Genomic DNA, 288,358 nt, shown 5'->3' with positions numbered 1-288,358 from the left:
AGATGACAAAAACCAAGACTCTTTGCTTCTGGCTGAGCAATTATTAGAGCTCCTACAAGGTGATGAACGTCTTAAAAAGATCCACTCAGAACAGCATTACATTTGTGCTACTATTCTGGATCCACGATACAAAAAGGCGCTGGCAGGCCAAGCATTCTTTCCTTTTGATGATGAACATGTTCCAAAGTACAAACGTTGGCTAGCCTTGTCAGCCAAGAGGTTTGAAACAGAACGGCTGAAAATTGAAGGAAATGGCAGTACATCAGCAGGCCATCCCCAGTCAAAACAATCCACTTCTGCACCTGTGGCTGTGGCACAAGTGACCTCTCAGCCGTTAAAGACACCGGCAACCGGATCATCTGCACGAGACACAACAGAAACATTGGAGGCTGAAGAGGATTGGCTAGCTCTGCGTGGGTTTGGTTCTCAAAAGGTCAGAGGCACAGCAAGAGCTAAGCAAAGTGGAGGAACCTTGGAAGAGGACCTTGAGTCGATGGTGAAGGACTATCTGAATGACTCAACAGAGGTCTATGTTAATTCTGACCCATTGGCGTATTGGCATGGGAAAAAAGAATTGTGGCCACAGCTCACCAACCTGGCTTTAAACTACTTGTCTTGCCCACTCGCAAGCGTGTCTTCTGAACGGGTTTTCAGTGCTGCTGGTGGCATTGTAACTCCCAAACGGAGCCGCCTCTCGCCCAAAAATGTGGAGAGGTTAACAATGATCAAGATGAATCAGCACCTCATACCACCAGATTTCAGAGTACGAGAAAGCGTGCCGGATGAAGAGGAGGTGGCCAGCAACATAGATGAGGGAATTTCTACTCTGTCAGGTGACACTGAGCTCACCCTGCCTGAATTCGCAGAGTATGATGACGAAGCCTTATTCTTATTCCTGGACCGTGATACCGAGCCCTGAAAATGAGACAACGAATCAATAACTTTCTTTTTCGTCCCTATTCACTTTTATTCCTGTCTGTCTGTCTTTCTTTGTTGTGCACAGTTAATATATTTCAAACTTTAATCAGATAATCACAAAATCAAGCCCATCAGCAGAACTGTCTTCACTGGTTTGCTAATTGATTTGAAGTTGCCGCAGTCTGCATTCCTCAGGTTCACAATTTCAGAAGAACATGCTCCTCTATCCTCCTCCTCCAGACTCCTATTTCCATCAAACCAGAGGGCTGGTTTACGCCCAATGAAGAAAGACTCAGCACTTGTGGGGGTGTTGTTGTACCTCTTTGCAGGTGAGTTGACGGCTCTGGGGCCATTGCTGGGAAGCTCTAATACCGGATAAAAGTGTTTTGGACCAAATCCCAGGCGGAAAATTATTTGTGTTTTTGATGACTTGCTTGCCTTTGAGGTGCTCTTAGGGGGGCTTCCTGGTGTTTGCGGGTTAGTTTCGTGGTCTGGGAGCACTGCTGGGACACTCTAATCTTGATTGCATTTGCTTTTCAGGAAATCCGTCGTGGCAACCCCGACTTATGGCCTAGCTACGCAGCGCGTTTGGACCGAAGGCCGAGAAATATTGCAAGTATGAGATTTTGCTTTTGGCCTGTTTGGGGGTGTTATGCTTCTTGGCGGGTGGGTTGGCGGGTCTTGGGGCATTCCTGGGAAGGTCTAATACCGGGTAGAAGTGGTTGGGACAAAATCCAGGCCGATTTTTTTTTGGCTATTTCTGACATTTTGCTCAATGTAGCGTTTTCGGGGGCCTGTTTGGGGGGCTTCCTGGTGTTTGTGGGTGGGTTTCGGGGTCTGGGCGCACTGCTGGCTATATATACTTTACTTTGCAAGAGGTTTGAAGCAAATCCATGGTGGCAGAGGGGAGTTAGGGCCTAGCTGCAGAGTGCGCGCGGAGTGATTTGGGAAATTTGTGAAAAATTGACCAAGTCCCCATTTTTGTACTTTTGCTCTTTGGCTGTTTGGGGGTCTTCTACTCGTTTTCTCCTGGGTTGACGGCTCTGGGGCCATTTCTGGGAAGCTTTAATACCGGATAAAAGTGTTTTGGACCAAATCCCAGGCGGAATTTTTTTTGTGTTTTTGATGACTTGCTTGCCTTTGAGGTGCTCTTAGGGGGGGTTCCGTCTGTTTGTGGGTGAGTTTCGTGGTCTGGGAGCACTGCTGGGACACTCTAATCTTGATTGCATTTGCTTTTCAGGAAATCCGTCGTGGCAACCCCGACTTATGGCCTAGCTACGCAGCGCGTTTGGACCGATGGCCGAGAAATATTGCAAGTATGAGATTTTGCTTTTGGCCTGTTTGGGGGTGTTATGCTTCTTGGCAGGTGGGTTGGCGGGTCTTGGGGCATTCCTGGGAAGGTCTAATACCGGGTAGAAGTGGTTGGGACAAAATCCAGGCCGATTTTTTTTGGGGCTATTTCTGACATTTTGCTCAATGTAGCGTTTTCGGGGGCCTGTTTGGGGGGCTTCCTGGTGTTTGTGGGTGTGTTTCGGGGTCTGGGCGCACTGCTGGCTATATATACTTTACTTTGCAAGAGGTTTGAAGCAAATCCATGGTGGCAGAGGGGAGTTAGGGCCTAGCTGCAGAGCGCGCGCGGAGTGTTTTGGGAAATTTGTGAAAAATTGACTAAGTCCCCATTTTTGTACTTTTGCTCTTTGGCTGTTTGGGGGTCTTCTACTCGTTTTCTCCTGGGTTGACGACTCTGGGGCCATTGCTGGGAAGCTCTAATACCGGATAAAAGTGTTTTGGACCAAATCCCAGGCGGAATTTTTTTTTTGTTTTTGATGACTTGCTTGCCTTTGAGGTGCTCTTAGGGGGGCTTCCTGGTGTTTGCGGGTGAGTTTTGTGGTCTGGGAGCACTGCTGGGACACTCTAATCTTGATTGCATTTGCTTTTCAGGAAATCCGTCGTGGCAACCCCGACTTATGGCCTAGCTACGCAGCGCGTTTGGACCGAAGGCCGAGAAATATTGCAAGTATGAGATTTTGCTTTTGGCTTGTTTGGGGGTTTTATGCTTCTTGGCTGGTGGGTTGGCGGGTCTTGGGGCATTCCTGGGAAGGTCTAATACCGGGTAGAAGTGGTTGGGACAAAATCCAGGCCGATTTTTTTTGTGGCTATTTCTGACATTTTGCTCCATGTAGCGTTTTCGGGGACCTGTTTGGGGTGCTTCCTGGTGTTTGTGGGTGGGTTTCGGGGTCTGGGCACACTGCTGGCTATATATACTTTACTTTGCAAGAGGTTTGAAGCAAATCCATGGTGGCAGAGGGGAGTTAGGGCCTAGCTGCAGAGCGCGCGCGGAGTGATTTGGGAAATTTGTGAAAAATTGACTAAGTCCCCATTTTTGTACTTTTGCTCTTTGGCTGTTTGGGGGTCTTCTACTCGTTTTCTCCTGGGTTGACGGCTCTGGGGCCATTTCTGGGAAGCTTTAATACCGGATAAAAGTGTTTTGGACCAAATCCCAGGCGGAAATTTTTTTGTGTTTTTGATGACTTGCTTGCCTTTGAGGTGCTCTTAGGGGGGGTTCCGTCTGTTTGTGGGTGAGTTTCGTGGTCTGGGAGCACTGCTGGGACACTCTAATCTTGATTGCATTTGCTTTTCCGGAAATTCGTCGTGGCAACCCCGACTTATGGCCTAGTTACGCAGCGCGTTTGGACCGAAGGCCGAGAAATATTGCAAGTATGAGATTTTGCTTTTGGCCTGTTTGGGGGTGTTATGCTTCTTGGCGGGTGGGTTGGCGGGTCTTGGGGCATTCCTGGGAAGGTCTAATACCGGGTAGAAGTGGTTGGGACAAAATCCAGTCCGATTTTTTTTTTGGCTATTTCTGACATTTTGCTCAATGTAGCGTTTTCGGGGGCCTGTTTGGGGGGCTTCCTGGTGTTTGTGGGTGGGTTTCGGGGTCTGGGCGCACTGCTGGCTATATATACTTTACTTTGCAAGAGGTTTGAAGCAAATCCATGGTGGCAGAGGGGAGTTAGGGCCTAGCTGCAGAGCGCGCGCGGAGTGATTTGGGAAATTTGTGAAAAATTGACTAAGTCCCCATTTTTGTACTTTTGCTCTTTGGCTGTTTGGGGGTCTTCTACTCGTTTTCTCCTGGGTTGACGGCTCTGGGGCCATTGCTGGGAAGCTCTAATACTGGATAAAAGTGTTTTGACCAAATCCCAGGCGGAAATTTTTTTGTGTTTTTGATGACTTGCTTGCCTTTGAGGTGCTCTTAGGGGGGCTTCCTGGTGTTTGCGGGTGAGTTTCGTGGTCTGGGAGCACTGCTGGGACACTCTAATCTTGATTGCATTTGCTTTTCAGGAAATCCGTCGTGGCAACCCCGACTTATGGCCTAGCTACGCAGCGCGTTTGGACCGAAGGCCGAGAAATATTGCAAGTATGAGATTTTGCTTTTGGCCTGTTTGGGGGTGTTATGCTTCTTGGCGGGTGGGTTGGCGGGTCTTGGGGCATTCCTGGGAAGGTCTAATACCGGGTAGAAGTGGTTGGGACAAAATCCAGGCCGATTTCTTTTGGGCTATTTCTGACATTTTGCTCAATGTAGCGTTTTCGGGGGCCTGTTTGGGGGGCTTCCTGGTGTTTGTGGGTGGGTTTCGGGGTCTGGGCGCACTGCTGGCTATATATACTTTACTTTGCAAGAGGTTTGAAGCAAATCCATGGTGGCAGAGGGGAGTTAGGGCCTAGCTGCAGAGCGCGCGCGGAGTGATTTGGGAAATTTGTGAAAAATTGACCAAGTCCCCATTTTTGTACTTTTGCTCTTTGGCTGTTTGGGGGTCTTCTACTCGTTTTCTCCTGGGTTGACGGCTCTGGGGCCATTTCTGGGAAGCTTTAATACCGGATAAAAGTGTTTTGGACCAAATCCCAGGCGGAATTTTTTTTGTGTTTTTGATGACTTGCTTGCCTTTGAGGTGCTCTTAGGGGGGGTTCCGTCTGTTTGTGGGTGAGTTTCGTGGTCTGGGAGCACTGCTGGGACACTCTAATCTTGATTGCATTTGCTTTTCAGGAAATCCGTCGTGGCAACCCCGACTTATGGCCTAGCTACGCAGCGCGTTTGGACCGAAGGCCGAGAAATATTGCAAGTATGAGATTTTGCTTTTGGCCTGTTTGGGGGTGTTATGCTTCTTGGCAGGTGGGTTGGCGGGTCTTGGGGCATTCCTGGGAAGGTCTAATACCGGGTAGAAGTGGTTGGGACAAAATCCAGGCCTATTTTTTTGGGGGCTATTTCTGACATTTTGCTCAATGTAGCGTTTTCGGGGGCCTGTTTGGGGGGCTTCCTGGTGTTTGTGGGTGTGTTTCGGGGTCTGGGCGCACTGCTGGCTATATATACTTTACTTTGCAAGAGGTTTGAAGCAAATCCATGGTGGCAGAGGGGAGTTAGGGCCTAGCTGCAGAGCGCGTGCGGAGTGATTTGGGAAATTTGTGAAAAATTGACTAAGTCCCCATTTTTGTACTTTTGCTCTTTGGCTGTTTGGGGGTCTTCTACTCGTTTTCTCCTGGGTTGACGACTCTGGGGCCATTGCTGGGAAGCTCTAATACCGGATAAAAGTGTTTTGGACCAAATCCCAGGCGGAAATTTTTTTTTGTTTTTGATGACTTGCTTGCCTTTGAGGTGCTCTTAGGGGGGCTTCCTGGTGTTTGCGGGTGAGTTTTGTGGTCTGGGAGCACTGCTGGGACACTCTAATCTTGATTGCATTTGCTTTTCAGGAAATCCGTCGTGGCAACCCCGACTTATGGCCTAGCTACGCAGCGCGTTTGGACCGAAGGCCGAGAAATATTGCAAGTATGAGATTTTGCTTTTGGCTTGTTTGGGGGTGTTATGCTTCTTGGCGGGTGGGTTGGCGGGTCTTGGGGCATTCCTGGGAAGGTCTAATACCGGGTAGAAGTGGTTGGGACAAAATCCAGGCCGATTTTTTTTGTGGCTATTTCTGACATTTTGCTCAATGTAGCGTTTTCGGGGACCTGTTTGGGGTGCTTCCTGGTGTTTGGGGGTGGGTTTCGGGGTCTGGGCACACTGCTGGCTATATATACTTTACTTTGCAAGAGGTTTGAAGCAAATCCATGGTGGCAGAGGGGAGTTAGGGCCTAGCTGCAGAGCGCGCGCGGAGTGATTTGGGAAATTTGTGAAAAATTGACTAAGTCCCCATTTTTGTACTTTTGCTCTTTGGCTGTTTGGGGGTCTTCTACTCGTTTTCTCCTGGGTTGAGGGCTCTGGGGCCATTTCTGGGAAGCTTTAATACCGGATAAAAGTGTTTTGGACCAAATCCCAGGCGGAATTTTTTTTGTGTTTTTGATGACTTGCTTGCCTTTGAGGTGCTCTTAGGGGGGGTTCCGTCTGTTTGTGGGTGAGTTTCGTGGTCTGGGAGCACTGCTGGGACACTCTAATCTTGATTGCATTTGCTTTTCAGGAAATCCGTCGTGGCAACCCCGACTTATGGCCTAGCTACGCAGCGCATTTGGACCGAAGGCCGAGAAATATTGCAAGTATGAGATTTTGCTTTTGGCCTGTTTGGGGGTGTTATGCTTCTTGGCGGGTGGGTTGGCGGGTCTTGGGGCATTCCTGGGAAGGTCTAATACCGGGTAGAAGTGGTTGGGACAAAATCCAGTCCGATTTTTTTTTTGGCTATTTCTGACATTTTGCTCAATGTAGCGTTTTCAGGGGCCTGTTTGGGGGGCTTCCTGGTGTTTGTGGGTGGGTTTCGGGGTCTGGGCGCACTGCTGGCTATATATACTTTACTTTGCAAGAGGTTTGAAGCAAATCCATGGTGGCAGAGGGGAGTTAGGGCCTAGCTGCAGAGCGCGCGCGGAGTGATTTGGGAAATTTGTGAAAAATTGACTAAGTCCCCATTTTTGTACTTTTGCTCTTTGGCTGTTTGGGGGTCTTCTACTCGTTTTCTCCTGGGTTGACGGCTCTGGGGCCATTGCTGGGAAGCTCTAATACCGGATAAAAGTGTTTTGACCAAATCCCAGGCGGAAATTTTTTTGTGTTTTTGATGACTTGCTTGCCTTTGAGGTGCCCTTAGGGGGGCTTCCTGGTGTTTGCGGGTGAGTTTCGTGGTCTGGGAGCACTGCTGGGACACTCTAATCTTGATTGCATTTGCTTTTCAGGAAATCCGTCGTGGCAACCCCGACTTATGGCCTAGCTACGCAGCGCGTTTGGACCGAAGGCCGAGAAATATTGCAAGTATGAGATTTTGCTTTTGGCCTGTTTGGGGGTGTTATGCTTCTTGGCTGGTGGGTTGGCGGGTCTTGGGGCATTCCTGGGAAGGTCTAATACCGCGTAGAAGTGGTTGGGACAAAATCCAGGCCGATTTTTTTTTTGGCTATTTCTGACATTTTGCTCAATGTAGCGTTTTCGGGGGCCTGTTTGGGGGGCTTCCTGGTGTTTGTGGGTGGCTTTCGGGGTCTGGGCGCACTGCTGGCTATATATAATTTACTTTGCAAGAGGTTTGAAGCAAATCCATGGTGGCAGAGGGGAGTTAGGGCCTAGCTGCAGAGCGCGCGCGGAGTGATTTGGGAAATTTATGAAAAATTGACCAAGTCCCCATTTTTGTACTTTTGCTCTTTGGCTGTTTGGGGGTCTTCTACTCGTTTTCTCCTGGGTTGACGGCTCTGGGGCCATTTCTGGGAAGCTTTAATACCGGATAAAAGTGTTTTGGACCAAATCCCAGGCGGAAATTTTTGTGTGTTTTTGATGACTTGCTTGCCTTTGAGGTGCTCTTAGGGGGGGTTCCGTCTGTTTGTGGGTGAGTTTCGTGGTCTGGGAGCACTGCTGGGACACTCTAATCTTGATTGCATTTGCTTTTCAGGAAATCCGTCGTGGCAACCCCGACTTATGGCCTAGCTACGCAGCGCGTTTGGACCGAAGGCCGAGAAATATTGCAAGTATGAGATTTTGCTTTTGGCCTGTTTGGGGGTGTTATGCTTCTTGGCGGGTGGGTTGGCGGGTCTTGGGGATTTCCTGGGAAGGTCTAATACCGGGTGGAAGTGGTTGGGACAAAATCCAGGCCGATTTTTTTTTTGGCTATTTCTGACATTTTGCTCAATGTAGCGTTTTCAGGGGCCTGTTTGGGAGGCTTCCCGGTGTTTGTGGGTGAGTTTCGTGGTCTGGGAGCACTCCTGGGACACTCTAATCTTGATTGCATTTGCTTTTCAGGAAATCCGTCGTGGCAACCCCGACTTATGGTCTAGCTACGCAGCGCGTTTGGACCGAAGGCCGAGAAATATTGCAAGTATGAGATTTTGCTTTTGGCCTGTTTGGGGGTGTTATGCTTCTTGGCGGGTGGGTTGGCGGGTCTTGGGGCATTCCTGGGAAGGTCTAATACCGGGTAGAAGTGGTTGGGACAAAATCCAGGCCGATTTTTTTTTGGGGTATTTCTGACATTTTGCTCAATGTAGCGTTTTCGGGGGCCTGTTTGGGGGGCTTCCTGGTGTTTGTGGGTGGGTTTCGGGGTCTGGGCGCACTGCTGGCTATATATACTTTACTTTGCAAGAGGTTTGAAGCAAATCCATGGTGGCAGAGGGGAGTTAGGGCCTAGCTGCAGAGCGCGCGCGGAGTGATTTGGGAAATTTGTGAAAAATTGACTAAGTCCCCATTTTTGTACTTTTGCTCTTTGGCTGTTTGGGGGTCTTCTACTCGTTTTCTCCTGGGTTGACGGCTCTGGGGCCATTGCTGGGAAGCTCTAATACCGGATAAAAGTGTTTTGACCAAATCCCAGGCGGAAATTTTTTTGTGTTTTTGATGACTTGCTTGCCTTTGAGGTGCTCTTAGGGGGTCTTCCTGGTGTTTGCGGGTGAGTTTCGTGGTCTGGGAGCACTGCTGGGACACTCTAATCTTGATTGCATTTGCTTTTCAGGAAATCCGTCGTGGCAACCCCGACTTATGACCTAGCTACGCAGCGCGTTTGGACCGAAGGCCGAGAAATATTGCAAGTATGAGATTTTGCTTTTGGCCTGTTTGGGGGTGTTATGCTTCTTGGCGGGTGGGTTGGCGGGTCTTGGGGATTTCCTGGGAAGGTCTAATACCGGGTGGAAGTGGTTGGGACAAAATCCAGGCCGATTTTTTTTGTGGCTATTTCTGACATTTTGCTCAATGTAGCGTTTTCAGGGGCCTGTTTGGGGGGCTTCCCGGTGTTTGTGGGTGAGTTTCGTGGTCTGGGAGCACTCCTGGGACACTCTAATCTTGATTGCATTTGCTTTTCAGGAAATCCGTCGTGGCAACCCCGACTTATGGTCTAGCTACGCAGCGCGTTTGGACCGAAGGCCGAGAAATATTGCAAGTATGAGATTTTGCTTTTGGCCTGTTTGGGGGTGTTATGCTTCTTGGCGGGTGGGTTGGCGGGTCTTGGGGCATTCCTGGGAAGGTCTAATACCGGGTAGAAGTGGTTGGGACAAAATCCAGGCCGATTTTTTTTGTGGCTATTTCTGACATTTTGCTCAATGTAGCGTTTTCGGGGGCCTGTTTGGGGGGCTTCCTGGTGTTTGTGGGTGGGTTTCGGGGTCTGGGCGCACTGCTGGCTATATATACTTTACTTTGCAAGAGGTTTGAAGCAAATCCATGGTGGCAGAGGGGAGTTAGGGCCTAGCTGCAGAGCGCGCGCGGAGTGATTTGGGAAATTTGTGAAAAATTGACTAAGTCCCCATTTTTGTACTTTTGCTCTTTGGCTGTTTGGGGGTCTTCTACTCGTTTTCTCCTGGGTTGACGGCTCTGGGGCCATTGCTGGGAAGCTCTAATACCGGATAAAAGTGTTTTGACCAAATCCCAGGCGGAAATTTTTTTGTGTTTTTGATGACTTGCTTGCCTTTGAGGTGCTCTTAGGGGGGCTTCCTGGTGTTTGCGGGTGAGTTTCGTGGTCTGGGAGCACTGCTGGGACACTCTAATCTTGATTGCATTTGCTTTTCAGGAAATCCGTCGTGGCAACCCCGACTTATGGCCTAGCTACGCAGCGCGTTTGGACCGAAGGCCGAGAAATATTGCAAGTATGAGATTTTGCTTTTGGCCTGTTTGGGGGTGTTATGCTTCTTGGCTGGTGGCTTGGCGGGTCTTGGGGCATTCCTGGGAAGGTCTAATACCGGGTAGAAGTGGTTGGGACAAAATCCTCGCGGAAAAGCCTTTTGGCACTTTTTGTAACTTAGGGTTCGTTAGGGTTAGCCCTAGCAGCAGGATTGCATGTGTTTCGGGGTGTTCTCTCTTAGAGCACTCGTGAGAATGTGTAATTTTGGTTGCAAGTCATTTGAAGAAAATCCATGGTGGGAAAGGGGGGATTTGGCATAGTTAAAGAAAGCCTTTGCCACTATTCTTAACTTAGGGTTCGTTAGGGTTAGCAGTATTTCTATTGCATGTGTTTGAGTGGGGGGGATTTCGAGTCTTGGAGCGATGCTGGCTATGGCTAATTTTTACTTGGTTGCTTGCAAGTGGTTTGAATGCAATCCACGGTGGGTAAGGGGTAATTAGGAAGGGGGTACTTCGGCCTACTTTTACTTTCTTTTTTTTTTTTTTTTTTTTTAAATTTTATTGTTTTATTGCAAGGAAATACAGCAAGGCGGTATAAAAAGCAACATAGACAGAAAAAGAACATGTAAATAAAAGGGCAAATTATTTCCAAGAAAAAAAGCAAGTTATATGGCAAAATTTTGGCAGAAAACAAAATTAGAATAGCGACTGTAGAATACATAGATTTAAATTAAATCCAATCAGCAATTGGTGCCCATATTTTTTCTCCCATGGTTCTTTTTTTAACCCCCTTGAGCTTGTAGATAGCCGAATCCATATTAAACATAAATAATAATTTTTCCTTCCACATAAAAAACGTAGGGGGATCCTGGCTAATCCATTCTTTGGTGATACAAGATCTAATTGCAGCCATACACAGAAAAAGAAAATAAGAGATTGGTCTAGGCCAAGTTACAGTATGATCTATACCAAGCAGTACTAATTCATTAGTTATCTTTATGTTACATTTCAGAATAGTAAATAAAAAAATTTCAATTTCTTGAAACAATAATGATAACTTAGGACAAAAGAAAAACATATGTAATTCATCAGCTGCATACAGTCCGCATCGGCTACAGTTCGTGCCTGCCATCGTACTCCATTTAACTACTTTTTTGGGAGTATAATAAAGGTTGTGGATACACATAAAGTGTTGGGATTTCATCATCCCGGTTATGAGACATTCTGCAGCCATTCTAATTGACAATAAGACATCAACATTTGCTATACCTAGACTATTGGCCCATTTAGACCGCCATAGAAAAGCAGCTAAAAAAATGATTCTTAGTAAGGAATGTGGCGGTTGGAATGTACCGTATTTTCTGTTTTAGTACTTTTCTGCTGTTTTACAATATATTGGTCCCCTCATTTTGGGTGAAAGAATTGAACTTGCAGAATGCCAGACCTCATCAATTTATCAACTGCTTTTGGGTGAGAAAGTTAAGGGTAGCTTCTTGAGAATAGTAGAACCCAGTTACTATAAAAAAACTAAATATAAGACTTTGAAATCTGCTTTTGGAATCTGGCAGAAAATTCGAAAACATATTAAACTAGCGAAATTAAATTTCTATACTCCTCTTATATCAACTGAGCTATTCCCAGAAGTTTTCTTTGATTTAATTATGCACAGGTGGCAGCAGAAAGGAATAAAGCACTTGGGGGACTTATTTTGTAATGGGCAAATGATCTCGTTTCAGGAATTATTAACCAATTTTTCAGTGGGTAGAAATGATTTCTTTAAATACCTACAACTTCGCAGTTTTCTACAGGGCCACCCTCTTATGTCACCGATAAAAAATTCTTTATTAGAGCTTTTACAAAGAAAACCTCGAATAGGCCCTATATATTTAAGTTTAATGCAGGAATTTGGTGATGATCTAGGCCTACTTTTACTTTCAAAGTAAGTTTTGTCACCAGTTTTCTGCTAGGCCTCGTTTTTTGAGATTTGATTGGGGGTCTTCTACATTTTTCCGACTGGCTTTAGTAAGGGTCTGGGTGGGAGCACTGCTAGGAAGATCTAATTTTGTTCTAAAACACAGTTTACAGTACACCTAGCTTGAGGGGAAAGATCCGCTACATTAATTTGCCCATGCTTATTTATCCTTCAAAAGGTGACTCAGACAGAGTACGCACTTTCAAAAATATTGTACTGTCTACTAGGAAAATCAAATTGTGACTTTTTGCACTCCACAGCCTACATACCTTATATTTATTTATCAGTGGTGTTGTAATATTATATCACTTCCTGTTTTTCGTTGAATAATTACAGGCCGGGTTTCAGTCTCTGCAATGGGGAAAAAAGGATGGAGTCAGGCTTCACAGTAGCGAGCCACAATTCAGCATCAGGCAGGCAGTGGACAGGGTGCCTTCTGGTCACCAACATTGATGGACGAAGCGTCAGCTGCAATGGAGGAGTGCCGCTAATAAGAGGATTTTTTTTCTGCAGGCAACTTACTTACCACTTCCAACAGGACCACTACAACCACATAGATACAGTATCCCTTGCCTTTTTCTCTGACTGTGACTGCATTTCTTGGATCTCTCTCTGCTTCTAAATTGATCCCTTAACACATCACTTACTCCACTCCACTATCACATCTGCACCACACATAGTCATTTGTAAGTGCTCCTACGTAATTCGCAAGTCGCAGCACGCCCCAGGCCGTAGAGGACTGGGATGGCCCCAATGATGAAGCATGTCACCAAGGGGCAACCCTGGTGAGTGAGGGGACACCTAGAAAAAAAGCAATTTCTCCTTTTCTATCTACTATACCTTCCAGACCAACCCCACTGAGTGTTGTTGTGAATGGATTTATAGTGACCAGCAAGGCTCTCGGGTATCTGGCTACAGAGACCTTATGTTGAATATCGTTATCAATAATTCCACACAGGCCCTGTACTGTCGCATTCTTTCTTCCACAGTTGTCGAAAGTACTACTTACTTTTCACTGACATGCATGCAGTAGTGCATGCACTTTCAAAGATTGATGGATAGGTTTGTACCCAAAGAATTGTTTATGTTCAGTTGTTTGTCTATGCTGTGCTTTTTTTTACAGGGTGTCTTCTGGTGACCAACATCGATGGACGAAGCGTCGGCTGCAATGGAGGAGTGCCGCTAATAAGAGGATTTTTTTCTGCAGATAACTTACTTACCACTTCCAACAGGACCACTACAACCACATAGATACAGTATCCCTTGCCTTTTTCTCTGACTGTGACTGCATTTCTTGGATCTCTCTCTGCTTCTAAATTGATCCCTTAACACATCACTTACTCCACTCCACTATCACATCTGCACCACACATAGTCATTTGTAAGTGCTCCTACGTAATTCGCAAGTCGCAGCACGCCCCAGGCCGTAGAGGACTGGGATGGCCCCAATGATGAAGCATGTCACCAAGGGGCAACCCTGGTGAGTGAGGGGACACCTAGAAAAAAAGCAATTTCTCCTTTTCTATCTACTATACCTTCCAGACCAACCCCACTGAGTGTTGTTGTGAATGGATTTATAGTGACCAGCAAGGCTCTCGGGTATCTGGCTACAGAGACCTTATGTTGAATATCGTTATCAATAATTCCACACAGGCCCTGTACTGTCGCATTCTTTCTTCCACAGTTGTCGAAAGTACTACTTACTTTTCACTGACATGCATGCAGTAGTGCATGCACTTTCAAAGATTGATGGATAGGTTTGTACCCAAAGAATTGTTTATGTTCAGTTGTTTGTCTATGCTGTGCTTTTTTTTACAGGGTGTCTTCTGGTGACCAACATCGATGGACGAAGCGTCGGCTGCAATGGAGGAGTGCCGCTAATAAGAGGATTTTTTTTCTGCAGGCAACTTACTTACCACTTCCAACAGGACCACTACAACCACATAGATACAGTATCCCTTGCCTTTTTCTCTGACTGTGACTGCATTTCTTGGATCTCTCTCTGCTTCTAAATTGATCCCTTAACACATCACTTACTCCACTCCACTATCACATCTGCACCACACATAGTCATTTGTAAGTGCTCCTACGTCATTCGCAAGTCGCAGCACGCCCCAGGCCGTAGAGGACTGGGATGGCCCCAATGATGAAGCATGTCACCAAGGGGCAACCCTGGTGAGTGAGGGGACACCTAGAAAAAAAGCAATTTCTCCTTTTCTATCTACTATACCTTCCAGACCAACCCAACTGAGTGTTGTTGTGAATGGATTTATAGTGACCAGCAAGGCTCTCGGGTATCTGGCTACAGAGACCTTATGTTGAATATCGTTATCAATAATTCCACACAGGCCCTGTACTGTCGCATTCTTTCTTCCACAGTTGTCGAAAGTACTACTTACTTTTCACTGACATGCATGCAGTAGTGCATGCACTTACAAAGATTGATGGATAGGTTTGTACCCAAAGAATTGTTTATGTTCAGTTGTTTGTCTATGCTGTGCTTTTTTTTACAGGGTGTCTTCTGGTGACCAACATCGATGGACGAAGCGTCGGCTGCAATGGAGGAGTGCCGCTAATAAGAGGATTTTTTTTCTGCAGGCAACTTACTTACCACTTCCAACAGGACCACTACAACCACATAGATACAGTATCCCTTGACTTTTTCTCTGACTGTGACTGCATTTCTTGGATCTCTCTCTGCTTCTAAATTGATCCCTTAACACATCACTTACTCCACTCCACTATCACATCTGCACCACACATAGTCATTTGTAAGTGCTCCTACGTCATTCGCAAGTCGCAGCACGCCCCAGGCCGTAGAGGACTGGGATGGCCCCAATGATGAAGCATGTCACCAAGGGGCAACCCTGGTGAGTGAGGGGACACCTAGAAAAAAAGCAATTTCTCCTTTTCTATCTACTATACCTTCCAGACCAACCCCACTGAGTGTTGTTGTGAATGGATTTATAGTGACCAGCAAGGCTCTCGGGTATCTGGCTACAGAGACTTTATGTTGAATATCGTTATCAATAATTCCACACAGGCCCTGTACTGTCGCATTCTTTCTTCCACAGTTGTCGAAAGTACTACTTACTTTTCACTGACATGCATGCAGTAGTGCATGCACTTTAAAAGATTGATGGATAGGTTTGTACCCAAAGATTTGTTTATGTTCACAATTGTTTGTCTATGCTGTGCTATTTTTTCTTGTCTCCCAAAACCTTTTCCAAAAACCCCCGTACCCATCCATTTTTCAAACCCTAACCCTCTTCCCCCGGGCTGTGTGGTTTTGATTGATGTGTGACTAAATTACAGCAATAAATCCACACACTTGCTGGGGAGGATAAGGTGATAGCAACAGGCTGGTGAAGAAATCCGAGGATATATTCTTACTCTGCTTGACAAAGAACCATTGCTAATGTGAAAGAACTTCAACAGAATTAGTAGTTATACTTTACCATTTGTTAGGCTTCAATGTGGCACTGTTCTACTGTACTTCTGTCACCTGCTATATTCTCAGTTGTACCGTTGAATTGGTCAGGAGGACAAACCAGATTTCATTTTCTTTTTTTTCATAGGCATGCAACTGCCACTGTGTCACACCACTAGTACCACCGCTATGAGGAAATTTTATCGGACCAAGATTGCCAACCTTATTCGCTGTTTCCCGTGGAGCCAGCCCTGGGTCTAGCCCTACTTTCAAACACAAATTACAGGTAAGATAAGCGTTTGGTGGTTTGGGGGTATAATGGAGTATTAGTAGGAGAGACGAGAGACTGAAGGTAGTACTACTAAAGTCCTAGGACTCTTGGATTCACTTCACTTAGTCTGTGAGAGGCACTTAGTGTTGAAAACATTTGGGCATTTACACTTAAAGGAAGAAAATGGAACTAAACTTTCAGGAAAACAAAGTCACTGTCAAACCCCCACCCACCAGGCAAGCAGTAAGAAACGGGTATGCTCAGATAAAGTTTGAAAAAGTATATTTATATCCCTAACAAAATAATCTCCCGCAAGACCCTCCCTAACCCCAACGATTGTCCTTCAAAAGTCCCCAAAAACCCAACTCCCAATTCCCACCCCCCAAAAGTCTCTAAAAAAGGGGCAAGGGACACTATGGGTGGATGCTGTCAACTTTTTGGGCCAGGGCATCATGCTCCTGGCGGAGCAAGGCGTGCTCTACGCGGAGCCCCTCCAACTGGTTGGAAAAGTGGTGGAGCTCCTGCTGGAGGCGGGACACCATCAGGGTGAGAGGAAGCTGTAGCTGTTGTCCTTGCTACTCGGCGGTGGCGTTTGGCTTTGGCAGCCCGGCTCAGTCTGGGTGGACCACTGTGCTCGGTGGCACTGGCAGCCCGTGGGGGAACGGAGGCCGATGCAGACGACGTAGTTGTTGTGGTCGACTGCACACTTTCTTCGTCCTCCAGGGCCACCAGCCGCCGATATTCGGCCACAGTGGCATCGATCCTCCGTTGCCGGGCCGCTCTAGCCAGCTCCTTCCTCCTTGTTCGTTTGGAAGGAGAACCTATATGAAGAAAGAAAGACATAGTCTGTAACCAATGCTCTTTAAGATTAACTCAATCATTCAGCAGAAATTTGTGTTGCACTACAACTAGCAACTTGTAAACGCATTACATAACTATTGAGGCCAGTATCTATCTAACCTCACACTTCTTCATCCTTGCTCTAACATTAGTGGGAGTTTAAGGAACAAATTCTACGAGCACTATGGACTTCCATTGGAGTCGACTATGAAAGTACACCAGTCTTATTCTTCTTCTTGTCTCTTGTTTTGTAAAATTGGTACGTTATCTTCTGCAAGCCGGCATAATGCCAGCGCAGTAAACTTGCACCTGAGAAAAAGAGACGCACGCCATGAGGAGTGACCTAGACTTGCGTTGTGTTACTGTACCCGTCCAGTAAATGCAGGTGGTGAAGCTCTTACTTTTCTATCACGGGTGGCACTGAGAATACTCTGTTACAACTCAAGGGCTACTGCTTAATTAATTTAACTTTCACCCTACAGTGGAAATGAGTACTAGAAATGGAAAATTGAAGAAGATAAATAATCTGATTATCTATCACTTCACATGGGATGTTTTTGCTTATATATGGGATGACTTTAGGTGCTTTGCTTTTTATTGAGTGACCAGTGATACATCCACACATGAATGACTGAGTACTACTAAACTTATTAAGAGAGGTAGGGAGTGGCCACCGTAATAACCGGATCTATGCAGAGCTTGCAATACAAACTACTGCTACTATTGATGGTAGTATTTGGACAAAATTAAAAGTTCTTTTCCTTGCATTTCCTACACTGGAACGGACGTGCGGGTGCAGTGTTACATGCTCTTCAAAGTTACACTTAGTTCATCCACTGACCGTCTACTCTCTCTAGATCATGGGTACTCACAAACTTTCTCTCAGGGGCTACATTTACAGTGTAGTTTGGGGCTGAGGGCCGCACTGGTGGGGGCGGAGTCAGAGGGGGTGGAGCTAAAGCAAAACGATAACTTGTGACCATGAGGTTGCACACAGGTCCCTGCAGCAGATGCCCTCATCCACTGAGCCACCAGACCCAGCATTTACATACATCTCTCTCCCTCCTGCTCTCCCTCCTGCCCTCCCTCTACATCTCTCTCTCCCTCCTGCCCTCCCTCTCCCTCCCCCTCTGTCATCTCACTGTGTGTGTGTCTATCTGTGTCAGCCTTCAGCCCGGGTTGAGACCGCTTCCTCAACGCGCACACACAGACAACAACACCAAAGTACTTAACAGGTCTTTAAAAGACCATTAACATATCATTGAGGCTTTGTTTGTTGTAGCGCCCCTGCTTCTCCACCCTGACAATCACTGCTTGCCCGGCCCCACAGAGCAGAGGCTTTGTTCTATTTCACCTCTTTGTGGCCTTGCATCTCCACTCTGCTCTGTGGGGGCCGGGGGAGCAGTGATTGTCAGAGTGGAGATGCAGGGGCGCTAACATGTGAAATACAAAAAAGCCTCTGCTCTGTGGGGGCCGGGGGAGCAGTGATTGTCTGCAAGGTCTGCGCACCGCCAAGGAAGGCTTGCCGGGCCACCACCGGCCCGCGGGCCGTACTATGAGTACCCCTGCTCTAGATACACATATGCTATCTAAGAGTCAGATAGTAGCATGATCCAGGTATATGGACACATACAGTTTCTGTGTCACCCACCCAGGCTGTTGTCCTTCCACCCATCATTGCTTCATCATTCACCCAGCCATGCATCTCATATTCTTGCCTTCCCAGCTAGTCTTCAATCTCAATAAGTAAGGAATATATAAGAGCTTACCTCTGGCCGCCACCACCACCGTCTCAACTCTCACAGCCGCCGCCTCCTCCCCTGAAGAATCGCCCTCCGCCTCCGTGTCGAGCACCACCACCTCCACACTGGCCCCGCCACCAGATGTTCCACCTACAAAGTACATTTAAGAATGTTAGAATAAAGCACTCACATGCTTTGGTCTAGGAATGAAGACATGTGAAAACAATGTAATTTGTGACTGTCTACGTTAAAGTTAAAAAAAATGTCCCTTTTTCCAGGGAAGGTTGTCTTGCTGCACTTTTTGGCACAACTGATGAAGGCTGTTTTTTTAACACGCACCATTTTTCTCCACACAGACAGAAGATGGACTTCTAACAACAAGATCAAGTTGAAACCAGGTGAGAGCTCGGCTCGACCACAAGAAATGTCTTCAATTAATCGTCAGCACTAACCACTTTTCCATTATCAGTTAAACGTTTAGTTTTATTATGACTTCATTTTAATAAATGTGTTTACTTTTAATAAAGCTTTTAAACTTAAATACAATCTGTGTTTTTTGGTCCAGACTACAGTGACTGAGCGAAAGGTTTTGCAATTTTTGCAAGCATGAGTCCAGATAGAACACTTCAAAAGACATTATGGACAATCCCAGAGGACTGCACTAAGTTGATAGAGCTATTGCTGACTAGAATCATGGGAGTTTCGCCAACCGTGCAATCTTAGTTAGCTACACAGACAGACTAATAAGAATAATCTAGTAATACCACAGGGAGTCATAGTAGAGGCAGGATAAGAATTTAGATACAGTCTACAAGAAGAGCAAAGACAATTTTGAAAAAAGTCAAATGAGGAACGCTAGGAAAAATAGGTACTAGTCTAAAATGAAAACTTACTGGGGCCAGCAGAGGAGCCCTCGCGTGCCGGATCCTGGCCCTGTTGAACAGCATCCGCCGCCTGCTGCTCCTATGTCCTCCTCTCGCCCCTGGGGGGAGCTGACGTACAACATGAAAGAAAGAACAGAAAACATGGATGATTGTTGCTTGTCAATGTCAACCAAATCAAACATTTCAAAAGAACAATAACAAAATATTTCCGCGAAATTATATTGATTAGGGTTAGTTTTCATTTATTTGCGGACCTGTGACTTCGAAAGTCACGTAACTCACTAAACAAAGTACTGAAACGTTCACCTAGGACTGGCAGGCAGCAGTCCGCAGGCAAGACGCAAAGTGACAGACAAACTCCATTGTGATTTCAGTCAGATCAGTGACAACACTAACAGTTGCCTGCTACATTACCAGTCATTTAAATAGTCAAACTATCAATCCACCGCCACTATTTTTAGGTCGAGCCTTTACCATTCCGCAGGAATGGGAAATGGGGAGAATTCAAGTCGGCTATTTTCTCGTCAAACCAAAGGCCTTTCAGCCGCGGTTTTCTTGCAGTGCCCGTGAACCACGTGATAACATGCACGCGCATTCAGGGCCAGCCAGCCCAGCACATCAAAGGGCTTCTCCTCCCCTAATTATTCATGGCCGGCCGCAGGCCGGCCGTACTTTCAGTTTCCCCAGAACGGTTAATTAGGGGAGGAGAAGCCCTTTGATGTGCTTCACACCAATGCGCCTCAGTCATTCCTCTTCTTTGTATTTGCTTCCAGACTCCGATCTGCTCATGTGCACAAGACGCTTTACACATTACACTCATCTGCCTGAAGTGGGAGTTTTAAACAAGCAAAGCTGGTCCTTCTGTACTTGCAGTTTCACTTCTAATGTGTGTTGTTATTTATCATGATTTTTAGCTTAGGTGTATCACGCTTGTTCATGAGTTTGATCTCTTCATACTGTCAAATGTTTTCTAAGTTGTTTTGGATTGTCTTACCACTGGAGGTCTCCCTGTGCTACATTTAGCCTCTGACACATGCAACGCCACTCAACCACGCAACGCCACTCAACCACGCAACACCACTCAACCACGCAACGCCACTCAACCACGCAACGCCACTCAACCACGCAACGCCACGCAACTACGCAACGCCACGCAACTACGCAACGCCACGCAACTACGCGACGCCACGCAACTACGCGACGCCACGCAACTACGCGACGCCACGCAACTACGCAACGCCACTCAACTACGCAACGCCACTCAACTACGCAACGCCACTCAACTACGCAACGCCACTCAACCACGCAACGCCACTCAACCACGCAACGCCACTCAACCACGCAACGCCACTCAACCACGCAACGCCACTCAACCACGCAACGCCACTCAACCACGCAACGCCACTCACACATGCAACGCCACGCAACCACGCAACGCCACTCAACCACGCAACACCACTCAACCACGCAACGCCACTCAACCACGCAACGCCACTCAACCACGCAACGCCACGCAACTACGCAACGCCACGCAACTACGCAACGCCACGCAACTACGCGACGCCACGCAACTACGCGACGCCACGCAACTACGCGACGCCACGCAACTACGCGACGCCACGCAACTACGCGACGCCACGCAACTACGCAACGCCACTCAACTACGCAACGCCACTCAACTACGCAACGCCACTCAACTACGCAACGCCGCTCAACTACGCAATGCCACGCAACTACGCAACACCACGCAACAACGCAACGCCACTCACACATGCAACGCCACGCAACCACGCAACGCCACTCAACCACGCAACACCACTCAACCACGCAACGCCACTCAACCATGCAACGCCACTCAACCACGCAACGCCACGCAACTACGCAACGCCACGCAATTACGCAACGCCACGCAACTACGCAACGCCACTCAACTACGCAACGCCACTCAACTACGCAACGCCGCTCAACTACGCAACACCGCGCAACTACGCAACGCCACGCAACTACGCAACGCCACGCAACAACGCAACGCCACTCACACATGCAACGCCACGCAACTACGCAACGCCACTCAACTACACAACGCCACTCAACTACGCAACGCCACTCAACTACGCAACGCCACTCAACTACGCAACGCCACTCAACTACGCAACGCCACTCAACTACGCAACGCCACTCAACTACGCAACGCCACTCAACTACGCAACGCCACTCAACTACGCAACGCCACTCAACTACGCAACGCTGCGCAACTATGCAACGCCGCAACGCCACGCAACTACGCCACGCAACTACGCAACGCCACGCAACTACGCAACGCCACTCACACATGCAACGCCACGCAACTACGCAACGCCACTCACACATGCAACGCCACGCAACTACGCGACGCCACGCAACTACGCAACGCCACTCAACTACGCAACGCCACTCAACTACGCAACGCCACTCAACTACGCAACGCCGCTCAACTACGCAACGCCACGCAACTACGCAACACCACGCAACAACGCAACGCCACTCACACATGCAACGCCACGCAACCACGCAACGCCACTCAACCACGCAACACCACTCAACCACGCAACGCCACTCAACCACGCAACGCCACTCAACCACGCAACGCCACGCAACTACGCAACGCCACGCAATTACGCAACGCCACGCAACTACGCAACGCCACTCAACTACGCAACGCCACTCAACTACGCAACGCCGCTCAACTACGCAACACCGCGCAACTACGCAACGCCACGCAACTACGCAACGCCACGCAACAACGCAACGCCACTCACACATGCAACGCCACGCAACTACGCAACGCCACTCAACTACACAACACCACTCAACTACGCAACGCCACTCAACTACGCAACGCCACTCAACTACGCAACGCCACTCAACTACGCAACGCCACTCAACTACGCAACGCCACTCAACTACGCAACGCCACTCAACTACGCAACGCTGCGCAACTACGCAACGCCGCAACGCCACGCAACTACGCCACGCAACTACGCAACGCCACGCAACTACGCAACGCCACTCACACATGCAACGCCACGCAACTACGCAACGCCACTCACACATGCAACGCCACGCAACTACGCAACGCCACTCACACATGCAACGCCACGCAACTACGCAACGCCACTCACACATGCAACGCCACGCAACTACGCAACGCCACTCAACTACGCAACGCCACTCAACTACGCAACGCCACGCAACTACGCGACGCCACGCAACTACGCAACGCCACGCAACAACGCAACGCCACGCAACAACGCAACGCCACTCAACTACGCAACGCCACTCAACTACGCAACGCCACTCAACTACGCACACATGCAACGCCACTCACACATGCAACGCCACTCACACACGCAACGCCACTCACACACGCAACGCCACTCACACACGCAACGCCACTCACACACGCAACGCCACTCACACACGCAACGCCACTCACACACGCAACGCCACTCACACACGCAACGCCACTCACACACGCAACGCCACTCACACACACAACGCCACTCACACACACAACGCCACTCACACACGAAAAACCACTCACGTTGCCAATAGGTCTCGCAGTACGACAGTTGGAGCCATTACAATTGCAAATAACAATGCCTTTCACTTTGGTTATCATTTTAAATACATAAAGGGCTTTGTCATTTACAAAACCAATAGCTCCAACTTTCCTACTGCGAGACCTATTGGCAACGCCAGTGCTTGTTCTTATTGTCAGGGGTACAAAGGAAGGGGCAGATTTAAGCCCCTTGCGGCTCTTTTGCGCCGTTCTTGCGTGACTTTTGTGACGCAGCAGCTAAACAAAAAAGGGCGCCATGGTGCGGCGTATAATATTATAACAACGTGACGCATTTGGGAGATGCATCCCGTTATAAAGCCCTGCGCCATCAGGGGGCGTTCCGGCGCAAGGGAGGGCATTCCTGCGCTGGAACACATCCTAAAAGTGGCTGAGGGAAATCTACAAAATTTCAATCAGTCACCTTTAGGACAATGATGCGTCACACAAACCCTGCACCTGCTTGAAGCAGACGTACGGCTTGACCCAGCATTGGGGAGATAGGGTACCCCAGAGCATTGCTGGAGCTGCGCCATCGTTGCGACGCAACTCCAGCAGTAAAGCTTCGGTGACGTTTTGGGCCCATGGTGCGCCGCATTGTAAATACGGCGCACCATGTTTGGTGGTGGTAGCGGGCCGCACAATTAATGGCGCATCCCTGCTACTTTGCAGGGATGCGACGGTAATTGCAATTCTGCCCCTTAGGGGCATACTTACTTACGCGTTCTGGCGCATCTCCAGAGATGCGCCAGATCAAATGCGTCACGCAAAACTACCCTTGCGACACGGCAGATGCGCCTCATTTACAATGCGGCGCGCCCTGGCGCAAGGGTAGGCACTTGCGTGACGCATCTCGTCACGTAAGAGCGGCACATCGCTGGAGTCACGTCGCCAACGCAATGCAACTCCAGTAATGCTCCGGGCCACCCAATACTTAACATGCTGTGTCAGTCTTTTCGCCTGCTTCGAGCAGACATAAGGAATTGAATTGACGTAGCAGCATCGCAGAAGTGCCTGCGTTAAATCTTGTAGATTTCACGCAGGCAATTTTGCGAGGCGCACAGCCGCCGGACCGCCCACCCTGCGTACTAGGAACGCACCCATTGTGGTGCAGGCCCATGGCTTTATAACGTGACGCATCTCCCTAGATGCGTCATGCTGTAAATGACTCACAGGGATGCGGCACGTTTACGCCGCTGTTGCGTCACGCAAGACAACGTAAACGTGGCGCAAGGGGCTTGTAAATGTAATCTGCCCCCTAGTGTCTAGCATTACGCAGTTCTGTATAGTACACTCATACATAATAGTTACTCAGGCCAATGAGACCACGAAATAGAAAACAAATAAGCATAGTAGCAACGCCACTGAGAAGGAGAGCAGTGCACCTGAAATGCACAGAAGATTTTGAAATATAATTTAACTACAATGTAATAGTCATCAGCGGCATTATTGGCTTGCTCCATGTAAAAAACAAATATTTGCAATACAACAACACAGAGCAGGAGAAAACATCATAGTAGTGAGTGATTAAATGGCTACTACTACTCACCAAGCCCGGGGATCTCCAAGCCGAGCTGGTCCAGCAGGTCGCGCTCGCGGTCCAGGAGGTCCGTCCAGCGATGGGTGACCTGGCTGTAGGTGCGCTGGACCCCGTAGAGGTGGGATATGGCCCAGCACACCTTCTCCCACCGCTTCCGGCGCTCCCGCATGTTGTAGCCGCCGGCCGCGATCCTGCCGCCTCCCCCGATGGTCCTGGGCAGGCGGCGCTGGACGAAGTAGACCAGCGCGCCCACTTCCTCCGGGCTGAATATCTCCCGTCGCGTCACCTGCTCCCCCCTCAATCTCCCGCATGCTGTCCTGGCACTGGGTCCAGCACTACTCCCCGCCGCCGCTGCGGCCCTCAAGTGCCTGGGCAGCTTCACGGCGCCTGGCTTGACCATGGTCTGGGCAGGTAAGGTAGGAAGAAGTACAAAATTAAGAAAGAATAGGATAGGGAAGAAGAAAAGAAAAGAGTTTAAAAAAGTAGTTTAAAAGTAAAGAAAAATAGCAGAAAAGACAAAAATATACAGCTAGGAAAAGAGAGGGATAGATAAGAAGCAAAATCGTAAAAAAAAACTGAAAACAAGCAAAGGATGGCAAAGATACCAAGAGGATTAAACACCATGCCCAGACACAGGAAATGAATGAAAAACAAGATGGCCGGCGCCCGTTCACGAGCGCGAAAGTAAGTTCGCGCGAGATTTTCCTCGCGATCTCGTGCGAACCTCTAGATTTCCCGCGCGATCTCGTGCGAACCTCTACTCGCAATGCGCTTACTGCGCGAGATTATACATAGCGGGCGGAAACGGAAATACGTCACGCAAACAAAATGGCCGTGCCCGTACTCGACCTTGGGGTAAATTCGCGTGTTGCGCTGCAAGCGGCTCGCGAATACTGCAAAAAAACTCACGAAACAACAAACCGCAAAAAAATAAAATGCTCATTCGCACGAATTGGCGGCTTCCGCGGTCGGTTTCGCACGACGCCGCGCCCCGCGAATAGCGCGAAAAAACCGAAAAACGATTTCAGCAAAAGCAAAAGCAATGAGCAGGTGCAAAAGGTCAACCTCATGATTTGTAACGATTCTCTGTAGTGCTTCCTGAGGAGGCCCTCCAGAATTCGGTTGCCTGCTTGCAACTATTGTGTGACCCTGCTCTGACCTTAACTGTATGCCACAAAGGTCCTGATTTACAGCTAAAGGAGCAGACAAGCAGGTGCCAGGCTGGAACTTGAAATTCTTTCAGTGACACATTAATTAGCCCCTAATTCATTATTGTCAGTTGGGGCAGGGCAGGTGTTGTTAATAAACTAACCCCAAATTAATTCATGTCAGTTCAAGCAGGGCAGGTGGGCTTGCTTTCCCCCCCCATCTTCTACAGTGATGATGAACCAGAGGGTGGCATTGATGTAACAGAGGGTGGCATGGGTCAAAGAGAGGGTGCCAGTGGTGAAACAGAGGGTGCTGGGAGGCTGTGATGATGAACCAGACGTAGAAACAACATAGTCGCGACCGTTGCGAGCCGACAAGTAAGTTCGCAATTGCGAACTAGTACCAAATCCTCGCGAACTGGTAGAAACACTTGCGAACACAAAAAAAAAATCCGCAAAATTCGCGAACGCGAGATTCGCAAAATTCGCCCATGCTTAGCTAAAGGTCAATAGGAACTTCCTGTGCCCTGTGCGGAGTATACTCATTAGGTACAGCCGTGGGAGTGTACGTGTGGAAAACACGAGAATTAGCGTCCACCTCCGGAAATGTCACCCACGAATAAAACAGTTCGTAAGGGTAAGCAGCATCTGCACTCACCACCATTATCACAGCCAAGCCTTCCAAAGGCACATTGTACATCTGCAAATGATCCCGCACCGCGATGCGACTATGCTGCGGAATGTCCACGGCAGCCATGACAGCACAGGAAATATGAAAAACAAAGTAAACTTTGTAGCACAACTGGGTAGTAATTCAAGGAAACCGTTTTAGTAAGAATCAAGCTTGAAAAAGACCTATGTTAAAAATAGGTAGGTTTGTCTGACACCACCGTTTTCCGGGAACGGCAGTGAAGGGGTTAAGGATTGAATGATATACTACTCGAGTGTCATGATATAAGGCCAACAACGTACGTTATATGCTATATGACAGTAGCAGGTGTAAGGGGTTACGAGGCAGCCATCAGTGAATCACTTCATATGCCAACTATATGTGCAGAAGTCACAGGGCTCAATATCCCTTCGGGACATGTTGTAATTGCAACATACATTGATCTCATATGTGACTACAAAATGAGCACTCTATCATCATGCCTCGATAAAAGCCACGTCACCTGGTCAACAATGTCTGCATGTAAGATCATGTAAAGTAATGGGCAGTGTGGCGTATCCCTGTCCACAGACACACTCACACATGTTGCAAGGTAAGACTAGTGCAAGTATGCATTTTCAGCTGAGCACAATAAATAACTGATACACAGTAAATCATGACGTACACCTATATTTATCAAACTAAGAGATTTAATGCAAAAATTCAAGTAACTATTTCTAAACCTATCTATTCCATGCTAAAGACTTAGGGGTATATTCACAAGAACGTGTGCTAAACAACACCAAAAAACGCTAGCACAACTTTACACATCTCAGCATATTGTGGGAAAATGTGGAATTCAGAACACAGTGGTACCATGCGATAGCAGCATGAGAACGCGCTAAATGATCGCGTAAAAACCAATGCGACAAACAAAAAATGCGAAACACGAACGCCCAAAAAGTTGCGACGCCACAAAGCGCGATACCAAAATCAGAGAAAACCAGCGACAGGCCTGCAATCCCCATGCGTTATGCAGGAAAATGCACTGTAAAAGGAAGAAGAAAAAAATCCATTCAAACTGCGTAGCACCATGGATGCACCTGGACCGAGTGCAGAGGACATGCCAAACCCCACAGGCCCATCGGAGGACTATCCAGGAACCCTGTGTTCGGGGAAGGGCAAGGAGAAGAGGAAGAGGAAGACCAGGTTCAGTCTGCAGGAAGACCGGATCATCGTCCCGGAGGTGATAGAACACCATAAACAACTGTTCGGCACCTCCACTGCGGCGCCGGCAACACAAACAGAAATATGACAGGCCATAGTCACCAACATCAATGCGGTTGGAGTGTCGAGGAGGTCAATGGAGGAGACCGAGCGGCTCTGGCATTAAGTGCACAGCCAAACCAAGGAGAAGCTTGCCACCAAAAAGAAGGCAGCAACGGCGACTGGATGTGGGAGTCCTGCGCCACAGGAGGAGTTGGATGAGCTGGAGCAAATGGTGGCCACAGTCATCAGTGTGGAGACGGTGGCAGGATTTGGGGGCCTGGACACAGCTTGAAATCACCTGACACAACAGCAACAGGGTGAGAAACCACCAGGGATAGGGGGAAGGTGGGAGATGGGCACAATGCCACACATGCACAAGTATGTGTAGCACACTGCATACCCACAATGACTGTGGGACATGTACCTAATACCCTTGGCACGCTGCAGCACACAAAGGAACACCAAGTAGGCCCTCATCCACCATGTGAACATATGGGCCCCCTCAAAATCACCAATGACGCAACACAACCATGCACAAGTGAGGAATATAGAAAAAATAGTGGCTGTGTGAGCCACACACACAGACTATGCAAATGACACTGAATGACCCATAGCATGGCAGCAGCCAATATAAATGACATGGTGCACAATTCGACATGGCGGTGGCCCAGTGCTGATCACATCTGTAAAGGAGCAGGTCCACTCTGACATATCTACGTGCACCCACAACCCATGCCGTCCAAAATACGCAGCAGACGAACAATGCACAAGGCCAAAAAATCTGTCCAAGAGCACATATGACACAAGTCGCAAACATGTCAGCCCCCAAAAAGCACACAATTCAAAGGCACACCGCCTCAAAGGGATATGGGTAAATGAAATCAGATCTGCAGCGGCAACTCACCGACAATGCAGCACACACACATAGCAATCGCAGACCCTTATAAATGATGCCAATGTGGTTTAAAGTGCAACACCTACACCACAGGACAGAGGACACAACAGGCTCCTCCTGTGCACAGTAACTGGCCACTCACATCTGGCATTGATTGACACTGTATGATGATAATGTATGGGTACTACCACATATCCATTACGTAATCTAAAATTCCACTGTCTGCCATCAAATAGCCAGCTCCACCAAAACAGTTACAATGTGCATTGTCATGCAGTCTGTATGCAAAGATCTGTTACACGTCAACATACAGGGGTAATTCTGTTAACCTGCATCTCCACTTAACATTGCAAAGGGACAATCAACACTTACTGCAGAGCAGACCACAAACAGCATATTGATGATGAAGAGGACAACCTGCACATATGTCAAGAAACCCTCCAACAGCTAATTGACAGCCTCCGCAGCCCACCCCCAGGAGCAGGGCAGGCCAGCTGCTTCGAGGTGACTCCACCACCTGCACAGACCACATAGCAGGAAACACACACAACCAAGGCTGTCTTGCAGGACCCACACAAACAATACATGTAATTTCAACACCATGTGTTGGGTCCCCAGATGGAGTAGTTGCCAGATCAGCTGTGGGTGGGTTTCGAGCTCGTTGCAGCCAAACTCGTACGTGAGTGTCTGAGTCCCATCAGAGACCACGTACAGTCTCTATCGGATACCCCCTGTCTGCACCATGCTCACAGACAATCCTTAGCTGAGCTCGCTGGGGCCATTACTCTGGTACAGGAACTGTCCAGTCAGGCAGGCGCCTGCGATGACAGCACATAGTTGGCACAGATGCGGAGGACATTGGAGACCATGGAACATATGAAGGCTGGAAGTATGTCTGCCATGGCTGAACACCAGCGAGATGAAGCTGGGATCTACCATGCCCTGCCACTGAGTCAGTCCCAGATGACGGCAGCAGGAGCTTTGACACACAAATCTCCAACCCCTGGTGTGTCAGTGGCACCCAGTGATGCAGCCCCATCACCTTTTCAGCTAGATGTGTCAGTGGCACCCAGTGATGCACCCCCATCACCTTTTCAGCCAGAGGTGTCAGTGGCACCCAGTGCTGCAGCCATTACACCACCACACACACCTGACATATCGGACACTGAACCTGTATCAGATGAGTAAGATGCGAATGGTAATTACTGTGTGAGGAAGGAGGTAGTAGCATCCATCCCCGCCAGTTGGCATGTCCCTGCCTGGTTCAGCACCTCCCACTGTCCCCTGGAAAGCTCTGCGACATCCACCCGGACCCAGACATGAACTGCCACATCTTCACTGCTTGACAAATACACAGAAATCCTGCTGCAGACTGCACCCACACTCTTACCAATCACTTTCAAATCCCCAAAGGACTCTTGTTGGCCCACCACTGGGCTTACATGTTATGTGGGCTTGGATGACAATGTGCAGCTCATGCTCCGTCATACACCAGAATGTGAATAAAACATTCTAAATCACACAGATTTGTAATGACTATGTTCACTCATGTATGTAAGCATGGCTGGATGTAGGGACAATGATTGCACAAGAAGGTTCACCCTGGTGAATGACAGAAATGCACATGTCTATCCAATGAGACACATGGCCAATTGGATGACTGTGAAGGCGAGTACTAACGGTGTCCCCCTTGCACATTACCAGCAACCTCACATCCCCCCAATGTAGGCACACGTCCATGTATTAAATAGGGCTGTGTGTAGGAATGACCAATTCGGTAGCAGTCCAGGAATAGTGTCCTACATCATGTGACAACATAACTTCACCTCGCATACCTACTCACACACATCTGTGTGAACACATTCTGTTACGATTCATGACATTGCTACACATGGTCAGAGGTTGTACACCATACTCACATTGCTGAAGATACGTAAGTGCACAGGTGTGGCAGCAACAATCCCAAAATGTTGTCTGGCTCACAGAGGTTTAGCTGTCAGAAGGGACCCACCCCCATCGTACATGCGTCGGTCAGACCCTCCCTGTGTAGGGACGATGCTCATTGTGGAACACGAGTGGTCTATTTAATCAGCACTCATCACAGTTAAGTTGCATGGACTTTATTGGCATGTGCATGTCAGTATGGACAAGGCAACAGCCACTTGCACGCAGCATGCAAACCTTTCGATGTGCAGGAAATGGGGAGGCAGAAAATGGAAGCCAATCATCACGGATGGCAATGGTCTCGGCCCACCATGCCTTGCTGGACAAGTCATGTGCTGTTTGGCGTCTGCCGATTGCCCCGTGTGAGGGGGCACGACCAACAGCCCATGAGGTCTGCGTAGTGCTCTGCCACCGGACTGCGCCGACTGTCTGCTCTGCTGACGGTGTTCAGTTGAAGGGGTCCAACAAGTTCACATGTCATGCTACATTGCCATGCATGTACACTCCCCCCAGCAGTGTGTCCGAATTGGTAATGTTGCCAGACGACATTGTGCTGCTCTGACCATGGAATTGCATCCCCTTGCGCATGTTTGACTGTGTGTACACACCAGAAGTTCCACGCGCATGCATTCAGAGTCCAGACAAAGGCAGACATGTCCTCTGTTGTGCTGGGATTTGTGAGCATTCCCCACGATGCCACAAGGTGGTGGTACCTGTGCTGTGGGTGACATTCTGATGTGGCTGCTGGAACGTAGGGCCCATTTCACAGAATTAACTTAAGACAAAATCCTAAACTTACTACCATTTTGGTATTCACAGAAGGCACTTACTCATTTTGGTATTCACAGAAGGTACTTACTCATTTCGGTATTCACAGAAGTTAGAAGTCCTAACTTTTGGACTCCCAAATGCCTTCTGTGAATGCCGAAAGTCTTAAAGTTAGGATTTTTCTCAGTTTAGGAGTAGTAAAGTTAGGACTCCTAACTTCAGGACACCGAATTGCCTTCTGTGAATGCCGAAAGTCTTAAAGTTAGGTTTTTTCCCAGTTTAGGAGTAGTAAAATAAGCACTCCTAACTTTAGGACCCCTAAACTGAGAATAACCTAACTTTATGTATGTGCTTCTACCTATGATGCAAGAGTCAACCTGTGCAATGGGATCAATGTTATACATGTATGACTACTCTGTGCAAGGGCAATTGGCCAAATGTAGCACAATGGAGGCATCAGGTTGTATTCCTGATGTGTATGATGAGTAAGTGTGCAACTATTTCCTGCACACACATGCAAGGAGGGGTATGGAAGGGCTATTTGATGGAAAGCATGAGATCCTTTTACATCCAAGGGCCATATCCTATAGGACAGTGACAGTGCCAACATTTGTGGCCACCATGACCATTATTCATGTTGATTGTGTTATGGTAGACCATCATGCATGCCTTGGTGTATTCTCCAACATTTAGGTGACAGTACGTCTACGTATATGACTCTATATTTTCAGTATGCAACAAACCGGTGTAGCTTGTGCATTGCAGTGTGTACAGATGTAATATGCAACACTGTAGCACTGGCAACGTATGCTATATAGAGTTAAACTCTGTTCATGATAGGACATTTCTGGATGAGTAATGTCCGTCTGTTTTCCCTAATGGCATATGTAAACTGTAGTTTTGGGTGTGTGTTTCTATGTACATCCTATGTGGAACACTGCAAAGTACTCATATAACAAATGGCCTCTACTGATAACCACAAGTATGAGGCCTAGCACAGGGCTTTCATCAAGAGACACACACACACAGTTGTTGCCACCATCTACATTACCACACAAATACCATGGTGGCTAAATCTGGTGATTCATCTGCTACAGGTAGTTTGCATGCACAATGTTTCATTTGTCCCAGATGATTTTCTAGGGTGCTTCATAGACTCTGCTAGATCACTTGCCGGTGTGAAAGATATTAGTAGATCAAATGTAGTATGTCAGCAATTTAGTGTGAATATAGCATACAAATGCTTACTAGGTGTTAGTGCTCTGAATATTTATTCATAGAGAGAGGTACATTTTGTCACTATACTAAATTTTAAGTTGAATCATGTAAATAATTTTTCTGTGAGGAAATGGTTAATAATATTGCCCCTCCGCCTTGTCGCTGCCACTGATGTTGCAGGTTGCAAAGACTCCTCCTCTGCTTCCACTACATCATCTCCCATTTCCTGTTCCACATTATCCTCTGGCCATGGCACATTGGTCCTGATGCATATGTTATGCTGCATACAGCATACCAAAATGATCTTACAGACAATGGTTGGGGAGTATGACCGTGGCAAGGGCTGAGCTAACTTGCATCCAAAGTAAAGTGGTGGAATGTGCATTTCTTTGTATAAACAGCGCATTCATTGTTTTTCAATGTGCACCTATTCACATAATGGTGTGTAATCGCAGTGTGTACAGATGCAAAGATGCAACACTATAGCACTGAAAACGTATGATATATAGAGTTAGTTTGTGTTCATGGTGGGAAATTCCAGGATGTGACAATGTCAGTCTGTTTTCCTTAATGGCATTTGTGAACTGTAATTTTGGGAGTATGTTCCTAAGCACATCCTTTTTGGAACACTGCAAAGTACTCATATAACAAGTGGCATCCGCTGTTAACCACAACCATGAGGCCTAGTACATGGCTATCATCAAGAGAGACACAGACACAGTTGGTGTCACCATCTACCTTACCACACCAATATCATGGTGGCTACCAATGGTGAACCATCTGCTAAAGGTAGTTGGCGTGCACCATGTTTCATTTATCCCAGATGATTTTCTAGGGTGTTCCATAGACTCTGCTAGATCACTAGTCAATGTGACAGATATCAGTAGAACAAATGTAGTATGTCAGCAATGTAGTGTGAATATAGAATACATACAAGGTGTTAATGTTCTGAATATTAATTCATAGAGAGAGGTACATTGTGTCACTTTACCAAATTTTAAGTTGAATCATGTAAACGATTATTCTGTGAGGAAATGGTTAATAATATTGATCATCTGCCTTGTTGCTGTCACTGATGTTACAGGTTGAAAAGACTCCTCATCTGCTTCCTCTACATCATCTGACATTTCCTGTTCCACATTATCCTCTGGCTATGGCACATTGGTCCTGATGTATACGATATGCAGGATACAGCATACCAAAATGATCTTACAGACAATGGTTTGGGAGTAGATAATCTTCCCCCAGATAAATCAAGGCATTGAATCATGACTTGAGGCCTGCAAAAGTCAGCTCAACCACAGAACTGGTGCAGCAAAGGGCTTGGTTGTATGTCATCTGTGCTTTGTTTTGTGGGAACTTCACCTTTGTCATGACTGACGGCATCAGTGCATAACCTTCGTCAGCTGCAAAGATAGAAGGTGTGAAATTAGTCGCCACTCATGATGAGGTTGAGTCCAAAAATTAACTCTGTTGTGGCCTTTTTCCAGATTTCTACATTGTTAGAAATGGGATTTCTGGTTGGCTAAGTTGTGCACCAAAGCCAGGCAGAAACCACCACTCTAGTCAGGATAAGGGAGATACACTCCGAAAATAACTCCTGCTCACCCACTTGGTAGCTTGGCACGAGCAGTCAGGCTAGAGGCAGTGTGTAAAGCATTTGCACAGAACCAACAGTAATACAATGTGAGCACTACAAAAGGACTCCACACCAGTTTAGAAAGATATCCAATATTTTTATATACTTAAACAAGACCAAATACAATAAAAATCCACAATACAGAACTTTAAAAATAGTTTCTTCACCAGATGTCTTCAAATGGCAAAAATACATTGAAAACACAGTTGGTATGAGTCGGTAGCTCTCCTTGATGCTGAAAACAACAGAGTCTCACAGTTCTAGCTGACTGCATCGGTACTGGCCAGCAACAGTGGGACAGACTTGTTAACAGTACCTTTCTTGGTGCGGCCCTCAGGGAGGTGCAAGTCGGTCTTGGCATCCATCGTGGTTGCAGTGCAAAGTGGAAGCGGTGCATGGTGCTGTGTCCCACGATGCGGTGTGAGCAGCGGCTCGGTGACGGTCACCAGACGGGGTCGGTGAACCCAAGGTGGGCATAGCAGGGTGAGAGAGTGCTCGATGCAGTGCTGGCAGGCTGCGGTGCAGGTGACAGAGCCAGTCGTGGCGTCTGGCGTCTGTCGCGGTTACGGTGCAAAGTGGAAGAGGTGCATGGTGCGCTGTCCCTTGATGCTGTGCGAGCAGCGGTTTGATGACGATCGTCCAGACGGCATCGGTGAGACCAAGGGAGTGACGGTGCTCGATGCGGTGCATTGAAGTTGCAATGCTGCGGTTGGCGGGAATCGGTGCTGGCCGAGTTGGAGAGCTGTGCGTGACGAGGCTATCACAGGTGTCGAGCCAGCGGCGACCGTGTCGTGGGACCAGGCCAGCGAAGTGAAGTGAGGCAGTGCTGGTTGCAGTGCCTCTCGATGCAGTGCAGGCAGCGGCTCGATCACGGTCGTGCAGGCGGCATCGGTGAGACCAAGGCGTGCAGTGCAGGGCAAGTCGATGCAGCCTGCAGTGCCTTCAGGACACAAGGCCAGCGGCAGAGTCAGATGAAGGAGTCAGTCGCGATTTCCTCTTCTCTGGGGCAACTGAAACAGCGGTTCCAGGAGCGGTACCCAGAGGTGGGTGAAGTCTCTGCTGTCCCGGAGACTTCTTAACAGGAGGCCAGGTCAGTTTGAGGCCCTTGGAGATTCTCAGCACAAGTAGAGAAAGTTCAGTCCAGTCCTTCGACTGCCCAAGGCAGAAGCAGCATCTGCAGGCCAACCCAACAAAGCAACAACACAGCAAAGGGGCAGTACTCCTACTGGCAGCTCTTACAGCTCTTCTTCTTGGCAGGTTCCTTGATTCCAGCGAGTTCTAAAGTCTTTGGGTAAGGGCCTCAATATTTATACCAGCAATTCCTTTGTTCTCTGGAGGCTGAGGGGCCTGGACCTAGTTAAAAGCAGTCTGGGTGCGTTCTGCCAGGTTGCGCCTTCTTCCTTTGCCAGTGTGGGCCAGGGTCCTCAGACGCACCACAGGAGGTGGAGCCAGCATTGTGGAAGGAGAGCCCAGCCCTATTCAGACCCAGGTGCTACTTCTCCCACCCATCAATGTGTAGATGTGCCTATTAAGCCGTGCTGACTCACCCTGTCTCCCCAAGCCCCAGTCACTCACAAACCAGACAGCTAATACACGAGCTAGCAGAGGCAGGCTGGATGGTTAGGTCAGAAAATACCCACTTTCTAAAAGTGGTATTTTTAGACCCAGAATGTTAAAAACAACTTCACTAAAAGATGTGTTTTATCATTCTGAGTTCAGGCTTCCAAAACCCAAATTCCTACCATGGTCCCTGGGTCAGTTAGGATCATAGGCTGCAACGATCAAACTGCCCATTCTGGCCTATTGAGAACAGGTAGCTTTGCAATAGCGAAAATGAAGTAGGCTGTAATTCATTATCACGACATGCCACACACACATGGGCATGTCCTATCTCTCACATACAATGCACCCTGGATCACCTGGATCACCATACAATGGATCACCCACAGCGCTAGCGAATTAGCACCCTTGAAAAACCACCAGATCAAACAAGGCAGCAAAAAGGCCCCCTGGTTCAACGACGACCTTAAGAAATCGAAGAAGTCATGCCATACTCTCGAGAAAACCTGGAGAAAAAACCCTACCACTGACAACCTGACCACCTTCAAGGACGCCACCCGCAAACACCACCAATTGATCCGATCCTCCAAGAAATCAGCATTCAAGGATCAACTCGACAACAACGCCCACAACAGCAAGGAACTATTCAACATCGTCAAAGAATTTACCAACCCCACTGCCGGCACCAACGACATCACTCCCTCACAAGACCTCTGCGACTCTTTATCCTCTTTCTTCCACAACAAAATCGCCGACATACATAACAGCTTTGAAAACCAGTCAGAAGACCAGTCAACTCCACCCACCCCCGAACCAAAACCGCCCTCTAACATCCTTTGCAACTGGAACCCAATCACTACTGAAGACACCATCCGCCTGATGAACTCCATCCACTCAGGATCGCCAACCGACCCATGCCCCCACCACATCTTCAACAAAGCAGACTCCATCATTGCACCCCATCTCCGCGATGTCATCAACTGTTCCTTCAATTCCGCTACTTTCCCAGAAAGCTGGAAACATGCCGAGCTCAGCGCCCTCCTGAAGAAACCCACAGCGGACCCCTCTGAACTTAAGAACTACTGCCCCATCTCACTCCTCCCATTCCCTGCCAAAGTCATTGAGAAAGCTGTCAATAGCCAGCTCGCCACCTTCCTCGAAGCCAACAATTCCCTCGACCCCTCACAGTCGGCTTCCGAGCCAAACACAGCACCGAAACCGCCCTCATCGCTGCTACAGACGACATCCGAACGCTACTGGACAACGTAGAAACTGTTGCCCTCATCCTACTTGACCTCTCGGCCGCCTTCGACACAGTCTGTCATAGCACCCTCATCCAACGCCTCAACAACGCCGGCATACAAGGAAAAGCTCTGGACTGGATCATCTCGTTCCTCGCCGGAAGAACCCAGAGAGTCCGCCTCCCCCCATTCAAATCAGAGGCCACCGAAGTCATCTGCGGCGTACCACAAGGATCATCACTCAGGCCCACCCTCTTCAATGTTTACATGAGTCCCCTCGCATCCATTGCACGATAACACAACCTCAACATCATCTCCTATGCAGACGACACCCAACTGATCCTCTCCCTCACCAAAGACCCAAACACCGCCAAAACCAATCTACACGAAGGAATGAAAGAAGTAGCCGAATGGATGAAGAACAGCAGTCTAAAACTAAACTTGGACAAAACGGAAGTCCTCATCTTAGGATCATCCCCCTCTGCTTGGGACGACTCATGGTGGCCACCGGCCCTGGGTACAGCACCTATACCTACAGAGCACGCACGTAACCTGGGCTTCATCCTAGACTCCTCCCTCTCGATGACCAGACAAGTCAACGCCGTCTCATCTTCATGCTTCAACATCCTTTGCATTCTCAAAAAAATCTTCCGTTGGATCCCCACCGAAACAAGAAAGACGGTCACCCACGCTCTGGTCACTAGCCGACTGGATTATGGAAATACCCTCTATGCCGGAACCACAGCCAAACTACAGAAAAAACTCCAACGCATCCAAAACGCCTCAGCCAGACTCATATTGGACATCCCCCGTCAAGCTCACATTTCCGGTCACCTGAAAGACCTCCACTGGCTTCCTGTCAACAAGAGAATAACATTCCCCCTCCTCACCCACGCACACAAGGCCCTCTACGACCTAGGACCCGAATGCCTCAACACACGACTGTCCTTCTACACACCCTCCCGCCAACTACGATCATCCAATCTAGCCCTCGCCGCAATTCTGCGCATCCATAGGTCCACCATGGGAGGAAGATCCTTCTACTACTTAGCGGCCAAAACCTGGAATTCTCTCCCCTCTCACCTCCGCCTTACACAGAACCACCTCTCCTTCAGAAAGCAGCTAAAAACCTGGCTATTTGATAAGTAATGCACACTCCCTCCCTCAAGCGCCTTGAGACCCTATGGGTGAGTAGTGCGCTATACAAATTCCTGAACTTGAACTTGAACTTGGGGGTACCTTGGACCTACCTTAGGGGGGACTCACATGTAGAAAAGGGAAGGTTTAGGGACTTGCAAGTGGGTGCACTTGCCAAGTCGACATGGCCACCCCAGGCTGCGCACAGGCTCTGCAATGGCAGGCCAGAGTTACACTTTACGGGCTGTTTGCGTGGGTGGCATAATCCAGTGCTGCAGCCCACCACCAGTATTTGATTTATAGGCCATTGCACTCGCAGTGCACTTTACTAGGGACTGACACATGAATCAAATAAGCCAATCATGGAAATACCAATCCATAACACATTTTAACTAGGAGCACTTGCACTTTACCAACGGACAGTAGTGAGGAAAGTGCGCAGAATCATTACACCAGCAAAAACAGAGTAAAAAACAGGAGGTCAGAAAGCAAAAAGTTAGGGGAAACACATCAATAGATGCCAGGTCTAACATTCATATACCTTGCAAACATTCATTGTGAGAAGTTTGCCTGGTACACTGTCTACTAGTTATAGTGGGCACCTTGCACCAGTCCAAACAACCCTTATTGATGATAGGTTAAAGACAACCTTTATTGAAAGCTATCCTAGTGGTAGTTATGGCGAACAGCCTTCAGGCCAAGTCTTGAAGGAATGTAAAGCAGCTTGTTCTACTAGTCTATAACCTCTTCGATGACCAAATAAAAAGAGATCCACACCAGGTATATATATATAAAATATATGTATTTACACATACCCCTAGTCTCTTTATGAGGCTAGAAGTCGAAGTACACAAGTTACAAGTCAAATATTAACAATAAATAGCACAGTTTACAATAGGCCCAAGGGGGGACCAAACCATATATTAAAATAGTGGTATAAGAACCACAACTTGACTACACACAAGACCTACAGCCTGTAGAAACGCTGGGACCCCAAAAAACCACCCAAGGTAGTGACACAGGGGACCCACGTGGGGAGGCGTGCAGCATTGGAACACAGCCGCAAGCGTTGTTAGCTTCTATGAGGAAAGTCGCGGTTGGAAATTTAAAGTTTAAGGACACCTAGGAGTTGACTAGGAACAAACCCTTTTAATGCTCACCCCCTTGGTAGCTTGTAGATGGTACTAGGGCAAACACCTACGGGAGGACCAGAGTACTCGTGTTACCTAACCCAGGGAAGTCGAGTGCATAGTTGTCAAATTGTGTTGGGTCAGGTCGTCATTTTCAATAGCGAGTTCCTGCAAAGTTCTGCTACCAGGAAGAGAAGAAGTGTCTGAAGAGATCCAAGCCTGGATCAAAGATGAGAAGAACATGAAAGCAGAGGGGACAGAGTATAGATCAGAAGCCAGTGACCAGGGGCACAATAGTCAAATGCCAACCGATGTTGGGTGCTTCATGTGAGATGAGGGGAAGCTTGACTCTTCAGCCACGAGGACCAGGAGGCATCGACGATAACCAGGAGCTGGATTCGAGCTGTCCCACAATCGATGTTGAGTGCTGCAGTGTCTGTGCCTGGATTGGACACAACAAGCCTTGGCAAAAGCAACCCATGCAGGAAGAGAACAATGGCTTCGGTGTAGACCAGCACGGTCCAGGGCATTCACCAAGTGATGGAGAGTCAGGGCATTTTAGGAGCAACCAGCGAAGCTCAAAGAAAGTTACAGTTGCCTTCTCAGTGAGCCACAAGTCCACGGACAAGGGATCACAAAGGTACCTCAAGAGGAATCACAAAATGGCAGCCCACGGCTCACTCGGAGTGTGTAGGCCAGCAATCTTTGGTGGATTCCCTGCTCGGTGTCTGGGCTGCAAGTAGCCCAATGCACAGCCTCAGAGGATGTCGAGAAGTGGATGCACTTGCAAATGTGCACGTTGTCTAGGGATTACAGTTCCACTGTACCCACGACAGCTACGGGTCTCAGCTTTGCTTGGTACTCGGGTCAGACTCGGGGAAAACTGGAAAACCACCTCCTGTGTTGCAAAGTCTTCTGCATCTGGCGGGAGCTTCAGAGATGCAGACAGGTCAGATGCGTCATTGGTGCCTGCCAAGCACGGGAGTAACTCCTTTACTCCAAGGGAGATTCTTCAGTCCTCTGGTGTTGAACAGATCGTCGAAGGTCCAGGATTCAATGTCAGAGATTCATCCAGTGATATCTAAAGTTCTGGTTACAGAGCTTCCTTGTTTATACCCAAGGAAGGGGTTGGACTAACTCAGGGGACCCACCTATGGGAGGGTTTGGAAAGAGGGCTGGCTACACCCATTTCCGTTGTCCAGTTTTAGGCCAGAGCAGGGGCTGGTAGCCCCTTGGACCAGTTTGAACTAGACTATGCACAGGGACACCAAATGTGCCCCCAGTGCAGACTTCAAAGCATTCTTGGAGTGCTCCCACCCAGCCCCAGTACACTAAAACTGTCTGGGAGTTGGTGTCACCTCCCTGTGACAGGAAATCTATTGTCCAGGCCTCCCCTGCAGAGTTTTGGTCAGCAGCAGGAGGCCAGACTTGTGTCTGTGGCTTCAGCATCCATTTTGTGATGCCAGGGCTCTGTTAAGCTGGTACCGGGTATACAGGTGCTGTCTTGTCTCTCCCTCTATAAGGGTGGGATCATACTCCGACACCAGTTACTGGTGTTGGGGTATGAATCCAAGGTGTTTGACACCATACACTACATGTTTCCGTGCAGCCATCCCAAAGTTAGCATTTACAGCGAGGTTATATTGCACTTAAGAGTATATGGTCAGGTTGCATCACAGACAACTCTGGAGGATAGATTCCGAAGGCTGCAAAGGGGCTCAGCTCATGAATGGGCACTCTCTCACATAAAACCAAGCACCCTGCCTTCATGATTGATAAGGCCTGCCATAGGGGTGACCGCTATGTTTATATGTGCAGTGATAGGGTGAGATATACTGAACCTATATCTCAGTAAGAGGTGCATGCACAACCTCACTCAGGCTGAAGTAGCAGTCCTCTGGTGTCATTTCAGAAGGCTTTTCCGGGGGGGGCATAATACATACTTCAGCCCCTGGTAAGCCTCTGGGGTACCTATGCCCTGGGCACATAGTATACCATATACTAGGGACTCACAAGGGTACCCTAGAATCCAATCTGGAGTGTACCTAAAGTACTGGGAATCAATTTCGAGAAGAAGCAGCTAGGCTGGGGTCCTGAATAGCAGGGCCCCAGCCAGACTAAAGTCGAAAAAACAGTAAAACATCAGCAGAAAGTGGAGGTAACGATAAGAAGAAGATTATACTCTCCTACACAATCCCCCCCCCCCCAATACAGGGACATTAAACTAACCTTGACCAGTCGAGTCTTCATGTTCTAAGTGGAAATATCTGAAGAGTCCTTCTGCATTGGCATGGTTACTCCCAGGTCTCGTCAGAAGCGGTCGCTCCACCTCAAGCTGCCTCCCCGACCTAAGTGCGGTATTGTAACCTGCCCTGAGCTGCTCTGAGCTGCACCCGATTGCTTTTATTAACTCCCACAGCGCCCGATCTCAACTATTGACTTGCATAGCGGCCGATCTTAATTATTATTCCCTGCCTTGATTTATTCTGAGCTGCACCGGATCTCAATCACTTACTCCCATAGCGCCCGACTTCAATCTTTAATTATTCATCCCCATAGCGCTCCAACACCTCAGTAGTTGCGCAGTTTGTTTTGCAGCGTAGCGCTTGTCCCACTTGCACCAATTAGCATAATTACACAGCGCTAGCCTCCATAACGTGCTGTAACGCTGAGCTTTGTCTGCATTGCCTTGCCTTTCAATAATTTGATTGTCTGTGCCCGAATTTGTTTGTTAGTTTGAGCGTGTCATTAATACTTTGTGCCCCTATCTCTGCATTGGATTTGGCCGACTGCCATCTTGTTTAGTCTCTTGTTGTTGTTGTTTAGCCTTCCCTCCCCGGATATCCACCCCGCCTCCCGCCTCCCAGCTGCTCCGCCCTCGCCCCTCCCCCTCCACTATCCATATATGACTGATGTCTCTACGTGCAGCGTTCACGCGCAGAGGTCGCGCCCCAGTCGCGCCGAAGGTGCGCCAAAGGTAAGCCCGTCTACGCCCGTCCGCGCCTGGACCGCGCCCAGCGCCTGTCCCCCTGGTCCTCGCCGCACCCAACCCTCTAGAATCACATATGATGCCGCTACTCTCTACGCCTTCAACCCCGGACGTTCACCACTATGCTACGAAGCTACCCCAGGACGTACCCACGGCCCATTCGCCTGCCTCTCCTGCAAGTTCTACTGCCACAGGACCCTCTCCAAATCCACGTCCCCAAAACACAGCCCCGACTCTAACCGCCTGAAATGCATCCTGCTCAACACCCGCTCGGTCCACAGACACGCCACTGAACTCTGGGACCTACTCGACACTGCATCACCGGACATCGCCTTCCTTTCAGAAACATGGATGAACACATCATCAGCACCCGACATCACCATAGCCATACCGGACTCTTACAAGATCATCGGAAAAGACCGCACCAATCAAACAGGAGGAGGCATTGCCATCATCCACAGGAACACCATCAAAATCACAACCAACTCCAACGACAATCTTGCAACCACCGAACATCTCCACTTTCAGATCCACACCGACCCCAGGACCACACTGAGAGGCACCCTCATCTACAGGCCTCCAGGCACCCGCACTCAATTCAGCGATGACATCGCGGACTTCGTCTGCCCACACGCCCTCGCCTCCGAGAACTACATTCTTCTAGGAGACCTCAACTACCACCTTGAAAACAAACACAACAGCAACACCAACTCCCTTCTGGACAACCTGGCCAATCTCGGACTCAAACAACTTGTTGACACCCCCACCCACACAGCCAGACACACGCTCGACCCTATCTTCACCTCAAGCAAGCACATCTCCTTCGACCGCACTACAGCTCTCCACTGGACGGATCACAGCTGTGTTCACTTCAGCTACAAAACCACCCTGACCCACAACCGTCCACAACCTATTCCTCTGAGAAACTGGAACAAAATCACCTCCGACCAACTCCTCACATCACTCAACCTAAACCCCCCCACCCTCACAATGGACCCAAACCAAGCGGCTACCAACCTCAAGCAATGGATTACCCACAGTGCTGACGAATTAGCACCCCTGAAAAAGCACCAGATGAAATCAGCCAGCAAAAAAGCTCCCTGGTTCAATGACGAACTTAAAAAATCCAAGAAGCTATGCCGCACCCTGGAGAAGATATGGAGAAAAAACCCAACCTCCGACAACATGGCCTCCCTCAAGACAGCCACCCGCAAACACCACCAACTGATTTGATCCGCCAAGAAATTAGCATTCAAGGATCGTCTCGACAACAACACCCATAACAGCAAGGAACTCTTCAACACCGTCAAAGAATTCACCAACCCCACCGCAGCATCTAACGACATCACTCCCTCCCAAGACCTCTGCGACGCGTTATCCTCCTTCTTCCACAACAAAATTGCTGACATCCACAACAGCTTCGAGAATACTCCCAGAGATCAACCCTCCCCACCCCCCTCAGATCCTACTCCGCCAACCAACAACCTCAGCGCCTGGAACCCAATCACCACTGAAGACACCATTCGCCTCATGAACATAATCCACTCTGGCTCGCCTACCGACCCCTGCCCCCACCACATCTTCAACAAAGCTGACTCCATCATCGCACCCCATCTCCGTGATGTCATCAACTGCTCGTTCAACTCTGCCACCTTTCCAGAAAGCTGGAAACACGCCGAACTCAGCGCCCTTCTGAAGAAACCCACAGCAGACCCCTCTGAACTCAAAAACTACCGACCCATTTCCCTCCTCCCATTCCCGGCCAAAGTCATCGAGAAAGCCGTCAACAGCCAGCTCGCCGCCTTCCTTGAATCCAACAACTCCCTTGATCCATCTCAATCCGGGTTTCGAGCCAAACACAGCACCGAAACCGCCCTCATTGCAGCGACCAACGACATTCGAACACTCCTGGACAACGGAGAAAGAGTGGCCCTCATCCTACTCGACCTATCCGCCGCTTTCGACACAGTCTGCCACAGCACCCTTATACATCGCCTCAACAACATCGGCATACAAGGAAAAGCCTTGGACTGGATCATCTCATTCCTCGCTGGGAGAACTCAAAGAGTCCGACTTCCCCCATTCTATTCAGAGGCCACCGAAGTCATCGGCGGCGTACCTCAAGGATCCTCACTCAGTCCCACCCTCTTCAACATCTACATGAGTCCTCTCGCCTCTATCGCGCGTCAACACAACCTCAACATCATCTCTTACACCGACGACACCCAGTTAATCCTCTCCCTCACCAAAGACCCCAACAACGCCAAAACCAATCTTCACGAAGGCATGAAAAAAGTAGCCGAATGGATGAAACATAGCCGCCTAAAACTCAACTCAGACAAAACAGAGGTGCTCATCCTAGGATCCTCCCCCTCAGCTTGGGACGACTCTTGGTGGCCTTCCGCTCTGGGCACAGCACCCACACCCACAGACCATGCACGTAACCTCGGCTTCATCCTAGACTCCTCTCTCTCGATGTCCAGACAAGTTAACACAGTCTCGTCCTCCTGCTTCAACGTACTTCGCATTCTCAAAAAGATCTTCCGATGGATCCCCCTCGAAACAAGAAAGACTGTCACCCACGCACTGGTCACGAGTCGACTGGATTATGGTAACACACTATACGCCGGAATCACAGCAAAATTACAGAAAAAACTCCCGCGCATCCAAAACGCGTCAGCGAGACTCATATTAGACATCCCTCGCCAAGATCACATCACCGGACATCTAAAAGACCTCCACTGGCTTCCCGTCAACAAAAGAATTACTTTCCGCCTTCTCACCCACGCACACAAAGCCCTCTACAATCTAAGACCCGAATGCCTCAACACTCGACTGTCCTTCTACAAACCCACCCACCAACTAAGATCGTCCAATCAAGCCCTTGCCGCAGTCCCGCGCATCTGAAAAACCACCATGGGTGGCAGTTCCTTCTCCTTCCTGGCCGCCAAGACCTGGAACTCACTCCCCACCCACCTCCGCCTTACTCAGAACCACATCTCCTTCAGAAAAGAACTTAAAACCTGGCTATTCGACAAATAATGAACCCCTTCCCCTAGCGCCTTGAGACCCTCTGGGTGAGTAGTGCGCTATACAAATGCCCGAACTTGAACTTGAATTTATGTTCCACTGTAAATTCCATCCGCTGTACGCAAATGGACCACCTCAAAAGTTTGGGGTTTTCACCCTTCGTCTGTTTTAGCCATAAGACGGGCTTATGGTCTGTCTAAACAATGGAGTGAGTGCCAAATAATTATGGCCTTGACATCTTCAGAGCCCAAACCACAGCAAAGGCCTCCCCTTGGCTGACCAACGTTTCTCTCTGGGGGTCAGCCTTCTGCAAATAAAAGCTACTGGCTGATGCTGACCTTCATCATTCAACTGTGACCGTACAAGCCCTACCCACAACTCAGATGCATCTGTTTGCACAATGAACTTTTTGGAGTAATCAGGACTCTGCAGAATGGGAGTAGTGCACATGGCCTGCTTCAGGTCATCAAATGCCTTTTGACAGCTAACTTTCCACAGAACCTTTTTGGGCATTTTCTTAGAGGTTACGTCATTCAGGGGTGTCACTATTGATCCATACCCCTTGATAAATCTTCTGTAATACCCAGTCAGGCCTAAGACGGCTCTCACCTGAGTCTGGGTAGTTAGAGCAACCCAGTCCATGATAGTCTGTATTTTGCTATGTAATGGTTGAACCTGGCTTCCACCCACAAGGTGGCCCTGGTATACAACCTGACTCTGCCCTATCTGGCACTTGGTGGCCTTGATAGTGAGGCCTGACTTTTGCAGGGCCTCTAAAACATTCCTCAGGTGGGCCTGGTAATCCCAGGTGGAGCTAAAGACAGCAATGTAATCTAGAAATGCTGCACTATAGGCTTCCAGACCTGTAAGGACTTTATTCACCAACCTTTGGAACGTGGCAGGTGCATTCTTCAAACCAAAGGCCCATCACCAGAAATTGGTAATGCCCATTAGAGGTAGAAAATGCATTTTTTGGCTTTGCATCATCAGCTAGTCTGATCTGCCAGTAGCAAGCTGTCAGGTCAAATGTGTTTAGATATTTGGCTGAGGCCAAAGTGTCTATTAGCTCATCTGCCCTGGGGAATTGGATGGGTATCAGTCCTAGTTGCTGCATTGAGACCCCTATAGTCCGCACAAAACCTCATGTCTTTCTTGCCATCTTTGGTGTGAGGTTTAGGTACAAGCACTATTGGACTAGCCCAAGGGCTAACTGAGGGTTCAATAACTCTCAAATCCAACATCTTCTGGACTTCTGTCCTGATACAGTCCCTGACATGATCAGGTCACCTGTAAATCTTATTTTTAACAGGCAGACTTGTCATGGGGATGAGCCTTGCCTTTACATTGAGTTAAGTAGATATGAGTTTATTATAAGTTTAAACATCATTTTCCCTTTCTGCTGCCTTTGCACACGGCACACATCCTTATGATTGTTTAGAGTCTAGCAGAGTGTTTTGCGTCACACGAGAATAATATGTTTTTCTATACTAGCAGTCTTGCTTGTTAGGCTTTGTCTAAACAGTGAGTGCCGAGGCCTTCAAGGTTATTTCAACACAGTTGTTCAACGCACGTTTTAGACATAACATATATGCAGCTGTGGCCACCTCTGATTTTGAGGCGTTTAATAATGCACTGCGTAGGCATGATCATACACACTTGGAGAACATTCGCATACAGAGAGCTGGTGCAGAAACTGATGCGATCCATTTCTGCTAGTACCAGAGGTATGGGGCCGTCCTTGTAATCCCAAGATACTTTCTGTAGATATAAAATACCCTACTAGCAAGGGAGGATGAGATATAGGTGTATTTTAACCTGTTTTCCTTTCAGCATTATAACATGCTTTCTCCCTTTGTATTTTATGGAATAGTAACTATGCTGATTATCTTGTTGCTTATAATATGTCTGCTTGTATTAGCTAAGATACTGCGCCTGAGAACACGACATTAGAAATTAATATTTGAAACTTGCATGCATCTCCATTGACTCCCCGTTTTGGACTGGTATGACAGTATAACGAAAGAGTGTTCATGTGTTCCACATTGCCTGAGGTATTCTAAGTTCCATGTTCTGGGTTGTCTAATCATTGGGGTTATGGAAGAACCAATGAGACACTGATTGCTAGTCTGGTAGGGGATTTTGGCTGCTAAGGTGACTTTTGGTACACCCTAATTCACTGAGGTTCCAAGTCTCTATGCACAGTTCTGTGTACGAGCAGAATCCCTCCTACATGGCGCACAATGCTGGTGGTCTTATTACATGACACTCGAGTAGTACTTCAATCCGTTCTTAACCCCTTCACTATTGTTTCTGGATAATAATAGTGTCAGACAAATCTACCTATAGTTACATAGGTCTTTTCGAGCTTGAATCTTTCAAAACGGTTTCCTTTTGAATTACTACCCAGGCGTGCTACTTCATTTTACATTGTACCTTTTATTCTCTATGTCACTATGGCTAACATTGTAATACCGCAACATAGTCGCATTGCGGTTCGCAATCATTTGTAAGCATATAATGTTGGTTAGGAGGGCATGGCACTGATATTGGTAGTGAGTGCTGAGGTTGCTTACCCATTTGAGATTTTCTACTCTTGGGTGATGTTACCTGGAGTGGCTGCGGCTACGCAGGTTTTTCACACTTACACTGACTCAGCCGTGCCCAGGGATATGTCCCTTATAGGACACAGGAGATTCCGATTTCTGCATGGCAGCACCGTGTTTGGTTTGTTGGCACCCTTCCCCACAGTGTAACGGCGATTAGATTGGGTCCTTTGTTCATTACAGGCACTCCTTGGCCAGTTTTGGCTGGATTCACCCCGCATCCTCGTGCGGGGCAAGTTCCCGTTGCTGAATTACGGACCCTATATGACTCTTCTATTAGTGTTATTTGGGCCCTAGTTCAATATATTACCCGCAATTTTCAGGGAGGACCCCTGGTGTTGCGGCCCTTCCAGCTGGACCGAGCAAGCGTCCCCAGGATAAGGATGATATGCCTTTTTGGCTTGCCGAGAAGTTTGACCAGCTGGAAGCAGTATTTTCCTAATTCGACTCCTGTAGAAAAACACAGGATTCTTACAATTAGTTTACCCAAGGACTTGGTACCAGAAGCCGGTGGCTGAGTCGTGGGGGAGATTTTTTGCGGCAGTGTACATGAGGTGCTTCGGCACTCAGTCAATGGCTGTCCTTCCGACGGTCATTAAGCATGTTCAGGACGAACATGGACCTGAGGCTGCGGTTGAATTGGGAATAAGACTAGTTGGCACATCTGACATAGTTGCCGATCTCGTCCTTTCTAATGTTAAGGGAGATGCGGTGAACTTTCAAGTGGCTAATGCCTTACGCAATGTCCCCGATGCCGACAAACCCTGAAAGTTACCGAGAATTATTACGGCGGCGTATAAAACCATTGGCCGCAATAGATTAGGTGTCAAGCCCTTTACTGCTAAAGATAAATAGCAAACCCAGGGTGCGAAGTCTGAGACAGACGTTCAACTCACAGTTCCAAAGAAAAATTGGAACAGACATAAAAAACAGGAGAAACAACAACAGAAACAGGAGTCCAGTCCCCCATCACCCGTGCCTGCGCCCACTGAGCGCGTTTATGATTTGCTCGACCGCACTACGCTTAAGTCGCCTGATAGATTTCAGGTTCCTGATCAACGCTCTCCTCGTTCTATACAGGACACATCAGCCTCATCGCCCGGTGGTGGAAGCAGCAGAAGAGGTAGGGATGGCCAGCAGAATTGCGACCAGCCCTGCTCAAAAGACGGAAAAGGCAAGCAGAACAATTCTTCACAGAAAAGACCCCAGTTTCAGAAAAAGAAAGCTGCAGCTTTAACAGGGAGATATGTCACAGATAGTGAGAATGCAGCTTCGGAATCAGACATGGGCGCTGACGTTGGACAGCCCTGGGCTATTACCATAGTGTGAGAGGCCCTGTGTCCACTACTGAAGGTGACAGCGACTGACCAATATGTTGTTGTAGAGACAGCTGATACCAGAGTGGCTCCCCCTGATAGGCTTTATGAAACTGTCCTTTTAATTGAAGGTGACCTACAACGTACCATAAAAGGGATATTTTGGGAAAATCTCACAACTACCTATTACATTTTGTTAGCGGAAGCTGACTACCCCCACCTCTGTTCTCGCAGCTCCAAGAGGGGAGGAGTAATCCTCCATAGTTTTGCGCACACTGTCTCAAAGGAGCATACGCTGAATTTTGCAGAAGAGTGGGCTAATTTTCCCCGCACCACGAGATTCCCTTACAGTCTATGCCACAGCCTCAACCTCAATATCCCATCTGGCGTGAAGCTAAGGCTTCCGTTGCGGAAAGGAGTGATTGAAACTTGTGTGTCACCGATGAATAAACCTCTTTTACTGTGACCAAGTCTGACGGTTTGTATCGTTTGGTATTGGATTACTGGCATTTGAACTTGCATTGTTGTACCTGTGCAGTACAGAATACTCATGGCTCTGCTTTGGTGGATGGTCGTGTGCGAAAACGGTTTAATACCACACTTGACATATCCAAAGTTTTTTTTGCCCACAATTTGGATGGTCTAAGTTCCCGAAGGACCAGTTTTACCAGTGGCGGCAAACAACGGCAATTTAAACGCCTGGCCATGGGCTATAAGAATAGTCTGGGTGTGTTTGCTGCCCGTATCGTTTCTCTCTTAGAGAGAGTTGACCCGGATGCGTGTTTGTATGTGGATGACATCTTTCTCACAGACGACGAAATTTGGGCGCCTCTGTGTAGTGTTGACCACATAATTTCTAATTTGTAACTTTGTGGACTTTGGTTTCAAATTCGACTTGGCAAAGTCTCACATTGCAGAGTACACAGTGTTGTTCCTGGCTATGAGCTCAACAATGAGGGGGGAGGATTGGCTGCTCAGTTCTTGGAGAAATGCACACAACTGTGCGTTCCCACAGCACTGAAAAAATTACAGTCCTTGCTGGGTTTTTTGAATTTCGGGGGTACTTACATTCCCGAATATGCCCAGCGTATTAAGCCTTTGTATGCTTTGATACAACCTACTTTTACCAAATCGTGCTGGCTGCCTGAACATTCAGCCGTTTTGCAATCTTTGCAGGCTGATCATCTAGAATATAAATTCTTACTGACTCGTGATGACCACACCAACCTGGTGATAAGAATCATCCCTGGAGTGGTGGGTTTCACTTACCTTACTTTTAACGAAGGTGACACAGTACCTATCGCTTACAAGTCACACTTGTACACTTTGGCTGAAAAGCGGTTTTCCACTGTGGAAAAAGTTTTGACAGCAGTGCAAGTGGCGATTCTTAACGAACGTGCACTGTCTCAGGGAAAAGGCATGTTGGTTGTTACCCCGTATCCTGCACTAGAGGCAGTGATGAAAGCCAGTGTACCAAATTCTAAAGCTTTGCACCCCTGGTGGATACAATGGGCTGCATCATTGAGGTCTCCGAATGTCACGTTTATTTCTGATGCCTCCTTACAGTCACATGAGTTTTTGCAGTATGAATTTGTTCATCCTGCGCCATTGACTATGCGACCTTTGGAGGATTTCCATTGTATCATTTACACTGATGGTTCAGCGCAGGTTGCGCATAAGTCTAAACATGCAAGTGTCTCAGCTTGCCCCAATGTGGTAGGTGCCATGGTGAATGATGAATTCAAGTTCAAAGTCGTGCATAAGCAGACTTTAGGGTACTGTACCGCACAATTGGCAGAGCTCCGAACTCTGATGCTTGCATTGGAGTACGCTGACCTTCGTGTGACGACTCTTATTGTGAGTGATTCTTACTACTGTGTCCAGTCTTACAATGAACACCTGTTCTTTTGGATGCAGAATGATTTTCGTGATTCCAGAGGTAGCACGATAAAACATTAAATGATCTGGGTTCGAGTGGATGAGCTTAAAGAGCAGTTGCCACTCGCGTATGTAATTCATGCTCTCGGTCATCAGCACGTGGGAGTTCACGCTGTTGGCGGTAGTTTGGCCGATTAGGCCGCAAAATCAGCAGTATCGACATATTTGGTTGCAGCAGTTACACGTTCCAAAAGTAAGATTGATGATAACATTGTGGCGGCTGTAGCCATGACTGAGAAGGGAAGTAAATATCCTAAGGGGTTCCCTTCAAAGTATTCATATCACTTAAGTCCTGATAAAGTTCCTTATGTGAAAATGCCGGACGTTGGTGAAAGATTGATTCCCAACGCGGACCGCAGGTCCACAGTGATTACAGCTGCCCACAAAGGTGTTACGTATGCACATGCGGGTGTTTCCGCTACTATATCTCAGTTGCAACAACGTTTCTGGTGGCGGGGACTGTACAGACAGACACGCGATTATGTCCTTCAATGTGACATTTGCCAGCAGATTAAGCCTTCAAGTGCTGCGCGTCCGACCCAGACACAGTGGTACATTTCTAATAGACCACTTGGTTGTGTTTCTTTAGATCACTCTGGTCCTTTTTCCTCTGATACTGCGTATAAGTACAACTTAGTTGTAGTTGATTCATGCACAAGCTTTGTGTGGTGTGGCCATACGGCAGCGCTGATTCGCGAACTGTCATAAGAGACATGCGTATCTTTTGTAGGTATTTTGGCCTGTGGCACCTTCCATTCAGATCAGGGTCCTGCTCAGGGTCCTGCTTTCGCCTCTAAGGTGTATAAGGATGACATGACTTAGTTGGGGGTCGAAGTCAAGTTTTCGTCTTCATACAGACCCGAGGGTAATAGTGTTGTGGAACGAATGAACCGAGATTTAAAGCAATCTTTGACAGCTAGGGTTATAGGCACTGTCAGGAACTGGCTGGCCCACCTCAATAGCATGCAGCGTGCCCTTAATAATCTCCCTAGAAGGTCTCTGGGTTGGCGGACCCCATCCAAAATGCTCTTTGGTATCAAGATGTTTGTCCCGGACCTTGACGGTCTAGACCAGGCAGCGGTTGCTGCCTCCTTTGACGTAGATGAACATTGTAATGTTTTACAGGATCTACAAAAGACGAGAGACAGTCTTGCAAAGGAACACTTGCCCTCCACATCTGCTGCTGCGTTGCAGATTCCGGTAGTTGGCTGGCTACCCCAAGTTGGAGAACTGGTTTGAGAGAAGATCGAAGACCAGAAAGAATTTGGTCCCTCATATCGAGCTCCAGTTCCAGTGCTTGGAGTAAAGGGCACAAGAACAGTCATTTTACCACTACTTCCAGGTCGTAAAGAAAAAAAGTACATCTCCATTGACAATGTCAAACTACACAAAGTCACCGTTTCTACGTAGGACTCCAGCAGTCTCATGTCCATCGATTTTGAGAAATTCTGTTTTGGCCTTGGCTCCTAACCCCAGGCTTGATGTTGCCCTCGAGATGCTTGCCGTTTCAGGTCCTTTATTGAGTTCACCACCTGATGCTCACCTTGATGAGACTGAATATACTTACTCCACTGACGTATCGATGCCCGATTTGCAAACTTGTTTAGCCACTGAATCCAGATTTTCATTTGACACTGACTCTCACACATCAAAGCCCCTTTCAAAGATTTCTGTTTTTGCAACATGGTTTAAAAAACATTTTTTGATTCCTCCTTGGACCTACATTTGGTTGGTGCTTTTGTTGATTTACCTGTTCATGTCTATTGGATTTGTGGTGTATTTTTTCTGCCTTGTCAACGGACACTATGTTGAAGATAGAACATGCATTCGACATATCATTGGAACATTGGCTCCCCATTCCTCGTCACACAGATTGAGGAGGGACCTAGCTTTTGTTAACATCCCTGCTTGGCCTGTCTTAGAAGGGATTGTGTGGGATGCTATTAGATTTTAAATCCATGGGCCCACAGAGGTTATAAATGTCCCAAATGTTCTAAGGGTTTCTCTGGGAGATGTGATGAAACAAAGTATAAGTTCTGATGACTGGTATGTTCAGGCTGTCTTTGATGCTGAAGATTTGTATTTAGATTCTGCAAATTATGGTGATTTGTTTTGTTATCAACATTTTGGCAATCACTACCTGCATAAAGCTAATACCAGGAGAAATACTTTTAATTATACACAATGGGAACATTGTTCCGCTCCAGTACAAGGCAGTTCCGCTTCTCTTTTAAAGAGATTCACTTATTTTACTGATTTTAATCAGTCAAATCCCAATGCATTTTATTTTAAAATGACGAAAAGTCCACTTCCAAGGTTAGACTTACCCTCACAAAATTATTGTTTTCCAAGTCCTTTTTAGACCAATTTGCTGTTGGGGGCTATGCCCTGTGGAAAGATACTATTGATCTTAAATCTGTTTGGGGGTTCTAAAGATTGGCAAGTGCAAGGCAGCGAGGCTTTGCATCGAGCATGCCTCATCACGAACCATATGTTGTTTTTGTACTCTACAATTTTACAAACAGCTTGCTTTGGATTGGCTACTACTAAAAAATGAAATGCTCCTTCTTTTCCTGAATTAGAAGAATACTCCGGTTGGAATAATAATACCAAGTTTTCCATCAGATAATTACAGACTCTGTTACTGAATTCTTCCTTTAATATATCCAGTTTGGATCATAAGGGTTGGTTGCTGTGGCCCAAAATTGCTGATGCTTGCCAGCATCATTATCTGCCTTGTCACTACATGTTCAATTTCACTGAAAAGCAAAGTTTTATGTCTATGAAAGATGCGACTTTTTCTATGTTACACATTGAAAAGTTAGGACCGTTACCATTTTCAGTGGATGAGACAAATTCGGCAACGTGGCTTATCCACGGATTGATAACTTTACCTTTTCCACTTTTCAAGTTCAAGGCCTGTATGAAATATTATGCAATAGGAAGATATGAACCTCTGGGCACCACTTATCTTCATGAAGCTTGGTCACTACCATTTACCTATGGGTGCCTTAGGGAGGGAAAAGAGGTTTACTTACATGGTGAGGACTGCACAACATCGGATCGCTCATTAATGTGTGGGAATATCCAATTACATGGCTCTTGTAACCAAAACTAGCCAAATTTAGCATGTATTTTAAAAGGTACACCAGCACCTGCTGTCATACCCACTTTCCCATTACTGGCAAACGGGAGTTATTTATTTTTAAATAATGAAGATTGTTGTGGGATAGTAGCCGGAATTCCTTACGTGGTTACAGTCAGTGAGCGTGTAGTTTGTTGTAAAAATGTAATGTTCCCGTCTCCGCATGGGAAGCTTGATGTTTCCATCTGGCCGACGATTCCGACCTTGAAAGCAGAGTTCAACAAGATAAGTCGTATAAGAGCTCTATTGTCTCAGAAAGAAGTCGCCCTCACATCTGCTTGTGAAACATTTGTCCTTCCCGTGGCAAACACCCGCACTGAGGTGCATGCTTTTTTAAATACGGATTTGCCCTTGCATTTTGGTGAGTTAATTCACACTATCTTTAATGTATGCTCCACCACGGGGCTGGCTCACTTTTTTGAAGTTGTTAGCAGTGGCTTTGTGACGTCTTTTCAAACTATATTTGGTGTGTTCCCGGCATTTTTTCATTCGATTTTTTCCAGCCTGTTTGGTGGATTTCCCTTAATGCTTGCTCTTGTTGCTGGTGTACTTCTGTTTTGTTTATTTCAAAATGGATGCACGTCCTGTTTTGCGAAAAGATCTGTCACAACTGTTGCTGCTCTGCAACCGAATGCTTGAATATTATGGTGCGCTGCCTCTTGCTACATTTAGTGCAGCTTATGGATTATCGTTTCGATTTTCCTTCTTGACATGCGTCCAGCCCGTCTTTCATTGACTGAGTTGCGATTTTGATAGGGTCCTGGATTTGTGGTTCTGCAATACGGTGTCTCCCAATGCGGATTATGATCAGCTTATGAGCCCCTTAGTTGCTCATGAATTGCTTTGTTCTGGCGGAGGGATTATGGCCTTTGCAGTGATGCATGGAGTCCTGGGACATTGGAATGTTTTCGCAGTGGCGCAAGATTTCTTGGCACCAGCTTCATTGAAGAAACACAGAATTGCCCTCTGATGGTGCTAGAGGCTCCGGTAATTGATTAACATGTGTGTTCTTTCCCATTGCTGAATTGGATGGCTGAACTGTTTTCAGATGAGGACAGTGACTTCCTATTGGAGGCTGTTGCTACATATTTTGCATATACATTGTTGGAGTAAGATGTGTTATAGCTTCTCTCTCTCTCACATGACCGAGGTCACATGTTGGACATCTGATATATTTTTTTTTAATTGTTTTTCTCGATTTCATTTTTTTCCCACCCAGCCCTATTGGCTTCCATATTTCGATGGCGAAAATTGCTTATTTATGGAGTTAGTTCCTGTTTTTCCACATTGGCAATTTGAACTTGGTTCTGACTGTCGTTCTTGAACTCTGCATTCCAAAATTGCCCCTTTTTCTTATCCGTGCTCGGATCAAGGGAGGGTGTCATGGGGATGAGCCTTGCCTTTACACTGTGTTAAGTTGACATGAGCTTATTAGAAGTCTAAAAGCCATTTTCCCTTTCTGCTGCCTTTGCAAATGGCACACATTACTATAAATGTTTAGAGTCTTGCAGAGTGTTTTGCTTCACACAAGAATGATATGTTTTTCTATACTAGCAGCCTTGCTTGGTAAGCTTTGTCTGAACAGTGAGTGCCGAGGCCTTCAAGGTTATTTCAACACAGTGGTTGTTGTTCGAACTGATCAGTGCACGTTCTAGATATAACATATATGCAGCTGTGACCACCTCTGATTTTGGCACGTTTAATAATTCACTGCGTAGGCATGATCACACACACTTGGAGAACATTCGCATGCAGATATATTGTTTGTGGAGTAACTTAGTTTTTGATTTAGTCTACGGGGCTTTATTTTATCTTAATTGAATCCCTTACTCCATCCCATGCAGGCCGAACGATATCTCTTAAGTATATCTTGGAAACGATTATCTACAAAGTTCAGCTTATGAAGATCAGGTCTAGTACATGAACTTTAGGTAATTACATAAAATATGATTATTGTGGCGAGTGATATCGCTGTATGTGCTGAATTGACATCACAAGGTATGTTCCAGTAGCAATACCTCGTTTTCCTTTGAGACTGGTCATAGATTCCACAGCCCTGTGGTGTATCAATTTTCTTTTGAGACTGACTATGATGGTCATAGATTGCACAGCTCTGGAATCTGGATCTTCGATTGATTTTCATAAGGTCAAGGCTAGTCAAGGTCAAGGCTAGTTTCAGCAAGATGCTATACCCTGCATAAGAGCACGGAATAGCACTCCTTGACAAATCATAACAGCCCCCCTGGTAGACCGTAACCAATCAGGTACCAGATTTTTGTAGTTGGGGAATATAACTTGTGTGGTTCGTAGTCGCCAATTCTGTTGTGATTGTGATCTACAGATAAGATTATGTAACAGTATGATGTTTTTAGTCCTTTGATAAAATTGCTTACAGTGACTCTTCTCGCTGGGACCTGTCCCGGGTCTCGGCTAACTAAAACGGGAACTACATCTCCCGATTACCGCTATGCGTCGTGACGTCACGACGCCACGTAAACGCACGTGGCCGACGCCCAACGCGGAAGCAGGAACCAATATAGCGACCGTCGGTACACCGTGTCGGCACCTCCCCACGAAACAGCTTCAGAGGGACCACCGGTGTACCGACGGAGAGGTAAGAGGCTCATGCGGATTAAGGGGCAAAGCTGCGCTTTTGTAGGCAATCAAGCATACTCACTTGAGACCATTTTAACTAAAGGGGGATACTGACGATTCCTTTTCGTCACTCAAGTGTAACTAGAGACATCCATCTAGGTGTCACATTTAAATCAGTGACACAGAGAGTGAAACCAGCGATTCTTTACCATCTAAAGCTGTGTTTCGCAAACGTAAAAACACGATCTAATTTGTGAGAGAGTGCAGCGCCGGATGTGTGGCGTGCGAGAGACCGGTGACATGTGGAGTGTGAAGAATTTTCACCCTATTTAAAGCAAAAACCTTTCCATTTTTACTGCAGAGCGGTGCACCCACTACCTGAGCTGGTGCCAGGTGAGGTGGGGTTGTTCCTTCCCAGCAAATGGGTGAGTGAGAAACAAGATAATATGACAAATTGTTATTGTCCACAATTGGCTGGTCTTTTATAACCAGCATGTTGTCTATTAAGATGATAACATTACAATTAATGCACGTTAGGATAACCACTGACTGTGCTTTTCTTTGGTCTTTTTTTATGTATCCATACATTTCCCATGCTGAACATCTGGATTTAAAGTTGGGAAGACGAATGTATATTGCACTTATCAGTTGATATCTTTTACATTTTTTAACACATAGCAGTAGCACTAATGGTCCTGAGGAAGCAGCAGGAGACCGAGAGGCTCCAGTGACTGCAGAAACATGTCGACCTAACATTCTTGTTGGTAGTCATTTGTTATACTACTACTTGCACTGTTTTTATTGATTTGTGAGTGAAAGGGTGCATATTAAAAGTTTGTTTCCCCTATCACTATCCAATTTTAGAGCTTTTCTCTTTGTTTTTCTTTTTTCACTTCAACAATTTCACTTTTTAGCACTGCTATTCAGTTCCTCACTAGGCACACCCTGTTCACATCTGAGTTAGTGTGTTTGGTACACCCTAGACCTGGTTATCAAAATCTGCCGGTCTGTTGTGGTCTACCAGTTCTCTAAACGAGTAAGAGATCCCAGGTGATAAAGGGTGGTCTCGATGGTGGACTGATGGGAACTCGCTCACATTAACGGCTCTTCCCTATTTTTCAACACTTTAGTTGTTTTTTCTGTTGGATACATAATTCAGTTGGCCCTTCTGACTCACTGCTAATTTTTGTTGGTTTCATTATTATTTAGGGGGTCTCGCAGTCAGAGTCGTTAAAAATTCCCCTGGGACCTCCTTTTGTGTTCTAAGCTATGGAGAGCAGCCTTCAGGCTAAGTCTAGAAGGAATGTAAAGAAGCTCATTTTAACGGTCTATAATCTCTTGAATGACCAAATGAAAAGAGATCCACACCAGGTATATATATTAAATATATGTATTTATTCTAAAACACACCCCCCTAGTCACTTTATGAGGCTAGTAGTCGAAGTACACAAGTTACAAGTCAAATATCAACCGTAAATAGCACAGTTTTTGATGGCCCCAAGGGGGGGGACCAAACCATATACTAAAATAGTGGTATAAGAACCACAACTTGACTAGACACAAGGCCTAGAGCCTGTAGAATCGCTGGGACCCCATAGAACCACCCAAGGTAGTGACATAGGGGACCCACGTGGGACACGAGCAGCTTATATGGGGAAAGTCGTGGTTTGGAAATTTAACGTGTAAAGACACTTAGGTCTTGACTAGGAACAAACGCTTTTGGACGTAGATGGTTCTAGGGCCAACACCGACGGAAGCACCGGAGTACTCGTGTTACCTAACCCAGGGAAGCCAGGTGCATAGGTGCCAAATAGTGTTGGGTCGCTTTGTTGTTTTCAATGGCGAGTTGCTGCAAAGTGCTGCAGCCGGGAAGTGCAGAAGGGTCCAAAGAGATCCAAGCCTGGATCGAAGATGAGAAGAACCTGAAAGCAGAGATTACAGTGTCTGGGTCACTAGCCAGTGACCAGGGGCACGATAGTCAAATGCCCTCCCATGTCGGGTGCTTCAGGTGAGATGAGAAGAAGCTTGACTCTACTGCCACAAAGACCAGGAGGCGTCGACAATGACTAGGAGTTCGATTTGAGCTGTCCCACGAAGGATGTCAAGTGCTGTAGTGGCCTGGATTGGACACATTATGCTTTGGCAACAGCAACCCATGCAGGAAGAGATCAATGGCTTCGGTGAGGCGCTGCAAAGGCCAGGGGGTTCACCAAGCAATGGAGAGTCAGGGCATGTCTGGAGCAACAAGGAAAGCCCAAAGAAAGTTACAGTTGCCTTCTCAGGGACCGACAAGTTGACAGACAAGGGATCGCAAAGGTACCTCAACAGGAATCACAAAATGGCAGCCCACGGGTCACTTGGAGTGGGTAGGCCACCAATGTTTGGTGGATTCTTTGCTTGGGGTCTGAGCTACAAGTAACCCAATGCACAGCCTCAAAGGACTTCGAGAAGCTGATGCACTTGCAAATGTGCACATTGTAAAGGGGTTCCGGTTCCACGGCACCCACAATGGCTATGGGTCTCACCTTTGCTGGGTACTCGGGTCAGCCTTGGGGAAGTCTGGAAAACCACCTCCTGTGTTGCAAAGTCTTCGCCGAAGACGGGAGCTACAGAGAAGCAGACCGGTCAGATGCGTATTTTTGTTGCTTGCCAAGCAGGGGAGTAACTCATTTACTCCAAGCAAGATTCTTCAGTCATTTGACATTGAACAGATTGTTGAAGGTCCAGGATTCAGTGTCAGAGTTTTGTCCAGGGATACCTAAAGTTCTGGTTACAGAGGTTCCTTATTTATACCCAGGGAAGGGGTTGGACTAACTCAGGGGACCCACCTATGGGAGAGTTTGGAAAGAGGTGTGGCTACACCCATTTCCTTTATCCAGTTTTTCATCATAGCAGGGGCTGGTAGCCGCTGGGACCGGTTTGAACTGAACTATGCCTAGGGACACCAAATGTACCCCCAGAGCAGACTTCAAAGCACTCTTGGAGTGCTCCCACCCAGACCTAATACACTAAAGCCTGTCTGGGAGGTGGTGACACCACCCTGTGACAGGAAGCCTATTGTCCAGGCCTCCCCTCCCAAAGTTTTGGTCAGCAGCAGAAGGTCAGACTGGTGCCTGTGGCTGCAGCATCCATTTGTGGTGCCAGGGCCCTGTAAAGCTGGTACCGGGTATAAAAGGCTGTCATGTCTCGCCCTCTAGAAGGGTGGGATCATACTCCCACACCAGTTACTGGTGTGGGGGTATGATTCCCAGGTGTTTGACACCAAACAAGATATGTTTCCTTGCAGCCATCCCAAAGTTAGCATTTACTGTGAGGTTATAATGCACTTAAGCGTATATGGTCAGGCTGCATCAGAGACAACCCCGGAGTATAGATTCTGAAGGCTGCAGAGGGGCTCAGTTCACCCATGGGCACCTCCTCACATAAAACCAAGCACAATGTTTTTACAATTGATAAGGCCTGCCATAGGGGTGGCCTATAGCTTTATATGTGCAGCAATAGTGTGAGATATAGTGAACCTATTTCTCAGTAAGAGGTGCATGCACCACCTCACTCAGGCTGCAGTAGCAGTCCTGTGGTGTCATTTTGGAAGGCTTCTTAGGGGTGGCATAATACATGCTTTAGCCCTTGGTAGGACTCAGTGGTAAATAGTATACCATACACTAGGGACTCGCAAGGGTACACCTTGCCCAGCGTTTCTCTGGCAGCACTTTGTTCGAGGCGGCGGAATTGACCTCGTTGATCTTCTCATCAAGCCAGAGCTTTGAAACCTGCACCTAGCGGTACCCGCTGCGCGGGTCCCGCGTCGCCTGGGTAGCCGGCCTGAAATTACCTGCAAAGCGGATTAAGAAGTTTGTTGTTAAACCTGCAGGGCTGCGAGCAGGCGGAGGCGCAGGACTACATGTCCCAGGAGCGCCTGTTCGCCCGCCCACACTGAAGCCACCTGGGCAGCTCTCCCTGCAGGCTCCTCCCTCACTGGTCCGTTTTTTAAGCTGACAGCATCAGGAAATCATTGGGACACCTTGCCCAGCGTTTCTCTGGCAGCACTTTGTTTGAGGCGGCGGAATTGACCTAGTTAATCTTCTCATCAAGCCAGAGCTTTGAAACCTGCACCTAGCGGTACCCGCTGCGTGGCTCCCGCGTCGCCTGGGTAGCCGGCCTGAAATTACCTGCAAAGCGGATTAAGAAGTTTGTTGTTAAACCTGCAGGGCTGCGAGCAGGCGGAGGCGCAGGACTACATGTCCCAGGAGCGCCTGTCCGCCCGCCCACACTGAAGCCACCTGGGCAGCTCTCCCTGCAGGCTCCTCCCTCTCCTTACCCCCTCGGCCATTTAAAACTAGCAGCAGAGCTCCGCAGCGTGGGAGCGCGCGGGCGAAGCCCGGGAGAAGCCCGGGAGAAGCCCGGGACAAGGGCGGGACCGTCTGTGGCCGTCCGGGGCCGAAGGCGGCCGGGCTGGGCCCATTCCCTGATATCTTCCATTACGGACTGCCTAAGGTACTGTGTCATATGTGGATAATCTCGTGTCTCACTGACATTGTCAGCAATATTTGATCTGTGTTGGTTTTCCCATTAGCTTTCCGTACCCCCCATCCTTCTCCTAGTTACCAGACGGGGGTCATTTTGAAGCCGGCTCTGGTCAGCTCTTACTGAATCGCCCAGGAGCACGGAGTAGTAGGAGGGGTTAAAAAGCTACAGTTTAGGATCAGACTTTGACCATACAGCTTTTTCTGTTGAATGATCTTTTTTTGTAGGGGACCCACTTGAGTCCAACTTGGAGTGCCATTAGGCCTCCTCACTGAGACCATCCCATATTTGAATCCTAGCACTGTTTTGCAATTACCTTAGGACTGCGAATTTATTGCATTAATAATTTGTCTATGTTTGGCATAGTTTTATTTTTGTTAGATTTGCGACTTGCTTTTATCACCCGACTTTTATATACATGTGTAGTAGTTTCTGATCTTTGATATCATCTCATACTTACCGGTAAAAATGTCTAAAAAATTGGCTCCTGTTACCCCAGCACCACTCAAAACCTTAGATTCCTTCTTAGTCCAAGTGGTCAAAAAAATAAATAATGAAAGAAGGGAATCTCTAGGCTTGAGCCAATCACCAATTTTGCCCCCATTGAGTCCTGACCCTAGTGTACAAATGCCTGATACATCACTACAAGACCTTACAATTCATATATCTGATACCAATTTATTAGGTATTGGCGTAGAAGATGGAACTCCCGACCAGCTAGTTGATCAGTCACTAAATGTAGTATCCGATGTCGAGCCACAGCAAAACACCGCTGCGGAAATCTCTTCACAGTCATCGCCTGTCCTGCGGCCTGTGAGAAATTGCAGAAAAGCTCAATCTAAACGGGGGGGGAAACAGCAAGGAAGGAATAAGATTGTCTCACCCCCTAGACATAAAGGGAAAAAAGCGGAGCATGAAGATGCTGATGAGTTCAAACAAATCATTGACGATGACCTATTTAATAGGATCTCGGACATGATAGACATTAAAATTAAGACCATCATCAAGCCACTCATTGGGAAGATAGATAAACTAACTGCAGAAGTTAAAAAGATGGGCGGGTTGCAAATTAAGCTGATTGATGACTTGGAGAACTTAGCTACTCAAGTTATTAAACCAGTAGTTATTGTGGAGGAGGATTTGGGAGCTGAAACAGGTCCTACGGAAGCTTTACAACAGCCCGAAGTGGTAGACCAATTAGCACCACCTGTGCCCACACAGGACTTAATAAGAGAGCCACCTACTTTGCAGCCACCTACTTTGCAGCCCACGATGGCAGCCCCACTGCATTTAGGGGATGATTCTTCTCAATTTATGATGGAAGCTTCGCCATTAGTTTTGGTATTGGCGAATGTCCCTGTCTTATCTCAGGACCAAAAAGAATCCGCTCAAGGATTAAAAGATAAAGCTTTATATTGGCTCACCAATAATATGCGTATGGCAGAGCAGGGAGTTGACCAGCTAGCGGGGGAAATAGTCAGGACAAGGAGGGTACCATGGATCGGGAATAAACCTAAGAAATTTAAAGGGGACTGTGTCATACTAAACTTTGCTAGTGCAGAAGTACTACCTAATATCCTTGCTAATATCTTCCCACCCCAACGTAGAACCGGATCTATAGTTCCCCTTACCCTGAAATTCTTTTATAATGAGACCCAGATGGCGAGCTCCTCTAACTATCCCAGGCCTAGAAGGAATGCCAGAGTTGCTTACTGGGGTGGGGAAACTAGACCCAGATTTAATAATGATCGTTTCCACCCCATGACTAGTTGCGGGATAGGTCAATATAACTTCCCGAATGGGCAAATGGCCAGAACACCAGGGCTATTTTGGCCTAACACAAATAGGTGGGGCCAAAACACTCCGGGTTATGAAAATAGAGGCCAGGGAAATGGGTTCATACATAGGCAGGGGAATGAACACTTCTCGATGCGACCCAGTACCCCTCAACCCATGTGGAACTCAGTAGCAAATGGATGGGGTCAGATGTCCACTCCCTTTGATTGGGGACTAGGAATGGGGAATAGATACGGAGTTTTGTCCGGTTTAAATGATTGCGACTGACACATAATGGCTACGAATCAGGGGAATGATGATATAATCCAACAACTAGACCAGACTAGTTTAAGCATCAACGGCCTAGATGCTAATGAGCCTAATGAGTCCATCCCTCCAACAGCGTACGAAGACCGAATCACATTCGGGCATGATCAGACCATATCTTCGCCACATTTGCCTGACCATAGCACTATCCAGGGCCAGGGCAGTGCTAACCCACATAGCCTACGGAATGTGGCATTTACCGAAGTAACCCAAATATCGCGACAGCCTGAAGGGGCACCAGTGCAGCACCTAGAAACCATGACATCTAAAGATACCTGTAGATTACTAAGCTGGAATATAGCAGGGTTAAATGGTAAGCGTCAGGATAAAGCCTGGTTAAGCTTCGTTCTAGGCCACCACATTATTGCCCTCCAGGAAGCCTGGGATACTTCTGATAAACTGTGGTGGGATGGGTTCGTTAGCTTCACTAAAGCAGCTGTACACAGTCGCATGGGGAGGGCTAAAGGAGGTCTTTTACTCCTGTTTTCTATTGGCTTAAAAGGAAGTTGCAAGCAGATTAGCACCGATTCCCCTAATATTTTGATGGTCGAAAGAGTGGTTAATACCAGTAGGACCATTTATATAAATTTCTATAACACAGGGAATAGTGATTATAGAGGCCGTAATATTAACGATTTAAATAACATTTTAAACTCGGTCAGTCAGAATAATACGTTCGATACAGACTATGTTTTACTAGGAGATTTTAATATTCACCCATGTAACCAAAATTGCAGGAACCATAGGAGAAGTAGTGTGGAAGGGGATGACGAACCTGAGGGACCTCATTTTGAACATACCTCTGAGGGAGAGGAGTTGGAGGATTTTCTCGCCAACTTTGACTTATTTGAACCAGATGGTGGCACTAGACTGCCAACCTTTATTGGCATCCCTCAAGGCACAATTATTGACTATATATTCGTATCCCTAGGAATGCTCAACCGGGTCATCGTCTATCACACTACACAATTACATTTCAGTGACCACAACCCAGTAGAACTGGAGGTGGCGTGGGGAGGCAATATGGGACCATCCCCATTGAAAGTAATTACCCACCCCCTGAGGACTACCGACCAAGGCAGACGTATGAAATGGGCAAAGGTGGTACCGGAAAAATTCTACGTCAAAAATTTCCCAAAGATTAAGGGGCAGGTTGAGGTATGTAAAAATCTACGCGCACAGGGCCAAAAAATTGTAGAGGCGTTTGAGGTAATATGTGGGCAGGTGTCACAGGATCTTTTAGCAAAAACAAATAAAGGATCTCAGGGGAGAAAGCGCTGGTTCGATTCAGAATGTTCAAAAGCACATAGACTATTACTGGCAGCCCTAAAAAACACTCCCAGGGTAAAAGATGAGATCACCAGACTCAGGAAAGCTTATAAACTAGCAATAAAAAAACGGAAGGATACTATAAAACAAGAAGCATGGGAGGGCCTCCTTTCGGCGGCAGTCCTGAAGGATAGCAAAAAATGTTGGGACATTATTAAACAGCCTCTCTTTTCAGATGATAATAATGATTCCATGGACTGCGTCATTCCTGACGAAAAGTGGTTATCTCACTTTAAAAATGTCTATGGGGACACTGTTGATGCAACTGTTGATGACGCCCTGTCGCCAAACCCAGCAATCCGCCCCATCACATTTAACCGAGACGAGGTGGAAAAAGCCATTTTGTGCACCACAAAGCACAAGGCACCTGGTCCTGACGGTGTGCCTGCCGACTTTTTTATGTACTCCCCAAAACTGTGGGCTGAAGTTTTGGCAAATGTGTTCAATGCTGTTAATGGTAATTCTGCACCTGCATCTTGGAACACCTCTACCATAGTTCCTATCTTTAAAAAAGGTCAGCGAGGCGACCCAGGCTGCTATAGGCCTATATCCCTCCTGGACTCTTCAGTAAAAATCCTAGGCAGAGTTCTTCTAGCCAGGCTGAGGGAAAACGTCGAGGGCTGTGGTGGATTATCCGAAATCCAGTACGGATTTAGGGAAAGAAAGGGGACTATCGAGCAGTGTGTGAACCTACATTTGCTTATCGCTAAATACACTGTAGCCAAGGAGGGGTCCGTGTATCTTGCATTCATGGACCTCTCCTCGGCATTTGATCTAGTGAATAGGACTAAGCTGTGGTCTATCCTGCGGGAGATGGGTATCGATGAGGCTTTGGTCACCTTTATGGCCTCCCTGCACCAAGAACTCTTCTCGAGTGTACGAGTGACGAATGAGGGTAGGCGCACCGCCCTTTTTAGATCATTAAGGGGTGTGCGGCAGGGGTGCATCCTAGCCCCCTTGCTCTTTACCATCTACATTAATGGCCTGGGGGCACATCTAGGGGGGCAGGAAGCCGACGTCCCGCGCGTAGGAGCAACAAAGATCCCGGCGCTCCTATACGCGGACGACGCCGTGCTGATAGCCCGCACGGGAGTTGGCCTCCAGCGCCTATTGAACGCTTTTGGCTCGTTTATGGAGAATTTAGATCTTAAAATAAATGTAGCCAAATCACACACAATGGTGGTGGGCCGAGAGTGTCGCAGGAAGAGAAATATAACATTCACATGCAGGGGGGACACGGTCTCTAGGGTACACACATTCCCATACTTAGGAATATTGTTTGACCAGAAAGGGTCCTGGGGCCCACAGGTTAGAGCTAAGAGGTTGGCCGTTATTCGATCATCGTCAGCACTCTTGAATTTTGCTGGTAGGCTGGGGGCCAGGCCCATGGAAGCAATATTAAAAATCTATAATAGCAAATCTGTGGCCATTGCTCTATATGGCTCCGCATTGTGGGGATATGCTAATGTGGAACCAATCCAGAGAGCGGAGAATGGATTTATTAGATCCCTACTCTCTGTACCCCAATCAACCCCAACGTATTCTATTCACAAAGAAGTTGGGTTACAGTTTCTTTCTGGCAAGCTGAGCATGGCCCCTCTGATTTTATGGTTAAAAATGTGGATGAATGAAGAACTCCCACTAAATCATAAAATCATGCTCGACGTTCTGGACCTTGATAAATCAAATAAGATCCCTTGGCTGGCCTATTTAGCCAGGGCTTTTTCAGACATAGGCCGTCCGGAGCTTTTTTCCTCTCCGGAGAATATTAGAAACCAAGATCTTAATTCTGTTAAAAAGTCTTTTATGGGACGGAAGGAAGCGCGCCGTGAAGAACGTGAACTAGTAAAACCGGCAGTTAGGGACCATTCCCTGTTGGTCAGCTCGCCATCACTTGCACCATATCTTGGCTTCTTTACAATTCCCTTCCACAGGTTTCTTTTAACCAAATTTAGATTTAATTTGCTGCATTTTTACCTGGGTTCCTTTAATAATTGGCAGAAGCCAGAATTAGCTCCGCCCTGTAGCTGTGACCAGTTCTCAGCTCAGGATACAATGCATTTTGTTATGTTTTGTGGGTTATATCTAGAGCCAAGGAAAAAATTTCTGTTACCAATTCTTAAAGAAGCCGGCTTCACACAGGTGAGACCGGCCTTGCTCTTCCTACAATTATTACCTAACCCCCACATAACTTTTTGCGTTGCTAAATTTCTGGTAGCCGCCTCAAGGGCGAAAGCTGTCTGCCAAGATTAGTTATCTATGTTAAACAAGGGCGTATGCCGTCTGCCGAGATTAGTTATTTATGTCAAACAACCTTTTAATTGTTTGTTACATTTTTAAAATTTGTTGTTTATATTGGTTATTATGTGTATTATGGAAATCCATGCATGAAGTGTATTTTATTCCTTGTCTCTTTGTATGGTTTTTAAATAAGCCGAATAAAGATATTTTGACTGACTGACTCGCAAGGGTACCACAGAATCCAATGTGGAGTGTACCTTACGTACTGGGAATCAAATTAGAGAGGAAGCAGCTAGGCTGGGGTCATGAACAGCAGGGCCCCAGCCAGACTAAAGTAAAAAAACTGTGAAACATAAGAAAAAAGTGAGGGTAACTATAAGAAGCAAATTATACACTCCTACAGTCATGCACATTAAATGACAATGTGTGGCTTGTAAACAGGTTAGTACTAGTAATGGCTGACACAGAGCAACACAGACAAGTGTGGTGTCCTCTGTGATTACTTTATTATGCACATTCAGCTGAGTGATAATGCCTTTCAGGTGATGATTATTCACCAATGGGGACAGGTTCTTTGACACTGAGTATGGAAACGTCTAACAAGTATTTATTGTGTCAATGTATGGGTAACAGGCCAATTCCTAACCCAATATCTTTCTAACTAACTGTCATGGGGATGTAGTTTTTGTATAAGGGGGCATCTTGCTGCACAGTCTAGGACCTTGGATGACGGCTGTAGTGAGTTTTGCAACACAATTTTTTACATGTTGTGCCTATTGGATGTGAGGTGTGTATATGAATTGTGATGTTATGCTGCATTTTTTAAGGTAACCATTGCTGTGTTTATGTATGGCCATGTTTGTCAGTCTCACAGATGTGTGATATATCTTCTTTCCTCTTGCCCATGAGATTGTCTTGTACTACACAGACTTCACACAGGATTATCCTGTTTCAGCAATGATTATTTGTGCCTCATTACAAATATTTCATGAGCCTTCTCTGGGTGTCTCAGCTCATTAATTTTCAGATCTTGGCTCATCCTCTGCAGATGCAGTACTGACTGTCACACCTTGAACGACTGTTGATTGGGTTGGATGCAACTATGTTTGTCCTTTGGAACTTGTAATTGGATGCCAATGGAAACATCATCTGCAGAAGCTGGAAACAACATTATGTCCCCTAACTCTCAGAGCATTTAAACATTCGTGCAGTTTCTAGAACCTTTTAAATTCTGCAACTTTTTTAGACGAAAATTGATTTTATTATGCAGATATTAATTACACATTTTTTAATTTGGCTTTTAATGCAATTTGGCTTTCTTTATGCTTCATCTGTAAAGTGAAAATATGTTTTTACTTTTAGTTTTCATGAGTAATGTAATGTTTGTTTTTAGTATATTTTTAGGTTTAATATAAATATTTTCAGTCACCTTACAGACAAGAAGTGGGTGTTGTGAGGTTGATAGCCCTGTGCACAAACACTTTCATTGTACATGTTCCCTTTTAAAGTTGAAATGTTTTTAAAATGATGACTTTTAGCACCTATTGCTTGCCAGCCCATGTGAGGTATTGCACTCAGAAAAGGTTTGATTACAAATACATTTCTAGGAATATTAAAATATATTCCGTACATGGCCTGAGTACACTGCACAAACTTGACTTGTTCGTTGTTGTCTTTTTGGCTCAGCTCTGGTGGGTATTATCAACAAGTACAGCAAGACCAGAGCTTAGGCACAGAATGAAATGGTCCGGTTTTATTATATAAACTGCACCAAGCATTTGTTAATTAGAGAAGAATTTTGATGGAATGTCAGGGTCATATTGTGCCTGAATTATAGCTCAGCTGAATGCTATCATTATCTTGAGAGGAACATTGTCCTGTCCTACACTAAGGCCTGCTACCAGATGATCCACATACATAGGTGTATGAGTAGTTAGACCACTCTAAGGTATCTGGCAGAAACACATCCACCCTATGCTCTCTAGGATAGGCAGTGTTAGGTAGGAGTACAATTATATGTATCCATATAATGAATGTAATAATTATAAGGGTCGAATTATTCTTCTTCTTTACCATTCTTGTAATGTTGGTTCAATCAATAAATCAATCAGGGAATTGTAAGCACACTACTCAACCGTTAGGGTCTCATGTTGCTGAGGGTGGGAGGGTCCGCAGATCTGTGTAGGCGAAGAGACAGGTCTTGAGGGTCTTCCTGAAGGTGTTCATCAAGGGGTCGCGTCTGATGGCTGCCGGTAGTTCGTTCCAGGTCTTGGCTGGGTACTATGCTTTGATTGCCTCTACTAGTCATTACAGCACATGTATTATTATTATTATTATTATTTCATTTCTAAGGCGCACAGTTACCCGGAGGTTTCCCGGCGCCAACAGGACCCACGCAAGACGAATGAGCTACCCTATTGGTTGAATAACCATGTTTTTAGATTTTTGCGGATTTTATGATAAGAGGTTTCAAGCCGAAGTCGTAAGGGGGGAGTATTCCACAGTGTCAGTGCTAAGCAGGCAAGAGATCGGCCACCCATGTGTGCTTGTTTAATCCTGGGTACTTGAAACTTTGCCTGAGTAGAAGATCAAAGAAGGCGCGTGGGGCGATAGGGGTGTACCAAAGTACTAAGGTACGGTAGTACTGCGCCTAATTTAATCCTATGCATATAGCATAGGGTTTAAATTTTGTGCGGTTCTCCATCCTAAGCCAATGAAATTCGAAAGGAAAACCTGAAGCAGGGGTTTTACTAGGTATCTGGCAAAGAAGTCTGGCTGCAGAACTCTGGACTACTTGCAGCTTTCAACCCACCTCCTTGTTGGCTCCATGTACAGGACATTGCTATAGTCCAGTCTGGGCACGATTAGGGCCTGGATAACTGTCCTTTGCGTAGACTTAGGCAGCATCCAAAGTATTTCTTTGAGCCATCTGAGGATGGTGAAACAGGTTGAGATGACCTTAACCGCTTGCTGCTTCAAAGAGAGTTGGTCATCTATGATTATGCCGAGATTGCGGACTGACTGAGATGGTTGGGGAGATCGCTCATTTGAGGCAAGGCAACCAATGTTGGGGACCCCAAAGATCTTTATTTCTTCCAAGGATTACAAGTTTGGTTTTCCCTCCATTTAATTTCAACCTGTTAGTGTGCATCCAGCTAGCTATCTTGTGCAGCCCAACCTGGAGAGATGACACATTCGATGTCTCTTGGTAGACAGGGAGAATATAAAATGGGTATCATCAGCATAAGAAAATATGGTCAGCGACTGTTGCCAGGGGGCAGACATAGATGTTGAAGAGTAAAGGGCTTGAGATGGATCCTAGTGGCACACCATATGGGGAAGTGTGGGCCTTGGAACTAGCAGATGGGGAGAAAACCTGAAAGGTCCTATCAGCCAGAAAACTCGGCCGCCACTTAAGTGCTGGTCCGACAATACCCCTAGAGTTTAAAGTGTGTAAAAGGGCAGTATGGGGCACAGTGTTGAACGTAGCACTCAAGGCAAGCAGTACAGGTGCCATCGTTTCTCCCATGTTCAGACGTTGGTGAAGAGTTTCTGTGATGCCTAAGAGCGTGGATTCTGTATAGAAGCCCGCACAAATTCCTGATTGTGATGGGAGAAGGATTTTTTGGGAGTCCACAAACTGCGTTAGCTGATGGTTGATATGTTTTTCCAAAATTTTAGAAAAGGCAGGGAGTAATGAAATCAGGCAGAAATTAGAAGGTGCAGCTGGATCAAAGTTCGCCTTTTTTAGCAAGGGTAGGACCATGGTATGTTTCCAAGCCACTGGTACTGTTGCTTCACACAACAACGCATTGAGCAGTTCCATAATAGCATTGAGTAAAGGTAATTCCAGTTTTTGAAGAATGGAAATGGGGAGAGGGTCCTTGGGGGAGCCAGATTTAAGACTAGTAAGGATGTGATTGAGAGATGGAATATCTAGGCGCAGCCGGTTTTCCAATGTCTTAGTGCATTAGTGGCCAGTGTTGTAGAAGGACAGGAGCAGCCTGATGTAGAGGCATTGATGTTCAATTGCAACTCCACATTAGTTGATATGGAATTAAATTCAGTGTAGATGTTTTCTATTTTATCAATGAAGAACTCAGCCAGCTCTTCACATTGCACTGCATTCAGCTCAGGTGATGAGGGGTGGCAAGATGAGCCTGATAATTTTTTCACTATTGTGAAAAGAAATTTCTCCATAAGAAATCAACTTCAATAAATCCTTTGAATTGCTTATTTGAGTATTTATTATGCCTTCCTTGGGACATACCTGTGTTAACAACAAAAGAGTAGATCTGTTTTTACAATTTCCTTATGGAAATTAGGGTTGTCATGTTCACAGGTTGCGAGCAAAATCAGGTACCCTGTAAGGTTTAGGGGTACTGATGGCACACTGTGAGCTAGCCAGGAACTATCTGAACATATTTTGATGTTGTGAGTGGACACAGTCCTCCATAGCTTTGATGTTGATGCAAGGGTGCCTGCTCCGGTGCACAGCAGCCAATTATGCTTCAGCACATGGAAAAGCACACAGATGCGTTGGATTGTTTATAATATAATGCATCCTTTTGCTATTAAAATGACTCAGCTTGGCGCAGCAAAATGGCTTCGGCACCACGCCTCATCATGTATTTTTAAATGAGTGCCTTGCTATGGGGTAGGGGATTGTATTGACAAATGGTTTTCTGCCTATGAGGCAGCCTTAATGATGCCTATGTTCCCACAAGAAGATTAGGGATAAGTCTCCCTAGACACATGCTAACATGTGGAAAAGATACCCTGCTGATACTAGAGGTAGATGACCAGATAAAGTATATCCCCAAGAAAGCTGTTTTATCACCAACATTGGGCTCACCTCAAAAAAGTACCACATGAGGTTTAGGGACAGCGACAAGCTATCTAACTTGTCTTGGGTGGATTTAATTGATTAATCAGTAATGAGCTGAATGGTTGGGTGAAGGGCAGCAAAATGATAGATTATGAAGGCCTACATGATCTGCTTTTGAGCGGCACTTGATTAATACTTGCTTTACAGAGCTGCACTAGTACTTGGTTGGTTGCAGGGTTACATCACCCCGGGAGCTAGCAAAAGAGGCACACTTCTGGGTGTCCAAGAACTCCCATGAGGGGATCCATCAGGGTATACAGGGTCCCCACCAAAAGAAAGAGGGGGGAGACAGAGATAAAACATCAGAGTTCTCAAAAGACACCCAAAAGTTTCCAGGGAAAAGATTTCCAGACCAATCCTGACCAAAAGAAAGGAAGGCTTTATGGGAAAAAGCTCGCAGGTCACGTCACTCCTGAGTGCTTTGTGTACTACAGGGAGACCTTAACTACCAAAAGAGGCAGTAGTACCCCACTGGTGGGAACAACACAGGAATGGCTAATGTAGTGCTCGGGAAAGAAGTTGTTCTAGTTAGTATGGGGGTGGTAGTGCAGAGGTCACCTTAGTTTTCCTGGGAGACAGAAATGTGGTAACCAAGATTCATGTGGCAGTAATACTAAGAAGTACGGGCAGTGGGTACCTATCAATGGGCAGATGGTGGAGGCTTTGAGAAACAGAAGCCAGTATGACTACTGTCAGGTGGCATCTGGTGTCCTCAGAGCAGGCACTTCCCAATCTACTACATTATGTGATTACGGATGAAAAACACCAGAATCCCTACCCAGTGACAGTGGCTCTCATTCAATGGTCTCAGGTTCCTTGGCAGTAGTTGTGAGGCCAGCCATGCTGGTCGATGGTCTATTAGGTAATGATCTGGTAGGGGTTGGCGTTCTGGTGACAGTTGGAGATATTAGGGTTACCTGAGTGGATGTGCTGACGACATGTGTTATGGCCACCTGAGAGGAAAACCCCAAGGTCCAGAAGGTTAGAACAATGGTCCAGGCACCTGCCAAAAATAGGAGGGGCAAGAGGATTAGGGAACCTGCCCCAGACATTCCCATGGTTCAGGTGGAAGCAGAACATGAGGAACATGAGGAAGATGCTCTGAAACCTACAGGGGAAAACAGGGGAAAACATTGCTGCCTTGGGAGATCTACCTGAACTAGCTGGTTGGCAAGCAGAAGGAGGCCCCTCATAGATGGAATTCTGCCTACAGCAGAAAAACGTCCCCACTCTCAAAGGCATTTGGCAACAGGAGAAAGCCCAGGCAAATTGAGACATGTCTGGTGATCAACTCATCTACTGGGAGAATGATCTCCTGTACAATGAACCTATGGTTCCTGAGCCTGGGGCAACTCATGTGTTAGTGGTCCTCCCATGCTACAGGGCCCTCTTACTGGGACTGTCTTATGACATACCCCTGGCCGGACCTCTGGCACAGAACAAGATCTTTCAAAGGCTGGTCTCTCACTTTTATTTCCCCAGATGAAAACAAACTCAGATACATTCTGTAGGTCCTGCCGTACCTGTCAGGTCAGTAGAAAGACAGGGGAAAAGCAAAAGGCTCTCCTGGTTCCCTTTCCTATTGTTGGGACCCCCTTTGAAAGGGTAGACATTGATATTGTGCGGCCTCTGGACCCCAACTTAGCCTTGGCCAGTCGGTTCAATCTGGTGTTGGTGGACCATGCCACTCGATACCCAGACATCATCCCTCTAAGAAAAGTGACTGTGCCTGCTGTGGCCAGGCCACTGATGTGTGATGAGTGTGGAGTAAGTTCTCCACACCCTATCATCTCCAAACCAATGGGCTTGATGAGAGATTTAACAAGACCTTAGAAGGCATGATGAAAGCCCCTGAGGTGAAAGTGAGGCATTCTCTTGCCATGCCTGTTGTTTGCAAATGGGGAGGTGTCTCAGAAGGGAGTTGAGTTCAGCCCCTTCAAGTTTCTATATATCCACCCTGTCAGAGGACCTCTCATCCTTGTAAAGGTGGAATGGGAGCAAGCTCCAATGAAACCCTCTCAGGATAAAGTCAGCTACATATTGGCAGTAGAATCCAGGATGAAGCGGTTCTGGAAGACTGCTACTGAGATCTTAGCCATCAGCCAGGAAGTCATTAAACTCTGTTATGACCATAATGTCACTCAGATCCGGTTTCAACCTGGTCAGAAGGTGTGGGTGGTATACCTCATGGAACCTCAGTCCTTGCAGGAGAGGTGGATTGGACCATATGAAGCAAAGGTGCTCACGGTCATTACCTAGTGGGCCTCTAGACCCCCAGTAACTCTTGAAGGTCCTGCATGTTAACCGTCTCAAGCCAGATTATGAGAGGTCTTAGGTCACTATGCTGTTGGTGACAGATGAAAGTGAGGAGGAACAGAATGAACCTCTCCCAGATCACCTCTCCTCTAAAGAGCATGATGGATCAGACTATGAACCCGCAACAAGCGAGAGACCGGCACATGATGTTCTCTCTCACCCTAAGCTAACCCATTGGTGTACCCAAGGCATTGACAGAGGGCACAGTATGCCTATGAAGAATAGCATCTACAGGCTATATGACAAAGTGAAGGCCAGCATCAAGGAAGAAGTGTCCAAGATGCTGGAGGTGATTAAATACTCTAGCAGCCCTTGGTCCAGCTCAGTGGTCCTGGTACCCAAGGTGCTCCACCAGGATCCACCCCAGAACTCCATTTTGGTTTGTATTATAGAGGGTAAAAATGTATCACTAAGACTGACGCACACTCCATTCCCATAGTAGATGAGTTCATTGATCAATTGGGAGTTACCAAGTTCTTAAATACCTTCGATTGTATATCAGGGTACTGGCAGATTGCTTTGACCAAAGGGGCCAAGGAGAGGTGTGCCTTCTCCATACCAGAGGGCCACTTCTAGTTCAGGGTGATGCTCTTTGGGTTAAAGCATGCCCCTGCCATCTCACTTTGCAGAGATTGGTCAACTGGGCCTTATGTCCATTGGAGGACTTCAGTGCCTCCTACTTGGATGACAAAACTTAAGTTCTGGCTGTGAGGACCACCTGAGCCACTGATGAGCAGTACTTCAGGCCCTGCAGAAGGCATGCCTCAATACAAAAGGTCAGTAAATGACTGTTAGGGCGGGGAGTCTGTAGTCTACCTGGGTTACCAGGTCGGTGACAGCAAGGTGAAGATTCACTAACTCAAAATTCAGACCATCCTAGGTTGGAAACACCCCAAAACCCAGAAAGAGGTGAGGGCCTTCTTGGGCCTCACCAGCTACTACCGGAGATTTGTCAAGGGCTATGGCACCATTTTTGCACCTTTGACTGAGTTGATTTTTAAAAAGCAACCCAGGAAGCTGATCCTGACTGGTGTGCCAAAAAGTGTATGACACCCTGAAGGAAGCAATGTGCACAGTACTCAAGACACCCGGCTTCTCTAGGGAACTTGTTGTCTAAGCAGATACCTTAGAGCACAGCATAGGAGCAGTTCTCTCACAGCTAAATAAAGGGAGCCTAAACCAACCTGGAGCCTTCAGCAGCAGGAATTTACTACCCAGGGAACAGAAGTGGAGTCCATACTAATATAATAAAGAGAGAGCCCAAACCTTTGAGGCGGGTAATCTTAGGAACCACAGCACCAATCACAACACCCAATACAGCGTTGGAAAGGGCAGTTGCAGCAGAAGGACATAGGCTATGCAGACACCCACCATATACATTTAAAAGGTAAAAGAACCGTGCCAGCAAAGTAGTCCCTTGTGGGCGTGTCTGCGTTGTGCTGTGGGCGTGTGCTGGGGGCGTGACAAATGCTGGGGGCGTGTGGTACATTCCGCCCTTCATGCCATGTCTCATATTGTGTGCTAATCCCACCCTGCTCCCTTTAAATACCCCTGCACCCCATCATCATAACCCACCCTTACTCCTTAAAATACCCCAACACCCTTAAACACTAACCCATCTTAACCATATAAATATACCCTGTACCCCAAAACCCAAACCTATCCCTAAACTCTAAAAATACCCCTGTACCCCAAAACCCAAACCTAGCCCTGAACCCTATAAATACCCCTGTACATCAAAACCTAAACCTACCCCTAAACCCTAAAAATACCCCTGTGCCCCAAAACCCAGACCTAGCCCTGAACCCTAAAAATACCACTGTACCCCAAAACCCAAACCTACCCCTGAACCCTAAAATACCCATGTACCTCAAAACCCAAACCTAGCCCTGAACCCTTAAAATTCCCCTGTACCCCAAAACCCAAACATACCCCTGAACCCTAAAAATACCCCTGTACCCCAAAACCCAAACCTAGCCCTGAACCCTAAAAATAACCCTGTACCCCAAAACCCATACCTACCCCTGAACTCTAAAATACCCCTGTACCCCAAAACTAAAACCTATCCCTGAACCCTAAAAATACCCCTATACCCCGAAACCCAAACCTAGCCCTGAACCTTTAAAATACCCCTGCACCCCAACACCCAAACCTACCCCTGAACCCTAAAAATACCCCTATACCCCAAAACCCAAACCTTTCCCTAAACCCTAAAACTACCCCTGTAACCCATAACCCAAAACTATATCTGAACCCTTAAAATACCCAAACACCCCAAAACATATACCGCAGTACCCCAAAACATATACCCCAATACCCATATTTACCTTATCCAAACATTTAAAAAAACATGCTTTTACCATTCATGCATTTACAACGTTTTTCGTTGTAAATGTTTGCATGGTAAAAGCATATAAAATGTAATGCCATGCGTTATAATGTCATTGCGGAGTCATGGTACTTTCGCAATGAAAGTATGCGGAGTGATGGTATGGGGAAAGAAAGTTGCCGAATAATGGGTGTTTACCCTCCCCCGGTAAGTACATTGGTGGCACGGCGGCCCACATCTCCAGCAACATACTCATATTTTTTCACCACCCATTTGAAAAATGCACAGGTCTCTCTTATTGATGGCCAGCACCAACATCCACTTTTAGACACACCTCCCGCCACAAGTTCTAGAATTGCGAACTTCAGAGCTGGAGAGCTACGTTCGAATCTGTGCATCAGCTCAACATCCTGTGATTCCAGGCAAATCGCTTTGTCTCCCCGTGCCTACCACAAATAAATGTGTTCTTCTGTAATGTAAATTGTGCTCATGCCATGTTGGTGAGTTTGCGCTAAATAATATTGCAAGGAAAAATAAAGTAGGGAAACTCGAGTTCACACACTACTGAACGCACACTCTTAAGTGCATCAGCAGTGCACTGTGAATTGGAGCGTTTCACAGGCCTGTCACAGATAAGAAATGCTATCAACACAAAATCCTACAAAACAATATACTACTGGCCGGCAACAATTCATACCCGGACAACGTCGGGAAGGGCTGCTAGTACTTTAGAATAAAACATTTGAACTGGTATGAGCACTTAAAAAGTTGAGCCCATACCTGTTTGGGACTCACTTTGGCATTTAGATAGACCACAGACTTCTCAGAAGGCTCATGCTAGAGAGCGGTGAGAATCCCAAACTGTTGAGTTGGCCAATCTCCCTACAGGGAGTGGACTATATGATGGTATAAGGGCCTGGGACTGACCACTCCACTACTGATAGCTTTTCCAGTTCTTTGGGATTATTGATGGGAAGTCCCATGAGAGTTTGCACTTCTCCCTACTTTCAGCTGGGGGAACACATTTGACCGGGCATGCATGTGGTCCTGCAAACTTTTTGAATTTACCCCTTTTGTTTTGCTGAATTTGTTTTTTGTTGGCTTTAGTACACAGTGCACCTTACTACTGATAACCAGTCCGAAAGTGCTTGGGTTCTCTACTTCAAAATGAAAAAATTAGCTTACACTCATTTGGCAAATTCAGTATACTTTTACGACCCTAGTAAAGTGGTACTACAATTACCCAGGCCCTGTAAATGAAAATGCTACTAGTGAGCCTGCAGCACTTGCTTTGCCATCTACTTCAGTAGGCTTTTTTACAATGTGTCTTACGCCTAACAGACTGTATGTGAAGTTTTATACTGCCTTATTGACTTGGCAATATAAACCTTTTTCCAGGCCTAAACCTACATTTTGAAAGAAATATGTCACTATTAGAACAGGCTCTGAAGTGCCCCTAGGACAGGGCCAAAATAGACCCAATGGCAAGATGCAATCCATTTAAAAATTTGGACAAGCAGTCTAAAGTTTTACATGTCCTGGTAGTGTCCTAAATGATTTTTTCACGACTGTGAGACCTATCCTTATTACATTTAATAACTGATATATTTTGTTTGGAACAGGTAGGAATGTCATGTTTGGTATCTGAGGAATTGTACTTTAAACCCCTCTTTAATCGTAAAGTTGAATTTTAAGCCATAATTCTGAAAATGCCACCTTTAGAAAGTTGGCATTTTCTTGTCCTAACCATGTGGTGCCTGCAGCCTGTTTCCTGTGCTACATAACTATTGGCAGTATACTTTTGTGTATTCCTCCCAGACAGAATCACAATCGAGGGTCTGGGAGTTGGCAGGATAGGCCATGCTGACTTGATTTGGGATGGGTGGAACTGTCGCTCACTACACTTGCACTTTAATGGCATCGGGTCATCCTACACAAAAAGTGCTTGACACTAGTCTATTGTGTCCCCAGAAAAAGTGGGACCTGGGCAGGGAGGCAGGAAATTCCAGACACCTCTGTAGATAGAAACCTCCATAAGCTTCTCCCGCTTAAAAGAGGCACCATGTAAAATAATAGGACCCTCAGACTCTCTCTTCAGTACACTCACTTACCTGTGAATCCTAAAAAAGGACTGCTTTGCTAACATTCTGCTTGGGTCTACCTACTGTTTGGGAATGAAATATGGACCTGCACCCTTCATCCCAGGCTGAAGTGACTCCAAGGGTCAGCTGATTGGCATTCTGTTTCCAAGCTACCAGTAGAAAAGCTCCAGAGGCTTTTCTACCACTGTCCAGCTGACCTGCTGCACCTGAACCTGCCTGTACCAGCAACTGGACCTGCCTCAGCCCCAGCCTCTGCTAGAGTGAATTCCTGAGTGGTGCCTCTCAAGTCCCCAACCTTTGGTGTGGTATCAGTTGACCTCCACCTCCAGGAAAATGAAAAATCCTGAAGTTTTTTGGTCTTCGCGACCACAAACTGGCCCATTCGACCCAAGATCTTGTTGCCCGCTCCGACCACCAATGCGAAACTCGGGTGAACTTGACTCTTCACACTACTTTGACAGCCAGCAATGACTGGCATTGCAAGACCTACACTAAGTGCAACTGCATGTGGTGACTGCCAATGCAAATCTACAGCAACAACTGTCCGCAGCGCCCATCAGGATCATCGTGCTACAGCGACAAGCATCCGTGATGCTCTCCCTCCACCTCACAGCCTCCTCCACTGCAAATTGAACACTTTGTGCTGAACTTTAGAAGGTGATCATTTCAGCTGGACTAACCTGGTTCCTGTATCTGGCCTGTGCTCCATCATGGTTTGACTGAGTTTGTGACTTTCACCCGGTCTTGCTCGACCAGGTAATCGCAAATGGCGCTTTGTGCTTTTAGGTGCTATACTTACCTTAAAGTTTTGAAATTGCATATCTTTTGCTCTTCTGATTGGATTTTTTAGCATTTTGATGTCAAATGCGTTATTATATTTTACTCTATTTTTCTAAATTTTTGTGATATTTTTCTTGTCTTGTGCTTTCACTTTATTACTGTTTGTGTTTTGCACGAAAACTTTGCACCTTGCCTCTAAGTTAAGCCTGACTGCTTGTGCGCAAAGCTACCAGAGGGTTAAGCACAGGTTAATTTTGTGACTTATTGTGGTTCACTCTGACAGGGAATGCGGCTGATGCTCTAGAAAGGGTCATACCCCCCATCACCCAGCAATCCATTTGCAACAAAATATTTAGCTTGATATACTCATTTAACTTTTAATTGCTGAGGAATTCACTACATGGTTATTCTACAGAATCGATAACTATATCTTCGCGTGGTCAGTGGACCTTTGCAACGACTTCCCCATTCTGCATCGACCACAGAGGAACCAAAAACAGAATAAATGCAAAGGATGCCAGGAGTGTCTGTCACGCATTGCGCGCGCGCGTTCTCTCGGGAGATCTCACCCAGGTTCTGTTAAAGCTGGTTTAAACCTAGCAGCACTTTGCATTGAACAACCCACTTTTTGAGAGGAGACGAGCTTTCCCCATCGAATCAACTCCGCCAGGTAGGTAAAGCATCTGCATGAGATCAAAGCAAATGAAAGTGGGGAAAAAAAGCTTAATCTGTTCAATGAAAGGAAAATAAATGTTTGAATTGAGTTTATTCTCTTATGTTTTCCAATCGTAAGCATCATCTTTCGAGCTTCTCATGAGGAGACCACATGCACGGATTGGTGGACTTTACAATAGTTGTATTTAGCACCACTTTGTGTGTGTTCTATTTTGCTTCATTTCGTTTATAGGAAGGTGCTGGTTTCCAACAGTAACACCATTTTTGAATGCCGCTAAACATCGTTTACCAAATGAAATGAACAAAAATAATACACGCTATCCGATCTTTCTGAATAGGTCTTTTGTTGATATTGGAAACTCGAGGGCACTTTATGAAGTCTGGTGCAACCTGTACATTGTCTTGCACATTTTCTGCCCACACCCTGTTGAGCCATGCTGTCAGCCCTCAAGCCGTTGTGATATTAAAATGTATGTTTTAGTCACTGGGAATCTGACGAACTACTGCTGCCTGTCGACAGTAACCTCACCTCCTGGGATTCGAGGAATGTTCGATTGATTGCAGTAATTCATGTGACTTCTTTCACCTTTGTCACAATGAATTTAAAAGAAATGTGTTGAATGAAAGATATTGTATTGATTAGTGCACTATTGAAAGTCTGTAGCACTCCGACCGTGTGCCGCCCTGCTCTTCATTGCAACATTCTGTGAAGTCCCTGGCATATATCTACACCTTACAAAGGTGACTCTTGTCACACATTGCGCGCGCGAGGTATCTCGGGAGATCGGGCCCAGCCGCCCAGGTTCTGTTAAAACTGGTTTAAATCTAGCATTGCATTGAACCGCCTACATTTTGAGAGGAAATAGGCTTTTCACATCAAATCAACTCCGCCAGGTAGGTAAAGTATCTACATAAGTTCAAAGCAAATGAAAGTGGGGAAAAAAGCTTAACCTGCACAATGAAAGGAAAAGAAATGTTTGAATTGAGTTTATTCTCTTATGTTTTGCATTATTCTATTGTGGCCCCCGGCGGAGTATTAGGTTTCCCTAGTGTGTAGGGGTCTAACCAAACTCCTTTTAACATGGATGACATATTTGTACGGGTCCACCCAAACTGCTTCTAACAAGGGTGACGTACCAATATCCAGGCCATGACGTGACTAACGGTTAATGGCAGTCGACTGAGCCTTATGGGGTACAGGCCCCTTTTTACCTGCACCCTAAGATAATGAGATTGCCTTCAGTCTGTCATAGGTAAATCAGTCGAAAGTTTCTTGACTGGGGTTGGTGAGGAGTGCATTTGTTCATGAGTGGTGGGGTAGTGCAATATCATGGTTTCTCCGTGTATGTATGAAGCCTCAAGTTTATGGGGTAAAGTGGTTCATAAAAATAGATGTTCCCGCTTTCAAACATACCTCTACCGTGATTTCCTTTCTCTGCCACCTCCCTGCATTAGAGTAATCTGATGTCCATCTGGAACGCACTACTATATTACTAGGTTTCTGTACATGGATTTTTAGAAGGTATATTTCCGAATTTTTCTATTTTATTATAAATTAAAGTGTACCAGCTGTCAGTCAGTAATGTATTAATGATGTTACTAAATGAATCACTCCTATGTTGTACTCTAGGGATGTTGAACATTTATTTAGCGTTTCAGTTCTAAATCATGTAAGAAATTGGGTTGTTGGTTGAGAGGGGCAGAAGCCCCACTCAGGCAACAACCACAGTCCTGGTCAGGGTGAACCATGAAAAAACTCACTAAATTAACCTGTGCATAACCCTCTAATTGCTTGGTACAACAACAGTCAAGCTTAACTTAGAACTTAGAAGCAAATGAGTAAAGTATTTATGCAGCATGCAAACAGTAATAAAATGAAAATGCAATACAATAAGATTCACAAATCCATTAAACAAATCGAATGAATTTTAATAAATGAAACAACACCAAAATGTATTAAATCCACCCAGTAGAACTAGAGTTATTTTGTGTGTGTGTGTGAAATCTAACGCCTAAAAGATTAAAGCACCATCTGTGGCCATCTGGTCGCATGAGACTGGGTCAAAGTCAAAGTTTGAGACTGACAGTGATGGAGCATGGGTCATATACAAGGGGTGGCTTGGGCCCAGTCTCGGCTTACCTTTGGACACAGAAAAATTATTTTAAAAGTTTCCGGAGAAGGTCAAGTCTTCAGCGCGGCAAGGCAGACGTCTGTGTCCAATTAGGAGGCATGGTCACATGGGAGGAGCTGGACGAGGTTGCAGTTAAAATTGTTACGTTCGTACTTACATGAATTTCTGGAAGTCGGATTCCTCCAGTGGGACAAAGCTGGAGGCTGCAGCTGAAGAGTGTTCCATGAGGCCAGATACCTTCGTCAAGAGGTTCCACTGATAAGGATTTACTGCTGGGAAGAAGAACATAGCGGTAGCTACTGCGAAGTCAGGAAGAATGGTGTTGCACCTTGGGTGGATTGGTTGGCAGGTAGTTCCCAGTCTTCTGTCGGTTCTCCAGGTAGTGTTTCGGGATAGAACTTCCACGTTCCAGCTTATATGGTTAGGCAGGTGCAGGACCATTACCACCACTTCCAAGAGTACAAGAACAGAACTTGGAGGGTTAGGACTCACATCATCCGAGGCCAGCAGCAGGGTTCAAGGACTCATGAGTTTGTTATGTTCATGTAGCTCATAGAGCAGGTCAGCCACCTAGCCCTTGAAGTCACTCTGGTCGTCCTGGGTTCAAAGAAAAGGTATAGTTCTCCTTCGACATCACAGCAGCAAGGCAGTTTTATCAGCAGCATAGCAGCAGGGCAGTCCTTATGGAAGGAGGACAGCAGGGAGGTCCTTCTTCTAAATCTTCTATTGTTCCAGCCATCATTGCAGGATGGTCCATCCTGCCCACACTTAGGGCTTGATAACAAGCTTGGCAGCTGGGATACTCCATCACAAACATGACGGATATCCCATCAGCCAAATTACAAGTTCAATAGGATATAATGGGATTGTATTTCGGTGGATGGGATATCCGTACCGTTTGTGATGGAGTAACCCTGTCTGCCAAACACGTAATCATTTTAATGTCCATAGAGAATGTACTTCTAATACCGACGCACTGACGCTCTTGGCAGACCTTGCTCTGATGGGCTTATCTAAGCTCAACGAAGGTCCAACACACACAGCTGAACACACACTGGATATTATCCTTTCCAACTCTTCCAGTATTCTGTTTGAACCTCCCTAGCCACTGACATATTCAGACCATACGTTAATTGAATTTTTCATTCAAGACCCGAGAGAGATGAAAGGCCCCAACCCTATCACTCACTACACTTGTAGACAATGACAGAAAGTCAGCCCGGAGCACTTCCAAACCTCCTTCTTGGCTCCTTAGGACACTGCACCAGAAAACATAGAAGATGCTCTTGCTAAATAGAATCCTGCTGTCTCCTGCCCCATTGACCAACTCGCACCACTGAAATAATTTCCTAATCTCTCTAAGCGTCCCTAAACTGCTTAGTTTTCCCCCCAGCTTCGAGCTCAAAAACATCTATGCAGAAAACATGAAAGACCCTGTCATAGTACCCATGACAAGAGGGATAAAGACAGATTCATGGTCATTCTGTCTGCTGATCATAAAAACATAAAGGCCTCACGTAAAGCTCACATCGTATCCCAGTTAGCTCAGGTGGGTAACGCTCCCAAAATCCTTTATCGAATCCTCCAGTCTTTCACTAATCCTAAGGCTTGTGACAATCTAGAGGCTCAGTCTCAAATGCTTTGTAATGACAGTGCACAATATTTCTTGCAGAAAATAGAGCTTATCTACGATGGAATTGTTTTGCCAGGGAGCCAGCCTTCGGTTCCCATGGCATCTGATCAGCCAGAACAGGCAACTCCCCAGTTGCTAGAGAGTTTCCCCCTGTGACCATGGCAGATGTAGAAACATTGTTCTGCACCGTAAAATCAGGCTCCCCTCTAGATTCTATTCTGGCTAAAGTCGTAGCCTCTTTGTCCTATCGAATGTCTCCTTTCATTGAGTGTCTTCTTAATCTCTCTCTGAGAGATGGTCATGTTCCTTTAGAATGGAAAGCAGCACAGGGTATCCAAGGATCCTCTGACAGATCTTTCCAATCACCGTCCTATCTCACTACTCCCCTTCCTGAGCAAATTACTGGAGAAGCATATTAATAAACATCTATGCTACCATGTCGAACGTACGGGCAGCGTAGACCCTTCCCCGTCAGGCTTTAGGCCCCCATACAGCACAGAATCAGTCCTGCTAGTGGTCACAGATAACATCAGGATGACTTTAGACAAGGGTCAATCTATGATTCTGGTGCTGTTAGACCTTTCTGCTGTGTTTGACACGATTTCACATCAGGTATTGCTCAGGAGATTGAAAGAGATTGGACTCAGAGACTCTGCTTTCCAGTGTGTGACGAGTTTTTTTATCTTCTCGCTCCCAAACCGTCAATCTTGGCGAGCATCCTTCAGCGTCTATGGAATTGACCAAAAGAGTGCCTCAGGCCTCATGTTTAAGCCCCACGTTGTTTGACATCTACGTTGCCCCCTTGGCCAACCTTCCTAGGACCTGTGGGTTTATCCCCATCTCTTACGCAGACAATACGCAGCTGCTATTTTCTTTTGACAAATTTACTCCATCTATACAGTTGGCCTTCTCCTCTGGCACGAGGGCAACCTCAAATTGGATGAGAAGTAATTTCCTCTAATTTAATTTTGGAAAGACCGAGATCTTGCTCTTTGGAGATGCCGCTCTTCTATGGACCCCCTAATGGTGGCTGGCGGACCTTGGTGTTTCCCCCGTCCCAAGTCCCTTGTCAAGAATCTAGGCATTCGTTTGGACCAGGCTCTCACTTTGAAGGAGCACGCTGCTCATAAAGCTGGCTTCTGTTTTCATATGTTGGGCCTACTATGCAGATGCTTTCCTTTGCTTCCTGACTCAACTCGGAAGCCCCTGAGTCAGGCGCTCATACTAAGCCGTATGGACTACTGCAGTGGCCTTTTGGTCTCTGCTAATAAGTCTTCGCTCTGCAGATTGCAGGTGGTCAAGAACACAGCGGCACGATTGGTCCATAATGCCCCTCCCAGGACTGCTTCCCGCCCTCTTTTTCGTCAGCTTCATTCGCTCCCAATACGTGAGAAAGCTATATTTAATCTCGGCCAGCTTATCTGTCTGAGAAATTCACACCCTGCCTGCCCTCTAGGTCCCTTCATTCTGAATATAAATCTCTTCTTGTGGTCCCCCGAGTAAGAAAAGCCAGGCTGGGTGGAAAGGTCATCTCCTACCTGGGCCCTCCTTATTAGAATAAGCTCCCCATGCATTTGCAATGCCCCGACTACCTACAATTCAGGAAGCATCTTAAGACTATTCTTTTCAATTTCTGATCATGATCAAGTAGCTCAGCTTTTCCGTTGCCTGCCCGAAGCTCAGCGATACCCCTTCAGGGGTCGATTCAGGCGCTATATAAATAAATATATAAATAAATCAATCAGGCCCTTAGTCCCCTTTCCGCCACGGCTTGGGAGGAATACACAATCTCCAACAGCAGAGTCATTCACTGTCGTGTGACCCCGGACACTTGCAAAACGTTCAAATAGTTAAGAGAATAGAATGGAAACGTCCTAAAAGTGCCAATTTCAGAATTTTGACTTAAAACCTGACTTTACTATCAAAGAGGATTTTATTTTCCAATTAATTTGTATCTAAACAGCATATCTTGTTCTGCTCCCAATCCACAGTTACCACTTATTAAATGTAATGAGGCAACTAAATATTAACCAACAGGAGATATAGGTCTTAGGATAGTGAAAAACAACTTTAGGAGCTTTTCACTACCAGGACATATAAAACTTAAACCCAGATGTCCTCTGTTTTAAATACTATGCATCCTGCTCTGTGAGTTTTTAGGGCCTACGTTAGGGGTCAATTGATGTATTATATAGGAAGATTTTGACCTAACAAAAAGTTTATTTTGCTAGGTCTAAATGTCAGTTTTAAAATTGTAGTTTAATTTGCTTTGTCGAGATGGCAGTTTTAAAATTGTACTTTATTTTGCTACATCAAAATGGCAGTTTTAAAATTGTACTGCCGGTTGCAATGGTAGGCTCGAGACATATTTTAAAGTGTTACGTTAGTGGGTGGCAAGACACATGCTGCAGGCCCACTAATAGAATTTAATTTAAAGGCTCTTGGTACATGTAGTAGACTATACTAGGGACGTACGAGTAAATTACATTTACCAATTAGGTTTAGGCCAATTTTAACATATTTTAGGGAGAGAACATTAACACTTTAAGGCTGCTTGGCAATGGTAAAGTGCACAGAGTCCTAAGCCTAACAAAATCAAATGCAGCCAACAGGAGGGGTGAAGGCAAAGATTTTGAGTGAATACCATGCCAAGGAGTTCATGTTTGCCATGCCCTCAAAGGCTTTTAACTTTCGTTGGATGAGACGCCCACCAAAAATCTTCATAATTTTAAACAGGCAACCTTCATGTATATTTCCAGTCCACAGACAGTTCTTTGCCAGTGAGTTCTTAGTAGGACTGGGCATAATTTGGTTTAAACCGACATAATCTTGTGCAATTTCCAGAAATTCATGTCACCATTGTTAACATATTAAAAAGGAGGGTTTACATCTGGAAAAAGGTTTATTTTTTATTTTTAAACTGCAGTACAGGCATGAGCTTGCAATTCTGCAATCATTTCCTATAAGTGAACAGCTGTGTTAAATATGGTAAGTGGTAAATATTACAGTTATTCTGAAAGTGGCATTTTGTTCAGCCCTTCACACCTTCGAAGCAATGGTGCTTCTGGCATGTTTGGTAAAATACGCTTTCGAGTATTTCTCGTTTACAGATGTTTTTCATACTTTGGTTTTTCTCAGTCTCTGGTTTGAAGTCCACAACATCGTAATGCCCACAAACCTGTACTAACCACCCTAAAACAAGGGCCTTAAATAGCAACAGTGAGAAAAAACAAACTGGGGAGTGTAGCCCCCATGCAGAGGAACAGAATCATCCCAGACAGACCCACCACCAAGCACACCACATGCCCCAGGAACACAGCTAAACTAAACAAGCCAGACCAAAGAAACACCATCACAGGAGCAACAAGAAAGACCCCAACCAAGGCAGAAGCCAGGGACACAATCACCTAAGGATGCTTGGCCTGATCAGGAAGAGTCCTATAGGGACATGGGCATACCAAGACCCACAGGGAGAGAGGACGCAGGAACTCTAAGCCAGGAACCACATTTAGGTCAGAGGCTGAGAGTGAGCAATTAAGCTAACAGCAAAAAGTGTCACAGGCCTTAAAAGAAAAATAGACCCTCACTGAGGATGAAAAAAAAGTTTCACCAATGAAACCTCTAATAGCCCAGGGCCAGAAGCACTGAAATAGACATCATAGAAGAAGGGATGAATACCAGAGAAACACTAAGCCACCAGAATAGGCAGAAGAAAGGGCTGAAAGGTAATTTGCCTCCATGAAGGAAACAAGAGCCCACAAGCCCTAATGCATTGGGGAGCAATGAACAATAGGCCCAATACACAAAGCATGAATCCACACTACAGAAAACCCAGTAGATACAGGACTATATGACTACCAAATCAGGAAGCCACCCGTAGTCCAGCAAACTCTCACACTCTGCCCCTGTGGGCTTTGAACCAGACAGAGATTGAACAGAGGCAAGAAGCAAAAAAGCAGCAGACAACCCTAGCTCCACCAATAAAGGCACAAACAAAGGGGAAGATATGGACCCATCTGTCTCAAAAGTCGAGGCAGAGCAGGAGGGGAAACCAAGTTAAGATCCACAGACAGGGCAGGAAACAGAAAGTACAAACATTATTTCCCCCGCATAAAGGAGGGAGGGACCATGGAGAATGTAAATAAAAATAGGCCAGAAATCACGAAGGACCTAAGGCCCACAGCACCAATCTGGCAGACTGGTGGTAAGATGTCTTCAACCCTGCAGAAAGCCATCAGAATCTCCTTCCTGAATGAAATGCCTTTGCTTTGGAGGAAAGGTCAAGGGCAGGTAATTATGACTGAAGGTCTCAACCCCCAAAGATACAGTTAGACTGGAAAGCAGACTGGGAGACAAGGAAGGGCAATAGAGCCCAGCACACACCTAAGCACCACATAATGAGGAGTCTCTGAGAGTGGAGGATGGAGAAGAAGAGTGGGTGAGGATTTCATATTTTTGCTAGGTTACATGGAGTCAGGTATAGTTGGACATAATGTGTAGAGGGTAATTTATACCACAATGGGGAGTCCATAGGTTAACCAAGGGAGAGGAGGTCTGTTGGACCTGGCCCTTTCTGAAGGGTCATCCCCAAATGTTTTGCCTTCCTTCTATTTTTGCTGAATTCGTTTTTGTTGGCCTTAGGACTCTGCACACTTTCCCACTGATTACCCTGTGCTAAAGTGCTTGTCCTCTCCCCTTAAAACATGGTAACCTTGGCCAATACTCAATTGGCATATTTAATTTACTTAAACATGCCTAGTAACATGCAATACCTGTGCCCAGGGCCCGTAAATTAAATGCTGCTAGTGGGGTTGCAGCACTGACTGTTCGACCCACTTAAGTAGCCCTTTAAAAATGTCCCAGGCCTGCCATTGCAGAGCCCGTGTCTGCCATTCTGACCTGGCAGAATAAACATTTTGACAGTCCCAAACCTTCCATTTTATTACGTATAAGTCACCCCTAAGATAGCCCTGGACAGCCCCAAAGGCAGGGTGTAGTTTGTTTAAATGTTGGACATTTACCTTTAGGTTTTGCATGTCCTGGTAGTAAAAAACTCTTAGATTCGTTTTTCACTACTGCTAGGCCTATCTCTCCTATAGTATAACATTGGAGTTGTCTTATTAAATATTATAAGTGTAATTTCCAAGTCGGAAAAGATATCTGGGTCATGTTTGGTGTCTCTCGAATCCTAATGTAAAATACTGAAAATGCCAATTTAGAAAGCTGGCATTTTCTTGCCTTAGCCATTTAATGTCTGCAGCCTCTCTCTGGTCACATGACTGGAAGTAGTTAGCAGGTGAACTTTGTAAATTCCTCCAAGACAGTCACACACGTTAGGAGCTTAGGTGTCCCTGCATTGGCTACTACTGGCAGGATGGAAGGGAGGAGCTAGGCCCAGCATCACATACACCTTAATAGGCTGTCTCCTGCTTCTAAACAAAGGGCTGAATATCCCCCTGTAGTTAGTCTGGAGCCAGCCCCAGGAAGGCAGGTCATCTGTGCACTTCAAAGGCATGCTTCTAGAAGCTTCTCCCTCCTTCAAGGCATAACTGTGTATAAAAAAGGACCTCAAACACCACCATCTCAATACAGACCTCTTGATACTCTGCCAGGAAGAAGGACTGCGGTGCTGCTAACAAGTCTGTCACTGTGCTGGACTGCTATTCTGACGGAACTGTTGCCCTTCTGTGCTGACCAGCTGCCCTTTAAGGACTGGGCTTGCATCTCTTGAACCAAGAAGCCGGAGGGACTCCAAAGACTCATTGGCTGGCCACCTGATCTGAAGCAATAGGGACATAACAGGTTTCCAACTATCTTTCAACTGCACCTGGACACTGCATCTGTGAGCCTTCCCTGCCAAGTGGTGCCACCCTAGTCCTAGACCCATGGAAGTGGGTCTAAGGTGTTTTGCTAGCCCATGTGGTACCAACTGAACAGACAAACCTCCTCAGCTGCGCAGTGCAATGCTGAGCAGGACCCACTCACCTCTCCTGCTGCATGGCTTGGACCGGCTGCAAAGACTCACGCTGCTGCTACAACTCACATCACCTTTCGGAACCTCCATGCGGAATGCACCCCCAACACAGGCCATCGCATCTCTCGACAGCAGACTTGACAACAATGCCGGACTCTGCATCGCAGTCTTGCAGCTCTGCAGGACGGATGCATCACCCAGGCTGCTTAAATCATTCTTGTTGCTGGAGTTCACTTCACAAGCTCTGGTCGACGGGATCCTCGATGACAACACTGGACCTCATACCTCATCCTTGCCGCATTTTGAAACGACACATTGCTTCCGCTATTCGATGCACCTCTGTTGCTGGCCCACGCTCCATCACAGCTGGCCTGAATTTGTTACTTTGTCCCAGTACAGTGCAACCATATATCCAAAGTTGGCTCTTAATGCCTTTGGGCACAATTTTTCATAAAAACATACATTAACATTTGGTATCTCCAGTTCTTCTGATTGGATTTTTGTCATTTTGGTCTTGCTTTCGTTATTAAATTAATCTCTATTTTTCTATCTTGGTGGGGATCTTTTGTGTGGTATTTTCACTGTTTTACTGTTTGAACTGTTGCACAAATACTTTACACATTGCAACTAAGTGAAGCCTCACTGCTCTGTGCCAAGCTGCCAGGGAGCTGAGCACAGGTTTATTTGAGGTTTACTTGTGTGGTTACTGCTTGACCATGGCCCGTACCCCAATCAACTAGTAACCCAATTTCCAATAAGTTCTGTCTGTCCTATTAGAAATTCACGTCTGCCTTGGTAGAATATCAGCACTGTGAAGTTTTGTTGCCACAGAAACAGCTCCCTTCACAGCACTGAAGGTTTGATGAGGCATAATGTTTAAAGTGCTGGCTCAGTAAACATATTATATTGTAATTGTAAATGTATTTATATAGCGTTATTACTACTGACAAGGCTTTGAAGCCATTTTTGTAAATCTGTGGCCACGGCTAATTAGCAATGAGTACCCGGGGCTAACATAAAATGAGTTAAAGTGGTATAAGAGATCAGGATGCATGTGCCTTAGAACCATGAGCGGGATAGAGGTTTTTGAGGAGCCCCTTATAAGCAGAATACACCTTAAGACTGGCATTTTATTCTACTTGTAATATTCACAAATTCGCTGCACCTATCAGCGCGGCCCCCGTGTAACATTCTGACAAATTCTTGAATATCAGTGAAGAAAGCGTAAACAATAATTTTTGTATAAATCCAAATTTATTCTTACTTAGACACTTACACACCCACTTATATACTCACTCTGAGACTCATGCACCCACTCACTCAGAAAATCATGCAACCATTCACAGACCCACTCAGAGACTCATGCACCCACTCACAGACAAACTGAGACACTCATGCACCCACTCACAGACCCACTTAGAGGCTCACATACCCAGTCACTGACCCACTCAGACACTCATGCACCAACTCACAGATCCACTCATACACTTATGCACCCTCTCACAGACCCAGACCCATTTGTATGCACCCACTCACAGACCCACTCAGACACTCGTACCCATTCACACATCCAATGAGAAAATTACGGAGATACTCACAGGCCCACTTAGACACTCACACACCCATTGAGTCACTCATGCACTCACTTGGACACTCACACAATCTCTCAACACAGCAACTTATTCATGTATACAAGCACTCACAAACCCACATAACTACTTACATACCCATTCACACATCTGTACAAGCACCCCCACATCCACTTACTCACCCATACAACCATTCACACACTCATTCTCCAATACAGCCACTCACACACCAACTCACTTAACCAAACACCCGCTCGAAGAGCCAATCACTCACCCATACAGCCATTCGGACACCCACTTACTCACCCATACAGTCACTCACACATCCACTCATCCACCCATACAGCAACTCTCTCACCCATAGAGCCACTCACACACCCAGTCTATCACAAACCTACTAAAATATGCATACACACAATCACACAGCCACTCACATAATATATATTAGAAGTAGTGTCACTCATTAGTTGTACATCTAGTATACTAATTTAACTTTTTTAGTACTATAGTAGATATGTTTAACAATCATAAACTCCTACAACATACTTACAATCACTGAATGATGCCATCGGTGATGTCATCAGTGATATCCTTTGAGATGTCATCAGTGATGTTATCAGTAATGTCACTGACCATGTCATGAGTAATGTAATATGTGAGGTCATAAGCAGAGCATTGCAAGGGTGTAAGTTATAGTTAGCTCAGGCAACTATAACTACTGAATTTTACTGGTTTTGTATGAGTGAAGGGTTAGCCTAACTATAACATATCTGTAACTTTTGTTCTGGGCAGTTCCTAAGTTTAGGTGGAACACCAGCTCCTATATAGGGTACCCTACAACACCAGTAATACACTGCTCTCCATAATGTGTCAGTTCCCTTAGGTTAGTTCCATCATGTACATACTGATTGTATACATGACATAACACAGGTGACCTTTTACCCAGAAGCTTACTTCTGTCTCTTCAACTTCAGGCTCTTGATACCATATATTAATCCTTGTACCAGACGTACAAAAAACATGTCTCCAGCTACAGTAGATATATTCTGTACAAAGGTAACCTCTTTTTTTTTTATTTATGGCCAACAGTCAGCTGCATTTGCTTATGTATGTTTAGAAAAGCATTAGAAGGGGATTAGTAAATGTTTTCAAAACATATCAATTCTAGAAAAACCCTGGATGACCACTTTAGTATAAAAGACTCTCACTCCCCCTTACTAAGGCAGAGGAGACATTCCTTCCAAGCAGGATCGAGACTCTGCAGACTGATCCTTCGACAGGCAGAGACCTGGCATCCATTGCAGGGTACCATCCTCGACGCAGAGACGGGGTCCTTCAATTAGAACCATCAAGTGAGGGGTTAGGACTACCCTGGAAAATTCTTGGCTGCATTAGGTTCCAATAGGTTCAATTAGGACATATCCCAGCACTTACATATACATGCTTTACCTATACTTCTAGGCTAGGCACGGTTAGGTAGACTACACATCGTAGGAGTACACCAATGCTATTGTTTTATGTAATATGCTTTTATCCATCTTAGAAGAAATGTATCTACTTTTTACGATATTGGTTCTAGCGATTACATATGTCTGCTCCTGGCTTTTGTTTGTCGCAGCCAACATGTTTCATACTAGACTAACGCTTGACCAATACATAATTATTGAAACCATTCCAATCGTCATTCTATGTATTCTGAGAGAAAAGCAAGCACGAGTGACTGAGCGAAAGATACCATATTGTTTCCACAATACCTGAGGAATCGGATTGTCATGTTCACTGGTTGCTAGAAACTACCTACCTACCGCAATCAATCAATCAATCAGCAGATTTGTATAGCGCGCTACTCACCCGCTAGGGTCTCAAGGCGCTGGGGGGAGGGGGGAGTCGCTACTGCTCAAACAGCCAGGTCTTGAGTTGTTTCCTGAAGGAGAGATGGTCCTTGGGTCAGCCGTAGGTGGGTGGGGACGGAGTTCCAAGTCTTGGCCGCCAGGTAGGAGAAGAATCTTCATCCGGCGGTGGTTCTGCAAATTCGTGGTACGGTGGCGAAGGCGAGGCTGGCGGATCGTAGCTGGCGGGTTGGTGTGTAGAATGTGAGGTGGCTGTTGAGGTATTTGGGGCCCATGTCGTGGAGAACCTTGTGTGCATGGGTGAGGAGTCTGAACGTGATCCTCTTGCTGACGGGTAGCCAGTGTAGGTCTCCCAGATGGGCAGAGATGTGGCTGTGACAGGGAATGTCCAGGATGAGTCGTGCAGAAGCGTTCTGTATGCGCTGGAGTCTTTTCTGGAGTTTGGCTGTGGTTCCTGTGTAGAGGGTGTTCCCGTAGTCCAGTCGACTCGTGACGAGGGCCTGGGTGACCGTCTTCCTGGTTTCGGTGGGGATCCACCTGAAGAGCTTTCGGGGCATGCGCAGGGTGTTGAAACAGGATGACGAGACGGCGTCGACTTGCTTGGTCATTGTGAGGGAGGAGTCCAGGATGAAACCCAGGTTGCTTGCATGGTCAGTTGGCTTGGGGGCAGTGCCCAGGGCCGAGGGCCACCAGGAGTCGTCCCAGGCAGAGGGGGATGGTCCTAGGATGAGGACTTCTGTCTTGTCCGAGTTCAGTTTCAAACGGCTGAGCTTCATCCATTCCGCGACATCTTTCATTCCTTCGAGGAGGCTGGTTCTGGCGGTGGCGGGGTCGTTGGAGAGGGAGAAGATTAGCTGGGTGTCGTCAGCGTATGAGATGATGTTTAGGTTGTGTTGGCGTGCAATGGCTGCAAGGGGGCTCATGTAGACGTTGGAGAGGGTGGGGCTGAGCGAGGATCCTTGCGGCACGCCGCAGATGACTTCGGTGGCAGCGGATTGGTAGGGGGGAGGCGGACTCTCTGGGTTCTTCCGGCGAGGAACGAGATGATCCACTCCAGGCCCTTCCTTTGGATTCCAGTGTTGCTGAGGCGCTGTATTAGTGTGCAGTGGCATACGGTGTTGAATGCTGCTGAGAGGTCCAGGAGGATGAGGGCAGCTATTACCCTTTGTCGAGCAGGGTCCTGATGGCGTCGGTGGCTGCGATGAGGGCGGTCTCGGTGCTGTGGTTTGCTCGGAAGCCGGACTGCGAGGGGTCAAGAGATCCGTTAGATTTGAGGAAGGCGGAGAGTTGTTTGTTGACGGTCTTCTCGATGACTTTGGCAGGAAAAGGGAGGAGTGAGATGGGGCGGAAGTTCTTGAGGTCCGTGGGGTCTGTGGTGGGTTTCTTCAGGAGGGCGCTGAGCTCTGTATGTTCCCAGCTCTCCGGGAAGGTGGTGGATGCGAAGGAGTTGTTGATGATGTCCCGGAGTTGGGGTGCGATGATGGAGTCGGCTTTGTTGAAGATGTGGTGTGGGCAGGGGTCGGTTGGGGAGCCGGAGTGGATGGTGTTCATCATGCGGGTAGTGTATTCGGTGCTGACCGGGGTCCAGGTGCACAGGGTGGTTGTGGGGGCTCTGGTTCGGTGGTCGGGTGCATGGTCTGTGCGCCAAAGCTGTTGTGTATGACGACGATCTTGCGGTCGAAGAACGAGGGTAGTGAGTCGCAGAGGAATTGCGAGAGTGTGATGTCGTTGTTGCAGGCGCTGGGGTTGGAGAGCTCTTTAACAATGCTGCTGGTGGTGTTTGCGAGCGGCGTTCTTGAGGGCTGTCATGTTTTCTGTTGTCTGGTCGTGGCGCCAGGCTTTCTCGAGCATGCGGCAGGTTTTCTTGGAATTTTTGAGGTCGTTGGTGAACCATGAGGCTTTCTTGCTGCCGAGTCTGCTGGGAGGGTTCTTCAGTGGTGCGAGGACGTTGGCGCAGTTGGTGAGCCACTGTGTGAGGTTGCGGGCTGCTTCGTTGGGGTCCCTCATGTTGGTGAGAGGGTTCTGGCTGAGGGAGGTGGTGAGTTGGTCGGCGGTGATCTTGCTCTGTAGAATACAGAGGGGTGATAGTGGCACTGAAGTGCTAGCAGGTCTAATGGTTGACTCATCCTATGGGAGTGTCAAGAATCTGTCTGCACACCAAGCCATAAGTTTAGGTCATCCAAAATGTGCAGGTCCTGGTGGGTCCTAGGAACTACACGAAAATGTCTGTTTTTCGAGCAAAGTTTTTATCAAGTATCATTTTATATATTTTAAAAGATATTGAAATTGACAAATATGCAAAAATAACATATAGGGGAAGACAACAGCGTTGTACAATATCAGCCTAACAGTACAGTGAGCTAATAGAATATACACAGTTGGTGAATGAGCAGGACTGTCCATCTACCTTAAGCGTAGATCATCAATCAGTCACCCAACTCCCCACCCCCCAACCAATAAACATAGAAAACAAAAACTAGGGTGTCACGGTCCTTAGAAGAGTTGCACAGATAGATTCCCTATTAGGGCATAGCCTAGCCGGTAGAGAGCCCCTCTGTCTGGGGCTGCTCTTCTAGAATTGGAGAGTGTTAGCGGGTATCAAAACATGGAAGAGGTGTAGAGCTCATAACCTCGGACCGCATGCAAACAGGGGTAAGCCTTCTGATAAGTATTCCACCAAGGGGGCCCACACATTCTCAAATCCCTTATGGGTGTCTTCAATGATGTCTGCCAACCTCTCCATCGCCAATGCATGCCACAATCTAGCGTGCCATTGCATGAGGGAGGGGGCCTCTGACTTCTTCCATGTTGCGGCCTCTGCCATCTTGGACGCCCGAGGCAGAGCCACATTATCGAACGGTCCCCCTAGGTCTGCTGCTTGAGCTGGGTATCCCGGATTCCCAGGAGTGTATGTTCAATGGTGTCTGGTTGCGGGTAACCTCAGATTTGCTTGATTTGTGCTAGGACCGCCTTTCAAAAGGACTTGATGTCCCACCAGATATGTCTAAAGTGACCCAGCTGCCAGCAACCCTTCCAGCATCTGGCAGAGGTGCTAGGAAAAATGCAGTGTAACATCTGGGGTGGAGATACCAATCAAACATGATTTTGTAGTGGGCCTCTCAGGGAAATATTGAGCGGTTAAACGTGGAGATATCCCTGTTAGCTAGGCCCATTTTTTCCTCCTGCAGTGAAGTATCCAATAACGAGTCCCAGAACCTTTGATGTCTCAAAGAGTGCAGGGAGTTCCGCTTCTGTAGAAAGGAGTAGAGAAAGGAGATGGTTCCCTTCGAGGAGACACCGGATAAGACAAATTTCTCAATAGGAAGCAGCTCCCGAGTAGCGGCCAGCCGAACCTGCAGTTGCAGCACCCACTGTTTAAGTTGTAGATAGTTGAATTCCTCAGCTCGTGGGAGATGAAAAGCCTTGGAACACTCCAGGAAAGAGAGAAATCCCCCCATCAAACAGATGAAAGAGCGCAAGCCAGCCTCCATCCCGAAAGACATCGACGAGACCCTCCTGCATGGCCGGGGGGATTTCTGGATTAAAGTGTATAGGAGTGAATGAGGGCGGAAAAGTGGTGAGCAGAGTAGATCTATTCAGGACGTCCCAGACCCCCAATGTGGTCGACGTAGGCTTGATAATGTAGGCATTGCATGAGCGATGCTGTTTGTGTCTCCACAGTAGATCCAATACCGTTCTGTCCGTTATGCCATCTTGCAGAGCCACATTATCGAACGGTCCCCCTAGGTGTAATGCTTGAGCTGGGTATCCCGGATTCCCAGGAGTGTGTGTTCAATGGTGTCTGGTTGCGGGTAACCTCAGATTTACTTGATTTGTGCTAGGACCGCCTTTCGAAAAAAGCTTGATGTGGGGGCAGTCCCACCAGATATGTCTAAAGTGACCCAGCTGCCAGCAACCCCTCCAGCATCTGGCAGAGGTGCTAGGAAAAATGCAGTGTAACCTCTGGGGTGGAGATACCAATCAAACATGATTTTATAGTGGGCCACTCAGGGAAATATTGAGCTGTTATACGTGGAAATATCCCTGTCAGCGAGGCCCATTTTTTCCTCCTGCAGTGAAGTATCCAATAACGAGTCCCAGAACCTTTGATGTCTCAAAGAGTGCAGGGAGTTTCGCTTCTGTAGAAAGGAGTAGAGAAAGGAGATGGTTCCCTTCGAGGAGACACCGGATAAGACACATTTCTCAATCGGAAGCAGCTCCCGAGTAGCGGCCAGCCGAACCTGCGGTTGCAGCACCCACTGTTTAAGTTGTAGATAGTTGAATTCCTCAGCTCGTGGGAGCTGAAAAGCTTTGGAACACTCCAGGAAAGAGAGAAATCCCCCCATCGAACAGGTGAAAGAGTGCAAGCCAGCCTCCATCCCGAAAGACATCGACAAGACCCTCCTGCATGGCCGGGGGGATTTCTGGATTAAAGTGTATAGGAGTGAATGGGGGTGGAAAAGTGGTGAGCAGAGTAGATATATTCAGGAGGTCCCAGGCCCCCAATGTGGTCGACGTAGGCTTGATAATGTAGGCATTGCATGAGCGATGCTGTTTGTGTCTCCACAGTAGATCCAATATTGTTCTGTCCATTCTTTGCCTGTCCATATGCAGCCACTGTTTATCCACCTCATGGAGCGACCACTCTGTGATGACCCTCAGATGGGGCGACCTGTAGTAGCCCAGGAAGTTCGAAAGGGCTAACCCTACCCTCCCCCCTCATTTGCGTCAACATTCGATTTGAGAGTCTGGCCTTAGTGACCATTGTTTTCAATTCGGAGAACAGTGCCCTATCCACCAGAAATGGAAGGCCCTGGAAGAGATACAATAAGAGTGGAAGGATATTCATTTTTATAGCATTTATCCGACCAATCCACGAGAGGTAGGCCGTTCACCATCTAGCGAAGTCAGCTTTAATTTAGATCAACAGCGGGGGAAAGTTTTCCCTATAGAGATGCTCCAACTTGTGGGTTCTTTTATGTTCAGGTAGGTGATGTCTTTGTTAGTGCTACAAAAGGGAGTTGTGCCCTCAATAGCCCGCATAGTGTCCATAAGCACAGTGAGGTTCAAAAGAAAAGATTTCAAGTGGTTCACCTTGAAGCCCGAGGTTTGCTCATATGCCGTGAGCCCTGACAATATTGCTGGAAGGGAAGATAGCAGTCTTGTGACCGGGAGGAGCACATCATCTGCAAAGAGGGATACCCTATGCTCGTACGAGCCAAATGGGACTCCCCCTATGTCCAGATTGGACCGAATGCGCTCCGCAAAGCGTTCAATGCTGAGCGCAAACAGGAGGGAGGTTAGGGGCACCCCTGGCGGGTCACCCGTGGAAGTGGGAAAGATTCCGAAGCCACCCCATTTAACACGACCTTAGAGCACAGCACATGATAGTTTGCCTTGACCATCCCAATTAAGGATTTAGCAAAGCCAAACCGTCAGAGAGTGCGGGTCAGAAAGGACCAATCGACCCCGGTCAAAGGCCATCTCCATGTCAAGAGCAAGAAGGACCGTGGGAATTGCTGTCCTTTGCACTTTTTCAGTGATGTGGACCCATCTTAGGTTGTCATGGGTTTGCTTCCCTTAATGAAATCTGCTTGATTGGCCTGAACCAAGAAAAGGCATAATGTTTTCCAGGCGTGTGGCCCAAATTTTTTAATAAAGTTTGACGTCCAAATTGAGAAGCGCAATTGGCCTGTACGAGTCGCAATTGGAGAGGTATTTCCCTTGTTGGTGATGACAGAGATCAGGGCTTCACCTATCGAGGGAGTCACCTGTTGCATAGCAGCGATATTCTAGAAGAGGCAAACCAGATGGGGGACGAGATCCGAAGTGAAAGTACGATAGAAATAGGCAGTGAGACCATCAGGCCCTGGTGCTTTTTGAAGCTTGAGCGCATCAATCACCTTCCGAACATCTTCTGCGGTGAAGGGGCTACTCAGCTCTTCGTTCGTGCTAGCAGATACCTGAAGCAGGAGAAGGTCCCCTAAGTATTGATCTTGAGCGTGCAAGTCCGGCTGGTCCGCTGTATATGGAGTGCGATAGAAGTCCCCAAAAGCCTTGACCTTATCCAGTTCTATCTGGTGAAGGACCCCGCCCTATCCTCTATATGTTTAATGGAGTTTTTCTCCTGCCTTAAATGTAACTGGCTAACCACTGATGAGCCTACCTTGTTTCCTCCGTCATAATTGCGTGCCTGGATGCGAAAAAAAGTTTATTCAGCCCCATTAGTGTAGATCACCTGGAGTTTCCCTTTTAACCTGGGTGACTTTACGGAGTATCTGCATCGAGGGGGAGGCCTTATGAGCATCCTTGGTGGAGCTGAGTTTGCGCTCGAGGAGGAGGCGTTCACCTTTACGTTGCGTCCAAAGCATGGCCTCTAGTTCAATACATTTCCCACTGATGATGGCCTTAAAGGCATCCCAATTGTTAGCTAACGTAGTATGGTCAAGGTCCTAAAGGTCAAAATGGTCCTTGATAGCTTTTCGAAGTTCATCTCGGAGGAGTCGGTCTCTGCACAAGTAATTGGGGAAGTAACCACCTGACAAATTTGGAGTGTGGAGCAGGCCAGTCGAGGGTCATTTCCAACGGTGCATGATCTGAAAGGCAGATTGGGTGCAACTGAGAACCCAGCACGGAGGGGAGGAGAGACTGGCTCAGAAAGATATGGTTGTTTCTGAAGTAGGTCCTGTGTGCATGAGAAAAAAAGGAATAACCTCCGGTCTTGGGGTGGGCAGTTCTCCATACATATACCAAACCTAGCCCCTGTAAAGTTGCTTGCAAAGGTTTGCTAAACCCCCCCCCCCCCAACTGCTCTGTGGACGTGTGTGGTATCCACCAAAGAGTCCGATATCAAATTGAAATCTCCAAGAAGTACAATGTCGCCTCGTGCAAACCACCCCAGGGTAGATAAGAAGGAATTGAGGAAATCAAGTTGCCCTATGTTGGGGGCATATAGAGTCGCATTGGTACACTGTCTGCCCCGTATTTACCCCCAGCCCATCACTGACCTCCCCTCCTTATCAGTGGCAGTGTCTTGGTGAAGAAAGGGGGTCTACGAGTGAAAGAGCAGTGCCACCCCATTGTGTTTAGTGCGTGCAGAAGAGCGAAAGATTTGAGGGTAAGCCTTGTGTCTCAGTCGGTGATCCTCTGTGCGAGGAAGGTACATCTCCTGGAGGGTGGCAATTTTAATCTGGTGGTCCTGTAAAAATTTCCAGATACGCTGCCTCTTGTTAGGGGCATTAGGCCCCTTGACATTCCATGTCAGACAATTACAACCCGCCATTGGACAGTAAACTCCGATCCATTACGACCCCCCTCCCTCTCCCACCTCTTGCCCTTCACAAGCCCCTTCCCTCCCCACCTCCTGCGTCAGCAACCCAAAAAGAGAAAAAAAATAGTAGGAAGGCAGACCTGACACCCAAAAACCTAACAAAAAAAAGAAGAAAGTGCTAACAATACCAACAACCAGTTGTGATGGATGAAAACTGGATCTTTGCCGATGTGGGTTGCCCCACGACTGGGCAGGTTGGAGGGTGACTCAACCGGAGTCCCCGCCCGCACCCATCCCGGCAACTGAGGATATCAGCAAAAGGAACCATCTCTCAATGTTGAAGTGTTGCGTCGAACCAGCATATCACAAATAGGGTGTTGGCACTGTAGGTTCCCCGCCCTGGATTTCCAACTAGGGGAGATCATCACTCCTTCGCACACAGGCTAAGACCAGCGGAAATTTTCCTGGTGGTCCCCCGGCTCCGGCAATCTTGACCCTCTCCCATGAGTCTTAAGAGGTCATTGCCCCAGTGAGTTCCTCTGGGTGTGTAGGCAATCGCAACCTGTATTCATCAACAGACTGTAAACAGACTCCCTGTGTGGCCTCGATGACTTATGTCCCCCCTTCAGACTTGTGCTCCACTGACGATTTCTCCTGGTCTCTTGGTCTGTGCCCCCTAGTGTATCCTGCGTGGTCTCGGAATCTCCTGGGCTGAGACCCAGTATCCATATCCCCTCCTCTAGCTCTGTGAAGTGGCGCATCTAATTCTGAAACTCGAAGCTCAGGCCAAATACATAAGTTCATCTGTATTTGATGTGCTCGTCTCGGACTTTCGTGGTGATGGGACAGAACTGCTACCTCCTAGCCAGCGTTGCAGGAGCCAAATCCTGAAAAACGTTATAACGGAAACTCTGGAAGGAGATGTCACTCTCTGTCTGGGCCGCTTGCAGTACTGCTTCCTTTATCTTGAAGGAGTGGAACTTTGCCAGAATATTGCGTGGTTGCTGTCAATGCCCGGAGGGCTGCCCCCCACTCGGTGACTCTTTCCAGCTTAATCTTAAGTTGCCATGGAATGAGTATCTCTGCAAAGAGTCCCTCAAGGAAGGCCTTCAGGTTCTGCCCCTCCGCCCCTTCCTCCAAATCTCAAATCCGAATAGTATACCTACAGACCCTGTTTTCTAAATCTTCCAATTCCAGCAGTGATAGATGTAATTGCTTCTGTAAATCCTGCACCTGTTGCTCGGTGGCGGCAGATCGCTTATCGAGGTCTTTGGAGTGGGCCTCCAGATCCAACACTCTTGTGCCGACTGAGTCCACATCCTGTTGGAGCGTCGCCACCCGCATAGTCAGATCACATTTGAGCTGCTCGATGGAAGCCTTGATGTTGTGGTTAACTTCCGCCCACAGCTCTGTCTTGAACTCGCAGAGGGATGCCATGAAATCTTCTTGTGTGAGTGCCATGGCATCTTTGTTTATTTGTTATGTGATTATATGTGATATATGTAGCTGAATGTATTTTGTCAAATTAATTGTTATTAATGATGAAAAGATATTTAAAAATGATAAATAATATTTACAGCAAATAGAAAAAAATATAAATAAAATGGTCTCTGAATTTGGATATATATTTTTGTATCATTCATGAATTATATAAGGTCGCTAAATATTTTGATTTCACGTACCATTAGGGCGGTACAACAATAATTGGTTTGCTATACAGCCTCTTTTCCTACTTGTTTACGTATTCCCTACGAATAGCAAACCTAGTAGTATGTAGGGGTCCCCTTTTTCTAAAAATCCGTGGAGGCCTACTACACCGGAGTTTGACTTTTCTCAGCTGGGGAAAGTAGTTAGAGACTTTAGCAGGCATCGTCTTTGGTAGCATAGGGGCGTCTACAGTGGCCCTCCCACCGTCTGTGAGTATGGTGCTGGTAGCAAAAAAGTGGTCACTGCCTCCTGCTTACTGTAATTCTGGGCTATGGTCCGAACGCGGGGCTGCACCATATATCCTGGGTCAGCTAGTACACTGGAGCAATAGAAGAAGTCCTGCGCGGTGGCAAAGCTATGACCAGAGCACGGGTTGCAGGGATCCTCTCTTACTTGTTGTGTCTGTTGAGAAGAACCAAGTGGCATCTAAAAGGGCAGCGTGAGTTCGGCTGCTATTTTAAAGTCAGGCAAGGCTCCAGGACGCTTTCTCTGTCTCAGGAGTGAACTGCAACCCCAGAATCTAGAGGTCCCGAGCCACTGGTAACTCCCCCTAGGGACTCCACATCTTCCTCACTCTGCTCACCAAATATGCAGGCAGTGCGACTCCCCTCTGCAGGCTGCCACCACAGGATCCTGAGTTACAGCTTCCCAGCAGGTTGCAGAGCGGTGAGGCCGGCTGCGGCACGATCACCAACGCCAAAGATGCTTTGACATAAGGAATTGGCCCCTCTTTGCTACAGGCCTCACTGAAAGCGGCCGCCCCAAGCGAGTTGGCCTACCTTGCATCTCTGGTGGCGGCCGCCATCTAGGGCCGGTCCTCCATTTTGGCCCCACACTCCGGCAAAGCTCGGCAGAATAAGTCGGAGCGAGCCGCGGTCACCACATAACTAGCACTAAGGTCAAGAAGGGAGTGACCACCTCCGTCTTCAGCCGGCTGTCTTGTGGGAGCCACCTGATCACATCTCACGGCCGCTACTAACGCATTGTCTACACCTGTCTCCTGGACCTCGGCTCTGCTCAACAGGGGATTGGGACCTTGCCTCGTGACTGTCACTTCATCTCCGTGCACTCCCTAGCAGGTAAGGAGCACAGCGAGCCATTTTGACAATCGGTGATGGCACTGCGATGTCTTGGATTTTGGCGCGGACCAGGAGCCGAGGAAAAGCACGTTTACCCGCCCATCTTGCCCGGTCACCCCCCATAGCAACGTTTTTAAGCATCGAATTAACACAGTGAAATCCACGTGGATCTGGAAAGGGACATCATCTTTTGCCATTTCTACAGCAAAGTCTTTAGTCATAGGATTAGAACAGTAGAACATATCATGAGTGATGTCATATGTGAGGATATACGTAGGCCTGGGCAGAGTTCATGGAGTCCTGCTACGCAAAATGTTAACTCGCACCGTTCCACTGATTTTTAGTGCCAGGTGTTTGTTCTGCACTGTAAAATCAGCACAAACAGCATCATACGCTATGCAATAGCTAATTTTTGCAGCTCAGGTTGAAGTTTCACTTGAGTGGCAGCTTCCTCAATGCGAACAGAACGTTTCTGAATGCCAGTGGTAGCGGCCATCCGTGACCACCCACATTGAAACATCTTGCTGGGAAGTGGTTTAGTGTTGTGTTTTCCTTGCTTATGCTCACCAACTTACCATTGGCGAGAATGAGGAGGAAAAAACTCTACTTAGTGGAGAGGAGTTTTTTCAAAACTCTGCTTGCTCCACAGATGAGGAGTGCAAAAAACTCTGCAAACTCCACAAACGGAGCGGAGTGCAAGCTTTCTAAATTGGTTCAAGAGAAAAATTGCTTAAAACATATAATTCAACATATCAATATCCAAATTACAAACATTGGTGAATCAGAAGATAAAGTAGAAAAAAAAGGAGAAGAAGTAGCCTCTAAGTCAAAAAAATTATATATCAAAAATTATTATATATAATAAAAACAGCTAGAACAATTACGCTCAAGACAAAATGCTGGTATACAAACTAAACATATCACAAACGAGACAAGTGGCAAACAAAGAAATAAACATTACAATAAAGGAACAACATGAACGCAAATAATGTGTCCTTCTAATATTTCTATTATTACAGTTCAGACTTCTATTATTTTGGCCACATAAGCGTGAGATGTCATCAGTGATGTCATCAGTGATGTCACTGACCATGTCATGAATGATGTAATATGTGACATCATCAGCAGTGGATTGCAGGCGTGCGAGTTATAACGGAGGAATTTCAATGGTTCTGTACAAGTGAAATGTCCAGCTAACTATAACACCCCTAAAAACTATGTTTTTTTCAGTGAATTTCCAAGGTTTTTTAAATGCTAATCCCTAACTATAAGAGGCCTGAAACCTATTATTTTTTCAGTGAATTTCAAAGTTTTTTAAATGCTAATTCCTAACTATAAAATGTCTGAAACCTATGGTTTTTTCAGTGGTTTTCAAAGGTTTTTTCAATGACAATTTTTTAATGTATTATTTGTCATATTTTTTTTTATACTGATTTACTACATTTTTTTAAACTATTTATTTTAAGATATTTTTTTTAAATGACATTATAATTACTTTATACATTACATTACAAAATATACTTTCTCAGAATGAATTACTTTAGTTTAAATACTTTGCAAATAGGCAGTAGACTTTTAAGTACTGTAGTTTCTGTTATTGCAATGGGCAACACAATTTCAAACACAATACAACTTTGAGCTCAATGGGAATTTCTAGTTAAATGCAATTAGTTACTTTATGGATTACTTTTCTAACCACAGGACTGGACCCTATATTCAGTCCGGGGACATCTTCTTTACACAGTTGAGTAAAAGCGTTTTGGTTACAGTAGTGATTTTTAAGAAATATTATTGTATTTTAACAGTTGACAGAGAAACCTTTTCACATAGAATCACCAATGTTATCCTGAATGAATGAATGAAAAACAACTTATAATGCGCAACTAAACCCGAAGGCATCAGGGCGCCTAACAGACAAAAGTCCTCAAAAAAAGGCAGAGACAAAAACTACAGGTAGGCTTTGGCAAAAAGACGAGTCTTCAAACCCTTTCTGAAGGCTTGCATAGTAGGCAGGGACTTAATTTCATCCGGTAGGGTATTCCACCATTTAGGCACAAGACTCGAGAAAGCTATGCCCCCTCACTTAGCTCTACGAATGCGGGGCGCTTGTAGCAGAGACTTCTTGGCAGAGCGTAAATTTCTGGAAGGGCTATAAGGGACCATAAAGGTCTCCTATTCCTCCCGGCCTATTTCTCGCCAAGGCTCCATATGTCAGGCAGAGAATTTTAAAAAGAATCCTGTCCTCCATCAGGAGCCAATGAAGGAGTTTCCTAGCAGCGGTGGCTGATGAACGTCTGGGCAGGTCTAAAACAAACCTCGCTGCTGCGTTCTGAACCATTTGTAAACGCTGCAGCAGGCCCTTGTTGATCCCTGCATACAGCGCGTTACAGTAGTCCAATCTCGACCCTATGAGGGCTACCACGACTTGCTTTCTCGCTTGCGGGGGCAGGTAGTTGTTTGATCTTCCTTAGAATGTGGATAACACCCCAGCAGGTGGCAATTGTTCTGTTCACCTGCTGCTGCATGCTAAGCGAGGGGTCGATCAGGACTCCCAAATTCTTAGCCAGGCCCGTAGGTGCTGGACAGGCTCCCAACGAAGTGGGCCACCATTCCGCCGACCATATCTCCTCCTTTCCGCCGAACACCAGAATCTCCGTCTTCTAGCCGTTAAGCCTCAATGAATTGCTGATCATCCATTGGGCGACTGCCTCCATGCATAGTCTAAAATTGGAGGCAGTCAGAGTGACAGACTGGGCGAGAGACATCAGAATCTGCGTGTCGTCGGCATAGGCGACTACCTCCATCCCAAAAGATCTAATAAGCCTGGCCAGTGGGTTACATAGATGTTGAAGAGGGTCGGACTTAATGCCAACCCCTGAGGAACCCCACAGTGCACAGGAAGGGATGGAGATAGAAACTCTCCCAGCTTGACTCTCTGTTCTCTCCGATCAAGAAAGGAGGTCAGTAGGCTAAGTGCAGACCCCTCCACCCCTATCTCCCTCAGTCGAGATGTTAATACCGAGTGAGAGAGGGTGTCAAGCGCAGCTGCAATATCCAGGAGGATGAGCAGGGTAGTCTGACCCCTATCCACTCTAGTGCGGATGTTGACAAGCACAATGGTGAGGGCAGACTCCATACTGAGCCCCTTCCTGAAACCATGCTGTGAATGATCCTATTGGAGAAAATTCACTTAGCAGGTAAGTAGTGTTATTGTTACTATTTCTTACTCAGTGGTGGATCCTGGATCAAGCACTGGTGCATCTCCTATAAACAGTTGAAAGAATGCGTTTAAGTGACACAGGTGATTTTTAAGGAATATTTGTAGTTTGTGAAAATCGACACTTAGAAACTTTTTTGGTGAAAACCAGACAATAGATTCCTATGAGGCAAGCTCCAATATGTGCTGAGATAACCGTTAAAACATATGTTTAATGATTTAGACTCGAGTAACATTGGCATGGTATTATGTCGCTTCTCACTGAACTTGAACAGCAGAGATACTACATATGTTCTCTTTGGTCTTTCGAACAGGATTATACTACTCTGCGCTACACATGACCCATGCACAAATCCATCTAGAAGCAATACAAACAATATGTGACAGAATTTTAGAGGTAAGAGGGCACCAGTTACCTTTGCTAAATAGCTGACACATAAACATCCTATATGCCCATATCTTTGGTTAAATTAATACTAAGGGCATGTATCGCTCCATTTAGGCAGTGAACTATTAATGAGCACGCCTACAACCCAGCACCCAGTTCCCTGAGACACCTGACAAGGATTTTACATCTGATCCATCAGATCCACGTTGTGCTACAATATAATCTAGAGGTAGTATGTCACCCCTTATCGAAAATCATTAGAAAGTCAAACCCCATAGCGTAGCCTAAACTATGCCTACCTTTTTTTCAGAATACTGCGCTAGCAGATTAAAATTACTCTACCCTGCACAGGGCACTCCATTGAACTGTACGAAGGAAAGCGGTTCTCTTATTCACAAAGTAGGTATTAATAAAAACAACATCTTCAGGTGGAGGGTCTGTCGACTCACAATTTTATTTTTTATTTTTTGACTCAGAACACGCTCGAGGAGAATCTCTTTGTCTTTCTGATCTTTCTTTTTCCTTATAAGCTAAACTATATTTCATTCTAATCATTTCGGTGTAGCTTGGAAAATCTATGGCGCATCTATCTAGCCACTTTAACTACTTTGCTCTCAAAGTGTCTTCCAACAGGCATCGCTTAGCGAGCCTAGTACTCTAGCACAGTAGCACTATACAAATGTATATTAAGGAAACTTCATGCAAAGGATGCAACGGACATTTCCAAATTGACATGTAATTTATTGCATATCTTTTTAAATTTCAGATGTAAAGGACCCCCTGATTTTAAATATATGTGTATTAGTCTTTGTTTTTGTCGGCCCTGATGAAGGTGATAAAATTAAGCTCACCGAAACGTACATAGGCCATATACACCTGAGACCCCCATACAAAAAGATAAAAAGGAGGAAGAAGCTTATGATTAAGTGACTCATGAACCGGATACAATAACAAGCATTTGCAATGCAATAGGGCTCGCATTAGTAAAGTTTGAGGGATTAGTATTGTAAATGACAAATTTATTATTTATGTTCTTGTTTCGAAATTTTGGAAATTAATAACTATGTCATTTACAATGCTAATAGTGTTAACTTGTGGAAATGTGACACCTATAGCATTTGTAATCCGTTGCTTGTGCTACACAAGGGTCGATATAACAGCAAGTTTAAAAATATGCAACAGAAGCAATGAGTGAGAGTTACCACGGACAGCAGGACGACGGCGGGGGTGAAAGGAGCTACAGACAGCAAGAGGAGGACAGGCCTGCGGCCGTGAATAAGTGATGGCAGGGGGCGGGGCAGCAAAGCGTTTGATGTGCCAAATGCTGCTGGGGAACCGAGTTGGAGCCTCGGCGTGGGCTCAGCATCCTGAGATTCTGATCAAATCACTTTATCTCCCAGCGCCTGCCACACAGTGAAAGTGTCCTTGTGTAACATAATTAGTGCTCATGTGAAGCGCTCCAATACCTGCGGGTCGTGTTCCCGTTATATAAAATCTGCACACAAAAGAAGCTATGAGCAGAATGGGCTGCAAGGCGATTCAGGGTAATCGCTGAAGAGTAAAGGGATCAATATACGCACATCCGTTTTAGTTGGAGAGCAAAGGTCACTAGTCTGAGTTTGGGAAGATCCAGAACAGATAGAAAGAGCACATAGCTCTATTTTAGCAGGACTGGCTGGCTCAATCGAGGGCAATCTACCGAAATGAGCGGTGACATGTTTCCAAGTATCTCTAATGACAGGCAGGGGAAGCAGAGCAGGGGAAGTAGAAGGGAGGCACGGCCTGCGGCCGTGAATAAGTGACGGCGGGGGGCGGGGCAGCGAAGCCTTTGATGTGCCAAATACTGCTGGCAGGGGGAAGGATCGGGCAAGCTCGTCTACGAGCTCGTGAACTGTTGGGAATCCTCCTTGAGGACAGCCAATCAGCTGCCTGAAGAGAGCCTTTGGGGAAAGAAGCAGATCAGCGACATAAGGGCTCCCCCTGTTCTATTTCTGCGAAATAGAAAAGGGACGAGCCCTAAAAAGGAATAAGAAATGGACACTTAGCCGCAAAAAATCAACTGGGATCTCAGATGTACTGTTGTCCTGTGTTTGTCTATTATTGCACTTTGTTATAAATGAGAGTATGTAAGATTAAGAATGAATGATGAGGAATGAATGACAGATGTTTAAATAACACTTTACAGTTCTTTTTTGTGGGGTCAAAACTAAAATTTCTTTTCTTTTTTGTCAATAATGATTTTATTGCACTGTAATATTTATCTGTTTTTGTCTTAAAAAATATAAAAGTGTGATAAAAATGTTTTCTTGATCTTAAATTACGAAAAGGAAAATAAATGGAAAACTAAAGTACTACATGTCTATGTGAATATCTTCATCCATGTTGCATCCTTTTTGAAATAAATTAGATTTATTCTAAACTTGTAAAACAAATAGGTCAGTACAGAGGTTCTATATTTCAGTTTTTACCTTTACTCCCCCTCTAGACCTTAAATAGTTTTATTTATTTATTTATTTATTTAAACTTATAAGGCACACGGCTACCCACAGTGGGTTTCCCGGCGCCAAGGGATAGACTGGAGAAGAAAGAACTACCAGGCATCAATAAGTGGAGCTACCAGAAGACTGTTCAAAGTTATTGCTAGAAAAGCCAAGTTTTTAAGCCCTTGCGAAACCGAAGAAGATCTGTTTCCAACTTCAGCCTCACAGGCAGGGCATTCCAGGATTTGCTGCCCAGATGGGAAAATGAGCGGCCGCCCATGTTCACTAACCTAAATCTAGGAACAATGAAATCTCCTGTTCCTGAGGATCTCAGGCTGCGACTAGGTATGTAAGCATGGATGAGATTCTATAGATACCTCAGAGCAGAGCCCTGTTTTATCTTGAAAATGTAACATAAGGCCTTGAATTTGATTCTATTCATTATTTTTAGCCAGTACAGGTCACGAAGGGCTTGAGAAGCAGATGTTTTCCGAGGAACATTTCATAACAGCCCTTGCGGCCGCGTTTTGAACAACCTGAAGTTTGTTCAAGGTTGTCAAATCGGCACCAAGATACAGGACATTCCCTTGGTCCAGGCGAGATATTACCAAAGCCTGGACCACCGACCTTTGTGTAGAGGCAGGGAGCATCCACAAAATTTTTTGGAAGCCATCATAAGGTTGCAAAACAAATAGAAGCCACCTTAACGGCCTGTTGTCGCATTGTAAGCTTTTCATCTATTAAGAATCCGAGATTGCGAACCTGGGTCACAGGTTGGGGGGTAAAACCCATACTCTCGGGCCAATGTTGAGGGCCCCAGAGATCTTTATCCTTGCCCAGGATCACAATCTCGGTCTTATCTCCATTTAACTTAAGGAAATTCTCCTGCATCCATCTTGCCACCAGGGACAGGCCCTGCTTAAGAGACGAAATATTATTGCCTTCCCTGTTAGAAAGGGAGAAAATAATTTGTGTGTCATCGGTGCAAGAAAATAAATTTAAACCCACTTCCTCCACAATGGTGGCCAGGGGTCTAACATAGATGTTAAAAAGTAATGGGCTAAGAATAGACCCCTGGGGAACACCATACGCCGATGCACACAAATATTTGAGGATGCTTTAGCCGAGAAAACCTGGAAGGAACGCTCACTTAAAAAGGAAGCAATCCAAGTCAGAGCTGAACCTCCAACTCCCAGAGATTGGAGAGATGTGAGAAGAATGGAATGGGACACGGTATTGAACGCTGCGCTTAAATCCAAAAGGATAAGTGCAGATGTTTCCCCGCGATCGATACCGTGCCGTAAGTTCTCAGTAACTCCCAAGAGTGTAGTGTCTGTGGAGTTTTGGGAGTACCCTTGCTCAAATTTCGTACCACTGAACGGATTTACACCATTTAAGCAAAAGGCACGAGTCTGAACCAAGGGCTACCTCTTTGCCAAATTTGGTGTATTTCCGTTCAGCAGTTCGGGCTGTAGCTACGACTAAAGGTTCCCATGGGAAATTGCAATGGGAAAACACGTTTTGGGACCTCTATTTTTTCTTGGCCCCAGATTGACGAATCACCCCATGACTTTCAGGATAGGAGCTGACCGGAGCAGGCCATGAGTTTTGAAACTTTCGCAAAGATTAGTCAACCGGCGCCAAAGTTATTCCAAATAGAATGTTGTGGATTTCCTATGGATAATAGGCCCTAACTATAACTAACTATATATATATATATATATATATAGATATATATATATATATATATATATATATATATATATATATATATATATATATATCTATATATATAGGTTTAACACCAGTTATAGTTAGCTGGACATTTTACTCATACAAAACCATTGAAATTCCCACGTTATAGTTAGTTGGACTCACTATAACTCGTGCGCCCGCAATCCACTGCTGATGATGTCACATATTACATCATTCATGACATGGTCAGTGACATCACTGATGACATCACTGATGACATCATCCAGGGAATGTGGTTTGCTTTGTTATTTAAATATGTATTATATATATAGCAATTTGCATTGAAGAATGAGTTGATATATATATAAATATAAATATCTGGATGGAGGATTTAGTAGCAGTGTGATTGACTGTTTGCTTGACTAATTTAAAGTGTCTCTCTAAATATATTGGATAGTGACTAAACTGTGTGAACATCTGTATCACTTTGTCAGTTGTTGTAAAAACTACTTCTCCAGTTGGCTACTAGCTATTTGAAAGTCTATATTAGTTATTGATTAGTTAACTGAGTATTTGTATGGGAGAGTGAATGTGTGTGTGGTTCGGTGGGAGGTGTGTGACTGCCCAAAGATGTGTAAATAGTTGATTTAGTAGGTATATGACTGCATGTTATAACAGTTGTTTGGGTGAGTAAATATCTTTATGGGTGTGGTGATGAGCAAATATCTCGCTTAATAGTACATGCCCAACAAAGTAGAAAAATAAAAGGCAATGTATTTGTCAGTTGTTGTTTATAAATAAGTATACTTAAGACTCAGTGATTGTATGCGTGACTGTATAGATAACTGTATACTTGTAATAGTGATTTTATAACACAAGTATAATTTACTATCTATATGAATAGATCAAGTGGTGTTTGTATAAGTGTATAGCTAAGTATATGTAAGTATCATCCATTGTTTACATAAGTAAATAGGATGACTTTATAAGTGAATAGGATGTGTGCTGGTGTGTAATGTCGATATAGGTGTATAAGTATATTTGATAGTGTTCTATTGATCATTGACTGCATGTATGAGTGAATCTGTAGGTAAGTGATTAGATGTGTATATAGATCTAGAAATCCCTGAGTGGATTTTTAGAAATGTGTATCGGTGTGTCAATGGATTTAAATATGGTACTCTGTATTTTACAGTGAGTGACAAAAGGTTATACTAGTGTATGATGAGGTGTATCATCACGTGGATGATGTCATCAGTGATGTCACTTGAGATGTCATCAGTGATGTCACTGACCATGTCATGAATGATGTAATATGTGACATCATCAGCAGTGGATTGCGGGCACGCGAAATATAGTTAGTTATATAGTTAGTACAACTAACTATGGGGCCGATTAGGATTGCGGTGAATCCGCATCCTCCAGGCCGGCGGAAGCCACCGCCGGCCCGGAGGATGCGGATTCACTGCTGCGGTGATTGCAAAGACCCCCCCGCCAGATTAGGATGGCAGGGGGGTCTTCTGCAGACGGGAAGGTCCGGCGGCGAAAAAGCTCTAATATGGGTGCAGTGTCTATCAGACACCGCCAGCCATATTAGGATGCATGCGGAAACATGCTTTTCCACGGTGGGTTTTCTGCCGTGGAAAAGCATGTGGTCTTTGGTGTTTGGGGGCCCGTTGCGGGCCTACAGGGTGTTGGGGGTGGGGGGTGCACATGGTGGGTACCTATGGTACCCCCCAGCATTTACATGCACAAAGTGGCAGGCACCGCGCGGTGCCTGCCGCTTGGTGCATGTAAATGTTAAACATGCATTTTTAACCTTGCGGCAGGTATGTTTCAAGCAGCACTTGCCGCAAGGTTAAAGATACAGGATGTGACCACCAGGGTGGCGGTCACATCCTAATTGCTCCGGAGGTACCGCCGCTACCCCTGCAGACAGTCCCTCCACCTCGGGGGTGGCGGACGGAAGCAGGTCCATCCGCCATCCTTATAGGCCCCTATATAGGAGGAATTTCAATGGTTTTGTATGAGTGAAATGTCCAGCTAACTATAACACCCCTAAAATCTACAGTTTTTTCAGTGAATTTCTACGGTTTTTTAAATGCTAATTCCTATCTATATCAGGCCTGAAACCTATGTTTTTGTCAGTGAATTTGCAAGGTTTTTTAAATGCTAATTCCTAACTATAACGTGGCTGAAACCTATGGTTTTTTCAGTGAATTTCAAAGGTTTTTTAAATGGTAATTCCTAACTATAACGTGGCTGAAACCTATGGTTTTTTCAGTGAATTTCAATGGTTTTGTAAATGATAATCTTTAAATGTATTCATTGTTATATTTTTTATACTGATTTACTACATTATTTTAAAATATTTTTTTTAAATAATATTTTTTTTTAAATCGCGGGTTACGAGTACCGTACGCGTACCGTACGTGCACCCTGTGATTTTTGATAAAAATAAAAATACATTTGGGGGGGCCTTGGGGGTCCTTGTGGGAAAATTGCAAGTAAAATCATAGCAATATCTAGAGACGGAGTTCAACACGCGTACTGAAATCTGTTCAATTACGAGCGCGAGCTGCATGCTGTTTAGCTGTAAGCTGTCTGTCAACACTCGAAACCAGGAAGTGTTGGCGGCAATCTTGTGCCTCGCTAGAACCGAGTCACAAGAAAACAGTAAAACAAAGTTGAGAAAGAAGGGAAAGGGGTAGGCTAGAAACATTCTGACCCTCTAGGCTTGCTCAAGGGGTCGTACATGGATGTTTAGGCTCTATTTCTTTCTTTTTAAAGCAAAATCACGGCATACACATATGGAAATACACACAATTACAAGCAGAAGCTGCATGCTGATTGGCTGTCAATACTCCAAACCAGGAAGTGTTGGCAGACACCTTGTTTATCGGGAGAGCAGAGTTACAAGAAAACAGTAAAGCAAAGTTGAGAAATAAGGAAAGGGGGCAGGGTAGAAACATTCTGACGGTATAGTCTTGACAGAGGGTGGCACATGGATCTTTAGGCTCAATTTTTATTTAAAAAAAATAAAAAATGGCGGGGTGCTCGTTCAGTACTTGTACGCGGTGGAGAAGGTGAAAAAAAACTAGAAGTCCGTTTTATTCCTTAGGTCCCGGGGGGCAAATTACGGGGGCAATTTTTTTGCATAATGGGGACTTGTTAGGTGCCCCGAGCACTGGGGAACAGCACTGCTCTGGTTTTATTTTGAAGTATGTGGGGGGGTTACGGTCCTACTCCCCGCAGTCTCAATGAGTGACACCCCTCTGGTCTTTTTGGTCTTTTTTAAAGAAAAGTATGTTTCAACCTCCCTCTCTCTCTCTCTCTCTCCGTACACATCGCGGGGAACGCCACCTTTCTGGGGCACTGATATGTAAATTGACCTTCCAGCTCCGGGAACCTGCATTTTCTGGAGTTTTTTATTAATGTTGGGAGGGTGGGCTTGATAATACATCCTTGTAAATTCCTGTAGAAGCCTATGTTCTGGTGATAACATGGGCTTTTAAGCAAAATAATAAGGCCATATTATCAAGCTCATTATCGCCGTTTTATCTCCAGTTTCCTGCCAATAAAATGGCAATAATTTTTACACCGGTGCTTGATAATATGCACCTAAGTTTACTGGTTAAAAAAAGAGCAATGGGCCATATTATCAACAAAAGGCGATACATTATCGCAGATTTTATCGGCAGGAAACTGTCGATAAAGCGGCGATAATGGGCTTGATAATATCCTTGTGAATTCCCATAGCAGCCCAGGTTAACACCAGAACCTGGGCTGCTATAGGAATTTATAAGGGCCTATTATCAAGCCCATTATCACCACTTTATCAGCAGTTTCCTGCTGTTAAAAGCAGCGATAATGTATCGCCTTATGTTGTTGATAATATGCCCCTTCGTTCCGTGCCCTGCATCGCATTTTGCGATGCAGGGAACGCTATGAAATTCGTGGCATATTATCAAGGACCAGTGTTAAAATTATCGCTATTTTATCGTATTTGTAGCGTATGCTGAGAATGATTAGCAGTAGAAACTATGGTGCGATCACTCTCTCACTGTCAAATGAGAGCACAGGGCGAGCTATGAGAATAGTTAGAAGTGGTCACTCTTTGGAGATCCGATTCAGCTGTGTGGCTTATTGTGAGATGTTAGCAGGCATCGCTTACATGATTACCGTAACTGAGAGAGTGGTTTGCTATCAAAAAGTTATGTTTACTCCTCTGCATGGGAAGCTGGATGTTTCCATCTGGCTGTCGATTCCGACCTTGAAAGAAGAGTCAACCAAATGAGCATTATAAGAGCGCTATTGTCTCAAAAAGAGGTGCTCTTACATCTGCTAGAGAAACATTTGTCCTTCACGTAGCAAACACCCGCACAGAAGTGTATGCTTTGTTAAATACAGACGTGCCGTGGAATTTTAGGGAGTTAATTTAGACTATCTTTAATGCATCCTCGAATAGAGAGTTAGCTTACTTTTTTAAAGTTATGACTTCTGTAGAAACTATATTTGGTGTCTTGTCGGTGTTTTTTCATTCAATTTTTTCCAGCATCTTTGGTGAATAATGTTTAATGGTCACATTAGTTGCCGGTATGCTTGTAATAATTTGTTTACTTAAAAATGGATGCACATCTTGCAGCAGACGACAATATTTCTCAGTTGTTGCTGGTCCGCAACCGAATGCTTAGTTACTATGGAGCGCTGCCTCTTGCAACGTTGAGTGCAGCTTATGGATTATCGTTTCGATTCTTCTTTTTCACATGCGTTCAGCCTGTCTTCCATTGCCTGCGCTGTGATTTCGACTGGGCCCTGGATTTGTGTCTCTGCAGTGCGGGTTATGACCAGCTGATGAATCCTTTAGTGGTTCATGACGTGCTCTGTTCTGGCGGCGGGATTATGGCCTTAGCAGCTACACATGGAATAATGGGACGTTGGAATGTTTTTGCAGCGGCGCATGAGTTCTTGGCACGCAGTTGCATTGAAGATGACGTAAGTTTTACTCCAATGGTGATAGAGGCTCCGGTCGTTGAGGAATATGTATGTTCATTCCCACCATTGAATTAGATGGCTGAAATGTTTTCACATGAGAACAATGATTTCCTCTTGGAGGCTGTTGCTGCATACTGTGCTTACACGCTGTTGGATTAAGACTCTTTGATTTTTCTGCGTATTCTTTATTATTTAGCTACTGCTTTCTATCAAAGAGTGAATAACTTTTTGGGGGAAATGTGAACTTGACTCTGCTTTTTAGGCTTGGAGTGTGCGTTCCTAATTCGCCCACGTTTATATAACGTGCTTTGATCAAGAAAGGGTGCCGTGGGGCTGAGGCTTGCACTCACATCCTGTTAAGTTAGCATGGGTTTATTAGAAGCTTACACGCTATTTTTGCTTTCCTGCTCTGCTTTGCACGTGACACATACTTGTGATATTGTTAAGAGAAGGCTGAATATTTTGTTTTATATGAGAATTATTTGGTATGCTAGATTTGTAAACAGCCTCACTAGTTTTGTGTGTATAATGAGAGCATGGAACATGAAGGTTATCTTGAATAGTGTGTCTGTTATTCAGAATGATCCTCGGAAGTGCAAGCCATAATACATATGCAGCTGTGTCCACCTCTGATACTTGCGAGTTTCATAATGCATTGTGGAGGCAAAGTTACACACAGTTGGAGAACATTCGTATCTTGACAGTTTGTGGAGCACTGAATGTGATATATTACTGCTGAGTACCAGATGTATGGGTCTGACCATGTAATCCTATGAGACTTTCTGTAGTTATAAACTAATCTGCTAAGTAGGGAGGGTGAAATGTAGGTATATTTTAAATTTGTTTACATTTAGCGTTATAGGATGCTTTTTCCGTTTGTATCTTATAGAATATTAACAATGCTGACAACCTTATTTCTGGTAATATGTTTGGCTGTATTATCTAAGGTACTGTGCATGAGATTTTGGCTTTAAAAATAAACATTTTAAACTTGCACGTGTCTTTATTTACTTCTTATATTGGACTGGTGTAAGACTATAATGAAAGAGTGCTTTTGTTATCCACGTCACTTCATGTAATCTAAGTCTCATGTTCTGGGTTGACTGGTCATTGGTGTTTTTGCTCTAGAGGGCGAAGAACAAATGAGTCACTGATTGCTAGTCTGGTAGAGAGTTTGTGTAGTAAGGTGGGTTTTGGTACATCGTAATTCACTGAGGTCCTAAGTCTTTATGCACAGTTCTGTGTATGAGAAGAATTCCTGGAACAATAGTTACAACAAAAAGGCTCGATAAAGGGTTTGCACTTTGAATATGAATATAAAATAGAAGAATAGTTGATAATCACAGCTAAGGAATGCAGCAATTAGATGTGTGTATGTGTAGATTATGTGTAGATTGAGTGGAAGATGAAAAATGTGAAAAATAAGAAAGGCTGGAGAGACGCAACCTACCCACTGCATTGTCAGTGAAGTGGCTCTTTGGATTTCCAGGTCATTACACAGATAGAGTGTTGTATTCCACAGTGGGAGCAATAGAAACTAGTACCATATCTAAGGAAGAAAGCTGGTGCATAAAGTACACACAGTTGGGCAAATTTTACAAGGTTGTGAGAAAAATGATGCAAAAGGGGCGCAAGGGGTTTGTAAACCTGCCGCAGTGTGTGGTAGAAAAGACGCAAGAAAGGACGGAAGTGTGCAAATTACCCACTGCTATTCAGGGGTAGTAGTTACCAAGAAGGCAGAATAAAGGACCTGCACTTTGAATTTGAATTAAAGAAGAATAAATGATAAGCTCAGGCAAGAATGGTAGCAAGTAGGTGTGTGTATTCGTGGTTGTTGTGTTGATTGTGTGAAAGATGACTAAGGTGAAAAATTAGAGAGGTTGTAGAGATGCAAACTTTTCATTTCTTTGTAAAGGAAGTGGGTGTTTAGTTTTCTAGTGCATATATATATTCACTGAAAAAACCATAGGTTTCAGGCATGTTATAGTTAGGAATTAGCATTTAAAAAACCTTAGAAATTCACTGAATTGGAGCTGTACCTGTAGTCTGGTTTTTTACAAGTGGAATGTCAGCCTAACTATAACATTTATGTAACCTTTTGTTTTTTCCACGAATTTAAATGTTAATTGCTAACTATACCCTTCCTAAAATGTTTTTTTACATGTTAATTCATAATATTATCATACTTTAGTCCTTTACTTCTTTAACTCTCCATATATATAGAGATATTGTTTATATATTTATGTAAAAATGTATACATATTTATATCCATGTGCAACAATGTATCCCAACTCCAGAGCAAAGGATACGGATGAACTCCTCAGCAAATTGTTTAGCAAATGCTTTATTTAAAAGCGTAAAGAGTGACTGTCTATGCATTTCAACTGCTCACAGCAGCCTTGATCACAACAGTGGGTGCCATTTTTTTAAATAGTTTTACAGTGGTGAATACATGTGATCAGCATAGACAAAGGGTGCAAAAGACATATAAAACATATGTGGTTTGAAATGCACACATATACAGGCATGACATTTGTTGAATATTATCTATATTACTCTGGGGAAGGGGTTTTCAGGTTTTTTGTTGTCTGCATAAAAAAATATATTTACAAAATTTGAAATCAAGAAATCAAATTAATGTAGAACTAGATTATATTTTCCTAATTACCAAGAATGGCCTTTGTATTGTGCACTGGTGTCAAATTAATACTTATAAACACAAATATTTACATGTCCAGCTTGGGGCAGGAAAACCTAACAAAGCCTAAGCCATAGGAATGTATCCAAAAGAAGATTTTGCAGATAGAGGAAATGTAACATCTTCCCATCATGACATGTGAACATAGAGATATAATCCTTAGAAGATAAACAGGAAAGAAAGTAAAAATTCAAAATGTCATAGTTCAACATAGCTCACCAAACAACTGTTATGGATTTGGGAACCTACATTCCAAATATTACACTTTGCAAAATGTCATATCTAATCACAGATTATAACTCCACATACAGAATGAAAATATGCAGAAATAAAATGTGTAATAATAGTTCTTGTTTGACTCTGAGAAGACAGGTGTGCAATTCCTCGTCCATGATGAGACCCATAGGTTCCCCTACTGTCAAATTCTAAAATGTACCAAGTTTCAAGTTTACATAGTTCTTTCTCCATGTCCCGTCTTCTTTTCTTTTTAGGCATTTGTGAGGTATTTGTGCCACACAGCTATATCTCAGGGTAGCGGGATCACCATGATGGACTTTTTCAAAATGGTGTGCACCTGGGTAGCTGCGATCCTTATGTATGATGGAACGGAGATGCTGCAATATTCTCTTATGTGCCGGCAATGTGGTACTTTCCACATAGATTTTCTTGCAGTGACATAACAGAAAATATACAACATAATCTGATTTGCATAATAGATTGCCCCTTATTTTGATGATTATCTTCTATGCAATTTTGGTTCTCTCTGTTCCTGCATGCCTACCACTTAGAGCACTTCCTAAATGCATCATATTTCATCAACCATGATTGGGATCTGGGTTTTCTCTCAAAATCGCTTTTTGACTAGATTGTCTCTCAAGGACTTGGACTTCCAGTAGGTAATCATAGGGGTTTATAGGGACTAGTGGGCCTATAATAGGGTCTTCTCATAAGAGATGCCAATGTTGTGACATGATTCAGAATAGGGGGTGGTGATGAACAGAGTGTCTGAATTAAGCAGACCACTCTTACCCAGTCCAAAGATCAGGGCTTGATCCATCACCGTTTTTTAGCTCACTGCAACATCCCAGCTCAGAACCTGGCTACATGCAAATTAGTCTGTTCCTGCCCCAGTGCATGATGGGAACAGGGCAAACCAAACTACCAAGCCAATTCTTATACTGGGAAGGAAACAAGCTACCGGGGACCGGTTTCTGGCATTTCAGCTGTCGTCGGCCCGGCTTGCTTGAATCCTGATGGTGCAATGAGCAAGGGACTCACATCTGAGTATACTCTTCCACGCTTATGGTGGACAAAATGATTCAGGATAGGTGGGTTGTGATGAACAGAGTGTCTGAATTAAGCAGACCACTCTTACCCAGTCCAAAAGATCAGGGCTTGATCCATCACCGTTTTTTAGCTCACTGCACCATCCCAGCTCAGAACCTGGCTACATGCAAATTAGTCTGTTCCTGTCCCAGTGCATGATGGGAACATGGCAAACCAAACTACCAAGCCAATTCTTATACTGGGAAGGAAACAAGCTACCGGGGACCGGTTTCTGGCATTTCAGCTGTCGTCGGCCCGGCTTGCTTGAATCCTGATGGTGCAATGAGCAAGGGACCCACATCTGAGTATACTCTTCCACGCTTATGGTGGACAAATTGATTCAGAATAGGGGGTGGTGATGAACACACTGTCTGAATTAAGCAGACCACTCTTACCCAGTCCAACGATCAGGGTTTGATCCATCACCGTTTGTTAGCTCACTGCACCATCCCAGCTCAGAACCTGGCTACATGCAAATTAGTCTGTTCCTGTCCCAGTGCATGATGGGAACAGGGCAAACCAAACTACCAAGCCAATTCTTATACTGGGAAGGAAACAAGCTACTGGGGACCCTTTCTCACTGCACCATCAGGATTCAAGCAAGCCGGGCCGAAGAAGGCTGAAATGCCAGAAACCGGTCCCCGGTAGCTTGTCTCCTTTCTGGTGAAGAATTGGCTTGGTAGTTTAGTCTGCCCTGTTCCCATGATGCACTGGGCCAGGGACAGACTGATTTGCATATAGCCAGGTTCTGAGCTGGGATGGTGCAGTTAGATAAATAACGGTGATGGATCAAGCCCTGATCTTTGGACTGGGTAAGAGTGGTCTGCTTAATTCAGACACTCTGTTCATCACCACCCCCTTTTCTGAATCGTTTTTGGCCACTATAGGTGTGGCAGGGTATACTCAGACATGAGTCCCTTTCTCACTGCACCATCAGGATTCAAGCAAGCCGGGCCGAAGAAGGCTGAAATGCCAGAAACCGGTCCCCGGTAGCTTGTCTCCTTTCTGGTGAAGAATTGGCTTGGTAGTTTAGTCTGCCCTGTTCCCATGATGCACTGGGCCAGGGACAGACTGATTTGCATATAGCCAGGTTCTGAGCTGGGATGGTGCAGTGAGATAAATAACGGTGATGGATCAAGCCCTGATCTTTGGACTGGGTAAGAGTGGTCTGCTTAATTCAGACACTCTGTTCATCACCACCCCCTTTTCTTTTTTTTTTTTTAAATTTTTGAAAACCTTTATTGTGCATCAAGTAAAGAACAAATACGGGCCCACAACCATCCGGCCGGCCACAAATACTCATGAAGCACCAGTGCATGCAATACGGCAACACAGTAATACGTCATACCATCAGCAAATATTTAGAAATCAAACTGGAGAGCGCCGCAATACCATGTCACTGGAGCAATGAAGGTTAATTTTGAATTTTCTGTGCAACTATTGAGTTCAAGTCGTGTTGTTTCTCAATCATGAAAAATAATAAAATAAAAGAGCAAGGTCCATGCAGGTGGGACATGACATTAGCTACAGTTTTCCACTCGATCTAACACCCCAACAATCAAGTCCCCACCAGGCAGGATGGCAGCTAGATGATCACGCTACAGGGTATCAGTCCCAACATCCCATCCTTATCTCCGCCGCCACCCATCCCCCAGTATGCCTAAACACGGGCCAAGATGAAAGAAGGAAAAACATAAAAGAAGAGCAAAAATAGGCACCATAGAAACTAAAACAGAAACTGAAATTTAACCCCCCACCCTACACACATGCAGAGGATATGGCCTACCCCCCCCCCCAGCAGAGTGTCTGTCGCCCCATAAACCCGAAATATAGCAAGAGAAGAGAAGAAAGAGAGCAGAAAATAAGAAAGAAAAAGCAAAAGAAAAAATATAAGCCAGTGATATAGGGAGCAAGAAAAGAAATTCTATCCTATAACTCCCACTAAAGAAAAGGCCAGGAGGAGGGCCAGGTACACGTATGCTCGGACACCGCCGGCCCAATAAACATTCTCCACCCCAATATCAGCAGCAAATAGATTCGGCAAACGTTTGACAATTAGGGAGAGTCAATTCAAAATATGCAAATGAAACAGACCGAAATCGGGTCCCTCACAGTCTCCACCCGCCAGCGTATCAATTTACCAAAGGAATCGCCTAGCCCTGGCCCGATCTGGGACTTATCCTCTCACCCACCCTCCATGATAGTCCAGCGCAATCCAAGATAACGAGAGAAAATGGCCGCCTTGAGGAGGGGGGAGGTGCGTAAGCACAGAAGGAGCGTCGCCTGTCCTCAAAAAGCGTGTCTCCCTTGGTCAAAAACACTTCCGATTCTTCCAAGCGATAAAAGTTACACAACAGGGAGATCAAAGTCCCCAAGGAGGGAGCAGATGAAGGGGCGAGAGGACAGGCTTCTAGTGTCCAAAGCAGCGGAGATGTTGAACGAGGCAGATAGTCAGTCACGGAACAAAGGGGAGACAATGTTGCAGCAACAGACCTGATGGGTGGCAGCGAGTCGCTACACGTAGCAGCAGTAGCTACATTAACCTCAACAGTAGCACTCGGAGGCGGCGGTTTGCTGGTAGACTGTAGCAAAGGCAAATCCAAACTCTGTCGGGGACGGATCCCCTGCTCCCGACACAGAGCATGGGCACGTGCGTCAATTTTCTCACCCAATATGCAGTAGTTACGCATCATCTCTGATCGTAGTTCCCCCAGGATCATTAACACGTCCTTGTAAGTCCATTCAGGCTGCAGTTCCCTTAGCTCTGCATCCCCGGAGGATGAATGAGATCCGGCCCGCTGCACGAAAGTGAGCTCGCAGTCCCATGATGAGGGCGTGCAGTCATCCCTACATAGCAAAATAGCAGGCATCGCCATCTTGCCCTCGATCCACTGGAAGGCTGGGGGGGAAGGGGGGTCGCAGGGCACGACCGATCTGCAACTGTCTTCCCCGGAGTATACAGTGTCACCCTCGGTCTGCGGTGTAGGCAGGGAACCGCGGCAGTCTGGTCAAGCAGGCAGAGTAGAGGGGGGGCTCACCGATTTCGGGCAGAGCAACAATGGGAGCCAAACAACATCATGGCGGCTCCGGACAAAGGAACCGCAAACAAAGCACTTCTCCCGCTTGTCCTCGCGCTGCACAGTGAATACGCGGTAAATCCTTGGCGGCAGGCGTCGGCCGGTCTGTATCCCGGTGTAGGCAGCACTTCTCAGTTTTCGCCTCCTCAGTAGGCAGATCGGCCGCCTCGGAGCCCGCGATGTCCGGCAAGGCGCTGTGATGTGAGCGGGGTCCCGGGCTGAAGGGCGATCCGTCCGATATCTTCCGTCGCCGGGCGGGTGGAGAGCTTGGAAGAACGCTGTCAGAGCCATCTCCGCTTCCCGCACATTTCGGTCCAGGAAACCTCAGGATGGCAAGCAGGATTTCGGTGCGGGACTCCAGGGCCGGCGGTGCCGAGAGGCTACACGTCCGCTCAGGTCGCCATCTTGGCTCCTCCCCCCACCACCCCATTTTCTGAATCGTTTTTGGCCACTATAGGTGTGGCAGGGTATACTCAGACATGAGTCCCTTTCTCACTGCACCATCAGGATTCAAGCAAGCCGGGCCGAAGAAGGCTGAAATGCCAGAAACCGGTCCCCGGTAGCTTGTCTCCTTTCTAGTGAAGAATTGGCTTGGTAGTTTAGTCTGCCCTGTTCCCATGATGCACTGGGCCAGGGACAGACTGATTTGCATATAGCCAGGTTCTGAGCTGGGATGGTGCAGTGAGATAAATAACGGTGATGGATCAAGCCCTGATCTTTGGACTGGGTAAGAGTGGTCTGCTTAATTCAGACACTCTGTTCATCACCACCCCCTTTTCTGAATCGTTTTTGGCCACTATAGGTGTGGCAGGGTATACTCAGACATGAGTCCCTTTCTCACTGCACCATCAGGATTCAAGCAAGCCGAGCCGAAGAAGGCTGAAATGCCAGAAACCGGTCCCCGGTAGCTTGTCTCCTTTCTGGTGAAGAATTGGCTTGGTAGTGTAGTCTGCCCTGTTCCCATGATGCACTGGGCCAGGGACAGACTGATTTGCATATAGCTAGGTTCTGAGCTGGGATGGTGCAGTGAGATAAATAACGGTGATGGATCAAGCCATGATCTTTGGACTGGGTAAGAGTGGTCTGCTTAATTCAGACACTCTGTTCATCACCACCCCCTTTTCTGAATCGTTTTTGGCCACTATAGGTGTGGCAGGGTATACTCAGACATGAGTCCCTTTCTCACTGCACCATCAGGATTCAAGCAAGCCGGGCCGAAGAAGGCTGAAATGCCAGAAACCGGTCCCCAGAAGCTTGTCTCCTTTCTGGTGAAGAATTGGCTTGGTAGTTTAGTCTGCCCTGTTCCCATGATGCACTGGGCCAGGGACAGACTGATTTGCATATAGCCAGGTTCTGAGCTGGGATGGTGCAGTGAGATAAATAACGGTGATGAATCAAGCCCTGATCTTTGGACTGGGTAAGAGTGGTCTGCTTAATTCAGACACTCTGTTCATCACCACCCCCTTTTCTGAATCGTTTTTGGCCACTATAGGTGTGGCAGGGTATACTCAGACATGAGTCCCTTTCTCACTGCACCATCAGGATTCAAGCAAGCTGGGCCGAAGAAGGCTGAAATGCCAGAAACCGGTCCCCTGTAGCTTGTCTCCTTTCTGGTGAAGAATTGGCTTGGTAGTTTAGTCTGCCCTGTTCCCATGATGCACTGGGCCAGGGACAGACTGATTTGCATATAGCCAGGTTCAGAGCTGGGATGGTGCAGTGAGATAAATAACAGTTATTGATCAAGCCCTGATCTTTGGACTGGGTAAGAGTGGTCTGCTTAATTCAGACACTCTGTTCATCACCACCCCCTTTTCTGAATCGTTTTTGGCCACTATAGGTGTGGCAGGGTATACTCAGACATGAGTCCCTTTCCCACTGCACCATCAGGTTTCAAGCAAGCAGGGCCGAAGAAGGCTGAAATGCCAGAAACTGGTCCCCGGTAGCTTGTCTCCTTTCTGGTGAAGAATTGGCTTGGTAGTTTAGTCTGCCCTGTTCCCATGATGCACTGGGCCAGGGACAGACTGATTTGCATATAGCCAGGTTCTGAGCTGGGATGGTGCAGTGAGATAAATAACGGTGATGGATCAAGCCCTGATCTTTGGACTGGGTAAGAGTGGTCTGCTTAATTCAGACACTCTGTTCATCACCACCCCCTTTTCTGAAATGTTGTGACATGACCTGACGTATCTTTTGATGTTCTTGATTCTATGTGGTTATGAATCTGAGTATGTCTGTGATGTTCATTCTTTTTGCACTTGCTTTTGTAGGATCAAAGAGTGCTTTTTCCCTGTTTATACGCCTGGTTCTCCTACAAGCTGCATTCAGGAAATTATCAGAAAATCCTCTGTGCTTGAATCTTTTCATCATTTAATTTTCTATGGCGGCATAGGATTCAGAACTGCTACAACTTCTTTTAGCTCTGTATAATTCACCAAAGGGGATCCTTCTGATGAGTGGTGGTGGGTGGGAACTGTTCGCATGTAATATAGTAGTCCCTGCAGTTGGCTTTCTGAATACCGAAGTCTGCAAGCCTTTGCGTCCAACCGCAATGCGGACATTCAGAAAGTCCACTGTGGTGGAACTGATGTTAGCTGTGAATTTAAGAGTCAAGTTATTCACATTAAGCTCCCTAACAAACTGTTTGGAATCCCTCTATGTGCCCTGCCACAGCACAAAGAGGTCATCAATATACCTTAGCCATAGAGTGGTATGTTTTAGCCAATGTTCCATTTATTTGCCACCCAGCACCTGCTCCTCCCACCGGGCCATGTGAATATTCACATAGATGGCGGTGAAGCAGCTACCCATTGGAGTCCCTCTCTGCTGTTAATACAGTTGTTTGTCAAAAATGAAAATATTATTTGTGAGGCACCATTCAGTCATTTCTAGAAGCATGTTGTTATGCAAGGCAAATCGCAAAGGTCTCATGCGCAAAAAGTGTTGTGCTGCCTGTAGTTCGTCTGTATGATGGATGCTAGTGTACAAGCTAGAAACGTCCACTGTTATTAAGAACATATTGCTTTCCCATTTCACATCATAGATGTGCTTCAGGAAATCGGCAGTGTCTCTTATATAGGAAGGAAATGAACTGACAGTTGGATTAAGGAAAAAAAACAATATACTTGGAGGTATTTTCAAATATACTGTCCTGGGTTGCTATAATGGGTCTGCCTGGTGGTCATGAGCTGTCTTTGTGCACTTTGGGAATCATGTAGAACTTGGGTATCACAGGGCAGTCTTTTCTCAGGAAACAGTACTGATCCCAACTAAGATGGCCTGTGACCTGCAAGAGTTGCAGACGTTCATGGAAATTTTCCTTGATGGATGTATAGTGTTGCATTGTGTTAGGGATGTAACAATTCTTGTCACTTAGTTGTGACAACATTTCTTTTTCATAAAGGTCTCATTCCCAAATTACCATGTTCACTCCCTGTAACGACCGGATTTTCGGACCAGGTAGAATCAGCTTACAAAACACCACCAAACCCAGCCGAAACGTAATCACCTCCCTCCTCAGGACCTACTTACAAAAGGCACCTGGGTACCTACCTGAGGATGGGGAATTAACAATATACAAGCTTATATCATCAAAAACACCACTAAATCTATAGGGATTACTAGAAATACTCACTGATTATTCCACAACACACTCATATCTTATAGTCTCGCGGCAACATAGGCCCAGACTAGACTACCCTGAGGCAGTTCCGATTACTTACCATTACACACTGATCACAATCAGTGCTCACGCAAGCCACAATCCTGTGGGTATAGGCACTGTATCCCCCCCAGTGCTCACACTATTTCATACATACACAAGCCACAATCCTATGGGTATACACATTGACCACAGTCAATGCTCTCACTAACGCCACTTTCCCTAGCGGCGATCTCATTACACACTGGTCACAATCAGTGCTCTCTCAAGCCACAATCTTGTGGGTATACACATTGATCACAATCAATGCTCTCATTAACGCCGCTACACAACGACGATCACTGTCCTATGAATTCCTTCAGCTATTTCTCTCTCTGTTGGGAAGTTTCTCTATATATATATGATATCTACTGGGACTATAATATTATAGATTATGTGATAGATGGACAGGTCGATCCTTTCACACAAGAATGGCCAAATTACAACATGCAAAGGTTACATCCCAACGTAAGCACTCCTCTACTCCCATGCTCAGTTACCATTTACCTGGCTGGGAGATGCACCCGTTCACATAACAGCATCTGACTAGAAGAAAGGTTAACTTTATTATGAATAATAACACTTGCCCAGCTGTTCACTAAGAACTGGGGTCCCTTTATTTAAACAATAACAACAAGATAATACTGCGATATAACACATAGCCTGAAAAGCAAAAGAAAGAATTAGAATGTGTGTGCACGCTAATAAGAAAGGGTCGACGTCACCTTATGCGTATGAAGTCTGGGCTCAGTTGTCATCTGGGTTCCCTTCTCGTCTGTGCCTTGGCTCATCTTAGGATCACCCCTGCAGTCACGGATACACGTCTGCACCGCTATGCTCTGTCTCCTCTGCTCCCCTCCAAGTCACTGGAACCTCCTTCTTATTCTCTACTTCGTTGGCTTCACTCTCGCTGTTCTGCACTACTCCTCTCTCCTCTCAATCACAGACTATCTTCACCTTCTAACTTCGATCTTATAAATCAGGTTCTGTCGCTCTAGTATTCGTTCGCTCCGCTAACTGCTTCATTCTGCGTGCTCTGATCTTAGTATCAAAGCTCGCCAGCTGCTCCAACTAAAATAACTTCAATCTTTCTGCGAGAGAATCAGCCCTCGGTCTTTCTCGGACTTCAAAATGGCGACTGTCTGCCTTGAGTTGATTAACTGCAATAATGCTAGCAACTAGCTGCCATCTACTAACTGACTCACGGACTGACTCCTGAACTCTCCGTGCTTTCGCTAATATGGAACCGTTTTCATGCATGGAAACTTACGGCCAGTAACCTGCCGCCCACCAAATTATTGTACCACCCCGTGCCAAGGACACGTTCTCAGCCGGCCGGCCTGATGTTATGTCTTCGACACGAAGAAAAATACAATCCTTCGATAAGGGCCAGCCTGAGCCGGTTCTCTCCAAGCGAACAACACCTTATAACTAAAACATTACATTTGACCTAAAAGCATCTCAAGCAGCCGAGGTAGAAAGAAAGATAGAGTCTCTCCCGTTCAAGGCCTACAGGGCCCGAAATAAGCATAACTCCATTAGAAATATGCTAGCAACCTTACAAAAGGACGGATTCATACTAATACTAAGGAATCTATTCATTAACATAAGTTTATAGACCCTAAGATGCAGAAAAGGGTAGGAAACTACGTCAAACACCTGGTAAATAGGCCAGGTCTGAGATTCTAATCCTCCTATTAGAATGATAGCAGGCTAAAGTCACCTTCACTCAAAAAGGGGCAGAAAACCCGGTCAGAACACTTCACCCTTGACTTTAGACTACTAATCATTCGCTAAATGGAACTAACATCTGTTGAGGAATAATACGAAACAAAACTAACTGATCTATTTCTAGTATTAAGTCTACAAAATTGAAGTAAAGAAGGAATACATTGAATAAAACAGCAAATAGTAACTAAGATACAAATAGTAAGCAGGATACCCCCTAATATCTGACGTAAAGAATGTAAATCTGGTAACCAATTAAAGAGCCAGTCAAACCAGCCCTGGTCAATGTGTTCTCTAACTTCTTTGGTCAAGTCCTGAAGTTTGTCAATGTGTGCCTGAATAGATCTAGTATGATCTGATAAATTGAAACAACAAAAACCCTCAAAGTCAGAACAGTGCTGTCCATGTTTAAGTAAAAGATAATCTATTGCGGCCCTGTTCTGCAAAATAGCTCTGCGTTCACCCTGGGCGTCCAGTAGCATGTCAGATAGAATTGTAGAAGTGTGATTAATGGATTTAACCATCCAACAGGCCATTTTTCCAATGGATTTGGCATTGTAGACTGCTAAGGCGGGGACACCCAGAATAGAAAAATCCAAACTAAGGTATTCAGATTTAGAATATAAATGTAGGGTAGAATCACAATCGTCTTTTAACATAACTGCATCGCGAACAATATAGGAATTTGCATTAGGATGTGAAGAAAACATTAGCAAGCTCAATCTAGTGATAGCACATGGTCCTCCGGTAATATTTGCAGGAATGTAAGGCCAAGATGTATTACCACAAGAGAAAAGCCATCCAGAAGGTAATAGCATTGTACGATAATGGCGAGGGGTAACTACAAGACTTTTACAGGTCATATTATTCTTAACAGAAACACAGGACTTCGATGATCTCCGAGAACATAAAGTTTTTTCATGATCTGTGAATGAAGTAGCATCTCTTAATTTTAAACGAACACATTCAGTTACTGCGCTTGGATCACAGGTAAGGAAGAAACATAAATCACCCTGCGTGATATTATATGTAGTTATTTGAGAATGAATCAGTGGTACTGGATCTAATAGCACAGTACATAAAGGACAGTACTCATGAGTCGCAAAATCACCAAGAATAATATTAGGACGAGCATTTGATATATTGAAAATATGAGCAAGTGTCTCCAGAGAAGCTGGGACGGCAACCAAACAGGTTGCTAATATGTCAGTCACCGAACGCATCGGTGTTAAACAGAAATGTGGGGAATTTGTCACCCTTCGTGCCAGGGTAGTCCAAAAGTTAGATGATGAATCCCACGCAGCAAAGGAACGCTGTACTCTGATTATCGAATCAACCAAAGTCAGGGGGTTCCTTCCTCTCCCGACGCAGCAAGCCAAAAGGAGTCCAACGCCGGCACATCCTGCAACAGCAGTCCAGAGAATGATCTGAAATAAAATCAAATACAGGCATTATTCATTCTTGTAAGTAACATTTGTCAGCCGGGACAGCTTCCCAGCTATCTTTCCCTGGTCTCATGACAAGTACTGGATTATCATGACCGGTTGCAATAATTTCAGCTTGTTCAGGGGGATTTTGAGGCGATTGCACCCACACTCTCACTCCTGGATTATCAGTGGAGCCAAAACCTTTTTGTCCTCGAATAGTTAACAAAGTTGGGGCAGTGCCTTTCTGAATATCACCACTGAAAACAGGCATAATTAGCAACTGAGCAATTCGGTCAGTCTTTTGAATTGGTAAATCAATCTCACTGCTATTGAGCAGGAGAACCTTAATCTCTCCCTGATAATCCCTGTCAATGACTCCTCCAAGCACTTGAATACCTTTTAAGGCCAGGCCCGATCTAGGAGCTATCAGGCCAAAATTTCCAGTTGGTATACAGACACCAATGCCAGTCTTAATGATAACACGATCTCTGCTTTTTACAACAATGTCATTCATGGCATGCAGGTCCAAGCCTGCCGAACCTGGGGTTGCTCTGCATGGAGCCAGGGCTCCAGGGGAAATCCCCCAATACAGTACAGTACAGTATTGTGAATTGTATTTGGTTTAGCATCAACAGCTGGAGGAAATAAACGCATTAATGGAGATTCAGCATTTAAAAAGGGACGATTATTCAAAATCAACAGTGCCTGAAACAAATATTCTCTCCAATTCTTACATTTATTATCAGTTAATTTACGCAATTGATCTTTTAGCAAACCATTCATTCTCTCTATAAGGCCTGCTGCCTGTGGATAATACGGTATATGAAACACCCATTCAATGTTGTTCTCCACACAAAATTCCTGCACCAATCTTCCCTTAAAATGGGATGCATTATCAGATTGAATCTGAAATGGGACACCATAATACAGCATAATCAATTCCAATGTTTTAATGGTGTTTACTTGGGTAGCTCGTTTACAGGAAAGGCCACCAAAAGACCATTGTATGTGTCAACGATGGTACAAATATATTGGCAATTTTTACTCATAGGGAGTGGACCAATATAATCAATCTGCCAAATTTGAGCGGGCAATTTTCCTCGATGTAAATGTCCTCTGACAATTTGGGGTACTTTTCGTTGTCTAGAATGTTGACAGATAGGACAATGCAGTATAGTATCTTTAATCAAATTTAAAGGAATATGAATTCCTCGATCAGCAGCCCACCTGCTAGTGGCTCTCTCTACAAAATGTCCTGCTTTCTGGTGGGCCCATTTCGCCAATCCCGCCAAATCAGAGTCCTGCATGTCCACCACTGCCTCAGCAGTTTTAGATTTCTCATCTGCAATATTGTGAAAGAATTTGTCAAGGGAGTCTATTGGTGTATGAGCATCCACATGAAAGATTGTAACAGTACTTTGTGGAAGCAGTTCCCAAATTTCTTTCCATAACTCTTTACCCCAAAGTTCCTTAGAATGCAATTCCCAATTACGAGCATGCCATGTTGGTAACCAAACAGCCAGTCCATTAGAAGTGGACCAGGAATCAGTAAAAATGTGACACGTACCAGGTAGTTCCTGTTTTAAAACTTGGTAAACAGCATACAATTCAGCAAATTGACTACTTTTTCCTTCACCAGTTGTACTCAGCAATTTCTGTGTGATAGGATTATAGGACACTGCCTTCCAATGCCTCATCTCTCCTATGTACCTCGCTGAACCATCCGTAAACCACACACGGACAGATCATCAAATGGCTTACCCCACTTAACAGGGGATTCCTGCACTATAGGTACGGAGCAATCACTCCCAGTCTCATTCGATGGCGCCTGCGCCACTTGCTCATGTAACGTCGAAACACCTTTCGGTCCCACACATGCCCTGTCCTGTATGTACCATTTCCATTTAATCACACTCGACTCTCGAGCATGTCCAATTCGATGAGTTTTCGGCAAACTCAAAACCCATTGCATAATAGGAATTTCAGGTCTCAACATCACATCATGTCTTAAAGTCAATTGCTCGGTATCCACCAGAGCCCTATGGCCGCGATACCCGCCACCCCCTCTCAACACACTCCCCAAGGATGGGAAACCGGAAACAGTTCTTGAACTTTTGGAAGGCGGGAAGGGAGTTACCCTTCCCGGCCGTATTTATTAAAATATGAAACAAAAATTAAAACATTAAAATAACAGTTTCATATTATGTACAATTTCATTACCACATTGCGATGTTTGGCTAACCTTAACATATTCTCTAATACAAAGGTTCTCCTAGCCGAACTAACATCCTACAAAACATTAACTTGAAATTTTGAAATTGTACATCCTAACGTTTAAGGGCCAACGGCAAGGTCGTAACCGGTGTCAAGATCCCTAAACCCGAAACTCCCCCTCACTTGTGAGGGGCGACCGCACAGAGGTGTACCTCAAGTGCAACTACCAATTTCCCTTGACTTGACGGGGGCCCCAATAAACTCGACGCCACTTAAAGGTCGTTCGAGGACTCGTGTGAGGTATCTAGAAGGTAGCGTAGACCCCCTCCCAAACCCCACACAACTTACCACATCTGCCGTCGCAGATATCCTGGCCCCGGGAAATTCCGCAGGAGGGGGCTGTAGCCCCTCCTACCCAGGAAGGGGCCTTGACCGCCTTTCCTTTCCTTTCGGCGTCCCATCCTTAGAAGGGACCGCCTCCCCGTTGAGGGGCCAATGGCCACCTCCCTCGAGCGCTCCCATCCGTAATGGGTGACGCCCACTGATAGGGATCTACTAATTAGTGCTCACCGATCATGACCTTACCGCCCGACCAAAATAAATACGACAATGCTAACTAAATTACTAAATAACTAAATCATGAAAAGACAGTAGAAACACAACCTTATTTAAAAGCATGCTGTACTGATGAACACCAAAGCAGAATTACTTTATTACGTAAAACATAACACAAATTTACCATTCTTTATTGCATACTCAAAAACATCACAATAATAACCGCAACCTGAAAACGAAAATCAGAGTTTATCCATCAAACTTTATTCAAAACAACTTGCTGTCCTCAGGGGCTGGTGGGTGGGTCAAAATTGGCTCTTCGTTCCGTCTCGAGCTCACGTGCAGCGAGGGGTGCAGCTTCAGAGCACAGGAACAAGAGGATGCGTTCTTGGCTTGTTGCTCCTTTTATCCGTCTTCGGGGCGGGCGTAAACCCGCCCCTGCCTGCCCTTAGGGCGTGGCCAGCCGCGTCAGTGTCTAGGCCAGCCCACTCGAGGGCGGGAAACAGCGCGCCCCGGCTACGCCGCTTCGGGCATACCAGCCGAGGCTCGCCTCCCGCCCCAAAATGGCTTCCCGGGGGGCTCGTGGTACTCGGCCATACGTTCGGGGGGACCGAATGGTCGCCCCTTTCCATATGGCCGCGATACCCGCCACCCCCTCTCAACACACTCCCCAAGGATGGGAAACCGGAAACAGTTCTTGAACTTTTGGAAGGCGGGAAGGGAGTTACCCTTCCCGGCCGTATTTATTAAAATATGAAACAAAAATTAAAACATTAAAATAACAGTTTCATATTATGTACAATTTCATTACCACATTGCGATGTTTGGCTAACCTTAACATATTCTCTAATACAAAGGTTCTCCTAGCCGAACTAACATCCTACAAAACATTAACTTGAAATTTTGAAATTGTACATCCTAACGTTTAAGGGCCAACGGCAAGGTCGTAACCGGTGTCAAGATCCCTAAACCCGAAACTCCCCCTCACTTGTGAGGGGCGACCGCACAGAGGTGTACCTCAAGTGCAACTACCAATTTCCCTTGACTTGACGGGGGCCCCAATAAACTCGACGCCACTTAAAGGTCGTTCGAGGACTCGTGTGAGGTATCTAGAAGGTAGCGTAGACCCCCTCCCAAACCCCACACAACTTACCACATCTGCAGTCGCAGATATCCTGGCCCCGGGAAATTCCCCAGGAGGGGGCTGTAGCCCCTCCTACCCAGGAAGGGGCCTTGACCGCCTTTCCTTTCCTTTCGGCGTCCCATCCTTAGAAGGGACCGCCTCCCCGTTGAGGGGCCAATGGCCACCTCCCTCGAGCGCTCCCATCCGTAATGGGTGACGCCCACTGATAGGGATCTACTAATTAGTGCTCACCGATCATGACCTTACCGCCACAGGCCGGATAGTTGACCGGCTATCCGGACCCCCCACAACACTCCTACCTAAAGGTCATGTCTCAAGGTCTTTAGCCAAGCTATACAGTCTCCTATGAGTAACTCGTTCCCCACCCGGGACAAATGAACACCATCCCCCGAATACATACCATCACCAGTAATACAACCATGCGAAATAGAATGCAGTGTATTGGAACGGAACAATCTACTCACTTTGTTATTAATTTTTCTTACTGAATGATTCAGAGCAGAAACAGAAAAGGCCCCCCGCCACACTTTTCGTGGGATCATATGGGACCATGCAATTGTGCACCCTGGAACTCTCCTCGCTAACCAACTTACAATGGAAAGCATCGCCTCCAGGAGAAGTCGTCTACCAGTGGTGACCAAATCATTGCCCCCAAGATGTACTATGACTACAGACGGCGGTGACCTCGTCCGCCCTAGCAAACCCTCGAAAAAAGATTGAAACTGGTCAATACAGAGCCCGCCCTTTCTGTAGAAGGACACACTGTACCCGTATTCCCCAGCCACGTGAATCATGTCACCTGTCTTGAATACGTCCGCGGCACGCCTCACGTATGAGTGGCCCACGACCCACACCTCCTTTTTCACAGCCGGTGATGTCTGACCGCTGGCCCGGTGTTGGGTCGGCTGCAGAGTCCGCCCCGCCTCGTAGGCTTGCGCAACTGAAAACCAAACAAAAACAAGAAGCGTGAGTACATCATTACAGCTTCACAACATGTGCAACCGCACATACCTTTTATAACAACTGGAGGACCAACGCCCCACACGTTTAACTTGTTCGACACTCAGACCCCTGGCTGTAGCCTCTGTAGCAGCCCCTATCCGAAAGGAATGAGTCCCAAAGTCGCCCGGGTTCAGGCCCGCAGCGGTAATCGACATCGCAAGCACCCGCTGAAACTGAAACCTTGTCAGTGGGGTGGCGTCAGCGTGTCTCAACAAGGTCCCCCCCCATGATGCCACCCTTCGTGCTAAATAATCCTCTAAACACTTCACCGGGCACATGGAGGACCCGGGAATCCTGTGTATGATTATGCAATCACCCTTCCCACTTTGATCGGTCTTGGACCTGACAAACGAGACAGTCAATGTCTCCCCTCTGATCCGAACGTGCTCTTCGCACAGTCCTCCCGTCACATCCTGCTTGTTCCTCGCCACTAGTTCGCTTACCCGCATAGCACCATGAAATGCCAGCGTAAAAGCGGCTCGGAATAACACTGTCTCAACCTGAGATGAACATGTTGCAGGGAGTCTGGATAATAACAGGGCCAACCTATCCAAACCTATCGGGCGCCTCTCATCTACTCTGCGACCCTCAAGGCGTTGCCACCCCCGTAGCGCTTTTTGTACAACGAAAGACGCTGTCGGGTCCTGGATCCCATGCGCCCTAGCAACAAAGGAAATGGCAGCCCGATGCCTCTGGGCCGTAGCCACCGATTTCCCCGCCCGATGTAAAGACATCAGAAATTCCACTACCCATTCCTCCTGTCCCCAAAGCTCCCTTCTAACAGTCCCCAAAAAGGCCAAATAGGAACGGAACGCCCCTTCATATGCCTTCCTCGTCCTGGGTGCTAAACTCTCTCCCACGAGGTTACGAAGTTCGGGGCACCGAGAGACCAGAGAGCTTCGGGAAAGGGTGCCGGCTCCGGGTCCGCTGTGGGCAGAAAACCCCAGAAGGCCTGTATACGAAAACGAGAAAGGGCATCAGCCGCCTGGTTCATCACCCCCGGGACATGTCTTGCTTTAAATAGCACATTCAATTGCATACAGAGTAATACAATTTCCTTGAGTAGTCTCAAAACCCATTTGCATCGTGCTGCCTGGCTATTGATACACTCAACCACGGTCATATTATCAGACCAAAATACCACAGAGTGATCTCTGAGCCCTTCCGGCCACGTTCTCAGGGCCACCAGAATGGGAAAAAGTTCCAGGAAAGCAATGTTACTTGTCAGTCCACTGTCATGCCACCATGCCGGCCATTTCTGAGCAGACCATCGAGTGCCGAAAATGGCACCGAAACCTACGCTCCCTGCCGAATCTGTCCACAGCCCTAGCTCCTCAGAGGACACAGCCGGTTTGTTCCAGACAACTCGACCATTGAAATCCGCCAGAAATGCCAACCAAATGCGCATGTCCTGGCGAACCTCAGCCGAGAGCCTTGTGCGATGATGACCCTCCTTCAGGCCGACCATGGCTTGAGCTATCGAGCGGGAAAAGGGGCGGGCCATTGGTATAACTCTTAGGGCAAAATTCAACTGTCCCACCAACTGCTGTAATTGATGCAGCTTAACCTTGGACTCTCTGATACACATTTGCAGGGATGCCCTGAACCTTAATACTTTGTCACCCGGTAAACGGAAACAACCTTCCCCGGAGTCCAACTCGATCCCCAGAAACTCGAGGCAAGTCGAGGGACCCACAGTCTTACCTGGTGCCAATGGCACGCCAAACTGATTCATCAAGACACAAAATGCAGCAAAAGCCTGCCCACATTCCGGATCCCCGGCTGCCCCCAGGAACAAAAAGTCATCGAGATAATGCATCACATGTTGAAAACCCGTCTTCTTTGTGAAGACCCATTGTAAGAAACTACTGAACTTCTCGAAATAAGCACAAGATATAGAGCACCCCATAGGCATACACTTATCCATGTAATAATGCCCCTGAAACATGAAACCAAGGAGACGCTGATCGTCTGGATGTACCGGGAGCAACCGGAACGCTGACTCGATATCAGATTTTGCCATCAGCGCACCGGGCCCCAGGCGATTCAAAATGGCTACGGCCTCATCGAAGGATGCGTACCGCACCGAACACACTTCCGGGTCTATCGCCTCGTTTACGGAAAGACCACGTGGGGCTGATAAATTATGTATCAGCCGAAACTCGCCCGGTTCCTTCTTGGATACCACCCCTAAAGGGGAACAAACAAAGTTAGCAACTGGCGGTAGACTGAACGGACCAGCGACTCGACCTCGAGTAACCTCCTTCCGGATCTTCTCCTGCACTACGGTCGTATGCTGTAAGACCGACATCTGGTTTTTACATTTAGCTACACCCCGAAAGTCCCCCACTGGGATGCGGAAACCATATGAAAACCCGTTCCGCAACACCCCAGCGGAAGTACGATCCGGGTATTCGCTGAGCCAGGGAATCATTGCCAGGGTATCAATCGGGGTAGGTAAAGGCGCCCCTCGGACAATATTAGACCTGTTTGGCGCCTCCTCTACCCCCGTTATCACCCGTTTTGGCTCTGCACGTGGACTCAGGATGGGATGATTGCCCACACCCGCTACATTCGTGTCTAAATTTGCATGACCCCTGGGGCCTAGTACATTTACCCCTGTTAAAGTTCCAACACACCCCCCTTTTACCTGCGTTGCCGGCAGGCCTCGAGTGATTGTCGGTACTTGTACCTGATCGAAAGGGCGTCCCCGCATACTGGCGGGAGGATTCGCCAACATTACTTCCTATCAATGGCAATTTCAACATACCAGTCTCCTCCATTTTGGACCAGGACACAGAATCATAACAATCCCAAGTTAAACTTTTATCATGTTCTTTCGATTTTCTGAAAATATTATCATAGCAAAACCAATGATTACCCTCGTGTGATACGGAGTACCCCATGATCCGTGACTGATAAATCGGCAATTCGGGTAGCAATTCGGGCCTACGTTCACCCAAGATGGATGTAAAAACCCCCCACGCTTTGCCCCAATTGCCAATGTTTTCATTTACCTTAAAGGCGGCCATCTTTGCGCGCCAAACACTCGGCTGCATGAGGTCCTTCTGGCCCTTAACATGCTCCATCTCATAATGATCAGTAAGCAACGAGAAGATGTTTATATACTCTCCTGCCCAAATCTTCTCTTTAATAGCTAGAGGGACATGCTGACCTAACCTTTCCCTTCGAGAGGGTGCCGACTCATCCCTCGCAATCGGCAATGGCCGCTTACCTGCACCGGACGCTGTCCCTGCGACTGAAACGGTCCCCTGTGGATTCTCCACTGGCGCAGCCGGCGTGGATGCCCTCGCTGCTTCACGTGTTTCACGCAGTTGCTTCATCAACACCTGCGCGTCGACAGCCGTGGCGTCCTCGCTACCTCTCCCCAACCACGCTGCTAATTGTGCTGCCAGCTCGGGCGGCATATCTTCCCCAGACACGGGGGTGACCACCACGGGAATCGGATTCCCTTCTTCCGGCACGGGAGTGGGTGCGTCAAGCGGTGTACTGGGATCCGGGATGCCTCCCCCAGCTGCTCCCCTCCTGGGCCTCTTGCCTTTTCCTCCCGGGGCTTCTCCCGCCAAAGGACGTTTCGGCCCCCCTTCCTCATCCTTGTCCGCCATTCGCCTCTTTAGGTCGGTCACCTCCTTCATGAGAACGCGCAGCATCTGGTCGGTAGTCATTCGCTTTCCCGCCTTCTTCGGCATTCTCCAACAAAGTATCTGTAAAACAAACAAGAACGATTATAATGCTCAAAATTGGCTCTTCGTTCCGTCTCAAGCTCACGTGCAGTGAGGGGTGCAGCTTCAGAGCACAGGAACAAGAGGATGCGTTCTTGGCTTGTTGCTCCTTTTATCCGTCTTCGGGGCGGGCGTAAACCTGCCCCTGCCTGCCCTTAGGGCGTGGCCAGCCGCGTCAGTGTCTAGGCCAGCCCACTCGAGGGCGGGAAACAGCGCGCCCCGGCTACGCCGCTTCGGGCATACCAGCCGAGGCTCGCCTCCCGCCCCAAAATGGCTTCCCGGGGGGCTCGTGGTACTCGGCCATACGTTCGGGGGGACCGAATGGTCGCCCCTTTCCAAATAACATGCAAGTAACTTTTTCTCAAAAGGTGTATAACGCTCACCAGCATCAGGTAACTTTTTCATCCAGAAACCTAACGGTACTATTTTTGCCTTGTTTTTGCCACAAACTCCAATTTGCATAAGGACCTTGCATAGACACATTCAGATCCACATCACCATCACGCACGGGCCACAGATCCAAACCATACTGAATTGCTTCTTTCGCCAAATCAAACGCATCTTGTTGCGGTTTATTCCATTCAAACGCATTCTTTTTATGAGTGACTCTTTATAAAGGGGCTAATATCTGACTCAAATGTGGAATGTGTTGAGGCCAAAAACCAAATAAACCAATAAATCTTTGGGCTTCTCTTCGGTTCTGAGTAACCGCAAAGTCAAGAATTTTCTGCTTCACTTGTGGAATCACTTCTCTGTTACCTTTATGCCAATTGATGCCTAAAAATTTCACAATTTGTGACAGAGCTTGCAACTTGTCGGGATTGATTTCCCAACCTTTTTCACGTAAACGATTGATAACCTGATCTAGCTGAGTCTGAACTTGATCCTGTGTCTCACCTTGAATCAGAATGTCGTCAATATAATGACAATTTGTATTTGTGGGTTTATGGGTATTTCAGATAAATGTTCCGCCACCAGCCGGTGACAGATCGTAGGACTATGTACATAGCCTTAGGGAAGACTTCTAAACGTCATTTGGTGTCCATTCCACGTAAAACTGAATTGTTCCTGACACTCAGGGGCAATTGGAATTGAAAAGAAAGCATTAGCAATATCAATAGACGCATACCATATTCCTGGATGCTTCTGAATTCTTTCAATTAAAGTAATCATAGCTGGTACTGCAACCGTCAAAGGAGGTGTATGTTTATTTAATTCGCGGTAATCAACATTAATACGCCAAGAATTATCACTCTTGCGCACAAGCCAAACGGGATTATTCCAAGCAGAAGTAACCAGATTTATAACTCCTGCATTTACTAGATCCTGAATTGTAGAACTGATCTCTTTGTGACCACCTGGAATACGGTACTGTTTTTGAGAAACAACTTTTGTAGCCTGGGGAATCTTTATAGGAGGCATTCTCAAACGACCAACTTGTACAGGTCTAGATATAATACAACCTCTACTTCCAAATTGATTGCAACCATCATCTAAATGCAATGTCATACCTTTCAAAATATCAATTCCAATTATATATTCAATAAGTGGCACAACTAAAACAGAATATTCTTTTCGGGGAATTCTACCTATTATCATTTCAACATTTGTTTGTACTGCGGGGGTTTCCTTTCCACCTAAACCAGTAATTGTGAAAAATTGTCCTTTAAATTTATTTGATTTTCCATGAATTAGAGTGGCCTCCGCTACTGTATCTACCAATGCTCGGGCCCTTTGTATATTACGATGTCTCCAAAAAATTTCGATATCTACATAGGGTCTATTGTCTTTGTGAGCCCAACTGCGTACTGGAGCTTGACATATTTCCTAATCATTTTTATTGCGTTCTGACAACCAAGACAAATCAGGGTAAATGCTTTCAAATTTCTTGGACGATATAATGTCCTGTTCATATCTATCCCCATTACGAAATGGATTTTTGTCATCTGCATATTATTGTGAATTTCGTTCGGAAAATCTGTGTCGATCCTCTCTTCTTCTCATCTCAGGGGACTGATTCCTTTCATCTCTGTATCTGCTCTCAACATAGTCATCTCTCCCCCTACCTCTTTCCCTCTCTCTCCTCTTCTCTCTTTCACGCTGAGGAGACACATCTCGCTCATTCCGTCGTCTATCACGCCGATCCGAATCATCACAACGTCGATCATCCCCACTGTCATCAGAATATTCACGATCACATTCATTCTTTTGCACACCTCGTGCACCCTCCTTCCGATCCAAACCACGCTTGCGAAATAAGTCCCACAAGCGATTATTAGGTTCACCATCAATGTCTTCTCTCTTCATACCATCAGCCAGCAAAGCAAGAAACATATCACGTCTAGAAAACTTGTAATTTCCAGCAGTTGGACCCTCAGGTCTGGATTGTCTTTCAGGTTTAAGCCGTTTGCTCAATTCACCAAGTTTGACGTACAGATTCAAGCACTAAGGACAACGCATTGTCAGTCTGATTGATCAACAAAGTCATCATAACTTGTTTATACGCAACAGGGGAAGAACGGATAATGCGATTCCGCACAGAAGATGTCAGCAAACCATCCAACAATCTGTCAGATGTACTCAGAAAAATTGCGGTTTTCATCACCTCCTCTTTCAGTCTTTGTGCCGCATCGCATAACGTATACCATGGCTTGTCATTTAGAGGCCAATCAGATTCAGTAGGGTATTTGTGATTACAACCATCAGTCGCTAACTGAAGCAAACTAATTTGACCAGCACCATTATAATTACGGAAATTATCTTGTACAGTAGAATCAGAACTCAAAGAACAAAATTTCAAAGCATCTCCCCCATCTAACATGATGCCAGCAGCACCCAGTTCATAGAGACGCACCATCCATGTAAGTAAGGACTCACTGGGCTGTTGTCGAAATCGTTGCAAAATATCACTAACTTCCTGTTGAGTAAAGTCTTCTAAACTATCCAAAGGAACACCATTCGGATTACCAGGAGCCTGCTGCAACTTACGTTAAAAAACTGGATGCGCAGAAATTTCAGTACGAGCAGCACAAGGAGCCCGATCAACAGATTTAGAGGGCCATTCAGATCAAGAAACGTTGTCAGATTTAGAACACCGACCATGGTCGCCTGAATCATCAAGTTTGTCAAAAGTATTAGATTTACAGTCACGTCCGGTGTGAGAATACTCGCGTCTATCAGACTCCTCAGCCGAGGAGGCAGAATCAAGAGACCTTCTGCCCCCTGGTTTTCCGACTCCCTCAGGCTTCTTAGACAAGAAGTGAGGAGAAAGGAGAGTCTATGGCATGCTAGATGGGACCTCAAGAACAAGGAGGCTCATAGACTTCTTGTTAAAAAATACAAAGCTGAAATAGTGCAGGCTAAACAAGAATACTTTGTTACCTTGACCTCCTCGCTCTCCTCTCCGAAGGAGCTCTTTAAAACCGTTGACTCCTTGGTCAAACTGCAAGCCCCTGACCCTGTTATTCCTTCGCAGGATCTTTGTGATAAGATTGCCTCCTTTTTCCATACTAAGATCCAGGATATCCACCTGGCCCTCGAGGAACAAAGAGCAGGTCTCAGTGCATCTACACCTAGGGTAGAGATGAGTTTGACCACCACAGAAATCTCCCCATTATGCACCCTGGACTCTTTTCCCCCGCTGGTCTTGCAAGATCTTGAGCTCCTACTAAATAAGACCAAGTCTGGTTCCCCTCTGGACACCTGCCCTCTGAAAGTCATCAAGCAGTGTAGGGAGACCCTCCTACCACCGTTGCTAGAGGTAATGAATCTAGCCATCAGAGATGGTATTTTCCCAATAGAATGGAAGAAGGCGGTAGTAAAACCCCTGTTGAAAAAGGCCTCCTTGGACCCGGGGGTCCTAAAAAACTTCCAGCCTATCTCCCTGCTCCCTGCCCCAGCGAAGATGCTTGAGGCACATCTTAACAAGCATCTCGCTGTTTTTGTGGAAAGCTCAGGATGCCTAGACTCCACCCAGCATGGATTTAGGAGAGAATTCAGCACCGAGTCAGCCCTCACCATCGTGCTCGATAAGATCCGCACGACAGTAGATGAGGGTCAGGCCTCTCTCCTGGTCCTGCTAGATCTAACTGCGGCCTTCGACACCCTCTCCCCTTCAGTACTTACATCTCGGCTGAGGGAGGTGGGGGTGAAGAACGCAGCTCTGGATCTTTTGACCTCTTTCCTCACGGCGAGGGAACAAAGAGTCAAGCTAGGGGAGTTCCTATCTCCATCCCGACCAGTGCTATGTGGGGTTCCTCAAGGGTCAGCACTCAGCCCGACCCTTTTTAATATCTATGTTACCCCACTAGCCAAACTAATAAGATCATTCGGGATGGAGGTAGTTTCTTACGCAGACGACACTCAAATCCTCGTCTCTCTTCCCCATTCAGATGAACTAATCGCCTCCAAGTTTAGATCTTGTATGGAGGCGGTTGGTCAATGGATGATTCAGAACTCTCTCAAACTGAATGGGGAGAAGACTGAGGTGGTGGTGTTTGGGGGGAAAGAAAACATCTGGTCAGCCAATTGGTGGCCTGACTCACTTGGAACATGCCCTTCCCCTACAACTTCTGCTAAGAATCTCGGGGTGCTGATAGATCCTGCCCTTGACCTAGGCAGCCAGGTGAGCAGAACCGTCTCCACCTGTTAGGGCTTGATCCACACCCTATGCAGGATCAGGAAATATCTCTCCTTCCAGGCAAGGAAACAAATAGCCGTTGCCCTCATTGGCTCGCGCTTGGACTACTGTAATGCGCTGTATGCTGGACTTAACAAAGGCCTGCTGCAGCGCTTACAAGTGGTCCAAAACGCCATAGCCAGATTTGTCCTGGATGTTCCCAGACGCTCTTCGGCCACTGCAGCCAGGAAAACGCTGCATTGGCTGCCGGTAGAACACCGAATCCGGTTCAAGGTTCTTTGCATGACCTATAGAGCCATCGCCAAAAATAGCGATACCAGAATAGGGTCCATCATCTCCCACTACATCCCCCGTAGGAACCTGCGTTCCTCTGGGAAACTGCGTCTGACAGCCCCCCGTGTACGAGGAGCCAAATGGGGTGGCAGAGCCTTTTCCACTCTTGCTCCTAAGTGGTGGAATGAACTTCCTCTGGACCTGAGATCTCTCTCGTCCTTACAGAATTTCCGTACTGCTTTAAAAACTCTCCTCTTTCGGCAAGCATATATGTAAGGTCTCTTGTCTTTTTCCTGATCACTCTCTGATCATTTTTTTTAGGCGCCTTGATACCTGCGGGTTACTGTTCTGCGCATTATAAATTTCATTTCAATTCAATTCAATTCAATTCAGTCCCAAATATTACCATCCCACTCATCAGGATTTCAATCCAGTCCGGCTTTCGCCACGACCAGACGCACTTTCCGTTTACAAACACGACCACAACGATTCTTATATTTGTATTTAGCAATACGAACAGCAGCCCTTTCTGCAATAGTCTGATAAGTCTCTAGTTTGTCGGCAAGCAATTTATTTTGACATCTCAAAAGAGTATGAGCATTTTGCATTTCAACAAACTTCTCTTCCATTTCCACATGTTGTTTCAGTAACTTAAAAAATTTCTCATGTACAATCCTGTACGCAGATAAAACAATCCAACCTCTGCGTCCCAAAATAGGAAGCTCATCGCCTTTCACAACAGGCGCTTTCTGCAAACAAGTAATCACATTGGTCGGATCCGCCAGTTCCAAAGAGGAACTCCAATTCTCACTCAAACCAGTGGAATCACCCCACTCACGGGCCAATGCCTCGTAAGGCGTTGATTCCCAGCCGGGAATTTCAACAGGCAAGTTAAAAGTAGATTTAGACCTTCTCAAAAACATTGTGCCAAAAGAAAAAGATATATACAACTATAAACAAATAATATACAAAAATGTACACCGTACGCGCCAAGCGCAAACCAACAAGATAGAAACAATACCGCGCTAACAGGCTTTCGTAAACGGTTCGTGACGCCAGATGTAACGAACGGATTTTTGGACCAGGTAAAATCAGCTTACAAAACACCACCAAACCCAGCCGAAACGTAATCACCTCCCTCCTCAGGACCTACTTACAAAAGGCACCTGGGTACGTACCTGAGGATGGGGAATTAGCAATATACAAGCTTATATCATAAAAAACACCACTAAATCTATAGGGATTACTAGAAATACTCACTGATTATTCCACACCACACTCATACCTTATAGTCTCGCGGAAACATAGGCCCAGACTAGACTACCCTGAGGCAGTTCTGATTACTTACCATTACACACTGATCACAATCAGTGCTCACGCAAGCGACAATCCTGTGGGTATAGGCACTGTATCCCCCAGTGCTCTCACTATTTCATACATACACAAGCCACAATCCTGTGGGTATACACATTGACCACAGTCAATGCTCTCACTAACGCCACTTTCCCTAGCGGCGATCTCATTACACAATGATCACAATCAGTGCTCTCTCAAGCCACAATCTTGTGGGTATACACTTCGATCACAATCAATGCTCTCATTAACGCAGCTACACAACGACAATCACTGTCCTATGAATACCTTCAGCTATTTATCTCTCTGTTGGGAAGTTTCTCTTTATATATCTGATATCAACTGGGAATATAATATTATAGATTATGTGATAGATAGAGAGGTCGATCCTTTCACACAAGAATGGCCAAATTACAACATGCAAAGGTTACATCCCAACGTAAGTACTCCTCTACTCCCTTGCTCAGTTACCATTTACCTGGACGGGAGATGCACCCTTTCACATAACAGCATCTGACTAGAAGAAGGTTAACTTTATTATGAATAATAACACTTGCACAGCTGTTCACTAAGAACTAGGGTCCCTTTATTTAAACAATAACAACAATATAATACTGCAATATAACACATAGCCTGAAAAGCAAAGTAAAGAATTAGAATGTGTGTGCACGCTAATAAGAAAGGGTCGACGTCACCTTATGCGTATGAAGTCTGGGCTCAGTTGTCATCTGGGTTCCCTTCTCGTCTGTGCCTTGGCTCATTTTAGGATCACCCCTGCAGTCACGGATACACGTCTGCACCGCTATGCTCTGTCTCCTCTGCTCCCCTCCAAGTCACTGGAACCTCCTTCTTATTCTCTACTTTGTTTGCTTCACTCTCGCAGTTCTGCACTACTCCTCTCTCCTCTCAATCACGGACTATCTTCACCTTCTAACTTCGATCTTATAAATCAGGTTCTGCCGCTCTAGTATTCGTTCGCTCTGTTAACTGCTTCATTCTGCATGCTCTGATCTTAGTATCAAAGCTCGCCAGCTGCTCCAACTAAAATAACTTCAATCTTTCTGAGAGAGTATCAGCCCTCGGTCTTTCTCGGACTTAGTCCGGCTGATTGGGTGAGAGCATTGACAGTACCTGGGTGATTGGATGAGTGCATGGGTAGTGCCTGGGTGAGTGCATGGGTAGAGTCTGGATAATTGGGTAACTGCATGGGTAGTACCTGGGTGATTATATGAGTGTATGGGTAGTGCCTTGTTTATTATATAAGTACAAGAGTAGCACCTGGGTGATGGGATGAGTCCTGTATAACATCTTATAGAATTAATGAGCCCAAGGGTATGGGTTCGGTGATTGGGTGAGTGCATGGATAATACGTAAGTGAATGGATGAGTGCATGGGTAATGCATGAGTAAATAGATGACTGCAAGGTTAATGTCTGAGTGAATGGATGAGTGCATAAGTAGTACCTGGGTGAATGGATGAGCGCAAGGGTATTGACTGGAGTGATTGGATGATTGCACAGGTAGTGTATTATTAAACCAATGAGTCCATTGGTAGTGCCTGAGTGATTGGATCAGTCCATGAGTAGAGCTGAGTGAATGTATGAATGCATGAATAGTTCCTTAGTGGTTGGATGAGTGCATGGGTGGTATGTAAATGAATAGATGAGTGCATGGGTAGTGCATGCACAAATAGATAAGTACATGGATTAATGTATGAGTGAATGCATGAGTGCATGGATAGTGCCTGGATGATTAGGTGACTGCATGGATAGTACGTGGGTGATTGGATGAATTCATGGGTAGTGTATTATTAAACTAATGAGTCCATTGATAGTGCTTGAGTGATTGGATCAGTCCATGGGTAGTGCTGAGTGAATGCATGAATGTTATGTTATGTTATGTCATAAGAGGATTTGTAGAGCACACAGCTACTCAACAGAGTATCCCTGCTCTGAGACAAAAAAGTTGAGGATGCCAGATAGGGGGGAAAAACCTCCAAAACGAGAGTGGAGCGCTTAGCCTGCTTGTTATAACAGCCAGGTTTTCAGTTTCTTCCTGAAAGCCAGTATGTTTGTGATTTGCCTGAGCGGAAGATGGAGCCTATTCCAAAATCTAGCCACCAACACCTGGAAAGAGCGGCCGCCACAGTGGGTTTTAAGACACTTAGGAGTCACCATGAGGTATTAGTGAGATGACCTAAGAAGTCTACCAGGAGTATAGTATGAGATTATTCTACGGGTGTAAAGCGACCCGTGCCATACAGAGCTTTGAAGGTCAGGACCAGAGCTTTGAGGAGTATTCTGCAACGGACCGGTAACCAGTGCAGATTCTTCAAATGGTGGGAAATCCGATCTCCAGGACCGAGGCTCAACACTGCCCTCGCTGCAGCATTCTGCACAACCTGCAGTCTACTGAGCGGAAGCTCCAGAAGGCCAAGATGAAGGACGTTGGCATGAGGGCCTGTACTTCTGTCTTTCTGTGCCAAATAGGTAGTAAGAATAAACACCTGCGGAGCATTTTCAGGAGACCAAAACATGTGACTGTACTTGTGGTGTCATGGATAAGGTCTCATCCATCTTCACACCCAGATTCTTTACGATCTTAACTGGTGATTGGGGGGGGAACCATGACTGGGGCCACCATTGTTTCCAGGCGTCCAAGGGAGATGTGCCAAAAAAGATGATTTCAGACTTTTCTGAATTACATTTGAGATGGTTGAGTCTGAAGCAGGCAAAATTTTCTCTCAGGCACTTGTTCCCTGTTGAATTCCTCGCCTTTGATACACGTAAACAGCAATTGGGTGTCGTCGGCATATACTATAATTACAACCTCAGGGTCTCTTTGATGGAATCAGAGATCTCCAGCAACGCTGTCTCAGTGCTAAGGTTCTGTCTAAATCCAGATTGGCTCGAGTGAAACAGATTGTTAGTTTCAGCAAAGTTGCTGCTCACTGAATGGACATATTTCTCGATTGTCTTAGCAAGGAAAGACAACAGAGAGATGGGTCTAAATTAGTTAAGACCATGGGATCAGCCGTAGGTTTTTTTAAATAAGGGGATTATTTTTGCGCTCTTCCAGCCAGCCGGGACCTGACCGCTAAGGAGAGATGCGTTCATCACCCTGTTTACTGTGGGGTTCAAAATCTCTGCCATTTTTGCTAGAACTTTGGCCGGCCAAGGATCTGCAGGAGATCCTGATTTGAGGCCCTTCAAGATTGACAGGAACGTTTCAAGGGGCAAGGGGGGAAAGGTGGAAAGAGTAGCCTAGTCCTCATCACTCGGGAGGCTATCCATGGAGAGACTATTGGATCGTTCTCATCCTGGTCATCAAAAGAAGATTAAATTGTTGTGATCTTCCTGTAGAAGAAATTGTCTAGTTTACCAATCCAATCAGCAGGGGGAGGGCGTCCAGTTGAAGCTGTTATGACACAAGATACTTGACCACAAGTCCTGCTTATGACAGGTGTTTGATCGCCAATCATACAACAATTTGTACATTTATCAGAACCAATGGAGAGCAGTGATGGAGCCTGTGTGAAGAGGAGCCGCGATCCAGCCACCTCGCCACTGTTTCATGCTGGGAGAATCTTGAGGTTCGTCAATCATCACGCTGAATGGCAGCCTGACAGCTTGACGGTCAGAAAGTAGCCGTGGATGCGGGGAGTAGTGATCTAGACGCGGCCCAGACCCATGCACACATCCAAAGCAGCGCGAACCTCGCGGACGTGACCCGAGTTTTGTGCCGTACTTTGCCTGGTCATCTGCTCCACCTCTAACAATCGGGGCAATCTAACAGTGGCAGTATCTGTGGCCCTCGGTATACGAAGACGAGCGACCACGAGGCAGCAAGATTGGCAGGCAAGCGCGAGCAGACAGCTAACAGAAAAGAGGATGACGACTTCAGGACAGAAAACAAAGCTGATCTCGATGCAGACTGAAGAGGAGAAGCCAGATCAGCCAATGAAAGGTAAAAGGGACTTGGGGGCTATAAAAAAACTGTTGCCAAATCTAACCTCACCAAAGAGGCTGACTCTGACAACTCCGGAGGCCCCCCTCAATTAGCCAACACTTTCCCGTATTGAGAACTGCATCAACAACTGCTAATGAGGGTAATGTGGGCAGTAAAAATCACCCCAATATTACCCCCCAGTTCCCCCCTACAGAGAGGAATTTTGGAGGAAAATCTGATCCCGTTATCATTACATTGAAAAGGCACTTAAGAAAATTGATAATTTACATTTAACTATAATCGGCTGCTACAACGTAATAAAGATGAACTACTTCCCGAAGCTATTATATTTGTTTAGAACAATCCCCTTGGAATTTAATAATTCAATCCTTCATTTATTTGAACAAATATTTTGCCAATTTATATGGGCCTACTCAAATACAAGGAGATCATACAAACTACTTTCTTTACCCAAGGAGAGAGGAGGCTGGTCCCTGCCAAATCTTAAGCTATATTGTTGGGCAACTGTTTTACAATTCAGTCTGTTTTTACTAGATGAGAATACGGATCAGATACCCTCAGGACTATCCTCCCCGTAAATAGCTTTACTAGGAGAAGACAGCAAGGTATGCCTATGGAGGCAGCTTGAATTTGGGTACTATAAAAGTGTTCGGTTCAAGGTATTTAGGAACGCATACCGGGTCTTTTACAATTTCCGGAAACTCTTCGGTCTGGGCAGATTGAATTTTTATACCCCTATCAAGAATAACCCGATGCTCCCTTTAATATTTGGTAATTCATACTTGCAAAAATGGCAGGAGTAACTAAACTGGGGGACCTGGTTACCCTAGAGTGGATCTGGCCTTTTGCGGATCTCAGGACACAGTTTTCGATAGAGGAAAATCAGATCTTCCTCTATCACGCTGTCAAGAACTTTTTAAACCGTAAGACTGGTGGCTTGGCCAGCTTTGTTAAAGTGGAATTCATAGACAGAATACAGGAAAGGAAGTCACTCCAGATCGGAGCGATTTATTCTATCCTGAATGCTAAGATGCCAGACGACCTGGTGAAAATTGACGCAAAGTGGCAGATAAAATTGAACGCTAGTCAGAATCTCTTCTGCACGGCCCTGAAATTAGCTCAGAAATATTTATTATCTACTAAGCTACAGGCCCAATTTTATAAAACAGGGTTTTTTCTTTACATAACACCTAACAAAATAGCAAAATGGGGAACCGGAAGGGGAACCCTATGCCCCAGATGCCTTGAATTTTCAGCTAACCAGATCCATATGCTCGCCACTTGTCTTAACCTTAAACCACTTTTAGAACAAATACAACATTTTCCCGGAGTGGTTTTGGGACAAGGCATGCAACTGACCCTGTCAACCATCTTACTGGGGCTGGATGGCACCCCTCGGATTGGGGGCCCTCTGATATTTGTAGCTATGACTATTTTTAGGATCTGCATTGCAGCTCATTGGAAAGATCAGAACTCCCCATCGTTTGCACAATGGCAGGCAAGGCTATTGGCGACTTGCAAACTAGAGAGAGCTATCTACGTGAAAAAAGGCAAGCGGGCCAAAAAAACTAGATTGGCGGTTTGAGAGCATTTAGCTAACTGGTTACATGGGGTGCAAGACCAAATATCTGTCTGACGAAACAGCCTTGCCCAGAAAGATAGCAGCTTCTCTCTACAGAATGTTATCTTAGCTCTTGCTACTCTTCTGTTGCCTCTTTCGTAATTATTGTGTACTGTTTAGTGAGATTGTTCCTTTTTTTCTTTTTCTTTTCTCCTTTTTTATTTTTTTCTCTCTCTATTCTTTTTTTAACTCTGTTTGTTTTTTGCTTTGTGTCCTGTTTGAAATACTATGGAAGGTATTGAACGGTGTCGTGGTGGGGGAGAAGGGGGTGCCGGAAACAAGTGATGGAAAATTTGTATTTTGGCTTTTCTTTGTGACGAAAAAATAAACAAAAAAAAAACCTATGTGCGTCACCTCATTTAATTTTTATAAGAAAGCAGAAGATTTCAAAGGGTTAGAGGTCATTTTCTCATGCCATTTTGCTTGTCTTGGTAACCTGAAGCAAGCAGAAAGACAGTAACATGAAGGAATTGAAATATTGCAACTGGCCCCCATCAACATCGTACCCCATTGTGTTCCTCTTAGCTTGAGATGTTCCCTCTTCTGTGGTATTGCTATATTTCAGTGGGTGTGAGAAGAGAAGTACAATGAGGGAGTGGGGGCTCCGAGACTGGCTCGGTAACTGGTTTACAAAAAAAGACATTGAGCTGGGGCTCGTGTTCTACGCAGGGAGATGTCTTTGTGAGTTTATCAAAGAGGCATAGGGCCTACCTGTGTTTGGTAAATATTTTAGACAGTATGGTTAAAGTAACAAATTCCTATATGCTGGCTGGTGGGGCTATATGAGGGTATCATGCTTCAGGTGTGGGGCAGGAATGTCCTAAGGCAGTTATATGGTAAAGCGGGACCCTGCTTCACTTCTGAGACCTCATAACAAGCTTCTCATGTTCAACAGGTAGCATAAGTAATCGATGTAAAGTAATACCTTTAATGTTGTGCACTGCTAATCCAGTTGGAGCTGTTATGACACAAGATACATGTGATTCTGTAGCTTTGTGTACATAACTGATCAAAACTGTATTTAAGAAACTTTTTCCTCTCCCAGCTTGATCACTAATGTGCAATAGAATGGGTTGAAGTGATGAACATTGGCATTCGTTTTTTTCAAGGCGCAATCCATGTTCTACCTGTTGTTTGACTTGTAGATATATTTTTTTGTTCAATATTTAGTTTCTCCTCTAACCTTTCAAACTTAATAATATCCTGTTTTGCTTCCTGCATTGCAGTTTCTACCTCATGCCGCTTCATTTTCAATATTTGGTTGTCCCAGTGGATCTTAAGTTAGTGGGCCAGAACTTTGACTGCTTTGTGAACGTTATCTTGCTATTTCGGCTGCAATAGTACCTTCTTGTTCAATCTCATCATTTAACGTTTGTAAGTAAGTTGGAAATATGGTACTCATTTGCATTAAAAGAATCTTCATAGCAGTCAAATACTCCAAGTAATTTTGTTTCACTATGCCAAGTCTTGAACAGTTGCAGAAGTGCTAAATAGAAACATGTTCTTATCTACAGTTTCACAACTCAGTTTTTTGTGGTGAATGAGATTCCCTTTGACATGTTTCACTAAACAACCATCACATCCAATTACTGCATATTTTTCTTCTTTTATATTTTATCTAACATTCTTTTTAAACCTATAATGCTGAAGCATTTCATACAGACAAAGGTTTTCAAGATGTGGACTCCTTTTGGGATAGTATGTATCCAACACATTAGTTTTTACGATATCAGCACTTTCTGGCTCATACTGTGCTAAGTATTTGTTTTCTTGTAAATATTTCAATACTCTATTTTGTGTGGAGGCCAGGCCTAGACTTATCCAAATGATTCCTCTTAACATTGAATAAAAACTGGCAGAGCTCAAGTGATCCTAACATTTGTAGGATCCAATCTCTCTATGGGAAAGCATTTTCAAGCTAAAGTTGTACAATTTCTTGCTAAGACTCTTTTCTTCTGGAATTTCTTCTCACATTTCTTTCCTCTGAATTTTCAGATTTTGTAATAACTGACATAAAATAATGGGCAACAGCAATTGAATTATCTGTAGCATACTGAATATTCATGTTTACGTTCCACATTTTTCAAATAACTGGATTGTAGTCATTAATGCACTTTAAAGCTTCTGTTCTTCTTAAGTTATATGTATTATTGGGAGATTTTCAAGTTATTGAATGTCTCACTGTTTAAAAAAAACTATTTACTCTTTCTTTAGAAATTAAAGGATGTGGGAATTCAAAATTACATTTTGTTTAAAATTTTCCTTAATATTTATATTTCTGTCTTCATTATAGCATTTGTAATGAGGAGCACCTTTGGCCTGGTACTCTTTTTTGCCAAAATAAATCAGTTACCTCTCCAAGCAGTGGAACAATTTTATTGCAGATAAAGGACATCATAGCTTGAAACCTATGGTTAAAATATCTGCAGACATTTACAAGATCCAAACAACAGAGTTCTCCAGCTGTCTTCCGCTCAATGTTTTTTTTTAATTGCTTCTCGAAGAAATTCAAATAAATCATCCCAAACACCACTAAATCTATAGGGATTACTAGATCCCAAACATATTCAGCACAGCTAAGTGTTAAAACCAGTAGGTGTACCTAGGTTTCATAACATGCATTTAGGTTCACCATGACGTTGAAACCAATATTTATTGGTGCCATGTTGGCATGCCATCAAATTATTTAACTGAGATTCAAAATTTTCATCTCTTGAACCTTGTCCATAAACTCTTTTGCGGAAACATGTTGAAGATGAACTCCTGTTTTTAATATATTGTTTACTGCATATGAGAGTGCAGACAAATCACTTTTAAACAGAAGATGAAATATATATGGAATGCACTGCCGAAATCTTGGATTTTTACAATACATTCTTGTTGATCGGTATTCTGAAGCTGGAATACGTACAGCTCTCTCATCAGATTATCCACCTCCTCCAATAGGGAATAGCTGTGGAAAACAACACGCTTCTAACTTTTTTTTTTTACCATACACTCATGGGAGTTCCCTTTGCTTCTATCATTTGAAATAATTCAATACTATTTCCTATGATTTCAATTGAATTCAGAGGTTGTATAGTCTAATGTTCATAAATCTCTTCACTCCCTGACTTTTCAACTTTTCAATTTGGCCACTTGAGATTAATTTTTCATCTTGTAAGCATATTACTTGTTCATCAACATTTACAGTTTTATAATAAATATTATTCTGTACCAGGTACAATGTAGCTTTTTGAAATTTATTAACATCGACAAACTCTTGCCAGATTTTTCTACTCTTGTTGGTACACTATGTACTAGAATAACTACTGGCTCATTTCCCTCACTCTTTTACCAATAGTTTCAATGTTTTACTTAAAATATAAAGGTTAGTACACAACTCTTCCTTTGAGAACTTTTTGCAAATCTCTGGGTGGCAGCTTACATGTTTTAGGCTCCATACCAACTGTCCTGAAATGGGTGTACAGATTAAATAAGAATAGACTCATATACATTTATATCTGCCAGTTCCTGAGGAATAGGTACCAACTCAAAGTTGATATGAACTTCACTAGCTGGTATTCTGTTTTCTTTTAATTTGTTGTAACAGTACTTACAAATACCTTGGTCACTAGCCAGCTAGGTGGAGACTGTCCGCAAGTACCCCTCCGATTTTAAACCTTTTAACTCACATTTGTTAAGTTTTAATTACAAATCTTAGCAGCTTTGGAATTTTTAGCTTTTTGCTTTCTCTGTTGCATTCCAACCTTCACGTCCTTCTCCAGAGCTGCTCCCCAGTCTACTGCAGCTGTTCGGGAGCCGTTTGAGCGGAGGGAGCAAACCTTGGATAGCTTTCGGGTTGTCAGCTGTCCGCCATCTTGGCAACAGATTGTTGGAAGTGGAGCTCCCTGTTGTTACCACTGCCACCAAATGCTGAAGGATATATAATATGTATATAAGAAACTACACGATACGACCACACAATACAAAATAAACATATAAGAATGGGTAGTATTCTTTCTGGTGGGTTGGTAGGTTCGAATCCCAACCACCGAGTCTAACCAACAGTTAAGCTCTTCTCTAACCATTTCCCAAAAGGTTAGGCCAGTCGTATTGCTAGAAACACACACATTGCAAAAGGAAACAATACTGCAATGCGTATCGATATTCTCTTATACTGTGCAATAGAGAAATAATGCCATACGTATTGCCACAGTCAATGTGCTTTGCAATTGAAGGAATAATGCAATGTGTATCACCACCAGCATGGTCCCCTAGTCCTTCAACAAGTCATTAACATAATTAGTGTCCACACACCTCACCCTTTGCCTTTTCATCCACATAAGTCCCATACTCCCCAGTCCTGACGAGAACCATTATTCTGCTAGGGTCGAAACGCCGTTGACGCCCCCAGAAAACGAATCTTACAAACAGTGCCTATGATTTGAGATAGCTACTGTGACACGTATTGTCATTATTATCTACTTGATGGTCGTTTTCTTCTCTCTGTATAATATTCCCTGAAGAAACCCTGTATATTACACCTTTTTTTTATAACTTATTGCAATCTTGGTTCTCACTTTTACACTTTGGGTCACTTTTGCACTTGTGATTGTGAACAGTATATGTATGTAAATATTGACTGATTATTTAAATGAAATAGAACTACAATGATGGTTGAAATCTTTATATGTAGAGTCCTTTTTTCTCTTTCTGACATCCATCTAAACCACTGAAGTGTTATTAATTAACATATGCTGTATTGATTATTAGTCGTACATTTGATGCACCACTATAATCAATGTCTCTGATAGGCACAAATGAGGTCAGGCATCATACGACAGTTCAATAGTTCGTTAGCAGCAATAATGCAAAGTGAAATACAGCAGTTTTACGTGCTCCAGTAACAGTGCCCCCATTATGGATCAAATGGTGACACACAAAGTACTGCTTCCCGCTCCGGCACCAGTGCTCCGCCCTCCTGGGTCAGCAAGTGCCGGGATCCAAGCCAAAGCAACTGCTTGCACAGCTGAGTGAGCAGGAGGTCGAGAGAGTGTCCCTCCAGGCCAGCACCCCACCCAAGTTTTTGATCCATTGTACCTGGGAGGGCGCAATCCCACTCTTCTCCCCTATGTCAGCGACTTGGGCCTTGATCCAGAACACCGTAGTGGGCTTTGGCGGACTCAGGCTTGCGACTCAGCTCTTCCGTAGCTGGCGGTCAGGGCCCCTACTGATGGACTCCGAGGGCCCCGATGACTTGGCCCTCACTCTGGCAGGCTCAGTCCACACGAGACCCGCGCTTAGCACTGTGGAGACTTTAATTCAGCTTGGTGCACAACCTATCCCGGCACTACTCACCAGCACCTCAGGTTGCACTTCAACACGCAGACTGCATGTCCAAGACTTGCCTCTTCTCTGGTGCTCGCAATTATCCAGCGCTCTTTACCAATGCTCCGCTTGCACCTCAACACGCACCCTGCCCCTACGAGCCTCGCCTCTTCTCCTGGTGCACACGATGTCCAGGCGCTCTTCACTAACGCCCTGGGTGCACAACGAAATGACTCTTGCGCATCCGAGTCTCACCTCTTCTTCACGGTGCACACGATAATAATAATAATAATACTGATGCTTGTATAGCGCGAACAGCTACCTCACAAGGAGATGTCCCGGCGCTGAAAGAGTGCTTCAGCAGTAGGCTGGAACCGTAGAGAAATTCTAGGTTTTCTGCATAAAGAGCCAGGTCTTTAGGAGCTTCTTAAAGCTAGCTTCTGTCGTAGCAGATTGGATGGCAGATGGCAGAGCGTTCCAAAGTTTCGCCGCGCCAGCAGAGAAGGACCTGCCCCCAAGTCTGGCTTTTAGCTCGTGAGACGATTAACTAAAGCAAGGAGTTAGAGCGCAGGTGTCGCTCCTGGTGGTAGCGGGGAAGTCTAAGTTTTAAGTAGTTAGGGCGAGTCCCTTTTAGTGCTCTGAACACCAGGGTGAGAACTTTGAATTTTATTCTGTTCGCCACTGGGAGCCAATGAAGTTCGTGCAGATGCGGAGAGACATGATGTCTAAAGGGAATATGCTTTATCAGTCTCACAGCCGCATTCTGCACGATCTGCAGTCGTTGCACCAGATATTTAGGCAGACCAAGGTAGAGGCCATTTGAGTAGTCTGGTCTAGATGTGACTGTCGCATGGACTACCGTGTTACGACACTCAATTGGAAGAAAAGAAAGACATTTTCGGAGGTTTCTGAGTTTATGAAGACAGCCGGTGGTAACCTGCTGTATGTGAGAGGAGAAGGAGAGATTCTCGTCCCATCTTACTCCTAAATTCTTTGCATGGGTGCCGGCGGATGGTGCTGGACCCATTTCAGGAGACCACCACAGATCGGGGGCGGGGTGTGTATTTTTTCCGAAAAATAGCACCTCCGTTTTACTTGCGTTCAATTTTAATTTGTTTGTATTCATCCAGCTAGCCACATCTCAAAGGCAGCCTCTTATTTCACTAAAAGCTGCCGATGTCCAAGCGTTCTTCACTACCACCCTGGCTGCACCAAGACATGCACCCTTGCATGTCGGAAACTCACTTCTTCTTTTGGTGCCTACGAGACCCCGACGCTCCTCACCAACACCCGGGCTGCACCACGACTCACACCCAGTGCTTCTGAGACTCACTTCTCCTGCTGGTGCACACAATGTCCAGGCGCTCATCACCAATGCCCGGGCTGCACCACGCCAGGCACACTGCACGTCCTAGCCTTGCTCCTTCTTTTGGTGCACACAAGGCCCAGGCGCTCATTACTAGCACCCGGGCTGCACTACAACACACACCCTTGCACGTCAGAGCGTCACTTTGTCTCCCTATGCACACCACAACAAGCCACTCCTCACCAATGTCTTGGCTTGCACCATGACATGCAATCTGCGCGTTTTGTTTACTCCTGCGTGCCTACGATCACACGGCACAAATTTTGAGGGTCTGAATCAGCACAAAGCATGTGCACACCGAGTTGCTTGGGACTTCTCTGGAAACTTTTATGATCCTGTATTTCCAAACAGGGAGCCAGCTCACCTCGGGTCCTTGGGGTTACAAGACACAGCACAAAGCACAGTCTTCTTCAAGCAGGGGGACCCAGCAACTCCAAGCAAGAGTCCCAACAGCCTCTTCCTTAGTTAGAACAGCAAACTGCAGACCAGCCCCAGATCACGAAGCAGGGATTGGTCTATCCACCACAGTCTCTTCAGTTTTTCCTTCTTTAGCAGAGGTTCATCTTGACCACAGAATGGGTCCAAGCCTTTTCCGTCACAATCCATATTTGTTTCATTCCAATGTTCAGGGGTTTCAGCTCTCATAGTTATACCCCTTAATGTGTTTGAAGTTTGTATGTGCTCAGGGGTCCCTGACCCCTCCCTAAATCAGTTCTGGTTGTCTCCCTCCCAGTGCCACCTCTCTCTCTTTGATACTGGGGGTCTGGATCCTTAATCACTCAGTAGGAGAAGGGTCAAGTGATTTATAGCACCAGCCCATGCCTTTTTTACCATCGGGCCTCTCCTTCCCCTACTCTCCAGAGTCAGGAGCCTGGTGCTACCTCAACCCCTCCCTGGGTCAAGACCTCTCCCAGCTCCTCTGACCTTACAATTCCAGACAGACAATCCACATTTCAGAAACAGACAGAAATGCTCAGAGCACAAAACTCAGCCACTTTCTAAAAGAGTGGTTTACAAACACACAGTGATAAAACCACTTTTACAGAAAGATGAATTATGACACTGCGAGTTTGCACATATTCAAACTTCACCTCTCCATTATAAACTGACAGGAAGATAGGCTACCAAACACAATAACCAGCCTCCCCCATTCTATCATATGGGCAGAATGACCTTGTAGCAGTGAAAAACGAAATGGAGAGTTTTTCACTGCCAGAACATAACACACACCTCCGTTTATGTTCTGCCTTTTACCTACATTGCACCCTTCCCAGGGGTTACCTGAGACCTACCACAGGGTGCCCCATGTGAATGTAAAAGAAAAAGTCAGGCCTGACAAGTGGTTGCACTTGTCAGGACAACATGCTAATTTAGCATTATGCTTGCAGGACCTACACTAAAGGCCTGAGTTCACTTCTCTGCACGTCCTTGAATTACCAGCCCTTACACACACAGTGCACATCATTTGGGACTTTTTACTAGTAAGGCAAACATAGGAAACTCCTGTACTTTGACACTGATCAGCAGTGGCAAAGTACCCAAAGCATCTAAATGCAAAGGTGGAAGAGGCAAAAAGTCAGGGGTAATCACGCCAAGATATGCGGGGTCTAACACTGATGTTCTAGTCTTTTCATTCTGATCTCCCTGGGTTCCCCTCTGCTCTCCTATTTAATCAGAGCCTGACATGATTGCACACACGCAGCGTAGATAGGTATGATACTCTGCAAGTAGCCTCCAATTTTAAACCTTCTAACTCCCATTTGTTAAGTTTTAATTATGGATCTTATCATCTTTGGCATTTTCAGCTTTTTTTCTTTCTCTGTTGGCTTCTACCTTCACATACTCCTGCGGGGCTCCAGGGCTGCTCCCCAGTCCACCATGGCTTTTTGGGTGCCATTTGAGCGGAGGGAGCAAACACAGAAAAGTTGACGTCCAGGATGTGAGCTGTCCACCATCTTGGCAACTGACATTCTAGTCTCCCTGGGCTCCGCTCCGCTCTCCTATTTAATCAAATCCCAAAACGGACGTGCAGCGGGCATGCCAAAGACAAGCCCGTCTGTGCCCGTCCACATCTGTACCCCGCCAGCTGCCAGGAGACTGATATTTTTGGGTAAATCATATCCCATAAGCCGTACTCAAGTTTGGAGCTTACTGACATTGGAAAGCACACTCTCGGCATCTCTTAACCTATCCAAAACAATAGTTAACTGGTAATGCAACATTTGCTAGTTCTCCTGGACCTATACCACCCCCTAGCCAGGTATAAGCCCCTTGGGCCATCAATATATGACTAACCAGCAAATCTCCAGTCAGTAACAGTAGCATTAATCCGGAAAAGGCCAATCTCATCCTCCCAGTTGCAGTGCACTTATTTAAATGCACGTTCCATCCCTAAGAACGCAACGGAAGTTTGGAATCTTTTAGATTCTAGAAAACCAGATACATGTTTCATTACTGAAACCTGGTTAAACCTGTCCTCATCCCCCTCCATAGCTAGAGTATTTCCTAAAGGCTATAGTGTAACTAGGTTTGACAGACAGCTCAAAAAGGGGGGGAGTAGCTATAGGATCACAAAATTCTTTAAGAGTGGACACCCTGGACTCCTGTTCTACTCATGGGTTAGAAATAATAATATTCAGATTAAGAACTTTAATAAACTAAATTTGGAAGGTGGCACTGACCTACCATCCACCTGGTAAAAAAAAAATTTTTTAGTGCGAAGCTCATGGAACAGCTAGCACCTCACATTTTAGCAGCAGATAATTTTCTGGTCTTGAGGGATTTCAATTATCATATTGACAATCAAGCCGACCTGGATACCATCCATCTCCTGGCAGACATGAAATCACGGGGGCTCCATCAAATGGCATCAATTCTGCGAAAATCTCCCCCAAAGAGTTCTTTAAAATCCTTAAGGAACTTATGAATCCGAGCAGTTGTAATCCCGTAATATCTACATCCCAATTACATTGCAACAATCTTGCAGCGCATTTCGACCAAAAAATGAACAACATCTACAATTTGTTCACAAATTGCATGATACCAATGACTCTAGAATCTCTGGAAGCCAAAACTAACTTTTCAATCCTGCCCTCAAATCTTTTTGCTAGGCTCCAGGTGGTTCAGAACACTGCCAGCGTCTTATTCTGAATATCCCTCCTTGCTCCCATTGGAACACACTCTGCACCTTCTTCTTTGGTTACCGATAAAAAAACTTGCGCTCTTCAAACTTGTTTGTCTAGTTTGCAAAACTGCACAGAAAGGGACCATGTTACCTTAACAATAAACTACAGCCGTATGCTCCTGTTCGCCAGCTCAGATTTAGTGACTTATTACTGTTACACCTCAAACGTATTCATATCACAAGATTTGTGAGTCGCTCCTTTTCATTTCTGGCCCGGCATCACTGGAATCAATTGCCTTTGTCCATCAGTGCCTGCCCAGATTTTATTCTTTTTTTTTAAAACTTCTAAAAATGTAGATGTTGAACCTCTAACGTTGCCATTGTAATGTGTACTGTCCACAGCTGCCATGGCGCCTAGATATCCCTTTGGGGATGATTTGTGCACCCAATAAATTAATGAAGAAATAAATAAATCAAACTCACCTTTTAAAACAAATTAAGAGCAAATTGCTGCCACTTATCATTGTTTTCTTTTTCACTTGTTAAACATAAATCAACATTCCTAGTTTGACTTCTATAGTGAGTACGTCGAGAACAAATACATATGTATAGTTTGTTTTTTCAGATGAAACGGTGTTAAATATTGTAATTTCTTCTGCAAAATGATAAATAGTAATCTATTTCACCTGATCTTCAACACCTACGTTTATGAAACACTCAGGACCATATTCTCAAGGAAGTGGCGGAGGCAGGCGTTAGCATTCTTGGCTTAACGCCTCTCTGCGGCACTTCATAAACGTGAGGCTTCGCTTCACCCTCTTCTCAAGGATACGGTCCAGCCTCGTGTTTCCCCCTGCGATGGCTCTAAGTTTCACAACTTAGCACCAGAGTGCAAGGGTGTCTACAAGCAGGGAGGTTTGTTTATGTACAGGGCAGCACACATGGAAAAAGCAAAAACGAGGAAAAAATTAAGCATTTCTCCTGGTTTTACCACCTTAAGACCAGATTTTTCCAGGTGTTAAGTTTGGCGCCACCTCCTATTTACGCTGCCCTTGTGAATAGGAGGTAGCGTCAAACTCAATGGGTGTTGTGGTGGAACGCCCACCGCAACACCCACTGCACAACCCTTTCACACTAAAAACAGCAGGAAGGGGGCCCTATTCACAAGGCAGTGATAAGCCACGTTAGGCCACTTAGCGTGGCTTAACACTGCCTTGTGAATAGGGCTAAACCCCTATCGCCACAACATCACTGAAAGTGATAGCGATGGGGGATTGAGAAAATGCCCCTCAGTTTCTCTAAACTCTTCTTCAGAACCCAAAAAATTAAACTGTACAACATCACAAAGTTTCTGTACATCTGATACAGAACAATGCGAAATAACTGTATTAATTTCACTTAAACATAATGCAGGAGTTTTTACTTAGTAAAGACTCCTTACTAACTTCGGCATTTAAGAGTGATGTACAGCTAACATTCTTAAATCTTGAAAATTACTTTGGTAAACTTTTCTTGAAAGACAAGCCAGAGAATGACCTTGCAACATAGTATATATTCTTATTTCGCATGAGTCTTGAAACATCTTAATCTTCTGTTTAACACTTTTTTTTGCATATTGTCGTAATAAAAATTGTAATATGTCAATAGAATAATGCAAACACTGCTTCAATCACACTTATATACCAGAGCATGTGACAATTTGACAATTTTATTAATAAACTGCATGATTACTTAAAATCTTCACAGTGTAAAAATGAAAGAAATAAGAAAAGAAAAGAATAAAAAGCTTTATGAACGTCCCGACTCCCCCACTCTCAAGTCCCATCCAAACATAAAAGTGAGAGTCACTTTAAGTTAAAATACTAACATATTATTCCTGATTGGCTGTCCAAAACTGGTTTTTTTAAAAAGGAGTGATGCATAGGTTATACAAGTGTTTCCCAGCTGATAAAGGGGGGCACATGAAAGTTTGGTAGAGTCAATCCATGTACCAAGGGCTGTTGACGAAAGATGGATTCTTCGTGGATCTTTAAACCAGACCAAGTTCGATAACTGGGGCAGAAGGCTTCCAGTTACTTTGCAGACAATACAAGTGGGAGTCGAGTGCCATTTTTACCTGGTGTATAAATTTCCCAACTCTGGCTAGCAAACAGGTCGTGGAGACTGAGAGGCACCAGTCCGAGGCCTCTCTACAAGTTCTATGGGCCGTGTTCCTTAAAATCGGAAGCAGCAAGCGATGGCGGTCATTGGCCAGCTTTGTGCAGCAGCACAGTAAGTGTAGCCAGGATTCCCTACAGTAATTGCATAGGTGACAGGCCAAGGTGCCATCCGTACGGGCCCATTTGGGGTTGAAGTCCATGATCCTGAGGGCCAAAAGTCGAAAGTACAAAATTTTCTTTCTCGCGTAAGTGGATACTGGATCTTGCAGGTAAGGTTGGGGTTTACCTGGAATATATGATTTGTCCAGGGCCTGAGTTAGTGGATTTTGCCGAAGAGATGCAAGGTCAAGTTCAAAGGAGATAATCCGGATTTGGCGCTTAACAGCTTGGGCCCAGGCTGAGAAAGGAATTTCGTGCAGGGGCAAACTCCTTCTTTCGATTTTCAATGCTGCAATGGCTTGTCCTACCTTTAAGTACCAGGGGGAGCCCACCTCATCAAAGATTGATCTTAGAGAGTGCTTTAGCGAATGTACTGGTGCTTTCAATACTCTAATATAGAGTTTTAAAAGGTCCCCCAGTAATACCAGCTCCGGTCGCTTAAGGCCTATTTCTAGCCTTACTCTAGTGTTCCTTGCGTATCTAGGGGCCTGTAGCACCAACTTATAGGCTTTCGCCTGGGCCGCGTTGACCACTTTGTCAAATGCACCAGGGTAGGCTATGTGCCCATATGCAATGGCAGGGATCAGTTTTGCCCGGAGCACTGTCAACATTGGTTCTGCTGAGGGACTGTCCAAGCGGTGGCTTAAGCGTCTTAGCGACAGAATGGTTTTGTCAATTTTAGGTTTAAGCTCCTTCAGATGTCTGGCTGCAGAGGCACTCTCAGAGACCCAGGTGTCCAGATAGTTGTAGGATGGGGTGGTGACGATACGGTGCTCCCCCAGAGACCATGAAGCTTCTTTTTTGAGGGGGTATTTGCCAAAAATGACAATTTTGGTCTTGCCCACGTTGATCCGTAAGTTATTTGACTTATTGTATGATGCCAAACTGCTTAGGGCTCTTTGGAGCCCCACCCTAGTGTGGTCCATGATCACCATGTCGTCTGCATACTGGAGTGTTCCCAAGACGAGCCTCCTCAGTTTTGGAGGTGCTAAGTTGGCATCTTTCAGAGCTGTCCCCATGTCCTCAGTATACAAGTTGAAAAGCATGGGGCCCAAGACGCACCCCTGCTTGAGGCCTGAGTTGGTTTCAATTCTTGCAGTTGTTATTGTAGGGCTTAGCTTCACCTTGACCCAGGTGCCCTCATAGAGCGCCTTTATAGCTTTTAGTAGAGCCTGTGGTAACCCCCACGAGTCAAGTTTTGCCCAGAGCCGGCCCCTGTTCACTCGATCAAAGGCTGTGGAGTAGTCTATGAAACAGCAGAACAGGGGCGGTTTGTTTCTCATATTGGCCTTCTTCGCAAGGTAGGAAAGGGCTAAGATGTTGTCAAGAGTGGAGCTGTGAGCCCTAAAGCCGGTCTGTGTGGGCGGAAGAATACCGTTCTTGTCCACCCAGTCCTCCAGATCCCTGAGAAGAAGGCGGGCATATATCTTTGCTTCTACGTCGAGGAGAGCTATAAGCCTATAATTGGCCGGGTTCGTGTGGTCCCCCTTTTTATGGATGGGGAATAGAATAGAACCTTTCCAAGAGGATGGCAACGTTGCCGTGGCAAAAGAATGGTTAAATAAAGGGGTAAGTCTGGATGCAAAAAAGGCTGAGGCAGTTTTCAGAACCTGGGCCCGAATCCCATTTGGGCCTGGAGCGCCATCAGTTCTAATGGCATTGATGCACTTTAGTACCTCCATTTCTGTGAACGATCCGGTGCAGGTCCGATTTACGCCTTCCGACGTAACTCTTTCTGTTCGATAATTTCCGCCGCCACCTTGGACCATGCACGACTTCCTGCAGTGGCATGATTTGACTCGCAGGTATACAGCCCCTTGGCATGCTGTTCCCACACTTTCCCTGCAACACTATTTTCCTTTTGCTCTCCTCTGGGGGTCAGACTGTTGATGAAACGCCAAAGCTTGCTATTGTCATTTCCTTTAATTAAGGAGAACACAGTCAACCAATTCTGTTCAGTCTGCCGTTTTTTGTGGGCCCAGACTTTCTTTTTATAGTCAGTTCGCAGAGCAGCAATGGAGTATCTCCCTGTCAGATGAGTGCCTTTCTTTTGTGCCCTAATTGCCTTATTTAGATCTCGCTTACACTGTGACAGGCACCACGATGTTACACAGCGAGAATTAGAGTGGAATTGGCGACTTCTTGGGTGACGGTTATTGCCCAGATGTTCCAATAAAAACGAGGTCAGAGTTTCCCAGAGGTGAATGGGGTTCTTAGTTTGAACTGGGTTAGGTTCTTCCTCTCTTCTAGCTACATAGTCTAGCAGGCTATGTCTGAGATTGATTGACCATTTTATTCTTTTAAGCACTTTGTGATGTTCCTCCCCCGTGGTAGTTCCAATAACTACTTGTAATTCTGCTTGTACCCGCTCCAGATTGAATGTGGCGCGGAGGGGCCTATGATCACTTTCCTCTCTGTCGTCCACTGTGAAGTTGCAAAGATTGTGGACAAGCCCTTTGTTGATAAAGATGTAGTCTGTAGTAGAGACATTTCTAAAGGTCGGAATGGGGGTCCATTCAGGTTGGGTCTTTTTTTGTATTCTATGGGTGGAGTGCAGCTTAAAATTTGCGAGAAATTCAGTCAGTAGGGCTGACTTCTTGCTTGATGGAGCCTCCGAAATTAAACCCAAGCCTCTGTGATTAAGGTCGCCCGCGATTATTACGTCTTGGTCCTTCCAATTTATTAAAAGATCTTCCAAAATTGAAATGAGTGATTCCATGGCCTGGAAGGATTGATACTTGTTTGGATTGAAATAACAATTAATTAGTAGAAGGGGGCGATATTTTTGACCCGGTGACAACCCACTGATTATGATGGCTTGAAGATCAGGAGACCCCAACTTTAATTCAGTTGTGTTAATTTTGCACGCATGACTTACGTAGATAGAAAGACCCCCTGACGGGCGTCCAAAGATTGTCCTTTTGGTCGCTGGTTTAAAATGTTCGTAAAAGCCACCAATGGCGGTCGTTGCCCTTGCCCAGGTTTCCTGAATACACAGTATGTCCCCCTGTGCGAGGTATTCAGATGTAGTTATGTCCCTGAAGATGTTGCTCACCCCCGCAATGTTCCATGAAATAATGGATAACTCGCGGACTAGGCCCCTGAGTGGGTTTGAACAGGCGTTATTTGCATAGCTTTATATTAGGTTAGGGACGCTGTCTCCATGTGGCCTCCAGGTGATCCGATGTCTGGAGATGCCGCTGCACGCTCCGTTGCCCGTCGTTTTGCTGGATTTGGATTTTTAGCGGGGTTTTTGCCCGCCCTGATTTCGCCCCTATTTCTGGGCTGGTGTACCTTATGCCTTTAAGAATGGATGGCGGTTTGTGTGTGTCCTGTTGCGGCAACAGGACGTGTGGATATTTCAATGTTCTTGGCGCAACGACTTCAATGCCCCATTCAGCGAACTGTATTGCTTCCTTAAGGACAGCCTGTTGGACGTGCTGACTCGCAAGTCCGATTATGGTGGAATCGTCATGAGTGTCTGTCTCCAGTCTCTTGAATATCACCCACTCAATATTTTCTGAGGTGATTTGGGCCAGCGAGGCAATATGGCCAAAGAGGCGGACGATATTGGACCTGTTCAAGATGTCAAATGAGCCTTTTGCTGTATACCTTGGGGTTAACTGCAGCTCATAGGTGGATTGTTTGTTTTTTTGTGTGATGGAGCACAAACTCACCCCTTCTCCCTGGAGCTTTAGTCTCGGGTTATTGAAATTTAAAGGGTTTATGGGAGTGGATTCAGGCTGCTGCCCATTGGGCCCCTCGCTTGATTGGCCTTCCACACTCGGACATCCTTGCCACTCCCCGTGGTCTGATGTTGAATTTAGATAATTTTTGAGTGCGACTCCTGGTTGCGGATTCCCTTGCCCCTCAGTTGGTAGACCTACCACTCTTGACAGTACTGGTTGTGTGCCCTGTTGTAGTTTGGGATTTGTTACAGACTCATGTTTCAGAACCCAACCGGAAGGGCTGGGGGCACTTAAAGGTGCTGAGACGGCCACCTGTGAAGGCCTTTGTTGAAGAGCCTCATTAGTTTGACCCTCCATGAGAGGGATTTGTTGACTTTGGGCCTCACCGCGAACAAGAGGTGCGTCACATGGCTTGCCCATTTTAGACACCTGCTTGGGTATGAAAATGGGGAAGAGTGGTTTGGGGATACGTTTAGTTTCAGTGTCGCCCAGGGTTAATACCACCGAGGATGTGTTTCTGCTTCTAGCTTTGGACTTCTTAAGTTGTTTTTTAAGTCTTTTTTTGGCTCTCCTTGATAACGGAGCTTTGGCACTTGCTAATGCTCCTTCGACCCTTTCCACTTGAGGGGTAGTAACAGACAGGTCATGACTAACGATCTCGAGATCCGAGTCCTCGGGGTCACCATTCCCTTTATTGGCCGAAGTAAAGTTAATGCGGGGCCCTACTAGGGGAACCTTTGTGGCGCTATTGCCCGTTGTGCTGAGGGTTGCTGTTTCGGCTGGCTCTGTCGTCTGTGGTGGTAGCTTTTGTGCGGCTTGTTCTTGCGTGGTTATCTCGCCCTGATCCCTGGCTAATGCAAGCATCTCTTTTAAGACTTCAGGTAGACTTGCCCATTTATCTATTAAGACGTCACAGGAATTGGTGCTGGCGGCATGAGCTTGATGGATGTTAAGTTGGACTTCCAGCTTTGCCAGCTTATGATCTTGGCACACCAAATGTTGGGCTATCGACTGCAAAAGATCGAATTGGAGTTCCATCTTGGCGGACTGCCATAGCAGTGCCCTAGCCATTGTGTCCTGGGCTTCTCTTATTGCAGACAAGTTAAGGTCTTTGAAGGTGGGTTCATCAATTGGGTTGGCTAAGTCTTGGTGATGAGTTAGACTCAGCGGACTCCAACCCTCCGTTTGTGCAGTTCTCGGGGTCTTAGCTCTTCCTAAATTAATGGGGGTAGTTTTAAGTGTTCGTTCAATGGTCTGTTCCAATTTTAGTAAGAACGAAGTTATTGGAACCTCCGTACCCTGAGGGATTGGCCTCTGTATTTCCCTAGGTGTCACAATTGCATTCAGACCCTTGCCTGTGCCTGTGCTCTTTGGGGAGGAGGATGCGACAGCCTCGCTTGTCCTCCCAGTGTCTGAATCCACGTTTGCCCCCAGAGTTGGCCTATCGTGAATGTCGGCAGTGACCCTAATCGGGCTCTTTGTCCTGGCCTCAGGCTGAAAACAAGCTTCAAGGTTCCCAGGTGACTCGAGGTTAACAGGCTCGCAGGAGTGAGAGTCCCCTGGGACCAGATGGATCTTTGGGATCCCAGGCAAGGCATTGGTCGCGGGATCTTGTGACGTTTCATCCAAAGGTGAGGGGCTGTTTGAGGCCTGAAAGAATTGAGTGATAAGGCCTTGGAGGCGGGAGTTGCCAGTGACCAGGTCCTGGGATTTTTGGGTACTTATGCTTCTGGTTACCCTTCTTTGTGCTAAACTCTCAGGGTTCACTTCCCCCTCATCCTCCGTGCAGGATTTAGTCTTCCTCAGCGTCATCTCGTTTTGCGCCGTTTGCTGGGGATAGGGCTAGGCTTTGCTTGTTTGTGCCTGATTGTGCTGGGGGGAGGGAGGGTTAGCAAGCGGTGCACGCGAGGGGGGCTGCAAGCTGGAGACCTAGTCTACCAACCCCTCAGACCGCTCCCTCTGGCTCTTACTTAGCGGCGGCCTCTAACAGCTGCCGCGCTTGCCTCCACCTCTTACCTCTTGTCTTGTCTACCGCGTCGACAGGTGCACAGATGCACAAGCTGGTCTCAGTGGCTCCTGCGACTCCCGCCAACTCAGGGGTAGCCCTGGCTGCTATTGATATCTGGGCTGCTGGGCTGCTGAGTGTTCCTGCGGCTTCTGGAATGCTCCTGCCGCTGTAGGGGACCATGCTGCAGTCCTCCTCCGCTATCCAGACTGGCCCCTATGCTGACCAAGAGCTCTCGTGACCCCGGCCGGCTGCCTGCCGAGGGCTCCCGCCGCTACCGGGCCGCTCCCGATTTTTGCTGCGAAGGCTGCGAGATCTGCGGTCGCGCTCCAGCATCTGCTCTGCTCTGCTCTGCACAGCACGGGGGACGGGGGGGCAGGGAACAGCCAAGCCACCACCCTGTGAACCGCTCGCACCGGGGGAGAGGCGAAGAGGCCAGAGAGAATGGGCTAGGTCAGAAATCCTTGCCTGTCCGACACGTCGTCCTCCAACACTCTACTGCCAAGCCAGCAAACAGCAGGTGGGTCCCAAATTGCAGGTTGCAGAGGGGGAGACTCGATGTTCCGCCAGAGGGTTCCCAACCCCGGTGGCAGGTGCTGGCAGGTGGCTGGCAGTGGTGCAGTCTGGGAGAATTTATCTAAATCAAAGTTCTGTAAAGCCACGAGGCTGTGAGGTTAAAGATGCCACAGGATGCTGAGGCGCCGGTAGTGCTGTGCTGTGCTGCGCTGTTTGTGCTGGTAAATTGCCTTGTTTACCTTGTGATGGTTGAAACGGCAGATGGAGACGAGTGACGGATGTGAAGCCGAGGACCGGCCGCCGCCCGGCAGCCGGCAGCCTGATTTCCTTTACTTTCTCACTACGGAGGTTTTCTGCTTCCCTCTGTGGCAGCAGCAGCACTGCACTCGCCTCGAGGCACTGGCGTTCTGGCGTTCTCGCAATTCTGCTCTCTGGCACCCCACCAGAGCATGTGTACGCTTTCCTCAAACTTCTTCAGCTATTACTTCTTCTACATTCCTGGGAACCATTTTTTCCTTTGGAATGGGAGAGCCATCTTTCATCTCATAACATCGACCACTACTATCTACTGCATGCACTAATATGTTCTCTTGAAAATAGCTTTCTTCATTAAAGAAAGGCTCAGTTCTGGAAGTGTGCTTCCATTTTTCAGTAAAGGTTTTACAAAAGTTACTTCTATGAACAAGTCTTTTTCTTTTTCTTTTCTCCTTCATAAACACCATTGTTGTATCCAATGTTCTAATTCTCTTCAATATTAATATACGTATTTTTTGTTTCAATTTAAAAACTCTATCTACTAAACTTTCAATATGTTGCTTTTTCTTATAAGCTGCTGATCTTTTATATTTGTTTAATGTTTTAATAAATTTGGAATGACTCTACTTCTAAACATTCTTCTTCTTATATCCTCTTTCTGCCTTCTACTAATATTCATTGTTTTTCCATAAATGCATGTTGTTTCAGCATGACAATTTGAATTTGCTTCTGATTTGTTCTAAAACGTTTCTTTTTCTTTTCAACATTTTCCAGATTTTTCCATCTCTTGAAATTTTTCTTTAAGAAACTGTTTAGTTCTCTTACCAGACAGTTTTTTTCCGGTATAGACTTCTGCGCATCATCTAATTTCCTCTTTTCTTTGAGATGTACTATTTTTTTTGTTCTCTTTCATGTTTTCTTGCCATCTTCAATTTTAGTTTTTTCCAAATAAAGTAAATATCTAAAAAACAAAGCACACGTTTTAATAGTTTTTTACACAAATTACAAATTTTAAATGAATTAGGTATTACTATTCAAAATGCACCCTTCTCTCCATGACAAAACAATATGAAGGATATCCAAATATGTACATTAGCAAAGCTGTAAATGGTTAAATCTCTGAGAGAAAACTTTAATAAATTACTGTACACTTTTATTTTCTAACTTTGTGTACAAGAAGATGTATGCATTACCTTTTGCTCATTATACAGGGCAGTCAGATTTTTAACTCTATATTCCAGGGCTTCTGTGATTGCTACCTAGGTAAATCATCTAGACTTTAGCGAATAAATGCTGTAGTAGGACTAAGGACATTTGTCCAGCTGTATGTAAACCTACATACTTTTTAAGTTAGGGTCATCAGATGTACAACACATGTCAGAACACAAGCAGATGTAGAGACATACTTCAATCATGATAGCACACAGATATATTCAAAGCTGACACAGTGCACTTTCCATTTAACCCCTTGGTTGCTTATGACAAGCCCAGCTCGTCATGAGGCACAGTGAAGCTGTGCTCATGACGAGCTGGCCTTATCATAACGGCTGCGCCACTCCCCCACGCGGCCAATTCCATGCCTATGCGGGCGTTCTAAAGAGTGGACGGAGTCATGACGAGCCCAGCTCGTCATGAGCACAGCTCCACTGTGCCTCAAGACGAGCTGGGCTCGTCTTGAGCACCGCGGGACCGCACGCGGCCCCTCCCCCCCACACCATGGGGGATTTACCCCCACGGCAAAGGGTTTAAAGCAGACACCTACATTTATGCGGCCTACTTCAAGTGTACACTGATATGAAGTAGCATTTACACTAATCCATCTGCCAACATGTTTTTAACATCACTTTTCTCTTGCAGCTTCATTATTCACTGACCGCTCACAAAGTTAGGCCTACACAAATATGAAAGGCCTACTCTTCTCATGTCACTGTTGTAAGTCTCCCCATGTTTCTAAATGCCTCGTTGTGTGTGTCTCTTTGCGGTGACATGATATATCAAATGAAGCCCACAAATACTAGAATACCTCTGTTTCACACCACATGCTCCTTAGATTTGTGTAGAAAAAGGTGTATGTATTACGTTCTCTTCTTTATACAGGGCAGGTCAGTATTAAACTCTCTATTCGAGGGCTTCTGTGACACCTACACAGGGAACAGTGCTTCTGTGAATGAATGCTCTAGTAGGAGTAGCAAGATGTGTGCACCTGTAGGATAAGCTATATATTTTTTTAAGTTAGGGTCATCAGATGTTCCTCAAATGTTAAAATATATGTAGACATATACCTCAGTCATGATAGCAAACAGATATTCAAACTTGACACAGTGCATTTACATTTAAAGCAGACACCTACATTTATGCAGCCTACTTCAAGCGTACCTTTCCAAACACTGATATGACATGTTTTAATCTTCACTTTTCTCTTGCTGCTTCATTATTTGCTCACAGCTCACAAAGTTAGTCCTATGCAAATATGAAAAGGCCAACTCTTCTCATGTCACTCTTGTAAGGCTCACCATGTTTTTCAAGGCCTCAATGTGTGAGTCTGTGCCTCTTTGTGGTGACTTGGCACATCAAAAGAAGCCTACAAATACTAGAATACCTCTGTTTCACACCACAAGTGAATTAAAGCCTAAAGATCACAGACATTTACAAGTAATGGTTAATACCACATTCCATAACTCACACATGAGAAATTCAATCCCTAAGCTAGCATTTTCAAACATTGCCCCTGCTTTCTGGACTGAGCTACCCCTTCAGCTCCGCAACTGTCAGAGCCTCTTTCTGAACAGGAAGCTTCTGAAACCTCACCTCTTCTGATCCCCTTGTTCTGGCTAAATAAATTAATAATAATAATAATAATAATAATAATAATAATAATAATAGTAATAATGACCTGCACACCAAATGCAATGCACATAAGCAATCTTTCATGTTACAGATGCAATGTTGCAGATAATCTTAAACGTGAGAATAAATATCTACAAAATAAGATACTGTAAAAGTGACAACTATTAATGTATTGCTTTGTGTATATATTGTTAAAGAAAATAGGTTGTTCATTTAAGTGTTCTTACTTTTTGTATGAATATTGTAACGTCATAAGTGCTGCATTTAGTGATTTTCTCAGTGAATTTCTGCGTTTTTCATAAATAATATTGAGGTGTTATAACCAAACCACACCATACATTATTTTTAACTTTTGTTTTGTTTACTGATTTTATTGTTTTTTTCAATCGTATTCAGCAGTTGTTAAATCTCAACTCACCGCACCTGTTAAGGGTGGCCAGGCCCCGCTCTGTTAGTCCTTGAGCTGTATGCTACAGGGGTTAACTACAGGATTTGGGCTATCGCTAGGATCTGGGTAAACCCAGTACAGGCAGCCATTCTCCACTAAACACTGCCTGACTGATTGCATCTTAGAAAGAGTATCCAGCGTGGAATGAGAATAATGACTGATCTTTTGTGGATAGGGGCGGCTCCGCCATTGGAGTGAAGGAGTATTGCCCCACTTTCGTGCCCCTCAAAGCCCAAGAGATAAAAAGTAAAATGGTAATTGATTACTATTTTATATTTTATCATCCCACCCTGAACCGCTCGTCAGGATGGGTGGGACCTGCTAAGTGAGCATGGCGGAGTCTTGGGCAGGTGTCTGCCTTTGCACTTGTTTAAAGTGCACATGTGCCTTTATCCAGCTGTCTTGAGACAGCCAGCCACACAAGTGCACTTTAAAAATCTCAACCTAGCTGTCTTAAGACAGCTAGGTTGAGAGCAAGTGCAGACACCCAGTGTCCTCGGCTCCTTCCACCAATCACTGCACTGCTCACTTGCTGGATAACAGCACGTGAGCAGGCCTGGGTTGGTCGAAGGAACTTGCTGGGTCCTGCAGTGCAGTCCCAGCACATGAGGTCGAAGTGAGAAGGATGTCGTCATCAGGATCCGGTAAGTGTTTTTATTTTCACTTTTATTTTGTGTGTCTGCCCCCGGCCTCAATAGATGCCAGCCACAACTGTTCATGGAATGTACGATTGGTAGTCACAAGTTTTATGTTAAAAAGAGGATAGAGCTTTTTGTTGTACCGATTAAGATTCAATCAAAAAATATTGTCCCTGGGTTCTAAATGATGTATCTATATGTTGACCATGCAAAGAAATGTAACATTTTGAAACCTGAACGCAGAGTAGAGCCTGTGTTTACATTATTGAATTGTATTGCAGACAGCCCTATTGTAGTCTCACAATTGCACACTGTTTTTACCTTTGTCACTAAGCACTTAGCCTGACCCATTGATTTTGAGCACCTATTTGTTTCTAATTATGTTTATGTATATTAACAATTATCATAAACAGAAAATAAAACACTTTTCAGATTCACATGCCAAGGTTCCCAGGTATACCGGGTTGCCCCTGTATCTTGTAATGCATGCAGCCTATAAGTTTGTATAGAGGGTTTGCTGCAAGGCCTAATCTTTGACCAGGCCCTGCACTCAACCCGCTGTGGGCAGGCAACCCATGCTGTGCACGCTATTCATGACCTTTGGCCCTACACAGCATGGATTGACAGGAGGGCTAACCCACAGTGGGCGGCCAATCATTGCCTTTACTGCACAAATCAAAAATGTGATGGATGGAAGGCTTGAATTAATCTCAGTCACTGGCGATCATTTGTGCTTGCTTGCCAGAACATTTTTTTCCGCCTACTTTGCCATTCTAGACATGGAGAGACAGAGACTCTGCTCCTGCAGTACAGGTTGAACTATTCCTATAAGAGGAGGATCAAGACTGACTTTGCATTGGCTGGTTCCTGTCTCAGGTGGCATGGTGGGCAAAAGAAAGATGGGCTGAGATGCAGCCCAAATTAGTCACCCCTGGCTGAGATGGATTGAAGCATTCCACCCATCACTTTTTGCACACCTCAGTCGGTTTCCCTATGTGTGGCAGGTATGCCCAGAGGTGGGTTCTCTCCTCACTGTACCATAGGACACAAGCTAAACCAGACTGAAGATGCCCAAATAAGCCATTACCTGTCTTGGGGTGCTTCTGTTCCCAGTCAGAGTGAGCATTGACTTACAGTTTGGGCTGTACTATTCCTACTGAAGCAGGACCAAGACTGATTTTCGTATAGCAAATTCCTGCCTGAAGTGGCATGGTGGGCAAAACAATGATGTTCTGGAATGCAGCCAATAGTAATTACTAGTGGGTAACATTCATTCAGAAATTCATTCCATCACTTAATGTGTAGCTCCAATACATGTGCAGTAGGTACTAACTAAACCTGGCCTTTAGGTAGACCCTGCTTTCAATTTCCTTTTAATTTGGACAGGTTGTGAAACTTTACTAGCTCATGGGGATCTTCCATGAGGTCTGTGGACTTGGTTTTGGGTCTGCAAGCCCAGTGAAAGGTCCAGCACAGTCCCATGAAGCTTGATGTGTTTGTATTCCCTTCCAATGAAGTTTGCTGAGGTTTCACATTCGATGGCCGGTTTTCATGGACGTTGTGACCTGCTCCGGAAACCAGGAACCCAGCAACAATGTCTGAAAATCATGCTGCCAAATTACTTTTTTTAAACTTTTATTGATGGAGCTCATTGGGGACCCCCAAGAAATTTAAGAGATCATGAATTGCTCCCCCTTCAACTATATGACTTCCTTCAGTATTTTTTCCAGAATTCAGTGCCTTCATAATGGCGATTTAATTTAAAAAAAAAAGATATATACATAGATTTCACAGGTGGTAAACCCATATTTACTGCGTATTTATGGTTAGGTAAGACTTTCCACAGAAAGACATTTATGGTTTTCTTAAGAACTTTGACTCAATTTGATGTATCTGCATGACCATTACCAATAAAAAGAGTTGATCCACTTCCGGCTTGGCAAGTTTTGTGCAGATCTACCAATAATATATTTCAAACAAGGACTTTAGCTGAGATCCAGACTAAAAGGCAGAGTCGTAGATCGGATACCATAGGATACTGCAGCTGCCCTGTGCATGCTATTTTTAGATTGAATTTGTGTTGCGTTTGCAATTTGAATTTGAGCGTGTGTTTTTAAAAAAGACTCACCGGCACGCCAGTGGAGGTCCAAAAGTGCCCCAAAGGCAACCCCTACAGACATGATAACAGTGGGACATCTAAACTTATAATTACTTACCTAAATACTCTCTCCCTGGTAAGACACAAATTAGATATATGTAATATACTGGACTCAACTAAACCAAACATCCTCGTATTAACCGAAACCTGGCTCACACATCCTCCTCCGATATGCTGGGCGCCCTCCCCAACAACTATTATATCCTTCAGGCCAATCGACCGGATGGGAAAATAGGGGGCGGGGTAGCTGCTGTAATTCTCCAGGTATTAAAATTTACCACACTCAATATGCTAGGTATGACCTCGGTGGACATTCTAGTTAATAAACTGGACTCCGCTTTGGTAGCCTTAATTTGTGTACTGCTATATAGGCCCCCTCAAAATATGCCCCTTTTCCTCCAAATATCAGGGGAGCAGTTGGCCCATCTAATAATCAACCATGCTAAAACTCTGTTGTTCTGGGACTTTAAATATTGGGCCAATGACATTTTGGGTGGTAAACAACCTTTACAACGAAACTTTTACAACGCACTACCATTACGACGCAACTTTTACAACGCAAACCATTACAACGCATTGCGCTGGGGCGCACTCTAGGATAGGGAATAGGTTTAATGTACTATCCAACACCTTCCCTACTATCCACGGGGACTGGAGTTGGAATAGTAAATTAAACTATTCACTATCCAGCGCCCCAAAGCACTATGCGTTGTAAAGGCATGCGTTGTAAAAACCGTGTTGTAAAGGCATGCGTGGTAAAAGCATGCGTTGTAACGTCATATATCCATTACGGGTGAACCTCATTCTGCAGAATTGACCGATCTACTTAATGGGTTGAACTGTACTCAACATGTGACATTCCCTACACACATCAAAGGACACACACTAGTTCAAATTTGGACATCTAACCTCATGATGTCCACATTGAAAGTATCCCCTGCACATGGTCTGATCACTTCCTAATAAAGTTTGTGATTAATAATATAACCACAGTCAAACCCACAGTTAAAGGAGGACTATGGAACAGAAATGGAACAGCATTGATATTATTGCTTTCTGCTGTTCACTGGCGAATACAGTTCCCATCAATCAACCTTCCATTATCCTAAGCTAGGAAAACATCACAGCTTTGTTAACAGCAGCTAGTAATAAACATGCCACCTTCATGATAATAAATACAGCCAGGCGTCATGAGGCCCAGAGATAATTTTCAGAAGACCTAAAAATTAAAAAATGAGTCCTGCGCCAGAGTGAAAGAAAGTGGAGATGGAACTATTCCCTGGACAAAAAAGACTATATAAGACCTTCAAATGGATTCCCCTTGAACACAGAAAGACCGTCACTCATGCCCTGGTCATCAACAGACTCAACTACAGCAACGCACTGTAAGGTGGAATAAACAAAAACCTCACCTGCAACCTACAGAACATCCAGAACGCCACCACAAGACTGGTCCTCAACTTGCCAAGGCACTGCTACATCTCCCAGCACCTGTGCACACTCCACTGGCTCCCCACCGAGGCTATTGTCACCTTCAAGATGCTCACCCACACACACAAGGCCCTCCACGACACCGGACAACATACCTGAACGGGGGACTCAAATTAATGCACCCCAAAGGACCCTACGATCAGCCCAGCTCTCCTAAACTGTGGTCCCCCGCACCAGAAAGACCAGATTGGGTGGTCGCTCCTTCTCCTTCTTCGTGGCTAGAACCTGGAAGCCCCTCCCACTCCACCTCAGACGGACAACATTGCTCCCCATCTTCGCAAGAAACCTCAAAACGTGGCTCTTCGACAGACCACCTCCTTGATAGACTGGAACCTGCACCCCTCCAACCCCAGCCCCTTGAGACCCTTACCGGTGAGTAGTCGCGCTTAACAAATGCCTGATTGATTGATTGATTGATTGATGATTGATTGACATCTACCTAGCTCACCTTAAGGAATATAAAAAAATGTATTCAATCTACTAAGGCCACATACTTCTCTTCGAAGATCCTGAATTCTACCAATAAATCGAAATAAATATTTACAATTGTTAATGAGTTATCCAATTCTGATAGAGTCACAGCAAAATCAGCCCCATCCCATGCTCTGTAACTCCTTGAATACTTTTTTCATCGACAAGATTACTATGATTAAAGTCAGCATTCCCGCTAGCCTTTCATATAAGGCCTTACCAACGTTACTGAGAAACCACTGCTCCCTGCAACAATCCCGGCAATCAGCAGAGAGACCCTTTTTGAACTACTGATTAAAGTTAAGTATAGGTCCCCTGCTGACAGCTGTCCACCTCACATTTTAAGAGAAGTTTTCACTGCAAACTCCAACCCTGCCCTCTCTCTTCTGAACTAATCTTTAACACAGGGCTGTGTTCCTAGAGCCTTCAAAAAAGCCATCATAGTTCCCCTTTGAAAAAAACCTGGGGCAGACCCAATGATCCCACTGAACTACCGCCCCATATCTCTGCTTCCCTATCTGGCCAGGGTATTGGAATCTCATGTGGCAAACTGACTCTGTCCATTCATCAAACAGTCTCAATTCCTCTATCCTCACCAAGCAGGTTTTCTTCCCTCTCATTCAACTAAGGCTGTCATACTGACTGTGCTGGATGAACTGTGGAAGGAAGCCAACAAGGGCACCCCTCAGACTCTGGTGCTTTTAGATCTATGTGCGGCATTTGACTTGGCTGACCATGGAAATTTGGTGGATTGTGTCAAGTACGAAGGACTTCAGGGTTCTGATCTCAGCTGGATTACATCCTTCTTGGAGGACCGCTCCCAGTCGGTCTATCTCTCCCACTTTACTGCACCTAATGTGAAGTCAACTTGTGGCGTGCCACAGGGATCTTTATTATTGCCCCACCTGTTCAATCTGTATCTATTCCCTCTCATTCTGTCTGAGAAAGAAATGTGAGCACATTTAACTATGCAGATGATCTGCAACTAATATTTACCATTGATAATTTTCCCAAGTCCATTTCTGAATTCCAATTTACCATGCTGCACATCAACAACTGGATGAACAGCAACCATTTAAAGCTAAATCCGTATAAAACCAAACTGGTGGTGCTTGAAACCCTTGGAGCTCACACTTTTGGCCAACTGAGCTGGGTTCATCCCCAACTCGATCTCTCTCCTCAAAGGGCATCGGGGTTACAATCAATTGTGACCTGTCCATGAAGTCCCAGATTGGAATGGTAGTTTCTATCTGTTTCTTCCAGTTGCAGAAGATAAGAAAAATCAGCAGACTTCTCACTGAGGAAGCACTGGTTCAGGCTGTCCTAGTCTTGGTCATTACCCAAGTATACTACATGAACTCACTCTATTTCGGTCTGCCATAATATCTAGTCAAAAGACTGCAAATGGTGTAGAATCAGGCCTCCAAACTGATTTTCCATCAGCCAAGATGGCAACACACTTCCCCTCTAATGAGAAATCTACATTGGCTTCCCATAATACAAAGCACTTTCAAACTTTGGTGTCTTAATTTTAAATCTTTGCATGGCGCCTGCCTGAAATTCGTCGCCAATCTTATTCAGAGACATAAACCCACCCACATTTGCATTCTGCCTACAGGTACCTCCTGGTCACGCAGGCCTAAAAACTGAAAAGACTAGGTAGACACAGATTTACAGTGCTGGCCTCCCACTTTTGGAATGCTCTTGATATCAGATCCTGCACAGACCTTTTGACATTCAGGAGACTCCTTAAGACATGGCTGTTTATTCGGGCATAACAATAACTCATCAGGACCCAGGTTACTCATATTTTAAGCGCCAAGAAACCTGCCGGTGTACGTGCGATCTACAAATAATTTGAACATAACATAACCATAATCCAGGCATCACCTAATATATAACATATAAAATAGAAAGCCACAGGAGCCACAAACGGGTACAAAAACCTATTTCACCCTGACACACTTCTGTAATAAGGCCCTTCCTTTGTTGAGGATAAAATCTAAGCTGCTGTGGACTAAAGGATTTCTAAGGCTCAGAGCCATTCAATAACTCACCAGTTATTCCTTCATAGCCAAGATGTATGGGACCATATTTGCTACACTGGTTCTCTTGGCTTCCAACTAGCACATCAAAGATGTTAATTGGACTGAAGCAACTTGTTACAAGAGGCCATTATCTTGTTGCTCTGATTCTGTAATTTCTTTGAAAGTGTACATTTGAGGACAGCATACAACAGGGCTCTCACACAAAAACTATTGATTTTAACATCACCAGATGAATAATTTCCTGGTGAAAAGTTAGTGTGTGAATGTTTCATTCAGTAAAAGCAAGCTGTAGTCCATGATTTCTGCACATCGGATGTATGACGTTACAACGCATACTTTTACAATGCCTACCTTTACAACGCAATTTTTACACCTCAACATCCATTACAACGCATACCATTACAACGCATGCCATTACAACGAATTCTTTGAAACTACCTTTACAACACATTTCACTACAACGCATACTACATTTACAACGCATACCATTACAACGCATAACATTACATTGCATGTAAGGTAAGTATTGGATTGTGTAGGGGTAAAAATTACTATTCGAACTCCAGGGGGTGCAACAGTAGGGTAAGTGTTGGATAGTGTAGCGGTTAAAATTACTATTCTAACTCCAGGGGGTGCAACAGTAGGGTAAGTGTTGGATAGTGTAGGGGTAAAAATTACTATTCTAACTCCAGGGGGTGCAACACTAGGGTAAGTGTTGGATAGTGTAAGGGTACTATGTGTTGTAATGCTATGCGTTGTAATGCTATGCGTTGTAATGACTGCGTTGTAATGGCATGCGTTGTAGTGGTGTGCGTTGTAGTGTCATGCGTTGTAATGGTTGCGTTGTAAATGCATGCGCTGTAATGGATGTTGCGTTGTAAATGTTTTGTTGTAAAGGTAGTGCGGTGTAAATGTTGCGTTGTAAAGGTTGTTTCCCCTGCACATCTGATCTAGGTCAAGAATCAGCAGGTTTGTGCTCTAAAGTATTCTGATTTGTTGCAGACTCAGCTGGATGTTAATGTGCCCTCAAAGTTAAAACAAAGGTGATCTGCATCTGACCATGAGCAGGAGGCAGCACAACTAACAATTGATGTACTCTCATTGACAGCTGTGGAGCACTGGTTGTCTTATCTGCAAACCTATAAGAAGTGTGTGAGGAAAGTGAGGAGTGTGTGCATGTGTGTGTGTGTGTGTGTACGTGTATGTGTGTACATTTGATGCAGGATACTCTGTTATATATATCTCTCTTATTCTATGTAGATTATCTTGCTTAATCCTTTGAGAATGTGTTACTGTCATACCCCATTTGGGTGGGTCACAGGGCAGATGGGCCTTGGTGCTTGAAGTTCTTTGCTCCTGGAGACCTGGGGTCCATTCTTCTATGGCTCTTCAACCTGTGCCATGTGCAACTATTTTTGACTTGACTCTCAGGGAAGTGAGGGAAAGCTGTTGCAGACTTCTCAGATAGGTAGTGTGAAGCAGAAGCTTAGAACTCAACAATTAACCAACAGATGCTGTTGGGGCTATTCACAAACATAACTTATATTTGAGATAAATTTACACATGTACTTTTTTCATACACTGTTGAGTAATCAAATCAAATCAAAGAAAGCTTTATTTGATTGTGAACAATCAAAAAAGCATAATAACATGGTTTCATATATGAAAATTCATATAAAATACATATATGCAATTAGTTAAAATTCATTGAAAAATTAAAAGAATATTAAACACAACAAACTTTCCTTGGATTAAACGACAATTTAAGAAAGAATCATAGGTTTCCTTAAACACAGAACTTTTTCAAAGAAAATTACCATCCTACAGATACTATGCACATTGTCTAATTGTTGTAATGCCAAAAAGGCAGGTCGACATTGCCGGAGCCCAAACCATTTTAACACAGGGACTAAGCACATTTTCCTGGCATCAGAATAAAATCTACAAAAAAGTATAACATGGATCATGGTTGGCTTATAAATATTATCACATGGGCACAACTGAAGGTCTTGAGACAAGTCATTCACTTTAGGAAATGTGACTAATCCATGAAAAAACCCCAATCGAAAGCGAACAAGTAGGAATCTGCCATATTAACTCGTCACAAGGGTGAGGTAGGGTTGAATGTTAAAAGTAATTAAAATCATCTGATTGTGTAGGACAGTGGGTTTTACAATTTAAGAAGACAATCTGGCAGTATCTAACAGTGACAAGCCCTTTGCTTTTAGTTCCTTGCTAGATATTTTCTGAATACTACTAGGATTAGTAAAGTACTCTAGATGACGAAGATCTAGTAGGAAGTTGCGCACATAGCTCAGCCATGGGATCCTCAGGGCCCCATCTAGTTTCAGCACATCCAAAATAATGTCTCTGTTTAGTTTTGTCTATTCTTTTGTCCAAAGTCTGTGCCATAACAGCACAGGCTCGAGCTTAATTAAATCTGAAATAAAGGCGAGGCCCTACTCTGCATGACAGATACTTGCTGCAATGCCACTCGGGACAGACAAGATACAGTTCAGGAAAGCATTTTCTACTCTTTGGATGGAAAGCAAGTCAACTGGCCCCCATAAACTGCAGCTGTGACACATTTTCCTTTATATATATTTATAAGCTCCTCAGGTGGTCTTTTACCACATTTTTTCGCAAGAAAGGGCAGATGTAGTGAGCAATAATGTCAATTTTTTCGCAGACACTACCTGAGACCAAGAATCATTGTGGGCAAAGAGAATTCCCAGATATGACCACGATCTTCTGTCCTGCCACAAACATATCTTTGGTTCTCTTAATGTCAGTACCGCAACGCATAACAAAAGTCTTAGAGGAGTAAACTCTTAAACCTAACTCATTCATAAAATTAGTAAAACTGTTCAAAACCCTCTGAAGTCCCACTTGTGTGCGGGACATCAGCCCTGCATTGTTTGCATATAAGAGGGCTGGAATAGGATTCCCCGCTACATGTGGGAAGTCATGGTTATCTTTTAAAAGGGCCTCACCCAAACCGTTTGTGTATAGGTTGAAGAGAAAAGGAGCCAAGACACAACCTTGCCTGGCTCCTCTTCTAATTGGTAAGGGAGCGGAACGTTCGCACTGCAGACCACAGCGGACATGTGAGTTGGCATCACTATAAAAACGTCTAAGAAAATAAATAATCTGTATGCCAACCCCCATCTCCTCTGAAATTGACCAAAGATTAGTATGAATCACGCAATCAGATGTGGCTGTAAGGTTAACAAAGGCTAAAAATAGGTTCCCTGCCTTAGCCCTAGTGTATTTGCCCACTAAAAGAGATAAAATTCAAACCCTGCTCTACAATCCCTACTCCGACTCAAAAGCCATATTGCAGGTCCCACAGAATAGAGTTTTCCTCTGCACAATCCTGAAGACGTTCCAATATTATTCTACCCACTACTTTAGTTATGGCATTAAGTAATGAAATAGGCCTATAGCATGCCAGGTCATGCGTGTCTCCTTTTTTAAAAATGGGGACATAGTTGATTCCACCCAAGTTGGTGGAAAGGGTGCACTGCAGCTAGGATTTAGGACCTGTGTCAGGAGGGGTCCCCGAAGAGTAACATTTGCCTTAAACACCGGTACCCCATCTGGTCCAGGAGCCCTGCCGCCCTTGCTGACAGACAGATCCCTTTCAACTTTATCCAGGGTAAACGATAAAGCGCTACCTGGGGGGGGAGGGGTTTAAATTCCAGACGTCCAGAGCAGAACTGTCCATCATGGCTTGGTTTCCCTTCCCATGATATACTTTTGTAAAATGCTCAATCCATTGCTCCTTGGTTATTGCTATTTTAATTGTTGGTCCGCCCTCTCTGGACAAGAAAGGGGCTCTAATAACTTTCCAAAAAGCCACACTATTGTTAAGTACTAAGCCAAACGTAATGATTCCCACACCTTCTTTAAAGTGGCTTTCCGATCCCTAATTGCTTGTTTGTAAGCACCTCTAGCCATCTTTACATCAGTTTTATTCCTCAGCGTATGTGTAACACCTTTTTCAGGTGACAATAAGCTTGAGTGCACCTAGAGTCAAACCAGCCTTTATGAGGGCCCTTAGTACCTTTATATTTGATAAGAGACTCTCTAACAGCATAGGAAAAGGCCTCAAAGGAAGCCAAAATATCTGCTGGAGTGGCTGTCTCACTCAGGCGAGTCTCTATCTTTGGTTTGCTATTGCCCAACACAGTTTTGACCAGTGCAGTTTGGTCCACCGAGGTCCATCGAAAGGAATACCCATTAGTGCTCCCCATAACTAGGTTTCTTTGCAAATGATTATGCTTTTCAGAACTTAAAATCGAGGTGGACGGTAGTAAGAATGCCAAACAATGAGAGTTGTCTGCTACATAAAAGGAATGGAGGGTGTATGCATGACTATTGGAGACTAAAACATAATCAATAATAGAGCAAAGGCTCCTATCATCGAATGTCCAAAGCATGGAAACAGGAACTGGACACATTTCATTCGCAAATCCCAGGTCAAGGGAGAAGACAAGCTCATTAAATTCTTCCTCCAAGACAGAATGTGGAAAATGGGACACACATGTCCCATCATCATTTAGCGCATCACATAGAGCCACATGCATCAAAGTCCGGTTTTGCGATTCCTAATTTGCGATATTTACCGAATCGCAAATAAGGAATCGCAAAACGGGATGCATGATTGAAAGTGCATAAAATATGCGATTCGGTAAAAATCGCAATTTTTACCGAATCGCAAATATTATGCGTGTTCCAATTTGCGATTACGCAATTCCCATTGATTCCTATGGGCCAAAAGGCTCATAGGAATCAATGGGAATTGCGAATTCGCAAATTAGAATTCGCAAAATGTTGATGCATTCCATGGGTGCTGAAATGTATTTTGAAGTGCATGTTTCAAACACACATGTCCTAAGGATATGTGTGTCTGTAACATGACAGTGTTTTGAAATGCAAATTAGAGCATTTTAACACATTTTCGCAAATTACCACGGGGTTCAACCTCGTGGTAATTTGCACCCCCTATTTGCGAATTCGCAATTTTTAAATTAATCATGCAATGCTTTTAAGGAATCGCAAATTTGCGATTCCTTACAAGCACTCGCATTTTTGGAATTCGCTAAAAATAGCGATTTCACCAAAAATGCTTGATGCATCCCAGAAACCTATTTAGGAATCGCAAACGGCCGAATTTTGCGATTCGCACCGTTTGCACTTCCTAAATAGGTTGATGCATGTACCTGATAGTTTGTCCCCAGCATTCATACATAAATTACAGTTAAAATCTCCGGCCAATATCATCATTAAATCTTTACTCCTACCAACATTATTCAGCATTTTTATCATATTTTGAGTAACAGTTCTCACTTTGTGAGAGGGAATATTATTATAAAAATTAAAGACAACAATGCAGTGCGTGGGATATAAGTCCAATTTAACTAGTTGGTAGTAGTTATCCTGCGCAAGCAAGGTTATCTTTCTAGTATTAATGGTGCACGATATGTAAATGCAGAGACTGCCCTTAGCCCTACCTCTCGAACTACTACCCGTTGGGGTATGGTAAGTCCTGAAACCATTTAAATGAACCACCTCCTTGGCCCAGGTTTTCTGAAGGCACACAATCTCAAACTGACTAATAAATTCACTCCACAGATGGTTATTTAACTTAGACGAAATACCAGCAATGTTCCAAGAGAGAACATTGCATAAACTGGGATTACCACTCTTAGAACTGTTAGCTGTGGCTGTCCCAGTTGAGTCCCCCACTATGCGGCCAGGTGAAATAGAATCATTTAACAAGTCTGTGGGTTCATTTAATATGATAATCTCCACCTCTGGCTCTCTTTGAACCTCATTAGTATCACCAATATGAATACAATTGGACGAGGGACCCACTAGTCCCGATCTAGGATAACCGGAATTTCGCCCAACACCTGACACTTCCTACACAGTTGGGAGAGCCAACAGTCCTGTGCCCAGTCAGTCTAAATCCTCCAATGAACACAAAACATTGAAGCAATTAGAAACCAGTATCTGGGCTCACCGATACCCCTGGGGTTACCCCCCATAAAGGTGGCACCTCGAGGTTCATGGAAATTCAGGGGTTTGTAAAAGTAACCTAGTGGTAAAATATGTATTTCACTAATATTAAAGGGCCCAGTATCTCCCCTCTCAAGAATTGTACTTACCAGGAGAGGTGACCTGAATGTTAACACAACACAGTCCCCTCGGAACGACTTGACAGAGGGGCCCACTGTCGTAATTTGACAATGATCGGGTTAGCGTTAAGCTTTGCTACACGTATTTTCCCTTATCTTGACTATAGTTGTCGGACGCCATTTTGTATGTATCAGCGGCCATTTTAGTGAATGCGTTGCCTCGTGGTCAGCATGCCCTTTTGTCCTTCCTCTGTACCACTGACCACTCGAGTTTGCCCAGCAACAGGCTATTTTTAGTATTCGTCAAGCTCACACATGCGCAGTTTAGATTGACCAGTCATCACTTAGGAATGTTTCGCCAAACTGACCAGTGGTGTTGTAGCCCCTCCCATGAGTTGGCTGTGTTCCAAAAATGACCATATAAAAACTCTGTAACTGTGTACCGCCTATGTTTTTATTGCTGTAAAACTGTATAAAAGAAGGATTTGCACCGATGTTCGGTATGATACTTCTTGCATTACCGAAGGGTGCTGTAGGTACCACCACCCCATGGGGTCTTAATAAACTTGTCTTTTGCATTTTCTAGTTTCCGTGCCAACACCTTTTATGGTGTAGAGGGTATTCTGCGGAGTATGTAGGCCTGGAGAACCCAATACCACAAATTGGCGACCACGAAGGGACTCATCGGTGACTCGGATGCCCGAAGGAGAGGTCGTGACGAAGGATTGGAAACTCGCCATGGACGCGTACTCTGCCACTGAGTGACCCGAGTCTTGGCACCCATGGTGTTTTCTTCCTTTCCTTCTGATCTGACCTTCCAGGTGGCGCCGGTCCTCGACTGAGATCCTGCTAGTTCAAGTTGTCGTACAATGCCGATTTGGCTGATTTGATCAAAGACGTTGGCAGTTGGAACCTGGATATCTGAGATTATGGTAAGCTTGTGATTGGTAAGGTAGTCTGCGGACGCTTACTGTGGTTCTATGAATATGTTTTGAGTTAGCTAACATTTGATCCTATGATATGAACTATATGTGCAGTGCACTTCACATAGGCAGGCATGTAGAGATATTTCTCTGATTTTGTTTGTGTTTGAACGGCACATTTGTGTGAAGTATATTAAGTGCCAAATTTTGTGCTATCACGTTTCCGTGATACTTTTTTGAACATGCCTGTTTTAAGCACACTCCGAGGAATGTGCTGTCTTGGAAATGGTACCACTTATCGATTAAATGAATCTCAGCCGGCTCCCCCAGAGGGGACTCCCAATCGGGAGATGTATGTAAAATTTGGCCTTCCCCCTATATTATACAGTAAATTATGGAATAAATACACAAGATCTGATCCTGAGTTGCAATGGCCACTACATGGGTTGTTTGATTTACGAAAGGTTCAGTTTGTGGAGCAATGTTTGTTTCAGCGCAGGTCTAGACAAGATATGTTTGATTGTGTACGAATGTGGGAGAAAGCAGTGCGTGAACGAATGAAGCGTGAAATAGCCTTGGCGGAAAAAGAGCAGCGTAAGGCTGCTCGAGATAAGGCTTTACAGCTGGAGGAGAAGGAGTTGCAGGAGAAGAAAGAGAGGGAGGCACGGGAACGTAATTTGCAAACGAATGGTCAATTTCCTATTCGGCGTCCGCTTTATCCTGTCCTTACTAATGAAGTTGATGATTTTTCATTACTAGATCGGTGCCCGCCTCCGTACGTTTCGCCTACGGCCCCGGGCGAGGACTCGGACAATGAGGAGTACGGGAGTAAGAGTATGAGGTTAAGTGCTAGTGTAGCTGCGGAGTTGCACAGTTTCGCTCGCAAACTTAATTTGAATAAAATAACTATGTCAGAGATTAAAAATGAAATGAATAAGTGGTCAGAGCGAGAACAGTTGTATTTTTTAAGCGCTCTCGGAGATGAAGTTGTAGAACGATTTAGGAAATATTCAACTGATTTAGAGCCTAAAGATATATCAGTTCATCATGAGAATATGAGTAAAGGTTTATTTGTTATTACAGATGCGGATGAATTTTTCCGACGGTTGGTCCACCTACGGGATGAGGCGTCCAGATTATGGGAAGCACAAAAAGCAGCAGACGTGCCTTCGCCGGGGTCGACGGAGTCATCCAAACAGTGTTCTATGTTTGGAACAGATAAGCGTTCTACCGTTCATGTTATGCCTATGCGTGAAGCTGCACCTTTGTATGTTCCCCCCAAAGGGCAAGGTACAAGTGATGATAAATCGTCCGGGGATGCAAAGGAGTATTTCATCTATAATTGGGTATATACGCCTTGGAATAGAGCAGATGTTATGGCATTGAAAAATGCTTTACCCGATCCCCGTAAAAATCCAGCAGCTTTCTATGAAGGAGTGGAGGGGGCTATTTCTTCATGTGTTATGACGTTAGTTGATATCGATCTTTTCTTTGGGTTAATACTGCCCCCTGATATGTGGAGAACGATTCGTAAGTTTGATGACCAAGCGATTTTGGGAGCGGATTGGAAAGTTATAGCCCAAGCTGATTTAGATAGGGAGCCTGCATGTAAGCCTTGTTAATTAATTCTAGATCTTCCGACAGCTATTTTGAATAAATTAAAAACGCTTGTTCCCTCTAAAAAGATTGATTGGACTATGTTAGCTTCCTGCAAACAGAAACAGGACGAGTCAGTGTCTGACTTCTTTTCACGTTTCGAAGAAGCGTTTCATGATTACAGTGGGCAATTATTAACGGATGATACGGGTAGGCATTTGTCCGTCGATAAGTATGTGGCTAATCTCCTGCCGGAGATTGCAAAACGTTTGAAAACTAGTGAAAGTTCCTGGACCATGGCGACCCCTACGTCCTTGTTAACTATGGCTCAGTATTATGAGTGACAGGAATTAGAGGCTAAAGAAAGTACGGACAAGAAAGCGAAGGAGTTAAAGACGAAGGTGATGTTGGCTCAGGTTCGTGCTACGCAGCCGAGAGGGAACGATAGAGGCAGGCGAGGAGGGTATGGTACGTCTTATGGTCGTATCGACATTGCTGAGGATCAATGTGCATACTGTAAAGAGTTTGGGCATTGGGCTTCAGATTGTCCGGTGATTCGTGAACAACGTAATCAGCGTGGTCGAGGAGGGGGAAGGACACGGAATAGTTATTCAGGAGCGAGAGGTGGAGCAAGTGATCGTGGTAGGTTTGAGGCGAGGGGTCATGATCAGGATGATCATAATACTTTTGATCGACGGAATCCATACCAGATATCGGAGGGTGAGAACGTGGAGTCTCAGGACTATGTGCATGCATAGGATTGCGTAGGATGGGTGTGGAATCGGTTGAAGTGCCAGTAGATCAAAGAGGTCCATATGTATCAGCGGGCGTTTTGGGTTCTACTGATCAGTTTTTGGTTGATACAGGAGCTACTCGCAGTGCTCTGTCTAAAAACTTGGTTCCAAGCGCTCCCCTGTCTGGCGAAACGATTACATCCATAGGGTTTGATGGAACACTTAGCCCATTGTCACAACCTCTTACGTTTTACATTGACAGATTCCTTGGCCCGTGCCCATTCTTATTGTCGCCGAATACCCCAGACAATATTATGGGCATAGATTTGCTTAAATATTTTCGAGCAACAATACGCTGCGCTCCTGAAGGAGTGCGGGTTATTTTGAATGACAATTATCCAGATGTAGGAGGATTATGTACTATGCAAGAGCATTAGCCTCTCTCCCACACACGTTATGGGCTACATCGGACACGGATGTGGGACAGATGCTCATCCTGCCTATTCGAATAACTGTTAAGGAGGGAGTGTCTTTGCCACGTGTACCCCAGTATAAAATATCTAGGGAAGGTGAAATTGCCCTGATGCACATTGTTCAGGATTTGATTATTGCAGGAGTAGTGGAGGAAGTTCCCTACAATGTCTGTAACAGCCCGATTCTTCTGATTCTAAAGAGAGACACTTATGACAAAGTCTATCGATTTATTATTAATTTGAGGGAAATTAACAAAATTGTAGTGCCCCAGTACCCGGTGGTGTCTGATATCACCACCTTACTTACTTTGGTTCCACCCACTGCTACCAAGTTTTCTGTAATTGATCTTAAAAACGCTTTCTTTTCCATTCCCATCCATCCCAACAGCAGATATCTATTTGGTTTCACGTTAAATAATAAATTGTATAGATGTTGTCGAGTTCCTCAAGGTTATACAGAAAGTCCTAGCATCTATAGCCAGGCTTCAAAAAGACAGCTCGATTCCTTTGATTTGCAGTCTGGAGTAGCTCTCATCCAGTATGTTGACGATATTTTACTAGCTGCAGACACATATGCACAGTGTGAGGAGAGTACTCTTGCTTTGCTCTCTTTTTTTGCTCAGAATAATCACAAAGTGTCTAGGAAAAAGTTACAATATTGTAGACCAAAGGTGACCTACCTCGGTCATCTTTTGTCTAAGGAGGGACGTGCATTAACATCTGATCGAATTCAAGCAATTTTAAATACGCCGGTTCCCCATACTCAGAGAGATGTGCGTGCCTTCATAGGTTTAACGTCCTTTTGTAGACAGTGGATAATGGGGTTTTCGTACATTATAAAACCTTTGTTAGCATTTCTGTCCAAAACTACACCAATGCCCCTTGAATGAACAGATGAATGTCAGACTGCTTTTGAACAATTGAGACAAGCCCTTTGTTCTGCACCAGTGTTAGGTACACCAGATTACACAAAGATTTTCACGTTGTATGTGCATGAGAAAGATGGGTGTGCAATGTCAGTGTTAGTGCAGACACACGGGGATAAGCAGAGGCCCTGCTCATACTTTTCGGCAATACTTGACCCTGTAGCACGAGGATTACCTGGGTGCTTTCGAGCAGTTGCAGCAACAGCAGTGGCTATACGGCAGAGAGAGGGAATAGTTTTGTCACACAAACTGTTAGTGTTAGTTCCTCATGCGGTAGATGCTCTGTTAAACCAAACAAAGACCCAGTATCTCACGAGTGCACGTTTAACAGGATATGAGCTTACACTGTTGGCGCCACACATCACACTAAAGAGATGTGCTACCCTGAACCCTGCCACTTTCTTGCCGTATCCGGTTGCTGAGGGCCAAGAGGAAGAACACCATGATTGTGTTTTCCTGACCGAAGAACAAACAAAGGGTCGTGCCGACTTACAGGATACGCCACTTCCAGATGTGGATGGGGAACTGTGGGTTGATGGATCGTGTTTAAGGCTGCCAGATGGCACAACTTCTGCAGCATCCGCGATCACGACACTTAAGACAGTGGTAGAAGCAGCACGAATACCACAGAAATCGGCCCAAGCAGCGGAGTTAATAGCCTTGACAAGAGCCTGTGAATTGAGTGCTGGCTTATGTGTGAACATCTACACAGACAGCCGGTACGCCTTCGGAGTAGCGCATGACTTTGGCCTACTCTGGAGAGAGCGTGGGTTTTTGACTTCGCATGGAGTACATATCATGCACGGAGAATTAGTGCGTGATCTCTTGAACGCGTTACTTTGTCCAAAGAAAGTGGCGATAATCAAATGCAGTGCACATAAAAAGGTCACTGACAAAGTGAGACAAGGTAACGCTTTTGCTGATAGCATAGCAAGAGAAACGGCTATGTTACGAACTGCCTCGCCAATGTATGTAGTGAAATCACAGGCTGAGCGATGGCACGATGCTAGAGAGGAGATACTAGATATCCAGAAATCAGCGTCTGAAGCAGAACTCGCAACCTGGGCAGCAGAGGGAGTGCTGGATGATGAGGGTTGCTGGCGAAGCAAAGATATGGAAAGATGGAAATTGCCTGCAGCTTACTTGCAAGCGATGGTTCAAATGACACACGGATTGGCACATGTTGGAGCTCTTGCAATTACTCGATTGTTAACGCGAGTTTGGGAGCATCCTGAGATTGCCAATACGGCCAAAAGAGTAGTGCAGACCTGTTTGATATGTTTACAGCACAATCCTGCAAAAGGGACACATACTCCGAAAGGAGGGTTTGTTCCACCTACTGCACCGTTTGAAGTACTGCAAATGGATTACATCCAGATTGAGGGTTGTAATAACCTTAAGTATGTCTTAGTGGTGGTGTGTGCTTTCAGTAAATGGATTGAGGCCTTCCCCACGAAGGATAATACAGCGCTGACAACAGCTAAGGTTTTGCTCAAAGAGTACTTCCCTCGATACAGCGTTTGTAAATTTTTGTGGAGCGATAACGGTCCTCATTTTGTTGGGAAAATTGTGGAATACGTGATGAAGGGATTAGGAATTCAACAATAGAAGAGAGGGTACATGTGTCTCAGAAACCACAGGGACGGAGCCATGTAAAGAAATTATTTAGCCAGCCCAATTTGGGAGGATAGGAAAGCCCTCACACACTGACCTGGTCAGTGTCATGCTTCATCATAGGGCCCCACCTCGGAGGCCGAATGCCTCCTCGGTGTGCTTCGACGCCAGGAGACTGCGGAGCAGGTTGTGTGATAAGGTGTGCAGTGAAAAAAGGTAAAGTAAAAGTGTCTAAAGGGTATCTCAAAAAATATTTTATTGGTAGATCCCTGTAACACAGTTAAAATTGGTCTTATGTGTCTGAATTTACAGCCAAAGGTAATGAATTGGTTAATTCAGAGTAGTTTTAGTCAGTCAACATGTTTCAGCCTATTCAGTGGTTTAAATTTACCCAGGCATTCATCAGGACTAGTGTGACCCCGGCTGTATGGACTCTCTAATCATCCACCCTAACCAGAGGACGTGAAAGTGAAAAACGAAAAAAGGTGAAAAAGTGCAAAAAAGGGGGGGGAACAATGTCCAAGGTCCCAAAAATCCTGGTTTAGGATGTATCTGCACCTGTAGAGAGGAAAGAACACAGACAGACACAGAAAAACATACAAGATAGACACAATATCAATAAAGAGTATGAGTTTAAAAGTCTGTCCAACGTGCTCCAAACTGTGGCATACCAGTGTCTGTTTGTTCAGCACTAATATTATCACCATCCATATAACCCTGAAGAGGATTATATCATTAACACTGGGAAGTGGAGTGCAAAAAATGGTGCTATAAACGTGTATAAAATACACAAACATGGGATGGGGGGGTTAAAAAATAAATGTACTAGTTCTCAGATGGAGAGGTCAGTAGACCAAGGGTCAGTGACCAGATCATGTACAAAATAATCTTAAAATAACATCTCACTTTAAAATGTGGCGCTAAATGCACCATGGGTCTCGGGAGGGGGGGTAGGAGCGTCCCTGGCACATCCTGTAAGGAAAAAGAAGCAGGAGATTGGGAGCGATCAGTTTTACTTAGCTTATAAGGTTGCAGTAGTGTGACCCTGGATTAAGATAGATGCACTCACGCCCTCAGCGCTCACCACCCGTAGTAGCACCTAGCTCTGCCTCGTAACCGGACCCCGAAGATATGCCACCGATACGATCAGTGTCTTTTAAACAGTGTTCGCGCTGATCAGCGCGCTTCCTGGTGGGTGTGGGCCGATTTCAAAAAGAGGCTTGGAACGCATGTATCTTCAGGGTTATATGGATGGTGATAATATTAGTTATGGATATTGTTGGATATCCATAACTGGGGACTAGGAGAGTGTTTCTCGCTTTCCCTATCTCTCTCATTGTTTCTATATAGGGATTAGGAATTCAGCAGAAGTTTCATGCTGTGTTCCATCCTCAGTCAGCAGGTCTTGTTGAACGGTATAACGCTACTCCGAAATTAAAGCTAGCAAAGATCGTGGCATCCACGTCTTTGAAATGGCCGGATGCCCTGCCATTGGCATTACTATCTGTCAGATCAGTGCCCCATTCTCGAACTGGCCTTACACCTTATGAAGTGGTGTTTGGAAGGCCTATGAATATATGGGGAGTTCCTAAGCCTCGATTGTTACATGATGTGCCTTGTATAATGATGAACGATTATTTGGCACGATTAACAAATGATTTACTTTCTATTCATCAACAGGTTCGAGAAGCGCTCCCCGACAATTCCAATGGAGAGGCTCACAATCTTCGTCCTGGGGATCATGTCATGATCCGGTCCTTTGAGAGAACAAGCAGCTTGGAGCCGAGGTGGCGTGGCCCCGAGCAGGTACTGCTCGCAACTCGTATGGCTGTGCGAGTGTCTCTCCGGATCTGGTGAGCCCAACTGTGCTGTCTGATTATCGAGACATCTTGGACGAGGAGAAGAGCCCAGCTGTAATGTCTGTTGAATCGGAGGGAGCCTTCCTGGACCACACTGTTTCTGGAAAAGAGCGATACAACTTACGACCACGATAAGCAGTTTTTTTTTTGTGCGAGACTGGTTGAGTTACCGCTCTGGGGTTTGTGAAACGGAAGCCGGGAATATCAAGGGGTGGGATCTGTTCTGCCAAGTGTAGCAACACCCGTCTTGAATCTCGGAGAAGAAACCAACGGCTACCTCGGAGCTCAGCACTCATATTTTTATTTTTTTAGTTGTTTTTGAGACATTTTGAACTTTGAACTATGGCATCCTCTGCAGTGCGAGACAAGAGAATTCTTGGTGCAGTATTATTTGTTCTGACAATTGTTGTGATAGCTGTGATAGCTTGGGTAGTAGAACTTGTGGTGCCAGTACGAGAACATTTACTGCCAACTACCCCGATTCCATCTGAACATTTCCATTTTACTCTGCCCTATCATGAAGAACGGCACCGACAGACTTATTTGAACAACAGTTTTATTCAGATTTTGCATCACACCCACAATATGACTAACACTTTGAACTGCTGGGTATGTGGGATGTTGCCTGGACATCAAAAGAAAGGGGGCACACCACTTATCCCACTCCCGTTTTCCCATAATGGCTCTTGCAATGCCTGGTACACACTCCTATTCACTTTGCGATGGCCAACGAAAGGTGGGCTGCTTTTCCGACTCAACAAAATATGCTTTAATGATCGAGATGGTTATCCGCAAGCTGAAGGAACTAAGTTTGAATGGGAGGAGTACCGCCCTGATAACGTGTCAGCACCACAAATTTATAGTAATCAACGAAATGTAAATATGTCCAGCTCACATGTGATTACTGTTATCGATACCAAAGCTGATCTCTCTGTTCGTAATAAAGGTACAATTCCAGTAGGCAGAAGTGAAAGTAACACCACTCTTACCTTTGACACTCCAAATGGCATTTCATTTGTGGCATCCCGAAATACGTATTTTATATGTGGAAATAAAGGCTATCACCGTCTCCCTATAAGATGGTTAGGAACATGTTATATATCCTTTGTATTGCCCCCAGTGTTTATTGCCCCACCTATGTATCATAATAACTATATCCTCTATCATGATTTCATATTGAATAGGGTGAAGAGAACATTAGTCCTTGAAGACATTGATCAGACTGATACTGCATTGCAGCAATATGTTGATTTTAATTCAGGCCTTTTCATTTGTTGGAGCTGCTTTAAACAGTTGAAAATTAAGACGGTTAACGCGTGTTTTAGAAGCTGTTGCTAATGAGACAGCTTTTGCTTTAGGAAACTTAACAGAGGAACTCCAGATTACCAGAATTGTAACGCTCCAAAACAGAATGGTATTAGACATAGTATTAGCTGATCGTGGAGGAGCATGCCGCATTATCGGAAGTAGTTGTTGTGTATACGTGCCAGATAATTCACCTTCTGTGTATGATGCAATATCCAAATTACATAGAATTGCTGCTGAGATACATCCTGATAATGGTACATGGACATTTTCGGGGTGGTTTTGGTCAATACTCAGTACCTGGGGTTGGAAGTTGTTGACGATCCTATGTGTAATAATTGGGATATTATTCTTTTTATGCCTTTGTATCCAGTGTGGCCCTGTATTATGTTCCATGTGCCTTTCTGCTTGTATTCCATCCAAACGAGCATTCGCTAAACATGAACAGATGATTCATAAAGAAGTAGCACAAATCATGTCTATCGATATTGAAGATGAGTACCCTGATTATGTCCACTATGAGGTAACTTCAGCTAAACGCTAAAAGGGTTGTCTGTCGTAATTTGACAATGATCGGGTTAGCGTTAGGCTTTGCCACACGTATTTTCCCTTATCTTGACTATAGTTGTCGGACGCCATTTTGTATGTATCGGCGGCCATTTTAGTGAATGCCTTGCCTCGTGGTCAGCATGCCCTTTTGTCCTTCCTCTGTACCACTGACCACTCGAGTTTGCCCAGCAACAGGCTATTATTAGTATTGGTCAAGCTCACACATGCGCAGTTTAGATTGACCAGTCATCACTTAGGAATGTTTCGCCAAACTGACCAGTGGTGTTGTAGCCCCTCCCATGAGTTGGCTGTGTTCCAAAAATGACCATATATGTACCTAAAACTCTGTAACTGTGTACCGCCTATGTTTTTATTGCTGTAAAACTGTATAAAAGAAAGATTTGCACCGATGTTCGGTGTGATACTTTTTGCATTACCGAAGGGTGCTGTAGGAATGTACCACCACTCCATGGGGTCTTAATAAACTTGTCTTTTGCATTTTCTAGTTTCCGTGCCAACATCTTTTATGGTGTAGAGGGTATTCTGCAGAGTATGTAGGCCTGGAGAACCCAATACCACACCACCCATCCTATTCTGCCAGCCATTTTAAATTCCTGGAAGAGAGAATGCTCTAATCCCGTTCTCTGACCCAAGAAATGAAGGGCCTTGTTCTTCAAAGTAGCCCAATGTTCGTGAGTATTGTGGGGTAGGGGAGGAACATTTGACAAAACCACTGTATATGGAGTGGCTTCTGGATGCAAGTTTAAATTACATGAGGGATGTAGGAGAGTTGCAAGATGATCGCCAAAACCTTTTCCTCCTCTATCTCCATCCTTATGTAGACCAGGTGTCCTAACATTCAATGTATCAGAAGCATTACTTGGAGGTACCATAGAAGTTCCTGTTTGAGGGGACGGTTGTCTAGTTAGAACTGAAATATTTACTGCACTAGGGTCTATGTTTCTTGTATTTTTACCACCCTGTAATCGCTTGTTTGTGGAACCACTTGAATGACCAGGCCCTGTGTCTGCCTCTCTATGAACTGAATGAACACAGCAAAAATTGCCCCACGACCTACATTTACATCCAAATTTATGTAAAGTTGAACACTCTGACTGTCGTTATCAACTAGGTATTTTTATTTATACCCCAAAATTTTTTTTAGATTAAACTCTGTTTGTCAGAAACAAAACATTATAAACAGACAAGGACATATGTACATTGTCAATTTCAACCAAGGTCTATAAACTTTTCTACACAAAAAAGTGTCGCAAACTGAATGTCGTCATAAACCTCGAAATCAAAAACAATGTGATACAGACAGTAACATTGAACATGTATAACATTAAATGATACACTCAATTCAAATAAATGGAAAAAATTAATGAAGCACAAAAAGGTAGAGAGAAGAAGGGAAAATTAGAAAAGGAGCAAACAATGAATTTGAGATTCTTTAACAACCAGCTAGTACTGGTGTATGAGTATTCCTCTCTATTTGAATTGAGTGTATCATTTAATGTTATACATGTTCAATGTTACTGTCTGTTTATAATGTTTTGTTTCTGACAAACAGAGTTTAATCTAAAAAAAATTTTGGGGTAATAATAAAAATACCTAGTTGATAACGACAGTCAGCGTGTTCAACTTTCCATAAATGTGGATGTAAATGTAGGTGGTGGGGCAATTTTTGCTGTGTTCATTCATACTAAGGCCCAGCCTCTCCACTTGTCCTTTTGGCCTAGCTCCCCTTGTGTTTCTCTCTATGAACTAAGGCACAGGAGCATGCCATAGAACTGTATGGTCGGAGAGATGAGTGTGTTTGACTAACAAGGTCCTCCACTTTATCTATCTTAGCTTCAACAGTAGTCATTTTTAACAAAATGGGTTCCAATAGGGTTGCCATCATTGTTTCAAGCCTACCCCAAAAGTTACCATCATGTAAACCATCAGCAGATGTGATTGACTGATTGGAATTAATACCATTTGGCTGTCCCTCCCTAAATTCACTGGGGCTGATAGAAGATTTAGCTGATGTTCCATTTGGTATCTGCCTAGGTTTGGTCTGTTTATGAGGATTCCTACCCTTCCTTTTTTTCGAAGTGGGTTCTACAGCAGAGACAATCCTGGAATTGGCTTTTTGTCCTACAGTGTTAACTATAGGCCTATCAAGACTGCACTCTAAATCAGAGGATGATGAGGAAACAATATTCAATGTTTGATCTACAACATTGTGTGGAAGTAAACCAGATCGCGAAGGGGATCCCTCCTTATTAATTATTACAGAGGGTTCTGTAAGTACCAGCGTCATAGAGAGTCTGGTGGAAGGGGGTACGGGCTCAAGGGACATCCTCCGGTCTGTAAGTTTAATGCCGTTTATGAGCACAGATTGGGCGCCTGAAGAAAAGCGTCCAAGGTACCTACCACCCCCTTGCCTTTATTTAATCTACGGGGCCTCATTATAACGATAGACGAGCACAGATGAAATTTGAAACCGGGACAACCTCACTAAGCACAAATTACACAAATCTACTTCCAACACACAAACTTAATAGGGTGGCCCAGCCCAGGGTCCTACAGTCTCTGACGGGCACAGACGGGCCCGCCCTTGGTCCAGGCTGCGTACCACACGCGTCCCGTGCCGCAGAGGGAGAGACAGCGCTTTATCCACTATGGACACGCCTCCCCCTCACTCGCGGTAGCTGTGGTGACTATGATGCACCCTGGGAGTTGCAGTGCTCTCCTAGGGTGATGGCCGTGACAGTGGGGCAGGAAACGGCAAATCCCTGGGATCCTCGTCCCACCAGGGAACCCCAACAGCAACAGGTTGGGCCAGCAATAGCCACACGGACCAGCGAACAGTGTCAGGTAAAGAAAAAGGGTGATTCAAGTTCCTTTTTGAGTAACTTTTGGCTAGTCACACAATCCGAGTGTTAAGTTACTTAAAAGTGTAGACTTACATGTATCCTTCGCCTGAAACAGGGGGTAGAACTAAGCATACAAGTAAATGTTACTTCTAAAAAAAAGAAGCCAACCACCGGAATTGCAACATTCTTTTATAAGATATAATGAAGGAGGAAACTTTGAATAAAAACCATAGGAAATAATGTTTAATTAAATATTTCAATTACTTAAAAATATAAATAAATCTAACTTGATGTAAACAACAATTTGTAAAAAATAAAACATGTATTAAAGACATAAAGTATTTTTTAAAAATTGTTTAATTTTTAAACATAATGTAAGTTTAAATGCTATTAAAATATAAATACATGAATTCTAGTTACTTCAGTAGATCAATTTTAATAATTAACAATGCACAATAATATTTTTTTTTTCATGCAGGGCAATGCAGCAAGCCGCTTTGGGAAAGGGCACAAAGGCACTGTATTTATCATTATACAACTTATTCCTGTCCATTCCTAGCACTGGCACAGTGTCAGCTGCCTGGCACCATGGTGCAAGGGTGCCTGCATTGTAGGCAGGATTGTTTTTGTACAGGAAGAGACATCTGCACAAAAAGAATCTTGAGAGGCATTTTACACTTACTCTGTGTGTAACACATGTAGAAAGAAGAAAAAACAAAAAAGAAATATATTTCTCCTCGTTAGGCCATACAAGGGGTGGCATAGCATTTGGATGCATGAACAGGTCTACCACTGAAGCTAAATCTTGGATTGGGCCAAAATCCATGGGTGGGTGCATGGGAACACCCATGCTCCACCTTTGGAACACCTCCCTGGTGCAGAGTAACGCAAGGCAGCGATTTCACTACCTTGGGGTACTCTAGATTTACCAATCCATGCAGGAACACACAAGGTGGCCTTAAGTGGCTTGAAAATTCTCACATTGGTCTTGTGTCCCCTTTGCGCCACATAATGTATGTCTGCCTGTGCAACTGAATGACAGAGCAGAACTGAAAAAAGGTAACCACCTTTAAGAGGCCCACTTTTATTCAGATGCATAACACATGTGAGAATACGTATACAAGTAGACATATATCTCAGTCATGAGAGCACGCAGACCTTTAAACTTGACAGCTAGTACTTCCCATTTGAGTACAGAAAAACGTGAGAGAAGCACTGAAAGAAGCAAGAGAAGTGCAGAAAGAGGCAGGAGAAGTGCAGAAAAAAGCTAAAAGGGTGCAGAATGCGGCTAGAGGGGTGGAGAAAGAGGCAAGAGAAGTGCAGAAAGAAGCAACAGAGGTGCAGAAAGAGGCAAAAGAAAAGCTGAAAGAGGCAAGGGAGGTTCAGAAACAGGCAGGAGAGGTACAGAGAGAGGGAACAGAGGTACAGATAGAGGCAAGTGAGGTACGGAAAGAGGGAAGAGATGTGCAGTAAGAAGCAAGAGAGGTGAGGAAAGAAGCATAAGAGGGGCAGAAAGAAGCAACAGAGGTGCAGAAAGAGGCAAGAGAAAAGCTGAAAGAGGCAAGGGATGTTCAGAAACAGGCAGGAGAGATACAGAGAGAGGGACCAGGGGTGCAGAAAGAGACAAGAGAGGTAGAGAAAGAGGGACAAGGGTACAGAAAGAGGCAAGAGGGGTATAGCAAGAGACAAGGGAGGTGCAGAAAGAGGCAAGAAAATTGAAGAAACATGCAAGAGAAGTGCAGAGAGAGGCAACAGAAGTGCTGAAAGAAGCAACAGAGGTGTAGAAAGAAGCAAGAGAAGTAATGAAAGAGACAAGAGACTTTCAGAGAGAAACAATAGAGCTGCACTAAAAAGCAAGAGAAGTGCAGAAAGAGGCAAGTTAGGTGCAGAAAGAGGCAAGAGAGTTACAGAAAGAGGGAAGAGATGTGCAGTAAGAAGCAAGAGAGGTGAGGAAAGAAGCATAAGAGGGGCAGAAAGAAGCAACAGAGGTGCAGAAAGAGGCAAGAGAAAAGCTGAAAGAGGCAAGGCATGTTCAGAAACAGGCAGGAGAGATACAGAGAGAGGGAGCAGGGGTGCAGAAAGAGACAAGAGAGGTAGAGAAAGAGGGACAAGGGTACAGAAAGAGGCAAGAGGGGTATAGCAAGAGACAAGGGAGGTGCAGAAAGAGGCAAGAAAATTGAAGAAACATGCAAGAGAAGTGCAGAGAGAGGCAACAGAAGTGCTGAAAGAAGCAACAGAGGTGTAGAAAGAAGCAAGAGAAGTAATGAAAGAGACAAGAGACTTTCAGAGAGAAACAATAGAGCTGCACTAAAAAGCAAGAGAAGTGCAGAAAGAGGCAAGTTAGGTGCAGAAAGAGGCAAGAGAGGTACAGAAAGAGGGAAGAGTGGTGCAGAAAGAGGCAAGAGATGTGCTGAAAGACACAACAGAGGTGTAGAAAGAAGCAAGAGAAGTAATGAAAGAGACAATAGTGTTGCAGAAAGAAACTATAGAGGTATAGAAAAAAGCAGGAGAAGTGCAGAAAGAGGCAAGTGAGGTGCAGGAACAGGCAGGAGGTACAGAAAGAGGGAACAGAGGTGCAGAAAGAGACAAGAGAGGCACAGAAAGAGGGGAGAGGGGTGCAGAAAGAGGCAAGAGGTATGCAGAAAGAGGCAAGTGCAATACAGAAAGAGGCAAGAGAGGTACAGAAACAGGCAAGAGAAGTGCAGTAAGAGGCAAGAGAAGTACTGAAAGAAGTAACAGAGGTTTAGAAAGAAGGCAGAGAAGTAATGAAAGAGACAAGAGAGTTACAGAAAGAAACAAGAGAGGTGAAGAAAAAAGCAAGAGAAGTGCTGAAAGAGAGAAGTGAGGTGCATATAGAGTCAAGAGAAGTGCAGAACGATTGAAGAGAGGTGCAGAAAGAGGCAATTTAAGTGAAGAAAATGGCAAGCAGGATGCAGGAAAAGTGCAGAAAGAAGCAACAAACGTGCAGAAGGAGGCTGGAGAACTGCAGAAAGAAGCAAGAGAGGTGCAGTAAGAGGCAAGAGAACGGCAGAAAGATACAAGAGAGGTGCAGAAAGAGGCAGGAGTGGTGCAGAAAGTACCAAGAAAGGTGCTGAAAAAAGAACGAGAAGTGCAGAAAGCACAAAAGAAAGAGAGGTGTAGAAAAAGGCAAAAGGGGTGCAGACAGAGGCAAGAGAGGTGCACAAAGAGGCAAGAAGGGTGCAGAAAGAGGCAAGAGGGGTGCAGAAAGAAGCAAGAGATGTGCAGAAAGAAACAAGAAGTGCAGAAAGAAGCGAAAGAAGAGCAGAAAGAGGTAAGAGAAGTACAGAAATGGGCAAGAGAGGTGCAAAAACAGGCAGGACAGGTACAGAAAGGGGGAACAGGGGTGCAGAAAGAGGCAAGAGAGGTACAGAAAGAGGGAAGAGTGGTGCAGAAATAGGCCACAGGGGTGTAGAAAGAGCTAAGTGAGGTCCATAAAGAGGCCAGAGAGGTGCAGAAACACACAAGGGAAGTGCAGAAAGAGGCACGTGAGGTGCAGAAAGAGGCAAGAGAGGTGCAGAAAGAGGCAAGAGGGGTGAATAAAGAGGCAAGTGAGATGCAGAAAATGGCAAGAGTGATGCTGAAAGAGGCAAGAGGGGTGCAGAATGAGGGGAGAAAGGTGCACAAAGAGGGAAGAAGGGTGCAGAAAGAGGCAAGAGGGGTGCAGAAAAAAGCAATAGAGGTGCAGAAAGAAGCAAAAGAAGTGCAGAAAGAAGCAACAGAAGAACAGAAAGAGGTTATAGAAGTACAGAAAGAGGCAAGAGAGGTGCAGAAACAGGCAGGACAGGTACAGAAAGAAGGAACAGGGGTGCGGAAAGAGGCAAGAGAGGTACAGGAAGAGGGAGGAATGGTGTAAAAATATGCCACAGGGGAGTAGAAAGAAGCCAGAGAGGTGCAGAAAGAAGCAAAAGAAGTGCAGAAAGAAGCAACAGAAGAGCGGAAAGAGGTTATAGAAGTACAGAAAGAGGCAAGAGAGGTACAGAAAGAAGGAACAGGGGTGCAGAAAGAGGCAAGAGAGGTACAGAAAGAGGGAGGAGTGGTGCAAACATAGGCAAGAGGGGTGTAGAAAGAAGCAAGAGAAGTGCAGAAATAAGCAAAAGAAGTGCGGAAAGAAGCAACAGAAGAGCAGAAAGAGGTCAGAGAAGTACAGAAAGAGGCAAGAGAGGTGCAGAAACAGGCAGGACAGGTACAGAAAGAAGGAACAGGGGTGCAGAAAGAGGCAAGAGAGGTACAGAAAGAGGTAGGAGGGGTGCTAAAATAGGCAAGAGGGGCATAGAAAGAGCTAAGGGAGGTCCACAAAGAGGCCAGAGAAGTGCAGAAACAAGCAAGGGAAGTACAGAAAGCGGCACGCGAGGTGCTGAAAGAGGCAAAAGAAGTGCAGAAAGAGGCAAGAGAGGTGCAGAAAGAGGCAAGTGAGGTGCAGAAAATGGCAAGAGTGATGCAGAAAGATGCAACAGAAGTGCAGAAAGAAACACTAGAGATGCAGAAGGAGGCAAGAGAACTGCAGAAGGAGGCAAGAGAGGTGCAGAAAGAGGGGTTCAGAAAGAGGCAAGAGTGGAGCAGCAAGAAGCAAGAGAGGTGTAGAAAAAAGCAAGAGAAGTGCAGCAAGAACCAACTGAAGTGCAGAAAAAGGCAAGAGGGGTGCAGAAAGAAGCATGAGAGGTACACAAAGAGGGAAGAAGGGTGTAGAAAAAGGCAAGAAGGCAAGAGGGGTACAGAAAGAAGCAAGAGTGGTGCAGAAAGAAGCAAACAAAAGGCAGAAAGAAGCAACCGAGGTGTTGAAAAAGGTAAGATAATTGAAGAAAGAGGGACGAGAGGTGCAGAAACTGGCAAAAGAGGTGCAGAGAGAGGCAAGAGAAGTGCAAAAAGAGGCAAGAGGGGTGCAGAAAGATGCAAGTGATGTGCAGAAAATGGCAAGAGTGAATCAGAAACAGGCAAGAGAAGCACAGAAAGAAGCAACAGTGGTGCATAAGGATTCAAGAGCATTGCAGAAAGAGCCAAGAGTGGTGCAGGAAGAGGGGTGCAGAAAGAGGTAAGAGTGGTGCAGAAAAAAGCAAGAGAGGTACAGAAAAAAGCAATAAAAGTGCACAAAGAACCAACGGAGGTGCACAAAGAGGCAGGAGGGTTGCAGAAAGAGTCAAGAGGGATGCACAAAGAGGTAAGAGAGTTGATAAAGAGGCAAGAGAGGTACAGAAACAGGCAGGGTGGTGCAGAAAGAGGAACAGGGCTGCACATAGAGGCAAGAGAGGTACAGAAAGAGGAAGAGGGCTGCAGAAATTGGCAAGTGGGGTATAGAAAGAGGTAAGGGAGATGCAGAAAGAGGGAATAGAGATGCAGAAACAGGCAAGAGAAGTGAAGAGAGAGGAAAGAGAAGTGCCGAAAGAAGCAACAGAGGTGTAGAAAGAAGCAAGAAAAGTGATAAAAGAGACAAGACAACTGAGTTGCTGTAACAGGCAATAGGGGTGCAAAATGAGGCAAGTGAAGTGCAGAAAGAGGCAAGAGAGGTTCAGTCGCCTCTCATGCAGACTCCTACACCGATATTCTGACGTCACCTGGGGGCTCAAAACTGCCTTCTTGAGCCCCTGACTCCTCCTGCGCCTTCCAGAAGGCAATTCGTGCTGATATATTCATGCCCTTTATTAGATCATCCGCAGGGCCTGGGACGGAGCCGGTCAGAATCACGTCAGATCGGCTATGATGGTTGGCCACACCCCAATATATATGTTTTTGCTGAGAGTAAAGCGTATTCAAGTTTCTTGGTTCTGCGCATGAATACCTCATCTAGCTGAGGTTTTTTCCTTTAGACTCTGGGACTTGTAGTCCAGAATATATAATGGTACAAACATGACTACAAGTACCAGAATGAGAGAAAAATGGATAAAGATAAGGTGAGAGAAAATGTAGTTATTGTAATTGATTAATTAAAATTGTTACAAAAACATAATAAAATAATAGTTCACCAATTGCAGGGAATAGTTATTTAGCACATACAATGTAAGATTTATATTGTCATGTGTAAAAAAATGTAAAGAAGGATTCTAAACATTTTGTATAGCGACAAAGTTCAGAAATCTATTTGGTTTTAAAAAGATTGACAGCTAGACAATTTGTCAAAAAGATGGTCAGTGCATCTAGTCAATATGTTTTCAAGCATGATCTTTTTTATGCATATTTATCTCTCTGAATTGCCCTTTGGACAACAGCATAAATAGTGGGCAAGGGACGCATGCTATTTGTCACAAAGCCTGCTTGTGGATGTGCATAAGATTCCAAACGTCAGGTGAGTCTGTATTCTTTGATTGGGAACATCATTCTAATAATTTTCTGTCTTGTTGATGTTTAGAACTGCTCAAATAAATAATAGTGGCAAGTAAATAGAGTCCATTATTAGAAAAGATAATTTCTTTTAGATTGCTTAAACATGACTTCAGCAGGGCTCAGCAGAGTTATTTGAGTTTGGATTGCAGACTTTACTGTCAATCGTGAAGGGTTGCTTTCCCAAATACTGGACAGTTCCAAGGCTTGTTCAGCCTCCTCCAAATAACTGGACCATAGATGCCTTTTGTTAGATTCTCTGGGGCTTATTTTTGAGCCCATGCAACATTTTTGCACCGCTGTTGCGCCACTTTTCGTGACGCAGTGGTGGCATAAACAATGCACCACATTGCACCATGTTTACAAAGTGACGCATTTAGGCAGATGTCTCACCTTGTAAACCTCTGCGCCACAATATACCTGCGTCAGGTATAATGTATGCAGGGCGGTCATTCCCCTGCAAGAAGCCTTGTAAAAGTGGCGCATTGAAATCTACAAGATTTCAATGCACCACTACTAGGACACCATTGCATCAAAACCTTACGCCTGCCTCATGGCTGGTATAAGGGTGATGCAGTGCATTAAGGATAGACCTCCCCCAAAACGTTGCTGGAGTTCTGTCATGCTTGCGAAACAACTTCAGCAACGCTTGACTTTTGCGCCGACAGATAACTCAGGATACCTGACGTATCTGTCTTTTCTTACGACATGGATAGTGTACTTTCTATACGGCGCTTCCATCATGTCGCAAGGAGAGCGCAGTGAAACCTGTTGCATTGCTGTTTTGTTGCAGCGATGCAACAGTTTTCATAAATGAGGCCCTGTGTCTATATGCTGCTTGATGATATGTTTTAAAGCGCCTGCATAGAATTGATTATTAGATGACAGCAGTACCTTAAGAAATATGCATTGCAGGCCAGGTCCTGTCATAGGAGTCCGAGCTCAGTGCGACCTTGAGCTCCGGAAGAGCTGTTCATGAAATTGAATCAATGTTCTATGTGCATTGCATTGGATCTGATCAAGGATTTTCCCTGGATGCCAAGGAGGACATATGTCAGGGCTGGGAAAAGTTTGGATCTATAGGAAAGATAATTAATCACATGAAAAATCCACACATCAGGGTCATTCTAAATATATTTATGTTCTGGAAGGCATTAAAACATGGGAGCATATTTACAAGCCCTTTCCCATTTTAAAAGTGATGCCCCAGAGACTCAAGGGGCTTTTACATAAGCCCCTTGGCTATTTCCTAACTAAAGAACCATAGATAGGGTTTCATGTTTTCTCATTCAGAGCTAGCGCTTTGTCACCTAGGGGTAACTGTATGAGCTCTAAAAGTCACTCTGACACATAACACATGACTTTGGAAAACAAAGGAGCTCAGACATTGTGGCATCTGTTTGGGAGCTGAGCACTGCAATTTGCATTCTCTGCAGTGCCATATAAAAAGTGGAACGGATCACTAGTTTCTGAAAAGGCAACCACATTAACAATTCAAATGAGGGCCACTAGAGAGCTAATATATTGTGCTTAGGAAATTGCACTGCATTTTTCAATTAAGCAACCCACTGGGTGCAGAGGTATTACACTGTAATATATTGAGCTGCTATGAGGCCAACCACGCCGCTTGTTTTTAAATAAGTGCTCATTGCAATGCCATCAATGTATATTATAAATAGGGCTCCCAGTTTTATGGTATTTACTTTTTTTCAACACTTCCGTCTGTATTTATTCCCGTTATTTTTTGGCCAGATAATTGATATTTATCCATATTTTGTTTGTGTTTTAAGATTGAATGGAGTGGTAACATGGTGAATTTCCAAATGTATTTAACTGATAAATATTCAGTCATACTTTGATGCCTGATGATTGTAGCAAACTAGGCGGCCTTTACAGAAGAACACTATTATATCCGCATGTATATATAAGCAATATATGCAAATATATGTCAACTTATGCCTACAGTTAAGGAAATCTCATCCTGTTTTTTAACTCCTCATGCTGCCTATCTGCTCAGATGTTGACTTGGCATTCATGAAGGACAGCGTCGGAAGTCACTCACAAGACACACAATTTTCTGTATTTTTTGGCTTTTAAAAATAAATACAGACAGAAAACTTTATGTTCTGTCTGTAATTATCTGTGAAAATCAGTAAAAACAGAATACTGGGAGCACTATTCATAAAGTATGTCACTAACTGTCGTGTGCTTGGACCACCAACGGTTGCCTTTACTTTAATCTGTGTAATGTATTAAGTGATCGCTTGTTGATTTATGCATTTTCGTAACAGGGCACTTCTCACAACTCCCTCTGTTTGTGATATGTAATGAGGATCGCTCTTGTATTGAATTGTAGGTTCAATTTGAACTTTGACCTCGTTGATAACCATTTGAAGGTCACCACAAAACACATTATTTTCTAAGTAAAAATGAGGGTAAAGTGTTTGCAGGATGAAGGCCAGAGTGAGTATGTCTTTCACATACCTTCTTCATAATTTATAATATAGTGCATTAGTCCAGGGATCACCGAGCCACACACCGATAGAAAGGCAGATCTACCCTTAAACTCACTCAATGTGATGTCACTTCGCAAGATGTCATCATTGGCCCAAAGGAATGAGATGTTACTACTACCACCAGTGGCATTTTGCTAAATTGGTGACCACAGGAAAAGACTTGGAGGTGAATTGTGCATGCACTGCAGCAGATCCATTGTTCTTTGGTGAGATTCGTTTTGGCAATTTTCCAGTTAGGCACACACACACACAATTTTCCTAGGGTAAATTTCGTGGCCTTGGTGAATAAATAATTTTTGCAGATCCTCCATAATATATTTTTGATTGTTTGTTCGCTCTGCACCTACCATGGAACCTTTTAAGACATGTTACTTAGAGCAACTGTACTAATATATGGACATTCACAGATTGAGTACCATAGAGCATAGTCCAAAATCCATTTAAATAACACAGTACAGTGAAATTGACTTGAGAAAAAAATACAGTCTACTGCTTTACAGCACAAATATAAACACTGTACACAGGAGGGATGTGATAGCTTCCAAGTTTGGATGGATGTCCTTCAACCACCAAACTCTGAGGGACCCATTACAATGTCGGTAGGACAGGCATATGACGGACTCCATAGTGGGATGGAATCCGCCCGACTTTAAGTCAGCGGTTATACCTGCTGAATTAGGAAACATCCATTTTTCCATTACAACTTGTGCAGCAGCCGAAAAAGGCCACAGCCCATGCTGTAACTGAAAACTGGATGTTTTCAAACATGCATAAACCTTGTGGCAGGAACCATGCTGTGCCTGCCACATGGTGCATGGATGTTGGGGGGCACAGCCCCTATAGCAAAGGCCCAGAGGGGACAGGGGACTTGCTAGGGGCCCCTGAATACCTTTCTGTGAAAAAGATACAATAATCGTGACAACGCCTGTAATGTAAGTAAACACCTTTATTCTGGTCATCCACTCTCCTCTGACAAACACAATCCCCAACATTCCAACATGAACTCACTGAACGCTCCAAGTGGCAGGAAAGGAGGGGGGGAGGTGGAGCATACCAAAAGGAAAAGAAGGGAGGTGAAACATGGCGGGGAATAGGTTACAACACATCTCCCAAAAAAAGGAGGGATGAACAAAACAGCATGAGCCTGTGGACTGAAACAGTTACACTAATCAGCATTTACAAGTCTGTCCCCACTCCAAGTCTGTCCATTCTCAAGGCGTACCACATTCTGCCTATTTTACTTAATCGTTGAGGAATAGGATTTGTTGTGCCCAGCCTGGACATGGGTTGGTTTCCTTACCATAACAGAATTGTTGATTCTGAGGGTATGTCCTTTTACCCCATGTCTTTGGTCATACCAACTTTTGTAATTAGCTTGGTGTTGCTGGATTTTCCTTTGACTTTCCCTATGGTTGTGTTCTACTTCCTTTCCACCTTCCAGCCAGAGAGGGTTCATTTTTGTACTTGGCTCTCTCCCTCTTTGTGCCACAAAAGGGGAAATTCTTGTGATGAGATCAGGTGCGGTGTGGTAAGCCCATGTGCATTCTCTGAGAGAATTTTCTGTATTGTGGCCGTTAGTGATGGCTAGTTGTAAATGTTCTTCTATTATGCGGTTCGTTCTTTCCGCTAATCCATTGGCTTTTGGGCAGTAGAGTGAAGTTTTCTCATGCTTGATGTTTAATTCCCCAAGAAACTTCTTCATCTCTTCGGATGTAAACTGCACCCCGTTGTCAGGTACAAGAACTGATGGTATACCTTCATTTGAAAAGACAGATTTTAGAAATGTGACGAGACTGCTAGTTGTTGTCTGGGATTTGAATCTAACATTTACCCAGCGTGAGGTGTAGTAAACCAAGACGGACATAAATCTCTTTAGGGATCCCAATGTTTCCATAGGGCCAATTATGTCCATGGCCAGTTTCGTCCATGGCACTGTGGGTACCTCCACTGGAGTCAAGGGAACTTTTCATAGGATCTTCGTTTTGTCACTTCTTGCACAGACGATGCATTCTTTGACTTTCACCTCCACCATTGAGTCCATCTTGGGGAACCAGAAATTGTTTCTCGCTTTGTTTTTTGTGAAGCTTCTCCCTAAGTGCCCTTCATGGTCCAGGTCTAATATTTTGTTCCTGAGATCAGAAGGTGGGTCTATTTTCTTATTGTTATACACTTTATCGTCAATGATGGTTAATTTGTGTCTTACTTTGCAAAAATCTTTCATATCGTCACCACTTCACTGCATCTTTCTGGCCAACCATTGACTATGAACTTTTTAAGAGAGTTCAGTTTACTGTCCTTTCTCATCTCTTCCTCCCATTCCTCCTTGCTGAGAGACGGTAATTGGATGGCTAGGATGGGAGCATCCAAAAGAACTTCGTGATAGTTAGTGTTAAGGGGAGATCTCGATAAGTAATCTTCTACCACATTTTCTTGTCCTTGCAAGTACTCAATTCTAAAGCAATAGTTATCTAGACCCAGAACCCACTTGCCTATCCTTGGAGAATAGCAATGTACTTGTTTAGGTGAAAACATGAATGTTAAGGGTTTAAGGTCCATGCGGACAGTGAACTTGGTACCCCATAGAAAGAATTTAAAATGGTTAATGTCCCAATAGCACGTCAAGGCTTCCCTCTCAATTACAGAGTAGTTACGTTACGTCTGCCTTAAGGCTTGAGATGTGAAGGCTATGATGGTCTCGCCACCCTCCCCTTTTTTTTGATAATGTTGCCCCTAGGCCTTTGTTGGAAGCATAAGTGCTTAGTATAGTTTTCTCCCTGTAGTCAAAACATCCTAGGGCAGGTGACTCAATGATTTCTTGCTTCATATTTTTTACCATCTCCCAGTGCATCTTCTCCCATTGAAATTCCTGTTTTTTCTTTAACAGCTCTTCCATCGCATTTCTTTGAAAACTGAGGAACAAACTTGGCCATATACTCAATAAGGCCTAAAAAGGACTTGAGTTCCTCCTTGTTAGTGGGGTACAGGGCATCTCTTATGGGTTGAATCAAACTATGTTTTGGTCTAAAACCATCTTGTGAGATGGTATGTCCCAGATAGTCTACTGCATTCACCTTTATTTTTCATTTGTCATGCTTCACTGTCAACCCTGCCTCTGATAGACTTTTGCACACAGTTTTGAAAACAGAATCATGTTCTTTGGGAGATATCCCATAGATCAATATGTCATCTTGGAAATACATAGAGTTTGGGATTCCACTAAGCACTTGCTGAATCATCTTTTGGAAAACTGTGGCAGCTGAAGCACGTCCAAATGGCATCCTGATGAACATATACGCTCCAAAGGGGGAAGAAAATGCAGTTAGGGGTCTTCACTCAGGGTGTAGTTCTACTTGATGGAATGCCATGGACAAATCGATGACAGACAAGAACTTAGCTTTCCCCATGGTGCTCAACATTTCATTACTATTGGGGAGGAGAAATCTCTCGACCCAAATGTTATCGTTAAGAGGGGGAAGAGAACGCAGTTAGGGGTCTTCACTCAGGGTGTAGTTCTACTTGATGTTATGCCATGGACAAATTGATGACAGACAAGAACTTAGCTTTCCCCATGGTGCTCAACATTTCATTAATATTGGGGAGGGCAAATCTCTCGACCCAAATGTTATCGTTAAGACTGCGCAAGCCAATACAGATGCCTTCCCCATTAGCCTTGGAAGCTATGACTATGGGTGCCAACAACTCAGATGAGTCTATGGGTTGTATGATGCCCAATACACAACCTGCCTAGCTCATTCTTAAGGGGCTGTCTCATTAGAATGGGAACAGGGCGGGTTTTGTGGACCACTGGTTTTGCTCCTTGTTTGACTTATATTTTGTGTTGAAAGCTTCTCAAAAGTCCCAGTTCATCTGTGAAAAGACTCAGAAATTCATCACATAGTGTCTTGCCCCATTCAGAATCTTCCACCAGAATAACTTGATCTCTATTGTTGGGGTCGAGTATAATTCCCAATTCCTTCTGGTGTTGCCAACCTAGAAGATTGGACCCTACTCTTACCAGATACACTTTACCTACAGTGGCCCTTCCTTTAAAATTTATTTGGGCTTCCATCATACCTACCAGGGGAATGGGATCTTTGATGTAGCCTTTGGGCGAAATGTCAGGTTTTGTGATTTCGGCACTTTGATCTCCCAAAAATCTTTTATAGTCCTCAATATTTAACAAGGAAAAGGGTGAACAAGAGTCTGCAAACATTTCAACGGTTTTGTTATTGAGTGGCACATTACATTTGGGGTATCCTAGTCTGGTATAACTGCTTACACTTTTCACTTGAAATACACATTTCTGGGGTTGTGCGCTCTCAACATTTACTGTTTTGACTTGGCTGTTGTCTCCATCCCTACAAACTCTGGCTAAATGGCCTCTCCTGTTGCATTTCTTGCAAATAACTCTATGGGCAGAACAGTGTGGGCTCTTTGCCAAATGGTTATTGCTACCACATCTGTAGCATTTTAGTTCAGGGTGTTCTCTCATAGGTTTGTTGTAGGGTTACCCTTTGTTTTTTACTTTAAGAATATTACTGTTTGAATCTTTCACGTGTACAGAGGCAACTACCTCTTCAGTTACTTTCATTTCTTTCAAATATTTAGTCGTGTGTTCAACAGCTTGAGCTAGGGAACTTTCTTCTTCCAGTGTAGGATTTTTGGCTAATTTTTCCTGTATCTGACTGCTACTTGTGTATCTGACTAATTGATCTCTTATCAGGGAGTTGTTGAGTTCGCCAAAGTCACACAGTTGGGTGAGACCTCTTAAAACTGCTAAATAACACTTGACAGATTAACTCTTCCCTTGCACATGGTTGAAGAACTTGTGGCACTCTAGAACAACATTTATTACTTTGATCTCTCAAAAATCCATTGTGCTTTGCACACGTGGGTACGGATCCCATCCTCGTCGCCATCATAGAAAAGATACAATAATCATGATGACGCCAGTAATGTAAGTAGACACCTTTATTCTGGTCATCCACTGTCCTCTGACAAACACATTCCCCAACTTTCCAACATGAACTCCCTGAACATTCCAGGTGGCAGGAAAGGGTGGGGGGAAGCATACCAAAAGGAAAAGAAGGGAGGTGAAACATGGCGGGGGAATAGGTTACAACACTTTCCATCTGCTTTTCAATGGCATTGGATCGCCATAGACAGGCAGACAGTAAGAGACATCATAATCCCTACGGTGGTGGCTGAACAGGCACTGCCCCTATTTTAGGCATTACGGTCTCACCGCGGCTCAGATATATTCTTTGAGCCCGTTGGAACAGCAGTGGTCATTCTCTCCCCAGTTCATAATCCGGTGGTCGAATCACATCGATAGATGTCAGTGGACCCACCACCGAACATCAGAATGAGGGCCTAATTAACATATTTTGCCTGTTACTGAATCACACTGATTTCTGTTTACTCTTTTTCACAAAAATATCATAAAAAATTGTATGTGTTTGTGCACACTCCTGTGATTCAGGACCTACAAAGTAATACATTTCTAGATTATTGGTCATAAGCAAAATAATAACTATTAGAAGGCCAAATGTAGTTTCTGGCTAACTCTGCATTTTCTTCGTTTTTCAGAGAAAAAAAGACCTGCATCCAGGTGTCTTCAAACATTAAAAGAATGAAGGAAGTGCTCTTCTTTGCTTGGAGCAGTGTCTTATTTTTCGTCTCCACCAGGACTCACTTCAGCCTTGGGTGGACCAGTAAAAAATGTGTCCTAGCTGAGGATGCGACATACCTGGACAGACTGCCAGATTGTTATTCATGGCCTTCATTTCAAAACAAAACCTTATTTGCTAGGTGCGGTAATATCGCTGCTTTACCAGAAGATCTATCTGATGTTCCTAGAGATGTCCTGGCTTTGTGTGTTACTGGAAGTGTATCAACCATTCACAGGAATGCACTCTGTAGATTCCAGGCGCTACAGTATTTGTATTTGGAGGTTGAAGTTCAAACTGTGCTCTCAGGAGCGTTCCACGGACTGTCACACCTTCAAAACCTCACCATTTTATATGATCCCTTATCTTTCCAATGCAAAAACATATCATTTGCACAAGATGTATTTCTCAATTTGACATCCTTAAAAACTCTAACCTTGAATAACATCTGTATTAATCATATTGGACAGGTGGATCTACCACCTTCTGTTCAGCTTCATGAACTCTCTCTACAGTATGATAACATTAATGACTTGTCCATAGTTTTCAATGTCTTCAGGGGAATGCAATCAGTTCACCGACTAGACCTAAGCAACAACGACATTGAGATCGTACAGATGAAACTTGGGTTCAAGCAATGGGATAACATTCCAGCGATCTTTGAGCTGGATCTATCAGAAAATCCTGTCAGTAAACTTAGCCCGGATGCTTTTAGTAGGATGGGGCTTCGCTCGCTGATTCTTAGCCCTCCGCCCCCGCTGTTAAATGATCTTTCGCATTGTGGAGCTGACACATTAGACAGTTTGTTTCTTAGGTTTGTGAAGAAGAAAACTTCATCTACCATTAACATGTGTTACATTGCTTCAAGATTTAAACTAGTGTCCTTTGCTGTTACCGATAGTGACCTTGAGCAGTTGTCAGGAGAGGGCTTGTCCGAGTGTGGGTCTTTGGAAACCTTGGATCTGAGTCACAATAATCTTAAATATCTTGCAAGCGATATTTTATACAAGATTCCTCATCTGATAGTTTTAATTCTCTCTCAAAATACTGACCTCAAACTAGATCTGTGCCCTCTTTCATATGCAAAAATGCATTTCTATTCTGGACTACAGGTTCTGCACTTCTCATTCAACAATCTAAGCTTTGTCAAAAACAAACAATTTGCCTGCATGGCTTATTTACTTGTGCTGGATCTCAATTCAAATAGGATCGAAACAATTGAACCTCTGGGATTCTTCGGATTGCTCCACCTAAAGCATCTGGATTTGCATGACAACAAACTCAAGCTTCTAGATAGTCTCATTTTGCAACATGTACCCAACTTGCTGACCTTGGATATTAAAGGAAATTCCTTCAAAAAACTTGAAGGGGATCAATGGGGAGAGCTAAAGTCCCTCAAAGAGCTCACACTGGACACAAACAACATGTATCTTATACCTGAGAATTTCCCTCAATTAACCGTTTTAACATGGACATTAAGTGATTATATACGTATCAAAAGTAAAAGTGACTTATCACTTTCTTCTGTGAAAATAGTGACTTTGGTAGGCCTTTATATCAATATCGATACGCCCAAAGGATTGCTCTTCCACAACACCACAGAACTTTTTATAGCTTTTAATGCTGATATCATGTCTATGAACCAACAGATCTCTTTTTACCAGATGTGCCCCATTGTAGAGAAACTGTTTTATAGTCATTTTATTGGTGGAGGATATTACAGTGCATTAAATTTCTCTAATTTAATCTATTTGAAATATTTAGAAGTATGGAATTTGAATTCAGCTATGTACAACTCCACTTATAACCCAGAATTTCTATTTCTGAATTTGCCAAGTTTACAATGTCTTATTCTGGAGAATTCTGGGCTTAAATACCTAACTTTTGGCATGTTCCAAAGTATGATCTCGCTTCGTGTTTTTGTAACTCGTAATGATGCTTTTGCAACACTGGATAATGGTGTTCAGAGATTATTTCCAAAGCTGAAATATTGGTATTTAGAAGATGTAACCTTCCCATGCGATTGCGCCAACACAAGGTTTTACACTTGGGCTGCCAGTACACCACAGACATTTGTCACCAATTTTAGCAATTTGATCTGCATTCAGGAGCGTACAAAGCTTAACTTTTTATTTTTTTTACATAATTGTGAGCAAGAAGTAGAGTTTATGTTATTCCTTTTGACATCCATATTTCTTCTTTTTTTCATATCTGTCACATTACTATACAAAACATGCAGCTCTCATTTCTTGAGTTTGATGTATATATTCTATGCTTGGCTGAACCGAATAAGGGGAAGAAAAGGCAAGCCTGTAAAATATGAGTTTGATACTTTTGTGTCCTACAGCAGCAGTGACCAAGACTGGATATTGCAGCATCTCATTCCAAACCTGGAGGAGAAAGGGCCACCATTCTTCAAACTGTGCCTACATAACAGGGATTTTGAGGTGGGGAAAGACATTGTGGATAACATAGCAGACAGTATTTACAGGAGCAGGAAGACCATCTGTGTAATCAGCCACAAATATCTGAGGAGTGAATGGTGCTCTCTGGAGATGCGAATGGCGACCTATCGGCTGCTTGCAGAGCAGGAGGATGTCCTCATCTTGGTCTTCTTGGAGCATGTTTCAAAGTACCAGCTGTCTGCGTATCACAGGCTGGCCAGGATGGTGAACAAAAAGACATACATAGCATGGCCTGATGGAAATGAGGACAAGCAGATGGTATTTTGGGAGAATATGAGGAAGGCCATTGAGAAGACTAAAGTTGAAGACAAAGTGAATTGTTAACAGGTACTGTACACCTTCCCCCAGTGAGTTAGGGGATGTGTACAATAATTGGTTTAACTTTAATTATTTGCAATCCTGGCACTTGATTAGGAACTGTTGAATTGCGTAGACTGCTTACTCTATAATACAGAAGAAACAATACTAACCTTGGCTCAGGGTTAGCAAAGATTAGACAGTAAGAAATACCTGTCTACATTGTGTCCTATGACATTTTTTTCAGTTTTTGAACAATCAGGACTCTCTACCTCTGTTATGTGCAGAGGCCCTGCTACCAGGCCTCAGGCACATTATCCTCTGCAACACTGAGAGGCATCAAATGTTCATACCAGTACTCTAGAATATGTCCCTAACACACAATGCCACCCCTGCCTGCTCCACAGAGTACTATGGTATTTGTGTCTGGAGCAAGGATCATTTTCTCCACTGTCAGAAATATTTCACAGGGTCTTTGTTTGCCCACTCAGTGCTGATAACCTACTGTCTCGGGCTAGTTTAACAAAGCCGAACTTACTCTTTAGAGTAAGTTTATAATTGTTGCAATTCACAAAGGAATTTCAGGAGTGGTATCTTAATGACTGCCTGTCTTCTCATGTGCGGAGTCTCCACCACGTGGTTAATTTGTGGATTAGGAGCCTTGTGCCCTCTCTACGGCTGTATCCGAGTTGGGCCCTGGTACCTGTCCTGCGTTTGTGCTACTATGGGTTGCCATATTATTCAATATCACTGTCCTCATGGGTTTATTTCACCTCATGCAACAATTGGGTCGAAACGTCGACATTGAGTTTCAAACCTGGATTGAATAGAGAGATCCTTATGATTGGTCTTCCAAACAGGCATATTACATTAGCTCATTTGAGGTGCTTTAGCCATTGGTGTTAATTGTATAAAAGTATTCTGTGACAACCATTCTCTTCTTTTCCTTATCACGTTGCACATGAGTACTTCTATGAACACTTTTCAATGCACTCTGTTATCCAAACGTGATACGAACTTCTTAACATATGTATGCATCGCTAGGAAGTTTCTGAGAAATATAAATTGGATTCATTTTTGAAAAACCCATGTGTGATTTTTTTCCCTCTCTCTCGCAATTATTGCAATACCTGATTTTATATCGTATGTTTCCATTAAGCAATTACCAGTAGTACCACACAGTTGCATGTACCATTTCACTTGCCCATCACTCCTAGGCCAGAGGCACAAAGCAGGCTGCCTACTCCTTTGTCAAGGTAGAAAATAAATCTTGAAAAGCCAAATATTTTGCCCTCCATTGCTTGGGTCCTGTTCCCTGCGCAGCAAAGGTGACCTTTGCCGTTATGTAAGTAAGGAAAATGTACCCCAAACCCCTTTTCCTACTAATACAGACATACTTTGGGTGCAGTGACCATACCTCTGGCCACAGAGATGCTGCACCTGCTGCACTAATTGCAGGGGAAGAGCTTTAAAATAATGAGCCCCCATATCTCCCATCCCTCCTTAGGGCCTCCCTCTGGGAAAAATGTCCCTGTCCATTTGTAAATGAAAGCATTAGCCACCACATAGTGCCCCCCCCCTTCTGAGCCATCGCTTCAGCACTATTCTTAGATATTTCTCTTTTCCTCTTTCACCTGGGATATTACTCTGACGTCTCAGGGGCTCACAGTATACGGTTCTGGCTCTGAGAGCTGCCCTGGTGGTCTCCTCCTTGCCATCGCCCCCCTCCACTCATCTGAAAGAACCTCAGGACATAGGTTGAAGTGGAAGGGATCTATCAGGACTGACATGTCTATTCTTTTTACAATTTACAAATACTGTATATTATTCGTTTAAAACAACAGTAGCCCAATGGTTAACGATTACCTTGAAATATCTCTGGGTGAAAATAAAGGCACAGTAGATGAGAGTGTTTGGGGGTCTCTTCAGCTGGGTAAACTTTAGGCAGCTTTTTTAGGCCCTGAAGCTGGTCTGACTACAGTGTTTATCAAGGATTTAACCGGAGACAGGGCAGGCATTTAAATACCTATAGGCAGGTTGTATCCACATTCCAGTCTTGATAGGATGATATCTTGAAATCATCATGTAGAAAAGTCAACTTGTAGAAGCAATGCTTCGAAATGTTTAAGGGGTTTAAGAGTTGGCCTAGCAGATTTTATGTGGGCTCAATGTGAGATCACTTGGACCTGTATGGATCAGACCAGAATACCAGCAATTTGATCCCAGGGCTAACATTTGGGGTAAAGTGTTCATTGTGAAGATGCAATAGTTATGCTTAGTACATTTTGGGGGTTGTGTTAGAAATGTAATGGAATAAATTCTGCTCGGGGTTTAGCCTCAGAAAATTGTTCAACATCTAATTACCTATGAAATTTGTTCATACCCTGTTTAGGAGTGGGTCTTAGTTGTAAAAGTGTGAGTCACAAACAGAAAAAGCGTAAAAAGGGATATAGAGTTTCAATTTTGAATAGCACCATAGACCCGATGACACCTAGCCCATGCCTTCCCTGCCCGGTACAACATTGCAAACTCAGTACCTCAGTACAGTCCGGACACAGCATGCATCGTGCATCTCATTATACCAGTATACAGGCCATGGAAAGAGCAAAATATGCACGCTGTTCTGTACAATGGTAGTTGCTTGAAACTTCTCTTAAAAGCACTGGGAACCTGCCCTAGCGCCTCGGTTCTTGAAAGTCACTGTCGTTACCACCTCATCCATCTTCCTGTTGCAATCCTTACTCCATGAGTAATTCTCCTGCTCCACAGAAACCAATTACCTAACTAAGTCAAAAGGTTCCCCAAAGATGGCTCCCTGATTACCCATCATGCATAAACTGGCAACACGTTATGATAAGATCTGGTTCCTTTTTCTGCGCTGCAGGATAGCTTACCTGGTAAGCAAAATTAAGCGTTTTCTGTTTTAAATATTTTAAATGGGTGGCCAAGATGGCGGGCTGAGAGGTCGCACTTGCCGAGAGCTCCCGTGCCCCTGAAACCCTGCACCGCTCGTAACTGCTGATTCCCCCCCGGATCAAGCGGTGACTGCGCCTGGTGACCCCGGTGGTGGTGTGGAGTGGCCGTTGAGCCTTGACTTCCCCGCCGGAGGTGCGATTCTGTCCGAGATAGCCCGGGGTGGAGCCCGCTGGGCGGCTGGTGTGCGATCCGGAGGCCGCGAGGCTTCCAGGCTTGGGGTCTCGGCGGTGTGCTCTGCTGCCTGTGGTGTCCCGTTGGAGTGTCTGAGCCGCAGTGGCCGAGTGGGGGCCGGCGGAGGCTTCGCCGGCGGAGCGGAGCCGAATGGAGGAAATTGGAGAGAGCGGAGCCGAGCGGAGGAGATCGACGGAGGCGGAGCCGGCCCCCGGCCGCTACGCAAGACCGGGGCTTGGAGAGTCCTCGCCTCGTATGGCTGTTCCGGCCAAGCCCTGTTTGTGGAGGAGTGGTGTTGCGCCCCCGGAACTGTTCTTCGACTAGGAGTGCCGACCCCGACTGCCTACGCCCCGGGAACCTGCCCTCCGGCGGGGGTTTCTCGCTACTGGACTCGCGACAGGGGTAGGCCTCACTCCCTGGGCGTTGGCCCATTGACTGTAACGGGCGGCCATTTTGTGAACCCCGGCCGGCTGCCCGGCCTTGCTTGGGACCTCTGGGTGACGGTGCTTTCTGGCCGGAGTATAGCTGCCTTGGCACTGGTCACCTCTTCGACGAGCGACGGCCATCGTTGCCTCCCGTACCGCCAGAAAGTCGAACGCCAGGGGCCAAAGGAGGGGTGATCGGACTTTGCCGGACATGTTGGGACGCGGAGCCCTACGCAGCGGAGGGAGCCAAACCGCCACAACCTCCCCGGCCCCTTCCAGGGGCGCTGAGGGCGGTGAACCCCCGGTGACGCGGTCGTTCCTCGAGTCGCTGTTTAGCTCCTTGCGGGAGGATTTTCAGACTTTGAAGCAGGAGGTGGCCGGGGAGGTCCGCGAGATCCGGCGAGAGATGGACTCCCTGGGAGAACGAGTCAACACCGTGGAGGAAGCTGGTCACTCCGGAGACGAGGAGATCACCCACCAGCAGCAAGAGGTGCTGCGGCTACGGGAGCAACAGATCGAGCTGCAGGCCCACGCCGAGGATCTCGAAAATCGGTCCAGGCGGAACAACATCAGGGTCCGGGGCGTTCTGTCCGGCGAGGAGGGAGAGGACGTGACCGCATACCTGGAGGCCCTCTTCCGTTCAATTCTAGGGGAGTCAGAAGATTTTCAGGTTCGCATTGACAGGGCGCACAGGGTGGGCCGCCCCCGCAGGGCCGCGGCGCCCCCCCCGGACATCTTGGCCTTCCTGCCGGACTTCCCCCTGAAGGAACGGATCCTTCGCGAGGCGCGGCGGCAGCAGCCTTTCCGATTCCAAGACCACCCGGTGGCCCTCTATCAGGATTTATCTACGGTCACACTGCAGAAAAGAAAATCCTTTAAAATCGCCACAGACTTCCTCCGGGAACAGGGGACACAGTACTCTTGGGGACACCCTTTCCGCCTGATTTTTCGGTGGAACGGACTATTGCACCAGCTCCGGTCCCTTCAGGATGTCTGCACAGTATTGGGCATAACAGCATCGGATACAGACACACCGGCGCCGCGCCGCAGACGCAGCACTCGGGACGGTTGGCAGCAGGCTGGTGAGAGGCGCTCCCCGCCGCCGGAGCGACCGGACTCGCCCACGATTCGGGCGGACATGTCGGCCGCCATCCAGGAGGCCTCCAGAGCGACGGCGACCGGTGAAGTGGCCCTGACGGCCTGAACTTACTCCGGGGGGAGTCTGCATTAGCCTTTTCTTATTGCAGGTGCGGGAGTTCTGGGGGTGGGTGGTGCGGGATGGCGAGTGCAGGTGTTGGTGGCTGGACGTCCACTAAACTGACTTTCCACGGCCTTGTCCGTAAAGGACCGGACTGGGACAATGACTTCTTTCTTTGGTTTGAGAAGCGGGGAACGGGAATGGGAATTGCAGGGGGGTGTTCTGAGTTTGGGGGTCGGCGAGGGGGCTGGGAGTTGGGAGTGGTGTGGGGTTGGGTTTGTGATGTTCCAAGGGAAGGGGGGGTTCCTTCAGTTGTGGGGTTGTGGGGTTCGGGGACTGTACTGTGCCGTAGGGATATCTATGTTTGCTGCTCGCTGGGGTTTCGTGAAGTGGCTTCTACGCTTGCTTGCTGGGCCTCGCCCACCTAGGTGTGTTTCAATGATTCCCCTCCTTGATGGCTCTTAAAGTTGTCACTCTGAATGTGAAAGGGCTGAACAATCCGGTTAAAAGGCGAGTGGTTCTGTCTCTGCTAGAGAACTCCCGGGCTGATGTCTGCCTGTTACAAGAGACCAATCTGCTGGCCAAAGACTGTCCCAGACTGCGTACCCCTAAGTTCCCCACGCAGCTTTTATCCTCCAGCGCTTCTAAAACGGCAGGGGTGGCACTTCTGTTCTCCAGGGGGTTCCGGGGGGAGATCTTACACAAAGTGGCGGAGCAGAAAGGGAGACTCTTGGCGTACAGGATTAGGGTGGGAGGTTTGGTGCCGACTGTAGGCTCTATCTACGGCCCCAATGACCGCCAGGAACAATTCTTGCACAGGGCACTGGAAGACGTGGCGTCCACCTCTGATAGGCACATAGTATTGGGGGGGATCTGAATCTGGTTTTTGATGCGGCTCTGGACAGGACTGTCCCAGTTGGGAGAGCTTTCGGGCTTGGTTCGCACCCGACTTGAGGAGCTGGACTTGCATGACATGTGGCGCCACCTCCACCCCACCACCCGCGCGTACTCTTACTTCTCACACGCACACAAGACCTATGCACGACTGGACCATTTACTTGTTTCGGGACCGATGCTTGTTTTAGCCTCGAATGCTGACATGGGGGTCCTCTCTCTTTCCGATCATGCGCCGGTAGAGGGCACCTTCAATCTGCCCCCGGTAGCCCGGCCGAGAGGGGTCTGGCGACTCCGGGACACATTATTGCACAGGCGGTCGACGGTGGAACAGATTTGTGCGGCCATTGCGGAATTTCAGCGCGTAAATGATAATGACGACACTTCCCGCGTGACGCAATGGGCAGCCCTGAAGGCTGTGCTTCGGGGCGAGTTTATCGCTCTCTCCTCGGCGGAGAACAAGGAACGACAGCTCAAAAGGGACGAGCTTACCCGGCAGGTGCGGGAGCTGGAGCAGGTTCATCACAGAACCGGAGCCCCCAGGGTCTGGAGGCAACTGAAAGCCGCCAGAAAACTCTTGTCTGCCCTGGACACGGACCGGGCGGAATACGCGATGCTTCGGCTGAAGCACAAGTATTATACAGGTGGCGACCGCTGCGGACGGCTCCTAGCCAACAAGCTCAGGGTGCAACACCAACAGCACCGAGTGAAGGAGTTGGTTACCCCGGCCGGACACTCGGTCACGGAGGACGAGCAAATAGCGGATGTTTTCCGTAATTTTCACGCAGATCTCCACACGGGTGAGGCCCCTTCTGCCCAGATGGAGACGGACTAATCTGGAGTCGGTGCAGCTCCCTTCGTTGACGCCGGATCAGGCCCAGTACCTGGAACGGGAGATCTGTATCGAGGAGGTGGTCACGGTGATCTCCCGGCTCAAGCCGGGCAAGGCCCCGGGCCCGGATGGCTTCATCCCTCTGTTTTATAAAACTTTTTGTCAGGAGCTGGCGCCTCTGTTGACTCGCCTTTTCAACACGTTCGCAGAGCCGGGCGCCATTCCCCCTGAGTTTCTGCAAGCCACGGTCTCCGTGATCCCAAAACCGGGAAAGGACAGGACTGCCTGTGGGTCCTATCCTCCTATCTCGTTGCTGAATACGGACCTGAAGGTGTACACCAGCATATTGGCAGCACGCCTGGCACTTCATCTCCCGGGCAAGGTTGACCCGGATCAGGCGGGCTTTGTACCTGGTAGACAGACAGTAGACAACACAAAGAGGGTGACTCATATTCTTGAGAAGGCCTCCAGGATCCCCGGGGAAAGAAGGCTCCTTTCCATAGATGCGGAGAAGGCGTTTGACAGGGTGCACTGGCCCTACCTGGAGAAGGTCTTGGGCAAGTTCGGGATAGGCGAGAAGTTCCGGCACTTGATCTTCAACTGCTACCGGTTCCCGTCCGCGGTGGTCCGAGTGAACGGGGGCAGTTCCCGGCCCTTCCCCATAGAGCGGGGCACGAGACAGGGATGCCCTCTGTCCCCTTTGCTCTTTGCTCTTTATATGGAGCCGTTTGCTCAAAGGGTTCGGCAGAACCCCGACATTGCCGGGGTCAAGATGGGCGAATTTCCCCATGCGATCAGTCTATATGCAGATGACGCCATTTTGACGCTCGATGACCCGCGGAGGTCGCTGCCGGCTTGCATTGCTGAATTGGACCTGTTCGCCGCGGTGGCGGGCTTTAAGGTGAACCTTGGGAAATCAGCTGCCCTTGACATCTCGCTCACTGGCGCCACCAGAGCGGAACTGCAGAGACTTTATCCTCTGAGCTGGTCCGGGGACCAGCAAAGAGGATAAAGTCGCCGGGATTCCTTCCTGAACGGTCGCTCCCCCACGCTCTCCTGCCAGATTCTTTGATTGACATCACCTGCATCGCAGCTGAAGCCCTTTGCACCCGAGTATTCCTGACTGCGCCTGGTCTCGTTGCCATTGACAAAAGTTATCGCGTTCTGAAGCTCTTACTCGCGCAGCGCTTTGAGTACTTCATTTCCCATAATTGAATTGTGCTTGTTGTACTTTAATTATCTGCATCTCGCTCTGTGCCTCATTGCCTGTGAAGTTAACCGCGTTTATCTTAACTTCAGCATTAGCACTTTGAAGCTGATTGTCGCTTGGAGCTTTTGAATCCTGGTTGTTCAATTTTGTTTGGCGCTCTGTGCTCATAACGTGCACTTCATTGCTGTGTTGTGCTTCAACGTTGGTAGTTTTTGAGTGGCGCTTTGGCAGAGGTATTGTGCTGGAATTGAGAGCCTTTGGCTGCCTGTTTACGAGCATTGTGCTGTGCCCTCGCTGCTGCTTTTACTTTCATTTTTGCCCTCCATTTTGTGTTTTCCTCTCCCCTGACCCGCCTCTCTGATCCCGCCTCCCAGCTGACCCTCCCACGCTCCGCCCCCACCACCAACCATTTTAGCCAGATGGTCCCACGCGCAGCGTCCACGCGCTACGTCCACGCCAAAGGTGCGCCAAAGGTAAGCCCGTCTAAGCCCGTCCGCGCCTGGACCGCGCCCAGTGCCAGACCCCCTGGTTCCTTTATTATCCCGCCAACTCGCATCACTTACGATGCCGCCACCCTCTTAGCCCTTAACTCCCGCCGCTCCCCTAACTGCGTCCAAGCCGCTCCTGGACACACCCATGGTCCCTTCTCATGCTTCTCCTGGAAGTTCGACGGCTCTAATACCAACTCCTCATCCTCCAACGTGCCACAGAGACCCAACCCCAACCACCTAAAATGCATCCTGCTCAACACCCGCTCAATCCACAGACATTCCCTTGGACCTTTGGAATCTTCTAGACACCACCGACCCGGACGTCGCGTTCTTAACAGAAACATGGATGAATGCCTCATCAGCCCCAGACATCACCATTGCCATGCCTGAAGGATACAAGATTATCCGCATGGACAGCGTCAAGCATACAGGAGGTGGCATCGCCATCGTCCACAAGAATTCCATTCACATCACTACCAGCTCAGATGACAACCTCGCCAGCGCCGAGCACCTTCACTTCCAGATCCACACCGACCCCAAAACCACACTCAGAGGCACCCTTCTCTACCGGCCCCCGGGTCCCCGGGCACAATTCAATGACGATATCGCTGACTTCATCACCACACACGCCCTCCCCTCCCAGGACTACATCTTAGTGGGAGACCTCAACTTTCACCTGGAAAAGAGCAATGACAACTGCACCACCACCCTTCTGGACAACCTCGCAAACCTTGGACTTAAACAACTTGTCAGGTCCCCCACCCACATTGCAGGTCACACACTCGACCCTATCTTCACCTCCAGCAACTACGTCTCTTTCAGCCATACCACTGCTCTTCACTGGACGGACCACAGCTGCGTTCACTTTTTCTTCAATAAGCCCACAATTCACCACCACCCTCAACCCACCCTACGTAGAAATTGGAACAAAATCACCATCGACCAGATCTCTGTATCGCTCCTCAAAACCCCTCCTGTCCACTCCTCAAACCCCGACCAAGCAGCCATTAACCTCACCCAATGGCTATCCAAAAGCGCCGACATCCTAGCACCGTTGAAAAAACACCATAACAAACTAAACAGCAAGAAGGCCTCCTGGTTCAACGATGATCTTAAGAAATCCAAGAAACTCTGCCGCTCCCTCGAGAAAGCATGGAAAAAAGACACAAACTCCAACACCAGAGACGCCTTCAAAAATGCCACCCGCATACACCACCAACTAATCCGGTCCGCCAAGAAAGCCGCCTTCAAAGACCGTCTAGATAACAACGCCCACAATAGCAAGGAGTTATTCAACATCGTCAAAGAATTTACCAACCCATCAGCAAACTCCAATGACATCACCCCCTCTCAAGCCCTCTGCGACTCCCTAGCTTCATTCTTCCACAACAAAATTGCAGACATCCACAACAGCTTCGACAACCGGCCCGAAGACCTACCCACCCATTCTTCTGCAGGACCTTCTCCCCCCTTGAACATCCTTAACACCTGGAACCCAATCTCCACTGAGGACACCATCTGTCTGATGAACTCCATCCATTCAGGATCCCCAACTGACTCATGCCCTCACCACATCTTCAACAAAGCAGACTCCGTCATAGCACCACACCTCCGAGACGTCATCAACTGCTCCCTCAACTCCGCCACCTTCCCGGAAAGCTGGAAACACGCAGAACTCAGCGCCCTTCTGAAAAAACCCACAGCTGACCCCACCGAACTTAAAAACTACCGACCCATATCGCTCCTTCCTTTCCCAGCCAAAGTCATCGAGAAAGCTGTCAACAACCAGCTCGCCGCCTTCCTCGAAGCCAACAAATCCCTCGACTCCTCACAGTCCGGCTTCCGAGCCAAACACAGCACTGAGACCGCACTCATCGCAGCCACAGACGACATTCGAACTCTACTGGACAATGGAGACACAGTCGCCCTCATCCTCCTCGACCTCTCCGCAGCCTTCGACACAGTCTGTCATAGCACCCTATTACAACGCCTCAGTAACATTGGAATCCAAGGAAAAGCACTGGATTGGATCACTTCCTTCCTCACCGGTAGAACTCAGAGAGTCAGGCTCCCTCCTTTCAATTCAGAGGCCTCTGAAGTCATCTGCGGCGTGCCGCAAGGATCATCACTCAGCCCCACCCTCTTCAACGTATACATGAGCCCCCTCGCAGCCATCGTTCGCCAACACAATCTCAACATCATCTCCTACGCTGATGACACCCAACTGATCCTCTCACTCACCAAAGACCCTAACACCGCCAAAAACAACTTACATGAAGGAATGAAAGAAGTAGCCGAGTGGATGAAGCACAGCCGTCTGAAACTGAATGCAGACAAAACAGAAGTCCTTATCTTAGGAACCTCCCCCTCCGCTTGGGATGACTCTTGGTGGCCCGAAGCCCTTGGAAAAGCACCCATCCCGACGGACCACGCACGGAACTTGGGCGTCATCCTGGACTCCTCACTCTCAATGACCAGACAAGTCAACGCTGTCTCTTCATCCTGCTTCAACATTCTTTGCATGCTTAAAAAAACTTTTCGCTGGATCCCCACCGAAACTAGAAAAACGGTCACTCACGCACTTGTTACGAGTCGCCTGGACTACGGAAACACTCTATACGCCGGTTCCACCGCAAAACTCCAGAAAAAACTCCAACGCATCCAGAACGCCTCAGCCAGGCTCATACTTGATATCCCTCGTAAAGAACACATCTCGGGTCACCTGAAAAACCTCTACTGGCTTCCTGTGAATAAGAGAATTACCTTCCGCCTATTAACCCACGCACACAAAGCGCTTTACGATCTCGGACCCGATTGCCTCAACACACGAATGTCTTTCTACTCCCCCTCCCATCAACTACGTTCTTCCAACCAAGCCCTGGCCACTGTTCCCGGCATCAACAAAGCCACCATGGGAGGTAGATCCTTCTCCTACCTGGCAGCCAAAACCTGGAACTCTCTCCCCACTCACCTTCAGCTTACTCAGAACCACCTAGCATTCAGAAAGCAACTTAAAACGTGGATATTCGACAAGTAATTTTCCCCTTCCTCAAGCGCCTTGGGACCCTATGGGTATGTAGTGCGCTATATAAATTTCTGACTTGACTTGACTTGACTAGATTCCGTATTTAGGGATCCTGTTGGCGCCCTCCCTCACGGCGATGGTCACGGCCAATTATGCGGCTTTGAGCTCAAAAATCAGAGAGGAATTGGGCCGGTGGGATAAGGGCACGTTGTCGCTGCTCGGTAGGGTGGCCGCAGTAAAGATGACCCTCCTGCCTCAGGTGCTATACCTGTTTAGGGCGTTGCCGCTCCAGCCCCCCACAGGGTGGCTTGCAGAAACTCAATCGGCCATTGCGCGGTTTGTGTGGCAGGGCCGTAGACCGCGGATTAAGAGGACCATTGCTAAGCTGGCGCCCGAATCTGGGGGGCTAGGGATACCAGATTTACGGAAATACTTCCAGGCCGCCCAACTTTGCTATCTGGTGGAATGGAGCCGGTGGGAGTCGGACAAACACTGGCTGTTCCAGGACCAGGCGGTAGCGGGCAGAACGCTACAGGAGGTGCCGTTCTTGAGGCGGTCACACCGGCCCCCTAACGTCTACGCATCTTTTGTGACACGTGTCCCACTCCGGGTGTGGGACTCGGTGGCCACTAAGCATGAATTTACTACCTTCCCCTCTCCCTTCACGCCGCTAATTGGCAATCCTGACTTCGGTCCGGGACTGGAGCCTGGTGCTTACGATCGCTGGCGGGCGGCCCGCTGTTGCACTTTGTATCACCTATATGGCCCCGAGGGTGTCATCCCTTTTCAGGACTTACGGCGGGACTACGGCTTCCCTGAGACGGAGCGCATGAGGTATATGCAGGCGCGCCACTGGGCACTACAACCCCAAGTGCGTGAATCGGCGGATCGGGAGATCACGGTTTACGAGCGCTGGTTAATCACTCGCACGTCGGACGCTAAACTTATCTCCGATTTATACAAGATGCTGCAGCCCCCTCCCTTTTACATTCACAACCCCGGTAGGGAGCGCTGGGAACGGGAGCTCGGACGGGTGTTGAGCCACACAGAATGGGACCACATCTCCTACCGCTCATGCCACTCGGCCTATCACACGTGGCTCACGGAGACCTTCACTAAAATTTCGACATACTGGTACCGCACTCCTGAGAAATTACATGAGATGGATAGATCACTGCCGGGGACGTGCTGGCGTAACTGTGGCCACACTGGCACGCTTACACACATACTGTGGGACTGTCCCCTCTTGGCTTCTTATTGGGAGGAGGTTCTTGGTGAGGTGGACAAATGTTTTGAGATAGAGCTGCCACGGTTCCCTGCCTATGTCCTACTAGGGTTGCCGAATGGGTTGATGTACCCCCTCAGGTCTAGAAGGGGCAGACAGATTGCGATAGCCTTAGGGTCAGCGGTGCAAAACATTCTCATACACTGGCGCTCCACCACGCTTCCCACTGTTGTCGGCTGGCTGCATAGATTGTGGCATGTCCTTGGCATGGAAAAGATGTCCTTGGTGGCACTGGGGGATACAGATGCTTTTGAGGAGCTGTGGGCGCCTTTCCATAGCTTGTTGTGTTTTGAGTTCAGGGAGATCACCTGCCCCAGGTATCTTAGGTTGCTACGACTGACACCGCCGCCGGATCCGCCTGTCTGACTGGTCGGAGTTGGTGTTGAGTAGCGGAGTCGACCGGAGGGTCGCTATGAGGGGAGAGCCGGAGGTCATTGGCACAGTACAGGGGGTGGGTTGGGGTGTGGTAGTTGGGGGGTTTGTAGGTTGGGTAGGTTGTGGAGCAGGGTTGTTTCCCCACCCTTTCCCCCCCCTCTTTTCCCCCTCCATTCCCCCCCTTCCCTCCTCTTCTTCCCCCCTCTTCCCCTCCCCCCCTCCCCCCTTCCTTTTTCATCCTTAACCACAGGCGCACAAGCTGTGTATCCATGCCGGAAGGAGCCTATTGCCGGGACTGAACTGCTTTGATGTATCTCATATACTGTATGCATTTATTGTGGGGCACCTGTGGATTTTCTTTTCTTGCCCTGTTGTTTCCTTCTTTACCCTGCTTCAATAAAATACTTTAAACCTAAATATTTTAAATGTTCATTTGTCATATGTTTTTCTTTCCCAAGGCTTGCTTCAGCAGTCTCTAGGGGAATTTGTTATGGCGCATTCCTGTCCTCTCTCCTTGCGCTGGTGCAGCATCGGCAGCCTAGTAGAAACGTAGGCACCCTTGCACCACGGTGCAAGGGGGCCTCCGTTGCAAGCAGGCTTCATTTTGTGCGGGAAGGGGCACCTTCCTGCACAAAAAAAACCCTTAGAGGCATTTTACTCTTTCTTTATGTACTGCAGAATGCAACCCACCTAAAAAGAGAAAACAACAATGAGAAATGAACACATTTCTCCTTGTTAATCCTCACATGGGGAGGCTTATGGATTTGGTGCTTCCCCAGGTTTACATCACTTTAGAAAATCTGGGGCAGCGTCAAATTCCATGAGTGTTGCATGTGAAAACCCACTGCAATGCCCATGGAATGCCTCCTGGGTGCAGAGTAAGGAGATGCAGCGATTTGTGCTGCGTTGCCTTACTCATGATTTATGGGGTCACTTTTGCGTTGCCTTACTCATGATTTATGGGGTCACTTAAAGTGACTCAGGGTGGCTTTGTGCGGCTTTATTGATCGAAATTATATCCCTGTGCCAAGCATGCACTACTTTACATGGTGCAAAAGTGACGTAGGGCTCTCAGAAAGAAGCCCCATATTGTGTAAAGATCATTCTGCCCTGCACAGTAGGCTTTCATCAGACTCGAGGACTTCAGAGACTCGAAGCATCTTTTTGCTCTAGCAGAGTTCTGCATGGAAGTGCAAATCATATTCCTGTCCCATTATCAGCTAGCCTGTAGGACATTTCCTGCATCCAACGTGTCAGATCCTCCAAGATTTTGGCAGCCACATTATATATTTTCAAAAAAAATGATTTGGAGTCAGGAAGTGCACAGTTACATTTTCCATTGTCTATCGTTACAGAGACTATTGATACATCCTCAGGTGCAGCAGAGGTCCTGATTCTGTATGAGCTGCACCTCTAGATTAATGAGACAGTGGAAGCTGTATTTAAAGCCCTGCAAGCTCATCTATTTAGGCACTGTGGGCCCGATTCACAGAACTAACTGAAGACAAAATCCTAAACTTACTACCATTTTGGTATTCACAGAAGGCCCTTACTCATTTCGGTAATCACAGAAGTTAGGAGTCCTAACTTTACTACTCATAAACTGCAAAAAATCCTAACTTTAAGATTTTTGGTAGTCACAGAAGGCATTTAGGAGCCCTAAAGTTAGGACTCCTAACTTTTGTGAATACCAAAATGAGTAATTGCCTTCTGTGAATACCAAAATGGTGGTAAATTTAGGATTTTGTCTTAAGTAAGTTCTGTGAATCGGGCCCTTCAGAGATAATTCTGGTTTTTTTCTTTTCCAATGGAGGATGGGATTTACGTCTTGACCCAGACATTTTGCCCCTACACTATGCAGTGCGCAAAGTGCTTTCACATGAGTGTAAAGACATTAAGAAGTCAGCCCTTCCTCTTTTTCTCTCTCAACTGTACCCTGTGGTTTCAGAGGGATTTCCCCCTGCCTTTATGGCTGGCATATCTTCACAGGGCATAGTCATCTTTGAAGATGCTCTTCCTTTGGACAGATAGATAAGAAGGTGGCGGGAGTAATTAAGAGGTCTTATTCTGCTTCAAATCATTTGACAATGGCAACCACCTACATCACTAATATGGTAGAATCCCTCCTGAAAGAATTTCAGGCCCTGGCCCAACTTATGAGTGAGAGAGCGGAAACTTCATCCCAGTTATCTTTGATGGAACTTCATGCCCACATTCCCTCTGATCTTTCTGTTGACAACTTGTGTGCAGTCTCAATGGCATCACAGGTATCATTGCCGCCTGACGCCATATTAAGAGGCGCCAGGCGTTTGAAAAGTGAATGCCTCCCAAAAATCTATCCTTAAAAAATTGAGTTCCAAGGGTTCCAAAATCCTTGGTCACCAATTGGAGGACATGGTGAAACATTAAATAGAAAATAGAAAATCTTATCACACCAATTCTCCCTCTTTCAAGAGAAAAATTGTATAATGATCTAGGAGCTTTTGCTCCTCCCCAATCTAAAGGTAATAGCCTATTCGAGGCAAGAGCTGGGTGACCCTGGAGGAGACAAATTCCTAGTTTCAGCCTACAGGTAACTTAACTCCTGACTCCTCCAAAGTAATGACTGCTGTTCTAGCCAGTGGGAAGGTTACTGGTTGATTGGGGTGTGAGCTCCAGTCAAGAAGCTACCACAATCCTAGTAAGTGGTAAGCACAAGCAATCATTAAATTAACCTGTGCTCAACCTCTGATATCTTGGAACAGAGCAGTCAGGCTTAACTTTGGAGTCAACGTGTAAAGTATTTGTGTAACACTTCAAACAGAAAAACAGTGAAAAAAACGGACAAAAAGAATCTACAACAGGTTAAAAAATAGAGCTTAATTTTTTTATAACTAAAACAAGACCAAAAAAACAAAGATCCAATAAGTAGTACTTACGATATGAATGGTTAAAAAATAAGCTGTAAAATTAAGGATAGAGGCAATAATCACTAACTTGGATAATCTGGTCGCGCCAGACGGGGATAAAGTCACACTTTCAGGTGGGATATTACTCTGCCGCTTACTCTGGTGGCAGTTTTGGTAGTGAGCCATAAAGGGTGTATACTATGGATTTCGACAAATTGATGGTAAAACAGTTAGTTAGTTAGTGTATATTTGGAGGACTCTGTTGATTGACTTTGATGGCGACGTCAGGTATAGTAAAATATTATCTGCATATAGGGATATTCTATCTTCATGGCCTTCTGCCCATTTTAACCCTCAGATTAGCTGGTCCCCTCTCACCCAGGTTGTGAGGGGTTCCTGTATCAGGGAGAAGATTAACAGAGTTGGCGGGCAGCCTGGCTATGTTCCTCTCCTCAATGGAAACATCCGTGAGGTTCTTCACTATTACTTGTCCCCTAAGGTCTTTGTACAGTAGTTTGCCCCATTTCTGGAATTTGGGGCCAAAGTCCATTTGTTCCAGAACGGCGAAGAGATATGGCCACTCTATTGTATCGAATGCCTTCTGCGCATCTAGGCAGAGTATCACTGCATCTTCTTTCATCATTTCCAAAAGGAAGATGTCAACCAAGAGCTCTCGGGAATAATCGGCTGTGATTTTGGTGGTCTGCAAAGGCCTCCGTTATCTCTTGTGGGTCTTTTGTTATTGTGTCTTCGTCTACCTTTAGCAGCAAAACCCAGTGCTGGGCTTGTTCGCATTTTACAAGCCAGGCCATGAGTTTGCCCGCTCTGTCCCCAATTTAAAATATTTGGAATTGCACAGCCTTATGTTTAGCCTTGGCTGCCTCCTGCACTAGTGATTTATATTCAAGTCTTTTAATTACTAGGGTGCATCTATTTGACTCATTTGGGGCTCTGAAGCACACTTCCTCCCCCTTTATTATTTCCATTTCTAGATTTTTGATTCTTCCTCTTCGCTCTTTATTGTGCCACCCCCCACCGTGAATGAGAGTGCTTGCCCCTTTATCACTATTTTGAAGGCTTCCCAAAGTGTTTGAGCTGATTCGATTGAGTCCGCATTTTCTTAAAAGTAGTTATCTGTGTGGTGTACTTTATTTTCCTAATGTTTGGGATTTTCAAGAACCATGGGTTTAGAGTTATGTTTGTCCGTCAATAGTGTAAGGCAACTGTGAAGTTACCTCAAACCGGGGAGTGATCAGTGATTCCTTGCACTAGACATCGGGCTTCTTTGAAGTTACCACCTTTAGTTGGCAGTGTCATTATATAGTCTATACGAGACAGGCTGTCATGGGCCCCAGAGTGGAATGTGTATTATAATGTTTGGGAATTGAGGGGATGTTATATATCCCCCAGGCCCAGTGCGGCGAGAAAGTTAGACAAGTGTGTGTTACCTCGGGTGTGCGCTCGAGAAGGCCGCCTATTTATTTGGTCATGCAGAGATCTCCCAGCACTAGGGCATCGAGTGGTAATTCCAAGATGAGCTTACTTAGATCAGTGAGACCTGTTTTGTAGAGTGCCGGGGAGATGTAGGCTGATAGTAGGTTCACAGGTTTTCCTTCCCATGTTGCTTCTTCTTCGGCATGTGTTACCAGTCCGTTTACGTTCCATGTGAGAATTCTAAGTGAGTTATTAACCATACTGGTCATTGTGGGTTATATAAGCATTATCTATGTTCAATTTCCCCCCCCATTGTGGTCCTTTAGAAGCATTTGTCATACATCTGTTGCTGTCCTTGGTGGCTCGGTGATGTCCCCATATATAGCCTTCATTATTAGCCTATGTGTGGTGGGATGCATATGTGTATGCAAGTCCTCCTCTTCCATTGTTGCTGGCCTGTGGAAGGAAACACAACTCAACTTAGAACTTTCCCTTCCCAACCCAAACATATCCCCCCTCCCTGCTTCCCTGCATGGCAGTCTGTGAACTACCCTTCTCCCCAACATTGCAGAGTGCCTGTCGCCCTCCACCCAGAAAATCAAGGGTTTGTGGTCACAACGGTCCCTCTCCCATCCCTTCATGTAGTTAACTAACAGTTTAAGCAACTTTGGCACTAATGGCCTGCTTGGGCCTCCCTCCCACCAGTACTGCTTACTCATTTCCCGTTACCTGCCTTGGCATATACTACAGTTCTGACATGGATTCAATCAATCAATCATTGCATTTGTAATGCGTGCTACATACACGTGAGGGTCTCAAGGTGCTGGGAGGAAGGGAGGGCTGCTACTGATCGAAAAGCCAGGTCTTGAGAAGTCTTCTGAAGGCTAGCAGGTCCTGGGTCGTAGGCAGGTAGGGAGAGTGTTCCAGGTCTTGGCGGTGAGGTAGGAGAAGGATCTGCCACCGGCAGTGGTTTTTAAGGGACGCGTGGAACTGTGGCGAGGGCGAGGTTGGCAGAGCGGAGGCTGCGGGTGGGGGTGTAGAAGCTGAGTCGGTCGTTGAGGTATGCTGGACCGACGTTGTGTAGGACTTTGTGTGCGTGGATGACTAGTTTGAAGGTGATCCTGTTGTTGACGGGGAGCCAATGTAGGCCTCTCAGGTGGGGTGTGATGGGGCTGCATCGGGGGACGTCGAGGATCAGTCATGCAGAGGTGTTCTGGATGCGTTGCAGCCGTCTCAGGAGCTTGGTTGTTGTTCCTGCGTAGAGGGCCTTCCCGTAGTCCAGTCTGCTTGTGATGAGGGCCTGGATGACAGTTTTTCTTGTGTCGGAGGGTATCCATTTGAAGATCCTGCGGAGCATTCGGAGGGTGTTGAAGCAGGAAGCGGAGATGGTGTTAACCTGCTTGGTCATGGAGAGGGCGGAGTCTAGGATGACCCCCAGGTTGCGTGCCTGGTCAGTGGGTTCTGGGGCTGTTCCTGGCGATGTTGCCCACCAGGAGTCGTCCCAGGCTGAGGGGGTGGGACCGAGGATGAGGACCTCCGTCTTGTCTGAATTCAGCTTCAGCCTTCTGTCCTTCATCCATTCGGCGACGGCCTTCATTCCTCTGTGGAGGTTGGCTTTGGCGGTGTGGGGGTCTTCGGTGAGGGATATGATCAGCTGGGTGTCATTGGCGTAGGAGATGATGTTGAGACTATGTTGTCGTGCGATGTGGGCGAGTGGTGCCATGTAGATATTAAACAGCGTCGGGCTGAGGGATGATCCCTGTGGAACGCCGCAGATGATCTCGGTGTTCTTGGAGCGGAAGGGTGGGAAGCGGATGCTCTGAGTTCTAACGGAGAGGAAGGATGTGGTCCAGGGCTTCTCTAGGATTCCGGCGACATGGATGCGTGCTGTTAGGGTGCGGTGGCAGACCATGTTGAAGGCTGCTGAAAGGTCCAGAAGGATGAGGGCGGCTGTTTCTCCTTTGTCCATAAGGATCCTGATGTCGTCGGTGGCGGCGATGAGGGCGGTCTTGGTGCTGTGGTTGATGCGGAAGCCGGACTGGGACGGTCCCAGGATGTTGTTGTCTTCGAGGTAGCGGGTCAGCTGACTGTTGACGATCTTCTCCGTTACTTTCGCCGGGAAAGGGAGCAGGGAGATGGGCCGGAAGTTCTTTAGGTCGTTGGGGTCCGCCTTGGGTTTCTTCAGTAAGGCGTTGATCTCGGTGTGCTTCCAGCTCTCTGGGAAGGTTGCTGTCTCGAAGGAGATGTTGATTGTTTTCCGGAGATGGGGTGCGATGGCTGTGCTGGCTTTGTTGAAAACTTAGTGAGGGCATGGGTCAGATGGGGATCCGGAGTTGATGGAGTTCATGGTCTTGATGGTGTCTTCGTCGCTGACATTGGACCAGGCGGTCAGGCGACTGGTGCGTATGGTGGTCGCAGGGGTGGTGGTCTCGGTGGTGGATGTGGGGGTGACGGTGTTGAAGCTATCATGGATGTCGGTGATGTTGCGATGAAAGAAGGTGGCCAGTGAGTTGCACAGGTCTTGTTATGGTGGAATGACGTTGGTGTTGGAGCTGGGGTTGGAGAGTTCTTTCATGATGTTGAAGAGCTCTTGGCTGTTGTGTGCGTTGCTGTCTAGGTGGTCCTCTTAGCGGTCCTCTTAGCGGTCCTGATGAGTTGGTGGTGTCTGCGGGTGGTGTTCTTGTGGGCTGTGTAGCTGTCTGGTGTTTGGTCGCGGAGCCAGCTCTTCTCCAGCTTCCGACAGGTGCGCTTGGAGGTCCGGAGGTCTTCGGTGAACCATGCTGCTTTCTTATTGGAGTGATTGGTGGCGGAGGTCTTGAGTGGGGCGAGGGTGTTGGCGTAGTCGTTGATCCACTGTTTGAGGTTGATGGCGGCGGTGTCTGGGTCGGCGGGGGGTCCCAGGGTGAGGGTGGTGGTCCGTTGGTCCTCGGTGACCTTGCCCCAGCAGCGGCGTGGCATCTGTTGGGTACGGTGGTGTGCGATGGGTTTCCTGAAGGTGAAGTGGACGCATCTGTGGTCTGTCCAGTGGGGTTCGGTGGTGTGGTTGAAGGAGACATGGGGACTTGCAGAGAAGATGGGGTCCAGTGTGTGTCCAGCGGCGTGGGTGGGTGTTGTCACAAGCTGTTTGAGTCCAAGGTTGGTGAGGTTTTCGATCAGGGCGGTGGAGTTGGGACAGGTGTTGTTCTCCTGGTGGAATTTCAGGTCCCCGAGGAGGATGTAGTCCGTGGAGGCGAGGGCGTGGGTGCTGATGAGGTCGGCGATGGAGTCGCTGAATTGTGGTCTGGGTGGTCTGTAGACGAGTGTTCCTCTGAGGGTGGTGTTGGGGTCGGTGTGGATCTGGAAGTGCATGTGCTCGGCGGTGGTGAGGATGTCGTCGGTGTTGGTCGAGATTCCGTGGGTGTCCTTGTGGATGATGGCGATTCCCCCTCCTACTCCGTTAGTGCGGTCTCTGCAGGAGATCTTGTAGCCTTTTGGGATGGCTATGGCGATGTCTGGTGCCGAGGTTGTGTTCAGCCAGGTCTCCGTCAGGAAGGCGACGTCAGGGGTGGTTTAGTCTAGGAGGTCCCAGATTCGATGGCGTGCTTGCGAGCGGAGTGGGTGTTGAGGAGGATGCATCAGAGCTGGTTGAGTTCTCTGGTTGATGGTTTGGCGGGCCGGATGCTGTTGAAGCTGCAGTTCCGACAGGTTAACGGCCATTGGGTGCGCTTCGGGGTGGCCCGGTAGCAGGAGTGATCACGTCCGGGGTTGAGTGCGTGGAGGGTGCTGGAGTTGTAGTGCAGTGTGGTGTAGTGGCGGCTTCGGGGTCCAGAAGTTCAGGCGCTGGGCTCGGTCCAGGCGCGACGGGTGGAGACGGGCTTGCCTTTGGCGCATCCCACATCGGCCGCCAAAATATGGGGAAGTGGGAGGGAGGATCAGCGGGGAGGGGGGAGGGAGCCAATGGGGGCAGGGGGCAGGGGGCGGGGCCGCAGTGACGCAGTGGCGGGAATGGGCAGGAAGGAAAAAACAAGCCTAAGGCAAGGCGACAGGGAAACAGCTGAAAACAGAGACAATACGGTCACAAAAGCAAGCGGTCACAGTACAACTGGGGCACAAGTACAAGCAGTCACAAAAGGATACTGGGGGCACAAAACAAGTAGCAACAACAGACCTAAGGCCCACTGGCCACCAGGGATGAGGCACAGGTGGTAGCCTGCAGGTGGAGGCATGCCTCGAACACCCACAGAATGAGTCAGCAGCGGGAGCACAGGATTACAGGTGCAGTCAGGTGGAGCTGCGAGGCATGGGGAGAGACCTGCCTGAAGACAGGGTCAAGGGATTGGATTTATTCAACCCCTGATTCCTAGTAATTAATTCAGGGTCAGTGCGTGTTATATTACAAGGTTGTCGATATGATGTCAGGTCGGCCATTTACTCCATCCATCCATCCTTTCCCATGTCTCTTCAGGTGTTGAGAAAAACTAGGTTTTGCCTTCTGCCTCTACTCCTAATTTCACTGGGAATAACATGGCGTATTTAATGTTTTTTTCTCTGAGTACTTTTTAACTTCCAAGAAGCTTTGTCTTTGCACTCTGATCGTAAAATCAGGGAAGAATGTTATATTTCAGTGTTCATACTTGGTTGGTGGGGGTCTGCGAGCCATTTGTAGGATGACATCTCTGTCATGGAAATTGAAGACTCGTGCAAGTATGGGTCTAGGGCGAGCCTGTGGTTTTGGTCTTCCTCCTGGAACTATATGGGCTCTTTCTATCAGAAAATAGTGTGAGAGGCCTTTTGGTTGGAGAGGTTTTATGATAAATCCTTCGACAAAAATATCTGTCGCTGGTCCTTCTGCGCGTTCTAGCACTCCTAATATATGTACATTGTTGCGACGAGCTCCACCCTGGTAATCATCTAGTTGTGCTTCTATGAGTTTGTTTTTAGTCTGCAGCGCTTGAACTTGTTGCTTTAGTATCAGTGGACATTAAGTTGGCCTTCTCCCCCATTTCCTTTACTCTAGTGTTCATGTTGCACAGGTCGGCCCTGACCAAGGAGAGTTCCATATTAACAGAGTCTAGTCTCGACCCCAGTGAGGTGTGCACATTATTTATTGCTGCCATAATGTACTGGATGGTGAGGTCTGTTTGCTTGGTGGGAGCCTGGGCCTGCCTTTGGGTGACATTAGTTGCATTTTCATGGGCCTTCCTCCTTTTTGCCAAGCATGTTTGTCCAGTTTAGCCTGTAATGCCACCCGTCCACTTATCCCACCCGCCATGGCTCGATGTGAATGTGGTTTATTTTGGGCTGTTGAGTGTGCTTAGTGGTCTCTGCTGTTTGTCCTGTTGGGTTTCCCACACGTGTCTCTGTAGTAACCGCTTAAAGATGACAGACACCACTAGGTTACAGTTGATACACATTTAATAAGTAGAGATCAGAGTAGGGATGTGGCGACCTCAGCCACAGCTCCAACCTCAGGGTGACGGTCTCTCGAGCCCCGCGGCGCTCGCCTTGGAATGTTGGTCGTGGTGACATTCGGAGTGATGTCTCCATGAGCAGTTCCATTACACGCGGCGCTAGCGGAGGGAGAAGAAGACGAGTTTGAGATACCACACATCCCCCTTCCCTACGGAACGAGAAATAAGAATTAAAACCTCAAACAACAAGGAATAGGACAGAATGTTACACCATCACATATTGCTCCAAATGTCTGGGCGGTCTGGTCACTCTCTGGCTTGTTCTGCCAACCGGGTGTGAGACCATCCCCTGTTCGCTGGGAGGGGGTTCCTTGCTCCCGAATGAATTGTTCTCACACCCTCTTTCCCAGCAGAGATCTTGCCTAGGGGGGCGATACCTCACAACCCTTCCCAGGTTCCAGATCTTCCCTTCCTGGGTCTTCACCGCATTCCTAAACAATTTTACAATCTTAGTGGGCCTGCTGTATTCTGACCAACTTGCCCTGCCTGTGGATGTTCTGATCTTAATGTCGTCTCCTACTTTGAACCCAGACTCTTGAGCAGAGTGGAGTCTATCAAACCTTTTCTTCCTCTCCACCATGGCTTCTCTCTGTCTCGCTAACCCCTTTGATTCTTTGGAGTGGTCTGTCCATCCCTTGTCCCACCCCATCCAGCCTGGCGATAGTTTAGGGTTGGGTATTCTTGCTCGGAGCAACTCAAAAGGGGTGATGTTCGTTGTCTGGTGTGGCGTAAACCTGTACGCCTCTAACCGTTTCCATACTTCTTCCTTCCAGTTCAGGCCGCTGGTCTTTGCCAACTGAATGCTCTCATTGAGAGTTTTGTTGAAACGCTCGACCATCCCATTGGTCTCAGGGTGGTACAAGGCACAATGTTTGTGTGTGATTTCCCGCTCTTCAAGGAAATCTTTCATCTCTTTTGAGCACAGTTGCACTCCATTGTCCGTGAGTAGACTGCTGGGTAGCCCTTCTCTGATGAACAATTCTTGAAGGAACTCAATTACAGTCTTCGTTGTGATCTCGCTCACTATCTTGATTTCCGGCCATCTGGAATACAGATCCATGAGTACCAGAATGTACGGAGTGCGCAGTTTTCCCATCAGAGGACCAACGATGTGCAACGCCAACTCCTCCCATGGTCCAGCTGGGGGTGGCCTACACACCATGGTCGGTGTTTGTTGTCTCAAAACTTTGTCACTGACACTGCACGGGATACAGTCTCTTACCTTCCTTTCAATGGCAAGGTCCATGCGCGGCCACCAGTAGTCGTCTCTCAACCTCTGTTTTGTCTTAGTGATACCCAGGTGACCATCATGAGCCATATCCACCAGATTTTCCCTCACTGTTGTAGGTGGTACCAACCTCGTCCCTCTGAACAAGCATTCGTCGACCACTGACAGTTCGTCTTTGACGATCCAGAATGGCCGTAGAGCATCGTCCCGCTTATCTTCCAATTTCCATTTGTTTTTTACTCTTCCGCACTCTGTATCCATGAGCTCGTCTGACTTCAGTGCTTCTCTCCATGCTTCTTCCCCTTTGGCTCCCTGAATTATTTTGCATACATTTTCTTTTTGGTAATCTTCCATCTCCTCTTCCACTTTATCTTCTTCTCCATTTCCATCATTCTCCATCACCAGACGTGACAAACAGTCTGCAGCAAAATTTTGTGTTCCAGGGACATACTCAACGCTGAATGTGTACTCTTGGAGGCTTACAACCCAACGTCTGATTCTGCTGGAGATCGCATCAAGACCCTTCTTTCCGAACACCTCCACCAGTGGCTTGTGGTCCGTCCGAAGAATGAACTTTGTTCCCCATAGGAAGTCTCTGAATTTGCTCATGGCCCAGAATACCGCCAAGGCCTCCTTTTCGATCACAGAGTAGTTGTTCTCTGACTTCTGCAGTGATCTTGACGCGAAAGCTATTGTTTCCTCCCCGCTTGCTCCTTTTTGGGTGAGGACCACTCCTAGCCCTTTGGCACTTGCGTCGGTGGTGACTATGGTCACACGATTAGGTATGAACAACTTCAGGCTGGGTGCTTCTGCGAGTGCTTCCTTCACGTCTTCAAACTCTCTTTGGCACTCCTCACTCCAGTTGAATGCTGCATCCTTTTTCAGCAACTGTCGTATTGCAAACGTCCTTCCTGCAAAGTTCCGTACAAATTTACTGTAAAATTCTAGCATTCCCATGAAGGACTTGATTTCGTCTTTGTTCTTCGGGGGCATCAAGTTCGCAATGGTGTTCTGAAGTTCTGTTTTCGTACGCATTCCCCCTGCTGTCACCTTATGTCCTAAAAAAATCCAGTTCCTTGCAGCTAAACCTGCACTTTTCTCTCTTCAGCATTAGTCCTTACGACCTAAACCTGGCTAGCACTTGCTTCAACCTCTTGTCGTGCTCTTCGTTGTCTTTTGCGTATATCAGCACATCGTCCTGATAACATAGGACGCCAGGGATCTCTCTTAAGTTGTTGTCCATGAGGCTATGGAATACGGCTGCTGCCGATACTAAGCCAAAGGGCATCCTTTTGAAGTTGAATGAGCCCATTGGCCTCACGAACGCCGTGAGTTCTTGAGACTCTTCATGTAACTTAATCTGAAAATAAGCTGAGGTGATATCAAGTGTTGAAAACACTTTTGCGCCCTCTAGCATGCTCATCATTTGAGTGATGTTGGGAAGTGGGAACTTGTCGACCACGACCTCTTTATTCAAAGCCCTAAGGTCAATGCACGAACCGACCCATCCTTTTTCTGGGCTGCCACAATTGGCGCCAACCATTCAGTTGCCTCCACTGGTTCGATGACTCCCGCTTTGCACAGTTTCTCCAGTTCCATCTTCACCGCTTCCTGGAAGGCAATGGGTAGCTTCCTCACTTTGGCCACTACGGGCTTCGCACCTTCTTTCAGCTTGATCATGTGGCAGTAATTCATCAAACATCCCAGTTCTTCTCTAAATACCTCTTTGAACTCCGTCACTACGTCCTCCCTCGTCTCCTGCACTTCTTGTATGAGGATTTGGGGATTCTTGTTGGAATTCAGGTAGACCCCCAACTCTTTCTGTGCCTGCCAGCCCAGGATGTTGTCACCTGTGGAAATTCACAAAATTGATGTACATAAGCGGCGTTCATTTGTCTTTTCCCATTCCCCTCCCTGTGCGCACCATGAATGTCTTGAGACGTTGACCGCATCACACCACCAGCAAAGGCCCATGCCCGCATGTACCTGACAGCCATTTTAGGCACCATGGCCTCTTTGCCTGCTCATTGAAATCCCCGGCTTCCCTCTTGCGTGCATTTTGAACACCCCCCCCCACTCTCAAATGACCCTCTTCCTCCGCGCACCCCGGCTGCCCCCTCTCTCACATGCACAAGTCCGCATGACCCTGTCCTTGGGAGTCACGGCCGCGCCTGACCAACACCTCCTTTCCTTTCATGAATAACCCCTCTGTTGGTAAACCCTCCCTCCGCGATTGACTGTCCACACAGGTCCGAGGCCATCGCCTAAGCCGGGAGATACTGTTTACTGCCCCATTAGTGTATGGAGTCACTCCTCTTCAAATGACCCACTATTGACCCTGGCCTCCCCACCCCCTGGGGTACGATCAGGCGCACACATCCAAAGAATCGGCGGAACACTCAGCTGCGTGATTGCCCCCTCCTCTTATCGGCTGGCTAAGGGCCTCTATTGTGGATGTATGTGGGGTGGGATTGACACGAGGATTATGGGGATGCCTTTCCCTTGTTTCACAATGTCGTTATTGTAATAAGGAATGTTTTGTAAAGTATAAAAGGCGATGTCTCAGAGAACTTGTTAGAGCACCTCCCGAAAGACACTGTGTTTCGTGTCCGAAATGACAGGCTCTCCTCATGAGAAATAAAACTCTGTTCTTGTGATTCCTGCTTCCAGCGCCCGTCTCTTTATTTGGTAACTATTCAGAATGGGAACTAAGAGGCGATTTGCGCCAGCAGCCCGGGCATCGATAGTAATATGGGCTCACCTTTTACAATTGGCGTCCCAACGCGGGGTCCATCAGTGACATAAGGTCCAGTAAGAGAGATCCTGACGATGAGGTAAACATCTAAATAATTGGAGTATACCTGCCTTGAGAGGGCCCTCGTCCGGCTGCCGATTGAATGAACTTCACCGATTCTGAACGGACCTCTCTCGAGTGACCTATTGTCCTGACTGGAATCCCACAGGAATGCTGCATGGAGTAAGAGAACGATCGGGCGCTGGAGGAGGAATACAAAGAACTGTCCATATGGTCCGGTCCGGGTAAGATTAAGTAGGGCGTTTTTACGCCTGATTGGTAGGATGGTTTTATCCATCTGATTGTTTGATTGATTGTATTGGAATCAGTATTTAAATACTGATATTGTTTGTTTATTGGTTCATTTAGCTTTGGTTGCTACTTGAAATATTGGTTCTCTTCTTGAGAAGGAGACATTCTCTGTTTGCAAACAGCGGCGAATAGGAACGTTTGTCTCTCTTTGCAGATAGAGAAGGGTAGGTAATGCCCCTTTATGATTCGTCATGCCTACCTTTCTCCCCACTGATTGTTTGATATCGATTAAATATCGATTGTTGCTCTTTGAGATCTTCCCTGTCCACAAACAGAGACGAATAGGAATATTCTGTCTCCCTTTGCAGATAGTGAAGGGCAGGTAATGCAGACGTTTGTCCCCGTTGTAATCCGTCATGCCTGTTTTTCTCCCCACTGATTGATTGATTGACTGGACATTGTTGTCCAAGGAATTGTTCGTTTGAGGTATTTTCTGTTTGCAAATAACGTGGAATAGAAATATTCTGTCTAGTCTTTGCAAGTAGTAAAGGGTAGGTTATGCCCCTTTATGATTCGTCAGGCCTACCCACGCCCCACTGATTGACTATTTATTGGGGGTAGCACACCTGGTCCGCCCAGGAGGCTACCCTAATGTAGGGACATATGCTCCCCACTCATTGACCATTTATTGGAGGTAGGCCATCTGGTCCGTCCAGGAGGCTACCCTAGTAATTGGAGGTACATCATTTGGTCCGTCCAGGATGATACCCTAATGAAGGGACATGTGTTCCCCACTGATCGATTATCTAGTTCCACCCCGGACCATTTATTGGAGGTAACTCATCTGGTCCGTCCAGGAGTACCCCTAATGAAAGGACATATAAAAATATGAAGTGATCACCGTACCCTATTAACAGAAACTTTAGCTTGAAACACGCTAAGGAAAAGAAGGAAAAATAAAAAGAAATCGGGCTAAGTCAGTAACCCCCTGATGAGCTTTCGACTTCACTAAAAATAAGAAACATTAGGAATAGTTCGTAATAAGAAATATAAAATGGCGAAAGTTCGACGACAAGACAGCCACGAGGTAGCTAGGCTCCGCTGCCTATTCCTGCTCCAAACATGTCTGCCTCATTGCCCACCACGCCCAAATAACGGTAACATGAAATAGATACAAATCAATAAACACCTACCCCCATTCCGGAAGCTCCCGAAGTGCAACAGGTCCGCGGTTACGCCCATCCGGAAGGCGAGGCTTCAGCGCGTGCAGAGCAGGGCCTGGCTGGCCGCCATCGGAGGGGGAGGCTGTAGGGCGGACGGCCCGAAAAATCGTAATGGTCTCTCCTTTTCCCCTCTTCTGCTGCCCTGCAGGCCACGGGGGGGGGATGTCTTGCCTCTGCCTCCGACCCCCCCCCCTCTCTTGCCTGATCCGGCCATCATTGAAGACCGAAGCCAAGGCGAGGTCGGCAGCGCTTCTTTCCACTATAATGGCTGCGACAACACTTCTTTCTTTTCAATTATGTCTTGGACAACTCTGGAAAGTTGCAGGTAGTCCCGCCACAGCGGCAACCCTTGAGAGTTGCAGGTAGTCCCGCCACAAAAGGGGGGGGATGTCTTGCTGCCTCCGACCCCCCCCATCTTCATCGCCTGGCACGGCTATACCAAAGCGCTGGAGCCGAAGAACGGCGCGGGGTCGCTGGAAGGGGGAGGCGGCGCGAACGAGCCTCCCCCACCTCCCTCCAGGTGGAGGCTTCCAGCGACACCCCAACACTCCTGCTTGAAGAGGGTCCATATCAAAAAGCGGGTTTTTCTTGCCCGGGACGGGCACATGCCCTGTGCTCCTCAACCTTGAAGATTCTAAAAGAGCCGGGGGGAACGACCTCTCCACGAGGTGCCCCCCGCCCCCGTCCTCCGATGGAGCCACAAGACGTCGGCGCACTCCTGCCGGCGCCAGCCTCAGTGTGGAAATGACTAAAATCCTGCAAAGATACAGATTTGTTCAGTTCCGGTGGAACACCAGAATGACCCGGTAGGAAAGATTGTCGCCGCCCTCCCCACTTTTTGACTGATGGTCCATATTGCTAGTCTGTTACCCCATTGCGAAAAACTTTTTGAACTACCAAAAAAGGTTCTGGTCCAACCACGAGTCAGTGGAGGCATTTCGACTCTACTGGGACCTGCCTGACCTCGCCCAAAATGGCGCCGATACAAAATGAGACTTTCAAACTCCTTGTTGCACCCTGATTGCTCAGCCTTGATGCTCCAAGATATGTATGCAGTTTTTGGACAATGAAAGTAGATAAGATGGATATTGAGTATGTGCTTGGAAAAGAAAGCGATATAAGATGGATATTGATTATGTGCTGGGACAGTGAACTGATTTAGGGTGGGTACTAATTATGTTTGGAAGCAATGAATTGGTATAAAATAAGCACTGATTGGGCATTTGGACAATAAATTGATAAACGTTAGGTCTTGAGTAAATAGTTGGACAATGAGATGATATTATTGAAAGCTTGACACGCATTATACTCGCCCCTTAAGAAAGTTCGATACGATTTCATTGCACGGCTGCACTTTATGAAATAAATGGCCACCGACTTCGTTCCTCTTATGCACAGTTCCAGTCTGCTCCGTAGCCGGCCCACTGGGTTGTAGGCCCGTATTTTGTGCGCCAACATTTTTTTTAATTAAAGGTTTATTGAAAAAAAAAAAAAAAGTATAATTGTAGCGATTGTATTAATGAGTTTCGAATGTGCTACTACTGTCTCCAACATAAGCGAAAAATAAGCAGCCTCATTAAGGTTGAAGGGTAAAAAGGCCCGATACTTAGCAGCTACATTATGTGTCACAGGCAGCCGGGAAAGTATTTTAGACGCCCCTAAGCGATACCGAAGAAACGCCACCTGACCACCACCCTTGCACATGACCTAAAAGGCCACGATCAAGTGATTCATGTAGATACACAGACCATCAACGATTATCTATCTAAACACTACAGGTCCCTCTGGGCTTAAACGCCGAGATGATAGAGAATGCACCCCGTGGAGATAGGTCGAGTATGTGGTAGGTAAAAACATTTTCGGATTTATGCGCGTTGATGTGTTTTAAATGCTGCCCCCACTCCCTTCTTTCTCCCCCCTTCTGCAGGTTGCGCCGGAACATCGGCTGAAGTATGGAGGAGTGATGATCGAACGACCGACGAAAGGGGAAGGAGGGGATCTGAGCATAGTACTTATGCTAATGAGTTTTGAAAGACATAGACTTAGATATGACTGTTCCTCCTTAGAACATAGCGACTGGGAGGATGGACTGACATAGAAACTTGACGGGTTAGTACTGTATGACGAAATTTGACTCGAACCAGCACGCCAGATAGTGCACCTATGACGTTTTACTAGATAGGGAAAGGACAAGGAAAAGTTCCGGGGTAAGGGTTACCTAGGCACCACCCGTCTGGGAAAGTAGGAATGTTGTTGATGTTCCAAATGTACCACCTCATTCTCGCACTCTTATAGATATAGCCAAGCTGTCCGACTGTTCTCCCGATCAATACCCTCCGTTGCCTCAGCCTGAAGAACTTCTCACCAAAAGGAGAAACTTCAAAGTGGTTTAAGATCCACCGTGGGCAATAGCCGGACCAGGTTAATTTCTGACCGGCCGACCGAGGTGTAAGTATTAGCGATCGAGAACGCTCGCAAAGATAGCAAACGAAAGGAAAAGGAGGAAGAGGTAAAAAGAGCTCAGCACGTAGACAAATAGGATACTAAAGATGCGCCGCATGCAGAAAGATCTTTTTGGGCCAAATAACTGTTTTTTGTTTTGTTGTGAATAATTATTTTGTATGTGATACGTGTCCTGTCTTCCTTCGTCTGGGTTTGTGTGCATGTACTGTACGGGTTTATGTCTCCCCTCTGTTCGCGTCTCTTTGTTACCTGACCCCTGCTGTTCTGTGTTGTGAGCGCACTAAATGACCTATTCCCGTACACGTCTCTCTTTCTCTCTCTCTCTCTCCCTCTCTATCTATCTCTCTCGCTCTCTCTCCCTACATGTCATACGTGTACCGAATGGCTCGTTTAGGTTGCGGACGACTCTCACTCTCTATGAGAGTCCCCCTGTTCCATCTTCCTTTTTGTGGTAAAATTGTGCCCCGCTGGCACCAGTCTGATTGGATACTTATTGAACGCGAAGGTGTTCAGCGAAATTGACAGAAACCAAAACGATTGTAACTTGCCATATTGCTACCTCTCCTTTCTGCAAAATGAATGAACACGAATTGGCTAAGAAAGAAAGGACAGGTAAGACGACTAAGGTCTCCTAATCTGGCCTTTTATAGGGGGACTATGTGTCAACGGCACCCTATTTTTCAGTTCGATAGAGACAAGCGCCAATGTCCAGATTGATCCCCAAGGCCCAGATTGCCCCACCCCTTTGCACTCAAGCGCGAATGCCCGAAGCGTCCCCGCCCCACCTGATTGACCCCAGCTGCTGTCCCCGATGTATAACTAATGACCATGACCAACTGTCGCCCCTCGAGAAAAATGTGTTAACACTGTCCATCGATGATTGCACCCCCGCTCTGCTTGAAAGAGTTAGCCAGCTCTAAAGGGAAATGTAAGACTGTTAAGGCTCGGGTTGGAAGGACGAGTCTCCCCTGAATGTTGCCAATTTTGGAGTTTTTGATGAAATACTCAAGTAATAGGAGTCTGACCTCTGTCCATATGTGTCATGAATGAACGCCGATTAGACTTGGTGCAAACACAGTAGAAATACCCACATACTTACTTCATGGTAATAGACTTCTGACTATGACCAATGAGCATAACCCCCAGGTGCTAGGATTGCGGGTGGAATTCAAATGTAAAAAAATCTCTTCTCCTGTCAGTTCTCTAAAACTTGTTTTTACCCATTCAAAGATATACGATCATCGGAGGAGAAGGGTCGGACGTGGCGCATAGCCTGGCTGCAGATCATGAGACACATGCGACCTCGACCAAAGGTGGAGCCGCAGCGCAACAAGATACGGGACGAGGCAGCACTCTCAAACGCGGTAGACGAAAGGATGAAGGGCTGTCCTGAAGCTCTCTGTCCGCTAACCCACGTGTGCCTGAAGCCTCCGTCCCCCTTTTTCGAGCCCGATTGATGGGCCTGCTTGCTTATTATCCTTTGCTCCCTTGGTCCCTTTGCTGTGTCCCAGGAAATCTGACCCCACTCCGCTCTCTCTCCCATCGACTATTGAACCACACACCCTCTTTTCCACGTGACTTTTTGCCGAAAGGAAGAACAGCATTTAGGTGGAAATAGGGTTATGCCACGGAAATATAGGTGCCGAGCATAAGGCGCCACTAAAAGGATTGGTTAGGGAACAGGACTGTGGTCTAACAGCAGAGGACTGACCACACCCTGCAACGCGTAAGGATGGATCCGAGCTGGACCTATAGCTCCACCGCCGGTGCACAACAGCGCCAACGAAAGGACACGGACTAGAGCCTACCAGTGATGGCTCACTGCTAAAAAGACACTGTGACGAAGAGATCTTGTCAGACTGAATTCCTCCCTCAACTACTTGGTCAATATGTTCATTGGTCACATTTTTTTGAGAAAGTCAGAAGCATCTATGCTATGTAGTACGTTTGCAAATGCAATTTCCTATGTGCTGCATTCTGCCAATCACATCAACTGTTCATGATTATATGCAATATGTTAGTATTGACAAATGCTATTTCATCAACCACACATGTTTATATGTACACCCATCAATTAGGAAATGAGCTTTGTTATGTAAAAAGCGGCGACTGTGGAAATTCACGAAATTGATGTACATAAGCGGCGTTCATTTGTACTGTGCAATAGAGAAATAATGCCATACGTATTGCCACAGTCAATGTGCTTTGCAATTGAAGGAATAATGCAATGTGTATCACCACCAGCATGGTCCCCTAGTCCTTCAACAAGTCATTAACATAATTAGTGTCCACACACCTCACCCTTTGCCTTTTCATCCACATAAGTCCCATACTCCCCAGTCCTGACGAGAACCATTATTCTGCTAGGGTCGAAACGCCGTTGACGCCCCCAGAAAACGAATCTTACAAACAGTGCCTATGATTTGAGATAGCTACTGTGACACGTATTGTCATTATTATCTACTTGATGGTCGTTTTCTTCTCTCTGTATAATATTCCCTGAAGAAACCCTGTATATTACACCTTTTTTTTATAACTTATTGCAATCTTGGTTCTCACTTTTACACTTTGGGTCACTTTTGCACTTGTGATTGTGAACAGTATATGTATGTAAATATTGACTGATTATTTAAATGAAATAGAACTACAATGATGGTTGAAATCTTTATATGTAGAGTCCTTTTTTCTCTTTCTGACATCCATCTAAACCACTGAAGTGTTATTAATTAACATATGCTGTATTGATTATTAGTCGTACATTTGATGCACCACTATAACCAATGTCTCTGATAGGCACAAATGAGGTCAGGCATCATACGACAGTTCAATAGTTCGTTAGCAGCAATAATGCAAAGTGAAATACAGCAGTTTTACGTGCTCCAGTAACAGTGCCCCCATTATGGCTCAAATGGTGACACACAAAGTACTGCTTCCCGCTCCGGCACCAGTGCTCCGCCCTCCTGGGTCAGCAAGTGCCGGGATCCAAGCCAAAGCAACTGCTTGCACAGCTGACTGAGCAGGAGGTCGAGAGAGTGTCCCTCCAGGCCAGCACCCCACCCAAGATTTTGATCCATTGTACCTGGGAGGGCGCAATCCCACTCTTCTCCCCTATGTCAGCGACTTGGGCCTTGATCCAGAACACCGTAGTGGGCTTTGGCGGACTCAGGCTTGCGACTCAGCTCTTCCGTAGCTGGCGGTCAGGGCCCCTACTGATGGACTCCGAGGGCCCCGATGACTTGGCCCTCACTCTGGCAGGCTCAGTCCACACGAGACCCGCGCTTAGCACTGTGGAGACTTTAATTCAGCTTGGTGCACAACCTATCCCGGCACTACTCACCAGCACCTCAGGTTGCACTTCAACAAGCAGACTGCATGTCCAAGACTTGCCTCTTCTCTGGTGCTCGCAATTATCCAGCGCTCTTTACCAATGCTCCGCTTGCACCTCAACACGCACCCTGCCCCTACGAGCCTCGCCTCTTCTCCTGGTGCACACGACGTCCAGGCGCTCTTCACTAACGCCCTGGGTGCACAACGAAATGACTCTTGCGCATCCGAGTCTCACCTCTTCTTCACGGTGCACACGATAATAATAATAATAATTCTGATGCTTGTATAGCGCGAACAGCTACCTCACAAGGAGATGTCCCGGCGCTGAAAGAGTGCTTCAGCAGTAGGCTGGAACCGTAGAGAAATTCTAGGTTTTCTGCATAAAGAGCCAGGTCTTTAGGAGCTTCTTAAAGCTAGCTTCTGTCGTAGCAGATTGGATGGCAGATGGCAGAGCGTTCCAAAGTTTCGCCGCGCCAGCAGAGAAGGACCTGCCCCCAAGTCTGGCTTTTAGCTCGTGGGACGATTAACTGAAGCAAGGAGTTACAGCGCAGGTGTCGCTCCTGGTGGTAGCGGGGAAGTCTAAGTTTTAAGTAGTTAGGGCGAGTCCCTTTTAGTGCTCTGAACACCAGGGTGAGAACTTTGAATTTTATTCTGTTCGCCACTGGGAGCCAATGAAGTTCGTGCAGATGCGGAGAGACATGATGTCTAAAGGGAATATGCTTTATCAGTCTCACAGCCGCATTCTGCACGATCTGCAGTCGTTGCACCAGATATTTAGGCAGACCAAGGTAGAGGCCATTTGAGTAGTCTGGTCTAGATGTGACTGTCGCATGGACTACCGTGTTACGACACTCAATTGGAAGAAAAGAAAGACATTTTCGGAGGTTTCTGAGTTTATGAAGACAGCCGGTGGTAACCTGCTGTATGTGAGAGGAGAAGGAGAGATTCTCGTCCCATCTTACTCCTAAATTCTTTGCATGGGTGCCGGCGGATGGTGCTGGACCCATTTCAGGAGACCACCACAGATCGGGGGCGGGGTGTGTATTTTTTCCGAAAAATAGCACCTCCGTTTTACTTGCGTTCAATTTTAATTTGTTTGTATTCATCCAGCTAGCCACATCTCAAAGGCAGCCTCTTATTTCACTAAAAGCTGCCGATGTCCAAGCGTTCTTCACTACCACCCTGGCTGCACCAAGACATGCACCCTTGCATGTCGGAAACTCACTTCTTCTTTTGGTGCCTACGAGACCCCGACGCTCCTCACCAACACCCGGGCTGCACCACGACTCACACCCAGTGCTTCTGAGACTCACTTCTCCTGCTGGTGCACACAATGTCCAGGCGCTCATCACCAATGCCCGGGCTGCACCACGCCAGGCACACTGCACGTCCTAGCCTTGCTCCTTCTTTTGGTGCACACAAGGCCCAGGCGCTCATTACTAGCACCCGGGCTGCACTACAACACACACCCTTGCACGTCAGAGCGTCACTTTGTCTCCCTATGCACACCACAACAAGCCACTCCTCACCAATGTCTTGGCTTGCACCATGACATGCAATCTGCGCGTTTTGTTTACTCCTGCGTGCCTACGATCACACGGCACAAATTTTGAGGGTCTGAATCAGCACAAAGCATGTGCACACCGAGTTGCTTGGGACTTCTCTGGAAACTTTTATGATCCTGTATTTCCAAACAGGGAGCCAGCTCACCTCGGGTCCTTGGGGTTACAAGACACAGCACAAAGCACAGTCTTCTTCAAGCAGGGGGACCCAGCAACTCCAAGCAAGAGTCCCAACAGCCTCTTCCTTAGTTAGAACAGCAAACTGCAGACCAGCCCCAGATCACGAAGCAGGGATTGGTCTATCCACCACAGTCTCTTCAGTTTTTCCTTCTTTAGCAGAGGTTCCTCTTGACCACAGAATGGGTCCAAGCCTTTTCCGTCACAATCCATATTTGTTTCATTCCAATGTTCAGGGGTTTCAGCTCTCATAGTTATACCCCTTAATGTGTTTGAAGTTTGTATGTGCTCAGGGGTCCCTGACCCCTCCCTAAATCAGTTCTGGTTGTCTCCCTCCCAGTGCCACCTCTCTCTCTTTGATACTGGGGGTCTGGATCCTTAATCACTCAGTAGGAGAAGGGTCAAGTGATTTATAGCACCAGCCCATGCCTTTTTTACCATCGGGCCTCTCCTTCCCCTACTCTCCAGAGTCAGGAGCCTGGTGCTACCTCAACCCCTCCCTGGGTCAAGACCTCTCCCAGCTCCTCTGACCTTACAATTCCAGACAGACAATCCACATTTCAGAAACAGACAGAAATGCTCAGAGCACAAAACTCAGCCACTTTCTAAAAGAGTGGTTTACAAACACACAGTGATAAAACCACCTTTACAGAAAGATGAATTATGACACTGCGAGTTTGCACATATTCAAACTTCACCTCTCCATTATAAACTGACAGGAAGATAGGCTACCAAACACAATAACCAGCCTCCCCCATTCTATCATATGGGCAGAATGACCTTGTAGCAGTGAAAAACGAAATGGAGAGTTTTTCACTGCCAGAACATAACACACACCTCCGTTTATGTTCTGCCTTTTACCTACATTGCACCCTTCCCAGGGGTTACCTGAGACCTACCACAGGGTGCCCCATGTGAATGTAAAAGAAAAAGTCAGGCCTGACAAGTGGTTGCACTTGTCAGGACAACATGCTAATTTAGCATTATGCTTGCAGGACCTACACTAAAGGCCTGAGTTCACTTCTCTGCACGTCCTTGAATTACCAGCCCTTACACACACAGTGCACATCATTTGGGACTTTTTACTAGTAAGGCAAACATAGGAAACTCCTGTACTTTGACACTGATCAGCAGTGGCAAAGTACCCAAAGCATCTAAATGCAAAGGTGGAAGAGGCAAAAAGTCAGGGGTAATCACGCCAAGATATGCGAGGTCTAACACTGATGTTCTAGTCTTTTCATTCTGATCTCCCTGGGTTCCCCTCTGCTCTCCTATTTAATCAGAGCCTGACATGATTGCACACACGCAGCGTAGATAGGTATGATACTCTGCAAGTAGCCTCCAATTTTAAACCTTCTAACTCCCATTTGTTAAGTTTTAATTATGGATCTTATCATCTTTGGCATTTTCAGCTTTTTTCTTTCTCTGTTGGCTTCTACCTTCACATACTCCTGCGGGGCTCCAGGGCTGCTCCCCAGTCCACCATGGCTTTTTGGGTGCCATTTGAGCGGAGGGAGCAAACACAGAAAAGTTGACGTCCAGGATGTGAGCTGTCCACCATCTTGGCAACTGACATTCTAGTCTCCCTGGGCTCCGCTCCGCTCTCCTATTTAATCAAATCCCAACACGGACGTGCAGCGGGCATGCCAAAGACAAGCCCGTCTGTGCCCGTCCACATCTGTACCCCGCCAGCTGCCAGGAGACTGATATTTTTGGGTAAATCATATCCCATAAGCCGTACTCAAGTTTGGAGCTTACTGACATTGGAAAGCACACTCTCGGCATCTCTTCACCTATCCAAAACAATAGTTAACTGGTAATGCAACATTTGCTAGTTCTCCTGGACCTATACCACCCCCTAGCCAGGTATAAGCCCCTTGGGCCATCAATATATGACTAACCAGCAAATCTCCAGTCAGTAACAGTAGCATTAATCCGGAAAAGGCCAATCTCATCCTCCCAGTTGCAGTGCACTTATTTAAATGCACGTTCCATCCCTAAGAACGCAACGGAAGTTTGGAATCTTTTAGATTCTAGAAAACCAGATACATGTTTCATTACTGAAACCTGGTTAAACCTGTCCTCATCCCCCTCCATAGCTAGAGTATTTCCTAAAGGCTATAGTGTAACTAGGTTTGACAGACAGCTCAAAAAGGGGGGGAGTAGCTATAGGATCACAAAATTCTTTAAGAGTGGACACCCTGGACTCCTGTTCTACTCATGGGTTAGAAATAATAATATTCAGATTAAGAACTTTAATAAACTAAATTTGGAAGGTGGCACTGATCTACCATCCACCTGGTAAAAAAAAAATTTTTTAGTGCGAAGCTCATGGAACAGCTAGCACCTCACATTTTAGCAGCAGATAATTTTCTGGTCTTGAGGGATTTCAATTATCATATTGACAATCAAGCCGACCTGGATACCATCCATCTCCTGGCAGACATGAAATCACGGGGGCTCCATCAAATGGCATCAATTCTGCGAAAATCTCCCCCAAAGAGTTCTTTAAAATCCTTAAGGAACTTATGAATCCGAGCAGTTGTAATCCCGTAATATCTACATCCCAATTACATTGCAACAATCTTGCAGCGCATTTCGACCAAAAAATGAACATCATCTACAATTTGTTCACAAATTGCATGATACCAATGACTCTAGAATCTCTGGAAGCCAAAACTAACTTTTCAATCCTGCCCTCAAATCTTTTTGCTAGGCTCCAGGTGGTTCAGAACACTGCCAGCGTCTTATTCTGAATATCCCTCCTTGCTCCCATTGGAACACACTCTGCACCTTCTTCTTTGGTTACCGATAAAAAAACGTGCGCTCTTCAAACTTGTTTGTCTAGTTTGCAAAACTGCACAGAAAGGGACCATGTTACCTTAACAATAAACTACAGCCGTATGCTCCTGTTCGCCAGCTCAGATTTAGTGACTTATTACTGTTACACCTCAAACGTATTCATATCACAAGATTTGTGAGTCGCTCCTTTTCATTTCTGGCCCGGCATCACTGGAATCAATTGCCTTTGTCCATCAGTGCCTGCCCAGATTTTATTCTTTTTTTTTAAAACTTCTAAAAATGTAGATGTTGAACCTCTAACGTTGCCATTGTAATGTGTACTGTCCACAGCTGCCATGGCGCCTAGATATCCCTTTGGGGATGATTTGTGCACCCAATAAATTAATGAAGAAATAAATAAATCAAACTCACCTTTTAAAACAAATTAAGAGCAAATTGCTGCCACTTATCATTGTTTTCTTTTTCACTTGTTAAACATAAATCAACATTCCTAGTTTGACTTCTATAGTGAGTACGTCGAGAACAAATACATATGTATAGTTTGTTTTTTCAGATGAAACGGTGTTAAATATTGTAATTTCTTCTGCAAAAGGATAAATAGTAATCTATTTCACCTGATCTTCAACACCTACGTTTATGAAACACTCAGGACCATATTCTCAAGGAAGTGGCGGAGGCAGGCGTTAGCATTCTTGGCTTAACGCCTCTCTGCGGCACTTCATAAACGTGAGGCTTCGCTTCACCCTCTTCTCAAGGATACGGTCCAGCCTCGTGTTTCCCCCTGCGATGGCTCTAAGTTTCACAACTTAGCACCAGAGTGCAAGGGTGTCTACAAGCAGGGAGGTTTGTTTATGTACAGGGAAGCACACATGGAAAAAGCAAAAACGAGGAAAAAATTAAGCATTTCTCCTGGTTTTACCACCTTAAGACCAGATTTTTCCAGGTGTTAAGTTTGGCGCCACCTCCTATTTACGCTGCCCTTGTGAATAGGAGGTAGCGTCAAACTCAATGGGTGTTGTGGTGGAACGCCCACCGCAACACCCACTGCACAACCCTTTCACACTAAAAACAGCAGGAAGGGGGCCCTATTCACAAGGCAGTGATAAGCCACGTTAGGCCACTTAGCGTGGCTTAACACTGCCTTGTGAATAGGGCTAAACCCCTATCGCCACAACATCACTGAAAGTGATAGCGATGGGGGATTGAGAAAATGCCCCTCAGTTTCTCTAAACTCTTCTTCAGAACCCAAAAAATTAAACTGTACAACATCACAAAGTTTCTGTACATCTGATACAGAACAATGCGAAATAACTGTATTAATTTCACTTAAACATAATGCAGGAGTTTTTACTTAGTAAAGACTCCTTACTAACTTCGGCATTTAAGAGTGATGTACAGCTAACATTCTTAAATCTTGAAAATTACTTTGGTAAACTTTTCTTGAAAGACAAGCCAGAGAATGACCTTGCAACATAGTATATATTCTTATTTCGCATGAGTCTTGAAACATCTTAATCTTCTGTTTAACACTTTTTTTTGCATATTGTCGTAATAAAAATTGTAATATGTCAATAGAATAATGCAAACACTGCTTCAATCACACTTATATACCAGAGCATGTGACAATTTGACAATTTTATTAATAAACTGCATGATTACTTAAAATCTTCACAGTGTAAAAATGAAAGAAATAAGAAAAGAAAAGAATAAAAAGCTTTATGAACGTCCCGACTCCCCCACTCTCAAGTCCCATCCAAACATAAAAGTGAGAGTCACTTTAAGTTAAAATACTAACATATTATTCCTGATTGGCTGTCCAAAACTGGGTTTTTTAAAAAGGAGTGATGCATAGGTTATACAAGTGTTTCCCAGCTGATAAAGGGGGGCACATGAAAGTTTGGTAGAGTCAATCCATGTACCAAGGGCTGTTGACGAAAGATGGATTCTTCGTGGATCTTTAAACCAGACCAAGTTCGATAACTGGGGCAGAAGGCTTCCAGTTACTTTGCAGACAATACAAGTGGGAGTCGAGTGCCATTTTTACCTGGTGTATAAATTTCCCAACTCTGGCTAGCAAACAGGTCGTGGAGACTGAGAGGCACCAGTCCGAGGCCTCTCTACAAGTTCTATGGGCCGTGTTCCTTAAAATCGGAAGCAGCAAGCGATGGCGGTCATTGGCCAGCTTTGTGCAGCAGCACAGTAAGTGTAGCCAGGATTCCCTACAGTAATTGCATAGGCGACAGGCCAAGGTGCCATCCGTACGGGCCCATTTGGGGTTGAAGTCCATGATCCTGAGGGCCAAAAGTCGAAAGTACAAAATTTTCTTTCTCGCGTAAGTGGATACTGGATCTTGCAGGTAAGGTTGGGGTTTACCTGGAATATATGATTTGTCCAGGGCCTGAGTTAGTGGATTTTGCCGAAGAGATGCAAGGTCAAGTTCAAAGGAGATAATCCGGATTTGGCGCTTAACAGCTTGGGCCCAGGCTGAGAAAGGAATTTCGTGCAGGGGCAAACTCCTTCTTTCGATTTTCAATGCTGCAATGGCTTGTCCTACCTTTAAGTACCAGGGGGAGCCCACCTCATCAAAGATTGATCTTAGAGAGTGCTTTAGCGAATGTACTGGTGCTTTCAATACTCTAATATAGAGTTTTAAAAGGTCCCCCAGTAATACCAGCTCCGGTCGCTTAAGGCCTATTTCTAGCCTTACTCTAGTGTTCCTTGCGTATCTAGGGGCCTGTAGCACCAACTTATAGGCTTTCGCCTGGGCCGCGTTGACCACTTTGTCAAATGCACCAGGGTAGGCTATGTGCCCATATGCAATGGCAGGGATCAGTTTTGCCCGGAGCACTGTCAACATTGGTTCTGCTGAGGGACTGTCCAAGCGGTGGCTTAAGCGTCTTAGCGACAGAATGGTTTTGTCAATTTTAGGTTTAAGCTCCTTCAGATGTCTGGCTGCAGAGGCACTCTCAGAGACCCAGGTGTCCAGATAGTTGTAAGATGGGGTGGTGACGATACGGTGCTCCCCCAGAGACCATGAAGCTTCTTTTTTGAGGGGGTATTTGCCAAAAATGACAATTTTGGTCTTGCCCACGTTGATCCGTAAGTTATTTGACTTATTGTATGATGCCAAACTGCTTAGGGCTCTTTGGAGCCCCACCCTAGTGTGGTCCATGATCACCATGTTGTCTGCATACTGGAGTGTTCCCAAGACGAGCCTCCTCAGTTTTGGAGGTGCTAAGTTGGCATCTTTCAGAGCTGTCCCCATGTCCTCAGTATACAAGTTGAAAAGCATGGGGCCCAAGACGCACCCCTGCTTGAGGCCCGAGTTGGTTTCAATTCTTGCAGTTGGTATTGTAGGGCTTAGCTTCACCTTGACCCAGGTGCCCTCATAGAGCGCCTTTATAGCTTTTAGTAGAGCCTGTGGTAACCCCCACGAGTCAAGTTTTGCCCAGAGCCGGCCCCTGTTCACTCGATCAAAGGCTGTGGAGTAGTCTATGAAACAGCAGAACAGGGGCGGTTTGTTTCTCATATTGGCCTTCTTCGCAAGGTAGGAAAGGGCTAAGATGTTGTCAAGAGTGGAGCTGTGAGCCCTAAAGCCGGTCTGTGTGGGCGGAAGAATACCGTTCTTGTCCACCCAGTCCTCCAGATCCCTGAGAAGAAGGCGGGCATATATCTTTGCTTCTACGTCGAGGAGAGCTATAAGCCTATAATTGGCCGGGTTCGTGTGGTCCCCCTTTTTATGGATGGGGAATAGAATAGAACCTTTCCAAGAGGATGGCAACGTTGCCGTGGCAAAAGAATGGTTAAATAAAGGGGTAAGTCTGGATGCAAAAAAGGCTGAGGCAGTTTTCAGAACCTGGGCCCGAATCCCATTTGGGCCTGGAGCGCCATCAGTTCTAATGGCATTGATGCACTTTAGTACCTCCATTTCTGTGAACGATCCGGTGCAGGTCCGATTTACGCCTTCCGACGTAACTCTTTCTGTTCGATAATTTCCACCGCCACCTTGGACCATGCACGACTTCCTGCAGTGGCATGATTTGACTCGCAGGTATACAGCCCCTTGGCATGCTGTTCCCACACTTTCCCTGCAACACTATTTTCCTTTTGCTCTCCTCTGGGGGTCAGACTGTTGATGAAACGCCAAAGCTTGCTATTGTCATTTCCTTTAATTAAGGAGAACACAGTCAACCAATTCTGTTCAGTCTGCCGTTTTTTGTGGGCCCAGACTTTCTTTTTATAGTCAGTTCGCAGAGCAGCAATGGAGTATCTCCCTGTCAGATGAGTGCCTTTCTTTTGTGCCCTAATTGCCTTATTTAGATCTCGCTTACACTGTGACAGGCACCACGATGTTACACAGCGAGAATTAGAGTGGAATTGGCGACTTCTTGGGTGACGGTTATTGCCCAGATGTTCCAATAAAAACGAGGTCAGAGTTTCCCAGAGGTGAATGGGGTTCTTAGTTTGAACTGGGTTAGGTTCTTCCTCTCTTCTAGCTACATAGTCTAGCAGGCTATGTCTGAGATTGATTGACCATTTTATTCTTTTAAGCACTTTGTGATGTTCCTCCCCCGTGGTAGTTCCAATAACTACTTGTAATTCTGCTTGTACCCGCTCCAGATTGAATGTGGCGCGGAGGGGCCTATGATCACTTTCCTCTCTGTCGTCCACTGTGAAGTTGCAAAGATTGTGGACAAGCCCTTTGTTGATAAAGATGTAGTCTGTAGTAGAGACATTTCTAAAGGTCGGAATGGGGGTCCATTCAGGTTGGGTCTTTTTTTGTATTCTATGGGTGGAGTGCAGCTTAAAATTTGCGAGAAATTCAGTCAGTAGGGCTGACTTCTTGCTTGATGGAGCCTCCGAAATTAAACCCAAGCCTCTGTGATTAAGGTCGCCCGCGATTATTACGTCTTGGTCCTTCCAATTTATTAAAAGATCTTCCAAAATTGAAATGAGTGATTCCATGGCCTGGAAGGATTGATACTTGTTTGGATTGAAATAACAATTAATTAGTAGAAGGGGGCGATATTTTTGACCCGGTGACAACCCACTGATTATGATGGCTTGAAGATCAGGAGACCCCAACTTTAATTCAGTTGTGTTAATTTTGCACGCATGACTTACGTAGATAGAAAGACCCCCTGACGGGCGTCCAAAGATTGTCCTTTTGGTCGCTGGTTTAAAATGTTCGTAAAAGCCACCAATGGCGGTCGTTGCCCTTGCCCAGGTTTCCTGAATACACAGTATGTCCCCCTGTGCGAGGTATTCAGATGTAGTTATGTCCCTGAAGATGTTGCTCACCCCCGCAATGTTCCATGAAATAATGGATAACTCGCGAACTAGGCCCCTGAGTGGGTTTGAACAGGCGTTATTTGCATAGCTTTATATTAGGTTAGGGACGCTGTCTCCATGTGGCCTCCAGGTGATCCGATGTCTGGAGATGCCGCTGCACGCTCCGTTGCCCGTCGTTTTGCTGGATTTGGATTTTTAGCGGGGTTTTTGCCCGCCCTGATTTCGCCCCTATTTCTGGGCTGGTGTACCTTATGCCTTTAAGAATGGATGGCGGTTTGTGTGTGTCCTGTTGCGGCAACAGGACGTGTGGATATTTCAATGTTCTTGGCGCAACGACTTCAATGCCCCATTCAGCGAACTGTATTGCTTCCTTAAGGACAGCCTGTTGGACGTGCTGACTCGCAAGTCCGATTATGGTGGAATCGTCATGAGTGTCTGTCTCCAGTCTCTTGAATATCACCCACTCAATATTTTCTGAGGTGATTTGGGCCAGCGAGGCAATATGGCCAAAGAGGCGGACGATATTGGACCTGTTCAAGATCTCAAATGAGCCTTTTGCTGTATACCTTGGGGTTAACTGCAGCTCATAGGTGGATTGTTTGTTTTTTTGTGTGATGGAGCACAAACTCACCCCTTCTCCCTGGAGCTTTAGTCTCGGGTTATTGAAATTTAAAGGGTTTATGAGAGTGGATTCAGGCTGCTGCCCATTGGGCCCCTCGCTTGATTGGCCTTCCACACTCGGACATCCTTGCCACTCCCCGTGGTCTGATGTTGAATTTAGATAATTTTTGAGTGCGACTCCTGGTTGCGGATTCCCTTGCCCCTCAGTTGGTAGACCTACCACTCTTGACAGTACTGGTTGTGTGCCCTGTTGTAGTTTGGGATTTGTTACAGACTCATGTGTCAGAACCCAACCGGAAGGGCTGGGGGCACTTAAAGGTGCTGAGACGGCCACCTGTGAAGGCCTTTGTTGAAGAGCCTCATTAGTTTGACCCTCCATGAGAGGGATTTGTTGACTTTGGGCCTCACCGCGAACAAGAGGTGCGTCACATGGCTTGCCCATTTTAGACACCTGCTTGGGTATGAAAATGGGGAAGAGTGGTTTGGGGATACGTTTAGTTTCAGTGTCGCCCAGGGTTAATACCACCGAGGATGTGTTTCTGCTTCTAGCTTTGGACTTCTTAAGTTGTTTTTTAAGTCTTTTTTTGGCTCTCCTTGATAACGGAGCTTTGGCACTTGCTAATGCTCCTTCGACCCTTTCCACTTGAGGGGTAGTAACAGACAGGTCATGACTAACGATCTCGAGATCCGAGTCCTCGGGGTCACCATTCCCTTTATTGGCCGAAGTAAAGTTAATGCGGGGCCCTACTAGGGGAACCTTTGTGGCGCTATTGCCCGTTGTGCTGAGGGTTGCTGTTTCGGCTGGCTCTGTCGTCTGTGGTGGTAGCTTTTGTGCGGCTTGTTCTTGCGTGGTTATCTCGCCCTGATCCCTGGCTAATGCAAGCATCTCTTTTAAGACTTCAGGTAGACTTGCCCATTTATCTATTAAGACGTCACAGGAATTGGTGCTGGCGGCATGAGCTTGATGGATGTTAAGTTGGACTTCCAGCTTTGCCAGCTTATGATCTTGGCACACCAAATGTTGGGCTATCGACTGCAAAAGATCGAATTGGAGTTCCATCTTGGCGGACTGCCATAGCAGTGCCCTAGCCATTGTGTCCTGGGCTTCTCTTATTGCAGACAAGTTAAGGTCTTTGAAGGTGGGTTCATCAATTGGGTTGGCTAAGTCTTGGTGATGAGTTAGACTCAGCGGACTCCAACCCTCCGTTTGTGCAGTTCTCGGGGTCTTAGCTCTTCCTAAATTAATGGGGGTAGTTTTAAGTGTTCGTTCAATGGTCTGTTCCAATTTTAGTAAGAACGAAGTTATTGGAACCTCCGTACCCTGAGGGATTGGCCTCTGTATTTCCCTAGGTGTCACAATTGCATTCAGACCCTTGCCTGTGCCTGTGCTCTTTGGGGAGGAGGATGTGACAGCCTCGCTTGTCCTCCCAGTGTCTGAATCCACGTTTGCCCCCAGAGTTGGCCTATCGTGAATGTCGGCAGTGACCCTAATCGGGCTCTTTGTCCTGGCCTCAGGCTGAAAACAAGCTTCAAGGTTCCCAGGTGACTCGAGGTTAACAGGCTCGCAGGAGTGAGAGTCCCCTGGGACCAGATGGATCTTTGGGATCCCAGGCATGGCATTGGTCGCGGGATCTTGTGACGTTTCATCCAAAGGTGAGGGGCTGTTTGAGGCCTGAAAGAATTGAGTGATAAGGCCTTGGGGGCGGGAGTTGCCAGTGACCAGGTCCTGGGATTTTTGGGTACTTATGCTTCTGGTTACCCTTCTTTGTGCTAAACTCTCAGGGTTCACTTCCCCCTCATCCTCCGTGCAGGATTTAGTCTTCCTCAGCGTCATCTCGTTTTGCGCCGTTTGCTGGGGATAGGGCTAGGCTTTGCTTGTTTGTGCCTGATTGTGCTGGGGGGGAGGGAGGGTTAGCAAGCGGTGCACGCGAGGGGGGCTGCAAGCTGGAGACCTAGTCTACCAACCCCTCAGACCGCTCCCTCTGGCTCTTACTTAGCGGCGGCCTCTAACAGCTGCCGCGCTTGCCTCCACCTCTTACCTCTTGTCTTGTCTACCGCGTCGACAGGTGCACAGATGCACAAGCTGGTCTCAGTGGCTCCTGCGACTCCCGCCAACTCAGGGGTAGCCCTGGCTGCTATTGATATCTGGGCTGCTGGGCTGCTGAGTGTTCCTGCGGCTTCTGGAATGCTCCTGCCGCTGTAGGGGACCATGCTGCAGTCCTCCTCCGCTATCCAGACTGGCCCCTATGCTGACCAAGAGCTCTCGTGACCCCGGCCGGCTGCCTGCCGAGGGCTCCCGCCGCTACCGGGCCGCTCCCGATTTTTGCTGCGAAGGCTGCGAGATCTGCGGTCGCGCTCCAGCATCTGCACTGCTCTGCACAGCACGGGGGCGGGGGGGCAGGGAACAGCCAAGCCACCACCCTGTGAACCGCTCGCACCGGGGGAGAGGCGAAGAGGCCAGAGAGAATGGGCTAGGTCAGAAATCCTTGCCTGTCCGACACGTCGTCCTCCAACACTCTACTGCCAAGCCAGCAAACAGCAGGTGGGTCCCAAATTGCAGGTTGCAGAGGGGGAGACTCGATGTTCCGCCAGAGGGTTCCCAACCCCGGTGGCAGGTGCTGGCAGGTGGCTGGCAGTGGTGCAGTCTGGGAGAATTTATCTAAATCAAAGTTCTGTAAAGCCACGAGGCTGTGAGGTTAAAGATGCCACAGGATGCTGAGGCGCCGGTAGTGCTGTGCTGTGCTGCGCTGTTTGTGCTGGTAAATTGCCTTGTTTACCTTGTGATGGTTGAAACGGCAGATGGAGACGAGTGACGGATGTGAAGCCGAGGACCGGCCGCCGCCCGGCAGCCGGCAGCCTGATTTCCTTTACTTTCTCACTACGGAGGTTTTCTGCTTCCCTCTGTGGCAGCAGCAGCACTGCACTCGCCTCGAGGCACTGGCGTTCTGGCGTTCTCGCAATTCTGCTCTCTGGCACCCCACCAGAGCATGTGTACGCTTTCCTCAAACTTCTTCAGCTATTACTTCTTCTACATTCCTGGGAACCATTTTTTCCTTTGGAATGGGAGAGCCATCTTTCATCTCATAACATCGACCACTACTATCTACTGCATGCACTAATATGTTCTCTTGAAAATAGCTTTCTTCATTAAAGAAAGGCTCAGTTCTGGAAGTGTGCTTCCATTTTTCAGTAAAGGTTTTACAAAAGTTACTTCTATGAACAAGTCTTTTTCTTTTTCTTTTCTCCTTCATAAACACCATTGTTGTATCCAATGTTCTAATTCTCTTCAATATTAATATACGTATTTTTTGTTTCAATTTAAAAACTCTATCTACTAAACTTTCAATATGTTGCTTTTTCTTATAAGCTGCTGATCTTTTATATTTGTTTAATGTTTTAATAAATTTGGAATGACTCTACTTCTAAACATTCTTCTTCTTATATCCTCTTTCTGCCTTCTACTAATATTCATTGTTTTTCCATAAATGCATGTTGTTTCAGCATGACAATTTGAATTTGCTTCTGATTTGTTCTAAAACGTTTCTTTTTCTTTTCAACATTTTCCAGATTTTTCCATCTCTTGAAATTTTTCTTTAAGAAACTGTTTAGTTCTCTTAGCAGACAGTTTTTTCCGGTATAGACTTCTGCGCATCATCTAATTTCCTCTTTTCTTTGAGATGTACTATTTTTTTTGTTCTCTTTCATGTTTTCTTGCCATCTTCAATTTTAGTTTTTTCCAAATAAAGTAAATATCTAAAAAACAAAGCACACGTTTTAATAGTTTTTTACACAAATTACAAATTTTAAATGAATTAGGTATTACTATTCAAAATGCACCCTTCTCTCCATGACAAAACAATATGAAGGATATCCAAATATGTACATTAGCAAAGCTGTAAATGGTTAAATCTCTGAGAGAAAACTTTAATAAATTACTGTACACTTTTATTTTCTAACTTTGTGTACAAGAAGATGTATGCATTACCTTTTGCTCATTATACAGGGCAGTCAGATTTTTAACTCTATATTCCAGGGCTTCTGTGATTGCTACCTAGGTAAATCATCTAGACTTTAGCGAATAAATGCTGTAGTAGGACTAAGGACATTTGTCCAGCTGTATGTAAACCTACATACTTTTTAAGTTAGGGTCATCAGATGTACAACACATGTCAGAACACAAGCAGATGTAGAGACATACTTCAATCATGATAGCACACAGATATATTCAAAGCTGACACAGTGCACTTTCCATTTAACCCCTTGGTTGCTTATGACAAGCCCAGCTCGTCATGAGGCACAGTGAAGCTGTGCTCATGACGAGCTGGCCTAATCATAACGGCTGCGCCACTCCCCCACGCGGCCAATTCCATGCCTATGCGGGCGTTCTAAAGAGTGGACGGAGTCATGACGAGCCCAGCTCGTCATGAGCACAGCTCCACTGTGCCTCAAGACGAGCTGGGCTCGTCTTGAGCACCGCGGGACCGCACGCGGCCCCTCCCCCCCACACCATGGGGGATTTACCCCCACGGCAAAGGGTTTAAAGCAGACACCTACATTTATGCGGCCTACTTCAAGTGTACACTGATATGAAGTAGCATTTACACTAATCCATCTGCCAACATGTTTTTAACATCACTTTTCTCTTGCAGCTTCATTATTCACTGACCGCTCACAAAGTTAGGCCTACACAAATATGAAAGGCCTACTCTTCTCATGTCACTGTTGTAAGTCTCCCCATGTTTCTAAATGCCTCGTTGTGTGTGTCTCTTTGCGGTGACATGATATATCAAATGAAGCCCACAAATACTAGAATACCTCTGTTTCACACCACATGCTCCTTAGATTTGTGTAGAAAAAGGTGTATGTATTACGTTCTCTTCTTTATACAGGGCAGGTCAGTATTAAACTCTCTATTCGAGGGCTTCTGTGACACCTACACAGGGAACAGTGCTTCTGTGAATGAATGCTCTAGTAGGAGTAGCAAGATGTGTGCACCTGTAGGATAAGCTATATATTTTTTTAAGTTAGGGTCATCAGATGTTCCTCAAATGTTAAAATATATGTAGACATATACCTCAGTCATGATAGCAAACAGATATTCAAACTTGACACAGTGCATTTACATTTAAAGCAGACACCTAAATTTATGCAGCCTACTTCAAGCGTACCTTTCCAAACACTGATATGACATGTTTTAATCTTCACTTTTCTCTTGCTGCTTCATTATTTGCTCACAGCTCACAAAGTTAGTCCTATGCAAATATGAAAAGGCCAACTCTTCTCATGTCACTCTTGTAAGGCTCACCATGTTTTTCAAGGCCTCAATGTGTGAGTCTGTGCCTCTTTGTGGTGACTTGGCACATCAAAAGAAGCCTACAAATACTAGAATACCTCTGTTTCACACCACAAGTGAATTAAAGCCTAAAGATCACAGACATTTACAAGTAATGGTTAATACCACATTCCATAACTCACACATGAGAAATTCAATCCCTAAGCTAGCATTTTCAAACATTGCCCCTGCTTTCTGGACTGAGCTACCCCTTCAGCTCCGCAACTGTCAGAGCCTCTTTCTGAACAGGAAGCTTCTGAAACCTCACCTCTTCTGATCCCCTTGTTCTGGCTAAATAAATTAATAATAATAATAATAATAATAATAATAGTAATAATGACCTGCACACCAAATGCAATGCACATGAGCAATCTTTCATGTTACAGATGCAATGTTGCAGATAATCTTAAACGTGAGAATAAATATCTACAAAATAAGATACTGTAAAAGTGACAACTATTAATGTATTGCTTTGTGTATATATTGTTAAAGAAAATAGGTTGTTCATTTAAGTGTTCTTACTTTTTGTATGAATATTGTAACGTCATAAGTGCTGCATTTAGTGATTTTCTCAGTGAATTTCTGCGTTTTTCATAAATAATATTGAGGTGTTATAACCAAACCACACCATACATTATTTTTAACTTTTGTTTTGTTTACTGATTTTATTGTTTTTTTCAATCGTATTCAGCAGTTGTTAAATCTCAACTCACCGCACCTGTTAAGGGTGGCCAGGCCCCGCTCTGTTAGTCCTTGAGCTGTATGCTACAGGGGTTAACTACAGGATTTGGGCTATCGCTAGGATCTGGGTAAACCCAGTACAGACAGCCATTCTCCACTAAACACTGCCTGACTGATTGCATCTTAGAAAGAGTATCCAGCGTGGAATGAGAATAATGACTGATCTTTTGTGGATAGGGGCGGCTCCGCCATTGGAGTGAAGGAGTATTGCCCCACTTTCGTGCCCCTCAAAGCCCAAGAGATAAAAAGTAAAATGGTAATTGATTACTATTTTATATTTTATCATCCCACCCTGAACCGCTCGTCAGGATGGGTGGGACCTGCTAAGTGAGCATGGCGGAGTCTTGGGCAGGTGTCTGCCTTTGCACTTGTTTAAAGTGCACATGTGTCTTTAGCCAGCTGTCTTGAGACAGCCAGCCACACAAGTGCACTTTAAAAATCTCAACCTAGCTGTCTTAAGACAGCTAGGTTGAGAGCAAGTGCAGACACCCAGTGTCCTCGGCTGCTCCCACCAATCACTGCACTGCTCACTTGCTGGTTAACAGCACGTGAGCTGGCCTGGGTTGGTCGAGGGAACTTTCTGGGTCCTGCAGTGCAGTCCCACTACACGAGATCGAAGTGAGGAGGATGTCGTCATCAGGATCCGGTAAGTGTTTTTATTTTCACTTTTATTTTGTGTGTCTGCCCCCGGCCTCGATAGATGCCAGCCACCACTGTTCGTGGAATGTACGATTGTTAGTCACAAGTTTTATGTTAAAAAGAGGATGGTGCTTTTTGTTGTACCGATTAAGATTCAATCAAAAAATATTGTCCCTGGGTTCTAAATGATGTATCTATATGTTGACCATGCAAAGAAATGTAACATTTTGAAACCTGAACGCAGAGTAGAGCCTGTGTTTACATTATTGAACTGTATTGCAGACAGCCCTATTGTAGTCTCACAATTGCACACTGTTTTTACCTTTGTCACTAAGCACTTAGCCTGACCCATTGATTTTGAGCACCTATTTGTTTCTAATTATGTTTATGTATATTAACAATTATCAGAAACTAAAATACTTTTCAGATTCACCTGCCAAAGTTCCAAGGTATACCGGGTTGCCCCTGTATCTTTGTAATGCATGCAGCCTATAAGTTTGTGTAGAGGGTTTGCTGCAAGGCCTAATCTTTGACCAGGCCCTGCACTCAACCCGCTGTGGGCAGGCAACCCATGCTGTGCACGCTATTCATGACCTTTGGCCCTACACAGCATGGATTGACAGGAGGGCTAACCCACAGTGGGCGGCCAATCATTGCCTTTACTGCACACATCAAAAATGTGATGGATGGAAGGCTTGAATTAATCTCAGTCACTGGCGATCATTTGTGCTTGCTTGCCAGAACATTTTTTTCCGCCTACTTTGCCATTCTAGACATGGAGAGACAGAGACTCTGCTCCTGCAGTACAGGTTGAACTATTCCTATAAGAGGAGGATCAAGACTGACTTTGCATTGGCTGGTTCCTGTCTCAGGTGGCATGGTGGGCAAAAGAAAGATGGGCTGAGATGCAGCCCAAATTAGTCACCCCTGGCTGAGATGGATTGAAGCATTCCACCCATCACTTTTTGCACACCTCAGTCGGTTTCCCTATGCCCAGAGGTGGGTTCTCTCCTCACTGTGCCATAGGACACAAGCTAAACCAGACTGAAGATGCCCAAATAAGCCATTACCTGTCTTGGGGTGCTTCTGTTCCCAGTCAGAGTGAGCATTGACTTACAGTTTGGGCTGGACTATTCCTACTGAAGCAGGATCATGACTGATTTTCGTATAGCAAATTCCTGCCTAAAGTGGCATGGTGGGCAAAACAATGATGTTCTGGAATGCAGCCAATAGTAATTACTAGTGGGTAACATTCATTCAGAAATTCATTCCATCACTTAATGTGTAGCTCCAATACATGTGCAGTAGGTACTAACTAAACCTGGCCTTTAGGTAGACCCTGCTTTCAATTTCCTTTTAATTTGGACAGGTTGTGAAACTTTACTAGCTCATGGGGATCTTCCATGAGGTCTGTGGACTTGGTTTTGGGTCTGCAAGCCCAGTGAAAGGTCCAGCACAGTCCCATGAAGCTTGATGTGTTTGTATTCCCTTCCAATGAAGTTTGCTGAGGTTTCACATTCGATGGCCGGTTTTCATGGACTTTGTGACCTGCTCCGGAAACCAGGAACCCAGCAACAATGTCTGAAAATCATGCTGCCAAATTACTTTTTTTAAACTTTTATTTATGGAGCTCATTGGGGACCCCCAAGAAATTTAAGAGATCATGAATTGCTCCCCCTTCAACTATATGACTTCCTTCAGTATTTTTTCCAGAATTCAGTGCCTTCATAATGGCGATTTAATTTTAAAAAAAAAAGATATATACATAGATTTCACAGGTGGTAAACCCATATTTACTGCGTTTTTATGGTTAGGTAAGACTTTCCACAGAAAGACATTTATGGTTTTCTTAAGAACTTTGACTCAATTTGATGTATCTGCATGACCATTTCCAATAAAAAGAGTTGATCCACTTCCGGCTTGGCAAGTTTTGTGCAGATCCACCAATAATATATTTCAAACAAGGACTTTAGCTGAGATCCAGACTAAAAGCCAGAGTCGTAGATCGGATACCATAGGATACTGCAGCTGCCCTGTGCATGCTATTTTTAGATTGAATTTGTGTTGCGTTTGCAATTTGAATTTGAGCGTGTGTTTTTAAAAAAGACTCACCGGCACGCCAGTGGAGGTCCAAAAGTGCCCCAAAGGCAACCCCTACAGACAGGATAACAGTGGGACATCTAAACTTATAATTACTTACCTAAATACTCTCTCCCTGGTAAGACACAAATTAGATATATGTAATATACTGGACTCAACTAAAACAAACATCCTCTTATTAACCGAAACCTGGCTCACACATCCTCCTCCGATATGCTGGGCGCCCTCCCCAACAACTATTATATCCTTCAGGCCAATCGACCGGATGGGAAAATAGGGGGCGGGGTAGTTGCCGTAATTCTCCAGGTATTAAAATTTACCACACTCAATATGCTAGGTATGACCTCGGTGGACATTCTAGTTAATAAACTGGACTCCGCTTTGGTAGCCTTAATTTGTGTACTGCTATATAGGCCCCCTCAGAATATGCCCCTTTTCCTCCAAATATCAGGGGAGCAGTTGGCCCATCTAATAATCAACCATGCTAAAACTCTGTTGTTCTGGGACTTTAAATATTGGGCCAATGACATTTTGGGTGGTAAACAACCTTTACAACGAAACTTTTACAACGCACTACCATTACGACGCAACTTTTACAACGCAAACCATTACAACGCATTGCGCTGGGGCGCACTCTAGGATAGGGAATAGGTTTAATGTACTATCCAACACCTTCCCTACTATCCACGGGGACTGGAGTTGGAATAGTAAATTAAACTATTCACTATCCAGCGCCCCAAAGCACTATGCGTTGTAAAGGCATGCGTTGTAAAAACCGTGTTGTAAAGGCATGCGTGGTAAAAGCATGCGTTGTAACGTCATATATCCATTACGGGTAAACCTCATTCTGCAGAATTGACCGATCTACTTAATGGGTTGAACTGTACTCAACATGTGACATTCCCTACACACATCAAAGGACACACACTAGTTCAAATTTGGACATCTAACCTCATGATGTCCACATTGAAAGTATCCCCTGCACATGGTCTGATCACTTCCTAATAAAGTTTGTGATTAATAATATAACCACAGTCAAGCCCACAGTTAAAGGAGGACTATGGAACAGAAATGGAACAGCATTGATATTATTGCTTTCTGCTGTTCACTGGCGAATACAGTTCCCATCAATCAACCTTCCATTATCCTAAGCTAGGAAAACATCACAGCTTTGTTAACAGCAGCTAGTAATAAACATGCCACCTTCATGATAATAAATACAGCCAGGCGTCATGAGGCCCAGAGATAGTTTTCAGAAGACCTAAAAATTAAAAAATGAGTCCTGCGCCAGAGTGAAAGAAAGTGGAGATGGAACTATTCCCTGGACAAAAAAGACTATATAAGACCTTCAAATGGATTCCCCTTGAACACAGAAAGACCGTCACTCATGCCCTGGTCATCAACAGACTCAACTACAGCAACGCACTCTAAGGTGGAATAAACAAAAACCTCACCTGCAACCTACAGAACATCCAGAACGCCACCACAAGACTGGTCCTCAACTTGCCATGGCACTGCTACATCTCCCAGCACCTGTGCCCACTCCACTGGCTCCCCACCGAGGCTATTGTCACCTTCAAGATGCTCACCCACACACACAAGGCCCTCCACGACACCGGACAACATACCTGAACGGGGGACTCAAATTAATGCACCCCAAAGGACCCTACGATCAGCCCAGCTCTCCTAAACTGTGGTCCCCCGCACCAGAAAGACCAGATTGGGTGGTCGCTCCTTCTCCTTCTTCGTGGCTAGAACCTGGAAGCCCCTCCCACTCCACCTCAGACGGACAACATTGCTCCCCATCTTCGCAAGAAACCTCAAAACGTGGCTCTTCGACAGACCACCTCCTTGATAGACTGGAACCTGCACCCCTCCAACCCCAGCCCCTTGAGACCCTTACCGGTGAGTAGTCGCGCTTAACAAATGCCCGATTGATTGATTGATTGATTGATTGATGATTGATTGACATCTACCTAGCTCACCTTAAGGAATATAAAAAAATGTATTCAATCTACTAAGGCCACATACTTCTCTTCGAAGATCCTGAATTGTACCAATAAATCGAAATAAATATTTACAATTGTTAATGAGTTATCCAATTCTGATAGAGTCACAGCAAAATCAGCCCCATCCCATGCTCTGTAACTCCTTGAATACTTTTTTCATCGACAAGATTACTATGATTAAAGTCAGCATTCCCGCTAGCCTTTCATATAAGGCCTTACCAACGTTACTGAGAAACCACTGCTCCCTGCAACAATCCCGGCAATCAGCAGAGAGACCCTTTTTGAACTACTGATTAAAGTTAAGTATAGTTCCCCTGCTGACAGCTGTCCACCTCACATTTTAAGAGAAGTTTTCACTGCAAACTCCAACCCTGCCCTCTCTCTTCTGAACTAATCTTTAACACAGGGCTGTGTTCCTAGAGCCTTCAAAAAAGCCATCATAGTTCCCCTTTGAAAAAAACCTGGGGCAGACCCAATGATCCCACTGAACTACCGCCCCATATCTCTGCTTCCCTATCTGGCCAGGGTATTGGAATCTCATGTGGCAAACTGACTCTGTCCATTCATCAAACAGTCTCAATTCCTCGATCCTCACCAAGCAGGTTTTCTTCCCTCTCATTCAACTAAGGCTGTCATACTGACTGTGCTGGATGAACTGTGGAAGGAAGCCAACAAGGGCACCCCTCAGACTCTGGTGCTTTTAGATCTATGTGCGGCATTTGACTTGGCTGACCATGGAAATTTGGTGGATTGTGTCAAGTACGAAGGACTTCAGGGTTCGGCTCTCAGCTGGATTACATCCTTCTTGGAGGACTGCTCCCAGTCGGTCTACCTCTCCCACTTTACTGCACCTAATGTGAAGTCAACGTGTGGCGTGCCACAGGGATCTTTATTATTGCCCCACCTGTTCAATCTGTATCTATTCCCTCTCATTCTGTCTGAGAAAGAAATGTGAGCACATTTAACTATGCAGATGATCTGCAACTAATATTTACCATTGATAATTTTCCCAAGTCCATTTCTGAATTCCAATTTACCATGCTGCACATCAACAACTGGATGAGCAGCAACCATTTAAAGCTAAATCCGTATAAAACCAAACTGGTGGTGCTTGAAACCCTTGGAGCTCACACTTTTGGCCAACTGAGCTGGGTTCATCCCCAACTCGATCTCTCTCCTCAAAGGGCATCGGGGTTACAATCAATTGTGACCTGTCCATGAAGTCCCAGATTGGAATGGTAGTTTCTATCTGTTTCTTCCAGTTGCAGAAGATAAGAAAAATCAGCAGACTTCTCACTGAGGAAGCACTGGTTCAGGCTGTCCTAGTCTTGGTCATTACCCAAGTATACTACATGAACTCACTCTATTTCGGTCTGCAATAATATCTAGTCAAAAGACTGCAAATGGTGTAGAATCAGGCCTCCAAACTGATTTTCCATCAGCCAAGATGGCAACACACTTCCCCTCTAATGAGAAATCTACATTGGCTTCCCATAATACAAAGCACTTTCAAACTTTGGTGTCTTAATTTTAAATCTTTGCATGGCGCCTGCCTGAAATTCGTCGCCAATCTTATTCAGAGACATAAACCCACCCACATTTGCATTCTGCCTACAGGTACCTCCTGGTCACGCAGGCCTAAAAACTGAAAAGACTAGGTAGACACAGATTTACAGTGCTGGCCTCCCACTTTTGGAATGCTCTTGATATCAGATCCTGCACAGACCTTTTGACATTCAGGAGACTCCTTAAGACATGGCTGTTTATTCGGGCATAACAATAACTCATCAGGACCCAGGTTACTCATATTTTAAGCGCGAAGAAACCTGCCGGTGTACGTGCGCTCTACAAATAATTTGAACATAACATAACCATAATCCAGGCATCACCTAATATATAACATATAAAATAGAAAGCCACAGGAGCCACAAACGGGTACAAAAACCTATTTCACCCTGACACACTTCTGTAATAAGGCCCTTCCTTTGTTGAGGATAAAATCTAAGCTGCTGTGGACTAAATGATTTCTAAGGCTCAGAGCCATTCAATAACTCACCAGTTATTCCTTCATAGCCAAGATGTATGGGACCATATTTGCTACACTGGTTCTCTTGGCTTCCAACTAGCACATCAAAGATGTTAATTGGACTGAAGCAACTTGTTACAAGAGGCCATTATCTTGTTGCTCTGATTCTGTAATTTCTTTGAAAGTGTACATTTGAGGACAGCATACAACAGGACTCTCACACAAAAACTATTGATTTTAACATCACCAGATGAATAATTTCCTGGTGAAAAGTTAGTGTGTGAATGTTTCATTCAGTAAAAGCAAGCTGTAGTCCATGATTTCTGCACATCGGATGTATGACGTTACAACGCATACTTTTACAATGCCTACCTTTACAACGCAATTTTTACACCTCAACATCCATTACAACGCATACCATTACAACGCATGCCATTACAACGAATTCTTTGAAACTACCTTTACAACACATTTCACTACAACGCATACTACATTTACAACGCATACCATTACAACGCATAACATTACATTGCATGTAAGGTAAGTATTGGATAGTGTAGGGGTAAAAATTACTATTCGAACTCCAGGGGGTGCAACAGTAGGGTAAGTGTTGGATAGTGTAGGGGTAAAAATTACTATTCTAACTCCAGGGGGTGCAACACTAGGGTAAGTGTTGGATAGTGTAAGGGTACTATGTGTTGTAATGCTATGCGTTGTAATGGTATGCGTTGTAATGACTGCGTTGTAATGGCATGCGTTGTAGTGGTGTGCATTGTAGTGTCATGCGTTGTAATGGTTGCGTTGTAAATGCATGAGTTGTAATGGATGTTGCGTTGTAAATGTTTTGTTGTAAAGGTAGTGCGGTGTAAATGTTGCGTTGTAAAGGTTGTTTCCCCTGCACATCTGATCTAGGTCAAGAATCAGCAGGTTTGTGCTCTAAAGTATTCTGATTTGTTGCAGACTCAGCTGGATGTTAATGTGCCCTCAAAGTTAAAACAAAGGTGATCTGCATCTGACCATGAGCAGGAGGCAGCACAACTAACAATTGATGTACTCTCATTGACAGCTGTGGAGCACTGGTTGTCTTATCTGCAAACCTATAAGAAGTGTGTGAGGAAAGTGAGGAGTGTGTGCATGTGTGTGTGTGTGTGTGTGTGTACGTGTATGTGTGTACATTTGATGCAGGATACTCTGTTATATAAATATCTCTTAATCTATGTAGATTATCTTGCTTAATCCTTTGAGAATGTGTTACTGTCATACCCCATTTGGGTGGGTTACAGGGCAGATGGGCCTTGGTGCTTGAAGTTCTTTGCTCCTGGAGACCTGGGGTCCATTCTTCTATGGATCTTCAACCTGTGCCATGTGCAACTATTTTTGACTTGACTCTCAGGGAAGTGAGGGAAAGCTGTTGCAGACTTCTCAGATAGGTAGTGTGGAGCAGAAGCTTAGAACTCAACAATTAACCAACAGATGCTGTTGGGGCTATTCACAAACATAACTTATATTTGAGATAAATTTACACATGTACTTTTTTCATACACTGTTGAGTAATCAAATCAAATCAAAGAAAGCTTTATTTGATTGTGAACAATCAAAAAAGCATAATAACATGGTTTCATATATGAAAATTCATATAAAATACATATATGCAATTAGTTAAAATTCATTGAAAAATTAAAAGAATATTAAACACAACAAACTTTCCTTGGATTAAACGACAATTTAAGAAAGAATCATAGGTTTCCTTAAACACAGAACTTTTTCAAAGAAAATTACCATCCTACAGATACTATGCACATTGTCTAATTGTTGTAATGCCAAAAAGGCAGGTCGACATTGCCGGAGCCCAAACCATTTTAACACAGGGACTAAGCACATTTTCCTGGCATCAGAATAAAATCTACAAAAAAGTATAACATGGATCATGGTTGGCTTATAAATATTATCACATGGGCACAACTGAAGGTCTTGAGACCAGTCATTCACTTTAGGAAATGTGACTAATCCATGAAAAAACCCCAATCGAAAGCGAACAAGTAGGAATCTGCCATATTAACTCATCACAAGGGTGAGGTAGGGTTGAATTTTAAAAGTAATTAAAATCAGCTGATTGTGTAGGACAGTGGGTTTTACAATTTAAGAAGACAATCTGGCAGTATCTAACAGTGACAAGCCCTTTGCTTTTAGTTCCTTGCTAGATATTTTCTGAATACTACTAGGATTAGTAAAGTACTCTAGATGACAAAGATCTAGTAGGAAGTTGCGCACATAGCTCAGCCATGGGATCCTCAGGGCCCCATCTAGTTTCAGCACATCCAAAATAATGTCTCTGTTTAGTTTTGTCTATTCTTTTGTCCAAAGTCTGTGCCATAACAGCACAGGCTCGAGCTTAATTAAATCTGAAATAAAGGAGAGGCCCTACTCTGCATGACAGATACTTGCTGCAATGCCACTCGGGACAGACAAGATACAGTTCAGGAAAGCATTTTCTATTCTTTGGATGGAAAGCAAGTCAACTGGCCCCCATAAACTGCAGCTGTGACACATTTTGCTTTATATATATTTATAAGCTCCTCAGGTGGTCTTTTACCACATTTTTTCGCAAGAAAGGGCAGATGTAGTGTGCAATAATGTCAATTTTTTCGCAGACACTACCTGAGACCAAGAATCATTGTGGGCAAAGAGAATTCCCAGATATGACCACGATCTTCTGTCCTGCCACAAACATATCTTTGGTTCTCTTAATGCCAGTACCGCAACGCATAACAAAAGTCTTAGAGGAGTTAACTCTTAAACCTAACTCATTCATAAAATTAGTAAAACTGTTCAAAACCCTCTGAAGTCCCACTTGTGTGCGGGACATCAGCCCTGCATTGTTTGCATATAAGAGGGCTGGAATAGGATTCCCCGCTACATGTGGGAAGTCATGGTTATCTTTTAAAAGGGCCTCACCCAAACCGTTTGTGTATAGGTTGAAGAGAAAAGGAGCCAAGACACAACCTTGCCTGGCTCCTCTTCTAATTGGTAAGGGAGCGGAACGTTCGCACTGCAGACCACAGCGGACATGTGAGTTGGCATCACTATAAAAACGTCTAAGAAAATAAATAATCTGTATGCCAACCCCCATCTCCTCTGAAATTGACCAAAGTTTAGTATGAATCACGCAATCAGATGTGGCTGTAAGGTTAACAAAGGCTAAAAATAGGTTCCCTGCCTTAGCCCTAGTGTATTTGCCCACTAAAAGAGATAAAATTCAAACCCTGCTCTACAATCCCTACTCCGACTCAAAAGCCATATTGCAGGTCCCACAGAATAGAGTTTTCCTCTGCACAATCCTGAAGACGTTCCAATATTATTCTACCCACTACTTTAGTTATGGCATTAAGTAATGAAATAGGCCTATAGCATGCCAGGTCATGCGTGTCTCCTTTTTTAAAAATGGGGACATAGTTGATTCCACCCAAGTTGGTGGAAAGGGTGCACTGCAGCTAGGATTTAGGACCTGTGCCAGGAGGGGTCCCCGTAGAGTAACATTTGCCTTAAACACCGGTACCCCATCTGGTCCAGGAGCCCTGCCGCCCTTGCTGACAGACAGATCCCTTTCAACTTTATCCAGGGTAAACGATAAAGCGCTACCTGGGGGGGGGGAGGGGTTTAAATTCCAGACGTCCAGAGCAGAACTGTCCATCATGGCTTGGTTTCCCTTCCCATGATATACTTTTGTAAAATGCTCAATCCATTGCTCCTTGGTTATTGCTATTTTAATTGTTGGTCCGCCCTCTCTGGACAAGAAAGGGGCTCTAATAACTTTCCAAAAAGCCACACTATTGTTAAGTACTAAGCCAAATGTAATGATTCCCACACCTTCTTTAAAGTGGCTTTCCGATCCCTAATTGCTTGTTTGTAAGCACCTCTAGCCATCTTTACATCAGTTTTATTCCTCAGCGTATGTGTAACACCTTTTTCAGGTGACAATAAGCTTGAGTGCACCTAGAGTCAAACCAGCCTTTATGAGGGCCCTTAGTACCTTTATATTTGATAAGAGACTCTCTAACAGCATAGGAAAAGGCCTCGAAGGAAGCCAAAATATCTGCTGGAGTGGCTGTCTCACTCAGGCGAGTCTCTATCTTTGGTTTGCTATTGCCCAACACAGTTTTGACCAGTGCAGTTTGGTCCACCGAGGTCCATCGAAAGGAATACCCATTAGTGCTCCCCATAACTAGGTTTCTTTGCAAATGATTATGCTTTTCAGAACTTAAAATCGAGGTGGACGGTAGTAAGAATGCCAAACAATGAGAGTTGTCTGCTACATAAAAGGAATGGAGGGTGTATGCATGACTATTGGAGACTAAAACATAATCAATAATAGAGCAAAGGCTCCTATCATCGAATGTCCAAAGCATGGAAACAGGAACTGGACACATTTCATTCGCAAATCCCAGGTCAAGGGAGAAGACAAGCTCATTAAATTCTTCCTCCAAGACAGAATGTGGAAAATGGGACACACATGTCCCATCATCATTTAGCGCATCACATATAGCCACATGCATCAAAGTCCGGTTTTGCGATTCCTAATTTGCGATATTTACCGAATCGCAAATAAGGAATCGCAAAACGGGATGCATGATTGAAAGTGCATAAAATTTGCGATTCGGTAAAAATCGCAATTTTTACCGAATCGCAAATATTATGCGTGTTCCAAATTGCGATTACGCAATTCCCATTGATTCCTATGGGCCAAAAGGCTCATAGGAATGAATGGGAATTGTGAATTCGCAAATTAGAATTCGCAAAATGTTGATGCATTCCATGGGTGCTGAAATGTATTTTGAAGTGCATGTTTCAAACACACATGTCCTAAGGATATGTGTGTCTGTAACATGACAGTGTTTTGAAATGCAAATTAGAGCATTTTAACACATTTTCGCAAATTACCACGGGGTTCAACCTCGTGGTAATTTGCACCCCCTATTTGCGAATTCGCAATTTTTAAATTAATCATGCAATGCTTTTAAGGAATCGCAAATTTGCGATTCCTTACAAGCACTCGCATTTTTGGAATTCGCTAAAAATAGCGATTTCACCAAAAATGCTTGATGCATCCCAGAAACCTATTTAGGAATCGCAAACGGCCGAATTTTGCGATTCGCACCGTTTGCACTTCCTAAATAGGTTGATGCATGTACCTGATAGTTTGTCCCCAGCATTCATACATAAAGTACAGTTAAAATCTCCGGCCAATATCATCATTAAATCTTTACTCCTACCAACATTATTCAGCATTTTTATCATATTTTGAGTAACAGTTCTCACTTTGTGACAGGGAATATTATTATAAAAATTAAAGACAACAATGCAGTGCGTGGGATATAAGTCCAATTTAACTAGTTGGTAGTAGTTATCCTGCGCAAGCAAGGTTATCTTTCTAGTATTAATGGTGCACGATATGTAAATGCAGAGACTGCCCTTAGCCCTACCTCTCGAACTACTACCCGTTGGGGTATGGTAAGTCCTGAAACCATTTAAATGAACCACCTCCTTGGCCCAGGTTTTCTGAAGGCACACAATCTCAAACTGACTAATAAATTCACTCCACAGATGGTTATTTAACTTAGACGAAATACCAGCAATGTTCCAAGAGAGAACATTGCATAAACTGGGATTACCACTCTTAGAACTGTTAGCTGTGGCTGTCCCAGTTGAGTCCCCCACTATGCGGCCAGGTGAAATAGAATCATTTAACAAGTCTGTGGGTTCATTTAATATGATAATCTCCACCTCTGGCTCTCTTTGAACCTCATTAGTATCACCAATATGAATACAATCGGACGAGGGACCCACTAGTCCCGATCTAGGATAACCGGAATTTCGCCCAACACCTGACACTTCCTACACAGTTGGGAGAGCCAACAGTCCTGTGCCCAGTCAGTCTAAATCCTCCAATGAACACAAAGCATTCAAGCAATTAGAAACCAGTATCTGGGCTCACCGATACCCCTGTGGTTACCCCCCATAAAGGTGGCACCTCGAGGTTCATGGAAATTCAGGGGTTTGTAAAAGTAACCTAGTGGTAAAATATGTATTTCACTAATATTAAAGGGCTCAGTATCTCCCCTCTCAAGAATTGTACTTACCAGGAGAGGTGACCTGAATTTTAACACAACACAGTCCCCTCGGAACGACTTGACAGAGGGGCCCACTGTCGTAATTTGACAATGATCGGGTTAGCGTTAAGCTTTGCTACACGTATTTTCCCTTATCTTGACTATAGTTGTCGGACGCCATTTTGTATGTATCGGTGGCCATTTTAGTGAATGCGTTGCCTCGTGGTCAGCATGCCCTTTTGTCCTTCCTCTGTACCACTGACCACTCGAGTTTGCCCAGCAACAGGCTATTTTTAGTATTCGTCAAGCTCACACATGCGCAGTTTAGATTGACCAGTCATCACTTAGGAATGTTTCGCCAAACTGACCAGTGGTGTTGTAGCCCCTCCCATGAGTTGGCTGTGTTCCAAAAATGACCATATATGTACCTAAAAACTCTGTAACTGTGTACCGCCTATGTTTTTATTGCTGTAAAACTGTATAAAAGAAGGATTTGCACCGATGTTCGGTGTGATACTTCTTGCATTACCGAAGGGTGCTGTAGGTACCACCACTCCATGGGGTCTTAATAAACTTGTCTTTTGCATTTTCTAGTTTCCGTGCCAACATCTTTTATGGTGTAGAGGGTATTCTGCGGAGTATGTAGGCCTGGAGAACCCAATACCACAAATTGGCGACCACGAAGGGACTCATCGGTGACTCGGATGCCCGAAGGAGAGGTCGTGACGAAGGATTGGAAACTCGCCATGGACGCGTACGCTGCCACTGAGTGACCCGAGTCTTGGCACCCACGGTGTTTTCTTCCTTTCCTTCTGATCTGACCTTCCAGGTGGCGCCGGTCCTCGACTGAGATCCTGCTAGTTCAAGTTGTCGTACAGTGCCGATTTGGCTGATTTGATCAAAGACCTTGGCAGTTGGAACCTGGATATCTGAGATTATGGTAAGCTTGTGATTGGTAAGGTAGTCTGCGGACGCTTACTGTGGTTCTATGAATATGTTTTGAGTTAGCTAACATTTGATCCTATGATATGAACTATATGTGCAGTGCACTTCACATAGGCAGGCATGTAGAGATATTTCTCTGAATTTGTTTGTGTTTGAACGGCACATTTGTGTGAAGTATATTAAGTGCCAAATTTTGTGGTATCACGTTTCCGTGATACTTTTTTGAACATGCCTGTTTTAAGCACACTCCGAGGAATGTGCTGTCTTGGAAATGGTACCACTTATCGATTAAATGAATCTCAGCCGGCTCCCCCAGAGGGGACTCCCAATCGGGAGATGTATGTAAAATTTGGCCTTCCCCCTATATTATACAGTAAATTATGGAATAAATACACAAGATCTGATCCTGAGTTGCAATGGCCACTACATGGGTCGTTTGATTTACGAAAGGTTCAGTTTGTGGAGCAATGTTTGTTTCAGCGCAGGTCTAGACAAGATATGTTTGATTGTGTACGAATGTGGGAGAAAGCAGTGCGTGAACGAATGAAGCGTGAAATAGCCTTGGCGGAAAAAGAGCAGCGTAAGGCTGCTCGAGATAAGGCTTTACAGCTGGAGGAGAAGGAGTTGCAGGAGAATAAAGAGAGGGAGGCACGGGAACGTAATTTGCAAACGAATGGTCAATTTCCTATTCGGCGTCCGCTTTATCCTGTCCTTACTAATGAAGTTGATGATTTTTCATTACTAGATCGGTGCCCGCCTCCGTACGTTTCGCCTACGGCCCCGGGCGAGGACTCGGACAATGAGGAGTACGGGAGTAAGAGTATGAGGTTAAGTGCTAGTGTAGCTGCGGAGTTGCACAGTTTCGCTCGCAAACTTAATTTGAATAAAATAACTATGTCAGAGATTAAAAATGAAATGAATAAGTGGTCAGAGCGAGAACAGTTGTATTTTTTAAGCGCTCTCGGAGATGAATTTGTAGAACGATTTAGGAAATATTCAACTGATTTAGAGCCTAAAGATATATCAGTTCATCATGAGAATATGAGTAAAGGTTTATTTGTTATTACAGATGCGGATGAATTTTTCCGACGGTTGGTCCACCTACGGGATGAGTCGTCCAGATTATGGGAAGCACAAAAAGCAGCAGACGTGCCTGCGCCGGGGTCGACGGAGTCATCCAAACAGTGTTCTATGTTTGGAACAGATAAGCGTTCTACAGTTCATGTTATGCCTATGCGTGAAGCTGCACCTTTGTATGTTCCCCCCAAAGGGCAAGGTACAAGTGATGATAAATCGTCCGGGGATGCAAAGGGGTATTTCATCTATAATTGGGTATATACGCCTTGGAATAGAGCAGATGTTATGGCATTGAAAAATGCTTTACCCGATCCCCGTAAAAATCCGGCAGCTTTCTATGAAGGAGTGGAGGGGCCTATTTCTTCATGTGTTATGACGTTAGTTGATATCGATCTTTTCTTTGGGTTAATACTGCCCCCTGATATGTGGAGAACGATTCGTAAGTTTGATGACCAAGCGATTTTGGGAGCGGATTGGAAAGTTATAGCCCAAGCTGATTTAGATAGGGAGCCTGCATGTAAGCCTTGTCAATTAATTCTAGATCTTCCGCCAGCTATTTTGAATAAATTAAAAACGCTTGTTCCCTCTAAAAAGATTGATTGGACTATGTTAGCTTCCTGCAAACAGAAACAGGACGAGTCAGTGTCTGACTTCTTTTCACGTTTCGAAGAAGCGTTTCATGATTACAGTGGGCAATTATTAACGGATGATACGGGTAGGCATTTGTCCGTCGATAAGTATGTGGCTAATCTCCTGCCGGAGATTGCAAAACGTTTGAAAACTAGTGAAAGTTCCAGGACCACGGCGACCCCTGCGTCGTTGTTAACTATGGCTCAGTATTATGAGTGACAGGAATTAGAGGCTAAAGAAAGTACGGACAAGAAAGCGAAGGAGTTAAAGACGAAGGTGATGTTGGCTCAGGTTCGTGCTACGCAGCAGAGAGGGAACAATAGAGGCAGGCGAGGAGGGTATGGTACGTCTTATGGTCGTATCGACATTGCTGAGGATCAATGTGCATACTGTAAAGAGTTTGGGCATTGGGCTTCAGATTGTCCGGTGATTCGTGAACAAAGTAATCAGCGTGGTCGAGGAGGGGGAAGGACACGGAATAGTTATTCAGGAGCGAGAGGTGGAGCAAGTGATCGTGGTAGGTTTGAGGCGAGGGGTCGTGGTCAGGATGATCATAATACTTTTGATCGACGGAATCCGTACCAGATATCGGAGGGTGAGAACGTGGAGTCTCAGGACTATGTGCATGCATAGGATTGCGTAGGATGGGGTGTGGAATCGGTTGAAGTGCCAGTAGATCAAAGAGGTCCATATGTATCAGCGGGCGTTTTGGGTTCTACTGATCAGTTTTTGGTTGATACAGGAGCTACTCGCAGTGCTCTGTCTAAAAACTTGGTTCCAAGGGCTCCCCTGTCTGGCGAAACGATTACATCCATAGGGTTTGATGGAACACTTAGCCCATTGTCACAACCTCTTACGTTTTACATTGACAGATTCCTTGGCCCGTGCCCATTCTTATTGTCGCCGAATACCCCAGACAATATTATGGGCATAGATTTGCTTAAATATTTTCGAGCAACAATACGCTGCGCTCCTGAAGGAGTGCGGGTTATTTTGAATGACAATTATCCAGATGTAGGAGGATTATGTACTATGCAAGAGATTGAAGCATTAGCCTCTCTCCCACACACGTTATGGGCTACATCGGACACGGATGTGGGACAGATGCTCATCCTGCCTATTCGAATAACTGTTAAGGAGGGAGTGTCTTTGCCACGTGTACCCCAGTATAAAATATCTAGGGAAGGTGAAATTGCCCTGATGCACATTGTTCAGGATTTGATTATTGCAGGAGTAGTGGAGGAAGTTCCCTACAATGTCTGTAACAGCCCGATTCTTCTGATTCTAAAGAGAGACACTTATGACAAAGTCTATCGATTTATTATTAATTTGCGGGAAATTAACAAAATTGTAGTGCCCCAGTACCCGGTGGTGTCTGATATCACCACCTTACTTACTTTGGTTCCACCCACTGCTACCAAGTTTTCTGTAATTGATCTTAAAAACGCTTTTTTTTCCATTCCCATCCATCCCGACAGCAGATATCTATTTGGTTTCACGTTAAATAATAAATCGTATAGATGTTGTCGAGTTCCTCAAGGTTATACAGAAAGTCCTAGCATCTATAGCCAGGCTTCAAAAAGACAGCTCGATTCCTTTGATTTGCAGTCTGGAGTAGCTCTCATCCAGTATGTTGATGATATTTTACTAGCTGCAGACACATATGCACAGTGTGAGGAGAGTACTCTTGCTTTGCTCTCTTTTTTTGCTCAGAATAATCACAAAGTGTCTAGGAAAAAGTTACAATATTGTAGACCAAAGGTGACCTACCTCGGTCATCTTTTGTCTAAGGAGGGACGTGCATTAACATCTGATCGAATTCAAGCAATTTTAAATACGCCGGTTCCCCATACTCAGAGAGATGTGCGTGCCTTCATAGGTTTAACGTCCTTTTGTAGACAGTGGATAATGGGGTTTTCGTACATTATAAAACCTTTGTTAGCATTTCTGTCCAAAACTACACCAATGCCCCTTTAATGAACAGATTAATGTCAGACTGCTTTTGAACAATTGAGACAAGCCCTTTGTTCTGCACCAGTGTTAGGTACACCAGATTACACAAAGATTTTCACGTTGTATGTGCATGAGAAAGATGGGTGTGCAATGTCAGAGGGCCCGATTCACAGAATGAACTTAAGAATCAATCCTAAACTTACTACTATTTTGGTATTCACAGAATTAACTTACTACTTTTGGTATTCACAGAAGTTAGGATTTTGTCTTAAGTTTGTCTTAAGACAAACCTAAGACAGACTTAAGACAGACTTAAGACAAACTTAAGACAGACTTAAGACAGACTTAAGACAAAATCCTAACTTAAGTCTGTCTTAAGTCTGTCTTAAGTTTGTCTTAAGACAAACTTAAGACAAAATCCTAACTTCTGTGAATACCAAAAGTAGTAAGTTCATTCTGTGAATGCCAAAAGTAGTAAGTGCATTCTGTGAATGCCAAAATAGTAGTAAGTTTAGGATTGAGTCTTAAGTTCATTCTGTGAATCGGGCCCAGTGTTAGTGCACACACACGGGGATAAGCAGAGGCCCTGCGCATACTTTTCGGCAATACTTGACCCTGTAGCACGAGGATTACCTGGGTGCTTTCGAGCAGTTGCAGCAACAGCAGTGGCTATACGGCAGAGAGAGGGAATAGTTTTGTCACACAAACTGTTAGTGTTAGTTCCTCATGCAGTAGATGCTCTGTTAAACCAAACAAAGACCCAGTATCTCACGAGTGCACGTTTAACAGGATATGAGCTTACACTGTTGGCGCCACACATCACACTAAAGAGATGTGCTACCCTGAACCCTGCCACTTTATTGCCGTATCCGGTTGCTGAGGGCCAAGAGGAAGAACACCCTGATTGTGTTTTCCTGACCGAAGAACAAACAAAGGGTCGTGCCGACTTACAGGATACGCCACTTCCAGATGTGCATGGGGAACTGTGGGTTGATGGATCGTGTTTAAGGCTGCCAGATGGCACAACTTCTGCAGCATCCGCGATCACGACACTTAAGACAGTGGTAGAAGCAGCACGAATACCACAGAAATCGGCCCAAGCAGCGGAGTTAATAGCCTTGACAAGAGCCTGTGAATTGAGTGCTGGCTTATGTGTGAACATCTACACAGACAGCCGGTACGCCTTCGGAGTAGCGCATGACTTTGGCCTACTCTGGAGAGAGCGTGGGTTTTTGACTTCGCATGGAGTACATATCATGCACGGAGAATTAGTGCGTGATCTCTTGAACGCGTTACTTTGTCCAAAGAAAGTGGCGATAATGAAATGCAGTGCACATAAAAAGGTCACTGACAAAGTGAGACAAGGTAACGCTTTTGCTGATAGCATAGCAAGAGAAACGGCTATGTTACGAACTGCCTCGCCAATGTATGTAGTGAAATCACAGGCTGAGCGATGGCACGATGCTAGAGAGGAGATACTAGATATCCAGAAATCAGCGTCTGAAGCAGAACTCGCAACCTGGGCAGCAGAGGGAGTGCTGGATGATGAGGGTTGCTGGCGAAGCAAAGATATGGAAAGATGGAAATTGCCTGCAGCTTACTTGCAAGCGATGGTTCAAATGACACACGGATTGGCACATGTTGGAGCTCTTGCAATTACTCGATTGTTAACGCGAGTTTGGGAGCATCCTGAGATTGCCAATACGGCCAAAAGAGTAGTGCAGACCTGTTTGATATGTTTACAGCACAATCCTGCAAAAGGGACGCATACTCCGAAAGGAGGGTTTGTTCCACCTACTGCACCGTTTGAAGTACTGCAAATGGATTACATCCAGCTTGAGCGTTGTAATAACCTTAAGTATGTCTTAGTGGTGGTGTGTGCTTTCAGTAAATGGATTGAGGCCTTCCCCACGAAGGATAATACAGCGCTGACAACAGCTAAGGTTTTGCTCAAAGAGTACTTCCCTCGATACAGCGTTTGTAAATTTTTGTGGAGCGATAACGGTCCTCATTTTGTTGGGAAAATTGTGGAATACGTGATGAAGGGATTAGGAATTCAACAATAGAAGAGAGGGTACATGTGTCTCAGAAACCACAGGGACGGAGCCATGTAAAGAAATTATTTAGCCAGCCCAATTTGGGAGGATAGGAAAGCCCTCACACACTGACCTGGTCAGTGTCATGCTTCATCATAGGGCCCCACCTCGGAGGCCGAATGCCTCCTCGGTGTGCTTCGACGCCAGGAGACTGCGGAGCAGGTTGTGTGATAAGGTGTGCAGTGAAAAAAGGTAAAGTAAAAGTGTCTAAAGGGTATCTCAAAAAATATTTTATTGGTAGATCCCTGTAACACAGTTAAAATTGGTCTTATGTGTCTGAATTTACAGCCAAAGGTAATGAATTGGTTAATTCAGAGTAGCTTTAGTCAGTCAACATGTTTCAGCCTATTCAGTGGTTTAAATTTACCCAGGCATTCATCAGGACTAGTGTGACCCCGGCTGTATGGACTCTCTAATCATCCACCCTAACCAGAGGACGTGAAAGTGAAAAACGAAAAAAGGTGAAAAAGTGCAAAAAAAGGGGGGGGGAACAATGTCCAAGGTCCCAAAAATCCTGGTTTAGGATGTATCTGCACCTGTAGAGAGGAAAGAACACAGACAGACACAGAAAAACATACAAGATAGACACAATATCAATAAAGAGTATGAGTTTAAAAGTCTGTCCAACGTGCTCCAAACTGTGGCATACCAGTGTCTGTTTGTTCAGCACTAATATTATCACCATCCATATAACCCTGAAGAGGATTATATCATTAACACTGGGAAGTGGAGTGCAAAAAATGGTGCTATAAACGTGTATAAAATACACAAACATGGGATGGGGGGGGTTAAAAAATAAATGTGTTGTTCTCAGATGGAGAGGTCAGTAGACCAAGGGTCAGTGACCAGATCATGTACAAAATAATCTTAAAATAACATCTCACTTTAAAATGTGGCGCTAAATGCACCATGGGTCTCGGGAGGGGGGGTAGGAGCGTCCCTGGCACATCCTGTAAGGAAAAAGAAGCAGGAGATTGGGAGCGATCAGTTGTACTTAGCTTATAAGGTTGCAGTAGTGTGACCCTGGATTAAGATAGATGCACTCACGCCCTCAGCGCTCACCACCCGTAGTAGCACCTAGCTCTGCCTCGTAACCGGACCCCGAAGATATGCCACCGATACGATCAGTGTCTTTTAAACAGTGTTCGCGCTGATCAGCGTGCTTCCTGGTGGGTGTGGGCCGATTTCAAAAAGAGGCTTGGAACGCATGTATCTTCAGGGTTATATGGATGGTGATAATATTAGTTATGGATATTGTTGGATATCCATAACTGGGGACTAGGAGAGTGTTTCTCGCTTTCCCTATCTCTCTCATTGTTTCTATATAGGGATTAGGAATTCAGCAGAAGTTTCATGCTGGGTTCCATCCTCAGTCAGCAGGTCTTGTTGAACGGTATAACGCTACTCCGAAATTAAAGCTAGCAAAGATCGTGGCATCCACGTCTTTGAAATGGCCGGATGCCCTGCCATTGGCATTACTATCTGTCAGATCAGTGCCCCATTCTCGAACTGGCCTTACACCTTATGAAGTGGTGTTTGGAAGGCCTATGAATATATGGGGAGTTCCTAAGCCTCGATTGTTACATGATGTGCCTTGTATAATGATGAACGATTATTTGGCACGATTAACAAATGATTTACTTTCTATTCATCAACAGGTTCGAGAAGCGCTCCCCGACAATTCCAATGGAGAGGCTCACAATCTTCGTCCTGGGGATCATGTCATGATCCGGTCCTTTGAGAGAACAATCAGCTTGGAGCCGAGGTGGCGTGGCCCCGAGCAGGTACTGCTCGCAACTCGTATGGCTGTGCGCGTGTCTCTCCGGATCTGGTGAGCCCAACTGTGCTGTCTGATTATCGAGACATCTTGGACGAGGAGAAGAGCCCAGCTGTAATGTCTGTTGAATCGGAGGGAGCCTTCCTGGACCACACTGTTTCTGGAAAAGAGAGATACAACTTACGATCACGATAAGCAGTTTTTTTTCTGTGCGAGACTGGTTGAGTTACCGCTTTGGGGTTTGTGAAACGGAAGCCGGGAATATCAAGGGGTGGGATCTGTTCTGCCAAGTGTAGCGACACCCGTCTTGAATCTCGGAGAAGAAACCAACGGCTACCTCGGAGCTCAGCACTCATATTTTTATTTTTTTAGTTGTTTTTGAGACATTTTGAACTTTGAACTATGGCATCCTCTGCAGTGCGAGACAAGAGAATTCTTGGTGCAGTATTATTTGTTCTGACAATTGTTGTGATAGCTGTGATAGCTTGGGTAGTAGAACTTGTGGTGCCAGTACGAGAACATTTACTGCCAACTACCCCGATTCCATCTGAACATTTCCATTTTACTCTGCCCTATCATGAAGAACGGCACCGACAGACTTATTTGAACAACAGTTTTATTCAGATTTTGCATCACACCCACAATATGACTAACACTTCGAACTGCTGGGTATGTGGGATGTTGCCTGGACATCAAAAGAAAGGGGGCACACCACTTATCCCACTCCCGTTTTCCCATAATGGCTCTTGCAATGCCTGGTACACACTCCTATTCACTTTGCGATGGCCAACGAAAGGTGGGCTGCTTTTCCGACTCAACAAAATATGCTTTAATGATCGAGATGGTTATCCGCAAGCTGAAGGAACTAAGTTTGAATGGGAGGAGTACCGCCCTGATAACGTGTCAGCACCACGAATTTATAGTAATCAACGAAATGTAAATATGTCCAGCTCACATGTGATTACTGTTATCGATACCGAAGCTGATCTCTCTGTTCATAATAAAGGTACAATTCCAGTAGGCAGAAGTGAAAGTAACACCACTCTTACGTATTTTATATGTGGAAATAAAGGCTATCACCGTCTCCCTATAAGATGGTTAGGAACATGTTATATATCCTTTGTATTGCCCCCAGTGTTTATTGCCCCACCTATGTATCATAATAACTATATCCTCTATCATGATTTCATATTGAATAGGGTGAAGAGAACATTAGTCCTTGAAGACATTGATCAGACTGATACTGCATTGCAGCAATATGTTGATTTTAATTCAGGCCTTTTCATTTGTTGGAGCTGCTTTAAACAGTTGAAAATTAAGACGGTTAACGCGTGTTTTAGAAGCTGTTGCTAATGAGACAGCTTTTGCTTTAGGAAACTGAACAGAGGAACTCCAGATTACCAGAATTGTAACGCTCCAAAAC

At 45.7% G+C, this 288,358-nt stretch overlaps 1 protein-coding gene across 1 annotated transcript; it reads left to right on the top strand.

The window, feature by feature from the left end:
• Nucleotides 1-80,569: 80,569 nt before the first annotated feature.
• Nucleotides 80,570-215,944, top strand: LOC147701840 (toll-like receptor 12). Its single transcript, XM_086928715.1, has 2 exons — nt 80,570-80,578; nt 212,267-215,944. Exon 2 carries the CDS (start codon nt 212,310-212,312, stop codon nt 215,133-215,135), a length of 2,826 nt encoding a protein of 941 aa, XP_086784841.1. The 5' UTR covers nt 80,570-80,578; nt 212,267-212,309; the 3' UTR covers nt 215,136-215,944.
• Nucleotides 215,945-288,358: the final 72,414 nt, after the last annotated feature.

The sequence above is a fragment of the Lissotriton vulgaris genome, chromosome 7, assembly GCF_964263255.1.
Source record: "Lissotriton vulgaris chromosome 7, aLisVul1.2, whole genome shotgun sequence".
NCBI lineage: Eukaryota > Metazoa > Chordata > Amphibia > Caudata > Salamandridae > Lissotriton > Lissotriton vulgaris.
This window is presented reverse-complemented; position numbering and strand designations above follow the sequence as displayed.

What these genes read in the sequence shown, in the direction of transcription:
- LOC147701840 (XM_086928715.1), top strand. Translation starts at nt 212,310, where the DNA reads ATGAAGGAAGTGCTCTTCTTTGCTTGGAGCAGTGTCTTATTTTTCGTC.